The sequence below is a fragment of the Diadema antillarum genome, unplaced genomic scaffold (assembly GCF_040938485.1).
Source record: "Diadema antillarum isolate AM-2024a unplaced genomic scaffold, OU_Dant_1.0 scf00000175, whole genome shotgun sequence".
Lineage (NCBI taxonomy): Eukaryota > Metazoa > Echinodermata > Echinoidea > Diadematoida > Diadematidae > Diadema > Diadema antillarum.
Window position 1 is genome coordinate 63,089 of NW_027271064.1, and position 288,358 is coordinate 351,446.

At 38.9% G+C, this 288,358-nt stretch overlaps 1 protein-coding gene across 1 annotated transcript; it reads right to left on the reverse strand.

Annotated features, from left to right (window-relative positions):
• Nucleotides 1–41,732: 41,732 nt before the first annotated feature.
• On the reverse strand, nt 41,733–190,074 carry LOC139722876 (low-density lipoprotein receptor-related protein 12-like). Its single transcript, XM_071634156.1, has 5 exons — nt 189,701–190,074; nt 65,933–66,125; nt 64,721–64,944; nt 50,249–50,383; nt 41,733–42,281 (listed from the first exon to the last, which is right to left on the reverse strand). Exons 1-5 carry the CDS (start codon nt 189,804–189,806, stop codon nt 42,181–42,183), a joined length of 759 nt encoding a protein of 252 aa, XP_071490257.1. The 5' UTR covers nt 189,807–190,074; the 3' UTR covers nt 41,733–42,180.
• Nucleotides 190,075–288,358: the final 98,284 nt, after the last annotated feature.

The following is a 288,358-nucleotide window of genomic DNA, read 5'->3' on the forward strand; positions in this document are numbered from 1 at the left end:
GCACAATTTCGCAAATCGTTCAATGTAGAATGATATTGAAGCATGATCACGTATATGCTGCTCTCGTTCATTCGAATTCATATTTGGGCATCCAATTTAACATGTACTGCAGTCAACTTAGCAGGCATGTTAATGCTTTTATTCTTTTTCTTTTTTTCTTTTTCATTCATTCCTGTGTTATTTTCATTCATTCATTATTTTCATTTCATTCATTCCTGTGTTATTTTCTTTCCAAACAGATGGCTAACACAAACGTCAAAATGATGGTATATCCTTGTAACATATAGTATCACATGATCAGTAGGAATACATTTTGTTTCATTTAGGACTTTCATCATACATGTTGTAACGTAAGCATCATAACATTTCATATTTTTGTATTCATTCTTTATTCTTATAACATCTTGGCAACCGTTCTTCCATTTTTTTTTTCAAATGTTCGATAGCACTTATTCGCACTCAGACCTACCACCCAAGATGCCTAGCCCGCCAACAGATTGATAGCTAGAACTGGTCCATGAACTTTATTTCAAAATGAAGTTACAAGCTGAAAGATAGAATGTGCAATAAAGAGGATTTTTGCTTTAAAAAGTGACAATTTGATTAAAAAAACTGAAGATTTAAAGTATCTGTGAATACATGCTATCGAACATTAAACACACACACACACACACACACACACACACGAACATAATGACACAATTAAACAGTAAAATACATACTTTCAATAACTGATATATAAAAGAGATGTAGATCAATCAATGTGTGAGTGATCTCAATTTCCTCAAAAAGTACATGCCAGTATCGAAAATTCCGATCCACACTCTTCAGACCAAGACGGTTTACTGTCCACTGTCGTTCCCTGGATATTTGCAGCTCTTGACTATCTCAATATCCGCACCTTAAAGGAGACCTCCGGGTGATTCTCAGATTTTTACATTTGTACAACTATAAATTAGTTATACTGAGGACAGAGTTTCAGAATTTGTGATAATTGGGAAGAAGAATAAGAACATTTTCAAAAAATAGAACAAATTGCAATGAACAAGGATGATGACATGGCAGAGTCACCATAAGAATGCATGAGTTGGGGCTCAAGGAAGCAGAACAAAAGAAGGCATGCATAGATTATAGACAGGTGAGCTCGCAAGCAAGCGGTATTGTTATGGAATTAACTGCTATCATTTCTGAAATAATCGAATTATGTGAACCTTCTATGTCATCATCCTTGTTCAGTGTAATTTGTTTAAGGTTTTTCAAAGTATTGTTTCTCTGCTCAAGAACCACAAAGCACAAAGCATGCATAAAATCTGAATACATTACAGAACCAGTCTATTCTAATTTACAATCGATTGTATAAAAAATAGCATCAATACTGATTGAAGGCAACCATGTGGAGCACCTGTGTTAAGGGAAGCAAGGTCTGAAAATCTATTCTGAACGTTTACAGTTTGAGACTGATTACATAAGTCTTTTATCCACAACATGAGGAAAGGCGGCACATTCATATAGTGCAGTTTTTGAAGCAGAATGTGAATTTGCGTTGTATTAGACGTCAAAGAGAAGTCTACAAATAAATTACATGTACGTGCATCATAGCGTCCCTGGAAGTCTGCCGGTGAACTGAGCCAGCTCATTTATTCATACGAATGTGGCTACTGCTTCGTTCATAAACTTTTCGGTTGGTAGGTAAATTGAAAATTATCAAGGTGAGACTTGGATGGGCAGTGGAACTACATGTAAATTACCAGTCTTTCGGAGCATTTCATGACAATGGGGGTAAAATTTAAGTGTGACCGGTCTCTATTCTTTGAAGCGCGATTTGTATCGGCACAGGAATCGCGATCGCTGCATTTCCGCTCGGCCGGAGACGAACATTCATTCAATAATGTGTGAAAAGTTCGCGCGTAGGGAGTTGCAAGGTGACGGGCACGGCATTAAATATTTACGATTCATCTTGTCCATATAAGGCGTTTTCACATCAGCCAGATAAAAATCCAAGCTCGAGATATTTTTTAATTTCCCAAGTCAGAAAATAGCGCGCTATTTCGAAACATCGGGCTGATATGAAAACGCCTATTGATTGGTTTGTTCGCTTTAACGCATTTGTATAGCGACGCGACGGTTTCCATGTTATGGCGAGCTGGTGTGACGCTACATTCTCGTAATTGAGAAGATTATCGGTGTGACCTCTGCGGTAAAATTCATTTTATTCTTGTCGAAACGAGCCGAGAAGTTGTTAACATTCGCTATAGATAGGGACTGTTTAACACGAATGCAGGAACCTGTTTACTCATCTGCCTAGATCTAGTCAATACATGTAAACGTTTCTATGCTTCTCGAGAATTATTTGATCGAAAGCAGTTTTGAAGTTTTCTTTGTATTTCGTTGTGGAACTCGCAATTTCTGTCGTCACTTTATTTTTATTTTTTTGAGGGGGGCTTATTTCTCTCACTCTGTCAAAAATGCGATTTTCTTTCCATGAAACAGCACCTACCGTTCTTTCCTCGCCCACGGTTTATTGTCACAATTATAGCATCTTACCGTCTTGTTGGCAACATATATCTCGATCTTCGCAAAAAAAAAAATAAAGCTAGATACTGGCGAAATCAGGTCAGTGTTCCCTGTATAAATGTATACCAGTCAGCTAACTCAACGCAGGTTTGCAACAATTCTAAAGAGTTGTAATGCCTCATTTTATCTTTTTTTTTAAGTTACTTTATCCAATTTCAGTTCAATTTTATTAGACATCAAGAGAGTGGTGGGATGATCTGAGTTGCTGATGGGAAAGCAGATATTAGCTTTATAGGTAGGCACCCTTTCTTGTACTTTTTTTTTTGTTTCAAACAATATTTTATTTCGATTTCATCATCCATCATTGATTACAATTCAATATTTAATTGTGTTGCTTGCAGCGTGACATTTCAAACGTATATCAAAATATTACAAAATAATTCTTAGGACTGTCATTGTGTAAATTTCCGATTGTTCTACTACTAGTATACAATACACAGTAACTGCTTCACAAATAATCATCTCCGCAATAATTATAAAATCAATTGTTAATGCCTAATGGGTCAGCAAAACCAAAATGTATGTACAATACACATTACAAAATATACCCATTGACTGCGTCCGTATACTCGTCACAGCAGTGATTATGAGATAATGAAATCAATATTGTTAAGGGGTCAAACACAAGGTCTGCATACCTATGCATCAGGTGTCAACAAAAAGCCTACATACCTATGTACACACAATCCAATATACAAACATTTTACAAATCTTCATGATCAATGTCTGTACATAATTCATACCTATAAACATTACCCCTTCATCGCTCACCCGTATAACCTCAACAACACTTCCCCCTCTAAATAGGCATACTCCAGGTATACCTCACTCCAGCACAGATACACACACATATTTGCACGCACACACACACACACACACACGCCCACAAACATCGAACCTGTTCACCAAACACTCAACAACAAAAAGCACAAAAAAAGGTATCAAATAGTAGTGCAGTAAGTATCCCGTGCCATTAAATGATTCCATTTCCTGCTGTGCAGGGCCAGCGTACCTCGTTTCATTGCTAATTTCCTTTCTTCTTCTCTACTTTCTAACATTCTTTCTCTAATTTCTCTTATCAAAGGGGGCCTGCTCTTTTCCTTCGAAAATACAAATATCATCCATTTTATCAATAATATCAAATGGTTTATGAGTTGTCCTTTTCCAATATCCTGCGTTTTAATACCAACATGAACAGATTGCCAATCTAACTTTTGCATCTGGGGTAAAACAAAAACTTCACTACACAATTTCCAAATCTGACTGACTTTCCTACAATGAAAAAACAAATGTTCATAAGTCTCAACCTCAGAATAACAAAATGTACATTGATTATCTCCTACAAAACCAAAAGAAAATAACTTAGCTTTTGTATATATTAAACCATACAACATTTTATATTGAAATTCACGCAGTTTACAATCAAGAGTAGACTTCCGAGGCCTCAGAAAAATCAATCTAATGTCTATTTCCTCAAAATTATATAAACCAACTAAATTATTATATGCTGATGATGTTTCAATTCCATCCCTCATCAATGCTTTATAAATACGTTTTGATGTTATATCCTGTATATGATATATTTTATTCTGCAAATAGAATTCAATTTTCAGTTGAGTATCCTCCATATTCATTTCTCGCTTTAATGTACCTTTCCATGATGACGGTAAAGCTAAAAATATTTCAAACATTTTTCCAATCATTTCTTCACTAAATCCTAATCTTAAAAACTCCCTCCTCCCTTTAAAGTCCCCATTTACATCTACCAAATGATGAACTTTATATACATTCCTAAGAAATAACTCTTTATCAAATATTGTATGTCCATCAATCAAAATAAATTTATTATTAAAAATTACCTCATTCCTTTTTGAATCCTCTTTCAGAATCAAACTTCTACTTCCCATCCAAACCTGCAACATATCATTATAAAATTCTGGTAAAATTAGCCTCAACAACCCTAAAATTGCCTTACTATAAAAAATCAAAATACCTCCCACCGATTTAGTGAAAAACGTAAAACATAACTTCCACTTCATACTATGATCCCCAGAAATCAAACGCTTAATCCACATAATTCTTTGTGCTTTAACAAACACTCGAAAATTAATGAACTTTAATCCTCCCATATCATAATCTAAATACAAAATATTCCTTTTTATTTTATCTCTACCCCTCCAAATAAAATCAAATACCACCCTATCTAACTCCTCAAATACCCAATCAGGTGTTACCATGAGTGAAGAAATATAAATCAACTTTGGTAAAACAAAAACCTTTACTAATTGAACTTTCCCCATCAGCGTTAAATCTCTCTGTTTCCACCATAATAATAATCTCTTTATCTTACTCAAAATCTCCTTATAATTCATAACTTCTTTAACATCAGGGTTCAAAGAAAAATATATTCCTAATATTTTTACCACCTGTTCTACTCTACCAAAAGGCAACACACAATCCTCCCTCGGAATACCTAATAACAACACATACGTTTTATCATTATTAACTTTTAAACCCGAAATTTGATAAAATACATCAAATAATCTTTTAACTTCCTCAACAGAATATCGATCCTGAAGAAATAAAGTAACATCATCAGCATACAGAATTTGTTTAATTTCAACATTATCAACCATTAACCCATGAATATTAGAATTCTTCCTTATTGCCTGAGCCAAAATTTCAATACACATAATAAATAAATACGGGGATAAAGCCAATAGTACTGAGCCAATAGTATCGATCGAGAACTCGACCTCCGCGAATTTGAGTCTGCACAGTAGACGTATTCACAGTTACTAGTCCATATAGACCGGGGGCCCAGAAGATTTATTCAGCTGAAAAGGGTCACACTTTTTAATGGTCTCATCGTGTAAGGATGTGGCCAAGGGTCAATAAAATGAATTGCTGGCAAGTCACATCCTGTACCGTAAGCCTAGGGACCACAAAAAGGGACCCCGAAAAATGGATTTATTCAGTCGAAGGGGGTCACGGACAAAAGTTGGTGGATATTGTTCCTTTGGGTGTACTTATCATGAAAACAGCAATGCCAGCTATTTTATCCTGTACGGGGCCCCAGACAGTAGCCCCAAAGGGCCCCACAAATATGGTGTTATTCAGCTGAAAAGGGTCACGGCTAATTTCTTTTGCAATGGAAGTAGTTCCCATCAGAGATATCCAAAGCACCAATGCCAGCTATTTTATCCTGTACGGGGCCCCAGACAGTAGTCCCAAAGGGCCCCACCCCCATAGGATCTACGTACAAACACACACAAACATTGATTTTATTCAGTTGAAAAGAGTCACAGATAATTTCTTTTGCAATGGAAGTAGTTCCCATCAGAGATATCCAAAACACTAATGCCAGCTATTTTATCCTTTACGGGGCCCCAGACAGTAGCCCCAAAGTGCCCCACCCCTATAGGCCATACGTACAAACACACACAAACATTGATTTTATTCGTGCAGCTGAGAAGAGTCACGGCTAATTTCTTTTGCAATGGAAGGAGTATCCATCAGAGATATCAAAAACACCAAAGCCAGCTATCTTATCCAGTACGGAGCCCCGGACAGAAGCCCCAAAGGAGCCCCCCCCCCCCCCCGGCACACACACACACACACACACACATTAGTTTCATTCAGCTAAAAAGGGTCACGGCTAATTTCTTTTGCAATGAAAGTAGAACCCATCAGAGATATCCAAAATACCAAAGCCAGTTATTTTATCCTGCACGGGGCCCCAGACAGTAGCCCAAAATGCCCCCTCCCCCTCCCCCCCCCCCCCCCCCACACACACACACACTCACATTGATTTTATTCAGCTGAAACGGGTCACGGCTAATTTCTTTTGCAATTTAAGTGATACTCATCAGAGATATCCAAAACACCAAAGCCAGCTATTATCCTGTAAGGGGCCCCAGACAGTAGCTCCAAAGTGCCTCCCCACCCCCCCCATCACCCCCCCCCCACACACACACACACACACACACATTAGTTTCATTCAGCTGAAAAGGGTCACGGCTACTAGTAATTTCTTTTGCAATGGAAGTAGTACCCATCAGAGATATCCAAAGCACCAAAGCCAGCTATTTTATCCTGCACGGGGCCCCAGTCAGTTGCCCCAAATTGCTCCCTCCCCCCCCCCCCCCCCCACACACACATTGATTTTATTCAGCTGAAAAGGGTCATGGCTACTTTCTTTTGCAATCGGAAGTAGTAGGCATACTCATCAGAGATATCCAAAACACTAAAGCCAGTTATTTTATCCTGTACGGGGCTCCAGACAGTAGCCCCAAAGTGCACCCCTACACACACACACACACACACACACACACACACATACACACACACACACACACACACACACACACACACACACATTAGTTTCATTCAGCCAAAAAGGGTCACGGCTAATTTCTTTTGCAATGGAAGTACACTGTATATAGTACGCATCAGAGATATCCAAAGCACCAAAGCCAGTTATTTTATCCTGTACGGGGCCCCAGACAGTAGCCCCAAAGTGCCACCCCCCTCTCCACATACACACACACACACACACACACACACACACACACACACACACACACATTAGTTTCATTCAGCTGAAAAGGGTCACGGCTAATTTCTTTTGCAATGGAAGTGGTAGCCATCAGAGATATCCAAAATACCAAAGCCAGTTATTTTATCCTGTACGGGGCCCCAGACAGTATAGCTCCAAACACGGGTAATTTCTTTTGCACTGGAAGAACTATACCTATCAGAGATATTCAACACACCAAGGCCAGTTATTTTATCCTGTACAGAGCCCCAGACAGTAGCTCCACAGTGTCCCATCCATTATACATGTACTGTGAATCAGCTGAAAATGGTCTTACAAATTCTTTTGTAACGTAAATATCAGGGCCTACTGAACAGAGATATCACAAACACCAAAGCAAGTCATCTTATCCTGTATACGGGGTCCTATAGGTTACAGTAGCAAAACACCCAAGAAATTTGCGAAGGAAGCATACTTCTGTATAGTGCACAACCGAGATGACCATATTACGAAAACCAGTCATTTCATCCTGTACTGGGCCCAGTACAGTAGCCATAAAGTGCCCCTCCCCCACATGATTATTATGACATCATTTAGCTGAAAAGAGTCATAGTAGGCCTTAGTTTACATCATAGATACCCAAAACATCAAAGCCAGTTAGGTTTTCCCAGCCAATTTCGCACTTTTGTCGGTTCATTAAGGTTCGAATTCGTAAAATGGGTATTCAAATTGGCTGGTACCCTACATTCATTCAAATTCGCCTTGACTTGCCGAAAAGGGTATTCAGTCATTAAATTTCGCGAAAGACAGTCAAATTCCAAACGTGTTCATTCAAATTCAAATCATGCTATTTCTTTGTTTCAGATCATTTTAACGTGTCTTTCTATGTGTGTTTTCGTTTCATCTATAAATTACTGTTATAAAGCAGTAATCATATAAAGCATCAATCAGTATCATATTTCTTATCTAGTATAACTGGATTTGGTTGTTCTGTAACCAGACTGGTAACGCTCCTTCTCTTTCATATACATGTCATTTATAGGCCTATACGTGTACCAGTAATGCAGATTAACTTCATTTTTTATAGTCATGACAGCACAATACATACAGACGAATATCTCTAGAAGACATAGAAAGAATTATTCAAAAAAAAATTTGAGGATCATAACCTTGACTTCCTGGAACTGGCCGACCGCTCGTAATAAAGCGCTCGTAACGGCCAGATAATATGTGGCTTCTTACTTGTTCGGATTCAAAAAGCACGTAAAAAAAAACAAAAAAAAAAACAAAACTGGTGTCAAAGTCTCTTAAACGAATACGAAAACATGAAAAGCTATGATGCTTACAAAACAATAACTACGATGAAAGAAAATAAGGAAAGAGGTCAAGCATGAACATATCTATTTAACATTTAATTGACTGCAGAACATAGATGGCCAGAAATCAATTTGAATGAACGAGCGCAGCATGTGATCACGTGACTATATCATTATGAATTTATGAATGAACGGATAGTGGAATGGTGCTTGTCTTATATATGGATTTCAGTTGAAAAAGTGTTATTTAGAATAAGGTTAGAGGTAATGTGAATGTTTCAAAATGAATTTGAATGAAGAGATTATGACATTGAACTACCATGTCATCTAGGCGAAATTTTTGCTAAATTTAATTCAACATTAAAGAATTTGATTAAAAAAGGTGCGAAATTGGCCCGGATGCAGGGCCTTTGACAGGTAAAGCCCCAAGGTATTCCCACCCCATATGAATTAAGTGTTTTTAGGTGAAAAGAGTCATGTATGCCTATTTTCCTTGGCAGTGGAATTAACAGCTGAGATACGTAAAACACGAACCCATCCAGTTAAGGGGCCCCCAGCCAGTAGCTGGAAAGTGCTCCCGTATTATTTTATTCTAAGTGAAAAGAATCACTGCTATAATTTCTTTTGCAATGGAAGTAGTACTCAACGAGGTATCAAACACACCGAAACCAGTTATATAGCTGTATGGGGCCCCACGGAGTGTTCCTAAAGTGTCCCCACATGTAATTCCACTATCAAGATCTGCATCCCGATCTATTCAATCTGTCAGATCGGGAGAGAGCGGCAAAAGTGTACGGGGACCGGGAGCATCATAGCAGCAGCGTTTGGGTGATGGGGTTGGATCTGGCAATTTTACAGATCGGGAAGAAATTTTGAACTGGTTCAAAATTTCTTCCCCATCTCCCCATCAAGATTGACCTATTTTGAATCGTAGCTCAAACGGGGAGAGAGCAGTGACAGTGTAAATACCGCGGGATGAGCGTAACAATTCCAGGTTTTTCTGACCGTAGTAACAGTGGCACAAGAACGGGAAGTAGTCTAAACTAGACACCGACGACATGGTCCCGCTGCTGCGCCGCTTTCTTGATCAAAGCAAGACCTTCCCGCTTTAACGGCGCTCTCACTAAGTTCTCTACTCTCGTATAAAATCAAGGCCTGTTCCTACGACGCTTCATTCCTGCTTCGATAACGCTGTTGGCCGCTTTAGCTGCGCTGTTCCTACGTTTTCCCAGACTCAATTACGCATGTCTTCCGCTCTCGCCGCTCTAAAATCGAACGTAGCCGATACGCTGGAAAATGTTTGCCAGAACAGCAAAACTGATGATGATGAGGAGGACGTTGTCGTTGTCGCGAAAATGAAGACGAAGGAGCGCATATTTAAGAAGAAGAAGAGATGCAAACAATAAAAAGAGAATAAAGCAAAACACATTGGAGCTACTGTCTGGGGCCCCGCGTGCAGGATAAAATCTAACTTTGGTATTTTGGATATCCGATGGGTACTACTTCCATTGCAAAAGAAATTAGCCGTGACCCTTTTCGGCTGAATGAAACCAATGTGTGTGTGTGTGTGTGTGTGTGTGTGTGTGTGTGTGTGTGTGTGTGTGTGTGTATGTGTGTGTGTAGGGGGCACTTTGGGGCTACTGTCTGGGGCCCCGTACAGGATAAAATAACTGGCTTTAGTGCTTTGGATATCTCTGATGAGTACACTCCCGATTGCAAAAGAAAGTAGCCGCGACACTTTTCAGCTGAATAAAATCAATGTGCGTGTGGGGGGAGGGGGTAAGGGGGCAATTTGGGGCTACTGTCTGGGGCCCCGTGCAGGATAAAATAACTGACTTTACTTTGGGGCTACTGTCTGGGGCCCCGTACAGGATAAAATAGCTGGCTTTGGTGTTTTGTATATCTCTGATGGGTACTACTTCCATTGCAAATGAAATTAGCCGTTACTCTTATCAGCTGAATAAAGTCAATGTGTGTGTGTGTGTGCTTGTACGTAGGGCTTATAGGGGGTGGGGCACTTTAGGGCTACTGTCTGGGGCCCCGTAAAGGATAAAATAGCTGGCTTTGGTGTTTTGGATATCTCTGATTGGCACTACTTCCATTGCAAAAGAAATTAGCCGTGACTCTTTTCAACTGAATAAAATCAATGTTTGTGTGTGTTTGTACGTAGGGCCTATGGGGGATGGGGCCCTTTGGGGCTACTGTCTGGGGCCCCGTACAGGATAAAATAGCTGGCATTAGTGTTTTGGATATCTCTGATAGGAACTACTTCCATTGCAAAAGAAATTAGCCGTGACCCTTTTCAGCTGAATAATACCATATTTGTGGGGCCCTTTGGGGCTACTGTCTGGGGCCCCGTACAGGATAAAATAGCTGGCATTGCTGTTTTCATGATAAGTACACCCAAAGGAACAATATCCACCAACTTTTGTCCGTGACCCCCTTCGGCTGAATAAATCTATTTTCGGGGTCCCTTTTTGTGCCCCCTAGGCTTACGGTACAGGATGTGACTTGCCAGCAATTCATTTTATTGACCCTTGGCCACATCCTTATATGATGAGACCATCAAAAAGTGTGACCCTTTTCAGCTGAATAAATGCTCTAGGCCCCCGGTCTAATACCCCAAGATCTGCGAATACTACACGCAGTTTGGAAGTGCGTCCTCTGGCGGACAGTGGTTGATATCACCAAGTAGGACTGCATGATTGTATTCTCTTTATTGAAAAGAAAAAGACCGATTGTTGCGACAAGGATTGTCGCCCCCGGCTCGGGGCGACAATCCTTGACGGAGTTTGCGTCAAGGATTGTCGCCCCGTCAAAGATTGTCGTCTGGCGACAATCTGTGACGCTTGTGCAGTTCCCAATTTGTGACCTCGATGGCGACAATCTATGACGGCAAAAAAAAAAAAAAAAAATTGTTGCGACAAAGATTGTCGCCCCCGGCTCGTGGTGGTTGCTCCGGTGTTATGCTTTGACTGGTAAGTTGTGCGTGTGTGTGTGTGTGTGTGTGTGTGTGTGTGTGTGGGTTTTTTTTTTTTGGGGGGGGGGAGCTGCATGGTATGTGCTGTGTATGATTTGTAGGTGCGTACAATAAGTGACTTGTATATGAGTTTCCGTATATAGCTGTGTGTGTGTTTGAAGTATAATAATACAATATGTAGAAACTGTGCATGTGTGGTGGTTGTATAGTGGTAGTGGTTTGTTTGTCTGTGTGTATACGTGTGCCTGTATGCGTACGTGTGTCTGTTTGTATTTGTGTTTTGATGTTTGTGCGAATAAACTTTTTTGAGCAGCAGGCACTACTGTGGCAATGAAAATGCCTTCAACGTGTATGAGCACGTATTTATAGAGTTCAAAGCAGCGTTGATTTCAAAATAAATTTAGTATGGGTGTGTCAATTTCAGCGGTGAGGCGGGCTAGGAGAGAGAGACCGAGAGAAAAGGCATACGAGGGAGGTACCCTCCCTAAATGTTATCTGTCTTTGTTCATTTTTTCACTGCAGTCATATTTTTCCATCAGTCTTAACTATAACTTCCATATCACTATTCTTTGTCATATGCACACCGCCAATACGTACGTATTGTAAACAAACACCAACGAACACTCAAATCCTCATAATGCAAATAAACCACTTCAACATTTTTTTTTTGTTTTCCTTGATATTAATTGATTTCATTCAAATCATTCATAAATCGACCCATTCTGGGTGTAACATGAACAAAAACGTTACAAATGGCAATACGAATCACGAACAAATCCATTTGTCAATTTATACTACAAATAATCTCACTTCAACATAGATAACTCGACTATAGACCAACCCTCCTAACAATTTCTTCACGAGAAAGTTTTGACAAGTAGGGCCCTACCAAACCTATATCCCTTGAATATTGGTTTGGATCATGTAACACCTTCTTACTTACAAGGGCATATACATAAAAAACAAAAATACATTATACAAATCTAAAATAAAATCAGTCATACAAAACCCGACCACCCCCCCCCCCCCCCCACAACCGAAACAAATCTACATCTATCCTAAATATTAAATCCTTCCGAAATCTGTCATACCATTTATAACTATCCTTCTTCAAATCAAATCCCAACCCACCAACCCCCGATTAACCAAAACCTAAATCATCCCACACCCACATTCACCAAACCACATACATACACACACCTACACACATACACACATACGGGTGCTGTTCGTTATTCCGAAGGTTCGTTATCCCGAAGGTTCGTTTTTCTAAAAGGTTCATTTATCCGAAACACACAATTCCCTATGCCTAGAGGTTCGTTAATCTGAAAATGAAGAAGGGTTTGTTAATCCGAACATTTGTGGCGTTATTCCGAAGGTTCGTTGATCTGAAAATGAAATTCGGAATAACGAACCTTCGGAATAAAGAGCCTTCAGAATAACGAACCTTCGCAATAACGAAATGTAACCCCCCCCCCCCCCCCGCGACACACAAACCCGAACCGATACCACTTTCCTTCCTGATGAAACGACTTCCCAATGTTGATACATATAGTCCATGGGCCAAGAGCCGAAAAATGGGTTGTTGGTGCCACCTGAGGTGGCAAAACCTTTTTGGTGTCAGTTTGTTTATCGGGCGTAGATATGCTTATCAAGCTATGATAGCATTTCCAAATGAGTAGCTTAGTCATAATAAATGATTTTTAAACCAATTTGGTCTCGTTTTTATATCCCTATACTTCTGAATCGAAACTAACCGCTATACAAAGAAGAGCACTGTCTTCCGTTTGTCCACAGGTGTTCTGTTGTAAACGCGATGCGCTTAGTCTTTATTCAAGGCAGCGAAGGGAATATCCAAGGGTTATGATGTCCACAGCTGTCACGCGGTGCGCTTAGTCTTTATCTAGACCAATGTACCGTTATCATATCTAAAGTTCCTCAAAAAAGGATTATCTATACTGTTTTTATACTACTCTCTCAACAAATACATCAGTTTTAAACGAAAATCACTCTGTTTATCTACAATATTATTCATTATAATGTATTGTAGTGTACCGGTACATTGTTTTTGCATTATCCTTTATTGTTGGATGAAAATAAAGCGACATTGGAGTGGTGTTAGCGTTTTCACCGGAGCGTTTTTGCCGGAAAATGATAAATAATTGAAAAATACTGTAAAATTCACGAGGAATTGCTTTTTTGTTGTTGTTGCTGTTTTTAGATAAAAGGATACACTGTGTCATAAGCTTTGGATATTCCCTTCGCCGTCTAGAATAAAGACTAAGCGCTTTGGACATCATAACCTTTGGATATTCCCTTCGCTGCCTTGAATAAAGACTAAGCGCACCGCGTTTACAACAGAACACCTGTGAACATACCATAGAGCTGCGTTTTACAGCTCTATGGAACACACAGAAAACAGTGCTCTTCTTTGTATAGCGGCTAGTTTCGATTCAGAAGTATAGGGATATAACAACGAGACCAAATTGGTTAATTATTCATTTATTATGACTAAGCTACTCATTTGGAAATGCTATCATAGCTTGACAAGCATATCTATGCCCGACAAACAAAATGACACCAAAAAGGTTTTGCCACCTCAGTTGGTACTAATATCTGGCCTGGCCCATGGACTATGATATTTTTTGTCGGTGTTGATGAGCTCGTGTTCAACTTCCATTCAGTGAATCGCAGTTACTGTGATTCCAAATACCTGTAAAAACTCGACATTTAATAATAAAATAATGGTCCCACGTTATAGCCCTTTTTAATCCGAATAAAGGTTTAATCTGATTCTCTTATTACGTAATTTGAACCTTCATTTGAATGTCAATATCATTTTAAGTTTGGATACATAGAGACCCAAGACTTCTAAATTATCTTCATTGAAAATCAACAAAACAAACTCCTGTTGACGGTCATTACATCATGTTCAGAAAAATCTTCTGAGTGGAGTTCTTCATATCAAATTTGTTCATGACGGATCCGGGGTGCCCCTTCGGGACCCTGAGAATCAAATTGGGGCTCAATTTTCACGTTTTGGGCTTCTTGAAAACCCCATAATGAATTTTCATCAGACTTGGCAAGTATAGCATCCCTAATAAGGGGGGCAGGATCTCAATTTATACAAATGTGCATCGTGCCTTCCTTGGGGAACCCAAACGCTATTGAGGAATCTTTAAAAAAAAATAGAATTAGAAGTAATATTGCTCAATTGGTGCTATCAGTAAGCAAGTTAGGATCAAACTTCTACATTTTGGTCTTTTTTTCTTGATCAGATGTTCACCAAGCTTAGCAGGGGGTTTTCGCTGCTGCGGTAACGTTATTGTATCCCCGAACAGAGTACTGGGGAAATGGATTTGGCTTCGTCGCCCAGCCGCAGAGATTTTCTTGTTAGCGCTCTCTGCAGATCTTCTTGGATTATCTTCAAATTTGGCATGAAGATGCGTTATGGTAAAACAGTGGCAGCTTAGCTTGTTCCATTTTTGTACAGAAACAGGTACATTTTTCAGGGTCTGCTTGTGTACGCGACACTGGCCATGTTTCTTGACCGATTTTGTTTTCTTATGGGGGTCAAATTTGGTATGTTAATGTGTCACAATCAACTGGTAATGCTGCCCCCACTGTTCCATCCTTTGCAGGGTCAACGGTCAACCTGATCAGGTCAAACTTGCAGAAATACTTATTGATGCAATAGCTAAATTGTTACTCAACGTATTTTAATCAGACCGCCCAGGAGGTGACGGCGCCCTCAGTGTTCCGACTTGGATGCCATGTCACATTTCTTGTTTGTGCCCTTCGGCCACATTTCTTGTGAAATTTTATTCAAACTTCATAATGTATGGAGGTTTATGTGGGTTATTCTAGTTAACAACAATTTTCATTGACAGTACCATCATTGTTCCGACTTTTGTAGGATGCCATGTCATATTTCTAGTCTACTACTATATACATTTATCACGACCCAGTGTTTTGGAGACTTCTATACTCATAACCTGTAGTGGCACAAAGTGAATTCTGTGAAAACAACTGAAAAATGTCAAAAGTGCAAACAATGGTCCCCAGTTGCCATACTATACAACATTGTGGCCTAAGAAGTCCTCCAAATGGGGTATGGGGGACGGGTTTGGGGGATACATGTCCCCGGCCGAGTGCTCTAATTTTACAATCAATGAAATGAATGAATGTTTGAAAACGCATGGTCAAATTTTCTACAAACTTGGCAGGTATTATACCAGTGGTGGACACTGTGCCCCTGTGGAGCCGGAAAATGTGCAAACGCCTGGAAATGTGCAAACGTCTCGCCATAAAATGTACAAATATGACGCCGGTAAACGTGCAAACACCACCGGGAAAAAGGCAAATCATTCACTTCACTGATATTGTGTGTATATAGATGGTAGTTAAACTCCTTATCAAAACTGCGCATGAACCTTGATCTTGAAAAATCCCTCGACAGATTTTCACTTAACTTGGCAGGTAGCATACAAACGGTGATAGGATATCAAATTATTTAAATGAGCAGGGGGGGGGGGGTTGCTCAAAGGCCCAGAACTATGGATCAAGGCATGCCCTGCACGAGGCCGGGAAGGACTGGGGGAGATGGAGTAAAATTTTCACAATTTGAAGCTCTTTCTTGATATTAATTTTATCAATGCACATGCTAATAGCATATCATATCAGAGAAGATTTATTTCACACTTAAGTTTAGCGCCCCCCCCCCCCCCCCCCCCATTGGCTTGGTGCCCACTTGAATAAAACAATAATTTTTCTATTACCCTATGGTTACCCTATGGGTGCCAGCTGCCACTTCGGGGGAAAATCCATCGTAGTTCCCCCCTCCCCAAGACGACGCTGAATAATAATCTATATTATGTGAACATTCTGCCCTAATCCTCCCCCCCCCCCCACGCCCAGTGAAGGGCACCAGAGGGGCACCCAAGGGGCACTGGTGTGAAATAAGCAAACTGCAAACCACAGTCATCAATGTACAATTTACTGTCAGCACTATATTAGCTATATTACTTCTGCTTTTACAAAAGATTTTGTAAAATCCAGTAGATGGTGGGGGGGGGGGGGTAGAGTTTCAGATCCCTTTACCCACCTCCACCTCTGCCCCAATTACGGTTCGGAAAGACCAATTGAACACACTGTGGGATGCTATCGGCCAAGTTTGTTGAAAATCCGTCGTATGGTTTTCACAAATACAATGAAACATGAAAACTTGGCCACAATTACCCCCCCCCCCCCCCGTGGACCCCCATTCCTCACGATATGGTACCCTCAGATCCGCCATAAACAAGCTTTAAGCTGGCCTAGACTCATGTATGTATTTACTAAGGGCACTGACGTAGCTCTATCACTTCTGGTTCTGAAGGTTTCTTTCTTTACATTTCATAATTTGGGGCATTTGGGTCCCGGGGGTCCCCAGGATGATGGGCATATTACCCATTTCTATAGCATACCCGACGGATGCTGTACCTATTGAAGTTGGGAAGAATCTGTTAGAGGGTTTTCACGAATAAGAAAAAAAAAGAAATTCGGCCCCAATTTGTCTCCCCCCCCCCCCCCCCAGCCCCGAGATGGGCACCCGGATCAGCCATAAGCGATGTATGTATACTCATGTAAGCTCTATATGTCTTGTGGTTCAAGAGAAGTAGTGCATTATTTTGACCCCCTCCCCCGGTTTGGCATGACCCCCGTTCAACAGCTTGAGATCGTATCAAATGAAGGTATGAAATCTGTCTAGGTTGCTGAAAATCTGTCATCAGGGTTACAAAGGAGTTGACAATTTGAAAATATTCTGCTCAATTCCCCCTCCCCCCCCCCCTCGCCCTCTTTCCCGGCTCCGATCATCCTTGGATCCGCCATGAGCGAACTTGAAACTACAGTTATTAAAGGACAAGTCCACCTTCATGTACATAAGGATTGAGAGAATGCAGCAATAATAGTAGAACACATCAGTGAAAGTTTGAGGAAAATTGGACAAGCCGTTCAAAAGTTACGAATATTTTAAGCATCGGCGCAGTCACTGCTGGAAGAGACGACTACTACAGTGTATTGATGTCACATGCATACAACTCTATAAGGAAAATAAAAAGAGAATTTTACAAAACTTTACTTTTTGAATAAAGTGCACATTTCTTCGACTTGCTACGGACGTATGTTAAGGGTAATATTATACCCCCTTCCTTCTGAAAGAGAGAAATCGAGTGTTCTTTTGTTATGCGAGAAAAATGGAAATATGTTGAATTTTCTTTATTCTTTCTTTATATCGTTGTACTCATGCGACATCACAAGCTATAGTAGTCTTTTCATCCAGCCGTGACTGAGCAGAAACTTCAAAAATTCATAACTTTTTAACGGCTTGTCCGATTTTGCTCAAACTCTCACTGATGTGTTCTACTAATATTGCTGCATTCACTCAACCCACATGTCTATGAAGGTGAACTTGTCCATTAATGTCTTCACAGCACTAAATAAGTTCTTTTTGTTCTAGGGAATAATAAAAAATAAGATTCATAGATTTGGAACTTTGAGGCTCCTCCTCCCCCCCCCCCCCCCCGGAGAAATCCTATTACCATTGGAATGCTACCTGCCAAGTTTGGTGAAAACCTGTGAAGGGGTTCTCAAGAGAATAACCAGAGACCCCCGAAAGAGCAGACCTCCGACAAGCAGCCGTGATTACAATATTGTCATTCCATTCCATAGGCAGTGCATGTATCTTCATCACAAACATAAAGGTATAGGGACATCTACACAATACATTTGCTTAAAAATCTGATCATCCATTGTTGAGTTATTGGGAGATTAAGCTTATTTTATGTCCTTAATGATGCCATAACCATTGACCTTTCACTCCATGACCCCAAATTTAATTGTTTCTTTCGTACTTCATTTTGAACACATCCTCTGCAAGTTTTGGGAAAATCCTGTCATCCGTTCTTGAGTTATTGGGAGATTGCGTATAATGTCCTTTATGACCCCTATGACCTCTGACCTTTGACCTCTTGATCCCAAAATGAAATTGTTTCTTTCTTAATTTATAATTAACACACCCTGCAAATTTGGTGAAAATGTGATGACTTATTCTTGAGTTATCCGATTGCTAGATTAAGCTTATCGTATGTCCTTTATGACCCGTCTGACCTTTCACTTTTGACCTTAAAACCCTCAATTTAATCTTTTCTTACTTTATCGTATGCACTCCCTGCAAGTTTGGTGAAATCCGATAATTTGTTCTCGAGTTATTGGAAGATTTAGACAATTTTATGTACGTCTATGACTTCTATGACCATTGACCTTTGACCTCATAACCCCCAAATTCAAACGTTTCTCATTCTTCTTCCTTTTTTTTCTTTGTTTAAAATATATACTGCAAGTTTAGTGGAAATTCGCTCACTGGTTTTTGATTTATCTTGTACACAAACAGACCGGCAGACAAACATACGAAACCGAAAACATAGCCTCCGCCGACCAGAAGTTTTACCTACTGGGAGATGTGAAGATGGTATAATGAAGTTTCATGTGCAGTTTTGATACAGAGTTTATCTAAGTTTATACCATTTATACGTGATATTGTTGAAGTAAATTAATTGCACATTTCCCGTCGGCAAAATTAAACGTTTGCACATTTCCCGTCGGCAAAATTAAACGTTTGCACATTTCCCGTTGGTGCAATTTAGAAATTTGCGCTTTTCCCGGCTACTCAGCCCCCTTATAAGGAATGCTCCCGAGGTTTGCTTTGTTCTTCTTCTTGGGTAATAGTCAGCAAGACTGTGTACAGAAGATGAACTTGCAATACTCATGTGAGCGTGAGATCCCCTGGTTTCTTGATGCACATGACACTCATTTTACAGTTTGAAAGATACTGTTGTGAGGTAGTGTTGATGTATTGTATGAGGTATGTGATGTTTTTGCTGTAACTGTGTTAACTGCGAAAAAAGAAAAAATGTTCCAAAGAATGTAAGACATGCTTCTCTGTCATTCCAGAAGTGTGATGCGTAGATTTGTCATGATGGCGGACCTGTCCGCAGGTAAGAGAAATGAAGGGAAACATTACTTCAATATATAAGATTCACACACACACACACACACACACTCACACACACACACACACACACACACACACACAAACACACGCACACACACACACTACACATGCACACACACATGCACACACACATGCACACACACACATGCGCGCACCCCATATCCAGAAATTGGCATGTATCATGCTGTCAATACCAACAGTTTATTTGAAGAAAACCCAAATTTCAGGCACGCTGCCCTTTGTCAAGTGAGTTTGATTCTGAGAGAACAATAACAGGTCATAATATGCTACTAATGTGTTACCAATATGCTCTCTTAAAAACATACATGTATGCAGGATATGCTGGCATCCAGCAAGCATCCTGGTGGCAGCATAATAGTCTAACGTTACATTACAAGGTTAAAGAGTATGCATAACATACGTTATAACTTGGCACAATACGATATAACATGTACGATTTAACATAGCATACTTAAATAATACTTAAATAACATACATAAATCAAGTCATGTATGTAGACATTTCTAGGTTACTACCTGCCCGATATAGATATAGGTAAGTAGCAGGGGGGAAAATACAATGCACCATTACAACACAATTGACAAGGGCACAAAGTATACATACATTTACAAACAAACATAATATCATCATTTGATGAGCAGTTTCAAGACAAAAATAAAATAAAGCTATTTTAGCATATGATACATTAACCTAACGCAGGAAAATATTAATTCTGGTCACTGCATGGATTTTGGATTTGATTTCTGATGATGGTACTTTCTTGATTACACTGTCATTGCGTCTAAAGTGAATATGTAGGTGCATCGATGCTGTCCTTTATTTCTCCATGGCATTGTGAATTCTATACTGCAAATTTTGTGAGAGCCAAAATTCGCAAAACCAGACTGCCTGTGAAAGTTCTTGTCTATGTGATATACATTGAATGCCAATAGCAATTTGCGAAACTTTCGTGCCGCAAAGAAGGTCATGGGCTCCTACAGGGGAAAATTTCAAGCCTCAAATGTATTTTCTCTTTTAATCTATAGGGAGCTTTAGATTTGTGACACAGACATTTAAGATGACTGTTGAATCGTTGTCTAAAATTTGTCGTTTCCCCGGTGTCAACATCTGAAAGAAATCATGTTAGACTGTATATCGTAGGCCCTACTGTTGCAGTCCGCTGGTGCACCATGTCGGACAAAGGGAGTGGCCGGATCCCATACAATCTTATTTCTGTATCTGTAGATGGTCGCATCTGTTGTTCTCACAGTTTTGGTTTCCAGTAGATCTGATCGGTTTGCGGACTTGTGATCGTGTTTACAGACTATTGAGATTCGATGGTTGTCTACCTCGGGGGCTAGCCATTGAACTTATTTAAGTGTCGGCCATTCCTTCCAAACCTCTTTCACGAATTGCTGTGATGTTGCATGATGAATGTATGTGGTTACAAAGACCTTGCGTGTGTGGGAGACTTTGGCCCGAATTCACGAATGGTAATGGTAATGGTAATGGTTTATCTAAAAATTCATTTGCAGCCATGGAGATGGCTGAATTGCAGAATTTGTACAATATCATTTCATTTTATAATAGCATACATAGTCATACAATCATTCTTCGATCAAAATATAAAACTACACAATTACATATATATATATGAACACCTGATGACCAAAATATCAATATTAATCAAATACACTTAAGTACACACATATCAAAAGAGCTGTGAGAGAAATTTAACATAATCTTCATATCACCATCACAGCTACACAGACTTATAGACTAGAATGTATCAAATATACACAAATCATTATGCTTCTCCAAAAACTTTCAAATTTTGTTTATATAGACATGTACTCGAAAAAAATAAGACGGCAGTGATGACATAAGAAATATTAAACACTTGCGTATAGAGGCGGAGAGAGAGAGAGAGAGAAACACAGAAGGGGTAGGAAGGAGATAGCAAGAGAGATAGAAAGAGGCAGACGAGAATACTTGGAATGAGATGTACAGAAAGATATGGAATAAGGAATATATTTCTTTTTCATCTTATATTTCTATTCAAATCATCATTTCAATCCGTATAATCTTTTAACATTACTATCTTTTTAACAATATTATATATCGTTAATGATCAAAATTATACAAAAACCGTAATACCTTATAGATATAAGGGGGGGGGGCTACCCACGCATATGCAATAAACATACAAACAAAACAACATTCATGTATATTTCACATTTCACTTCTTCTCATAACAAAATTATTTTCAGATAATGGTCTAAGCTCAATCAATATCATACAGAATCCCACTTCAACTCATTATCATTATTATAAAAAAATATGTGTGTTAAAAAAATTGCACCATCAGAAAAGAAAAATATATATATATAGGTGGTACAATTGAAACCATTGTTTAAACCATGGACAAAGACCGTCTCTTTTTATGGGGCGCCAAGTGTCGCATGGCCTATTTCGTTACGAAATCAGTCATTTCGTCTATGAAATCTTCATGTCGTTGCGGTGAAATTATCATTTCATTAACGAAATGGTCATTTCGTCGACGAAATGACAGATTTCGTAACGAAATAGGCCATGCGACCCTTGGCGCCCCATAAAAAATGGCGTTCTTTGTCCATGGTTTAAACCATGGTTGTTTAGCGAGTGGTATGATGATGATTGTGGTGGTGTATTGTTCGTCGTGCAACGCAGGTATACACGATCACACCTACTCACTAATTAATTAAGGTCGAATATAGAAAATGAAGACGTCGAGCCACTCCGAGCGTACGTTGTAAATGAGGTTTTATTTTAGCCTCTGCCCCGAGTTGTAGGGGCAGCTGCTGTGTTGAAATTGTGATACTCTGCATTTTCACACAAAGAGCAACTGGTATTTATACATGTACAGGAGGTGACTCACCTCTATGGAATGCCATTGAGGAAACAATACAAAATTCATTTCACTCCAGCCAATATTCATTTCACTCATAACAAATACATTTCACTCACCAACATTCATTTTACTTTTTACAAAAATACATTTCACTTTTAAATAAAGATTCATTTCACTTTTCACAAAAATACATTTCACTTTTAAATAAAAATTCATTTCACTTTTCACAAAAATACATTTCACTTTTAAATAAAAATTCATTTCACTTTTCACAAAAATACATTTCACTTTTAAATAAAAATTCATTTCACTTTTCACAAAAATACATTTCACTTTTAAATAGAAATTCATTTCACTCTTCACAAAATGTATTTCACTTTTTAACCAAAAACGTTTGACTTTTCCCCAAAAGTCATTTCACTTTTCAAGAAAAAACAAAATCATTTCATTTTTCCGTAAAAAAAAAGTCATTTCACTTTGGCGTACCATATCACTCTGACGAAACCATTTCACTGCGCTAAAACCATTTCACTCTGATCAAAAAAAAAAAAATACGTTCCTCTTTTTCCCCGGCCAAAAGGTGGCGCCAGTCTGAGAAGAGTCACAGTGTGCCATGGCACTTTGTTAGCACTGAGCTGAGGTGAATGGCCGGCCGGGGCCGGCTGGCTATGCAGTACCTAGATTTAGCGCGCTACGCCGGCGCGGCAACGACGCGAGGTGAGCTAGCAGTCGACGGCCCTCGCCTCGGCCTCACTCATATGCACGCTCGTGCCGTTACATGCTACATCGAGAATTGAATCTACGCCCGACTTGCTGAATAATGCATGCATCTTGGACTGGAATAGAGGGTTCGATTTATCGCAATACTCATTTTCAGAGGTGGGTACCGTACGGTATGGGTACGTTTCAGGCCCGTAACTGGGGGGGGGGGGGGGGGGGTGTTCAGGGGGTTCGAACGAACCCCCCCCCCCCCCCCCCCTTCTAGCGAGTAGAGTCCGCTTGGACAAAAAAAAAAAGAAAAAACTTCTTCCCGGGCAAACAACAACCAAAATAAAACAAAAACAAAAACAAAAAGCCAGCATGACCCAAACTCAACTAACGTCTCTTGCGCTTCTCCATATTCACTACCACAAAGTGATCAACCTGGAAGAGGTGGTTGATATCTTCAGCAACACAAATCGAAGAAGGATGATGCTGAACTTGGTATAGATAATATAGGTATAAGAACAAGGGCGCCGGAAGCGGGGGAGGGAGTTGCAGGGAGTTGCAGGGGTGGTACTTGCCCCCCCCCCCCCCAAAAAAAAAAAAAAAAAAAAATTATTAAATATTTTTTTTTTTTGGGGGGGGGGCAAAACGATTCCCCCCCCCAAGTGCTCCCTGTAACAAATAATTAATCAATTATTTAAAGAACAATATGAACAATAAAGGCACTTTTCTTGTCTAAAACGTGTCAATTTCAAAACTAAAAATGCAAAATTTTCGCCCCTAACGGGGCGAAAATCATAATTCATTATTAATATACATTATAATACCTATACACTATAATATTTACTTATGAGTAAATTTAGTGTATAGATGGTAGCCTCGCATCCTCGAGTGTGCCCCCGGAAACATACCTTAAGTAAACCTTACATTTTCACTTTCTTTGATTTGATTTGATTTATTTCTGCTTAATTCCGGTTACATCAGATATGATTATGTACACGTCATTTATGACAAATAGTATTCCCTTTCTTCTATGCTTTTTAGCAATACAAGAATAATTTTTATTGCTCGAACAATACGATCACGTTTAAGCTTTTAATGAATACATTTCAAACGAATGGCAAAGTGAAAGTGGCTCGTTCGCTCTGCCCGTACATAGTAAAATGAACAGTTTTCATAAGTTATATGATGATAGTCCTTCGCAGTGATGTTTGTTTTATGAAAACTGTTCATTTTACTATATTTATGTACGTCTGAAATGTATTCATTAAAATCTAAAAACGTGATCGCATTGTTCGAGCAATAAAAATTATTCTTATATTGCTAAAAAGCATAGAAGAAAGGGAAAATGTAAGGTTTACTAAGGGTATGTTTCAGGGGGCACACTCGAGGATGCGAGGCTACCATCTATACACTAAATTTACTCATAAGTAAAATATGTATAGGTATAATGTATATTAATAATGATTATGATTTTCGCCCCGTCAGGGGCGAAAATTCTGCCTTTTCAGTTATGAAATTGACATCTTTTAGACAAGAAAAGTGCCATTACTGTTCATATTGGTCTTTAAATAATTTGATTAATTATTTGTTACAGGGAGCACTTTTTTTTTTTGGGGGGGGGGGCAAAAACCGTTTCCCCCCCCCAAAAAAAAAAAAAATTATTTCATTTATTTATTTATTTTCTTTGGGGGGGGGGGGGGCAAGTGCCACCCCTGCAACCCCTCCCCCTCTCCCGCTTTCCGGCGCCCTTGTTCTTATACCTATATCATCTATATCAAGTTCAGCATCATCCTTCTTCGATTTGTGTTGCTGAAGATATCAACCACCTCTTCCAGGTTGATCACTTTGTGTTGTTGTTGTTGTTTTATCTTTAAAAATCATTCTTCCGTCGTATTTGGAGCTTTGCCCGGGAAGAAGTTTTTTTTTTTTTTTTTTTTGTCCAAGCGGACCCTGCTCGCTAGAAGGGGGGGGGGGGGGTTCGTTCGAACCCCCTGAACACCCCCCCCCCCCCCCCCCCCCAGTTACGGGCCTGAAACGTAACCATACCGTACGGTACCCACCTTTGAAAATGAGTATTGCGATAAATCGAACCCTCTATTCCAGTCCAAGATGCATGCATTACTTCAGCAAGTCAGGCGTAGATTCAATTCTCGATGTAGTATGCATGTAACGGCACGAGCGTGCATATGAGTGAGGCCGAGGCGAGGGCCGTCGACTGCTAGCTCGCCTCGCGTCGCTGCCGCGCTGGCGTAGCGCGCTAAATCTAGGTACTGCATAGCCAGCCGGCCGGCCGGCCACTCACCTCAGATCAGTGCTAACAAAGTGCCATGGCACTGTGACTCTTCTCAGACTGGCGCCACCTTTTGGCCGGGAAAAAAGAGGAACGTATTTTTTTTTTTTTTTGATCAGAGTGAAATGGTTTTATCAGAGTGAAATGGTTTTAGCGCAGTGAAATGGTTTCGTCAGAGTGATATGGTACGCCAAAGTGAAATGATTTCTTTTTTACGGAAAACTGAAATGATTTTGTTTTTTCTTGAAAAGTGAAATGACTTCTTGTGAAAAGTCAAATGTTTTTGGTTAAAAAGTGAAATACACTTTGTGAAGAGTGAAATCAATTTTTATTTAAAAGTGAATTGTATTTTTGTGAAAAGTGAAATGAATTTTTATCTAAAAGTGAAATGTATTTTTGTGAAAAGTGAAATGTATTTTTGTGAAAAGTGAAATGAATTTTTATTTAAAAGTGAAATGTATTTTTGTGAAAAGTGAAATGAATCTTTATTTAAAAGTGAAATGTATTTTTGTAAAAAGTAAAATAAATGTTGGTGAATGAAATGTATTTGTTAAAAGTGAAATGAATATTGGCCGGAGTGAAATAAATTTTGTATTGTTTCCCTAATGGCGTTCCATACTCCTCTCTGCTATGAGACAGTGAAACAAGTGGTCAGTGTTGACAAGCGGTTACCTTGGAATAGTTTTGAAGAGAACCAGCGGGGAGGATAAATGACCCACGGAGAGAGGAGGAGAGAGAGTGGGGAAAGACGGAGAAATTGGAGCGGAGAGAAAGAGATTGTGGAGGAGAGAGAAACAGAGAAAAGTTGAGCTGCTACAGTAGCTCCCCCTAGTGAGCTTCTCGAAAGGTGGAAGAAAGAGATGGGAACGATAGAAAATGTAAAAGTATGCAGCGAGGCTGGAGCACATGTAGAAATTATAAAATGTACAGAATGATTAGGAAAACGTACATGCTAACATTCGTTATGTTAAATTTCGTGAACCGTTGTATTAAAGGCATAAAACACGCTATGTAATCGTATACAAGACAATGCCAAAGTGAACGTGGTTAGAGAAATGCGAACGGAACAAATGTCAATTATGCTGAATCGTTTCAAAGCAATGAACTTATCGAATTGTATGCGTCATGTACAATTAAAATGCATGGGATTTGGTAATTATGTTTATGAAGTACTGACATGGCCACACAATAATTCCGTCAATTTACATGCTATTCGTTTCAAAATGACAATATAAAAATAAGCACTGGCAGTTTGACGCGTGTCGTTGTAGTCAGTGTTTATAACGGTGATATCGCATATCGAAAGGCAACCTAGAAATTTAGAGAATTAAAGCATGATCATAGTACAATGGATATGTGCAAGGTGATGCTTACGTGACAGACATGATAAAGTAATCACGAAACACGCAGTGAAATGAGTGTCCAACACGAATGTCCTGTATATGACTGAGTCTTTTTATCGCTTGCGATTATAACGTGCTCGGGTAAAGTCCGGCTATCGCGGTTGACGAAGACTAACTGTAGCCAATTTATAAAGGACGCGGTGTGGACGACGAGAGTCGGGATGATCAATGGTTAATGTCGATGTCAGATTGTCAGCTATCAACGGTCTCTCGACAGGACAGTGAGTCGCCTGGAGATGTCGTGTTGATACAATGTATTTGGCAAGCGCGAGATGGCCAGCGGCAGCAGCGAGTCGTGCCGGTAGAAGCCGATGCGCGATGTGTTCGAGGTCGAGCCAAAGTTAGGCGGAGGGCGATCGAGAGTTCGTGGCGGTCGATGCGGCAACGGTCGGCGATGTCGAGTCGTATCGTGGCGTTGCGAGAGTTGAGCGATTCGTATCGCGGTGTATCGTATCGTGTCGAAGCGACAGCTTTTGAGCAATTCGTATCATATCGTGTCGAGAGTTCGAGCGATTCGAATGGCGTCGTGCGGTTGAAGGCGGGTCGATGCTGGCAGGTGTCGGTGTCAGTGCGGCGATTAGGCGGTCGTGGATGTCGATCGTGCGTGCCTGCCGAAGGAATCGTCGAGGCGTGCGGCGGGTGAAGTAGACGGCTCGCGGGCGGCGAATATTCTTTCCGTACATGGAAACGCTACAGTACATGAATTATTCATAAGTTGAGCTGAAAGACTGTTCAAGTGCGCAAGCGCGTGGACTTTGGTGTGTATGATGGTCTTTAAGTGTAGTTATGCAAAAATGTCCTTTGTGTCTGTATCAGACAATGCTTTGCCATGGTCACCACATTTTTTACCCAAACCTTGTGCAACCAACTGTTACCATAGCACTCAAGCAAATGTGGTATGAATATTGTGCATGACACCACATGTGTTCATGCCAGACACATTTTTCGACAATGGCAAAAAGTGTATACTATAAAGCAACACTAGGGGCAGGGGTATTAATCACCTTCAGTGATAATTCTAGTTTCTATTGTTGGTGCTGTTACTCTTACACAATAATGTTAATCTGTTAACTTTCTTTTGTATCATGATTTATTGTGACTTGTTACCCTGCATGTAATTCATTACTTTGATGATCTGGGCTTATTTTTTTTATACTTGCCCGATTACCGTTTGCTCACAGAGTGATGATTGAATAAGATGAATAAAAGATGAAAGTGATAAGGGGATGACATTAATCCCGAGCAGTATGAATGCAGTTTACTTACAATCCATCACTACGTATAACATTTTCATACTGCCAACTTTAAAAAGTTCTCAGTTTAAATAAACAATTACAGACAGGGCATGTTGGCTTAGTGGTAGAGCGCTTGCCTCATGAACAGGAGGTCATAGGTCGATCCCCACCTGAGTCATACCAATGACTTACAAAAATGGGACTTTCTGTCATCTAGCTAGGCGCTCAGCATTTTAGATTTGAGAAGGGTAATAATAACATTATGTTATGCACGGCCTGCTGGGAGAGCTGAAGTGGCTACCCTTGGTAAACAAGATGTTATTATTATTATTGTAAGTATTATTATTATTATTATTATTATTATTATTATTATTATTATTATTATAATTAATAATATTGTTATTTTTATTATTGTTATTATCAAATCATGTGAAGGGTTTCACTTTAAGATTTTTTTCTTTCTTTCTGTTCCAACAAACAGTTTGTAGGTTCATATTTGAACCAACCTGATGATTTCTAGTACTTTTTTGAGTTTGTACTGGGACAAAGTCTGACCCTCAACTACATCGACTGTATTGAATTATGCCTGTAAGAACAGAAGGAAAAAAAAAAGGCTCATTCCATGAAGATTATGTTCTCCTTGTTGGTAGGTTCATATTTGAACCTAAACTGATAATTTCTAGTACTTTTTTGAGTTTGTACTGGGGCAAACCCTCAACTACATTGACCGTATACGTTTATATTGAATAATGCCTGTAAGAACAGAAGGAAGAAAAGGTTCATTCCACAAAGATTATGTTCTCCTTGTTGGTAGGTTCATATTTGAACCAAACTGATAATTTCTAGTACTTTTTTTGAGTTTGTACTGGGGCAAAGTCTGACCCTCAACTGCATCTTCTGTATTGAATTATGCCTGTAAGAACAAAAGGAAGAAAAGGCTCATTCCATGAAGATTATGTTCTCCTTTGTCATGATTGTATTGCATAATTAATTACGATTACACTGCATGCAAGTAGCAATGTCTTGTGTGATATTTTCTGCTTGGTATTGCAAATGACCCTTTTTTATATGGATATGAACAAATGAACAACATATTCATAATTATGAGGAGAATAAACAATAATAACCTCAGAGTTCACATAACAAAGTTGCCTTTGAGATCTGTGGTTTTGTCTGACTGTATTCCCCTATGTTGAGAAGAGAGAACCTGCTAGCTGTTCCATTGCCATATCTGTGTGTAAAAAAAAGGAGTACAGCGAGATCGAGATCAAAGCTGATGGTAATGAGAGAGGTGCATCGCTGGAGGGAGGGGAAAAGGCGAGATAGGGTGGAAAAGAGGGAGAGAGCTAGGGGACGGAGAGAGAGAGATGGAGGGGGAGGGAGACACAAGAGATTGAAAAAGAGGTGAGATAGAGGGAGAGAAAGCAAAGAAGGGTAAAGGGAGATATAGACATCGAGGTAATTGCCAATTCGTCGACTGCCAACTCGTCTACTCATCACATGGTCTACTTTTCATTAGTCTAATGCCTTTTCTTCCATCAACATTTCGCCCAATTAACACTTGGTCTAATAAGACCAACATAGGCCTACGAAGACCAACATAGGCTTACGAAGACCAACATAGGCTTATTTTATGGACTAAACGGGTATTAGACCTAATAGTAGTATACGAGTTGGTAATTGGACGCAGTGGCATTAGACCAATTGAAAATAAACACTTCAATGTACTGTTGACGTCACAATAAGCACGAGAATGAAGAACTTTGCAAGTTCTAGCTTTGTGTCCTTGCAGACGGCACACAATATCGTGATATCTGACTTCCCAGTTTATGCCTTCTGAGTTATGTTCAATTAAGATAACAATAATTTTATTTGATGGTTTTTCCTTCATGGAATACCAGATATATTAAATGACTTAGGGCCTATATTGTACGAATCGAAGATGAGCGCAATATTATCCCTAACGAGTTTACACGCCTCTTATACGTACTGTACGTGTGTCCTTTCATTTGTGTACGAATTGGCAAAGCTATTATAGAATTTTAGCAAAGTCCACGCTCTTGCGCACTTCAGTCTTTCAGCTCAACTTATGAATAATTCATGTACTGTAGCGTTTCCATGTACGGAAAAAATATTCGCGGCCGGGCGGCATCGTGGCGGGCAAAAACATGCAGCGTGCTCGTTGCGATGGCATGTTCGAAGATGATTGGCGTTGGTGTGGCGGGCGATGTCGTCGTCGACTGCGTTGTGACGTACAAAAAAAATGAGCGTAATTGCCGGCGTAAGTGGCGGGGTCGATATCGTCGAATAGATGTTAGTTCGTCATGGGCACGATGAATTTCCCCGGCAATAAGCGTAACATGGTTCAGAGAACCAGTTGAGTCGAGGAGTAGCTCATGACTAGAGAAGCGTGGTTGAAATGTCGATAGGTGTGTCGATGAAATGCGTGCACGAGATCGAGGGAAAGTCCTTTAGGTGAATGTATCGACGGAGCTTGGAGTGGCCGCGGGCTGGTCGAGTGCATGTGGCAGCGGGCCGATGACGAGAAAAAGGAGCGATCCCATTGATGCAAAGTTGAGTGGTGCATGTCGAAAAGCAGATTACAGTGATGCAGAACATCGGCTCCGAGAAAGGGGAGATGCATGGACTTAGGTGATGAGGAATATCCATCTCAAGGTGCAGAGAGGCAGTAGTGTCGGCAGCCATAGTTGAGGCAAGCTCGGGCGTGGTTGGAGTTGATGTCGTGTCAGTCATGATTGCTGCGTTGTTGTTCGTAATACGGGGTCACCAGTTTAGCGAGTGGTATGATGATGATTGTGGTGGTGTATTGTTCGTCGTGCAACCAAGGAGGAACTAGGCGAGCCTAGTACCTCCTTGGTGCAACGCAGGTATACACGTTCACACCTACTCACTAATTAATTAAGGTCGAATATAGAAAATGAAGACGTCGAGCCACTCCGAGCGTACGTTGTAAATGAGGTTTTATTTTAGCCTCTGCCCCGAGTTGTAGGGGCAGCTGCTGTGTTGAAATTGTGATACACTCTGCATTTTCACACAAAGAGCAACTGGTATTTATACATGTACAGGAGGTGACTCACTTCTCTGGTATGAGACAGTAGTTACGTTCAGACGGCAGGCCCTAACCTCGAGGTTAGGAAACCTCGAGGTTTAGCTCTTGCCCCCTAACTACGACGTGTGTCCACACGACGAATCTTAACCTCGAAGTTACGAAACCTCGAGGTTAAGCTTCTGCCCCCCGTAACTACGAGTGGGTCCCACTCGATGTTAAAACCACAAAACCGGAAGTTTCAGCCCACACTGCTAACAAGGCGTCTATTTATTCTTTAGTCCAACCCTGTCGGACTCGCTTACAGGTACTCTTTTTCTCTGTCATGGTATGCAGAGATAGCACTGCACTGATGATTTTATGCCTGAACATATTCTTCGAAAACATTTTTTAGCGTCGGAGAAGATTATAGAATACAGTAGCGAGTTCGACGTGTTCAGTTTCAGAGATCAAGCGCATGGGAAGAAAAGATGATGTTGTTGTGTCGTGCGTCATAGGTTTTTCACGTGTAGTGTATTCGTGGTGTACGTTTAGGAGGTTGACCCGGAAGCAGAGGGAAATTGTGGGGGCTGGAGGTTACGGCGAGGTCACTCTTAACTTCGAGTTCGTTGTTTTTTGTGTCCACACGGGAATTGCCGTGTTGGCAGAGCAATCCTGGGTGGTCCGTGTGGCTGCCGTGTAGCTGCCGTGTTGATCCGTGTAGATGCCGTGTTTGTCCGTGTAGACGCCGCGCTCTTCCGGCCTTATCCGTGTAGCTGCCGTGTTGATACCGTGTGTACAGTCATACCAAAATCCCGGATCTCCCCGGATCTCCCCGGACGTCCCTGGATCTCCCCGGATCACCGTGTAGATCCTTGAGCATCCGTGTTTATATGTGACTGGGGCATAACAAAAGACATGGCGAGGGAACATGCAAGTTATGCTGAGTGGAGGGGAAGGTGCATTCCCATGTCTTTTGTTAAACATTTCAGTACTTTAGTAATAATTGACAGATGAGGTCATCTCAAGAATATTAATATTTATTGGTTTGCAAGGAAATCTTGTGGGCGTTCCCAAGTAATCTGAAGAAAAATAGAAGAAAAAATCGTTAAAATATATGGAATGTTTCTAGATATTCGTTTCACCGCAAAAGTTATGTTGAGGGTATCATAAATCAACACTTAATCAACACGCATTTGGATTTCAGGGCCCCTTTAAAAGAAGATGAACGTAGCGAAAAATCACAAACAAACAAACGGAACAAACCATAAAACAAAACAAAACAAAACTTGAACGGAAGCTTCTCTCTCTGCTCAAGTGGTATCCGGTTACTCAAACGAACGTGACTATAGCTATCATATTTATGTGAAGGAGACAAGGTATAGACTTCAGTGATTGTTTGATTTTGAAATGTCCGTACTTGAAGCTGTTTAAAGCGTCTTTTTCTGCACAAGTGGCATCCGGTTAACCAAAAGTACGCTACTAAAGCTATCATATTAACGTGAAGGAGATGAAATAACAACTTCAAAGATCATTTGATTTCTGTAATGTCCATGTAGGATAAAAACCAAACATCTGCAGGTAGCAGATATATATGTACAAGCTAGCACACGGCAGGCAGATAAGGTAAAACAGAAAAAGACAAACAGAGTAGATTGAAAATAGAATGGTAAATGCTTCATCGTGAAATATTACAGTTCGGGTGTTTTGAAGTTCCAAATAAAAAACAAAATGATGCGAATCGCAAACACATCTATCATGAAAACGAGATCACATGTCACCAAACGATCTGCATGCAGTTTCACAAAATCATAGAAATGGAATCAACAAGAATATCAATTTCTATTCGCATCAAATGATCATATTATAGGGGTGTTTCAAAGGAGTATGGGATTAGTTGTTGCATTATTGATCAAAACAACATTTAAAGGTTTTATGACATACAAATGCATGTTGATTTTTGTTGATTCATGATAACCTCAACATCACTTCTGCGGTGAAACTAATATCTAGAGACATTCCATATATTTTTTAATAATTTTTTTTTCTATTTTTCTTGAGATTACTTGCACACGCCAACAACAAAAAAAAAAAAAACCCTTCCAAACCAAGATTCTGGTTGTGACCTAATCTGTCAATAGGCGTTTTCACATCAGCCCGATGTTTCGAAATAGCGCGCTAGTTTCTGACTTGGGAAATTAACCCGATCACGAAATAGCGCGCTATTTGATAATGTGAATACAAATTAGCGCGCTAGTTGATCGAGAAAATATGATTAACAAAAGACATTGGACTGCACCCCCCCCCCCCCCCGAGACCGAGCATAACTTGCATGTTCCCTCGTCATGTCTTTTGTTAGTCACATTTATAGGCGTTTTCACATCAGCCCGATAAAACTCCAAGCTCCAGATATTTTTCGCGATTGCGAATTAGAGCGCTATTTCATTTCTTATTCACATCAGCCCGAAGAGAATTAGCCCGAAGAGAATTATAATCTTTTTCGAGCTAATTCGACAGCTGAGTGTGTGCAAACAGCATCAGTAATGTGTGTGCCCTCTCAAAAATTCCTCATGATTTGTGTGCAGTTTGCCTCGATCGATTGGGTCACACACGCTAGGCATGCTGGGATGCATCGCGCTAATTTCTCGAGTCGTCAGGCGTTTTCACATCAGCCCGATAAAAATCCAAGCTTGAGATATTTTTTAATGTCCCAAGTCAGAAAAATAGCGCGCTATTTCGAAACATCGGGCTGATGTGAAAACGCCTATTATCAAATAGCGCGCTACTATCCCGCTATTTCAGAAATTTCCCGAGTTGGACTCGAGAAATTTTTTCGATCCAGCGATACAATTAGCGCGCTAATTTCTGTTCACATTATCAAATAGCGCGCTATTTCGTTATCGGGTTAATTTCCCAAGTCAGAAACTAGCGCGCTATTTCGAAACATCGGGCTGATGTGAAAACGCCTATTGTCACAGAAACATGCAAGTTATGCTGAGTCGAGGAGAAGGTAAATTCCAATGTCTTTTGTTAAACATATCAGCACTTTAGCAATGATTGACAGAATATGAGGTCACAACCAGAATCTTAGTTAAAGGGCTTTTTTTTGTGGGCGTAGCCAAGTAATTTGAAGAAAAATAGAAGAAAATTACTTTAAAATATATGGATTGTATCTAGATATTCGTTTACTAGTAAAAGTGATGTTGAGGGTATCATGAATCAACACAAATCAACATGCCTTTGTATGTCATTAAACCTCTAAACGAGAGATCAGACCTCCGCAAGGCAGCCGTGATTAAAATATCGCCATTTCGTAGGCAGTATCTTTAACACAAACATAGAGGTACAAGGGCATTATACTCAATACATGAGAATCTGGGGGCATTTCATGAAGCATTTTCTTCGACACCTTTGTCGGACAAATTTGCTTTCAGCCAATCAGATGCAAGGATTTCACAGCTTTTAATTGTCCCCGCCGAACGAGTTCGAGCAGGGGACTATGAAACGGGCTCCGAACGTGTGTGTGTCCGTGTGTCCGTCCGTCTGTCCGTCTGTCCGTCCGTCCGTCCGTCCGTCTGTGCGTCCGTGTGTGATCAAAATGTTCAATTTGCTACTTCTCTGTCATTTATGAGCCAATTTTGATTCTGTTTGCTTTATATGATAGCACTACATGGGAGCTTTGAAACTTCTACACAGAATTTCAGTTGTGACCTTTGACCTTGACCTTTGACCTATATTGTACATTTTGCTTCAAAATGCTACTCCTTCGCCATTTCTGACCCGATTTTGATTCCGTTTGCTTTATGTGATGGCACTAGGTGAGGGCTTCAAAACTTCTACACAGAATTTTGACCTGTGACTTCTTTGACCTTTGACCTTGATTTTTGACCTATATTGTACATTTTGCTACAAAATGCTACTCCTTCGCCATTTCTTACCCGATTTCGATTCCGTTTGCTTTATGTGATGGCACTAGGTGAGGGCTTCAAAACTTCTACACAGAATTTTGACCTTTGACTTCTTTGACCTTTGACCTTGATTTTTGACCTATATTGTACATTTTGCTACAAAATGCTACTCCTTCGCCATTTCTTACCCGATTTCGATTCCATTTGCTTTATGTGATGGCACTAGGTGAGGGCTTCAAAATTTCTACACAGAATTTTGACCTTTGACTTCTTTGACCTTTGACCTTGATTTTTGACCTATATTGTACATTTTGCTTCAAAATGCTACTCCTTCGCCATTTCTAACCCGATTTTGATTCCGTTTGCTTTATGTGATGGCACTAGGTGAGGGCTTCAAAACTTCTACACAGAATTTTGACCCTTGACTTCTTTGACCTTTGACCTTGATTTTTAACCTATATTGTACATTTTGCTACAAAATGCTACTCCTTCGCCATTTGTAACCCGATTTCAATTCCGTTTGCTTTAAGTGATGGCACTAGATGAGGGCTTCAAAACTTCTACACAGAATTTTGACCTTTGACTTCTTTGACCTTTGACCTTGATCTTTTCACCTATATTGTACATTTTGCTACTGAATGCTACTTCCGGCGGGGACATATATTACGCACCGCGTAATTTCTACTTTTCCTTGTTGTTTGTCAGACGAAATGTTTGACAAAACGCTTCATGAAATGCCCCCCCCCCATCATCCATTCTTGAGTTGTAGGGAGATTAAGGTTATTTTATGCCCGTAACGATCCTTTTATCTCATGATCCCGAATTTAATCGATTCTTTCACTGTATTATTAACACGTCCTGCAAGTTCGATGAAAATTTGACCATCGGTTTTATATTATTGGGAGATTGAGCTTATTTCATGTCCTTTATAACCCTAAGACATTTGACCTTTGACCTCATGACCTCCAAATTTAACGGTCCCCCTCTTTCTTCATTATGAACACACCTTGCAAGTTTAGTGAAAATCTTATCATCTAGTATGGAGTTATTGGGAGATTGAAGTTATTTTATGTTCTTTATGGTCTCATGACGTTTGACCTTCGACCACATGACCCCAAATTTATGTGCTTTTTTATAATTTATCATGAACACATCCTGCAAGTTTGGTGAACATCCGATCATCCGTTCTTATATTACTGAGATTAAGTTCATTTCTTGACCCTATGACCCGTACGACCTTGACCTTTGACCTCACGATCCCAAATCAAATAGTTTCTCTCTTACTTCATAATGAACACACCCAGCAAGTTTGGTGAAAATCTGATCATCTGTTATTGAGTTCTTGGGAGATTCTGCTTATGTTTTATCTTTAATCTTTAATCTTTGACCTTTCATCTCATCACCACCAAGTTTTGTAGTTTCTGTCTTACTTCAGTATAAACACACCCTACAAGTTTGGATGAAAATCTTATCATCCGTTCTTTAGTTAAGCTTATTTAAGTCTTTAATGACGCCTATGACCTTTGACCTTATGACACCAAATTTAATTGTTTCTTTCTTCGTCATAAATTCACTCTGTTAGTTTAGTGAAATCTCGATTATCCGTTCGTGGGTTATTGGGAGATTAGGCTTATTTTATGTCTGTAATGACCTATGACCTTCGAACATTCATCTCATGACCACCAGATTTAATAGTTTTTCTTTTACTTCATTATGAACACACACTGCAAGTTTGGTGAAGATTCGATCATCCGTTCTTGAGTTGTTGGGAGACTCTGCATATTTTATGTTTTTATGACCCTATGACCTTTGACCTTTCACCTTATGACCCCCAAAATTTAACAGTTTCCGTCTTCACTATGAACACTCCCTGCAAGTTTAGTTATATTTGATCATCCGTTCTGAAATTAACGGGAGATTAGGCTTATTTTATTCATTTTATGACCCATATAACCTTTGACCTTTAACCTCATGACCGCCAAATAGTTTCTTTCTAACATCCTGCAAATTTGGTCTAAATTCATTTATCCGTTCGTAAGTTATCTTGTACATAAACAAACAGACAAACATACAAAAAGACATGCAGAACAGAAATTTTAACCTCAGTAGGTTTCACCTACTGGCGGAGGTAATGATGATTTTGAGTACAGTACATAGGCCTTCCTATGGTCTTGTGATGACAACAAGCCCCTGACCGAAACTGATGTGAAAACATAATATTATGAAACTCCAATAACTTCTACTACTTTTGTATATTCGAATTTGATAAAACACCCAGCATTCTGATATACATTAAAACTAATTTTTGATGCTGTTGCATTGAACTTTAAAGATATTATTTTGCTTCAGCCCTGAAGAACTGCTCTTTCAGAAAATATGAAAAGATGAAGACTGACTACGTTGATCCGTTTCACCTATTTTGAGTCCTCACGTTAAACGGGGCGTGCAACTTTTTGTTGATTTTGTGATGCACGGTCACATATATTTTTCTTGCTTTTTAGCTCAATTGACAGACGACTTGGCCAAAGCAGAAGCCTCGCGCTACACACACACACACACACACACACGCACGCACACACACAAACAAATACACACACATCATAATATGTTGAGAGAGAGAGAGTGAATGAGAGAGAGAGAGAGACAGAGAGAGTGTGTTTGTGTTTGTGTTTAAGGGAGAGGGTACAAGGGAGATACATACTACAAAATGATGGGACACAATCTCGAAACCATACAAAGTTGCTCGTCACGGTTTGTGTGCTTCTCATTCAATCGTTCATTTCATTCTCTAATCAATTTCTAGTACATGATATTATAACGATTAATGATTCACATATAGAGACATATATTTGTTGTAGAAAGCGTAATTTAATAAGGTCTTATTAATCTGATACTGATATTAAAAAGCAACTTAATTAATTGCGTATGTGCAGACTGGCAATTAAGTGATATTACAGAGCGTAAAATTGCCCCTAGACTACATAAACTTCATTTAGTGCCTGCGCCACAATATGACTAAAAAATTAGTGAAGATTAATGCGATATCTAGATAAATCTGTTGATAATATGATAGTATTGAGAAATAAGCATTCCAAAAAAATTATTAATTGTCAGTGACTACGTAGATCATCTGCAGTTTAAAATGTATATGATTTCGAATTCTGTGAAAGTTAAACACCCATGTTTAACTTACACACCATTCGCTATTAATCACAATCTTGCCTGATGATCTATTTGGCGATTATTTCGAAATGATTACATTGATAGCAATAATATCATAGTACAAGTAATCTGCTACATTGCTACGATGGATTAAACACTAACAAGAAGAATCTTACTGTACGTTTGTACTTGGCTTTACTAACTTTAAAGAAAAAATAACAACAAAATATGTTCGTATATACGTAGGCCTATACGTCAACGTGCATTGGTTGCGTTACGTCCAGCGCGCCTCAGGTGGAAAGCATGTTAGTCGTCACTTACTATTCGTATTTTAAAAGGTATGAATAACATATCAATGTATAAGACATTATTGGTCTCAAAATAATTCGTAGAACTTGCACTTCACGAATCAATTTTAAATAGAGAGCCGAAGAGTTGAGATCAGCTAATCTTACTCTGCGAGACTTCGTATGGATGTCAAAGACGTACGGTGGGTCTTTATTTTTTAAATGATGGAAGCTTTAGGAAAGCTAAAATTAATGTATCCTTCACAAACTACATAACACGCAAACTGCTTTTTAATTGCTCTACGTCCTCCTTCATAGCACTGATACATATTGTTATTCCACTGACATCAATCAATGCATAATGACTTTTACAGAATAACATCGATAATAATGGTATGCTATCGTTAATGAGAAACTGATGATAGTCATAAAACATTCGCACTAATGCTAATATCAATTACTGTAATAAGGACAGAACAATAATGCAAATATAATGACATTGTTATCCTACATCAGTTTCCTTCTTGTTTATGATTGTATACAACGTGAAATACGCCTACAACAGAGAATTTCTTGCTGTGCGCAAATCTCTTCAAAGTTTCTCCGAGCTACGATTTTAAGCTTACGTCAGAAACATCTTACATCTTACATTTCATAAATTAGTTCTAAAGCTTGCATAAGTTTCTCTGATATTGCGTCCGTCATTATTACAGTATATCTACAGGGATAGCAGAAGGGAACGTGCAACACCTTCGTCACATACTTTGAAGGTGTATAAAAACAAGAACGAAAAGAGCAATTAGCTCACGGATAACAACAAAAGAAAGGAAATGCATACGTTCAAGTAAACAAAGCGCCCAACTACTTCTCCATATAATAGACCTATATTCAATTTGCACAACCCCTGGAAGAAGGAAAAGTGATGGTATGGGATCTGCTGAGATATTCTACGCACTGCAACGTATAGGATTATTACAATCATTTGAAACACATAGCTCCTATATGAGTTATATGATATGCTCTGGCTTCTAGACGCCCGTTTGTCACTTATCTTTTCACGTAACAATAGTGCGATATGAGATTTTCGTGTGACAGTAAACCCACAGCCGTGTAGAGAGGTGGATATATACTCTAAACTTATATCATGGTGCTCAATTGCACACTCCAAGAATACTGAGGTTCTTACAGAAGGGTGCAGGATCACGAGATCACATCACTTGCACAACAAATTCTAGTAGGTTTCGATCTATGTTCTCCCCATCAAGGGGATAGATGTTAACATCGATTTCTACAAAGTTTGATTGATAAAAACCGAAGATCATCTGTACCTATTGTAGATTATATACAACAAACAATTTTTCATTCGCAGCCAGTGCACAAGATGTTAATATGTTCAGTTACGATACAAGACACAAAAATTTTGAGAGAAGAAAAAAATATGAGATGCTCTTAGTTACTCTGTATGACAATCATATTGTTATTCTTGTCCAATAAAGATTTTGTGCAAACTGTTTTTTTTTTTTCGGAGCGGTTCGTTCTGGCAGATTTTTGAGGAAGAAATTTCCACATTGCAAACCAAAAACTGATGATTCTTACGTGTGAATTAGCCGTGTGTGCCCAAATAAGCCATCCGAAACATGCATTCCGTGTAAGTATTTCACATCATTTTTGCATGTAGTTTTTTTTTTATTGGTACTTATAAATTTTCTCAAGTTGGCAATTTTATTTGGCAATTTTATTTGGCTGACATAATGTCACACCAAATCTACTGATTAATGGTATGTGACATTTTCTAGAACAATATAAAAACCTGATTCTTGTAGTATGTTCATTAATTGCACTGTAAAAAAAAGATAAAGTCACAAATATTCTACCTTCAAATGTATGTTTCCAATTGTGCGAAATTAAAAAGCCCCTAATGGTATAACCAAGGTGAAATGATCTGCTTATTGTTGACAGGAACTGGTTGCATTTCTTTTTCAATTTTGCAATATGCAAAACTTTCGTAGCCTAGACTTTTGTGAAACGTTGAATCAAACTCAGGTTACAAATCTACAGATGTCAATTGGAACACGATGTCCCATTGTTTTTTGCAAGTTCAAAGAAGTAAACTTAGATCTTATGGTATTATTGTTCTGCCTCCAGATTGCTCTGCAAATGTATATCCTTCTAAATTAGAGCACTTCTTTCCTTGATAATATATGTAAAATATTTAAAAGAAACACAATGCTTGTTTGATAACAACTCCTTGGGTGTCAGCTGTCCATAATTTATTATGAATAGATGTTCCATCTGTAAGATGGAACATCTTTAATGAACTTTAAAAAAACTTTAATGAACGAAGTAAAATTAATTTACAGAAACAATGAAAGTTTAATTCATGTCGGACTGAAAATGTGAATGTTACGAAATTTACTTTCAGATGTTGCTCAGAATGGTGGTATCAGTTGCAACTGCATATCAAATTCACAACTATCCCATAAGTTTGTAAATTAAAAAACAAAATCATCCTTTTGCTACTATTTCAGCACGTATATATATATATATATATATATATATATATATAGCAATAATAAAGTCACAACAGAGGAATGCAGGGAATGCATTAATAGCCAATCTTGATTTAATGAATAATCCGAATTTTTGAGGAACCTTCCTCTTCTTCAGGGATGACAGTGCGATTCGCACTGTCATCCCTGAAGAAGAGGAAGGTCCTCGAAAATTCGGATTATTCATTAAATCAAGATTGGCTATTAATGCATTCCCTGCATTCCTCTGTTGTGACTGTATTATTGCTATTTCTAGTATTGCCAATACGCGGAACAACTACAATATAACAATATATATATATATATATATATATACATCTCGCCATAACATTACTGTGAAGTTGTAACAACGTAAGAAAATTAGGGATGAAAATATTGTTTTGTTGACAAAGAAACCTATATACAACAACTGTTGCTAACTTAATGGGGCAATCCATACCGTCATGCCATAAGTGGAAAGTTAAAAACTGAAATTTATAAACAATTAAGTAAGAAGGCTGTGGATTTATACAATACAAAGAGAAATGTACAATTCGTGGGAAAGGAAATGGGAGACGTATTTAAGTCAACCTGAACATGGTTTGGATTTTAGCGTTAAAGGGATATATGGTTTTGGGTGAGACCTAACCTCGGGTTTCTAACATTTTGGGGTGAGATTATGAGAAGCCTCTTATGGAATATGAAAGAGCATGTAATTCCAAAAGGAATTCAACGTTTATTTGATGAAAATTGGTTTTGAAATGGCTGAGATACCCAAAACAGAGCAATTCTAATAAGATGTGGTACCCAGCTTTTATTATGATCGCTTTGGTTTACTTTATTTTTTGGATGTCTCAGCCATTCCAAAACCGATTTTCATCAAATAAATTTTGAATTCCTCTTAGAAAGGTACGCTCTGTACTATTTTACAAACGGTTTCTTGATATCTCGCAAAAAAATAAAAGCCCAATTCTCACCTCTACCAATACCGTACCCTCCCTTTAACATACACTTTTCTTCTCTGAAGAACTTTTTTTTTTTCCCCGAAAGACGATTCTGTTTGTATGAAATGTAGGAAATGCAACCACGCATTATTTATTGCAAATGTGTCCAACGTGCATAAGATAATCTGTCAGTGGGTTTCAGCCTAAAAATAAAGCCGGGACTACAAATAACCGATCTCCTAATCTTTTGTTTGGAGAATGAACTTTGATGTAGTTTTGAAGAATTTTCGCCCCCGCTTTGTTGCAATAATGGTTTGTGTTAGGCGGACACGGACCGGAAAGCACTGACTAGGCTGATGGCTCCGACGAAGTAAACAAGGGAATGGAGCAGTCGGTCCAGTTGCAACGATGTCGCCCTACCTATTAGCATCACGGTCAGACAGACAGAAAAAAAGAAGAAGAAAGAACACAACATAAATGACTGTTACAATTCGTTATTCCGAAGGTTCAATAATCCGAAAATGAAATGAGGTTCGTTATTCCAAGGATTCGTTATTCCGAATGTTCTTTCTTTCTGACGTTAGTAATTCCCAAAATGAAACAAGATTCGTCATTTCGAAGGTTACTAATCTGGAAGAAAATGAAGTATGGTTTTATATTTTCCGAAGATGTGTTTATCCGAATAAAAAAAAAATGATTTAATTTGATGTAGTGGTTTCTGCGTTATCAGTGTACATGTACACATTGTTGATAGCGGAGGGCCTATACATATTACATAAGGTCTATAAGTTTTTTACAATGTTGTATAACAAAGGTGTATACACATTACAATTGACAATAGAGAAGGGCTATACAGCTTAAAAGGGGCATTCCGGACGATTTTCATAATTTCACATCATGTAGTACATAAATCAACAGCTCCATGTATAGATCCGTGGAATTTATTGTGGTCCTTGAGCAGAGAAACCAATAAATTGAAAATCTTAAACAAATTACACTGAACAGTGATGATGACATCAGAGCCTCATATATTTCAGAAATGTAGCAGTGTAATTCCATTACAATACCGCTTGCTCAACAAGTTCACCTGTGAAAAATCCATGCATACCTTCTTCTGTTGTTCTGCTTCCTTGAGCCCCAACTCATGCATTCTTATGGTGAGGCTGTCATGTCATCATCCTTGTTCATTGCAATTTCATAATAAATTTTGAAAACATTCTCATTGCTTATCCCAATCACCATAAATTCTGAAACTCTGTACTCAGTTTGACTAATTTATAGTTGTTCAAATGTAAAAGTCTGAAAATCATCCGAAGGTCCCCTTTAACCCTATGCCGGCCGGGCTTTTTTTTTTTTTTTTTTTTTTTTTGGCAATGCTAAAACCAGAGGGGGTCGGATCCGTCCCCTCCCCCCCCCCCCCCGACATCTCGGCCATCAGTGGTGCAATCGCGACGAAATGCGTGACATCCAAGTCGTAATCTACAAGATTATGTCTTTAAAATCTTTGAAATAATGAATTTCTAATTTTAATCAATTAATCATAAAAATTAATCCTACGGTCTTATTCAGCCTAATTAAAGCATGAAGAGTCTACCTTTTCGATTTGTATCTGTTTCAACATATTCAACAATGATACATCATAAACACTTCAAAAAGTCAATTCAATTCTCCTGTATCTTATTATTTTAAGAATTTCGTATGTATTTCTTTATTTTTCGACTCTTTTTTTTTCTTAATTTTCATTGGAAGTTGTTAATGATCACTTTTCTACCGTAGTTACCGTAATATCAATCAATCAAAGCGATTAATAGTAAAAATAATCAGGTTTTGTGAGTATCATGACAGAGTACTGTTTTCCACAGGAATGCATACAAAATCACAAAATTGTGCCCGTTTTGGGGTGACATGCAGTTACAAAAAAGGGCGTCGCTTCGTAAAAAGTATGTGCACACATTGCAAATTTGGTCTCGAAAGTTGCGCGAGACTTGAACAAAGAAGGTCGAGAAGCCTCATGACGAGACCTTCTCTCGTTACAGATTTAAAGCGCGAAACGTCAAGGGGGCGGACCCCCCCCCCCCCCCCGCCCTCTTACGGTTAAGCGTAGCTTGATTTGCTGGTAGCCCTTACGTATATTTATTGCATACATACAAAGATTAAAATAAGATAGAGGCGAAGAGTGACTTGCGTATATAGAAAGATATACAAGATGGAAGAAAGGGTATAGATAGGAGAGGAAAGGAGAGGATGACTACTTACAGAAAAGATTTGCCTATTTGTTCACAAAAATTATCACCCGGATTACAGTTCCGCATGCCATGGCATGTTTTTGTTTGTTTGTGTGTGTGTTTGTTTGTTTGTTTATCCATTGTTTTATTTTTACCAAGGTGCAGATGGACAGATAGATTTCAGAGCCATCACTGTTTTAGGATTACATTGTATATAAATGAAAATGTTCAGACTGTCTTGTAGGGTAACAGCGTATGTCGTTGTTCGACCGAAATAATTAGGAAGAAGAAACATGCAACTGACGTTAGAAACATAATAAGAGAATTTTGCCCCCCCCCCCAAAAAAAAAAAAAAAAATGATACAATTTATCCTGTGTCAACAATTTTGCGAATAAGGGATATGAATTATTGCATATATGCGTACGGCTTTCTTTCGTAAGTTATATGCTATCGTTGTAACTTTTTGAGGTTGCCCCGACAATGTTGCAATATGAGATTTACGATGATATCAAGGAATTATAAAGCATGAATAAAATTTTCATTTAAACATAATATAGGTTTTCCCGGTCAATTTTATACTTTTGTCATTCAAGTTCCTATTCCGAGCATTCGATTTCACGCATTCCACGCTCGCAGCACTGAACCAGCAATCAAATTCACAATCCGGTCATTCGAATTCACTATCCGAGCATTCAAATTCACTATCGGAACGTTCAAATTCACCATCAGAGCATTCAAATTTAAGAGAGGAGCACGCATTTCATCAATAAGCATTCAAATTCATGTCAAGCTGGCGACGGAATCTCGTCGGTCATTCAAATTCGTGAATAGGCAACCATGTTCCAAATAACTGCATACAATTTAAAAGAAGTCCTGAATTTAGTTAGTTTTGGGTCTTGTATGCATGTGTTTCTCATTTGGCTTTGAATATATTGGGATTTATGATGATTATTTATTTTGCAGTAGAGGTCCACCTGTTCATTGACAATTTTGAACTCGCACTTAGCAAATAGGAATATACAGGCACATGTCCCTCTCGGATTAGACATAAAATGGAGGTCCCCTGTGTAAGAGAGTCACAACTCATGCACGTAAAAGATCCCACTTCATTTATTCATCGCAAAGAGCAGAACATCTAACTGGACCCCATATGGAAGACCAGCTTTTGCAGCTGAATATGGGTTATCCAGCCATCTTCTTTGATAGAAAAGGAAACAAACAAACAAAAATTAGGCACTGTATAGGCCTACAGACGAGCATAATACGGAGGGTTGGTTGACACTTTCGAGGAAAAAAAAAACAATTTCGACTATATTGAAACTGATACATGAACATTTTATACGTGCTGTTTGTTGTGTCAGTATTGCTGTCTTATTGATTTACTTTTGCGGGACTAAAGTGAGCTCATTGTGTGTCAGTTTGTCTTAAAGTGATGAATTGTCATTATGTGGTTGGTGTTGGGGCGTTGTCAGCATACAATATCATCAAGAAATATGATTACTATTCGTTGTGTTGTTTGGATGCACTGCTGATTGGACATTGCAATTTGAAATTTATTGAGATGAAAAACAAAGAATACATGAACAGAGAACAATTTAGAACGTGTAAACAGTCCTAATTGCACAATATGCTTGCAGCAAGCATTCATTGGTTGTGTTGGCCCCTTTTCCTTTCTTAAAAGTCTCCTCCATTTTCCTCGTTAGATTGATTGCACGAAGTAAGAACTTGACCGCCTAAAAATGAATTTGAATGCTCCAAACAAGCTCATTGGGACTATCACGTGACTATCGCATGAATTTGAATGCACGAGTAGGAAAATCGGTGCTCGCATTTTGAAATTGAATGCCCAATCGTGAATTTGCTTTCACGAAAACGAAATAGAACGCTCATAAATGAAATTGATCGCTCGGATTCTTAATTTGAATGCCCGAATATTTTCGCGTGCGTGCGCTGCGTGAATTTGAATGCACATTAATGAATTTGAGTGACAAAAGTATGAAATTGACCGGGAAAACCTATACTTAAGTTCATGAAATATACCTACACATTGGTATATCGTCGGCAAGTAGAATATAATTGTAGTGGCAAAGTTGAGTTTGAAATGTCATTGATGTACACCAGGAATAGTAAGGGGCCCAATATAGAGCCTTGCGTGGCACCACAATGTATGGGTAATAATTCAGAGTTGATGGATTCATTGCAGACATATTGCTTTCTATTTGACAACTAATCTTGGAACCATTCTAATGAAATGCCTCAAACTCCATGGAACTGTAATTTGTGTATTAGGATAGTGTGGCTATGCCTTGCTTAGGTCCACAAACACACCGATGCCATGTTTTTGCTCAGCTAGGGCATTCGACACTCTATCGCACAGTTGGGTTAAAGAGATAATACAGTATTGGTGGAGATGAGAATTGGGCTTTTAACTTTTTTGCGAGATACCAAGAAAACACTTATAATATAGTGCAGAGCATACCATTCTAAGAAAAATTCAAAGTTTATTTGATGACAATTGGGTTTGGAATGACTGAAACATCCAAAAACAAAGTAAAACAAAGCGATCGTAATTAAATGTGGGTCCCACACTTCATTTGAATCGCTCTTTTTGGATATCTCAGCCATTTCAAAACCAATTTTCATCAAATAAACGTTGAATTCCTCATAGAATTACATGCTCTTTCATATTTCATAAGAGGTTTCTCATTATCTCACCAAAAATGTTAGAAACCTGAAATTAGGTCTCAACCAAAACTATACTATCCCTTTAAGCGTGGCTTGATTTGCGTGCGGCCCTCGGACACAATACACATAGAAAAAATAGGAGGGAGGGGTGACTTGCGTAGAGATAGGATAGTAGAAAGGAGAAAGGAAAAGGAGATGTCTGTCTGCTTTCACTAAAGGCCTACACAAAGTTAGTTCACCTGGATCACTGATCAGTAAGGCATGACAAAATATTTCTCACCTAGGTACAGGTGAACAGTAAGAGTGCATGGTTGGTTACATGATTACATAATAGATGAAATGCGGCGATATTTCTACGAAGGAATTTCGTGTATTATACACTAACAATGACAACGAAATTACTGATATCGAGAGAGTAACATTGTTTTTACAGCTTTCCTAAAAGAACACATGGACTTTAAACTTCGAATTTCAGAAGGAAGAGAGTTCCAAATATCGGATCCGGTGTGTCTGATAGATTTCAGCGCCATCACTGTTTTATAGGATTATATAAATGAAATTTATCAGATTGTCTTGTGGGATAAGAATGTTATGTCCTTGTTTAATTGAAATAGTGAGAAGAAAGAAGATGGCAACTGACTATTATGTAAGCGAAACATAAAGAGTGAATTTTGCAAAAAATTAATGTCCTTTACCTTGAGTGTTTTTAATTCTGCGAAAAGGGGATCTGAATGGTCTCGATAACCTGAGTTGGTGCATATACGTATAGCTTTCTTTTGCAGAAGTAATATATTATCAATGTGACTTTTTGAAGTTGCCCATACAATGTTGCAATATGAAATGTACGATAATATCAACGAGTTATATAACATAAATAAAATATTATATATATATATTATATAGGGACATAATACTTAAGATTATGGAGTATACCAACGCTACGAGACACTTTATCAGAGATGTTTTGCACATGAGTGTTCCATTTCATATTTTCATTTATATAAATTCCGAGAAATTTGATACTTTCTTTTTGTTCCATTGGTATACCATCCACCATAATATTCAAATGTTGCATTTCATTTTTATGCTTCTTACTATGAAAATGAATGAAATTTGTCTTTTTAAGTTGAGTGATAATCTATTACTCTTAAACCATGTAGATAATATCGGTAATTCAGTATTAAGAGTTCTTAGGAGGGAATGAAAATCAGAATTGGAACAGAATACGTTGGTGTCATCGGCAAACATAATATATAGGAGTATACATGTATTGCAGTATATATACCGGTGGATAACCGAATCAGATCAGTGAACTTCAGCTCCTTGATCAGATGTTCCATTAAAGAAAAAAATACTCAAAACGCCAATTAGAATAATATGTAAGAGGCACGTTTATATTCACTATGATCACAGCACAGATTGCTCAATAAAAAGAAAGATCCAACCTGGAATTGTACGTTGTGACATGCAACTGGTGATTCTTTAAGTTCTCGGATTTAACGTGGTTCACTAAATCAGGCCATCTGTCGGTCAAGATTCAATGATTCATTTTGCATATATTACATAAGATAAATTGCTTGTTGTTCCAAAAAAACAAAGAAATCATGAGGGGGCCGTTAGTTCGTACGTGCTGGACCTTACCTTTATTGGAATTAGTTGCCTGAGGCTAGCCGTTATATTTCGAATGCTGACTGTTTTAAAACTGTCCTCAAATTTCATTTGTTTAAAACGGCTTTCCAGTAGATCTGCATATCTACATTATGTAATTTCCTATTTCTCATTATTGTTGTTCAATGTTTACTTACTTCCATGTGCATGTACTCGTATTGATTTTTGTATTTCATACAGTAATTCATTCTTTCTCACTGCAATAGTCATGTATTATCGTTGCTAACGACAAGTGAGAGATTAGCCTACATTATGCATTCAATAATGTTGCCTTGACTGTACCCATGCAGTAATTGAAGTTCTGCCTGAGTGCTTTCCTTTTCACATCCTTGTCTAAAGGCCGGGTCACACCTTCCCGGGCAAGCCTTGCGTGCGACTTGCGAAGAACAATTTTTATTACCCGGAGGTCCTCGCAGATGACCCGCACATGACAGTACCTAGCACGTATCTCACCCGTAGTCGCCTGGAGGTGCGCACGCAAATCTTTTTACCCGCAACCATGTTTAGGCCCTATCACACCTTTCCGGGCAAGCTACGCGGGCTTGTTGCGTGTGGAGATTTTCCAGCATATCGGACAATTTCTGAGGGCGGACAAGGATTTGGGCGAGTCAGTGCATGTGCCTTACTTGCTGGACGCGTTCTACTTAAGGCTTAAGTTCTACTTGTGGGTATACTGTGTGACCTGTGTGCCAGGCGCGTGGGGGCTGACAATTCAGTGAAGGAATTCCTCTGAAGGAATGGCAGAAGTCCCACAGAATGTCATTATCTTGGCCGCATACGGGGACTGCGGAGTACCTGCTTGGGAGTTGCCTGCGAGGTGCTGCCGCTAAAGGCCTTCTACTGGCGTTCTGCGTGGTCCTCTGCGGGCAATCCCCGCGACTCACTCGGAAAAAGTTTTGGTCATGTTCAAAACTTGGCTGCGGGTATAAATCGGACTTGCGTGCGCACCTCCGAGCAACTATGGGCGAGATACGCGCTAGGTACTGTCAGGTGCGGACCAACTGCGGAGAGCTCCGGGTAACAAACTTGTTTCCCCGCAAGTCAACCTGCAAAACTTCCCCAGATACGGTATGACAAGGCCTTGAGCATGCTCAAAACTTGTTCCGAGTGAGCCGTGGTGGTTCGCTCCCAGAGGTACACGCAGAAAGCAGTTTCGCTTTTCTGTGTGGACGTAGCCGTAGCGACAAGATCGCTGATTGGCTGGCTGCACAATCGTGCCCAACATCGGGGCCGGACGCTAGTTTGGCCGAGAATAGTTTTTGTTTTCCCCGAGGACGGAAGGTTTTTTTCGGATTTGAGCATGTGAAAGCTCCTTAGAGTATATCCAATCACAAAGCACAAACATGGACTAAGCATTCAAGTCCTTCCAAAACTTCAATTTCCACCTTCCTGATGCCATAATGTATGCTACGCAAAATAAATGAATAGATAAATAAATAGAATAAAAAGATAAGAAAAAAGTGACAAACAAGCACATTGTTGAATTTATTTCAAATCTATTTTTTCCACTATCATAATTATATATGAGCCTGCCCGAACTTGGACATTTGATCCCTGCTGCACAAAGCCTATGAAATAATCTAAAGCACACACATTACGCCTTGACAACTAATTTCAATTGGGGCAAATAAATAAAACAACACAAAACAAAACACCCGATCATTTGTTAGAACTATTTGTTTGAATTTACAGACTTATTTTCGTAATACAGGGCATATCATAATCTGGCACACATAATTTCGTAACACCTATAAGTGGTTCATTATCTTCCACATGTTTTCGTGTTATGCTTTACGGCCGAGGCTTACCAGATTTAGGACACGTCTCGGGTTCGTCAGTTCCATCTGCGCAGTTATATACGTTATTACACTTTGCATCTATTGTGATGCATTTGTCAGACTTGACGCATGTAAACTCCGAGCTGGAACAATTCTTCGTTTGTCCTGCTTGAACAAAGAAAAAAAAAAGGAGAATGTAATCATTCTTATTCCACAGAACAGATATAGATACAGATGCAGATATCTGTTATTAGTCTTTCTTCGAGAGAAAAAAAAAAGATTGGTGCCATCCAGGTGAAAATATATAACAAACAAATCATAGCCTACATACAGTGACATAGCTCGGACATAATGCGTACAAAATATTGCTTCAACGCATGCATCACCATAGTTTGCGATTCACATACATTAGAACTAATTGAGATCAAATATCACATAAATGGTAACATGGAAATGTGATAGAGGAAGGAAAGAGAATCGTAAGAAAAGTGGTTAGGGAAGAGAAACAGGAAAATAGAGAAAGGAAAGGAAAGGGGAGAAGGAAAGTCAGAGAATAGAGAGGAAAGGTATAGACAGTGGTTGCACACAATCAATATAACAGAAAGTAATGAATAAGAAGAAAATAATATACAAATATACCAGGCCTGAGAGGTTCTGGTTAAACTATGTGCGTGAAGTGACTGCAATAGCACTATTTCCTGAGGGGCGCTACCCCTAAGAAAAAAGTGCTGTTGATGCCACCGAAGGCACATCGTTTAACCGGTGTGCCTCTAACAATGGCCTGGTATATTTGTTTTATATCCCTCACAAATTATTTCAAGACTGACAGAAAATTGAGCGGGATTTGATATCTGTAAGGTTGAAAGATCACGTACATTAACCAAGTTCATTTCTTCTATGCATAAAATTGCACCCGCCAAGTGTATGCGTGGTCTGCGGTGAGCGATACCATTCATTTTTACGTGAAAACATAACCTGCCTTCCTGAGAAGCGAAGACGCCGCGAAACCTATTCATTTGTACGTGAAATCTCTCGTGGAGCGGAGAGGCCACGGTACCCTTCATTTGAACGTGAAATCTCTCTCGAAGCGAAGACGCCGCGATACCCATTCATTTGTACGTGAAATCTTTCCCCGCAATTTTACCAGCGTGATATACGTCTTTTTTTTTTACTATTTCCTTAGGGAAAATAGTAAAAGTCTGACGGGACAAGGATTTTCATGATAGAAATAATGTTTGTCGCTTTCAATGGTATCGACCAATCACAGGACAAGAAACAATTTGTGAGGTATATAAAAGAGATAATATCCCTCACAAAATATTTCTTTTCACCTGATTGATAGAGGGATTTGAAAGTGACAAACATATTTCCACCATGAAAATCCTAGTCCAACTATTACTCTAGGGAAATAGTAATAACAACTTTATCACGCTGCCATGGCGATTTTTGCTAGTAAAGCGCGCACTTCACTCTTGTGACAAACGCGTATTTTAGTGCATGAGACACACGTCACAGTACGCGCGGCGTCTACGCTTCGCGAGCTATTAGAAAGAGCTCGCCCAGTTGATGATACACTTTTGCATGTAATTTTGTGCGTGAAAAAAAAAACTGTAGATCGATCAACCACTGACTCTACTTTGCTGTTACTCTAAAAATTCATAGGGAGGGACATAAAAACAAATATACCAGGTCACTATTCAAGGTTCTGGTTAAACTACGTGCCCTCGGTGACTCCAATAGCCCTATTTTCTTTGGGGCTGCGCCCCTCAGAAAATAGCGCGACTGAAGTCACCTCATGCACATAGTTTCAACCAGAACCTCTCAGGCCTGGTATCTTTGTATACAGAACAGGGGCGGATCCAAGAATTCCGTAAAGGGTGGGCACAAACAGTATTTCTATTTTTTCTTTTGTTTTAACAACAAATAAAGAAAATGCGCAAGCCTAATGCGCCCCCTCTGGATCCGCCACTGCAGAAAGATGTCATGACGAAGAACATTACTCTGTTACTCTCATAAGGTGCAGCGTGAGAAGTGAGTTTAAAGGGGCATAGTCCCGGTAGTGTAGATGGCGCTGTTTATGATACTGCCGATCACCGTTAGCATTGATACGAAGATTACCGAAGTAGAGCTGTCATCAAGAGGAAAGTGCGTAGGCGTTGCTAAGTAACTTTGCCTTTGTTGTCTTCTCTGCGCAGTCTGTAGTAATGCCAGGGTGCGTGCATATGTGCTTGTTATTATGACATCACAAAAGAAGTTTGCTAAAGCTGTCATCCCACTCAGCCGAGTCATGAGCCGAACGGTGATCGGACCACTGACTACAGTGAATCGGACTTCTTCGGACTCGGGAAAGTGGGCCAAAGCGTAAGCGCCAAAGAGAAGTCGACAGCGTAGGTCTCTATAGGAAACTTGCGCCGTGCGCCCGCGTACGCATTTGACTAAAATACGGGGACCATGCACCTTTAACAGCTGGACAACAACTTTTATTTCATTCATTCGTCGCTGTACCACAAATAAGACTTCGTATATAAGAAAATGCCTTTTTTTCTGCTACTGAAGAGACTCTTGACTTCAACTTTATATACACACATATATATATATATATATAATATAGATTCACAACAGTAGGTCAATATAAACTCCGTTAGAGACGTGAATTTGACGAATTTTCGCCCACAGGGCTTTGTAAAGTCACTACATTGGACATTTTATTTTGAAGCAGATATAAATCAAAATAAAAGATGCGTCGTCAGTGGTAGCGCGTCCATAACAAAATGCGCACATACACAAATAGCGCACAAGGTAGGACGTCACAAAGAAAACTAGGAAGGTAAGGAAAATACAAGAAGCATACAAAATAGGACGTCACAAAGAACAAAAAGAAAACACGTCACGAAGCAAGGAGGTAGAAAAATGCAGATGAGAGAGAGAGAGGGGGGGGGGGGGGAAAGAAGGAAACGAAGATAAAAAAGAAGGATTACTCCCTAACGGGGAAAAAACGGAAAGAAACATTCAGTCCATTGGGTTGAAGGCAGCCGAGGCGATGGATTGTTGTTCGTCATTACACCGATCTTCAGGTGATTAATGGTGTGCCCGGGCAGGTTGAAGTGCTGGGCCACTGGAAGTCCCGGTGTATTGAGCCTTACTGATCGGAGGTGTTCGGTTGCGCGATCTGCTAGTCTCCGTTTCGTCTCACCTATGTAGATCTTGTGGCAGGCTGTACAAGTGATCGCGTAGATCACATTCTCAACGGTACAGGTGAACCGATCGCGAACAACCCAGGTGTATTTAGGACCTTTGATGTGTGCTGCTCCATCCACATGGCTACATGATTGTGTTGCACCTTCTCCTTCCACAGGGTTGGGTACCGCATCCCAAATCTGCTTCAGACTGTGCCTGGACCTTCAACCCTGTGTGGACCAACAGATCCCGCAGACTCCGGTCCTTCTTGTATGCTACGAGAGGAGGCTCTTTGAAGATTTCCTTCGTGGATGCATGTTCTTGTAAGATGTGTGTGTTGTCCATAATGGTAGAAACGAGGTTTTGCGTTGATGGGTGATATGTCAGCACTAGTGGTACTCTGTCGCTGTTATGTTGTCTTTTCTTGTCGCCTTCTTGACAACCTGTTTAGGGTAGCCACGCCGTTCAAAGAAACCGGCCATTTCATGCGATTTCTGTTGAAAGTCTTCATCATCACTGCAGAGACGGCAGAGTCTAGTGAGTTGGGAGAACGGTATTGAGCGTTTGCAGTTGGGTGGGTGAGATGATGAGTAGTTCAGATAGCAATGCGCATCAGTAGGCTTGTAGTGTACGCTTGTCTTTATCCGATCTCCTTCTAGGCTGAGTTCAATGTCCAGGAATGCGATTGAGTCAGCGGAAATTTCATGTGTGAATTTCAGTGAGTTATGGAAGTTGTTGAAGTGGTTGATCAGCTCATTCAGTTGTTCGAGGGTGCAGGATGCAACTCCGACGTAGTCGTCAAAGTACCTCTGTAGAAGCAGCGGTTTGGGGCCTTGGAAACTCTTAATTTCCTCCTCGATGAAGCCTACGAAAAGGGCAGGTGTACGAAGGGCCGATTTAGTTCCATGGCGACTCCTTCTCTTCCATGATGGTAGACATTACTATTGAACTGAAAGGTGGAAAGTCCCAGCACTAGTTCCGCAGGGCGCAGGATGGTGGTGTCATCTGGCCGGTCAGGAGACGGGAACTGCTGCAAGAAATGCTTTATTGCCCGTAGGCCCTCGTCCTGAGGGATATTAGTGTAGAGAGAAGAAACATCCATGGTAAACAGATATTGGGGGCCTTGTGCTGAGAGCTTCAGAGTTTCAAAGATACGGAGGGCGTCCGAAGAGTCCTTAAAGTATGCATCCAGTTGTGCAACAAGAGGGGAGAGTATGTCATCTAGGTACTGGCTTATCAGCTCCGTCGGGCATCCTATGGTAGAAACTATTAGTCTGCCGGGGTTGCCCTCTTTTTGGATTTTAGGAAGGAGGTAGAAGGTTGAAACGCGAGGGACTTTTGACAAAGGTTCGATGTCGATGATGGGAGAGCGTTACTCCTAAGATCCGTAACTGTGTCTTTAACGATCTGGTTATGATCGCTTGTTGGATCGCTGTCTACCTTTTCATAGAAAGTTGGATTGTTCAGTTGACGCTCAGCCTCGGCGATGTATAAGTCGCGTCGCCATACGACGACGGCTCCTCCTTTGTCAGCCGGTTTTATGATGTAGTTGGTGTTCTTCCTCAGTGACTTAAGCGCTTTTTCTTCCTTCTCAGTGATGTTAGATCGAGAGTGAGTACAGGATGACTGTAGGTTGTTGACATCTATCCTACATTTACTGATAAAGCGATCGAGATTGGGGTTCTCACCTTCTGATGGAGTCCAAGAAGAACGCTTCGGTTGTAGAGATTTAAACGAAGGACGTGATGGTTGTTGGGTAAGTTCTGCTGAGTCATTTGTTCCACGGTCAGCTTGATCAGTTATGGGCAAAGTGTGCTTTCAGCCGTAGACGACGTGCGAAGCTCTCGAAGTCACGTCGAACCTCGAAATCATCCACTGATTTCCGTCTTGGAACAAATGCCAAGCCTCTCGAAAGAAGAGCGAATTCACCTTCATCAAGCGGTAGATCCTCAGGAATAGTTACAACTGTACACATAAAAGATATAGTGTGTAGAGATAACCACAATGTCTCATGGGATGAGCCTAAGCGGACAGGGCTTGCAAGAGGCGACGAGAGAGGAGAGTAGTAAGAAGGAACTTCACGAGGGACCCCATTCCGTGCAGAAAAAAACAAACAAACAAACAAAAAACAAACAACAAAAACATGCACACACACACACACAAAACACGATTCTTGAACCGAGCCAGAAGAATTGAACTTGATTGTTCGAGACAGGAACCAAGGAAACACGTAACGTTTTCAGAGCGTATCCTTATCGTGTTTTTTTTTTTTTTTTTTTTTTTTTGGGGGGGGGGGGTTCCGTACATCTTCGTATAAAAATGGACGTTTTTCAAAACGTACATACAACGTCAAAGTTGAGACTTAGCATTTACCGCAAAGCACATGTTTTTTGGAAAACGTTTTTTAAAACGTCAATGGACGTTACAAAACGGTTTTATTATGTCTGCTACGTCTTCGTCCTATATAAACGTCCACAAAACGTTTTTTATTAGGTCTGCTACGTCGACTTCGTCTTTAATGAACGTTTTAAAAAGCGTTTTTATTTGGTCCGCTACGTGTTCGTCGTTGGTTTCTTTATCATGAATATTCATGCATATTTATGAATATTCAAATAAAACAAAATAAGATTTGAAAACTAGTGGAAAATAGATTAAAAGACATTGAAATCTAAAGATTTATGCTGGGTTCAAACTTTCTGTGTTAAAAAATAAACTTACCTACCTTATTGTTCAGTTATTCACAATTTCAAATTGTGTTATGAAGAGGTATTTTCATATGTTAATAGGCCTAATTAAGGTGTATGTGTGATCTAATTTTATGACCATGTCTTCATGCATTACAAACATTTTGCTGGTATATAAAAAGAATGTGATACAGATTCATCAATTGGGAATACGATGTAGTATAGGTATAGGTGGTAGGACATTTAGGAACAGGTTAAGGATAAGATTATATAAGGATTAGGATTAGGGTACATTAACCCCAGATTGTGCTTGTATAATCTCATAACTATAATTTCTTTAAACACCCAATAAAAGATACACATTAGACGTTCTTAAAAGGTTTTTTTGACGTTCTGGACGGATATGAAAGGTTCTCTAAGCGTTCTGGAACGGGTCATAAGACTTTTTTAGACGTTCTTAAAAACGTTTTTTTGAACGTTCTAGACGGTTTTTCAAAGGTTTTCTGGACGTCCGCAGAACGTCCACGGAACGTTTATTGACGTCTATAACGTCCAAACAGTTTTTCTGCCAGGTCCTTAAAAATACGGAAAGGTTTTTTATTGTTTTTTTAAGGTTTAAAAAAACGTTTTATAACGTCCATTTGAAACGTTTTAAATACGTCGAAAACCTTCCACAAGAAGACGTTCTGAAAACGTTTAGACAAAACGACCAAATAACGAACTTGTGCCCACATCTTCTTCGGGTGATATGGTGTCTTGTGTTGGTTGTATGGGCGAACAAAGAAGATCTCTATCCAATGGAGAGTAGCAGAAGGTGTGTACATTCAAAAATCGGCGACTTCAAATTAAAAGACAATCACTGGTTTTCGCCCCGATTACATTGTTAAATGTGAAAGCATAACTGTTTTTCACAATTCAAGCCAAGCGATAGGAGAATAGTACCTTCGAGTGAACGACTACTTGGATGTCACTACGCAGATACGAGGAATACGTGGTCACTGAGGCGTATGGGAGCACGTATCTACTCAGTGGGAAGCTATTAAGATGCCAAGACATGCCAAGACCCGCACGTGGCGGAAAGATTTGCTCTTTTGTTTGGTACCTACGTTTCCGACACTTTCGTTGAACTTATTCAAGCATACTATTGCTGGACTGTACGCGTGCTTTTCAGAGAAGGATTGGACGTTGGAATGGCAGAAGTTTTCATTTAGCATCTTCATTGGGTGCACTTTATCTCCAATCTTTTTTTGTTACACGACCTTCGTAACAAATTTTTTGCCAAAGCAATACCTCTTGAAGAAGAGAGATATCGCGCGTTCCTGTCTTAAAAGAATACATGGATGACATCACCATCTGCAAAGCTTCAGTTAAATCGGCACAGGAGGTTTTGGCAAAGTGAATGAGTTTATGACTTGGAGCCATATGAAGATGAAGACGGCGAAATCGCGATCCCTGGTATTGGACCACGGGACAGTCAGGACAAGAAGATCCCTTTGTTTTGGACGGACTGAGTATTCCCGGGATTAAAATCTGTCAAATGTCGCGCACGATAAACAGTCGATACTCCGTTTACCTTTGGACAGCCTTACGGGAATCCTAAAGAGGACAGGTAGTAGGCCTAAAAAAGTTAAAATTCAGCTTCCCGATAGCGCTGATGAGACGGTGAAGAAAAATCAAACCCTGCGATTCGATGCGGCGGGGGGGGGGGGTGGAGTGCTGAGGAAACCTGCAGAGAGAAAGAGAGACAGCGGAAAAGCAGAACTACATTTTCAAGAACTTGGCGAGCGGACAAGTTGGTTGCCAAGGTTGTGGGAGCCTTTATATCCCGCCCATTCGCTAGAAGAAAAAAAAAATGAGCAAAAAACAGCGGCGCGCTTGGAAGTAGGCAAGATTGTGGCAATGGAGCATGATGATTAATATTTTCCAGTTCAGATGGGGTGCAGGGGAGATAGGACATCGTGGGAGAAGGTTAAACATTGTGATCTGAAGTGTAGGACTTTGTTTGGTATGAGCCCCAAACTTCTCCAGTTTGTCATTGGCACAACTTTTGATACAGTCTCGTCTCCGAAAAACCTTCAGAGAAGGGATCTCGCTTCGAGTGATGAGTGTGCGCTGTGTGGAGAAGAGGAGTACACGACCACACACCACACCACACGGCATAATCGCGTGCCTCAGAGTAATTCTCCATGGTCTCCAGGAAAAAGTGAACGCGGTGAGATATAACCCAGTCTATAAAAGCCTCTCCGATGAAACAAGAGTTTTGCACGTCATGGAGAACCGGTAACTAGGATTTGGACTCTATGCTGGTGTTTTCCCGGAGCAATTTTGCTGTCACAGATCTGAGGCCCGATATTGTGATATTCTCAGACGAGAGGAAATTAGTAGCCACGGTGAAACTCACAGTATGTGATGAGGCAATTGTGCAAAAATCCTCATGAACGAAAAGGAAGAAGAAGAAACCGAGGAACTCCAGTCATGCTGTGAGAATAATGGATTATCTGCATCTGTGTGGTCGGTCGAGGAAGGGTGCAGGGGGTCTGCTCTTCTACCTCTTCCCTCTATCGCCTTGGTACCAGAGACGTTCTAAGGAAAAGTTAGCGTGTAGTGTTTGCAGAGAAAGCTTCATTCCATCTGTGGCTTGCATCAAAGAGACTTTGTAGGGGTGTAAAATCTCCTTGGCCGACACCGACATTCAAAAGGCGTGGGCTATTCCCCAAGCCTAAGTGACATAACTATGGGATGCGCGGAGGCTCCGTACCGCCTGTGTTGCCAATAGTGATACACAATCTTTCACTTTAGAGACGGTTCTGTGAGATGCGTGCATGCTTCGAAAGAAACGGATTAGTGAGAAGAGTCGTCCTGCCCGGATCGGTCATGTTTTGCGAAAGCATGCCCGATTCTGAAACGATTCTTTCATGCCTTTTTTCATCTTCCGCTCCCCTGCATCTGATAAAGAGAGCGGCATTAGGACTAACCTGTTTCACCCATTTACAATTCAGCAAAGTTTTGGCTAACTCCTGACGGGTGTTGCCGTTTTCTTTTGGCCAATGTTTTTGACTATATATATTTCACATTGTTGCAGGAAAGATTCCTAATTCAAGTGCCAGAAAACAACGGAACTGGCAGGAGATATGCAATATTACTTGTATATACACAATAACACATTTGTACAATAGTATTGTTTAAAAAAATGGTTCCTGACAATATGCATCTTTATGTAAATATATATATATATATATTATATATATATTAATAATATATATATATATTATAATATTATATATTATTATATATATAATTATAAGAAGAATGAGTTTCAAATACGCCATCTGTAGATCCAACAAGAAAGTTTTTATTTTACAAAATGTTCAACCCGCCTCGGGCGCTTCGTCAGTGTAGTGTATGCTACACTACACTGACGGAGAAACGGATATATATATATATATATATATATATACATACAAAGCATTGCGTTTATTCGACTCAAAATTTTCGGCATCCTACGCCTTCTTCAGGAGTCTTGACACGACTCCTGAAGAAACACTGAGTTGAATAAACTCATGCTTTATTGGCCAAAATGCATTACCAGTTTTTTTTCTTCATTATATGTATATATACATATATGTATAATATCCGTTTCTTCGTCAGTGAATACGTGAAATCTCAACATGTTTATTACATATATGTATATATGTATATATAGTTATATATATACTATATATATATATATACCGTATGTCCCCCCTCCAACCCCACTCCCCCCCCCCCAAAAAAAAAACGCAACAACAAACAACAACAACGGGACCATCTGGCAACGATAACTTTAAAAATCATGAATCAATCCAAATACATTTTCAGGGTATGAACTTATATCCCACATCTTACAGAAAAACCCCATCCTGTTTGCTTCAGTGGTCAAAAATTCAAAGAGAAAATGAGGAGTTTGGTAGAGCATGTCAGGAATCCCTTCCCTCCACGTTTCTGTCCATTGGGTTTCATGCATTAATATGCAGTCCAAAGAGCATCCAAGTGCTAAACTTGAAAGAATCAGACTCATAACATGCTTTACAATAATCCACATTTCTCTTTAACCGCTTAAATCTTTTTAGGGGCTTTAGGTAAGATGTTATATTTTAGACCCTAAAGTAGCATTCAGACAGTTTTATCATATTGGAAGAATCTAGTTATCAATGCGAAAATCCGATTGTTTTTTTGGGGGGGTTTAGGGGGAGGGGGACATATATATATATATATATAATATATATATATATATATATATATATATGAAGAAAGGGAAAACTGACCAGAAATAATGTCAGGTTAGCTTCTGACCACTCGAGTAAAGAGAATCAAGGGTTATGGGACGAACACCGAACTAGGGCTTTCTGTAGCTCGGTCGGTAGAGCACCGGTCTAGCAATCAGGAGGTCTCGGGTTCGAATCCCGATGGAAACCCATTTCCTTTGCTCAAATTTTTAATTATACAATGTATATATATATATATATATTATAATATATTATATATAATATATATATATATATCTGTATCAAATTTGTATTAGTTGTTCGACTGACCATCACTTTGCCAAATATGTGACACACACACACACACAATAGCTTTCTGACCTCACGAGCAAAGAGAATCAAGGTAGTAGACTTGTTAAGGGGGTAAAACGCTGCATTTTTTTAGTACAAATGTCCTACTTGGTACAGATGTTCCCTAGGACAACTGAAAAATTTTCATCTAAAGAGACACTCTGTATCTATGCAAATAAGCCTTAATTTGCATAATCTATGCAAAAAACATATATATATAAATTAATTAAAAAATATATGTGCATCCAGCAGAAATACCTAATTTTGGTAGAAGTATTATATAAGAGTATGTGGACACAATTCCTGCAAAAGTTGATTTCATACCTTTGTAAATAAACATAAAATTCGCATAATTATGCCAGTTTATTGCGCAAAAAATCTGCATTTTTGAAAGAATTTCTAATCTATTAAGCACTGGATCTTGTACTTCAAAAGTTTGGACCTGGGATGGCTGTTTCCTTGGGTCAAAAAGTAAATGATTCATCTAAAGAGACAAACTTTCTCTACGCAAACAACCTATTATTTGCATAATATGCATATCAATACCTATACATAGATAATCAGAACAAACAAAACACAATCATGTGACAATGTCTTAAATCGCTTTGAACTTAATAGCCAAAAAAGCTAATAGAATAAGACAATATTCTCGCAAGAAAACTCTTCAGCTGCTTAAAATATTTCCACAATTATTTAATCAACTTTGACATTTCATGCATAAAATATGTAAATAGGTATACAAGACGTGAAATTTCGAAACATATAGATTTTTCACACCATTTTTACCATCAATTTTCCCTCATTGCATAAAATGCTTTGCAGCGTGGGAAGAATAACAATCGATAGTCCGACACTCTTTAATATGATTATACAGATATAACAGTAGGGCCTACGTTGGAACAGGACTGATAATATATGCAAATGGAAATAATTTTGCATACAAAAGGAACTTCTTTTTTTTTCCTTGAAAACAGTACTCAACTGATGTCATGGTTAGAAAATAATTACAAAACATCACTATATTAGGGAAAGTGTGAATTCTGATTTTCATTGTATTTTATAGGCAACCAAGCGAATATATCGAACTGATTATAAGCTTGTGCAAACTATGCGGATGCAAGGGTATCTGCACACATTACAAGCTTGAGTTAGAAACAAAGTCTGTTTCTGAAAAAAAAAAAGTTCCCTCAGCATACTACGAGCTGCTATGGCATGGAAACTGTGGTGGTAAATTTGTACACAATAACATTGTGATAAGGCAATTATTTATGAAAAAAAATGTCTTGTGAACAAAATGGGAGATGTTAAATAATCTTAGTCTCTGACTTAAAATCATTCAATTTCAACGAGAAATCAAAGCAGAAATGATATGTTCATAGCCATAAGTGAGTACATGTATATTAGATGGCCTTTACAATTACTAGGATGTGATTTGTCGACAGATCGTCTCATGCTACTGTTTGCGAGGATCGTAAATGTCATATTCTCCCTGGTTGTGATTACTTTCCCATGGGATAATGTAACTTCCTGGTGGTCCAAAGAATATCATATTCCACCACATACCACCTAATATCTGTATAGTTGATCATGACCTACATGTTCTTAAAGCTTTTCCAAAAATAATTATGTAAAATTGTTTTGGGTAAAGATGTCAGAGGTTAAAATAAAAAAAAAGGAATCACACAGGTAAAAATGTAAAAGGTAAGAATGTCAGAAATCATACATGTGTGCATCAAACTTAACTTTCATGCGACCCATATATTAAATGCTATGACAGTGATAAATATACCATGTCACTGAATTCCATGTCCTTTCTTATACGTATCAAGAGGAAACAAAAACACTTGAGAGGGGAGAGCTTAACATTTTTTTTTTTCCGATGATCAACAAGAGAAGCACTGTCAGGTAGAACATACACATATTATTAATATTATGTACTAAGTTTCATGATACCTTGGGGTTCACATTCAAGATATGGAGGAAAGAGTGAAACATAGCACTTTCATTTGAGCTTTGACCTTTTGGCAGGAAATTTCCCAGATAATCCCCATTAGTTAATAAATGTATATTTTAAGTTTCAAAACAAAAATCCTAAAAGCGTTGGGTAAATATGAGGGATATAGTGAAATTTTGAGGGCCCAATTGACCTTGATCTTTGACCCCTGACCTTTGACAACTGACTCCTAAATTCCCTAGAAAATCCCTTCCAGTACCAAGTTTCATGAAGATACCTTGAATCATTTGCGAGATACGGAGAAAAAAAGTGATTTTTTTTTCCTGACCTTTGACCTTTGACCTCTTGACCTGAGATTCTCTCTGAAGAATCTTTATTTGGTAGTACATGTATGCAGCCACTAAGTTTCAAGAAAATACCTTCAGGTATTGCATAGATATGGGGGAAATAATTTTGAGCATTGACCATGACCTTTTGTCCTTCGACCTCTTGCCGATTTTACTTATAAACTGCTTGATTAATTGCCCATCATATGTCAACCTTGGACCAAGTTTGGTGAAATTTGCTTAATCCTGTCTTGAGTTATCGCGTAAACTGACAATTTCTTGAGTCGACCTTGACCATTGACTTCTGGTATATTCGGGTATCAATATGCGCAGTATGCTAATTAGGTGGTATTTGCATAGAGAAATAGTGTTTTGATGTTACAAACCATTTCCTTTTGACTAAAGGAAATGCATACTACTTTGGTAGTTTTATCATAAAATGCACTTCTTAGACTGTAAGAAAAACTTTAAAAACAATGTTTTCTACTTTACTTTCTTTATCAATTATGGTAATTAGGCGGTAATGATGGTTCAGTTATTCAAATTCTTTTCTCATTTTGTTTTATAGAGTGTTTCTAACTGGTTGCATATCTATCTAGGATGAGATTTAAGGGGTTTTCATTGTTTATACATCAATTTGCATAAATTATGCAAATTAGGGGTTATTTGTATAGATACAGATTGTCTCTTTAGATGAAAAATTTCCAATTGTACCGAAGAACATGTGTGTCACATAGGACATTTGTACTATAAAATGCAGCGATCGCCCCCTTTTTCGCCCTTAGCAAGCCTACTAAGGGTTATGGGACGAACACCGAACTAGGGCTTTCTGTAGCTCAGTCGGTAGAGCATCGGTCTAGCAATCAGGAGGTCTCGGGTTCGAATCCCGATGGAAACCCATTTTCTTTGCTCAAAGTTTTCACTATACAATGTATATATATATATATATATATATATATATATATATATACATATATATATATATATATATATATATATATATATATATATACAATAGACATATATATACTATATATACCGGGTGTCCCAAAAAAAGCGGAACGGTGGATTTTCAGTACCTTGCGTTCTAAAAGTGAGATATTTTTTTGACATCATTACAAAGAGCATCTTCCGCAGAAGACCATGACACCAAAATCATTAAATTTGGTTGAGCACTTTTTATTCTACGCCAATTTCTGTAAATACAGTCATTTTCAATTTTTTGCGACTTATGAGATAATAATTTGGGTGCGACACGCGTTCCATACGGTGAATTGTGTAAGCTCGTTGATCCATGTCAACAAAAGATAACGCTTTTACATTGGGAGCGCGCGCGCACACACACACACACACACACACACACTGTTTTTTCCTGGCCAGTGCCCAATGTGAAAGCTGTATCTTTTGTTGACATGGATCACCGAGCTTACACAATATTCACCGTATGGATCGCGTGTCGCACTCAAATTATTATCTCATAAGTCGCAAAAATCCGGTGAAATTTGACAATGGCTGCATTTTCAGAAATTGGCGTGGAATAAAAAGTACTGAACCAAATTAAATGATTTTGGTATCATAGTCTTCTGCGGAAGATGCTCTGTCTAATGATGTCAAAAGATATATAACTTTTAGACCGCAAGGTACTGAAAATCCACCGTTCCGCTTTTTTTGGGACACCCGGTATATATATATATATATATATATATATTTATATATACAATATATATGTATGTATGTAATAAATTTGTATTAGTTGTTCGACTGACCATCACTTTGCCAATATGGAGTTAAAACGAGTTGAAAGCCTCGGTAGTCGTTGTCTGTGGCGTCAGTGACAAACTTGACGGCGACCTCATTAGCTTCAGAGGAAAAGTAGTTTGGGAGTGACAAGGGTTCCCCGCACAATCCATTTCTCGAGGCCGATCTGATCATGTTCTCCGAAATGGCCGCATGCCCGTTGTACAAGAACAGTCCGTCTTTTTGGCAGTCTCTGTCGTGCATTGTTCAGCAGCAAAGGAAGAGAGGTCAATTATGAAATAAAATCTTATGCTTAATTCCGTAACAACGGTTACCAATGACAATCTCGAGCATCCCTGACCTAGAACCGATTGTAGTTTCTGCAGAGTTAGACAAGATACCTTCAATTTCATGTCAAAGGTTAGGAATACCAGTGAATTGGATTGCTTAGCTACAACGAGCATGTAGTATTTGGAATCATTGTGAATTTCATATTGGATGAACATCTCCTAATTTAAGCTTTGACAACATGCCGTCTCTCACGGACGGGAAAACGGAGGAGGCCTAGATGGGCAGAGGGGATTTGGGTTAAACGTCTTTAAGATCAAGCTCCATGCATCATTCATGCTGCTTCATTTGGGCAGCGTTTAACGTATCATGTTTCTTTAATATTAATTTAGGAAAATTACTGATAAATGTGTTCTTATTGCATTACTTTCCATGAATATTTAGTATCGTATCAGGGCAATTACCCCCGACGACTATTACTCCCTGGCTAAACACTGGTTAGCGATACAAATGTATAAGAGTAAAGATTAGGGTTAGGGCTATGTTTAGGGTTAGAGTAAAGATTAGGGTTAGGATTATGTTCAGGATAAGGATTAGGGTTAGGGTCAGGGCAAGGGTCTCGGGCAATTGTCCAGGGGGTAGTTGCCCTTGAATCTTTAGTATAATGTGGATAAAAAGTGCACGTTGGTATCTAACTCATGCATTTCAGTTTGTGGGTTTTATTTGATAATGAAAAATTCCGATTCCATAAATCATTCCTTGAGAATGTTGACGAGCGATCATTCGGAATAATATCGACAGGCACAAAGTTACAAAGTAAATGAAAGACAAAGAACCAACATACATCGACCTTGAACCTGGCACATCTTAGCATTTAAAACATGTGTTTGCTGGTGAATAAATGTCTAACTTATATCTGAGCAACGTTTAGGTTTCTTGTATAGAAGCCTCACCTTGAGTTTTCGATTCCGAACTTGGTGACAAGCATGAAGAATTTCTTGTCTGGCTTTGTACGAAATGTAATAGTGCAGGAGACATTGGCTGGGTAGGACCTGTGACCTTCCTCTCGGTCGTTACCCACTGAATTAACTTTGAACTGGTCTCCGCTGTCTATGATGTATCCGCACTGCTCCCCAGGCATGTAATCTGCAATATTCGATGAGCGAGAATTATTGTTTTTGACAAAATTCTAATGGAGAATATTGATATATGTATTTTTTGTATTTCTGGATTTTATTGATCAGAATAAAACACTGTCCTTTTCATAAGTCATATGGCATATGAGGTTTTGACATCACAGCAGAAAACATTCTTAACAGCGTTCAATGACAGTAAAAATACAAGACGTCTGATCCATTTTTTTTTTGGACTATACTCTCTAGCAGACGTCAACAGCAATACACTCTAGAATAATATACAACAGAAAACGAGGGAAAGAAAAAAAAAAAGAGAGAAAAGAATAGCCTGTAGTGCAAAAACTAAATATCACCCAAAACAAGACAAAACAAAACAAGAGCACAAAAACACACACTAATCTCACAAGGAAAAAAAAAACAATAAAATATATTATTCGCCTAGCTCATTAATGCACTCTTGGTTACTTTCTTTGTACAATAGTATACATTCAGCTCTTGGCTGAAGATGCCCAGAGTCCTGTCCCTCCATTGGGCCGGGGGGGGGGGGGGGGGGGGTATTCGGCGCTACAATCTTTGAGATAGTAATGCAGAACAGTCGCATCATGAGCATAAACTATAATAAACGCCATAACAAGAGAGAGAGGGGGGGGGGGATTAAAAAAAAAAGAAGGTATAAAACAGCTGTGAGGAAGAAAAGACCGAGCAAGGAAACGGAAAGAGAAAGGGGGAAGGAGCCGGGGGGAAAGGGGAGCAGGAGGATCCTGTCGTATCCCATACCCCTCCCTTATGATACTATCTCAACAGATTCAGTTAGCTTTCTATATAGAGATAATAGATAGAGATAATTTTTGCCAACTTTGCTTCGTGCAAAATGTTTTATAATCTGTATTTTTTCACATATTGCACAAAATGTTGCCTTAGGTGACATAAACTTTGATACATGTACGTAAGTACGTAAGCTTAAAATGAATTGTTTACCCATTAATATTACGAAATTATACCAAACACTTTCTGACATGAAAACAATTGCAAGGGATCAAGTTTCATTTTTTTTCCTCGTTAAACAATGACTCCCAGAATACTGACACCCCGGCAATCAAAAAATAAATGTTCTATTGGTTCCAGTTCACTTTTGCAACAGGAACACCTTGAATCATCTTTTACGCTATTCGAACAAGCCACGTATTACAGGTGTCAAATTATCCAATATCTTATACAGCGTTATTCAGGTTATGGCAGGTAATTTGAAAAGATTTTGTACATCTTCAAATCCAATACCAATAACATGAAAACGATCAAAAAACACTAGATTTTAACTGCTTTGTCGTTACGTTGTGTAATCTCATCCACTCTATACCCTTAACCCAATTAAGGGAGGATACCAAGGGGTTTAATAAAAGAGTGATAATCTTGACGAAGAAAAAAGAGCTTCCACTCACTTGGCATCTTCTTGAAGCAGTCAAGAAGAGTGAAATACTCAGTAAACTGCAAACATTTACCCTTACAATCTTTCCAACGCAGAGGTCGGCCGTGTTCATCTAACATGTCGCTTATACCTTAATTTTTTTTCTACTGTACGTGTATTAAACATAGACTTCCCATTAAACAAAATGTATAAATCATTCCAAATTATTTGATTCGCTACACTCAATTCTCTGTTCTGGAGGAAGGACCATGTTTCTAATACCTCTAATAACCAGCGTGAAACAGTAATCTTCAAAATTGCAAAAGAATAAAAAATTCTCTTCCTACAGGTGCCAACAAATTCAAACAAATAGATTTCTACCCTTTTGAGCATGTCCCAAATAACCTCTGCACCCATTTTATTTTTTGAGCTTGCATCATTGACTTTAAACAGCACATTTTCAAACCTCCATCCTCACAATCTTTTACCAAAACTTCGCGCCTTATTCCATCAGGGCCTCTCCAAATGAATTCATAAATAACTTTATTCACTTCACATATAAATGAATCTGGCACTGACACTATGCTCGCGATATATAAAAACTGAGACAATGCATAATAATAATAATAATAATAACAATAATAATAATATTAATAATAGTGGCTACTTGTATAGCGCACAGGTCCACCTTTCAGTGTTCATGGCTCTTCTAAAATGAAAAGATAGATATATACATGCATATACATGTTCAAACATGACAACAAAGAAGAAAATGGCAAACAACAAACAAACATATACCAAATAAAGAATACAATTGTTCCGAACATTAATGACAGCAATTACAGTCCTCAGTGTGAGAGGAACAAATACGTTTTAAGTTTGGATTTGAATGTCTCTGTAGATGACAGTTGCCTTAACTGAATAGGTAACTGATTCCACAATTTTGGTCCCATAACGGAGAAATCACGATCACCCCATCCATGTTTTACTCTGGGTGTTTGGAGTAACGATTCATCTGATGATGAACGTAGACTTCGTGTCGGATTGTATTTTAAGTCTCAACAATCTGAATTTTCCCATAAAGGGATAGGTCTCTATAGATCTCCATATATGCAGTTGTGATTTGATATTCATCAAAATTCTCGGTAATTGCGCCTTCCTGTCATGAAAAGAGTACGACATATTTATTCCTAAAACAGTGAGAGTGGATACAAATTCTACATTCTGAATAGTTGCACTTCCATTTTGGGTGAAGTAGTTGGATCAGCTCGCTTCACTTTTGTCTTATCATACCGATTACTTGATAAAGAAGAAAAGATCGCAAATCATCTAAAATCTTTGCAAGATGAGAAAAAAATATAGATCATTTGTTAAAAAGACTGTAATATCATCAGCATACATGGAAAGTTTTATTCCCCCGCCCCGCCCCTGTGTACTTAACTTTATTCCTACTATTTCTGAGTTAGATCTAATATGGAGTGCAAGTGTCTCTATAGCTAAAATGAACATTAAGGTGACAAAGGATCGCCTTGGCGGACGCCCCTCCCAATCCTAAAATACCCAGTTGACCTATTATTATTTATAACACAATTTCCTATGTCATGATAAAATACACGCACATAAAATTTACAAAATTTTTCTCCAAAATGAAAAAGATTTCAACGCTTCAAGTAAATATTGATGATTGAGAGAATTGAAAGGTTTTTTTTTTCAGAATTCAAGACTTACAATAAAACCAAAATGTTTTTCAATCTAGAATTTAAAAAAAGTGTTTCTGAAACGTTTTCAGACGTATATTTCCCCTATGGACGCTTTTATACTTAACTGAATAGGTAACTGACGCTTTAATACTTATACATATTTACATAATGTATTTGTATAATTATGTACATGTATAATAAAGAACGGCGACACATCCTAACGGGGTGTCTCCGTTCATTTTGACCAATGTTATGCATGTATTTCATCTATTATATAATATATATATATATATATATATATATATACACAAGAGGAGATGATGAATTATGCCTGATGATTGCCCCTCATGGAGGTGGCATGAAACTCCGAGTAGCAATAAATACGGATGAACCTGCTGTCAACAGAGTGAACTTGTTCCAATATATATATATATATATATATATATATATATACAAAGATGTATAAGATCAGTCTGTCTTTCTGTGTGTCTGTCTGTCAGTCTGTCTGCTTAGAAAAATGCATGAAATATGTATTGCATATCTGCATATATAGATGGACAGAAGTGAGAAACAGTCCATTAAACACGGAGGCATAACAAATACTTTATAACAATTTTTCTTTTATACTGTAAAGTCACTTTTTATATGATTGTATTTCCTTACACTATATTTCCCTTATTATAAGACTGAACCTCAGTGATTTCGTATAACCATTATGCAGATGTTGTGCTGTTATTATATTTTGTTGGAAATGACATGAAAATGCAATAGATGTTGCTTCGTGATCTTCAACCACCAGGCTTTTGGCAGGTGCCGCATGGTGTTATAGCATGTTCGCGAGGTGATGGCTTTCAGATTTTCCACTTGGGTTGTGCGATGTTACGATAGTCCCCCCCCCCCCCCCCCCGCTTCTTCACTTCCCCAGTATTAAGCAGCAATTTATATCAAAATGCAATGTGCCATCGATGTATCTACACACACAATGAAATTTCTAAAGCACGGCAAATCATTCGCAACCACGCGAACACAACAGGACCTCTTTGCTCAATTAATCTCCTTACTCTAAAAACAATTCCGCCGGTGTAAATTGAATATATTTAATTGTATATGCGCATCCACTTTGTCGCAATGAGCTGGAATAAGAATTTTAAAAAGGGAGAGAAGTTGTTTTTTCCACCTTTATCATTGTCTCTTCAAGAGGAAACAACTGTGAATCACTACTACAAACACCTCGGGGATGTACAAAGTACCTATCTATGATTTAAAACAGTGACGGATCCAGTGGGGGCGCACCGGGCGCTCTTTATCTTTGGTTAAAACAAAATAAATAAAAAGAAAAAAAATGGGGGGGGTGCGTGCGCCCCCTTTAATTTTGTAAAGGCGCCTCCCCTTTACGGAATTCCTGGATCCGCCCCTGTAAAAGAGATGCAGATACCAGTGGAATCCGTAAAGTGACTGAGGTCCTTCAGAATATGATTACGCTTGGTAACAGTCAAAATTAAAAAGACAAGATAAAGCCGTGAATGTTTTGTTTTAGGCAAATGGTAGAAGATGCCATATAAATTTCCTGCAGGCCAAACTACAACGATCTCAATTTTGCGTTTGGAGTATACGTTCACAGCAAAGTGACTAATGCATTGGCTAAAGCTACAATGTATGCACTTACTTAATGCGAGTGGGGACGCCATGCATTCATGAACGTGAATGATGGTCTCACTCGTACAGTATAACAACTCTTGTATCGACAATAATATTGAATTAGACCCCCCCCCCAAAAAAAAAAAAAATACTATGGGGAAAACACAAATTTGCATAATGCACCTTCACATGATATTGCTATGTCTTTCTGGGTTATTATCCTCTACTCAAATCTACTTTGTTTAATTCCTGGAACTGAACAGATAGATTGGAGAAAGGATAACATGCGTACAAGAACATTGTTAAGCTGAGATATGCAGCGATATTTTATTTATAGTATCAGATGATATAACGCGAACAACATCGCACACCTATAAAAGCGATCTCGTGCATTGTTTCTTGCTGACGTCGCGTCAATGCGAACTGCCAGCGTTGAACAACTGTCTCAGAGGGAGCCACCTCCTTGCTTGTGTCTAGAGGCCACTATTGATTAAGACAGAGCTGAAAAAAAAAAAAAAACTTGATTAAAGCTAAAACGTAATAGCCTACTGGAATGGGTTCGAAAATTCATCTTTCATCATTTGGAATTTGCTTGTTTACATTACATCGCAAAGATCTACCACGAAACTTGTCCGGCTGGCGCGATTTGCCAAGGGTATCTAGTAAACTGTTTTGTAGTATTTTGAAGTCCTTGTTCAGTAGTGAGTGTGTATAGAACGCTGCTAGTACTGTACGTGATGATCCAATCGTGTACTAATAGCAGTAGTGTTGGGCCGAATGCATAAAACAAGCAATTGCTTATAAGCAATTGCTTCAAGCAAAAGCACAAGCTCGTCTAGCAAAAGGTCTAGCTCAAGCAATTGCTTAAATCCATATGCATAATCTTTTGCTTATGCTAACACCTTTTGCTTGTCCCGCACAAGCAATTGCTTGCGTTTTCAACAAAAGGGACTTCACGCCTGTGCGAACACAAGAACAAAGGCGAGTGTGACAGCATGTATTTGAAAGGGCACGTGTGTGTGGAAACATTTCCTGACATAGCAGAAGAGCTATGAAATGCACACACACACACATACACACACATCTATACACACATACGTACAGTGGCGTATCTAGGGGGGGGGGGCAAGGGGGGCACGTGCCCCGGGCGCCACTCCTTGGGGGCGCAAAAAACGAAGAAAAAAAAAACGAAAAAAAAAAAAACGAAGAAGAAGAAGGAGAAAGAAAAGAAGAAGAAGAAGAAGAAACAAATCGCCCGGAAGGGGGGGGGGGGGGGGGAGGAGAATGGTGGGGTGGGGGGGGGGCAGAAAAACAAATCAAACAAGATAAAAACAAAATATGATGATGACGCGGACAAAATTACAATGTTTATTGTGTTCACACAAGAATTCCATGTTCTGTCAGCTGAAATACAAAAATTTTCGGCTCGCTCGCTGCGTTCGCTCGCCAAAATTTATATAAATAAAGAAGGTAAGAACAAAACGTGATGATGACGCGGACAAAATGACAATGTCTATTGTGTTCACACATGTCATTTTATATTTAGCAGGCAAAATGTTTCACGGAGCAGCGGCTGCAATTTCTTTCCTTCTGAAGCGATCGTCAATTGTATCAAAAGAAGGCGCCAACGGTTTCGAACATACGGGGGGGGGGGCGCAAAAAAAAAATCAAGCAAGATAACAACAAAACGTAATGATGACGCGGAAATATGCAAATTTCGGCTCACTCGCTCGTACAATTTAGAGTATTTTTTTCAAGTCCACAGTTTGTTGGTATAAATCGTTATCTATATAAGGCCGTCACTAAATCTTGATTAGGATTGTAAGATTAAATAAGCAAAAAATGGCAAGAATTCAATGTTTTGTAAGCAGAAATACAAAAATTTTCGGCTCGCTCGCTGCGCTCGCTCGCCAAGATTTATCAAAAAAAGAGAAGAAGATGAGAACAAAACGTGACGATGACGCGCACAAAATGACAATGTCCATTGTGTTCACACATGTCATTTTATATTAAGCAGGAAAAATGTTACACGGAGCAGCGGCTGCAATTTCATTCGTTCTGAAGCGATCGCCGATTGGATCAAGAGAGGACGCCAACGGTTTCGAACATGGGGGGGGGGGGCGCAAAAAAAAACCAATCAAAAAAGATAAGAACAAAACGTAATGATGACGCGGAAATATACAAATTTCGGCTCACTCGCTCGTACTAATTTAGAGTACTAGTATTATAAGTCCACAGTTTGTTGGTATAAATCGTTATCTATAAGGTCGTCACAATATCTTGATTAGAATGGTAAGATTTAATAAGCAAAAACTGACAAGAATTCCATGTTTTGTAAGCTGAAATACAAAAATTTTCGGCTTGCTCGCTGCACTCGCTCGCCAAAATTTATCCAAAAAAGAAAAAGAAAAAAGAGATATAAGAACAAAACGTGATGATGACGTGGAAATATACAAATTTCGGCTAACTCGCGCGTACTAATTTAGAGTACTTTTTAAATTCCTCATGCAGTTTGTTGGTATAAATCGTTATCTATAAGGCCGTCACTATATCTTGATTAGGATTGTAAGATTAAATAAGCAAAAGATGACAAGAATTCAATGTTTTGTAAGCTGAAATACAAAAAATTTTCGGCTCGCTCGCTGCGCTCGCTCGCCAAAATTTATCCAAAAAAGAAAAAGAAAAAAGAGATAAGAACAAAACGTGATGATGACGCGCACAAAATGACAATGTCTATTGTGTTCACACATGTCATTTTATATTAAGCAGGAAAAATGTTACACGGAGCAGCGGCTGCAATTTCATGCGTGTCTGAAGCGGTCGCCGATTGGATCAAGAGAGGACGCCAACGGTTTCGAACATGGGAGGGGGGGGGGCGCAAAAAAAACAAATCAAAAAAGATAAGAACAAAACGTAATGATGACGCGGAAATATACAAATTTTGGCTCACTCGCTCGTACTAATTTAGAGTACTAGTTTTATAAGTCCACAGTTTGTTGGTATAAATCGTTATCTATAAGGTCGTCACTATATCTTGATTAGAATTGTAAGATTTAATAAGCAAAAACTGACAAGAATTTCATGTTTTGTAAGCAGAAATACAAAAATTTTCGGCTCGCTCGCTGCACTCGCTCGCCAAAATTTATCAAAATTCATTACATTTAGATCACCCTCAAAGAACAAAACGTGATGATGACGTGGAAATATACAAATTTCGGCTAACTCGCGCGTACTAATTTAGAGTACTTTTTAAATTCCTCATGAATGCAGTTTGTTGGTATAAATCGTTATCTATAAGGCCGTCACTATATCTTGATAGGAATTGTAAGATTTGATTAGCAAAAAATGACAAGAATTCATTGTTTTCTAAGCTGAAATAACAAAATTTTCGGCTCGCTCGCTGCGCTCGCTCGCCAAAATTTATCAAAATTCATTACATTTAAATCACCCTCAAAAGAACCCTTTTAAGTGCTTGAAAAAGCATATCATGTGGACTTTGTTTAAAGTCCCTACCGGGATGGGGTTGGGGTTGAACACTTTTTCAAAAAATTAGGGGCGCAATTTTCGCGCTTGCCCCGGGCGCCGTTTTCCCTAGATACGCCACTGCATACGTATTACTAGCTGATTCTCATCACTGCAGCTTATAGTAGCCCGGATCTGCCAGATCGCACGCGGAGAGAGGTCTCCTTGCTCTCTACCGAAGTCAGACATCCTACCTGATTTTCATCACATTTTGCGTGCTAAACACTGGACATTCCCGTTGTTGAAATGAAAAAGTGTTTTACACTACTCAGGAGTAATTTCTTGTAGATTTATTCCACTCCTTCACAAGGTGTGGTCTTTCTTTCATGAATATGAAAATGATTAAAAAAAGGGAACGTTCCGGTCAAGCAAAAGCTCAAGCTCATTTTACAGAGCTTGGAAAATCGTAAGCAATTGCTAGCAAGAACTAGCAAAAGGTATGTTTTATGCATACGTTTTTAAGCAAATGCTTGGTCTCTAAGCAATTGCTTGAGGGCAGCAAGCAATTGCTTGTGCTTGGTAGCAAAAGCTTCTGCTCGCAAGCAATTGCTTGTTTTTATGCATACGGATTCGAGTAAAAGGCTAGCACAAGCAATTGCTAGCGTTTATGCATTCGGCCCATTGAATCGCACGCGGAACTAACTGCATGCAGTTAACTCTCGCCAGCGATGAATACCCCTATGGCCCGACATAGATGTCTTGTAATCGATGTTATCGAATGTAAACATTCTGTAGCAACCACTGTCGGATATAAGGTCTATGGTATTTCCGGTGAACCTTTTATGTTATTCTTTCACATTTTCTTCATTACCTAACGATAATCGTGTAATTACAATTTCATGGCGTTCTTTCACACATTTCTTACACGTAACGGTACAGATTAGGGTAAAAGTCGACGAGTTCTGCAATCACAAGAAAACTATGTTTCGGTTGGGGTCAGAAATAAGGGTCAGCTGCAGTATAGCTACAAGTTCAAAAGTTTCAACGACTAGTAGCACATGCAAACACAAGACAAAAACTGCTGTGTTCATTATAGCCATTTTAGCAGTTTCACTCTGTTTGATATTGTACTACGTCTATACTGATTTATCACATTATGAAATGTGATTTAACACTGAAAGCAAATGTTCACAATTCCCACACTCCAATAGTTCATAGTACAGATTGGCACAAATTCATTGATATACTAGCATATACATACCAGAAATCTTAAATATCTCAAAAGTATATAATGTACAACAAATCACAAAAGGATGCTTAACTGTAGAATAATCATTATTCATATATCTAGTTACTTTTTTCGGGGGGGGGGCATCTCCCAAATCTGTCTCTTATATATCAATAGTTTAACATATCCAGCCACTACCAGCTACGTTATCTGAGTGACTTGGGACAAAACACTGACAGAAAATAATGCCGTAACGTATTATCAACTTTTTGACATCAGATCATCGGACTCTTGGTCACACCCGCAAAAATCGTCGAGTGCTACATGAGTGGCACGAAAGCGATGTTTTGCGCTGCCAGAAAAATAAGTTTTATTCTCACATAGTCCGTGAATTTGCCAGAAGAATTGGTTTTGATTTTAGGTAGCTAGTGAAATGTGACTGCAACGTCTCTTTGTTGTTGTTGTTGTTGTTGTTGTCTTGTACATGCCCGGAAAAAGAAATAAAACGTAAAGAAAAAAAACATAAGAGAGTATATGTAGACTATCGTGAGATAGATGTTTCCGATGAAAGTGCCATGCCAAGCAAGCATCCGCATCCCTCAGTTCTCCTACCCCTACCCCCCCCCCCCCCACACACACACACCAGCTACGTCGGTAATAAGGTGCATGGCGGCTCTATCAAGGCCAATCCTGACAGGATTACATTGGTAAACTGTGAAGCGAACGGAATCCCAAGTGTATACTATTCCAGTCAAATGAAAGGATGCCTGGTCGGAAATGAGTTACATGTCCTGGTTTAAAGAGATTCAGATAGAGACATGTAATATGCCAGGGGGAAAATATCAAAACACAAATAGCAATAATGTAATAGACCCGCTCTATTGCATGCAAGGTTGTCAGCATGCGTTTACGTGTTGAGATGTGTTGTGTGTGTGTGTGTGTGTGTGTGTGTGTGTGTGTGTGTGTGTGTGTGTCCGTGAAACAGAGAGAGAGAAAGAGAGAGAGAGAGTGAGTGATGACGATCGAGAAAGGGACGTCTATCTTGTTTAGGACAGTGCCTTATGTACGGCACTGGTTTGGGAAACAGAGAATTAAACGCAATTGCATGTTGTAGAGCTCTGTGCATTTTGTTTTGCATGCTCCTCTTGTGCAGGGAATGCTCAGGCATGACTAGGTGCGTCAGTTCCTTGGTGCGATGACCTTTTATTACTCAAGAGGGACATCAGGCACAACCAATAATAGCATCAAGTGTACACGTGTACATATCGTCCGTGGGTATGTCGATGTGCCTTGATTTTTACATTACGTCACGAGGATGTATTGTGTGTGAATGAGTGGTTCATTCTCATGGAAAATTAGGTCTCCATAAATCTACCCGTAACAAGCTTCACCAAAATAATGCTCATGTATGTTGCCTCACATTTCCCTGGATTTCCAGTAGAGCCGTTAATGGAACAAATTGCTGCTTTTGTACTTCGTATCTTTTTATTGTGTGCACCCCTCAAACAAATAAACAAAAAAAGAGAAAGGAGAAGACAAATAAAGAACTCGGTCTTTGGCTCAATATGATGCCTGCACGCAGATTAGCTACAGACCTACTAAAACTATACGAAAAACTACGGGTGAGGGGGATCACTGTGCTCTTTCACATCTCATGGCATTGTTCAATTTGTCTCATTAACTGCAGAGTCGGTGCAAACGTCACGACCCACCGCAGGAAAAAAAATGGACATGATTGATAGGATATTAAGCAAGCTGGATATCTGCAAAATAGCAAGCCTTCGTCATGACATACGAAGGGAACAATACTGTGTGTATGTGTGTCTGTGTGTCTGTGATATATTAATGTGCGATGAATGACGAAAACTGACACTTTGAAATCTGGTCTTGGATTACATAAGCTTTGTTTGTTGTTTTTTGAATCTCTATGCTGTTTTCAGGATTCAGGCTCGTGTAAGTGTCATACTCAATAGTTACCTCTGGTCCCGAAAGTCTTGTTCAACCGTGTAAATTGGTATATTTCTTTTAGATATCGTAAAATGCTTGTAGCTTGCCCCCATCAACAAACTAAATGACAAGCTCTGGCACATTACGACATGCCGTTTGACAGAGCTCGTTGCGTGCCACAGGAATTTACCTGCCATTTCTCGCATTATGTTATACTAATATTTGTATGTAAAGTAGATTTGGAGCTCACATGTTCTTTATTAAGCAGCCTCTAGCAGGGGTAAAAATGAGAAAGAGTCGATTACGCGCTGCCAATATTTTTAGGAGCTAAAGACTTCATGACATGGCGTACGTGCTCAAACTAGGTCGTGTTTAGCCGCTCAGTATACAAGGTATATATTTCCTGATAGTATGTGCCAGAATGTCTACATGGGTACAAAGACATTACAACTTTGATACAATACCATGTCTAATATAAGATACATGTTAAGGAGATGCAACATGCGTCTCTTAAAGGGTTATAGATGTCATTTTGGTCAAGTGACACTAAGTACTGATCAAAAACCATCTACAATATTCAATCGTGAACTTCAGTTAATCCTTCAACCCCCTTTCTCAGAATGGATCCGACTGATCAAAACTATCCCATTAATAACCATCCCGTAAAAGACCACCCATTACGTTTTCTTCACTGCAAAACTATGCAATGAATAAGAAATATTTAAAAGACATGATATCACGTTTGCATAAACTCAGTTGTACATTTCTTTCCCAAGTCCTTGCGTTTATATTTTTTTGGCTCCACAAGAACAAACAGAAATTCCCAATGCAGCCAAAATTTTATTCACTTATCCTGAAAGAACATGAGGTTAAACGAAAATTAGGGAGCACAAAATGAATGTGTCGATTTTGATTTGATTTATTTCGATTGACTGATTGATTTGATTTGATTTCTGAATTTCTTTTTAATACATAAATGAAATACAAAGTCAATGGAAAGAACTAATTGAGCACAGTATAATTTGAATGATTAATTCAAATATCCAACATTTTTTCTAACACAATGCAAAATGAAACCAAAGAGGCATTATTTTACGCATACATTAATTTATGCAAACATAGGATCCCGTATATCTGTCGTTCAAAGACAAATTAAGCAACTCTGGATGTCACAGAAATACAGGAGACCATCATCATGGGCAAACGCTTGACGAGGACAATGGACTCAGAAATGATTGTCTAAACTATACGACATTGTGGGAATATGATATACAAGTCACCACTTACTGAGTGGCGATAAAGAGAGAGAGAGAGGGGGGATGAGAGAAAGAGAGAGAGGGAAGAATGAGGGGAGAATGAGGAGAAAAAAAAAGAAAGAGAAAAAAAAGGTGCAGCGGTGCATTGTGCAAAATGTGAAGTGTTTAATTGCGTGGAAATGAGTTGCGAATATGTGTTAATGTTCATGTTTGGTGTGTATGTTCAGTTTTTGATTTAACTTACTTATTTATTGCTCTGGCCAGGATAGCCTAATTCAACAGAAGTTGGTTTTCCTTGTATGAAAATGATAATTACATACATACATAAGTAAAATATCTACATGGACATAAGAATATAAATACAATGCATGTCACAATAGAATGACTGAAAGTATACAAAATGCACCCTGCGATCATTAACAGTAAGAAAAGGCCATAAAGAAACTGACATACCAAATGATATAATAAATGACTCAATGGAAATGTAAGGATAGAATATGTATACTATAATTATCATTACCTAATTTAGACTAGAAACATATGAAATGAAATATTTCTTTAATTCAAAATTAAAAGTATCAACAGTAAGAGTGTTTCTATTGTCAAATAGTAACTTCAAGAGATTGCTTGGAGCTATACAAAAAGCATTATCATACTATTCCGTAACACACTCATCACTATAAGATTTTTATTGGATGAACATCGGGTAAGCACCTATCGTGCTTTTCAGAGACATACTTAAAACCATCACTGTAAACATTTAATGATACATTAATCATACTTTAAAAACAAACAAACATCTAAAATATTTAACATGCTGTTTGAAATGTAGCCATGGTGTAGTTTGTGTAATTGCCCTTGAGAATTAATGTAGCATAATTTTTCTGATAAGCTATCTGCGATTGCACAAGACGTCCATGCAACAATTTCATGCTTTCGTTTTCAACATCATGGTCTTACTCTTCGTAAGGCGGAAATAGTAGCACACACCTTTTTACAGAAATAATCAACATGATCTTGCCAAAGCAAATTTCCACCTATAACTACACCGGGGCATTTCATACTTTTATATCTTTAAATTACCTTTTTATCGTACTCAAGTTGTAAACAGATATCACTATATTACTTTAGTCAGCTTCCAATGATCACGTACTTAGTTTTTTTCTACATTCAACTGAAAATGATTTATTTTAATCCACTTACTGACTGCATTCAAATCCTCTTGTTGGTTGACCATATTTTACAGTAAGGTTTCCCTACTGACAATTAATTTGGTATCGTCGGCGTACATTACTATATTTCCATGCTTTACTGCTGAAACTATGTCATTAATATATAACAAGAAAAAGGGGGGCCTAAAATGGAGCCCTAAGGCACCAGGGCTCCATTGGTTCAACAATTGAAGTTGACCTCGTAGACGATTAAGTTTCTCTCACCTTGACATGTTGCTTTTTAACTATTTGACAATAAGAATGATGATAATAGATAGACTCTTACAAAGCGCTCATTCTACCTTAAAAGATATGACTTGAACCGTTGTAATGGAAGCCCCTTTTATTCCACCCCTTTTTAGTATTGCTAACATTAAATTTGGGTTAACAGTGCCAAAGACACGCTTAAAGGCTATGAAGACAGTGCCTATATCCACCATACAATTGCCGGAAACCGAATACCAGAATCAAGGAAGGAATCAAGTGCGGCTGCAGTCTAATGACCGGGTCGAAACAAAAACTGAGCCCAATAAAAATATCATGCCGTATTTAGTAATCGTATAATGGTATATGTGTACAGCATTTTTAATAATTTACTTACAACAGGAAGAATGAATATAGAATTTAATTAACAGTGTCATGACGGTCACCTTTTCTTTTTCTTTTTTCTTTTTTTTGAACAAAGGCAAGATCTCAGCATGCTTCCAATCATCTGTGGGTAAACTCAACTGCTGAACAATGAATAAATCAGACCCGTTAAGACCACCGCTTACTATATACGACTTTCGGTCGCAAGACCGACCCACTTTGGATCTGAAATAAACAAGCGTATTTATTCTTAGGCTGTTGTGATTCATTTTGGATCTAAAGTCGGTCAGTAGTGCGACCGAAAGTCGTATAGTGTGTGCGGTGGCCTTTAACCATGAGATAACTACACCTGTGTTCCCTTCTTGCAAAAGACGTGCCCTAATACCATCTGTTCCAGCGGCTTTTGAAGCATCAAGTTCACGGATCAAACATATTTACAGACATAAACTTCACTTAATAAATCATACAGTGGGGCAGATACGTAAGCAAGAAATGGTCGAAATGCTCACATCCGGCGGAGAGTGTGAAATTTTGCATGTAGAGGTATTTTAGGGCACTGATTTCAAATATTGCAGGATCGAAGAGATCTGGCCATTGGGTCGGCCGCCATTTTGAATTCCAGTATGGCCGCCGTCACGAAATATTTAAAGATCCCTATCTTGGATTCTAAATGACCTGTGGCACCAAAATGTGGCACACAAGAGCGTTATGACGTGTAAAATTCAATGACGGATAATTTGAAGTGTCTGTAAAACTTCGAACGATCGCCATTTTTACTTCCAATATGGCCGCCTCGACGAAATGTTTAAGATCCTTATCTCGAGTTCTATATGACGAGTGATGGTGAAATTCGGTGCAAACAGGTATTTTGACATGCTTGTTTAAAAAATGAAATTATGTGATATGTGTGGCAAACGCTATGCCCACCATTTTGAATTCAAATTATTATGGCTGCCAAGACAAACATCACGACTAACATTGACGAGAATGCAAAAAAAAGTGCAGCAAAAATATAATATAATGCACTTTCACTGAAGTCACTATGTACACACAACAGCGCGCACTCAATCAGTTTCAAACGCGCGCTCAATCAGGTAGCCTAATTTACAAACCCGAGATAGGGATTTTCAACACTACAACATGGCAACCATATCATTATGAACATTCAAATTGGCTGCCGTGCAGCTTGTCAGACGTGTCAAGTTAATATGTTATTGAAGTTACATATCACCATGCTTTTATGTATCAAATTTGAATGGCATATGTCATTCAGAACTGGAGATATGGATCTTTAACTGTTTTGTGATGGCGGCCATATTGGAATTCAAAATGGCGGCCGACTCAGTAGTCAGATCTCTTGGATCCGGCAATTTTTTAAATCAGAAAAATACCTCTCTGTGCAAAATTTTATACTCTAAGCATCTTTTTCATATATCTGCCCCATCAATAATGAAAGTATAAATAACTTAAGAGCTGTGGGTTTTTTTTTTCGGAAAGAATACTAGTATACTTGTTTTCCTCCGTAGAAGGCGATGGACGAATAGATTCAATAAAATAATTATTAAAAGCTGCTGCTTTGACGTAATCATGAGAGCATAATTGATCACGAATAGTCACAATAAAAGGCAATGAGTTTACTTGATAAAAAATGACGTAAATATTTCCACATTTTATTTGGTTTGTTGTGTTGCTATAAATGCATCATTAGTTGAGAGTCACAATGTTCATATCTACAAAAGATTAATGGACGATTACAATCAAAGATTTCCATCCCTTTTAAATGACCGCCTGGTTTACATCAGACTTTTGGGAAATGAGCCCCGGTGACCTTTATTCAATACGTCACTTTCTTTACTGTTCGTAACTATGAGCGAATGTTTAAGTTTTTATTTCTTATATCAAAAGCAGAAATCAGAATTTTTGTGGGTTTCTGTCCCCCAAACTATGTTTCCGCATCTGTCTTTGTTGACAGTTAATCTTGGTAATAATCTCCAGTTTGCTACTTAAGACTATATTATGTACATTGAATGCATAACATTTTTTTAAGTATGTCTTTAGGTTTGTTGTATGTCATAAGAATGAAACAAATAAAGATACAAAAATAACCAGCCGTATATAGCACACCTTTCTTTCTCTTCAACTCTTGGTCTCTGTAGAATGCAAGTACACGAGATGAGTACAGAATAGTGCATGGCAAATTGTGCATCTTTTGTTATAATGCGAAAAAATATCAATCATGACATTAATTCATGGCTACTCAGCACGAGTGTGCACACTAATGAGAACAATGAATGTCGCATGGTGCTAATTCAATCAAACACCGTGCATGTTTTGAATGCACGACATATTACTATGTCATTGTGCTATACGTTGTTGTTTTTCTTGCTTGGGGGGCTTACGTTGGCACAATTTCATCACAATAGGCACTGTTACAATGGGTGTATTCAAATTTACGGACATTCTTTTCAGCCAATTGTTCATGCTCAATGTATTTCAATACTTTAAACACACTGTGCATGCATTTATTTGGTCGCGCAAGCTTTAAGCAAGCCTCTGGCAAGTTTTCTGGTTGTCAAGAAAAAAAAATGGAATAACGCAGGCGTCACACTGTAAAAAAAAAAATTGAGCAAAGATGGGCACACAATAATGGAAATGCTGTTTTTCGACTCTGATCGTATAGACTTCGGTCATTCATGAGAGCATCTTAAGCCATTGATTAACCGCCAGTGGAGTTTCTCCAGGCTCCAGCAGCAGCTTCATGAGCGTTGACAAAATCTTTGGCAGGTTAAGATATTGAGCGAAGACCTTGCAATGGTTCATTTTCGTGTTGAATTCGTCTGTCCATTTTGGCCTTCGTAATGTCACCGTGCATGAGAGCATCTTGTCAAATCTTGCCATCTTCGTCTTTACTTCTTGTGATAGATGGTGTTATCGGGCAGTTTTCGTCACACGAAGACAATACGAAGGAATCAAGAAGCTGCATGAAGGCTTTAGGAAGGTAACACGATTACGTGAAGCCATCGAAACGCCGGCGTGTAGCCATCGTATTATATAGTACGATGACATCGAGATGGGCCCACGGTGTTGGCGAAGACAGCCTATTTGAGTAGCTCGAGCGTTTCCCATTTGTTATGGTAACATGGTCATATAAAAGACCATCCCACGAGCATCTTCCTCACTTAGAGCAACTTTACAGAGCAGAAGCAGGTATAATCCCCAAAGCTTTAATCACAATAAATCATAATTTAGTTCTTGCAGAATGCCGTTCTTTGCTGAGACAACCAGGAAAAAGAAGGCAACAACGTTGCTCCTCTGGATGCACCTCGTTGAGCACGATGAGGAACGTTCAGAGGACTAGCGCCTCCTCTCAAAGGAGAATGAATCCCAAGTGCATACTTATGTAAATTGAGAGAATGCAGCAACACTAGTACAACACATCGGCGATATTTGAGGAAAATCGGACAATCTGTTCAAAAGTTATGAATATTAAAGCTTGTGCAGCCATAGCTGGATTAGCTTACAACACTCTGTAATGTCCTGTGTTGAAAACGATACAAAGAAATCATAAGGATAATTCAACATATTTCCGTTTTTTTAAGCATAATAAAGAGCAATTTACCTTCATACCTCTTCCATAAAGCAGCGAAAATAATACTATTCCTCTAACAACGTCATGTCAGTAATAAGTCGAGTGATTTTGTATTTCCATTTAAAAAATATATATATAAATTTGTGAAATTCCCTTTATATTTTCTTTGCATTGTCGTCCATACATGACGTTATGAACTGGAGTAGTCTCCTCATCCAGCGATGGCTACACTGAAGCTTTAAAGATTCCTCACGATTCAACGGATTGTCCTATTTTCCTCAAACTTCGATGCGTACGTGTTCTACAAATATTGCTGCATGCACTCAATCCATATGTAATTTTGGGATTTCATTCCCCTGTAAAGGTTAAATTTGTCTTACTTCTCTTTCGTCATTTCTTGCTATTCGCCCTATTTACACGTAGTCTATTTCCAATTGAGGTAATGGCGTGTTGGGCTACTCTCAATTTGACCACATACTTCCTATACAAATTATGTTTATAATATTGACCCTTCGTACAAGAGTAATGCAGTTTTTTGGGGGGCTTTTTTTTTTTGCATTACTTGTTGACCACCCTCTAATAACCAGAGTATAGAAAGGATAGCGCTAGCTTTTATAGCTAATAACTATACTTTTATATTTCTAAATGAGAAAGTGACACGGTAGAGAAATGATTATAGGTCTACTCAGTTATTGAGAGAAGAGAAAAAATCTGATCTGATTACTTGAGGAACAATGATTCAGCTATAAAAAACTTTAAAAAACAATGACTAATATAAAGAAGAAGAGAAAGAAGGAAGAGGACAACGAGGAAGAGAAGGAAGATGCAAAAGAGAAGGAGAAGAAGCAGAAGATAAAGAAATGAAGATTAGGAGAAAAGAAATTAAGGTGAAAAGTGAAGGAGGAAGAGGCCCTAGAAGAACGGAAAAAAAGAAAAAGAAGAAAAAAAGAAAGACGAAGACAATGAAGAAAAATGGCCGCTTACAAAATGATTACAACAAAATTACATGGTTTAATGGTTTTGAAATTCCTAAATACCCACAAGTTGACATCAACTGCCATCATTTCATAAATTATTAAGATCTACTTTCCCTCAAGGCCAAGTATCATTCGTATTTTGTCTTTTCGGTAACCAAAAGAGAGTGCATAGAAAACGGTTAGTATCTTATCATCATACAAATGAAGCCTTTATCATGAAATGAACAAAGCATTTTATTATGTAACTTCTGCTATCCAGTCGTTATGAGTTACAGGGACCTCTACTTTTTCCGTAGAGAACCAATGATGGGTTTTTTTTTTTTTTTGGCCGTGCTGATATTAATGATGATTGTGATTATTGTATAAAATAGTAATGTCTTATTACTGTACTCCTTGAATGATGATAATAATTCTAATAGCAATAATCACGGTAATAGCTTCTTACATCTGCCTCTCCCATCCACGGGTGACATGTTAACATTAAATTGTGACTTCTGCTCACAATTACTATTATCCAGTCACCAAATGAATTTCCAAAGCGTATGATGAGCCGAAGATTTCATATCATCGGAAGATCGCTTGACGCCTTCGTGACCTAGTTCTATGCATCGTGCAACGTCGTGTAGTCATCGTGTGGCCCTCCGTGTGTCCTTCTGGCAAATTCTCAACAAAGATTCTTTTTCATGTGTGGTTTGGGTGCCATTGTGTGACCTTACAATTAGGAATTGTATTTATTTTGGTTGGCTTTTGACCAAGTTTGAGGTCATCTTTGCGCAAATTTGAAAATTCCATATTCGTATGGTCATTTGGTGTCAATTTCCGGACTGTGTTGTGCCAGTTTTACGGAGTTTATTATTGAAATGAATTCTGTAAGCGCCGGGTATAAAATCGATTTCTGTAAATTATTTAGGCAATTGACGTAAAATTGAGGGGCACAGTTTGGGGTACGTTGTAGGTGCTTTGCCATGTCACAAAGTTAACTTTCATGGCACTGATACACTTTAATAACCGTACCTTTTCTGATATGTCTCATTAATTCTCTACTGATACAGAATTATCATGAAAAAATAAACGTCCACGTGATTGTAGAATTGGCGCGATTCGACGATTTTTAATTCTTCACCTGTCACATTAAAATGGTACCAATCATAGCCATTTGGTGGGATTGCTAGCGCGCAGGGCTGCAGATCAATCTAAGTGGGTATACAATCGATTGCTGCTTGAGATCAAACAATGGATACTTTGCCTCATTTCAACTGGGCTTCCATTTATCTCTTGAAGTAATTGCTCAGTGCCAGCGTCGGCCCCATACGCTCGTAAAACTGAGCGTAAAGTGGTACAAAGACATTTTGATATTTCATTAGCATTCAATGTCGTGGAAAACCAAAATATAAATCGATGTAGGACAGAGCGCGAAAACTGTTGAACTGATATATATATATATATATATATATATATATATATATATATATATATATATACACACTTGGTGATTCTATCCTTCTACGAAGAGTGCTCGATATCCTCAAAGGAAGAGCTTTAGACAGAAGTATTGGAACAAGTTCAGCCGGTTGACAGTAGGTTCATCCGTATTTAGCAGTAACAATAAATACGGATGAACCTACTGTCAACCGAGTGAACTTGTTCCAATACTTGTATATATATATATATATATATACATTCGAAAGCAGACAGTCTACCCCCCCCCCCTCTCTCTCTCTCTCTCGCTGTCTTTGCTTGTTCTTGTAGGGTTAGAGATCACATTATATTAATGAGCTTCCTTACTTAAAGGGATCGTACAGTTTTGGTTGAGACCTAATTTCAGGTTTTTTATATTTTTTGGTGAGATAATGAGAAACCTCTTATGAAATATGAAAGAGCATGTAATTCCAGGAGGAACTCAACATTCATTTGATGAAAATTGATTTTGAAATGGCTGAGATATCCAAAACAGAGCGATTCTAATAAAGTGTGGGACCCACCTTTTATTACGATCGCTTTGTTTTACTTTATTTCTGGATGTTTTAGTCATTCCAAACCCGATTTTCATCAAATAAACTTTGAATTCCTCTTAAACTGGTATGCTCTGTACTATTTCATAAGTGTTTTCTTGGTATCTCGCAAAAAGTTAAAAGCCCAATTCTCATCTCCACCAATACTGTACCATCCCTTTAATACATGTATTATACCCTGCTTGCTGGAGTGTGAGTTTCGATCGTAAAACAGCGTCGTAACAGCCGCGATAGAACATCACCCATTGCGTCATGATAGAATATCACCCATTACGTTATATAGAATATGGCGGTTGGCGCGTGGTTATCATTGTCAACAAATTGACGTTACTTTGGCATGAAGCTAATCACGCCAGTGTAATATCAGGACAGCTGAGCTTCACACGTATAGACGGAAACGCGCGTCTCCAGCTCTCCTCGCTGTTTCTCACTCTACAGTTAGATATCTCCATGTGGCCTGGAGACTAGATCAATAATTCATGTGTGTATTGTACCATGACATCTCGCGAACGTTTCTTTTATAACAACAGTAAAAGCAAATGCATCAATACTATTAGCAGTTTCATAATTTTTCTGCATTTGCGACGGAAGACAAGCTAATGTTGCGGAAGACAGTACAATGCCTTTCAGCATTACGAATGTCGAATCTGTAATTTTCCACAAGATGTTCTCAATTTCATCAGTAATCATTTGCGGAGGCAGACGTATTTGGAAGAAAACTATTATGCCCTATAGTTTCACGGATTAATTAAGGGTTTAAATAAGATTGCGCTTGCAGTGACCATAAGGCTGAATTGCTCATGTTTTGTTTTTACAGAGTTGCCTATACAAACATACTCCACAAAAACATCGAATACAAACTCATTCAACACGTATTATCGGGGGGGGGATAGTCATTTTATCGAAATAGTTATTAGAAAAAGCTCCTCATTTACAATATCAACGCATCTGGATAACCATACAGAATTACATCGACGGTTACAATTCTTTATTCCGAAGATTCGTCATTGCAAAGATTCGTTAAGATCCGTTGTTCGGAAGGTTCGTTAGTCCGAAAATGAAAAAAAAAAAAAACAGAAAAGAAAAATTTGCTATTCTGAAGGTACGTTTGATCCGAAAACGAAATGAGGTACACAATTACCTTATTTCATTTTCGGGATATCGAACCTTCGGAATAAAAAACCTTATTTCACGCCCGGACTTACGAACCTTCAAAATAACGAACCTTCAGAAAAACGCCACAAATATTCAGAGTAACGAACCCTATCTTTATTTGGGATTAACGAAACTTACGAATAACGAACATCAACCAACACCGTGGGACACCTCGATATTTCCCAGACAAAACCATTACGTGTCAATAACGTTAACATTTATCAAAACGTCAGATCTATGAAAAAGAAGCTTGCATTAGACAAGCGCATGTTCTAATTGTCATCCATATACGTATATATTCAAAGTGCTTCTCCTACAAGTCGGATATCCCCTTATAGGGGGATTAAACCCCGAAAATCATTTTGTGTGAATAGAAGCAAAACAATTAGAGGGATATGACAGTGAAACTTTGAGCAAATTCCGATAAACCGAGAAAGAAAGAGATTAATTCAGAGGGGTGAACATGTGCTTTGATTTCTTTTAGAATCAATATTTATTGTCACCATCTGTACAAATGTATTTGTACGATCTTAACAGCTGATCTACATCTTTACAAACGTGTCGGAAAAAGGACCCAGTAGGATTCAAATCTGTAATCCACTGTTTACCGGGCTGCAACACTACCACCAAGCTTCTCCTGGTTGCCGATAGTAACACTATGAACTTTGAACAAATACCCAGTCTAAAAAATTCCGACATTATTATGTTAAATAGTCCAAGGCAGACAAGGCTTATTGAAAAAAAAAATCAGAAGGATAAATTTGATTTGTGCTATGACTTTTTTATCGATTGTCACCCTCTGTACGAATGTATTCGTAAGATCGCAACTGCTGATGCACTTTTAACAAACGCGTCTGGAAAAAGACCTAATAGGGTTCGAACCAGCCATCTTATAGTGCTTTCCGGGCAGCGACACTCCACTATATGGTTATACATACATTCCGTCATCAATAATGAACAAAGAGAGATTTTATGGAATTTTATGCGCAAGTCACCTGGAAGGATTGCATGCTGTAGCACGGAGTTACCAATTTGTGCATGATTGATCATAACATCAAAAACCAAAACTTTCTCAGTTTTGATGAGGTATTGCTAAATTTTCACTATCCTGTTCCACGAATCTATCTACTTACATTCACAGAAACTAGTTTCCATGGTGGACTTCCCATTAGACCACGTAAAGACAGTAATCAGGTTCATTGACCGAATCCTTTGTCACACTGATAGATTATCAGAGGTGGTTGACACAGTCGTTATAGTTCTGTCACCTGTCCATCAATGTTCAACCATGTCAAGACTTACATACATGCCATACTTGCCACAATGTTACCCAATTGTCACGATGGCTTGTGGGGAAACCAACCAAGACTCACAACTGCACACGTCATACTTCTATGGTCATCTGTATGATGGAGTGATGGTGTAGGCAACCGACTCTGGATAGCCCACTCTCTTTGATGTGAAAGCTGTTTGAACTGAGAGAAATACTCTTATATGGGTACTCTATCTAAGTCTCTGAATGGGGATTTGTCGCTCATTTCAAACCAATGAGTTGTATACCCCGTTCAGAGTCCCCCTGTCAGGAGGACCTCTGGAGGACATGCTAGATGAAAACTAGCTATTTTTTATACAAACTCAGTGGGTGGTAAGAGAGACCCCCGTTCAGAGTCCCCTTGTTGTCTAGAGTGAGGTCCACATACATTTCCATGGAAATCAGTGGAAGGGTATTTTTTCCACCACAAACAGTGCTGGTCACTGGAAGTGTGTGCTGTGTTTACGCTAGTCTGGTTTTCAGACCGTTTTCCCACACTAATTTCCTTTTCAGAATATTTACTGCTTCTAACAACAAAAGAAGTAGCAGGTTAAGCTGATGGGCCTTATTCTTTGACAAAAACGGTGACTTCATTAAGGGCGGCAACAAAATCCGCGGAGGGTGCATTTTGTAAAAGGAGAACAGTTGGCAAAGGGTCTGAAAACTAGACTATGTTCACGCCGTGTTTGTGTCGAGACCGTTCAGAGTACCCTCGTCTGGCGTGAACACAGCACAACCTCTAGAGGTTGTGCTAGACTCGTGCTAGGCTGTCTAGCACGACATTCACGCCAGACTCGTGCCAGACTCACTCCAGATTTGTGCTAGATGCTTACGCCGCGCGCCGTGACCGTTCAGAGTCCCCATCGTCTGGCGTGAACACAGCACAACCTCTAGAGGTTGTGGTAAACAAAGTGGGAATCTGAACGGGGTATTAGAAACTGGAACATTGAATATCAGCAAAACATAATTGTCTTGATATATCTATGGGCTCATATACTGTCTTTACCATTATCACATGCCGCGCATTGTGGCGTGCGCCTGTAAACCAGCTACTTGGGAGGTTATGGCTCAGTCGGTAGTGCGTCTACATTCACATCCAAGAGAACCGGGTTCGAGTCCCGAGTCTCTGAGCATTGTTGTGTGTAAGCATTCCGTCCCCTCTAGTAAGAGACAATAATACTCCGTCCCTCGGATAGGACAAAAAGGTCGTGTCACACCTTTCCGGGCAAGCCTTGCGTGCGACTTGCGAAGAACAATTTTGACTATCCGCAGGTTCCCGCAGATGACCCGCACATGACAGTACCTAGCACGTATCTCACCCGTAGTCGCCCGGAGGTGCGCACGCAAATCTTTTTACCGTCAACCATGTTTAGGCCCTGTCACACCTTTCCGGGCAAGCTACGCGGGCTTGTGGCGTGTGGGGATTTTCCAACATACCGGACAATTTCTGAGGGCGGACAAGGATTTGGGCGAGTCAGTGCATGTGTCTTACTTGCTGGACGCGTTCTACTTAAGTTCTACTTGCGGGCATACTGTGTGACCTGTGTGCCAGGCGCGTGGGGGCTGACAACTCAGTGAAGGAATTCCTCTGAAGGAATGGCAGAAGTCCCGCAGAATGTCATTGCCTTGGCCGCATACGGGGACTGCGAAATACCTGCGTGGGAGATGCCTGCGAGGTGCTGCCACTAAGGGCCTCCTACTGCCGTTCTGCGTGGACCTCTGCGGGCAATCCCCGTGACTCACCCGGAAAAATTTTGGTCATGCTCAAAACTTGGCTACGGGTTAATCGGACTTGCGTGCGAACCTCCGGGCAACTATGGGAGAGATACGCGCTAGGTACTCTCAGGTGCGAACCAACTGCGGAGAGCTTCGCGTAGCAAATTTGTTTCCCCACAAGTAAACCCGCAAAACTTCTCCAGATACGGTATAACAAGGCCTTGAACATTCTCAAAACTTGTTCCGAGTGAGTCGTGGGGGTTCGCTCGCAGAGATACACGCAGAAAACCAGTAGGAGACCCTTACCGGCAGCACCTTGCAGGCAACTCCAACGCAGGTACTTCGCAGTAACCCTAAGTCGCTCGTAACAGAAAACGGATCGGTTTCAAAGCTCTCACGCAGGTCACACGGAACACACGCAAGTAAAAGGTAAGTCGCACGCCTCTAGCAGGTAAGACACAAGTGCGAAACTCGCAAACATTCTTGTCCGCCCGCGGAAAATTCTCCTGCGTGCTGGAAAATCCCTACTCGCAACATGCCCGCGTAGCTTGCCCGGAAAGGTGTAACACGGCCTTCAGGTTCCGTGTGTGTGTTAGCCACGACACATCCACGTAGAAGATCCCACTTCATTCATTGATCGCAAAAAGCAGGGTGCCACCCCGGTGAAGTGATCCCCCTACAAGAAAATGGGCGAATGATGCCAACCCACAGAACTAAGAGTTCTGTGTGCCAACCCCTCGTGGTTTGCCCCAGGTGACTAGCAATAGTCAGCAAACGGTATCAACCAGGCACACTGTGCCATACGCTTGAATGACCATTATCATTTCCAACAGCCTCACGTACAAGACCATTCATATTGCCATATCAATTATATTCCGTCATATGCAAAAGAGTGGCAAATCAGAATCATCATCACGTAGGTTATCGAGTAAGAGGCAATCATTGACTGTGCAGAAGAAAGCAGTAAATATGTGCGAGTGCATTATTAAACATTAAAGTGAAGCACCATCAATTCCTACTAATCCAATCAGTTTACAGAACATGGCTTTTGAACTCATGAAAAGCTCGACTGGATACTGACCACAAATTGTTTATCACACAACGATTTGTACTCTAACTACATTGTTCTTTGAGCAAGACACCATGCACGTCTTTTTTAGTTTGATTACCACTATATCGGGTTGCTTCAGTACAACCAAGAGCAAATCACACACTGCATGTAACTGTCATTTTGAGTTGCTCTTGGTTTTATTGCGTGCTTTTGAGAGTGGGGGCAAGAGGTATATCATATCGATATCTCTCCAGCCGCCAGACAGGCCTCTACTCTGCGGTAATCCCCGATTGTGCCCATATTGAACCCACAAACCACACTCCAACGAGCCGTATTTTCCAGCATGACAACGAGCCGTTGCTAGGGGCATTCGCACTTTTCCCTGGGCATAATGAGGGAATCGGAGATGCCCAACAGAATGGGAGATCATCCGTTTGATACAAAGGATGGAGGAAAGAGTGTAGAGAGATGTCATGGTCAAGACTCGATGGCGAGGTATTTAGTCTCCATCTCCACTTCCCCTGTCCCGACAAAAAAGCCCGAAATAATTCTTGATCTTGAATAAGGAATCAAATGACTGTTATGACGTACATCTGCTTCATGTATAAAAGAACCGTAGATAGTCGATGAACCAGGCTGCTATCCCGAACAGACTTCCAAGATGTACAGGAAAATGATTATCTGTATCTTCTTTTGGTTCCTCTCGTCACCCCATATAAATGGACAAAGAAACAATATGTATTATCTCACATATAAAGTCATGTGAGTACTATAATACTAATATTTTCGCTTGTCAAGATTCCATATCCAGCCCCCCCCCCCCACACACACACAGACAGACAAACCCACTAACTATCTCTCTTTCCGTTTTGATAGTGAAGAAGTTATCTTTTTTTTTTCTACCACACCGACCAAGTGCCATGTGTAACGGGAATAATGAAATTTAGATTTCAGCGTTTTTCACTATTATACTCTCGGAGAGAGGAAAGACATAAGTTGTTAGGCGTGCTACCTTCATGTTTCCACCGGAGGTACCGTATCGATCACCAGACAATAAAACACAATAAAGTCATGATTAACAACGATGTCCGATGTGGCAGTAATGTTTCAGGCATCGACGCGATCCAGTCTGCAATTAACCTGTACCAAGCAATTTCATTTGCTGTTTTTATGTTGTAAAGCGCTTTCAGCCGGCAACAAGACAAGGTGGAAATGCCTTATTGTCATAAGGAAAATAATTCACTATTATCATTTTGATTACCCATATACTGTGAATTGAAGATGGACATTGAGGACGACCAATACGGCAGAGAAGTTAGAATATGATGTATGGTACATTACTGAATAAGATAATAGCATTTATCATATCAGCCTGTCACGTAGCTACACCTGCACTATACAACCACTGAACAACATGGTTTCGAAGATGACTGGCCGTTGCCCTGTAATATTGTTGTTACATGTATGTGAAAAAAAAAAATCATGTCTTTATAACATTCTTACAAGGTTAGATTGTTATCACATGTTAAAAGCGATGATGTAGTGTTGTTTGACAATAACGAGTTGAGTGATGGTTGTTTCTTCCCAAATTCATATCGACGATACAAATACAAACAATAAAATGTTCAGGCTATTATATTCCTGTTAAGTCAAAGAAATTGACAAAGACAAAAGAGTAAACGCTTATTCCATCTGATGACACCATAAATTAACTGTTAATTGTGCTGTTCCTTTCTACATCAGTGTCATAAAGGATAATCTACTTTATTGTGACTTCCTTTATAAATCATGGGAGTTCATGTTGACTGTTGCTATGGCAGACGATAGTACACAGAATCATTTGACGTGGGGAGAAGGTCCCTGACACAAAGCGCCAAAATGCGCCAGCTGAATATTAAATAATCTGAATCATTCATTTGTATGTATTTGCGAGCACGTCGCAAATTTTCTACAGGGTCTATGAAGTGCTTTGTGTGTGTTCTTTGTTCTCTTTCTACCAGAAAAGCCTGTCTTACGTGATGTTTCTTTATAGCACAACAATCTTCTCAAAGAACACATTGTTAGTGAGTTACTTTTCCAAACTGAAATACTAATTTATGTGCTGCCGTAACAATTGTATTAAAGCTTACTCTGTTCTTCGTCGTACACAGATGTAGACAGACACGGACATAAAGTATACACACAATGTGCGTATATCACAACATGATTTCTCAATTTAATACGAATATGTAAAGCATAATTCCATTTAGCTTAATAGACCAGCATTAATATCACTGATACCGACTTATTTCGAATCAGTGAAATGTAAACAAACTGTATATCATACTACACGTTATTCTTTGAAATGCCCCCTTCAACTTTCCTTCCCAAGGATAGAATATTTAAGTTTTTTAGGGCATGGTCGGAGCCAGTTTGTTGTAATAGTGGACTCCCTATAAATGTTCAAACGTGTACACCCCTTTATGGATTTAAAAAAAAAAACGACGTAAAGCCACACTAAAGTGATTCAATTGATTTGTACCGGTGTCGTATAGGTCTACATGTACATATCCATATATCATCTTCACATACTTAAAGGGATAGTACAGTTTTGGTTGAGATGAGAAATAGGCTTTCGAATTTTTGCAAGATACCAAGAAAACACTTATGATATAGCACAGAGCATACCATTTTAAGAGGAATTCAAAGTTTATTTGATGAATATCAGGTTTGGAATAACTGAAACATCCAAAAACAAAGTAAAACAAAGCGATCATTACAAAGTGTGGGTCCCACACTTTATAAGAATCGTTCTTTATTGGATATCTCAGCCATTTCAAAACCAATTTTTATCAAATAAACGTTGAATTCCTCATAAAATTGCATGCTCTTTCATATTTCATATGAGATTTCTCATTATCTCACCTAAAAATGTTAGAAACCTGAAATTAGGTCTCAACCAAAACTGTACGATCCCTTTAATCATCATTTATCTACTCTCAATGTTTTTAGTTTACAACGTTACCCCAAACTGTTTTGTATTTTGTATTTCCATTTACAGACTATTGTAGAATGATATTTGTTATTACTGTAGGTCGCCTTTGGAAAGTAGTTTTACAAAACTGAACAGGCCAACCCTGCAATATGAAATAAATAAAACTTAATAAATAAATGAATAATAAATGAATTACATCTGTAGAACAAAGAACCTACATATCAATCACAACGATTGTCTTTGATTTTTTTATTGTATATCTAAAACTGGGTATATTGGAATCCTACAGTACTTCAACTTGTTTTAAATGTCTCGCTTCACTCTGGGAAGTTGTTGAAAAGGAGAAAGTAGGAAGTGAAGGATAAAAGAAGAAGAAGAAACAAAAATGTATGAAATAAGAAAGAAAGTATAGCTCGACAAAACAACACAACGTACATCAGATAGGGTCCTATATACTCATTGAGTGCATTATTGAGGGGAGCGTGATATCACTGGGTATACGTAAATTCTTGTTTAGAATTTGTTTACAGACATTCTTGTGCTGTGCTTCTACATAAATCTGACTGGAATTTCAATTCGACAATGATTAGTGTGGTGAATATTTCATTATTGCGGTCATAACATAAGTACTGATTTAATCATTATCAATTAATGGCATTAATTTCCTGATGGGTGTCTGACCGTTCTTTATTACTGAACAAAGAACGATAACAGTTTCTCTGGCACTGCGATACCTGAAGATTCACATCTTGATCAATGAAAGTGATCTCCCTTGCTAAAAATTCTCGTTAGTTGCGTGAACTAACGAGTCTTTAGTGAATTTGTGCAAAATAATCAACTTCCTCTTAATGTCTATGCTGGTTTCCTCAGTTAACTATATTGAAAAGCTTGGAGAACAGTCTGAGAAGTGTCAAGAATACATCCCTCTGATGACATCACTGCTATTTTTATCACGAGATCAGTTATCTGTTCCACGAAAACTGTAGCATAACATATAAAATACTTGATTTTTTTTTTCACATTGATACTGATACTGAGCTTATAATATCTCAGGCTAATTAGTCGTCATTGTTTGACTGTCGCTGCTAATTTTCTACCTGATGCGACTTTGTTGACTACATAAACCAGTCTCAGGAAGAAGGATAAACAAGGGTAAGATAGCATACAGTGCGTTGGTGATTAAAATGCTCACTGGATTCCAAACAAAAGGTCACTGGCGAAGCCTAATTCATCTCCGAGAAGAAAGCTCCCTCTGCTCTACTGCGTGATATTAGGGTCGGGTCTTTATATCTACTACACTCACATTGTTATTTAAAGGGGATATTCTGCCTCACAAGGTATTGTCCTTATACATCTTACTTTGCCTTCGACTATATGTCAACCGTTTCCATAAGGGTATTTTACATTTTCACTCGAAATGTGATTTTTACGCAGATTCATATTTTGCTTATATAAATCTTCAAGTCCCCTAAGTCTAAAATAAAGCGTTCAAACTTGCAAACAAAACGGAATTAAATTTACAGCCGTACAGTTTGCCGTTAAGGAACACTCCTTGTCATGGTGATATACACTGAGAAGGGGGAAGCTGCCTGCCAGGATAGAGGCAGAAAAGGCAGGCAAAGGAGAATCATTACCGGCCAGAGACAAATTCATAAATGTCGCCATGTGCATGGGGATGTCATCATTGATAGAGAAATGTACGCAAGAAAATCGTCCCCCTCGCGTCTGCCTGTCACTCTGCCGCGTAGTTGGCATTCTTTATTACCATGAATACAAGCAGTATGCGCCCCTCGACGAATGATGGCGAGGAAACGCAGAGTGCAACACGTTATGGAAGGGATCCCAATGTCTGCCATGGCATACAACCGTCAATGTAGTCAGGTTCTTTCTTCTTTTTTTTTTTGGGGGGGGGGGTAGAGACGTTGGAGCCTCTGAGAAATAAGCGTTCTGAGCATGTGGATTCACATGTGCTCAGGAAAGGTGGCTAGTCCATATCTTTAAGAAAAAAAAAAAAAACCTGCTTGAAGTCCGTCAACATTTTCTGCCCTTTGAGGTGCTCCCGAGATGATGCAACGAAGAGTGATATACCTCAAAAAAAGGAATAATGATGAGATGAACAAGGAAAACTTTTCAAAGACGTTAGAGACAAAGTGACAAAGACGATGAAAAGACAAACAGTAAGGATAACAGAGGAAAGAAACAAAGAAATGATACCAGGTTCATGCATTCTTATTTCAGTGTACTAGTATCATATTTCACGTATATACACATTCACCTATCTACTCGTAAACCTTATACCGGTTGCGATAATAACATACCCCCCCCCCCCCCCCAAAAAAAAAAAAAAAAAAAATCAAATAAACCAACTATCGAAAGAATTGGAGATAAAGTCAAGCTGTTTCTAAAAGGGTTATCCGAAGCTATACATCTTGTACATTTAGTACATTGCGTATCGTACTATTGGCTATAAAGTCAATATTCCGTGCACTGAACCACTTTGGTTTGTACAGGCTGATCGAAGCATACTGACCTCACTGACTGGAAAACAGTGCCCGATACAGCTGATAGACGCGTTGCTACGACGTTTTTCTGATGACATGCACAGTAAAGTTCTCATTATAATTCTGCCAAAACAGAACACTTAGATCAAGTTGTGGTGAATTCAGCTCAATATCAGCTTTCGGCAGCACACAAATGAATGACATGAATAAGGTACGCGAAAAAGATGAGTGATATTAGCCGTCAGTCTTTATTGTTTTGACACAAATAATAATAATGATTGAAATATGTTTAAAGGGCCCCTGAAATCCAAATGCATGTTGATTTGTGTTGATTTATGATACCCTCAACATCGCTTTTGCGGTCAAACGAATATCTAAAAACATTCTATATATTTTGAACGATTTTTTTTCTTCTATTTTTCTTCAGATTACTTGGGAACGCCCACAAAAATCCTTCCAAACCAATATTCCTCAGATGACCTCATCTGTCAATCATTGCTAAAGTACTGAAATGTTTAACAAAAGACATTGGAATGCATCTTCCCCTCGACTCAGCATAATTTGCATGTTCCCTCGCCATGTCTTTTGTTAGTCACATTAATATCACAGAAACACCACACACAGCAAGCATATCCCAACGCCTTAACAAGGTAACCAGTGTGTTTTAACCTATGTTGGTTCATGTATTTCGAATGATTTCATTGCAATCATTACCGCTGTTATTGCTTATACTATACTGCTACTACTGTTCCATTATTTTCACTGCCAGTGTATATGTGATAATATTGCCTTTCCGTTGTTGCTATTTATATTTGTTTGATTTCTTTGATTTTCTCTTGCCTTGTTTTTGCCTTATTCTGTTCAAATGCATGCAAATTGGTTGCTTTTCTGCTTTTGTGTTTACGTCCCATCAAGCCCTTGAAAAAGACTGGTAACTCAGTCGAAAGCTCGGAAGAATAAAAGGCTAGTGAACATTACTGCAACGTCTGCGAGTCATTCCTCCGTCACACACACACACACACACACATACACACACACAGACACACACACACACACATATATATATACATCCGTATATACATATCTTCTCTTTTTTTTAAAACGGAGAAAGGCAATATGATTGTCCATTCTTTATCATTGTCATCAGCACTGCTACAATCACCATAATTTTAGAATGACAGCAAACAAATGCAAGCTAATACATGTACTACATGTACGACCTATACTATTTCTCCATTCGCAATGTGCTGTAAACTCAAAGAACGACCTAATTGACACACAGAACAGCAAGAATGTATGAAATAGAGTCAAGGTCATAAGACTTGGTGTATGGAACGTGTGACATAGCGCAATCTGAAGGTTGTGAATTTTGCGTGTGTGTTTCTTGTTGCTTGTTCGTGTTAGTTCTAGTGCCTCCATTGCGTAACTACTGTTAGGTTGTTTGTTTGTGATTTGCTTATTCACTTTCCTCCTCCCTGTTCTGACACAATTTAAAACATGACTCATGTCAACGCATTAAACAATTTCGATATTTTTGAATCAACGAGAGAAATTCTATGGGAAACAAACCCAGACAGACAAAATAATGACTAGCTGGTGCCTGTGCGGGATTGTTAAATTTTACTTTTCATGCCTATACTAATGATGATGTCCTTTTCCGCTGCTTGAATTATTATTTTCAAACTGCTTTAATGGAACCAGCATTGACGGACCCGCGGCATCTGCTGGTTACAGTATTCATTTCATGCGTTTATCTAATGAGTAAAAAAAAAAACATGCAAAACTGTTACACTATACTCAACATGAAATCATACAGAAATAGACTACTATAAATGAATATACTATCTGGAATATATCAAACACATGGACTAGATCGTACAAAATATTTCATATCTTGACAGATACAGATCCTCTAATGGGAAGATGAAGACTAGTCCTTCCGTATGATGCAGCTTTATGTAGAATTCATTCGCTTACAAGTCATTAGACTAAACAACGTTTGGTAGAATGTATATGTGAAGGCATGCTTGATCTTGGCTCGTAACCGTGAAGTGCTTACACAATGAGCTGTTCATGTTTTAGGCATTCTGTTGACAGGGGCGACTCAAAATGTACAACAAATATTCATCTGTGTCATGTGTATGCGTATGTCTGTGTGTCTGTGTGTCTGTGTGTGTCTGTGTGTGTGTGTGTGCGTGTGTCTGTGTAAGTGTGAGGAGGGAGTAGAATAATATCTCTCTCTTCTCTCCATACTTTCTTCTCTTTTTTTCTCGATCTGTCTCTATTCATTCTTCTGATGAAGTGACGTTCAATCTGACGCAAGGAACCCCTTATTGCCTGACTTTGCATTAAAATGAAATATCCTCTCGACTATCGTCGGTTCTCAGTTCGGCTCCCTCGTAATACAACACATATGCCGCTCAATATAACTGGCCAGTTATGGCGAAAAGGGGAGGTGGGGGGGGGGATACTTCAGCGATAAGTGGCGATGTGTCATCTGATAACATTCCATCACCTACCAACTAACTGGTTGCATATGAAAGGGAAGTGTATAAATCCTGCTCACTCGATGCTACATTGACAACTTCACTGCCCCCCCCCCCCCTCCTTTCAATACTGCTATCACAGAAAACGCTAATTTGTGTGCAGCATGTGATTCTGTTCTCCTATGATTGTATTTGAGAAGAATCATCTATATATACCCCCAGTTTAAATGTACTTTTTTCCTTACTTTGGTCTTACGTTGTACCCTTACTCCTTACCTTATTCTTCACCCTTATAGCCTCTGTTGGGACCTACGCTCAACAAACTCGCTTTTAAGTAGGTCTATCGTATTTCTCTTTAGCATTATAACTTTGATCGAAACTCCGACGTATATCGATCGCCATGTTCTATGTTAGTAATTTTCAATTCCATATTCAAGCCGGACATTGTGTATCATCATACTTTGTTATATTTCATATATTTTTCATTGAGAAGTACGAAAATAGATTGAAATTGAATTGAAATTGAATTCGGTCTATCCGCCCCACGAGGAGATGGGGATGTCCACAGTAGTTTGAAAGATATCGATATTATAGGTTTTCCCGGCCAATTTCGCACTTTTTTCTGTCCAATTCCTAATTGCTGCATTCAATTTAGCCCAGATGGCGTGTTCGGTGTTTCAATTTTATAATCTTTTCATTCCTTTTCATTTTGGAGCATTCAAATTACCTTTAACATCATTCGAATCAGCACTTTTTTGGTTCAAATTCGTAAGACAAGCACCATTTTGAAAATCGTTCATTCAATTTAGCATGATATAGTCACGTGATCACGTATACGCTGCGCTCTTTCATTCAATTTCATTCTTGGGCATCCAATTTCGCATTTACTGCAGTCAATTTAGCAGACACGTTTATGCTTTTATTCCTTTTTTATTTTCATTCATCACAGGTATTGTTTGCAAGCACCATAACATTAAGTTTCATATTTTCGTATTCATTCTTTATTCTGATATCATCTTTGCAACAGTACTTTCAAAATATGTGTATGTGTTTATAATGTTCGATAGCATTATTTCATTCACAGATACATTAATCTTAAGTTCGTTTTGATGTTAATTGGGAGAACGAGGTTTCAATTTACATCGTGATTATTTCTTTCATCTACATGTTTCATTATTTTCATTTGGTGGGTCCTATATCGCGTTCAAACATCATTAGGAATAAAGTTCTTGGATCAGCTCTAGCCATCAATTTGTCAAGATTATTACCCTCAAATGCTTCTATGATTCTTTCCCGGTCTTCTTGAGAGATACGCCTGTATCTAACTCGTGATGCCATGACTGGATATAAGAAAGTGAAGTGAATCTATGGTACTGGTGCATGTATAGTTCTGATAACACGTATGAAAGAAGAGGGGCGTTACAGAACAACAAAATTGAGTTATTTAGAGTCAAAGATACCTTTACTATATACTTAACAGTGTGTGGATGAAACAAAAATTCTCATTTAAATACGTATAAATCACTGTGCTCACCTTTTTAAATTAGAAATAACATTACGCCAATTTGAATGAACATGTTTGGAATTTGACTGCCAATACGCGAAATTGAATGACTGAAATACCATTTTCCGCCAGTGCTGGCGAATTTGAATGACTGAAGAGCACGTGTCAATTTGAATGCCCGTTTTACGAATTCGAAAGGCACATGTGCAAATTTCATTGATCGAAACGCTAAATTGAACGAACAAGTTGCAATTCTGAATGACAGAATGTGCAGTGACGAGGATTTTCGCTAAATTGAATGAACCTTTTATCAAATGGACTGACAAAAGTGCGAAATTGGCCGGGAAAACCTATATTAACTTGATATGATCATAGATGTAGTAATGGTGCCCTTTAATAACAGGAACCTCCTTTTTAAAGTTAATGTTGTTGGTCTCTATAAAGATATCGACTCAAGGAGCATAAATACGGAGACTTGAATTCGCTGTGCTGAGCAATATAACACTATCCAAAACAGGGTGCAAAAAAAAGATAATGATAATCCAATCAAAGCCGTTAGCCCAACCTGTTAAAAAGCAGTTGCGGTGTTCTTGAATCAAAATGGGCCTAGACAAATATCAATCAACAGCTTAAATATAACAGTCTCCTTCATTATTCAACTTAAAAATAACAGTCTCCTTCATTATTCAACTTTTCTCTTCAAGATTTCACAATGATTACTTGTGATCTATAACTGTTCTGCTCTTGGAGGTTAAGAGGATTACACTCTGCACTTTTTTGTTTTTAATGAGTCAAAGCATGTATGTTTATGTTTCTGTGGGAGAAAGAAATCAATAAAATCAAAATGCACATTTCCATGTAAGACGTAGATTTCAGCGATCAAAGCAAACATCATCAGCATCAGTATGATCAGTACTATGTATCCCCAAAATATGTACACAAAAACAGAAAGTTGGTGAATAATTTCGACAGGGAGGGAATCAGGTTACATGTCCATGGTATTGGGGGTGTGTTTCACTTCTACGCGACGTAACATAGACAACCAGCTTGCATGAAACAAGAAAACCTCTGCTCCTATAATCTTGTCAATTCTCTTTCCCGCACTGTCCATCAGAAACTCTAGTGCCCATCAATTAATTTTAAGCTCACTAGCAGACACATTTTTCCTTTTGAATATCTCAGCTTACTTCATTTGTATAACCTCATCCCTCCCACTCTCTGTCTAAACAAAAAACTACTTTATTCCATCTATGATTTCGTTATGTTATGTTTATTGTAAACTCTCTGATTCCGACGGGAATGGCTACAAACTGCTGGTATGTATTGCACCACATGCTGACACTCTTGTGCATGAGGGAATGAGATATTAATGAGGTTCTTGCACAGATCCATGGTTTTCTAGGACACCTAAATAGCACAACCAGTGATCAAAAGCGTTTTTCATCAATATCAAATCCCTGTAGGGTGAGGTCTATTGAACTCGGCCCGTTTGAATGCAACACTGTGACTACCATGGCAACAACATCTATACGTGTCCGTGTTGCGTGTGTATTCCGTCATAATCATAATGACGTTGTTGTTGTTCCTGTATAATACTAAATTAGAATCCCACTAGTGCATTACAACATTAAATTTAATCTGCTGTGTTGTGTACAATGATAACGAGTTGAGCATGATTTATAATCAATAGATAGATAGATAAATAACAATAATAATAATAACACAGGGTAAATGCGCCAATTCCACATGACTAATGTGCTCAAGGCGCAGTGAGAAAGAGTGACTTATGAAATACAAAAATCATTACACACATGTACGTGAAAGTAAATGGAACGATAATGATGAAAAATAAGAAATTAAATAATGTACAATTCTTCTGGAAAGCAGGTATAAACAATTAGGTCTTAAGGGCAACTTTAGAGCAGTCAACACTCGAAATATAATGGATAGCTTGAGGCAACTGATTCAACAGAAGTCCAGCATGTGCAAATGACCGATCCCCCCATGATTTCTTCGTTCTCTAGTGGTAATTTGCTACATCTCTAGTGTACTTCATTCGAGGAGGTACAAAGTACAAAATAACAATAATAATAGTGGCTACTTCTATAGCGCACAGGTCCACTTTTCAGTGCTCATGGCGCTTCAAAAATGAAAAGATATCATAATATTTACATGCATATACATATTCAAATATTTAAACAAAGTTCCAACTGCCTATAATCATCCTGTCAGTTTTCTTTGGATTCTCAAAAGAATTCCACAGGTGCATTTGTGCCATCTTTCTGAGCTATCTGAAGATTTATCTTGAATGCTCACATATCAATGTCGGGTATATATTGTTTGTTTATCTATCAAATGATATGAAATTTCATCCATGATAAAGCGCATAAAACAAAAGCCGATCCCGTCCAGAAGTGTGTGCAAAAGTGTTAATCTGCATGACTTGTAAATTTGTACCCTCCTGGAAAGTCGATTTTATCACTCTTCAGTTTAACTCCGACATATGAAACTGATATTACATGGTCTTCAAGTATGTTCTTTACAAATTAACACATCAGATTAGGCCAGTCGTTAATTTTTATTTTCAATTCAGCAATTTTTCCGCAATTTCTATTCACACATCCCCGTGCCTTTACTATTATGTACCGCTCATGCTTTATAAGTAAGGGTAGCGAAAAAGTGATTATCATCATAAAAACTTTATCTTCTTGAAAGAATGCGTTGTCTTAGAAATTATCTCAAGAAGTCGAGAAATGATCGGACCAACTTCGCTGCTTTCGAGGGACATATGCGAGACATTCATTTTCCAAACTGTCGGGATCTGTATGTGGTTTCATGGAGATTTTGCACCGAGCCCGTCATAAGTAGGTCTTGCGCATGTGACGAAGCTGCCACTACATTTTCGAGAACAAATCACGTGCAAATCATGACTTGACATGCTGGAAACTTTTGCGAGTAATATTTTCATTTTTTTTCTTTTTTTAGCTGCCGCCAGAGTAAAAACGACGCCTTCGAGCAGTTGTTTACGCTTCCGAACTCCCGCGCATATTGGCAATCTTTTGTTAACTAAAATACGAATGTTGGACTTCTCTCGAAATTAGCATCGTTCGCGTGCTCAACACGACTCCGTAAAGCCCAAGCATTGCTCGCATGTATAGCCATCGTATTATCGTACATCGAGATGGGACCACGGTGTTGGCGAAGCCTACGAGCAGCTTCCTCAGTGAGAGCTTTTTTTTTTCAGAGCAGAGGAGTTTGTTACTCCCAAACCCTTAATCACAATTAATCACAGTTCAGTTCCGACTGAATGGCGAGCTTTGATGATGAGACACCATGGAAGGAATGGGCAGCAGCATTGCTTGTTTGGATGCACATCAGAGCGCACGATTAGCAGCTTTCACCAGCTCAGGAATTCTCACAAGTAAAATTTCTCCATTTCTGTTCCTTCTACCATTAAACCTATAAAGTAATCAAAATAAAATCGGATCAATTGAGGAATGGATGCTTCAGCCGCGAGGATAAAACTTTGAACAAAAGATACAATGACAAAGACGAGCAAGAAGGAGAAGGAGAAGGACGAATAGGAGGAGGAAGCAAATAGGAAAAGAAGCAGAATAAAGAAACGAAGAAGAGAAAAGAAAATAAGGTGAAACGAGGAGGAAGAGACCTTAATAAGATAATATAGAACGACTTTTTACAAATTTACATGACATAATTGCTTTCTAACTTCTGAAGCAGATAAAACGGCAAAAACTTCATAAATGTTTAGATCTACCTTCCTTTAAGTTCAATAATCGTCGGTAATGGTGTACATGGAAAATGTTATTATCCACATATAACTCTATTCCATTTCATTAGCGTTATACTAATAGAAATGAAGCTTTATCATACTAGAAAAGCACTCTGAGAGCGCAGAACTCCGCCAAGCATGCAAATCATTTTCACCACTGATCTTGGTTCTTCCATAGAGATATCAGAGATCCATCCAGGTATACTGTGCTGAAAGCCGCCCGATTTCCCAATATAGAAGCCTTTGTTACGTCATAAACCCTCAGCTGCACGGCGCGCCTCGCCCTAGCAGAAACTAGAGCACGCACTTTTATAGTGCGCGCATGCAAACCTCAAATACGCGCAGCCTGAACTCCCAAGTTCATTGACCGTACCTGCCAAAATATCAAAAATCCTTCATAAATTCGCCCAAAATTCTCGGATCACCACCAAAAGTCAATCTTTTGTTACTTGTGTCATTTTCAACATTTCCTGCAAGTTTCATCCCAATCTGTTAACTACTTTTTGAGTTATTTTGCACACGGACAAACGAACGAACGAACGAACTAACAAACAAACCAACGGCAACGAAAACATAACCTCCCCCCTTGGCGGAGGTATATATGGACAAGGAAAGATCTTTATTTTCTTCATGATCATGTCATTTCTTTGAAACTTCTGCTATTCTATCATTATATGCTAATCAAGTATTTCTTGGTGGTGCTGATGAAAAAGATAACTACCATTACCTCCGCCAAGGGAGGAGGATATGTTTTAGTTACTGTTGGTTTGTTCGTTCGTTAGTTCGTTCGTTCGTTTGTTTGTCCGTGTGCAAAATAACTCAAAAAGTAGTTAACGGATTTGAATGAAACTTGCAGGAAATGTTTAGAATGATACAAGTAAGAGATGTTTAAATTTTGGTAGTGATCCGAGAATTTTGGGGGAATTTATGAAGGATTTTTGATATTTTGGCAGGTATGGTCAATGAACTTGGGAGTTCAGGCTGCGCGTATTTGAGGTTTGCATGCGCGCACTAAAGTGCGTGCTCTAGTTTCTGCTAGGGAGAGGCGCGCCGTGCAGCTGAGGGTTTATGACGTAACAAAGGCTTCTATATTGGGAAATCGGGCGATTTTTCAGCATGTATACCTGTGCATCGGTGGAAATCACTGATCTCTATGGAAGAGCACAAAGAGCTTTTAAATCTCTTTGGGAAGAGCAAAACCATCGGTGGAAAGTAGCTGCTTGGCGGAGGTCTGCGCTCTCAGAATACTTTTCTAGTTGTAGTATTGTATTCATGAAATTATGAAAATGACAATGATAATGATGATAACAGTGTTACCAGCTGGCTTTTTACCCTTGCCTCTCCCTACCTTGCACTGGCGTAGCCAGGGGGGGGGGGGGGGCGATGGGGGAGGTCGCCCCCCCCCCCCCCCTAAGATTTGGACCGGGGATTTGGGAGGCGGAAAAAAAAAATGCGTGTATACTGTATGCATGCACATGAAGCGGGTCTCCTTTGCAAATAAGATATTTTTTTTTAATATTTCACTCAAAGTGTGCACCAGATCGTTGAATTTCAATTCAAAATATGCAAAATCTCTCGTGCTTGGGAGGGGGTATCCCCCTCCCAAACCCTCCCCCTCTGTGCCTCTTTCCCTAGCTAAGTACACTTTTTAGATTTACAAAAAATTCTGAATAATTCTGAGTGCACAAGACTTATCACTTATATTCCGAAAACTGAAGGTTCCCTCATGTTTAAGGGGAATTTCCCCTTTTAATCGACCCTTTCCTCCCTCAACCCCCCCATCAGTTTTTTTTTTTTTTTTGGTGATTTCCAAAATGTTGATTCCATCAAATATGCGTATACGAGATATCTCAATTTCAACCTTAAAAAGATAAAAGCTCCATCGGAAGGGAGGGTGGAGATAACACTCGCCCACGCCTTCTCCCTGCTCCCCCCCCCCCTGCCATGCAAAGAAGTAGACTGTGGCTATACCCAGATCGCTTTATTTCAATTCTAAAAACGCAAAAGCTCCGCGAGCGGGAGGGGGAATCCCCCTTCCCCTAAGCTCTACCTTAGACTTTATACATACGCACAGATGGTGCACATTCAGAATAAGAGCTAAATTCCGTGAATTTAACACTTCGATGAAAAAGTATTGCACCAAAAATTTGCACCAGATCGCTGAATTTCAGGTCTGAAAACGCAAAATCACCTTCGTGTGGGAGGGGATATGCCCCTATCTACACCCTCGTGTGCATGTTTTTTTCTGTTTGATTGCTGAACAGACAGCGTTCATGATATTCAGTGTAAGAATTAATACAAGAAGACTAGTGTATTTAGATTATACCATTTTATAGGCAAATTGTTCAATAATAATCTACACTAAAATATACTGCAACCTTAAACAAGTGGGACTGTTTCAACTCGTTAAAACACGCAAAAACATGCATAAAATTACACCATTTGCAACATCAAAATGCAAAAAGTTCTTACCGTGGGAGGGTGGACACCCTCCTCCCACACCCTCCCCTCCACCCTCGCTCGCTCCGCTCGCTCGGGTTCAGTCGCGTTCATGATATTCAGTGAAAAGAATTAATACAAGAGGTGTATCTAAATTTTACCATTTTATAGGCAAATTGTTCAATAATAATCTACACTAAAATATACTGCTACCTTAAACAAGTGGGAATGCTTCACGTCTATGAAACGCGCAAAAACATGCATCAAATTGCACCATTTGCAACATCAAAATACAAAAAGTTCTTACCGTGGGAGGGGGGACACCCCCCCCCCCCCCTCCCACACCCTCCCCTCCCCCCTCGCTCGCTCCGCTCGCTCGGGTTCAGTCGCGTTCATGATATTCAGTGAAAAAAATTAATACAAGAGGTGTATCTAAATTTTACCATTTTATAGGCAAATTGTTCAATAATAATCTACACTAAAATATACTGCTACCTTAAACAAGTGGGAATGCTTCACGTCTATGAAACGCGCAAAAACATGCATCAAATTGCACCATTCGCAACATCAAAATGCAAAAAGTTCTTACCGTGGGAGGGGGGACACCCCCCCCCCTCCCACACCCTCCCCTCCCCCCTCGCTCGCTCCGCTCGCTCGGGTTCAGTCGCGTTCATGATATTCAGTGAAAAGAATTAATACAAGAAGTGTATCTAAATTATACCATTTTATAGGCAAATTGTTCAATAATAATCTACACTAAAATATACTGCTACCTTAAACAAGTGGGAATGCTTCACGTCTATAAAACGCGCAAAAACATGCATCAAATTGCACCATTTGCAACATCAAAATGCAAAAAGTTCTTACCGTGGGAGGGGGGACACCCCCCTCCCACACCCTCCCCTCCCCCCTCGCTCGCTCCGCTCGCTCGGGTTCAGTCGCGTTCATGATATTCAGTGAAAAAAATTAATACAAGAAGTGTATCTAAATTATACCATTTTATAGGTAAATTGTTCAATAATAATCTACACTAAAATATACTGCTACCTTAAACAAGTGGGACTGTTTCACGTCTATAAAACGCGCAAAAACATGCATCAAATTGCGCCATTTGCAACATCAAAATGCAAAAAGTTCTTACTGTGGGAGGGGGGACACCCCCCTCCCACACCCTCCCCTACCCCCTCGCTCGCTCCGCTCGCTCGGGTTCAGTCGCGTTCATAATATTCAATGAAAAGAATTAATACAAGAAATGTATTAAATTTTACCATTTTATAGGCAAATTGTTCAATAATAATCTACATCAAAATAAAGTGCTACCATAAACAAGTGGGACTGTTTCACGTCGATAAAACGCGCAAAAAACATGCATCAAATTGCACCATTTGCAACATCAAAATGCAAAAAGTTCTTACTGTGGGAAGGGGGACACCCCCCTCCCACACCCTCCCCTCCCCCCTCGCTCGCTCCGCTCGCTCGGGTTCAGTCGCGTTCATGATATTCAGTGAAAAGAATCAATACAAGAAGTGTATCTGAATTATTCCATTTTATAGGCAAATTGTTCAATATTAATCTACGTCAAAATAAACTGCTACCATGAACAAGTGGGACTGTTTCACGTCGATAAAACGCGCAAAAACATGCATCAAATTGCACCATTTACAACATCAAAATGCAAAAAGTTCTTACCGTGGGAGGGGGGAAACCCCCCTCCCACACCCTCCCCCCCCCCCCCCTCGCTCGCTACGCTCGCTCGGGCTCGCTCGCTTCGCTCCCTCGCAGACTAACCGCCCCCCCTAAGATGAAATCCTGGCAACGCCGTTGCTACCTTGGGTGGTATATGTTAACGATAAACTGTGTGTTCTGATCATCCGATCAGCAATCGAATTTCCCAACCCGTATGGTCCGCCGAAGCAACGGCGTAGCCAGGATTTGATCTTAGGGGGGGGGGGCGGTTAGTCTGCGAGGGAGCGAAGCAACCGAGCCCGAGCGAGCGGAGCGAGCGAGGGGGGGGGGGGGAGGGTGTGGGAGGGGGGTGTCCCCCCTCCCACGGTAAGAACTTTTTGCATTTTGATGCTGTAAATGGTGCAATTAGATGCATGTTTTTGCGCGTTTTATCGACGTGAAACAGTCCCACTTGTTTAAGCTTGCAGTATATTTTGATGTAGATTATCATTGAACAATTTGCCTATAATATGGTATAATTTGAATACACTTCTTGTATTACTTTTTTTCACTGAATATCATGAACGCGACTGAACCCGAGCGAGCGGAGCGAGCGAGGGGGGAGGGGAGGGTGTGGGAGTGGGTGTCCCCCTCCCACGGTAAGAACTTTTTGCATTTTGATGTTGCAAATGGTGCAATTAGATGCATGTTTTTGCGCGTTTTATCGACGTGAAACAGTCCCACTTGTTTAAGGTAGCAGTATATTTTAGTGTAGATTATTATTGAACAATTTGCCTATAAAATGGTATAAGTTAAATACACTTCTTGTATAAATTCTTTTCACTGAATATCATGAAGGCGACTGAACCCGAGAGCGAGCGGAGCGAGTGAAGGGGGAGGGGAGGGTGTGTCCCCCCTCCCACGGTGAGAACTTTTTGCATTTTGATGTTGCAAATGGTGCAATTTGATGCATTTTTTTTGCGTGTTTTAACGAGTTGAAACAGTCCCACTTGTTTAAGGTTGCAGTATATTTTGATGTCGATTATCATTAAACAATTTGCCTATTTAATGGTATAATTTAAATACACTTCTTGTATTTATTCTTTTCACTGAATATCATGAACGCGACTGAACCCGAGCGAGCGGAGCGAGCGAGGGGGGAGGGGAAGGGTGTCCCCCCTCCCACGGTGAGAACTTTTTGCATTTTGATGTTGCAAATGGTGCAATTTGATGCATGTTATTGCGCGTTTTATCGACGTGAAACAGTTCCACTTGGTTAAGGTAGCAGTATATTTTGATGTAGGTTATCATTGAACAATTTGCCTATAAAATGCTATCATTTAAATACGCTTCTTGTATTAATCCTTTTCACTGAATATCATGAACGTGACTAAACCCGAGAGAGCGGAGAGAGCGAAGGGGGAGGGGAGGGCGTGGGAGGGGGTGTCCCCCCTCCCACGCTAAGAACTTTTTGCATTTTGATGTTGTAAATGGTGCAATTAGATGCATGTTTTTGCGCGTTTTATCGACGTGAAACAGTCCCACTTGTTTAAGGTTGCAGTATATTTTGATGTAGATTATCATTGAATAATTTGCCTATAAAATGCTATAATTTAAATACGCTTCTTGTATTAATCCTTTTCAGTGAATATCATGAACGTGACTAAACCCGAGAGAGCGGAGAGAGCGAAGGGTGGAGGGGAGGGCGTGTACCCCCTCCCACGGTGAGAACTTTTTGCATTTTGATGTTGCAAATGGTGCAATTTGATGCATGTTTTTGCGTGTTTTAACGAGTTGAAACAGTCCCACTTGTTTAAAGTTGCAGTATATTTTAGTGTAGATTATTATTGAACAATTTGCCTATAAAATGGTATCATTTAAATAATCTCCTTGTATTAATTCTTACACTGAATATCATGAACACTGTCTGTTCAGCAGTCAAACAGAAAAAGCATGCACACGAGGGTGTAGATAGGGGAATATCCCCTCCCACACGAAGGTGATTTTGCATTTTCAGACCTGAAATTCAGCGATCTGTTGAAAATGTTTGGTGCAATACTTTTTCATCGAAGTGATAAAATCACGGAATTTAGCTCTTATTCCGAATGTGCACCATCTGTGTGTACACGTATAAAGTACATGTATAAAGTCCAGTGAGGTAGAGCTTAGGGGAAGGGGGATTCCTCGCGGAGCTTTTGCGTTTTTAGAATTGAAATAAAGCGATCTGGGTATAGCCACAGTCTACTTCTATGCATGGCGGAAGGGGGGAGGGCGGGCGAGCAGGGAGAAGGCGTGGGCGAGTGTTATCCCCACCCTTCCCTTCCGATTGAGCTTTTGCCTTTTTAAGGTTGAAATTGAGATATCTCGTCTACGCACATTTGATGGAATCAGCATTTGGAAAAATCACACACACACACACACTAAAAACTGATGGGGGGGGACTGAGGGAGGAAAGGGTCGATTAAAAGGGGAAATTCCCCTTATACATGAGGGAACCTCGAGTTTTCGGAATATAAGTGCTAAGTCTTGTGCACTCAGAATTATTCATAATTTTTTGTAAATCTAAAAAGTGTACTAAGCTAGGGAAAGAGGCACAGAGGGAAAGGTTTGGGAGGGGGTATCCCCCTCCCAAGCACGAGAGATTTTGCATATTTTGAATTGAAATTCAACGATCTGGTGCACACTTTGAGTGAAATATTAAAAAAAAATATCTTATTTGATGAAAGGTTGCAAAGGAGACCCGCTTCATGTGCATGCATACAGTATACACGCATTTTTTTTTCCGCCTCCCAAATCCCCGGTCCAAATCTTAGGGGGGGGGGGGCGACCTCCCCCATCGCCCCCCCCCCCCCTGGCTACGCCAGTGCAAGGTAGGGAGAGGCAAGGGTAAAAAGCCAGCTGGTAACACTGTTATCATCATTATCATTGTCATTTTCATAATTTCATGAATACAATACTACAACTAGAAAAGTATTCTGAGAGCGCAGACCTCCGCCAAGCAGCTACTTTCCACCGATGGTTTTGCTCTTCCCAAAGAGATTTAAAAGCTCTTTGTGCTCTTCCATAGAGATCAGTGATTTCCACCGATGCACAGGTATACATGCTGAAAAATCGCCCGATTTCCCAATATAGAAGCCTTTGTTACGTCATAAACCCTCAGCTGCAAAAAAAAAAAAAAACCTTATTTGATGAAAGGTTGCAAAGGAGACCCGCTTCATGGGCATGCATAGAGTATACACGCATTTTTTTTTCCGCCTCCCAAATCCCCGGTCCAAATCTTAGGGGGGGGGGGGGCGATCGCCCCCATCGCCCCCTCCCCCCCCCCCCCGGCTACGCCAGTGCGCCGAAGGTTTACCATTGGGAGGTCACGTGAAGCAATCCTAATCTATACTACAGTACATGGCCGGCGGAAACGGGGGGGGGGGGCAGGGGGTTCGCCCCCCCCCTCACTCTTTTTGCACCATACAAAGGAATACATATGGTGTCAGCACTAGCTGCCCCCCTCCCACTGTGAGCGAGAAGTGTAAGAAGAAACCCGGAAGTGGCACCAGAAGTTCCGCAGAAGGCTTTTGTTTTTTTTTTGCTTGTTAGCTCATCAAACCCGGAAGTGAGCCCCCACTCTGGAAAACGGTCCGCCGGCCCTGCAGTAGTAGTTCAAATGCATTGTTAATGTCAATCCGACGTCGTCTAGCCGCTGTATGACCTTCGTGTGTCCTTCGAGTAAACTTCGTAAGGAAAAATACACATCGTCGTATAGCCTTCGTGTGTGATTCGGGTGCCATCGTACTACTTCCTGTAGGAATCATAATTGCTTTGGCTGTACCAAATTCTATATTCCTACTGCCATCTTGTGTCAATTTCGGGATAGTTTGACGCCACCCTAATGCAGGCGTTACACTGTCCCGAAATTGAGCAAAGATAATCACAATAATGATAAGGGAAATGTTCAAAGTCGGCTCTGATCGTATGAACATCGGGTCATATATGCGGGCATCTGAATAGTTTCTCAGATTATTTAGCTACTTCGTGAGCGGTGGCAAAATCTTCGTGTAGCCATCGTGTTCCCTTCTAACCGGGGGGCCAAAAGCTAAAAACAGAGGTCGAGTTGCACTCTCTCTACAAACTAAGTAGACCATGCTTATTTTCAAGTTTTTATTGTAACAAACAACATTCCACTGGTCTACCTCAAAAAATTTGTTGCGAAAGCCTCCAAATCCAAGATGGCGTCCAAGATGGCCGCCATATTTACTGAATTTGTTATTTGAAAGATAGAATTCGATTGAAACATCAAATGTCAACAGATTTGATGTCATATGAAAGAGAATAAAATTTTCTACAAGTTGATATCATTTTTGTGGGTTATTGTGATAACTGGATTGAGATTTTAAGGAAAAAACACTCATTTTTTGATATTTTTCTGAAAAAAGGAAAATCTTGAAAATGCTTGATTCATCATAAATCAGAGAAAAACTGAAGGATTATTTTGAAACATCTCAAGAATTTTGTTTGACATATAATTAATACTTCGAGAAAATTAGGGGTTAGTACCGTTTTTGGTTCAGGAGTTATAATGTCTCAAACTTGAAAACTCACTACGTAAGAATGGCCACTTTAGTTGTGACCAAGACCTTGTTGGTCATAAAAATGTCTGCGCGCGCCAAGACTACTACACGCACCACTGGCTCTGGCGCTGGTAGCAGCGCCTGTAGTGCGTGTAGTAGTCTTGGCAAACGCAGACTTTTTCTTTGACAAACAAGGGTTTGTGCCTGCAAACTAACTTTTCATATCAAGTGGTAGCTCAGGTGATACTGATCGCTATTATTTTAAAGTAGATTGTTCTGAAGCAGATGAGATGAAGCAAACAAACTTTCAAATAGAGGTAATAGCTTGAAACTTGGCACCAATCTTGTTATAGATAGTTTAAGACACAATTTAGATTAAAAAAAAGATAGATAAAAAATGACAGCCATCAAAGTTGACACAGTGTATTGCGCCAAATTAAATGTATTATTTCGATTTTGATACAATTTTGTCTGTTGTGCTATCTTAAACCGTCTTCGGTTTTTATGGACACATTTTTAAAACCAGTGATATTCTACTCTTCGAAAAAGAAAAAAACAAATCGAGTGGAAGTTTTTGCTTTTGATGTGAGGAGTGAATAACAGAAAACGGTGAATTTAGAGTGAAATTGGAGTGACTTTTGAGTGAAATTGTTCATTTTCACTCATTTTAGAGTGACCTTAGGTAGGGCTCCACACTAACTTTTATTTTTGGTGGCCCAAAGGCAAATATCTGACCTTTTTTGGTGGCCCGATCAGGCCACCAAATTCTTCATTTCTGACATTTTGGTGGCCCGACATGCGTTTTTGGTGGCCCCGGGCCACCGGACCAACGTTAGTGTCGAGCCCTGCCTTTGAATAGGGATCATTTGTCACTCTTCGAGTGATCCCCGAGGTCACTCTAAAATAAATGAAAATGAACATTTTCACTCTCGAGTGATCCTGATATCTAATATGGGAAAGCATCTACCAATGGCATAAGTTCAGATCAATTGTGAAACTATAACCCACATGAAGTCAGCCCAAAAACAATGTAAGAAAAATCTGATAACAGTAAATACAGTTTCAGCATGCTTATTTGTAAATGTGAATATACAGCACGAGTAATCAATTTGGAAAATTTTATTCGAACAATATACTGAAAAGTAATTTCGCACAACACATTTAAGAGCAAAGTTGAGAAATTGCCGCCATGTCGTATTTTTTTTTTCTTTGGGGGGGGGGGGGAGGGGGGGGGTTCGGATCAGAAGGGCTTTCAAGGACATCTACGGATCAGACATTACACATATACCATCATCATTTACGTTTCTACAACAGCAGAGTAACATACAAGTAAAAAAGCATATAGTATCTTTGATACAGAAGCATTTCTTTTTTTTATCAAAGATTGGGCCTTACCCAGACACTTACCCCCCCCCCCCCAAAAAAAAAGACCCTCAATATGGTTTACACTAGTACAATATCGTTCGGATGTTATAGAAACATGTAATAGACAGAAAGATAAGAAGATTAAAAAAATATATCAAATTATAAGTTATAAGTTGAGATTTAACTTTGACGCCATTGGGAGAGATATCACATTCGATTTATATGTGCAGGTTAGTTGTATTACAAAACATTCTATCATGTAAAAAAAATCATAATAAAGCCTAAAACATACGGAGATATCACCATTCTTTTCAAGAAACCATAACCATAATAACTGTTAACAATTTAGTATTTGAATTTGAATTTGAATTTGATTTTGAATTATATATAAAAAAACATTCTTTATATCAGATCCATTTAGTACATCTAACAATATTTAGCATTAAATATACTGATTTGTTTGTTTGTTTGTTTGTTTGATACTTATTTTCTGCAAATCAATATACATAAGTTAAATAATCATGAAAATGCAGGAAATATACAAAGTGAATTCAACGCAAAGTCGTTTGACTTGCATAAACCACGATACATATTAAGTACATAGTCATGAACATGTAGGACATTTAAAGTAAATTTAACAGTCTTTGAAAGAAATTTAATATACAGTATGCATGTCTATGCAGCAGTGATAAGAATAACATTTATAGTTAAGAAACGATTATGCAGAGGGCCGCCATTATAAGCATTGCTTGAAAAGATGGCCGGCCCGAGGAAAAGATTTAAGTTTGTACATTAGTTGTTCTATCCCTAACTCACAGTTTAGAACTAGTTTGAGGAGTTAATTAAAGCTGGCTTTTCGTTTCACGTGCACTAGTGATAAATACTGCCCAAATAATGCCTTGAAAGACAACCTCGATTAATTACCGCCATCTTGAATTTTGTGTGGATACTGTTTTTATCGCTAATTATTACACATTGGAAAAATTTGTGTCAAATTCCAAGCTCCTATCTCTTTTTGGAAAATACTTTCTGTTCAATCTTATCTGCCTCAGAACAATCTGCTATGATGAAATGCTACAGTAATAGCGACCAGCGTCACCTACCACTTGGCATGAAAAGTTAGTTTGCATGCAGGTACTTGCAAGTCACTAGACCATTACAGTATTAGGTGACCATGTAAACACATTGTATGCAAAATTTATAATGCATGAATATAATTTTTTTTCAAGTTTTAGATGTTAACTTGTCAACAGTGTATGATATTGCCTGTAATTCCAGAAATATGAATTATGTCTCAATCTCAGTAAATCTCAATCTCAATCGCAGGTTTCAAAATAATTCTTCAGTTCTTCTTTGATAAATACTATAAATCATGCATTATTACATTTCTTCCTTTTTTCAAAAGAATATAAAAATATGGATTCCCCCCCCCCCCAAAAAAAAAGAGAGAAGCAAACACCCCCCCCCCCCCAATTTATCACAATACACAGCTAAAGTGGTATCAACTTTTAGGAAGTTTTGCTCTCCTACCGGTATATGACATCAAATTTGTTGCAATCCAATGTATCTATCAAATTTTATGTTTGAAATGTTAAATTCAATAAAAATGGCGGCCCTATTGGACCGCATCTGTACTTTGGAGGTTTTTGCAACAAATCTACTGAGGTGTACTTACGGAACATTGCTTAGTTTGCTTAATATTATGTATGGTTTTGTTTATAGAGAGAGTGGAACTCGAAAAGTAAGCACGATCTTGGATTTGACCCTCTGTGACGTCTTTGGGAACAGATGCGTGCAAATACATATAATGTAAAATGGGATTTCAAGTTTGAGACATTATAACTCCTGAACCAAATACAATACTGACCTCCAAATATTGATTATATGGGAAAGATTTTAATTTCTGCATGGTTTTCATAAACATTTTTAATTTAATTTTTTGTAACTTTTTAGAGAAATATTCATGGTGCATTCTGAAAAATGTCTCCATAAAAACCTAATTTGAAATAGCATTAAAATGTTCAGAATATATAGAAACCATATAAATAGACACCAAAACAGACAAAATTGTATAAACATCGAAATGATATGCATTTACTTTGGCGCAATACATTATGTCAGCTTTGATGGCCTGCAATCTTGAATTTTTTGAGTGATTGATCCAAATTTTGTTTTAAACTTTCTATAGCAAGGTTATTTCAAGCTTCTATACCTCTATTTGAAAGATATTTTTTGCTTCATCTCATCTGCATCAGAACAATCTACTTTGAAATAATAGCAATCAGCGTCACCTGAGCTACCACTTGGTATGAAAAGTTAGTTTGCAGGCACAAACCCTTGTTTGTCAAATAAAAGGTCTGCGTTTGCCAAGACTACTACACGCACCAATGGCACTGCTACAAGCGCCAGTGCCAGTGGTGCGTGTAGTAGTCTTGGCGCGCACAGGCTTTTTTTACGACAACAAAGTCTTGTCACAACTAAAGTGGCCATTTTTACATAGTGAGTTTTCAAGTTTGAGACATTATAACTCCTGAACCAAAAACGGTACTAACCCCTAATTTTCTCCAAGTATTAATTATATGTCAAACAAAATTCTTGAGATGTTTCAAGATAATCCTTCAGTTTTTCTCTGATTTATGATGAATCAAGCATTTTCATGATTTTCCTTTTTTCAGAAAAATATCAAAAAATGAGTGTTTTTTCCTTAAAATCTCAATCCATTTTATCACAATAACCCACAAAAATGGTATCAACTTGTAGAAAATTTTATTCTCTTTCATATGACATCAAATTTGTTGACATTTGATGTTTCAATCGAATTCTATCTTTCAAATAACAAATTCAGTAAATATGGCGGCCATCTTGGACGCCATCTTGGATTTGGAGGCTTTCGCAACAAATTTTTTGAGGTAGACCAGTGGAATGTTGTTTGTTACAATAAAAACTTGTAAATAAGCATGGTCTACTTAGTTTGTAGAGAGAGTGCAACTCACTCGTTAAGTAAGCGACTTTTTGGGGTTTGGCCCTCGGTTATTCGTGTGTCCTGGTAAACCTCTTAATTCACATCTTTATGCCTTCGCGCGTGGTCCGGGTACAATCGTGTAGGGGCCGCGGAACGTTTTTCAGTGTGTGTGTGTGTGTGTGTGGTGGGGGGGGGGGGGGGGCTGCGGACCGGGGGGGGGGGGGGTACCCCTCCCCCCTCCCACGGTGAGAACTTTTTGCATTTTGATGTTGTAAATGGTGCAATTTGATGAATGTTTTTGCGTGTTTTATCGACTTCAAACGGCCCCACTTTTTTAAGGTAGCAGGATATTCTGATGTGATTATTATTGAACAATTGCCTATAAAGTGGTACCATTTGAATAAACTTCGTGTATTACTTCTTACAATGAATTTCATGAACGCTATCTGTCAAGAAATCAACCAGAAAGGCATGCACACGAGGGTGTACATTAGGATATTTCTCCTCCCACACGAAGGTGATTTTGCATTTTCAGACCTGAAATTCAGCAATCCGGTGCAAACTTTTGGTGCATTACTTGGAATTTTTTTCTAGCTCCCCCCCCCCCAAAAAAAAAAATAATAATGGAAATAATTAGAGCTTTTTTCAGGGAAGTGTTAATAGCAAAATCACGGCATTTAGTTCTTATTCCGCTTGTGCATCATCTGTGTGTACATACAAAGTCAAATGAGGTGGAGGGGAGGGTGTGGAGAGGGATGCCCCCTCCTGCTCGACGGAGCTTTTGCGTTTTTAGAATTGGAATAAAGACATCTAAAGCACACTTTTTGTGGAAATTCGAAATTGTCATTCCCAAAGTGTACTAAGTCTATAGAGGGGACCAATCAATGGGAGGGTGGCAAGATACCCCACCCATATTCGAGGGAGCTTTTTTTTTTTCATTTTTAGAACTGAAATTCAACAATTTGGCGCACATTTCTGTTGGAGTATCTGGAATTTGTCCAACAGAGAAGAGCAAGTCTATGGAAGGAGACATAGCAGGATGATGTGTGAGGGGATAAGCCCTATTCTCCCTCCTAAATGAGGGAGATTCTGTATTTTCTGATTGCAGTTGAAGGTTTTGGTGCACACATTTTGTGGCATATATTTGGAAGACTCAAAGTGTAGCCATAGTCTACTTGTATGCACAGGGCGGGGGAGGGGGGGGGGGGCGAACAGGGAGAAAGCGTGGAAGAGTGCTATCCCAACCCTTCTCGTACGACGGAGCTTTTGCCTTTTTAAAGTTGAATTGAGATACCTCGTATACGCATATTTGATGGAATATTTGGAAATTATCAACAACAAAAAATGATCGGGGGAACTAAGAGAGGAAAGAGTTGATTAAAAGGGGATATTCCCCCTTGTACATGAAGGAACTCTTGATTTTTTTTCGGAATGTAAGTGATAAGTCTTGTGCACTCAGAATCGCCCCATTGCCCATTGTCCCCCCCCCCCCCCCTTTTTTTTTTTTTTTTTTTTTTTTTTTTTTTTTTTGCTACGCCGGTGCTTAGACGGGAACTTTATGTAAGGGCGGAATCTTTGGAAATTCAAATTTATGGATGTTGTGATTTTTTTCCCCGATTTTTCCTTTTTTTTTCACGTACCAAAAGTTTGGAGGGGGCTACAGCCCCCCCCCCCCCCGAGTCCGCAGCCCCTGTCGTGTTACCTTTAGTAGGCTTCGTAATTGCTTCGGCGTTGACTTCCTTTTGACCAAGTTCAAGGCCAACTATGCACGAAATTGAAAATTGAGGTAAAAATTATCCTGCCATCATAACAGTTAAAATATACACTCACAACAATGGCGTAGCCGGGGGGGGGGGGGGGTAGTGGAGACGATCGCCCCTCACCTAGATTAGGATGCGAAGTAAAAATATATATATTAGGGAAAATAAAGTTGCGTGTATGCATGTGAAGCCGCCGCCTTTCAACCTTTCCAAAGTAAGATTATACAGTATGTCCAAAAAAAATTACAATCGGATTTTTGCAATGATAACACCCAATATGATTAAAGCATCTAAATGCTACTTCAGGGTCTTAAAATATGACATCTTAGCTCTGTATTGCAGAAAACCTCATACAATTTGGTTAAGCGGTCACAGAGAAATGTGGATCGTTGTAAAGCATGTCATAGGTCTGATTCTTCCAAGTTTAGCACTTGGATGCTCTTGGAACTGCGTATTAATGTGTAAACACAATAGACAGAACCTGGAGGGAAGGGATTCCTGACATGCTCTCCAAATATGACCATTTCTCTTTGTACCACTGAAGCAAATTGAATGGGGTTTTCTGTAAGATGTGGGCAATGAGTTATAGTTTCATACCCTGAAATTGTATTTGGATTGGTTCACTATTTTTAAAGTTATCGTTGCGGAGGGTACCGTTGTAAATTTTTTGGGGAGGACATACGATAGATTCGTGCTACATGCTAGGAAATCACCAATGTGGCAAGGCATATGGATTACTTGTATCCACATGTCAATTTAAATAATGATTGATTTCAGGTACTTGTCACTTTGTCACAATTGTTGAATTTCAAATATTTATTATGCAAAAGCTCCCTCATGTGGGAGGATGTACACCCCCTCCTGTACCCTCCCCGTTCACTCTATTATAGATCCTGTTTACCTTTGGGAGCAGTGATATAAACAATTTTCAAGATATCACTTTTGATGCATATATTATGTAGGTCAGTGGTATCACAAAACATCCTACCATAAAAGATTTTTGTAATAAAGCCTAAAATAACATGGAGATATCACTACTTTTTTCATTAAACCATAACTGTAGACGGTTAAGTCTGGAAACATTTTTATTATAACTATTGTTCACACTTTGTATATTTAACAATGCTTAACATCGATTATACTAGTTCAATTTTTTACATTGGTTGTTTTAATCCTAACTCACATTTTAGAGCTATTTTGCAGCACTAATGCTAGGTTTTGTTTATTCTGCAAATGGTAAATTATGCCTTTAAACTTCGGACATTGTGAAGACGCACAGCGGATCAAGAGACGACAGATACCACGATTAAAGCCATTCACATTGTCCCTGAATGTAAATTTGTATGATTTTATTTTTTTCAAGTAAATGTGCAAAAATTCCACCCAAAGTGTGCGCCAGATTGTTAAACTTTGTTCTATAATAATGTAAAAGTTTCCTTGTATTGTAGGGGGTCTACACCCTCCCCCTTCGGACCACCTCCATAAACTTATACGACACACTGAAGAAGCACACGTGGATCGAAGTGTATGCTCTTTAATATTTCATGTACCGTAAGTGGTTTCTAATAATCTCGCAAATGGTTAGACCTGAATCCCCATATCAACCAAAAATACACTATGCCTTTAAAACTTTCGACATTTCTATTCCTTTGTGTCAAGAAGAAGCGTGCAATTTTGCAAATACATTGAGTAGTTAATCTTTTCACTCAATTTGAGTTACTCTTTTAGCAACATTTAAACTAACGTCAGACATGTTAATCTTTCGAAATATTGAGCTTTTTTCTTGCTTTTAACGCTTTACTTTGGTTTGATGCCAAGAAATCATCACCCCGATTTAATTCGATGTTTATTTTGAAGTAACTGAACTGAACTGATGCAAAAAACCACACTCAAGTACCACATTCCTATATACACAAATGCAAATTACAACGCTACTAAATATTCATATCTCTGTTTCTATTTGTAATCATAAAAAAGACCCCTCCCTGAATACAAGATATAACAAAAATAAAACAAAACAAAGAAAAAATCCAAAGATACTAATATTGAAGTAATCATTTTGATGGACTGGAAGGAAAACTCCGTAATCCCATCACATGACTTACTGCTCGCTTAAGTCTGAAAACCCCACCACAAAGCTCAAGTATATATCATCGAGTAAGTAAATGGCGCATGCATCTCATTTACTTCTTCATGTATTGAAAGCACAAAAAAAAAATATTTGGCATCGTCACCTATTTCTCGATGAATCAAGCATTTTCATGATTTTCCTTTTTTCAGAAAAATATCAAAAAATGAGTGTTTTTTCCTTAAAATCTCAATCCATTTATCACAATAACCCACAAAAATGGTATCAACTTGTAGAAAATTTTATTCTCTTTCATATGACATCAAATTTGTTGACATTGATGTTTCAATCGAATTCTATCTTTCAAATAACAAATTCAGTAAATATGGCGGCCATCTTGGACGCCATCTTGGATTTGGAGGCTTTCGCAACAAATTTTTGAGGTAGACCAGTGGAATGTTGTTTGTTACAATAAAAACTTGTAAATAAGCATGGTCTACTTAGTTTGTAGAGAGAGTGCAACTCACTCGTTAAGTAAGCGACTTTTGGGGTTTGGCCCTCCGGTTATTCGTGTGTCCTGGTAAACCTCTTAATTCACATCTTTATGCCTTCGCGCGTGGTCCGGGTACAATCGTGTAGGGGCCGCGGAACGTTTTTCAGTGTGTGTGTGTGTGTGTGTGGTGGGGGGGGGGGGGGCTGCGGACCGGGGGGGGGGGGGGGTACCCCTCCCCCTCTCCCACGGTGAGAACTTTTTGCATTTTGATGTTGTAAATGGTGCAATTTGATGAATGTTTTTGCGTGTTTTATCGACTTCAAACGGCCCCACTTTTTTAAGGTAGCAGGATATTCTGATGTGATTATTATTGAACAATTGCCTATAAAGTGGTACCATTTGAATAAACTTCGTGTATTACTTCTTACAATGAATTTCATGAACGCTATCTGTCAAGAAATCAACCAGGAAAGGCATGCACACGAGGGTGTACATTAGGGATATTTCTCCTCCCACACGAAGGTGATTTTGCATTTTCAGACCTGAAATTCAGCAATCCGGTGCAAACTTTTGGTGCATTACTTGGAATTTTTTTCTAGCTCCCCCCCCCCCCAAAAAAAAAAATAATAATGGAAATAATTAGAGCTTTTTTCAGGGAAGTGTTAATAGCAAAATCACGGCATTTAGTTCTTATTCCGCTTGTGCATCATCTGTGTGTACATACAAAGTCAAATGAGGTGGAGGGGAGGGTGTGGGAGAGGATGCCCCCTCCTGCTCGACGGAGCTTTTGCGTTTTAGAATTGGAATAAAGACATCTAAAGCACACTTTTTGTGGGAAATTCGGAAATTGTCATTCCCCAAAGTGTACTAAGTCTATAGAGGGGACCAATCAATGGGAGGGTGGCAAGATACCCCACCCATATTCGAGGGAGCTTTTTTTTTTTCATTTTTAGAACTGAAATTCAACAATTTGGCGCACATTTCTGTTGGAGTATCTGGAAATTTGTCCAACAGAGAAGAGCAAGTCTATGGAAGGAGACATAGCAGGATGATGTGTGAGGGGATAAGCCCTATTCTCCCTCCTAAATGAGGAGATTCTGTATTTTCTGATTGCAGTTGAAGGTTTTGGTGCACACATTTTGTGGCATATATTTGGAAGACTCAAAGTGTAGCCATAGTCTACTTGTATGCACAGGGCGGGGGAGGGGGGGGGGGGCGAACAGGGAGAAAGCGTGGAAGAGTGCTATCCCAACCCTTCTCGTACGACGGAGCTTTTGCCTTTTTAAAGTTGAAATTGAGATACCTCGTATACGCATATTTGATGGAATATTTGGGAAATTATCAACAACAAAAAATGATCGGGGGAACTAAGAGAGGAAAGAGTTGATTAAAAGGGGATATTCCCCCTTGTACATGAAGGAACTCTTGATTTTTTTTCGGAATGTAAGTGATAAGTCTTGTGCACTCAGAATCGCCCCATTGCCCATTGTCCCCCCCCCCCCCTTTTTTTTTTTTTTTTTTTTTTTTTTTTTTTTTTTGCTACGCCGGTGCTTAGACGGGAACTTTATGTAAGGGCGGAATCTTTGGAAATTCAAATTTATGGATGTTGTGATTTTTTTCCCCGATTTTTTCCTTTTTTTTTCACGTACCAAAAGTTTGGAGGGGGCTACAGCCCCCCCCCCCCCCGAGTCCGCAGCCCCTGTCGTGTTACCTTTAGTAGGCTTCGTAATTGCTTCGGCCGTTGACTTCCTTTTGACCAAGTTCAAGGCCAACTATGCACGAAATTGAAAATTGAGGTAAAAATTATCCTGCCATCATAACAGTTAAAATATACACTCACAACAATGGCGTAGCCGGGGGGGGGGGGGGGGTAGTGGAGACGATCGCCCCTCACCTAGATTAGGATGCGAAGTAAAAAATATATATATTAGGGAAAATAAAGTTGCGTGTATGCATGTGAAGCCGCCGCCTTTCAACCTTTCCAAAGTAAGATTATACAGTATGTCCAAAAAAAATTACAATCGGATTTTTGCAATGATAACACCCAATATGATTAAAGCATCTAAATGCTACTTCAGGGTCTTAAAATATGACATCTTAGCTCTGTTTTGCAGAAAACCTCATACAATTTGGTTAAGCGGTCACAGAGAAATGTGGATCGTTGTAAAGCATGTCATAGGTCTGATTCTTCCAAGTTTAGCACTTGGATGCTCTTGGAACTGCGTATTAATGTGTAAACACAATAGACAGAACCTGGAGGGAAGGGATTCCTGACATGCTCTCCAAATATGACCATTTCTCTTTGACCACTGAAGCAAATTGAATGGGGTTTTCTGTAAGATGTGGGCAATGAGTTATAGTTTCATACCCTGAAATTGTATTTGGATTGGTTCACTATTTTTAAAGTTATCGTTGCGGAGGGTACCGTTGTAAATTTTTTGGGGAGGACATACGATAGATTCGTGCTACATGCTAGGAAATCACCAATGTGGCAAGGCATATGGATTACTTGTATCCACATGTCAATTTAAATAATGATTGATTTCAGGTACTTGTCACTTTGTCACAATTGTTGAATTTCAAATATTTATTATGCAAAAGCTCCCTCATGTGGGAGGATGACACCCCCTCCTGTACCCTCCCCGTTCACTCTATTATAGATCCTGTTTACCTTTGGGAGCAGTGATATAAACAATTTTCAAGATATCACTTTTGATGCATATATTATGTAGGTCAGTGGTATCACAAAACATCCTACCATAAAAGATTTTTGTAATAAAGCCTAAAATAAATGGAGATATCACTACTTTTTTCATTAAACCATAACTGTAGACGGTTAAGTCTGGAAACATTTTTATTATAACTATTGTTCACACTTTGTATATTTAACAATGCTTAACATCGATTATACTAGTTCAATTTTTTACATTGGTTGTTTTAATCCTAACTCACATTTTAGAGCTATTTTGCAGCACTAATGCTAGGTTTTGTTTATTCTGCAAATGGTAAATTATGCCTTTAAACTTCGGACATTGTGAAGACGCACAGCGGATCAAGAGACGACAGATACCACGATTAAGCCATTCACATTGTCCCTGAATGTAAATTTGTATGATTTTATTTTTTTCAAGTAAATGTGCAAAAATTCCACCCAAAGTGTGCGCCAGATTGTTAAACTTTGTTCTATAATAATGTAAAAGTTTCCTTGTATTGTAGGGGGTCACACCCTCCCCCTTCGGACCACCTCCATAAACTTATACGACACACTGAAGAAGCACACGTGGATCGAAGTGTATGCTCTTTAATATTTCATGTACCGTAAGTGGTTTCTAATAATCTCGCAAATGGTTAAGACCTGAATCCCCATATCAACCAAAAATACACTATGCCTTTAAAACTTTCGACATTTCTATTCCTTTGTGTCAAGAAAAGCGTGCAATTTTGCAAATACATTGAGTAGTTAATCTTTTCACTCAATTTGAGTTACTCTTTTAGCAACATTTAAAACTAACGTCAGACATGTTAATCTTTCGAAATATTGAGCTTTTTCTTGCTTTTAACGCTTTACTTTGGTTTGATGCCAAGAAATCATCACCCCGATTTAATTCGATGTTTATTTTGAAGTAACTGAACTGAACTGATGGCAAAAACCACACTCAAGTACCACATTCCTATATACACAAATGCAAATTACAACGCTACTAAATATTCATATCTCTGTTTCTATTTGTAATCATAAAAAAGACCCCTCCCTGAAACAAGATATAACAAAAATAAAACAAAACAAAGAAAAATCCAAAGATACTAATATTGAAGTAATCATTTTGATGGACTGGAAGGAAAACTCCGTAATCCCATCACTGACTTACTGCTGCTTAAGTCTGAAAACCCCACCACAAAGCTCAAGTATATATCATCGAGTAAGTAAATGGCGCATGCATCTCATTTACTTCTTCATGTATTGAAAGCACAAAAAAAAAATATTTGGCATCGTCAACTATTCTCTATCATAGCGAATATTCAACTTCAAAACTAAATAAACTAATTTTTGTTTAAAAAGTTGATGATGAAATAATTGCCTGTGTATGAGTCTGACCTAGAATAAATTCTCGGTACTGTTTCCTTGTAAGCTTTCATTCAAGTAGTTGAATACTTTAAATATATTTCACGTCAACTCACTAATGCCTACAGATTTTATTGCTCTCTGATCTCATCAAAAAGGCAACCTTATATCCTGCAGTTTGTGCGTCAGAGTAGCCCAAAATAGGTCAAAGTGCACTGAGTAGTCAGAGACGGACAAATAAAGCTATCGGTTAGCTAACTATTGAGGCGGAGTAAATCACATACGATTGTCATCGCTTTACTAACGTTTTCCGGTCGTAAGCTTATGTGAAAGCCTGTCACCTCTTTTTAAGGGACATGTGAAATCATACAAAATCGATGTGAAGGTGCGCAAAATCATGGGAAGAAGACGAATCGCTTGCGGTAATTGCTATGTCCCTAAAGGTCCCCCGATATCCATGGCGTGATGACTTCTATTGATATGACTATAACTCTACAAAAAAATAACTCAATTTATGATAATGGAATTGATAAATATAAAAATGTGATAACAATAGGTATGATTTCTAATCATTTGATTTTCTTTTTTCTGCTCTCTAACACCTTCATGGAATACCACCTCTGAACGTTTCAATTATGATGGTCATTGCTACGAGGATTTTTTTTTCCAATACTGAGAATAACTACATGTCAGAAAAGCTGTGAAATTGAATTGTATGAAACCTGTCTTGCTGTCTTTATGGTAAGGTACATACCATAAGGTATTGCTATGCCTGTTTTCAGCTTTTGTGGCGTGGAGCTTAGTGGATGCAGAAAAAAAGAAAAATAACATGAGTAGAAACACTAGATTTATATTTTCACTGAATAAATCTTGAATTTGTGATGTGAGCACACACATCAACGGGGTCGACGTGGCCCTTAACATCAGGGCATTTTTTTAAACCATGTCTGTTAAAACGGTCCCCGCAAAATGTTGCTCGGACGTTGTCATGGTAACTTTTTGCCAAATTCCACCCTAGCCAGTTATGGTAATTACCCTGACATTACCCGACAACCATTCTGTTAAAACGCTCTCACGGTAAAATTCCTTAGATACACTCAACACATACGCGCAATAGTCCGAACAGAATGAGACATCGCTCGCCGATCACGAGCATGGATTGTAACCACACCCCATTCGCCCGTGAATGGGTAGGTTGCTATTGAAACCTAGCTGGAAAAGGTTTTCGGTGTGTGTCTGTTAAAACGGTAACCCTTGCTCTTTTTTTTCTTAATTGCCCATGGAGAGGAATTTTCTTCTCCGGACGTTGTCCTGAAGATTCCCCCCCCCCCCCGTTTCGTGGCCCCTGACAAGTATTGAAAAAACCTTTAATCAAAGAAATAATCTTTCATAATGAGAAATGTCTATTTTTCCGAAATTGGGCTATGACACAGCAGTACCGATTGGAATTTTAAAAAAAAATCACATATTCCAGAATCTAATTGATAGATGTGTTATTAGTACAGTCTGCTATGTCGAAATATTGGGTCCCGTGAGATTTTCGTGCCAAAATTGATTTTTTTTTAAAGCTAACTTGGTCAATTTGGGGGTGCTGAATCCAAAAAACTTTGGTTCCATTTTTTTCTGACCACGCCTTCAGCCGCCATTTTGAATTTCAAAATGGCCGCCATAGCAAACTGTATTTTGACCCAAATCTCATAACGTGAACAGCATAGAAGGTTCAAATTTGATGCAAAATGCATGATTGTGATATCAGACATTCTGATACACCATCTTCTGATATTGCAGATTGTTTTGATACAATTTTTAGGAAGCCATCTTGAAACTCAAAATGGCCGCCATAGGCCTATGTAGCTAAATGTATTTTTACCCATATCTCAGGTTGTAAGCATTATGGAAAGTATAAAGCTGGGGCAAAAAGCATGCTTATGATGTCAGACATGCTAATATCTACATTTTTTTTTAATGATGTATCATTTTCGTTGGCGGCCATCTTGAAATTCAGAATGGCCACCATATCAAATGTTATTGGGCCTGTATATCATATCGTATGCATTGTGTAAGGTTCTAATTTGGGGCAAAAAACATGCGTATACTATCAGACATTCTGAAACATCTTTTTCTGAAACGATGGTTCATTTTGATATCGTAGGTGGCCATCTTGAAATTCAAAATGGCCGCCATACCAGAATGTATATTTTGACCCATATCTCATGTTGTAAGCGATACAGAGAGTTCACATTTCGGGCATAAACCGTGCTCATGATGTTGAACATTCAGAAGCACTTTTCCCCTCCCTGAAATTGCAGATCATTTTCGAGGCTGCCATCTTAACATTCAAAATTACTGCTTTTCAGCTAATATCTCTGGTTACAAGCAATTTTTAGGCAAAATCAATGTTTGTGGTGGCGTACAGTGTACATCCTTTAAAACACACACACGCACACATTTAGGGCCTATACATTCTGTAATGATAGATTATTCGTAATGGCCGCCACTCTTGAAATTCAAGATGGATTTCGACCATATTTGGTGCTGTAAGATCTTTAAACTGCAAAATCAAGAATGCTGGAGCACTCATGTTTAAGTCAATCACTCCAGTGAATTGCGTAGAATGGAGTGCTTCCTGTCCTGGGTAGGTACACTGCCATGTTGAAATGCAAAATGGCTGCCATGGGAAACATTCCTTTATAAACATTACGTTTGGGTAAAATTTGTGAATGGTAATCATGTGATTCTGGTGTCAAAACAAATAACTTTCAAAAGTACCTCCTAATAACTGTGTCTGAGTGACTAAATGCCCCATTTAGACGATTTGGTTGTAGAGTTTACAATATTAGCCCTACACTCTAAAAATTCATGTGGTAATCACTTAGATAATGTCTTCTAGGCTCATTCCCTGCATGTGTTTTTAAAGTCACAGCATTTTAAGGCTGTACACAGGGGAAAATTGGTTCTAAATTCTTCCAGAGACAATGACTTTTGCATTTCTTGCTATATGAGCATGAATATGAATTCTGTGGCTACCGTTGGTGTAGAAAGCTCAAAGCATTTAATGAACAGTTTATGCATACCCTCTGGAAAAAATACAATGTAATAAATCATATTCCCCTTTAATCAGGTAGTAGAGGCACAAATTAGGTTGTGAGAGCTTACGAGGTTTGCTCTCTGGATGTGTTGTATCAAGACTCTACGAGGGTAAAGCGGGAGATTGTCCTGGTTGAAGTCATCCACGCCCAACTTCTGGAAGGCATGGACTGTGTGACTGTGTCATTGCAGGTTCTGCATGATTCAAGGTTTAGATATTTCTTGGTCCATCTGCTCTTTGAGACATCCTCAAATTTTCAACTTCAGCCTACACCATGAAAGGCATGAAAAAGCAGACCTTTAGGTGTTTTTTTTTTCGTAACAAACTGGAGAACATAAAATGAGAATGAGGAGAAGGCCATTAAATTATGAGATGAAGAGTGATTGTGGAATTACTTAGAACTTATACCTTACGATAATTGTATCGTTCAGCAATGACTGGATAATGACAGCAGACTGTGATAGAACCAGTAGAAATGTTATGAGAAGTTGGTGATCCTCTTAAGCTTAATGACTTTGGATCCAATCTTACATGGTGTATTTTGATTGCACGAGCTAAATGTCTGGCCTTTCTCATACTATCCCAGATATATATATATTTATTTTAATTCTTTCAGATACAAATTCTTAGTACAGAACATGAAAACTGCCCTTTTCATCTCTTTCTAGAATATTCCCCTTGAATGTTTCCGATACCTGAGTGCCAAACACCATATTCATCATCTTCAATGCAGTGACAATTTCTGAGATTACACTCGTGTGATGGTCTTCTAAATTGTGGAGGAATTATGATGCATGCAAAGCGCCACAGAACTGAGCTATTATTGCTACTTTGTTTAAAATTTTAGAATCATTGGCTGTACAGCAGTAAGCATCTTGGAAGTCTTAATAATTGAAGATGACCCACTCGAGGGCAATCAGGAAAAAGTATACTCATTCCTTATTCATTCCGTGTTATTCAATTTCAATTCAATTCAATTCAATAGTTTATTTATTTCCATCATCACAAAGAAAAGAAAAAAAAAGTTGACATAATCCAAAGTGATACAATTTTTTTTTCATTTCTCTTACACTCGTCTGATAAAGGATTTTTTTCAATACAATATAAAGTATATTATACACGAATGATGTCGTAAAAAGGAAACAATGCACTTTGCCATGGCAACAAAAATAGCAAATAATCACAATGATGGAAAACAGTGTTCCACTAAAAAAGCCAAGCTTGTAAGACGTGGAACACTGGAACAAAACAACAACAACACCAATTTGTTATACCAATAAGACATATTCATTTTAAATTCTTCTATATACTATTGTACATTTTACCCATTGATACATGATGCTGATACTATGAACAATACTTACTAGGATTTTAGAATGCAAACGTATAAACTATGTAACATATCACATTTGTGGCACAGACACTATGGGGCCAGGTGAGCCAGGAAAATTAAACGGAAAGGAAGATATGCAATCGGCAATAAAAAAACATAACGACGACAACAACAACAATATCACAATACACAGAAATAATAGAATTTGAGGAAATGCACTCAGACAGATACTGGACAACGAAGAACGAGGAAAAAGGAGCAGGGAAGAATAGAGAAGGAAAAGGAGAGGGAAAAGGAGAGGGATGGAAAAGGTCTGTGGACACACTACAAAATCTCAAGGAAAAGTGAAACATGACGGGTTTTTTCATTAAACAGAATTAACTGGTATATTTAGAAAACAAATATTTTTTGAGTTTATACTTAAATGTAATTAACTTCACAGATTCTTTTAGATCATTATCTAAGCTATTCCAAAATCTGGGTCCGGTATAAACAAATGTATTTTGAGTGTGTACAGTTCTCACTAAGGGAAGATGAAATTTTTTAGATTGTCTCGTGGGATAATTATGTACGTGGCTGTTACAGTGAAATAAAGAATAAAATATTTTGGGTAGATGGTTGCAGTTGTAATTAAACATAAATTGACCAAGTTGAAACAAATACAACTCTTTTATTTTCAGAATTTTGTGTTCAAGGAAAAGTTTGTCAGTATGTGCTCGGATATGAAGGTTAAAAACGATTCTGAGCGCCATCTTTTGCAGAAGAAAAGTTTATCTAACAATGTCGAATATGTATTCCCCCAAGCAAGAATTCCGTAATTCAAGTACGGCAATACCAAACTTGAATAAAGCGTAATCAAAGCCGAAGAAGGAAGATAATATTTCAATCTATTCATTATGCCTATGTTACGTGCAATTACATTACAAATATTGTTTATATGACACTTCCATGATAACTTATTATCAACACAAACACCTAAGAATTTAATAGACGAAACCTCTTCTAGGGGAGTAGTGTCAAATATAACATTACCTGGTAATCTATCTAAAGAATTACTGAAAAACATATACTTTGTCTTCTCAATATTCAGTGACAATTTATTTGCATATATCCATTGTGAGACATGCTTCAATTCATGATTCACTGTACCCATTAAAGTATTAGGGTCAGGGTGTGAATAAATATTCAAGTAATATATCCAGCAAACCTTGTTTCAGTGAGTGGCCAACAAACAATCTTGTGAATGGGATGTCTGGTAGGGTGACCATGGCATTTCTTGCCATTGCGAGACTTTTCCTTGTTTGTCTTCATTCTCTCAAGGCAGCATCAAGTTTTTGAAGATCACCTTTAATTGTATCAATGCTTGCTTTTGTACAAATATTAATGGACTGGGATTAAATATAATCATTAACGAGGTTCCACGACCCAAAATAATGTGTTGCCTGAGAGGCAAAAACAAATCCCGTGTGTATTAAGCTCATTGCTTTAGCAATACGCGAACCCCATATACCCGCCTGGCTATATGGGATGTAACGCTGACACGCTTGCCCACACGTATGGGACATTGGTATGGGACCCCCCCCCCCCCATACGCAGTTCTTGCCCCTCAGCATGGCTTGATTACGTCATTGGAACGTCGTCCTTACATTTTGAATTTATGCCGGCCATTTTGAATTGAGAGATGGCTGTCATTCTGCGTGACCTGGAAATGAATTCGGTCTAACTAGGACAATTTTGGCAAATTCATCTAATACCCCAATCTCACTAGACGGCGATTCCGCTACGATCATCAAAAATCGACAAAGCGCGGCGGATCGTGGCTTGATCGCTTTAAATCTTCTCCATCGTATCTTGAGCGGTTCAGAGGCGCGGAGGGTCGCCACCATCGCCATGGTCGGCGACCTCGCTACGGAAGTTTTGAACATGTCCAAAACTTCCGTAGCGAGGTCGCTGTAGTTTTAGAGCGTATCACAATCGCCTCACGAGCGCATTAAAAGCGCCACATTCGTAACTCTGACGGGGTAGCAACGCGTAAAGCGTAAGTCAAGCGCATCGACGCTGCCCCCATTGCCCGTGAAAATGACCACTTTTACAGCATTACGTAACATGAACCAACCATGGACGACAGAAAGTGATGCACAGACCAGGAAGGTGGACATGGAGAAAAACGTATACAATTCATTTTCCACGTACACTCAGTACGAATCTACTCTGTTGATTAAATTGTTTGTTTGTCATATACCATTGCAAGTCAATGAAACTAAATTAAGTTGTAGTCTTTTCAAATATATCTTCACAAAATTGTCTCATCGTAGGATACGATTTGTAGTTTGCTTGTAAGCCGGTTCTTTAATATTATATACACATTTTACCCTTATAATTGGATGGATGACTCAACTAATAATGCAATTTGACATTAGGTTCTAAATGGTGTGTTCTAGAATGCTAAGATGTAAGGGTAAAACCATATTCTGCATATCCGTGTTGGTTTGACACTGACATCTGCCTGACGAAATTCAATCATGAAACCCATTTTATACCCCGATCGCTTGATATCGTAGCATGAGCCCGGCGTAAACATATCACTGTCGCTCCGATCGGATCACTGTGGCGAGGTCTTGATAGGCTAACGAATATCGCAACACAGTCGGTTCGATCGCAGAAGCGGCAGAATGCGGCAACAACGTGGCAGAGTCGTATTATCATCGTGGCGCTATCGCCTACAGCGCAGGTTGAGTGTGGAGAAACCGTAGTGTCATCGCCTCGGAGGCCAAAAATGGAGACTGACGGCGATCGCGCCACGATTTGTTGAATCGTCACAGATCGCCAGGTCGGCATGGTCGCCTTCCTAGTGAGATATATGATATATTTTCTATGGCGGCCATCTTAAATTTCAGCATGGTGGCCTATCTAATGATCAACAATCAGGAAACAGCTGTACTGAAACGTTGGACACCACGAGCAAGTGCATTCTTGAAAATTTGATGCTTCTACAATAATTGTTAGCTCAGATATGGGTAAAAACGCTATGGCGGCCATTTTGAATTTCAAGATGGCAGCCTACAAACTGTATCAAAACAATCCACAATATCAGGAAAAAGATAAATCAGAGTGTCTGACATCACAACTATACATTTTGCACCAAATTTAAAGCTTCTACAATGCTCACTTTATGAGATATGGGTTATAATACAGTTTGCTATGGCGGCCATTTCTAAATTCAAGATGGCAGCCTACAAATTGTATCAAAACAATCCACAATATCAGGAAAAAATATATAAGGGTGTCTGACATAACAATCATGCATTTTACACCAAATTTGAAGCTTGTGCAATTCTCACTTTATGAGATACGGGTCAAAATACAGTTTGCTATGGCGGCCATTTTGACATTCAAAATGGCGGCTGAAGACGTGGTTGGAAAAAATGAAACCAAAGTTTTTTTTTTTATTCAGCACCCTCAAATTGACAAAGTTAGCCAAAAAAAAAAATCAATTTTGGCACGAAAATCTCACGGGATTACATAGTAGCCTCTACTATATGCTGGGATGTGAAATATAACATATTGATTTAAGTAGTACTAAATCTGTCCTATACTCCTACAGCCTAGCTATGGGGTAATGCAATATATCCTTTGGTACAAGATGTTACCAAGACACCATGAGAATATCTGATACCCTAGGACTCGATGGGTAAATGTACCACAGGCTCGTGTGGTATTGTGAATAGCCAGCTGTGATATCCGTCTGATAATCATATATATCTTATGGTACAAGATTTGAAGCCAGTTGCCTAAACCATACTGGAATTGGATGAACAAGACCCTACCTGGTTTTTCGGGCGGGATGGTAAGTTGGGAATGCTGAGGTACAGCATGTGATATTTCCTGTGGTATTTCTGTAGTACTCCTGTGGTACTCCTGTGGAGCAGAGTTTTTACATAGCTCATGAATATTCATTCAAAAAAAAATCATAATTTTAGAAAATGCATATAAGACTTTTAAATTCAAAGTATGTATGATGGGACTTAATTTGAACTTTATTAGAAATTATCTTAAATTATTGTATGTTATTCCCAATGTCATAAATTTTATCACAAAAAGGTAATTTCATATCTTAATGATAAAGTGTTATCTAGTTGTGTATCATATTTAACATATTTATCATCATTTCAATGATACAGTGTTATATTATCTAGTTAATAACAATGCCCTAATTCATTGCAACTAAATGGCATATATAATTATATCTATATACATGTATTGATACACCCAATGACTATCTAGGAATATGATGACTATCTAGATCTACATAGGAATAGGATGGTACTGAAGGTATAGAATATGAGACTATTGTTTAAGGTTATATTAGGAGTAGGACATGTTATTACGTAGGGCCAACTACCCTAAATCAGTATGTTTGTTTTTGCAATCCCTCAGATTATCACTTGCCTATCACTTAAATTCTGGGTATGTAGTTACTGGTTCTCCCAGATTTTTTTTTTCTTATTCGATCCATGCACCTGATTGTTGTTCAATCCAGTATTGTGATTTGTTAGTAGTTTTTTTTTTTTCAAAGCTGGGTGCATGGTAAATGAAAGTGCTGAGGTATAGTACATGGTATTTCCTGTGGAATTTTTGTAGGTAATATTGGTAATCCTGTGGTATGGATGGCACTCGCCATTTCGACAAAACAAACATATTAAGGGAATCCAAATAGAAGGGAGCGAATTAAAGATCTCCCTGTTGGCAGATGATTCTACATGTTTCATTGATGAATTGATTAACTCCTTTGATTTTTTTATTTGAAACTATACATAAATTTTCTGCGGATCTGGTTGTAAGCTTAACCTGTTCTGTACAGGAACCTGGTGGCCTGTGTATATAAGTCTATGGGCATTTCAGAATTCAGTATCGAAAGGGTTAATATTAGTAAATCACAAGCTGTATGAATAGGCTCAAAAAGAAAATCCCAATTGTACCCTTACTCTGAAAATGGGTTAAAGTGGAAGAATGATACTTTCGGAGCATTAGAAACATGTTTTTCCTTAAAAACTACAACATTTGAAAGAAAGATATTATTCAGAGGGGTGAAGGTTCAGGTGCGAGTTTCTTCACTTTGTCTCCCTCATCTACAAATTAAATTTGTTAAGATCGCAACTGCTGATCTGTAAATTAACAAACATGTCAGAAAAAAAGGAACCAGTGGGACTCGAACCTGTCATCTACTGCTTTCCGGGCAGCGACACTTCCACCAGGCTGTCCCTAGTTGCCGGCAGTGACACGATGAACATGAGCAGTAGATGACAGGTTCGAGTCCCACTGGTTCCTTTTTTCCGACATGTTTGTTAATTTACAGATCAGCAGTTGCGATCTTAACAAATTTAATTTGTAGAGGGAGACAAAGTGAAGAAACTCGCACCTGATCTACAACATTGTTTGATCTTAATCACCCGGCAAAGCTTGTATGTATTGAAAATACCCTCAACTGTTGGCGGCTTAGAAATTTGTCCCTAATTGGCAAGATCTGTGTGGAAAAGACCCTATCGTTGCCCCAACTTCTGTGTGTCTCTTCTCAGTTTTGTGTATAAAGATTCCATTTTTTTTCTCGAAAATTTGAATACAATTTTCTGTAAATTTATATGGAATGGTGCCAATGATAGGGTCCAAAAGCAATTCATTTGCAATGATTTTCCTTAGGTGGTTCACGAATGATTGGTTCTAGCACTTTTGCGTTAGCTCAAAATGTCACGGGTAAAATGGTTTTTGATAACACATATGAAAGTTTATGGAAATCTATTGAGCTTGCTGTATTGGATGTTTTTAGTAACAGAAGTTATATTCTTTGAAAATCTTATCCGCCTGACAAAGTTTTGAACAAGCTTACTTTAAGCCAAATTGCAGATTCTCTTAGAACCTTTTATATTTTTAGAGAAAAAAAATTGTGAAAATGGAATTTAATTGTTCTTATTATTCTCTTGGCTCTTGTCAGTTTATTTGGTATAACAGGAAAATTAAATCAAAATCAATTATATATATATATATATATATATATATACATATATATATGTGTGTGACGGAAGGAAAACTTGCAGTATAGACGTTGCAGTGATGTTCAGTCTTGTCTTTTATATTCCCCGAGCTTTCGGCTGTTTCACCAGCCTTTGTCAAGGGCTTGATGAGACATAAGGCAAACAATAGAACAATTTTGTTTTTGTTTTGTTGTTTGCCTTATTCTGTTGAAATGTATGCAAATTGATGTCACTGCCTACATTCCGTTTGATTGGCTTCTTGTTAGTACTATTTCTATTTCTGTTCAAATGCATGCAAATTGGTTGCATTTTGCTTTTATGTAATGTCTCATCAAGCCCTTGACAAAGGCTGGTGAAACAGCCGAAAGCTCGGGGAATAAAGGCAAGACTGAGCATCACTGCAACGTCTATACTACAAGTTTTCCTTCCGTCACACATATACCAATGATGCAGTACCCACCGCGTACGAGGCCAAGCCCGCTTCACATTATATATACATAGTATATTACTTATATATATATTACATTACTTATATTATATTACTTATATATATATATATATATATATATATATATATATATACTCCTAGATGGGTAATTTGGAAGACATTTCCATTTGTTTTATATGCAAATTTTAAAATACATGTTCAATGGCAATTTACGCAATGGAGACATGAAAATTGTCTCCTTAATGACCAGTTGTCTCCCTAATGAAGACACTTCCCCCCAATATGTCTCCCTAAGGTGCCAACTAGGGATATATATATATATATATATATATATATATATATTACAAAGTTACTTTGTACTAACTTTGTGTATATGCAATGTCATATTATATGGTTTGGCCGGAAATGAAATAAAAAAATGAATGAATGAAAAAATGAATATATACATATCAGGACTGGTTAGATAAAGGTATTGTTTATATTAGTGATTTGTTGAATCCTCCTCTACCAGGTAAAAAGCTTTTTGAAGAATTAGTTCTTGACCATGACGTTAGCTCACATGACAGAAGGAAATATAATTTCTTAATGAGAAATATACCTCCGAATTGGTTGGTAATGTCTGATTTAGATCATGATAACACTATACAAACCAAATTATTAAAAGCAACAAAAATTCCTAAATATGCTTGCAATGTCATTTTTGACACGTATATTCCTGAAAATCGTGTATCATTTTGGAGTGGCCTCGTTGGCCTGAATCTTGTAAATTGGAATAAAGTGCATATTAATAATTCTAAATGCTCCATAAGCACCCGTATACGTTCGTTTTATTTTTAGTTATTTCTTAAAGGCGATAGCACTGAATGATTCTCTCCACAAAATTTAAAGAATTTATTCCCCTAATTGCTCTTTTTGTAAATCCGCTCCACAAACATATTCACATATTTCTGTTGATAGTAGTGTTGTAAAACCACTGTGAGATAAAATTGTCATGGTCATTTGTCAGAAGAGTAAGGAGGAAATTAACGTCTCAAAATTTGATAAATTGATTTCCCTTATTGCTCTTTTTTGTAAATCCGCTCCTGAAACATATTCACATATCTTTTGATAGTACTCTTGTAAAAACCACTGTGAGATAAAATTGTCAAGGTCATTTGTCAGAAGAGCAAGGAGGTAATTACGTCTCAAAATTTGATAAAATGTCCGGTTTTGAAAAAGAGGCTTTATTGACATATTTATATCTTTTGTTCAAATATTGTTTTTCTTTGCAAATTTCAAGCTAAAAGTCCAAATTTCCAAGCTTGTGCCTATTTAATGAAGCCACCCTTGGGTAGGAAATTGAGTTAAATTTCCTCATTTTGTGTGGCAGCTGTCCCCAGGTTGCTGCCATAGTAACAGTTACTCTCCCTGGCGGTATTGTTAGATGCGCGTATTGCCCTAGAATACGCTAGGCGGTATGCTTTGATTATTGTATGCGCGCAGGCGCTTCCCTTTAATCTTGTAATGGTAACCTAACAGTATTTATACGCTCAGATCACTTTCACGTCTGTAGCTACTACAGAAAACATCGAAGGTACATTCAGCAACGAGATCTTTAAAGGAAAAGGAATCAAAGTCAACGAACCATAAACAAGCTGCTTATATGTGATATAATGTTCACCAAAGAGGTAAGCAATTTAAATATGATTGTATTAAGTCTTATAAACAAATAAAGACAGAATAAACTGACCAGAAAGAATATAAATTATTAGTGGAAAAGTGAGCAAAGAAAATGGGATTCCATCGGGATTCGAACCCGAGACCTCCGGATTGCTAGACCGGTGCTCTACCGACTGAGCTATAGAAAGCCCTAGTGCAGTGTTCGTCCCAGAAACCCTTAATTCTCAATGCTCGGGTGGTCAGAAGCTATAGCAGTGTGTTTGTGTGTGACACACACGCACACACTTGAACCTGGCATAAACCCGAAGGATAATTCAACTTGGGGATAAATGCGAGGGATCACCGAAGTGATGCAGCTTTTTGAGTTTGTAACAAATAAAGACAGAATAAACTGACCAGAAAGAATATAAATTATTAGTGGAAAAGTGAGCAAAGAAAATGGGATTCCATCGGGATTCGAACCCGAGACCTCCGGATTGCTAGACCGGTGCTCTACCGACTGAGCTATAGAAAGCCCTAGTGCAGTGTTCGTCCCAGAAACCCTTAATTCTCAATGCTCGGGTGGTCAGAAGCTATAGCAGTGTGTTTGTGTGTGACACACACGCACACACTTGAACCTGGCATAAACCCGAAGGATAATTCAACTTGGGGATAAATGCGAGGGATCACCGAAGTGATGCAGCTTTTTGAGTTTGTAACAAATAAAGACAGAATAAACTGACCAGAAAGAATATAAATTATTAGTGGAAAAGTGAGCAAAGAAAATGGGATTCCATCGGGATTCGAACCCGAGACCTCCGGATTGCTAGACCGGTGCTCTACCGACTGAGCTATAGAAAGCCCTAGTGCAGTGTTCGTCCCAGAAACCCTTAATTCTCAATGCTCGGGTGGTCAGAAGCTATAGCAGTGTGTTTGTGTGTGACACACACGCACACACTTGAACCTGGCATAAACCCGAAGGATAATTCAACTTGGGGATAAATGCGAGGGATCACCGAAGTGATGCAGCTTTTTGAGTTTGTAACAAATAAAGACAGAATAAACTGACCAGAAAGAATATAAATTATTAGTGGAAAAGTGAGCAAAGAAAATGGGATTCCATCGGGATTCGAACCCGAGACCTCCGGATTGCTAGACCGGTGCTCTACCGACTGAGCTATAGAAAGCCCTAGTGCAGTGTTCGTCCCAGAAACCCTTAATTCTCAATGCTCGGGTGGTCAGAAGCTATAGCAGTGTGTTTGTGTGTGACACACACGCACACACTCTTATAAACAAGTCTTATAAACAATACATATATATGTGATTCTTATGATTATAGTATTTTATATGTTTGTACATAGATCTAGGTTAAGATTTAACAATGAATATATTGTGAAGAGTGATCGAATTAGTATTGATGTTACTCCTTAGCAAATGTGAGATTGAAAGCACTGTGATTTATAGATGTATATAATTTTAGTGATTATTGTATAAATGCATCATTTTAGTGTAAAACATTCATTAGACATATATGAATGACAAAGCAATTTTATTGTAATTTGTGAAACTGAATTAGATCTTATTGTTGTATATTTTACTTATACAATTTTCTTTACAGTTTCACGGGTACGACCGTTGAGAATAAATATCTGACCGATTCCAACTACGTCCCGTTTGTCAACTGGTGATTTATTGCATGGGCAGCTACAGTGAAACTCTTTGAACATCGTTCCTGTTCAACGACAAGTCGATGATCGTCATACCAATCTGATGAGCCATTCGATGTCAACCAGCGCATTCGTCCCATCGGCGTTCACCACATCGTAAAGTCGGGTGCAACGCAGGGAATTAGGCAACTGATTGACGGCTTGAATTCGTGGTAGAGGTCTTCGAACAAGTGTCATCGGAACTGAACTTGAACTTTGAACTTCGATACATGAATGCTGATACTTCCAGTGCTGATATAGACTATAAGACAGCTCAGCCCATCATCGATCCCTCATCCGTGACTTCTGTAACAGTCTCATGGTTGTGGATACATCGTGATCGTGTGGTATTGATATTGTAATCTCGTACAAGCTGTATTAGATATTAAAGTACAGTTTATTTCGCTCTGTAGGAAGAGAACTAGAGCAAGAAAGGAGTGCGTGACATCAATCATATGTAACTAGACTATATAGCTTTGTAAGAACAGTGAATGTGATTGAGCTATATAATTTGAACTAGATATAGAGCTATATATATAGACTTACTCGAATTCAGAAGTGAATATCGCGTATTAACTATATCCTTAGTGTTATACACGTGATATACTATCTGGACAGAATGTGATGTGTATTTACTCTTCGTAAAGAAAAATTGTATTCGCTATAGTACAATATTTCAAATCTGTGTTACGAAAGAAAACATTTTCTTTCTCTTTGCCTAGAAATGAAGCGAAGTAAGTGAAAATTAGACACTGTTGACATGGTTGATGTATAATAACGATCTCATAGAACTGTTGACGTTAATGCAAAGAGTGTGTTATCTGTCAATATGGAAGAGCATCAAAGTAATACTACCGATGGTCTTGAAGATAACGTAAATACAAGCACTAAGAAAGAAACAATCGATAGCATGTCTGCCAAAAATGTGCGGCGTTCTACCCGTACAAAGAAACTTACAGAAAAGGCTAGACAGAACAAAGTAGAAGAGTTAGAAGAACAGTTCTATTCAGAACATTTTGACATGCTAACAGTCTTGAAGGACTCTGAGAAAATGCTTTCCTCAGTTTCCGTAAACTGCGATGACCTGTCAGAAAGAAAATCTGACATCTCTGCTAGATTCGGTTCACTGCAACAAGTAGCAGATGAGCTAGAAGAAGTTCTAGGGGAAAGGGATGAAGAGATAGCTAAGAATTTAGACAAGCTCTCCCCAATTGTTGTTGATATGATTTCGAAAATCGTAACCACTGTTTCTAAGAAGCAATTCGATACTAAGGAACCATCTATCACAAGGAAGTCGACTGGTTCCAAGATCTCGAAAGCATCTACAATCTCGTCGAAGAGGTTGGTTGTTGCAGCTGAGACTGCAGCTCTGCAAGAGAAACTTGCTACACAAAAGCGTCAGAACGAACGTCGGAAGGAGTTAGAGCGTCTTGAGTTGGAAGAAGATGCTCGTAGGAAGGAAGCTTCTTTTAAGATGGCGCAATTACGCAGAGAACTCGAGGAAGAACGTCTAGAAGGTCAACTGAAGGCACAAGAGGCAATGATGAGAGTGTATGAAGAGGACGATACTGCATCCTCCATCACAGTGAGATCATCTAAGCAGCTGGTTGGATCATCTCAGGAGGAAAAAAGTGCAACAATCGTGAAAGAAATGTCACGGGAGAAAAGCATTCCTAGAGCTGATGATCATCCACTCCCTTCAAACCAGAAGTCGTCGAAGACAGAGGCCCTAAATCCTGAGTCACCAGTCTTCTATCCAGCTTCCTATCGCTCAGATGCCAAGGAAAGTGATGCTCTTACCGAGGCGCTTACTCGAGCAATGACGCTTACCAGACTGCCTATTCCTGAGCCTCCTGTATTCATGGGTGATCCTCTACAGTACCCTGACTGGCTGTCAGCCTTCACAACTTTAATCGAGTGTCGAGGAATCCCAGCTGGTGAAAGAATTCACTACCTCAGAAGATACCTTGGAGGATCTGCTAGAGATGCTGTCAGTGGCTTCTTCTTGCTGAGATCAGAAAATGCCTTCGATCAGGCCAAGGCGGTGCTTGAGAAACGCTTTGGCAACCCCTTCACGATTTCAGAAGCCTTTCGATCTAAACTTGATGCATGGCCAAGAATCGCCAATAAGGACCACAACGGTCTCCAAAATCTCTCAGACTTCCTGCGACAATGTCTGGTGGCCTCTTCGGAAATCAAAGACTTGCAAATCTTGAACGAAATGCGAGAGATTGGCAAGATTTGCACGAAACTTCCTGACTACATCGTACACAGGTGGAATCGCACAGTAGCGACGCTCAAGAAGAGCAGTGGACGATATCCATCCTTTGAAGAATTTGTCTTGTTTCTGACAGAGGAAGCTGACATCGCAAACGATCCTTACGTGACGTATGAGACTGCAAAGACTGGAAAAGACCGAAACCAACACGTCAGTCAGACACAGGAAGTAAACAAGAAGCCTGCAAATCGGCAACAAAGGATGACTTATTCGACAGCTAGCAAGCCAAATGTGGCCAAGAAAAGCTGCATCTTCTGCGAACGACAGAACCATGGCTTAGAAGAATGCCGGGAATTCAGTAGGAAACCAGTGGAGCAGAAAAGAGAGTTTGTGAAGAAGCAAGGACTGTGCTATGGGTGTCTTAGCAAAGGTCATATGTCCAAGCAATGTCCAAAGAGGAGTGAATGCAAAATATGCAGTAAGCGTCATCCAACCTGTATGCACTACGACACATTCAAACAGTCAACTGCAGAAGGAAAACAAGAAAACAAGGACAAACAAGAAATGCAGTCTACCAAGGCCAAGGAGACTCCCAAAGAAAAAGAAGCAAATTGCCACAAAGCCATATCAGGTACAGACGCTTCTCTCACATCAATGGTTCTGCCGGTATACCTGTCAAGCCTGGACAGTCCCGAGAAAGAGATACTGGTCTACGCTCTGTTAGACACAATGTCAGACACAACCTTCATTGCAGATAGTGTTGGAGAAGAACTGCAGGTACCATCACATGCTGCTACATTGAGGTTGACAACTATGACAGACAACTGTACGAATATTCCATGTAGGAGATATGAGAACCTTGTAGTTCGTGGTTTCAAGTCGGCCGAAAAGATACCACTTCCTGCTGCATACTCCAGGAACTTAATTCCACTTGATGAAGCTCACATCCCTACACCAGAGACAGCAATCCAGTGGCCTCACCTAAACTGTCTCGCAGACCAACTCGCACCAAAGCAAGACTGCCCTGTAGGTCTGCTCATTGGATACAATTGTGCTCGAGCTCTCGCCCCAAAGAACTGTATCTCTGGAAACAATGATGAGCCCTTCGCAGTAGAAACAGAATTAGGATGGAGCATTGTTGGTGGCTCTCAGACGTACTCTACAGACAACTTTGATGCATTCGGGCAATCATATCGTACTGTCAGCGTGAAGGTAGAAGCTCCTATTTTGACTGACAGTCAATCAGACGTGAAGTATGTCTACAAGACACAGCTAAAAGATGTCACGACTGCAGATTTCCTTCAGATGATGGAAAAGGACTTTCATGAAATCGAAGGAACAGATGTAATGTCTCAGGATGACAAGAAATTTCTGCAGATCGTCAGAGATGGAATCGACCAAAGGGATGATGGATACTATGAAATGCCCCTCCCCTTCAAGAATGGTGAACCCACTCTACCGAACAATCGACAAGCTGCCATAAGTCGACTCAAAGGATTGAAGAGTCAGTTCCAGAAACGACCTCAGTACAAAGAACACTACATGACATTCATGAACGAAATTCTTCAGCGAGGTGATGCAGAAAAGGTTCCTGCGGAAGAATTGTCAGTTGAGAACAAGTGGTACATACCACATCATGGGGTATATCACCCAAAGAAGCCGAACAAAGTGAGAGTCGTTTTCGACTGCAGTGCTCGTTACCAAGGAACCAGTCTAAACGATCATCTCCTACAGGGCCCCGACCTCATCAACCCTCTGATTGGAGTCCTGTGTAGATTTCGCCAAGGACCCATTGCTTTCACGTGCGATGTGGAAAAGATGTACCATCAGTTCCGCGTCATGAGACAGCATCAGAACTACCTTCGTTTCTTGTGGTGGGAAGATGGAGATCTTTCCAAGACTCCAGTGGACTATCGAATGAAGGTCCATCTCTTCGGCGCCACTTCCTCCCCAGGATGTGCCAACTTTGGACTAAAGCAAATCGCGAAGGACCATAAGGAGCTCAGCATGGAAGCTGCTGACTTTCTTACAAGAAACTTCTACGTCGATGACGGTCTAAAGTGTGAATCTTCTGAAGCAGAAGCCATTGACCTCATTCAGAAGACAGTGAGCATGTGTGCCAAAGGTAACTTGCGTTTGCACAAGTTCGTTAGCAACAGTCCAGAAGTCACAAGCAGTATCCCTGAGTCTGAACGTGCTGCTGTTGCCAAGACTAGTCTTGAACTCGGCCAGCAAGACGCTACGCCCATTGAACGAGCACTCGGCCTACACTGGTGCATCGACTCTGATGAGTTCTGTTTCAGACTTACCCTCAAAGACCGTCCCTTGACAAGACGTGGGATTCTTGCAACAGTTGCCTCCGTCTACGATCCACTCGGTCTGATTGCACCCCTGGTTCTAGTTGGGAGACAGATTCTCCAGGAGATGTGTAGAAGCAAGATGGACTGGGATCATCCTGTTCCTGACGAGCTCCGTCCACGATGGGAAAAGTGGAGACAGGAGATGTTGAAACTCGACAAAGTGAAAATCCCCCGTTGCTTCCAGCCACAAGACTTTGGAACTCCCAAGGAAGTTGAGCTGCACCACTTCTCAGATGCATCATTGACAGGATATGGTCAGTGTTCCTACGTGCGTCTAAAGAATGAAAGCGGTCGCGTCCATTGCTCCTTGGTTATGGCAAAGGCACGAGTATGTCCTCTAAAGCCAACAACGATCCCAAGACTAGAACTCCAAGCAGCTACTTGTTCAGTGAAAATTGCCAATATCCTGGACAATGAACTCGATTATAGTTCTGCCACACACCACTTCTGGACCGACTCACAAGTTGTTCTTGGCTACATACACAATGAGACAAAGCGCTTCCACATGTACGTTGCCAATCGCGTCGAACGCATCCGTCAGACCTCGCGTCCAGAACAATGGAACTATATAGCCAGTGCAGAAAATCCTGCAGATCATGCATCTAGAGGATTGACGACAGAAGAAATGCTAGCATCAAACTGGCTCACAGGACCCAAGTTTCTTTGGGAGAATGAGATTCCTCCTCAAGATGTTACTGCAGAAGTCTCTCCGGATGATGTTGAAGTGAAATCTGCCACTGTTCACGCGACACAAGCAAAGACTTTCACGTCCTTCGAAGAAAGGCTGACTCGGTTCTCCAGCCTTGAAAATGCACTGAAAGCAGTGGCAGTAATAGTAAAGTGCTCTTACAGGAAAAGGGGTCTGAGCATTGACGAAGTAGAAGCCAAACAAGTAGCAGAGAGGAATCTCATCTGCGCAATCCAGAAGGAAGCCTTTCGTGAAGAAAGAAAGCAACTCGACAAATCAGATTCCCTAGTCACTTCGAAGTCCAACTCACTGAGACAGCTTGACCCGTTCCTAGATGACCACGATCTGCTACGGGTGGGAGGTCGGTTGAAGAAGGCAGAAATGATGTATGGTGAAAAACATCCTGTCATCCTACCAAAGGATAGCCACCTCTCTAAACTTGTCGCCTTACACTACCATCGAAGAACGGCACATCAAGGAAGGAATCTAACCATCAATGCTATTCGCTCTGGTGGTTATTGGATCACTGGTTGCAGACGCATTGTCTCTTCTCTTATCAGCAAGTGTGTTCACTGCATCAGATTCCGAGGCAAGCCAAGAGGACAGATGAAAGCCAATCTACCACAAGACAGAGTAGAACCTTCACCTCCTTTCACATACTGTGGACTCGACTGTTTTGGTCCCTTCACCATCAAGGAAGGGAGAAAGGAGTTGAAGCGATATGGACTCATTCTTACCTGCATGTCAATGAGGGCTGTACACATAGAAGTGCTAGATGACATGTCTACTGACGCATTCCTCAATAGTTTGAGATGTTTCATTGCAATCCGAGGAAACGTTCGCCTCATTCGTTGTGACCAAGGATCAAATTTCATGGGTGCAAAGCACGAACTAAAAAAGGGCCTTTCTGAACTGGATGAAAATCAAATAGCTACCCAGTTAGTGAAGATCAACTGTGACTTCAGGATGAACCCGCCGGCTTCGAGCCATATGGGAGGAGTCTGGGAGCGGCAAATCAGGAATGTCAGGAACGTCCTGAATGGTATACTTGATCCGTCGGGCACTCTACTCTCAACTTCTTCTCTGCGAACATTCCTGTATGAAGCGATGGCAATCATCAACAGTAGACCTCTGACCGTCGAAGATCTGGAGTGTCCAGACGGCCCACTCCCATTGACTCCCAATCATGTCCTGACAATGAAATCAGGTCTCGTATTACCCCCTCCAGGACAATTCGTGAAAGAAGATCTCTACCTCCGAAAGAGGTGGAGGCGTGTCCAATACTTAGTCAACCTCTTTTGGGCACGCTGGAAGAAAGAGTGTCTTCACACCCTACAAGCAAGAAAGACTTCCTCACAGCCACAGCCAAACATTGAAGCAAACGACATTGTCATCTTGCAAGACGAAAGTCTCTGCAGAACGGACTGGAGAATTGCCAAGGTCATTGAGACCATCTCCAGTGATGATGGTTTGGTTCGAAGAGCGACTCTTCTCATGGCAACTCCAGATCTAGACGAGCAAGGCAAACCACTCCACAAAAGAAGTGTAATTGAACGACCTGTTCACAAACTGATCGTTCTCATCAAAAGCTCAGAATAGTTACTATGTTATATTTTTTGAAGGTTTTCACAGTACTTTGCTGTAGCATATTGATTATTATTGTGATATACTTCGCTATTGGTTTGGTATCAAACCTTTGTTTACACAAAATTAAATGTATAATAAAGTGATTAATGTGAAATAAAATCATAGATGATTTTGGGTGGGAGTGTGGCAGCAGTCCCCAGGTTGCTGCCATAGTAACAGTTACTCTCCCTGGCGGTATTGTTAGACGCGCGTATTGCCCTAGAATACGCTAGGCGGTATGCTTTGATTATTGTATGCGCGCAGGCGCTTCCCTTTGATCTTGTAATGGTAACCTAATAGTATTTATACGCTCAGATCACTTTCACGTCTGTAGCTACTACAGAAAACATCGAAGGTACATTCAGCAACGAGATCTTTAAAGGAAAAGGAATCAAAGTCAACGAACCATAAACAAGCTGCTTATATGTGATATAATGTTCACCAAAGAGGTAAGCAATTTAAATATGATTGTATTAAGTCTTATAAACAATACATATATATGTGATTCTTATGATTATAGTATTTTATATGTTTGTACATAGATCTAGGTTAAGATTTAACAATGAATATATTGTGAAGAGTGATCGAATTAGTATTGATGTTACTCCTTAGCAAATGTGAGATTGAAAGCACTGTGATTTATAGATGTATATAATTTTAGTGATTATTGTATAAATGCATCATTTTAGTGTAAAACATTCATTAGACATATATGAATGACAAAGCAATTTTATTGTAATTTGTGAAACTGAATTAGATCTTATTGTTGTATATTTTACTTATACAATTTTCTTTACAGTTTCACGGGTACGACCGTTGAGAATAAATATCTGACCGATTCCAACTACGTCCCGTTTGTCAACTGGTAATTTATTGCATGGGCAGCTACATTTTGGTCCGATGGGAATATTATTATTCTGGCCAGCTTTTAAGCAGTTATTTTTGTTTGTTTGGTGTGGGGTCTCTTGGTATTGGGCAGATTTCACCCTTGTATAATGTTTTTCAGGTAATACAGTGGATTCTCGTGGTTAATAAAGGTAATATGTTGGGGTTTTTTTTGCTATGTCGGATGTATTCATATCGAGTTTCCACTGAATTTTATTTCTTGTTTTAAGCTTTGTCTGGAAAGTGTCTGGTCGGTATGGTATGAGAGCTGTATGAGGTCTGCCTTATCTCGGGACGCCCCTGACCAACCAACATTGTAAAACTTATATTCCTTGGCTACACGTTTAAAATTACTCCCCTTGGTGACTTCACGGGTTACATGCTCCTTTTGTCTCTCTCTCTCTCTCTTTCTCTCTTTCTGCTTTTTGTGTTATTATTACCCCACTCTTGTAAATTATCCGAATTGTTTGTAAATATTGTGGTCTTTATTTGATTCAATAAAAGATTAAAAAACAAACAGTGTGGTAATCTTGTGGTAACTTTCCTGTCGTAATCCTGTGGTACCTTTCCTGTGGTAATGTCTCAACATACCATAGATTATTCCTGTGGTAATGTCCCAAAATACCACAGGAATATTCCTGTGGTATATCCTGTGGTACTGATCCTGTGGTAATTTCTGTGGTAACTACCACAGCACATTTTTGTTAGGGGTGTGTCTGTTGGGAGTGTAAAAATATGTGTCTGTTGGAGTGAAATGTGAAGTTCAGAATGTTGATGAGCTATTTTTCATAATGTCCAACAGTGTTATATGTTATGAATAGTAAAAGGAGCGAAATTATTTGAGGCAGATTTGTTGTATGTGTGGGCATCCATCATGAAACACCCTCCTTCTCACTTGTGCTGGAAGGTATAGCGTTTTTCTTTTGAAAAATTTGGTACCTGAATAAGAAGCGGGAGGGGGGGGGGTAGTGGGAAGAGGAGGCGATGTAAGGTTGGGGGAGTGAGATGCGAGATAATTTGTACCAAGGAAGGGTGGGGTAGGGATATTTTTCCGTAAAATGAATGTTCTTTTTTTTTCTAAATGACTTAGGCACTGCAATTTATACAGCTCTGTTCTGGAAACAGCTCGATTAAGAAGTAATGGTAATTGAAATCATTTAGACAAAAAAAAATGTTGATTGTTGCTTTGTACAACTTTGACCCTATCACAGGAATCAATCAATTTAATGCCAGTGTGACCAGGATGCTTGTGAAGGCACCTGAAAAGAAAGCAGAACCGATGGTTTAATTGGAAGGAATAAAGAGGAGATATGCCCTATAGAGGGAAGAACAGGAACTAGGCAGAATGAAACGAATGGACGTTGATATTGAACTTGTTTCAGCGAGAGAAGAGACAGAAACCATGAAGCAGTGTGAAGGACCATTCCCTCAAGCATATAATCCTATTCCACCTCCTACTACAGTACAAATGCAGAGTCAGGCACCAGACCCATGCAAAGAGTATCATGCTTGAGGAAGTTCCAATGCAGATACAAATACACCAGCTAAGTGGATGGCCGCACAGAGCCAGCAAAACCAACTAACACAGCTTCTGTTAGGAATGTCACATGAAATCATCATTGCCAAAGGGATTTGCAGCCTTTTGATTACAAGGGCATTTGAACATTAACCTAGTACTCCTGATGACTCAGTGGTGTCTCTGCAAAAGAGAAGCTTTATGACAAAGCTTCCCCTCTGAATAAGCCGTTTACTTTCATTAAAATGGAAGTAGCTGTTCTTGAATAATAAAAAAACTCATTTCCAGGTGCTGATGGTATACATCAACCCTTAAGGTCCTTTGCCAACATTTGCAGATGAAAACAAAATAACTTTAGTGCTTCAAAACAGTTCTAAAATGTGAGTTAGGGATAAACTAGAAATGTTATGGCGACTGGCATGCCTCCGTCACAATGCATGGTTCTCCCAATAGATCTATAGTGCATCTTGACAATGTGTGATGACAGTTTCAAATAATTGGCAAAATATTAAAATGACTTGTTTGTCACAAATGCATTGAGTGTTCACTTTCCTTGAACAAGGTTTAATTGGATGAACGGCTATATTGTCTAATAGAGCAGGCATTTGGGGGTTTGAGGATTTTCACTGGATCTTTCACCCTTTTATAAGTTTATGCGCTGAGCAATTTCCAAGGTACGAAGAAAAAGTCTAATTTCAGTATTAAAGAGTGAAATAGATTTTAACCTAGCCTTTAACCCTTGACCTTTGACCAGTCAGCCAAAAATTCCAAGAGAATCACTGTCAGGCAGTACATGCATAATATACGTACTGAGTTTCATGATGATACCTTGAGCCACTTCCGAGATATGGAGGAAGAAGTGAAATCTAGCATTTTCACTTGACCTTTGACCTTTTGGCAAAAAACTTTTCCAGAGAATCTCTTTTGGGTAATTCATGTATACGCTAAAGTTCAAGAAAAATCCTTCATGCATTGCATAGATATGAGGAACATATTGAAATTTTGAGGGACCTTGACACATGACCTTTCACCCAATGACCTTTGACCTTTGACCTCATGGCCTGAAATTTTCTCTACAGAGTCTTAATTGGGTAATATATGTATGCAGTAAGTTTCAAGAAAGTACATTCAGGCATTGAATAGATGTGGGGGAAATAGTGAAATTTTTAGTAGCATGTGAACCGAAAAGTTGACAGGCACAACGTCGCCCACTCATACATATACATGCCAAGTTTCATCAGGATATCTCAAACGGTTTTTTAGTTACGCTATCCACAAAATTGATTCCGGACGGAAGGACGGACAACCTGAAAATGTATTGCCTCCGGGGACACTTCGTGGCGGAGGCATAAAGATAACCGACATGAAAATGTTAATTAGTATAATCAATGTTTTACCTTCAAATCATTATCTTCAAAGTTCTACTCCTCATCTACAAGATTGTCCACAACTTAGCACCATCCTATCTTCATTATCTGGTTTCCCTCCGGACTATCTACTTCCTCAACAACCAGACGCCTTCGTTCTCACTCCACTGCACACCTTCAACTCACATCGGCACCGCGCACCCGTACCCGATATGGCAACCGTGCCTTCAGTGTTATTGCACCTACACTATGGAACAACTTGTCCATCCACGTCCGTGAAGCTCCAACAGTAGACTCCTTCAAATCATCACTGAAAACTCATCTGTTCTCTCATGCCATGTAATTTGTATTGATTTATTTTATACAGTCTGTATATATGTTAAGTTCGTTCTATAAGTTATAACTTACAATGTTTATTTTATGTATTTTGTATTTTGTATTGCGTTTCATCGTATCTCAATTTGTATATATTCCATAACTGAATTTATATTTCCTAATTTTTCTTCAGCGCTTAGAAACATTGTAATAAGCGCTTTATAAATGATATTCATTATTGTTATTATTAATGTTAGGTATAGTTAGATACCATACAAAATGTGAACTATAGTTTTATAAAACGTTTCCAGGATAAACGGTCTCCGTAACAGTTTATTAAGAAGATTAGCGATATCTCCTTATATTTGCTTTTTTTGCGAAATATTTGTACGGTTGGATGTTTTGTGATACAACTGAACTATACATATTATGCATCCAATGTGATAATTCGAAAAATTTTTAATCATTGCTCCCGGCGTTAAATAGCCTAGTGGTTTCACGTGAAAATTTGACAACGTCATACAAGAACGAGTCACTCGCCCTATTAATGAAATATTGGACTTGGTTGCCCTTCCTGCGTCCTGGAAACATTCCACTATTAATCCAGTTCAGAAATCCGGAAAGGATAAAAGATCTCAAGCTGTACGACCCATGTCACTCACGCCTTTTTTTTATCCAAAGTAATGGAAACGATGGTCACAAAGACATTGACCTGGATCTTAGAATAACATGGATTGATCACCCCTGTCCAGTCACGCTTTATGAAAAAATAGAAATACAGTACCTTTGATAGATAACCTGTCCGTTTGGAAACTGATGTATCAAAATCACCAGGTATTTGTAAATGTAGCAGTATCACAGTAGCTGGATTGCAGACTTCGAAAAGGCACTGGAAAGCGTTTCTATATCAGCTCAAATTTGTAAAAGATACACGTCCTTGGTTTCCATAGCCGAATTTTAAAGAGGATTTGAACCTTCTTATCTGAGCGGATGTACCAAGTCCGTGTGAATAATACACTCTCAGATATAAAGTGTTTCTAGGTTGACTTACCGCAGGCAAAATTATACACACCATATTGCTTAAAGCCATTGGAACGAGAAGCAAAACTTATGAAAATCATAGGAAAACAGGTGTCAGGGTAAAAGGGAAACTTCGCCTCAAAAGGGCTATCAGTATGATTTATTTACGCAGTTGTGACTGTGAAAACACGAGCTGTAATAGCTTTAAAATGGGTGCTGTTCGTTATTCCGAAGGTTCGTTATTCCGGAGGTTCGTTGATCCAAAACACGCAAATTCCCTATACCTAGTGGTTCGTTAATCCGAAAATGAAAAAGGGTTCGTTAATCCTAACATTTGTGGCGTTATTTCGAAGGTTCGTTATTCCGAAGGATCGTTGATCCGAAAATAAAATAGGGTTCGCTATTCCGAAGGCTCGTTAATCCGAAAATGACCTAGGGTTCGTTATTCCGGAGGTTCGTTGATCCAAAACACGCAAATTCCCTATACCTAGTGGTTCGTTAATCCGAAAATGAAAAAGGGTTCGTTAATCCTAACATTTGTGGCGTTATTTCGAAGGTTCGTTATTCCGAAGGATCGTTGATCCGAAAATAAAATAGGGTTCGCTATTCCGAAGGCTCGTTAATCCGAAAATGACCTAGGGTTCGTTATTCCGAAGGTTCGTTAATCCGAAAATGAAATAAGGCTCGCTATTTCGAAGGTTTGTTATTCCGAAGGTTCGCTGATCCGAAAATAAAATAGGGTTCGTTAATCCGAAAATATGATAAGGTTCGTTATTCCGAAGGTTCGTTAATCCGAAAACGAAATAAGGCTCGTTAATCCGAAAATGAAATGAGGTTTGTAATTCCGAAAATGAGATAAACTCACTGTAACGACAAAATACGTTGTAATAAAAAAAAATGCTTGAATATTACGTAATGAAAATTCCATATTGTCTCGGGGAGGATGATACACGTGTATATTTTCAGGTAAAGCACGTCGTGTTGCGTGAAGAAGTGGCGTAGATCAAGAATCTTGATTTTAATTCAGTCTGAACCATTATTTACCTGAGCGATTGGATTTAGAGCGTAGGGGATTGTGTGATTTTTCTATAGCCTTTTTTTCAGACACCCTCACATTTTTCATGACAATAACAGTAACGACGTCATATTGCAAGTTTGAAATTAAGTGCTTCATTATGCCCCACCTTCCCCATACTGTAGTCGGGATCTTCAACATGCAGCCGCTCCGAGTGAATATTCATGATCTCACATCGTCCACCTTCATAATGGTTATTTTTCAGCACTCGGTATCATATTTATTATGTATGATAACGACCAATATAATCGCCACCATCTATACGTATATGTTTGTTTGTTTTTTAATCAATTATACCAATATCCAATGACGGGGCGTGTTTTGTTTTTGTATGGTGCTTGCAGTTAGTCTCCTTTTTTATTTTGTGTCTGTGTGTATGTGTTTGGGGGTGTCTATCGATCGTCTGGGGTATTAGTGTATTATAAAGAGATTTATTTCATACAGGCGAGGTATTCTTAAGGGATAGTATAGTTTTGGTTGAGATGGGAGATTCAAATTTTAACTTTTTGCAAGATAATTAGAAATCACCTGTGAAATTTAAAATGATACAATTCTAAAATAAATTTAAAGTGTATTGTATTAAAAACGGTTTAAATGGCCGAGATATCCAAATAAATAGTAAAACATCGGGCCAAACAAAAGGTGGGTCCAACGATTTATTAGGATCCCTTTGTTTTGAATATCTCAGCCACTTCAAAACCATTTTTCATCGAATAAACTTTGAATTCCTCATAGAATTACGTGCTCTTCCATATTTCATAAGAAGTTTCTCATTATCTCACAAAAAAGTTGGAAACCTGACGCCCCATCTCAGCCAATACAATACCATACCTTTAATTTTGAATGCCTTCCCTTTATTTTAAGATGGTGACCGCCCCCCCCCCCCCCCAAAAAAAAAGAAGAAATTATATGTTTAAAGAAAGTGAAATGCATGCAAACTGACAACTCGGGTTTTTTTTTTTCACTTCTAACAATGGGTACCGTAACTTGAACATCCAAACAGTACACCTAAATATGTGTCCAAAATCGGGTTTTACACAAAAAAAAAGTTGCAGTTTCTGTTGGTAATACGTAAGACAACTAGTGTCATGGCAAAGGCTATCATAATGGAGTGTAAAACCCAGTTTACTTAATTTCACGAGAGCTAGAAATAATACAAAGCACTGGCTTACATTTTATCAGTTACCATAACGACACGAATTCAATGTGTTACCATGTCACACAAAAAAGTGGAGAACTGCATTCAACTTCTCATTGAATTCATGCAAAAATAATTTCTAACCTAGCGACTGATCGGTAGGACAAGTTCAATTACATTCCACTATTCACAGTGAAGTTTATTAAAAGAGATGTTACATTTTGAAATCTGCTTATTGAATATATTTGATTGTTTAAAAGCTTTTATTCTTAAGTCGAAGCATGTGTGATTTTTTTTTTCCTGCTTGAGACATGTTAGAGTCGCAGAATATGGTAATTATTTCTAATAATGAATGTATTACCCTGACACTGACGAAGAAATGAAGGAGTGGGAGGGGGCGAACTGATCCTCCGGAGGAGAAAATACCTCTACTTTCATCGTTAGTATACATATACTAATGAAATTAAAAATCACGACGGCATTCTATACGTCGCCGATAAAAGTTTATATGGAATTGCGTGTGTTTGTGTGTGCCTGTTTACATGTGTGTGTTCGTATGTGTTTATGTGTCCAAAGAGAGTATGAGTATGCTGGCATCCCCTTTTCAAAGTGAACATGCCTCTCCTGAATTGTTATGATGATGATGAATTTTAGACTACCGATAAACGTGAGGCTATAAGGCGACGATAATGGGGGTGAGAGCGGATAAGATGGGCAGTTAAACAGTAATATCAAAGGTTCTATGTACTTGACCTCAATACACACACTCACACATATGCGCACACGTATCAACGAACGCAAAAGACATTAATTACAACACCATATTTTGTCATAACAAGAATTTTACTCTATTTTCGGAATATTAAGAGCCTTATTTCATTTTCGGATTTACGAACCCTCATTTTCGGACTAACGAACCTTATTTCATTTTCGGATTCACGAACCTTCGGAATAACGAACCTTATTTCATTTTCGGATCAACGAACCTTCGGAATAACGAGCCTTATTTCATTTTCGAATTAACGAACCTTCGGAATAACGAACCTTATTTCATTTTCGGATCAACGAACCTTCGGAATTACGAACCCTATTACATTCTCGGATTAACGAACCTTATTTCGTTTTCGGATTAACGAACCTTCGGAATAACGAACCTTATTTCATTTTCGGATCAACGAACCTTCGGAATAACGAACCTTATATCATTTTCGGATTAAAGAACCTTCGGAATAACGAATCTTATTTCATTTTCGGATTAACGAACCTTCGGAATAACGAATCTTCGGAATAACGAACCTTCGGAATAACGAACCTTCGGAATAACGAACCTTCGGAATAACGAGCTGTAACCTTTAAAATCGTGAGAATATATTGTTGTCTTGTAAAACTCTGTTCATTGACGAGTAATATAAACAATTTCTTTGAAAAAATTTGTGTAATATTGTTTTTATCCAACATGTTCTGTGATGTGCCAGCACGAGCTTCGACATGTCATTCTTATCTTTTCCAATTTTACAGCAGAAATTCGTCATGTATGCACAAATTTTGTTTTTTTTTTTCGAGTTTTGGGCAATCATGAGTCAAAACTTACTTAGGCAAGCTATGACAGCATGTTTTGGATGTCCCTCAAAAGACCAATAAGTACTGTAAAATGCGACTTGTCTTTTCATGGTATCATTATCATGGTATCATTATCATTATCATTACCTTCATAGTTATCATTAGTCTTATAAATATCATGTATTTTGCACTTCATAAATAACATATTCAGATTTAGAACGAAAACCAGTGCACATGATTGCTTATCATAATTCATACTAGTATAAATAGAACAAGCAGACTAATGATATTAATGCTTGAACATAGCGAAGACAGACGATGATGAGAAAAATGAAAAAAAAACGGTATAGGAAGAAGGAGAATACGGAAGAGACAGGTGAGGTGAGGTTTGACACTTTAAATGTGATATCCTTTCATGCAAATGAAAGAGAAGTCTTTCAAACAATTTAGCGGGCGCTTTGCTAGGCATCGCAATGCCAGCAATAGTGCACAAACCACTGACATTACGGCAAAGGGGGTAAAATACAAATCGTTTACATTGGCTCCATCTGCGACGCATTCACGCTACAAATCTTTAAATGTGGCGCAAAGTAATGCAATTTCGCCGATGCTGGCAATTTTCCTCCTGCAGAAACAATGTATGATCACCAAGGTCTATTTACACTACATGTACATGCCGAGAGCATGGATAATCATATTACACACGCTTCTGGGCACCTGTTCCAGTAATCTCAACTACTTACGCAGAGCGCGAGTGTTGTACTTCAGATCGTCGGCTGGCGCATCAAATGGAAACGATTTAAGCAGGTACAGGGGCTGGGCACATCTTTATAGTATCATAACTGACTATGACATTATCTTTACGCTTACATATCTTAATATCATATTCATCCTTCTCCGTTAACCAATCATTTTTTAATCAGCTTATACAATCCTTACGGAACCGCTCTATATCTTATCGTTGCTCTGACGTATTCGAAATGTAAGAATTAACTATCCTAATTTGTTCAAATTCTTTCAATTTTGTGTTATCTTGAAAAAAAAAATATATATATATATTTTCGTTTTCGAACAGATGACTAATGCCCTCTATGAATGAAAAGTTATCATCTGCAAAATAAAGGAGGAAGGAATCTGAATTGATATCAGAGACGGCATACAATATTACAGTCTGCTTCTTCGTCCACAATTTCTCCAGATTTTCCCTTCTGTTCTCTATCCATTTCTTATGATTCTTTCTTCAACATACCAGTGTTGTATCACTGTTAAGTTGAGAGTCCTACAGTGACGCATAAATGGATGCCCAAGCATAGTTGATGCCGTTGGTAACAATCATAACGCATCTTAATACAATAGCATCTTAATACATAGCATGCATGTCATGTCGGCAATTGATTGTGAAAATAATTATGAATCCAAGTTAAGCAGAGACGCGCAATATCACTTCTGTCATTGTGGTACTATAATATGAACGTAAATCAGAGAAACTAGTATCTCGGTATCACTATGATCTTACCCCTTCATCCATCTCAATCTTGATCATCTGTCAGAAACTTTCTATAGATTAATAAATATCTGAAAAATGTTATAGTGGCTCATGTGTATTTGAAGCAAAACACATATGGTAGAAAATAAAAATAATAGTCAGTGTTTCCACCAGATGAAATCTTAATGAGGGTTTCCGTGGTGGTAGAACGTCGAGTGGTAGATGAAGTCACGGTGGCCCTGAAAAGGGCCTGCCCACTCCCGACGTTTCGGCAAGCATTTCTTGCCGTTTTCCAGAGAATGAGTAACCCAAGGAAATCCGATTTACTCCCAGGAAGGATCCAAGGGCTTTGGGCTTCCTGGAGAGAAATTTTCTGATTGGCTGAACCAGTCAGAGTAGGTAAGCATGTCACGGTTGGCTGCACATATATGGAAAGAGAAGAAATGTGACTGTATTACTATCGGCATATTGCATGACGTTCGCAAGCCCGCTTAGTGAGAGCTATACAGAGCTTAACAGTATTCTATCTTTTAGGATTTGTATACACAATTTTCTCTAGTGTTCGCTCGCTCGGCCTATCCCCGGGCCTCCCACACCCTCCCCCTCACACTTCCCGTAATATTGTATTTATATTTTCCTAATTTTTTTGATAGAAACTAAAATCGAATATTTCACTAAACCTGTGATCCAGCTCTCTGAATTTCCAGTCTGAAAATGCAAAAAATCTCCCTCTTGTGGGAGCTGATATCCCGGTGCCAGGTAAATATGTCAGAGGTAAAAATGTCAGAGGTAAATATGTCAGAAGTAAAAATGTCAGAGGTAAAAATGTCAGAGAGAGTAAAATGACAGAGGTTGAAATGTCAGAAGTAGTTTGTTTGCGTTTTGTATCTTTTACTTGTAAATTCATGTCGTGATTGGGCCTTGCGAGATAAATACGAAACCTGAATTTGAGAAAATAACAAAGAACAGATGGAAAATTAGCGGTTTGCTTAGACTATGCCTCATTCACTCTTCACACTAAACAGTTAAAAAAATGAACAATAATGACTCTCTACTAGCCTGGACGTAAGCAGAATTCGTTTGTGTAAGAGTGTGTATGTAAAGAGTATGTATATCTGTGTAGAAGTATACGTTAATACCAAAAATGGGTCCGTGTGTGTGTGTGTGTGTGTGTGTGATAACTTCATTGGATTATAGGTGGGATTATACTGTTTAAGGGGTTTGCGGCATTGTTGGAACCCCCTTATCATAATAATAATAATAATAACAATAATAACAGATTTCCCAATATAGAAGCCTTTGTTACGTCATAAACCCTCAGCTGCACTGCGCGCCTCGCCCTAGCAGAAACTAGAGCACGCACTTTAGTGCGCGCATGCAAACCTCAAATACGCGCAGCCTGAACTCCCAAGTTCATTGACCCTACCTGCCAAAATATCAAAAATCCTTCATAAATTCCCTAAAAATTCTCGGATCACTACCAAAAGTTAATCGTTTGGTTCCTGTGTCATTCTCAACCTTTCCTGCAAGTTTCATCCCAATCCGTTCGCTACTTTTTGAGTTATTTTGCACACGGACAAACTAACTAACTAACTAACGAACGAACGAACGAACGAACACACAAACCAACGGTAACGAAAACATAACCTCCTCCCTTTGCGGAGGTAATAATTTCCCATAGGCCTACTAGGCTCTTAGCTGGTTAAATATTCCTCTGAACAGACAGATTACGCCACTGCACTGGAAACAAACTCAGAATATTGAGAGTGCTTTAATTTTTAAGAACATAATTTCCTAAATATTCTTCAAGTCCGCAGTTTGGATGTGATAATTCGGTTAATACAGTTTGCTCTGGCTAGGTTATTATTTTATACCTTTTCACATTTTAACCTGTGACATAATCTCTGTCATTACTTCTAACATTTTTACCTCTGACATTTCTACCTCTGACATTTCTATCTCCGACATCTTTCCCTCTGACATTTTTACTTCTGATATTTTTACCTCTGAAATTTATACCTCTGACATTTTTACTTCTGACATTTTTACTTCTGACATATTTATCACTAAAATTTTTACTTCTGATAGTTTTACCTCTGACATTTTACTTTTGACATTTTTACCTCTGACATTTTTACCTCTGACATTTTTACCTCTGACATAATTACACCGAACAGATATCCTCCCCGCACATCTTCCTGAATATCTATTTTTCTTCCTTTTTTGACAGAAAAAAGCATCAAACGTTTCATTAAAAGTGTGCGCCAGTCCTCTCAATTTCAATCATGATTGCAGCACTTTGATGTCTGGTGTGACATATTTTTGTAATACGTCAGACTTTAATTCTTACTCTTACGTGTGATATTTTCATCGAGTTATATTGTTAGGAATTACGCGAAAAATCGGAAGAGAGCTTTTCGTATGTCTTTTCGGTTTGCGTTAAGATCTTTAATTGTCTTTTAACATATATGCGACAGTTACATTGCTCGCGCGCAAAGTACTTGCGGCCATCGAACAACCGTATTACGCGCAAAGTCAATGCGCCAGATATACGACGTTTGGTTGACCGCGCGCACTGTGTTTGTGGTCATCCGAACCGTCGTCTATAGGAGAGGACGAAATATCGCCGTTTTTTTTTTTTAACACTCGTGCCTATGGGGAAAAGTGATGTTTAGACAAAAATGAAATGACAAGACTCTTTAAAAGTGACACTTACACAAAAATTACATCAAATTAGAAACTGAGAATTTCACAACATGTGTAACTGAATGTTCACTATTGATATGACTCAAATCTCTAAATCGAAAATGTGACCAAAAAATCGGGATATACAATGGTTCAAATGACCGCCGACGAAAAGTAAGCACCATATCTCTTAATTTCAGGTCTGAAAATGCATATCTCCCTCGTGTAGGAGTGGGCCTATCCCTCTTCAAAACCTCTCCCCGCACATTTCCCTGAATCTGTGTGTATTACTTTTAATATAGAAACAAAAATCGAATATTTCACCGAAGGGTTGCACCAGATCTCTGAATTTCAAGTCTGATAATGCTAAGATCTCTTCGTGTGTGAGGAGTATCCCCCTCGCATACTTTCCCCCACCCTCCCGCACATTTCCCCTTATAAATATTTTGTAACTTTTCTATATAAACTAAAATTGAATATTTCACTAAATCGGTAAACCACATCTCTGAATTTTCAGTTTGAAAATGCAAAAATCTCCCTCGTGTGGGTGCGGATATCCTACATCGCCCCCTTCCCCCCCCCCCCCCCGCATCTTCCTCAATATCTATTTTTCTCGCTTTTTTTTTTAAATCGAACGTTTCATCAAAGGTGTGCACCAGATATCTGAATTTCAAGTCTAAAAATGCACAAATCTTTTCGTGTCGGAGGGGGTATTCCACACCCTCTCCCGCTTGGTCGCTCGGTCGCTCCGCTCCCTCGCACATATCAAACACAAGTTTCTGCCCCCCATCATTAAAACGGGTCGACGTCCCTGTGGATGATTGTCTTAATTGCCTTAATTCAAGAAAACTCAGAAATCTGATGGAAATAACGAAATTATGTATGTACTACATATGTGTGTATATATATATATATATATATATAATACATCCATATTATCATTTCATTTGTTTTATTTCATTTCATTGATGCACTTACACACGTATACGCGTGTGCTTATCTTTTTACTCGTGTTAGTATGCGATGGTTAACGCCGATCACCCCCCCCCCCCCCCCCCGTACGGATTTACGCCCGTGATATAAACGGTAGTTCATATACCGGTCCGTGTGAGTAGGTTGACGATAAACCTGGTGGGGAAATGAATCCCTGTGCTGTCCTCGTGATCCTGGTATCAAGAAAAAAGGATATCCCCTTGGTTCTATTGCCAAGGTGAACTTCATGGATGCATGTAGAGAGTTGACGTGCTGTATGAAATTGTTAATTTCCTCGGCACCATGCTGACAAACCACAAAAGTTTCTGCCACATAATATCTAAGCTACATCTTGGGTCGGAGGGTCGCTGCCTGTAGTGTTGTCTCTTAAAAGTGTTCCATGAACAATTATGCGATAATTGGGGACAACGGAGACCCCATTGCTGCTCCTTCCGTTTGCTGTTAAAAGTGTCTCTCCATCTAAAAGAGGTGGAATCGAGACACATCCTGAGCAAGCCATGGATCTCTGACAGAGACAGTTTGGTAGATTTTCGTCAGATTCAAGTCTCTTTAGGATAGTAGCGCAAGCATCCTTAACAGGCACACTCGTGAACAGTGATTCAACACCTAAGCTGATGAGGAGGTCACTATTTGAGACTGTCATTTGACGGACCTGGTCAATAAATGATTGGAGTTCTCCACATCAGGGTGCTACATAACTTTTTGTTACCACATGCCCGGTCGGGCAAGCAAATTTTCAAACTGTTGCAGAACACTTGCCCGAACATGAATTATACTTGCCCGAAAAGAAACTCTAAAGATATAAGAAATCACTTGTAAAGCCAAGGGCTTGATAAAGCCCAATCATTTGAATAAACAGCACATATGGGGAGTAACAAACTTGGTTCGATAGAGTGTTGGTGTTGGATTGATGGGACTTTTTCACGTAAGTGGTGAGAAGCAAAGATGGCTTCAAAACTTTTTGCTTGCCCAATTCGGGCTAGCATTTTTTCTCATTGTTCCAAAACACTTGCCCGACTTTGATTTTCACTTACCCCGGGCAATCGGGCAAGTGCTTACGTAGCACCCTGCAACATGCTGTACACTTTGGCTGACAAGAGGCTGTAAGATAGCAGGCAGTTGTTGCGCCAGGACGTATGATGTTGGAGAGCCCCTGGTGGAAATGATAGGTCTGAGTGGAACGTCCGCATTATCTTTAGTTGTCCAAAGCGCCCGATACTCTTTGAGCTGAGCTGCGTGAGCTGCGTAGTTTCTGGTATCGGGTTTGAGACATAGCATATTTCCGTTGTAGGATATGAGCTTATCGTGATCCCTGCATTCGACAGCTGGTGTGAGATCTTTAGAAAGTTTTCTGTGAGTCCCGGTATCCAGCAGATAATGAATTTTGGTCTTGAAATCCTCTTGATCCATCATCACATTTGCATTACCCCATGTCTGCTTTGAGGATGTGAATGGAACTATCTTCTCTACAACTGGAAATGCCCGACTTCTCGGCTTTAGTGAGAATGGGCCGAGCTGGATTAACCGAAGTCAGTGCTTGGGTGATTTGGATGCGAACAGAGTCCGCCTGCGACCGGTTGAGGTGTTAGAGACTAGGCTCAATTTGCTGGATGATGTCATTCCCGTTAACTTGCTTGGAAGCCACAGGAAAATTCAATCCCAGGGAAAGAACCTGATACTCATTTTTAGTCAAAAGACGCTGACATAGATTGACAACAGCTTTGCTGGGCTGCAAATTGCGTGTAGGCTGTGTTGTAGTGGGTGCGTTGCGAGGGATCAGTTCTTGCATTTCCTCATTTGTCCAGCCCTGGTGGTTCGAAACGATGAACCTTGCACCAGTCTTCCTCGGAGAGTTTAGACTGGATGTTTTCGTGAGTCACTTGAATGTTCCGCTTGAGTTGTCTGAGCTGGCAATGGGTGTATCCAATCTGTTCGCGAATGACGTTCTCTAAAGTGTGTCGAACTATTTGGCTGCTGCTCGTCTGGAACGAGCAGTATCTCGGGATCTGCATCTTTTAAGGAAAGCGAGATTGATGAGTTTTTCGTATATACATAAAGGAAGTAAAAAGAAAGGGAGTTTTCTAACGTTAAAAAGGGAAATAAGAGCTTTTGTAATTACTATCACTGGCAAGAAGCATAATTTCCACTTCTGCCTCACTAAAAAGTGTCATACAGCAATCTTGTTGATGTCTCAACCAGGTAAGAAAGAACTTTATACGCATTGATAATGACGCTGATATGATTAGAAAGATGATACAGGAGATCCGGGGTCTCGCGCTCACATGAGTATCGCAAGTTCACCTTCCAAGCATTCTTACAGACCCTTACCTGAGAACATTGCAAAGTTGGGGGCGGGAGGGGGCAGCTTTATTAGGGAGCTGGGGCATGGTGTCCATTCACATATTCCATCAGACTGGTAAAAATACCTGCCAAGTACAATATACTTTGACTACTTTGACTACTATAGTTTGACTATTAGTATGCAGTTAGAAAAAAATAAAGCTCTATAACTTCTGATTCTAGATATTTTTGAATATTCCTTAATATGGAGGTTTGAGACCCACGGGGCACCCACGGGGAGCATGATGCCCATTCAAACAAATTGAGATCCTCTTCCCCTAGGAATGCCATCTGTCAAGTTTGGTGAAAATCCATTTGTTGTTTTCAAGAAGAAGATGGATATGTACAATTTAGGCCCGCATTTGGATCCCCCTCCCCAGGGGCACCTCTAGATCTGCAATGAACAAACTTGAAACTACAGTCGTCATTGTACTGACTCATAGTATTAACTTCGCTTATAAATCACTTCTGGTTCTAGAGAAGAAGACTGGTAAATATTCCTTAATTTTGGCGGGCTATGGACCTCCAAGGCGAACATGGTGCCCAGTTGAACAAATTGAGATTCTATTTCCTTACGGATGCTACCTGCCAAGTTTGGTGAAAATTCATAGGGGTTTCAAGAAGAAGATGAAAATATACAATTTAGGCCTCATTTGGACCCCTCCCGTCCACCCCCCCCCCCCCCCCGCCTTGAGTGCCAAGGGGTCATCCCTAATTTCGCCATGAACAAACTAGAAACTACAGTCATCAATAAACTAACTCATAGTATCAGCTCTATCACTTCTGGTTCTAAAGAAGACGTATTTAAAGATTCCTTCTTTTTTTTTCTTGGGGGGGGGGGGGGGGTGGGCCTCCGGGGGCCTTGTTGGGGCATGATGCCCATTTGAACAATTGAGATCCTATTTCCCTATAGGCATGCCACCTGCCAAGTTTGGTGAAAATCGGTCTGGAGTTTTCAAGAAAGAAGATGACGATGTAAAAAGTTTACGCACGATGCATGACGGACGCCGGACGAAGAGTAACTGCAATAGCTCACTTAAGCCTTTGGCTCAGGTGAGCTAACAAGAAGAAATGATGTTATTCGTGAAGATTATTTCTACAGCGATGATGAATATGATATCAATAACCGATGAGTTAATATTTGTAATGGTCAGTATGAAGCTCACTGAAAGTGAAAAGAAGTAAACAACACAAACGCATAAAAGGAATTACAGAACGATCAGTGTGACATAAACGTTTGAAGCTGATACAAATATCCGTTAAACATTGTCAGGTCGACATTTACAAATTTCGTAATCTTTATTTTCAAGTATTTTATCGGAGCATCAAAATGCACTAAATTGTCATCAACGATAGAACATGCTATGGTATCGATAATGTCCCAACGATATAGACAAATTGCACTTGCAAATGAGAGAGTTTTTCATACATAAATGAAAACAGTAGAAAGAAAAAGATAGTTTCTAACGAAAAAAGAAAGATAAGAATGAAATAGAAGGCTTCTGTAATTACTGGACAAGAAACATTACTTTCAGTTCTGCTTCACTAAGAATTGTCATACAGCAATCTTGTAGATGCAACTATATTCATTGATCTTAGCATTGTCGAAGAACCAGAATCCATCATCAATAAATTGGGGATTGACTTTTAAATAAGTTGTACGAATTTTCCCCCTCTAAAATAACAGAGGTCCACTTTAAATGAAAAGGAGCAATTAAAATTAATTAGAAATGAAGAATCACGTCGTACGTCATGGATTACCAGATGTTTTAGTTCTCATTGTGTATTTATAGTTCTTGAATTTACCTCTCAATTCAGATTAAACAAATGACGTGGAAACAAGGCAGAGTGATTGAAAGTGACAAAAACTATTTTGTATGCAGGGACGGACAGTTGACGGCAAACAAGAAACAAAAAAAAAAACGTTGAGTAGAAGAAGAAAGGATGAGGATATTGAAGTAAGAATGAAAAGATGCCAGGGAAGAAACAGGATGGCAAGAAAGATAAAGATCGCTATTTCCAAGTGACATGTCGGGAGGTGTAACATCGACACTAGACAATCCTCGTTACAGAGACATGATGAGCGAAATAAATGATAGGGGACAAAATATGGCTTTGTAAATCACATATTGACTGCAATAGTAAAGAGAGAGCTAAAATGAATCGAAGAGTAAAGAGAGGACGATATATATATACATATATATATATATATATATATATACAGAGAGAGAGAGAGAGAGAGAGAGTAGCAGAGACAGAGAAGGGAACAAGAGCTTAAAAGGAACAAAAAACAAAAACAAAACCCTGAGGGATTGCCGAGGGTGCCAAAATATCTCTTTTCATGCCGATGTAGCTTGTCAATGCCTTTGGATTGGGAGCGTTTTCACCTGCCGCGGCCCGAGTGGAGGATAGAGGTGTCACACGCTTGTCTTGTGGGAATCGCGGCAATGCGAATGTCATCAGTGATGAATTAAGGAGGTTTAATGGGAATCGTGCTTTTCTGTCTGTCTTTTGGATATACGGCACGCCGAGCTCGCTGGAATACTTTCATACCATCAGCTACCAGCCTCCCTTTTTGTGATAGAAACGAACGCAATGCATGCAGACATACACACACACACACACACACACACACACACACACAAACCAAGATACAAAATGTGTAGCCTTGCTATCATGCAGCCATTTCGTACAGCTTCAAAGGAGCGTGGATTATCGTTACCCTAAAAATTAATACTTAATATCCGATAGCAACTATCACTCTTCCTCCACCAAGACAATTGACACTCGCACAAACTTACATGAATGTACAAAAAAAAAAAAGAAGAGGATGTGCTCTTTTCCTTGTGTGATGCCGTGTCCTTTGTGTATTATGTATGATAGCGTTTATAGTACATGTGTATGTGTGTACGTATGTAGGAATGTGTGTATATGTACTATTGGGTTGTCTTTTCCGGGTACACACAGCTCGATGCATAGAGTCTTTAGCTTGTAATCGTCAGTATCTTGATTTGTAATTTGTATTATTTTTTTTTGTGTGTGTATTCGAAAATAGTTACTGTTTGTGATTTTTTTTTTTTTTGTTAGCGGTTATACATGAATTAATTTCGGATGATATTTAGTACATGTCTCAGGTGACTCACGTCTTACAAGCTTTGCTTATCAGTGGGCAACTTTTTGCCATTCAAATATTTATTTTGCTGTTAATCTTCTAAAGCGTGCATTACTATTTTTGATTACTTAAAGGAGTGGTACAGTTTCGGTTGAGATGGGATTTTATGTGCCCAACGTTTTTTGATGATGACTTTTTAAGATAATGAGACACCTCATTTTTCTATGAAATATGAAAGACCATAAAGTATCTCGCAAAAAGTTAAAAGCTGACTCCTCACCTTAACCAATACTATACCATCGCTTTAATGAAATTATATGTATAGTTCCTTACACTTCGTGATACTTTTCTTATGTATTTTCTTTAAAAAAGGGTAAAATTATAATTGTAATAAATGTCAGTTAAACCGGTTGAACGAAAGGGAATTCCACGAAATGTCATTTTATTATGAAAAGAACACATTCATTCGACTTGTTACTGACACATGTTAGGGGCAGTATCGTTGCCACTGCTTTTTGAAAGAGGTAAGCCAATTGCTCTTTCATTTTGCTATGGATATGAAAATGTGTTGAATTCTGTTTATGATTTCTTTAAATGCAGTGACGTCATAAACTTTTGTTGTCTTTTCATCCATCAATGGCGGCACTGAAACTTTAAAAATTCATGACTTTTGAATATACGGTTTATTCGATTTTCCTCAAACTTTCACTGATGTGTTCTACTGATATTATTGCTGCATTCAATCAATCCACACATAATATTTATGTGGACTTGTCCTTTAGGTCGCATTAAAACCCCCAAAAGCACGAGTCCTTATGCTTTTGCTTTTCCTGAAGATGGTATCTCACAGAGCTGTGAATGCTTACCAACGTTGCGTTTTTTGGATTTGCCAACCTTACTGATGAATGTTGTCGAAACTCACGGTTCACCTCCGTCAGTAGCGGCAATATTATAGCATTTAGCAACAATTAGCAACATTTTGCGCGAATGTTTGCAAAAAGTGTTGCAAGGGCAGTTGGCGACCGTCAGCGACTGTTTTTGCGAAGATAAGCAACTATTTGCCAATCCTTTGACACTGTTTTGTGTGTTTTTAAACTGGATTTCCAGAATATGGAAATGAATTTCTACCAGAAAGACGCCCAAGATTCTTCTGCCCTTGAAAAATTGTTTCACCTGGTTGCTACTACAGGTATCTTGCAACAGAGGAAAAATGAAGTAGGGCTTACATGAGGAAAAAACGAAGAAGAAAACAAAACCATTTGGGTCAGAGAGTGGTTACTGCAGAGGACAGGATTTTGGTCAATATGAAAACCTCTGCAGCAATTATACATGATGGAGAGGCTAAGAGCGTCAAAATATTTCTTTGTTTCACGACCCATAGTTGGTTGTTTAACCCCCAGCACCCAGAAAACAAGAGACCCGGGCGTCTCACGCTCACCTGAGTATCGCAAGTTCACCTTCCATGCATTCTTGCAGACTCTTACCTGAGAAAATTGGAAACTCTGGAAACTTAGCTCTATCACTTCTGGTTATAGAGAAAATCTTTACAGATCCTTTACTGGGGGTGGATTTGGTGAAAATCCGTCATGGGGTTCTCAAGAAGAAGATGAAAATGTTCAATTTAGCCCCAGTAGGACCCCTCCCCTGGGTCCCAGGGGGGTACCTTTGATTCCACCATGAACAAACTTGCATGTTCCCTCGCCATGTCTTTTGTTAGTCACATTGATATCACAGAAACATTCAAGCTATCCTGAGTAGAGGAGAAGGTGCATTCCAATGTCTTTTGTTAAAGGGAAGATAAACCCTAAAAGCAATGTGGATTGAGTAAAAGCAGCAACATTAGTAGAACGCATCAGTGAAAGTTTGAAAAAAATCGGACAATCGATGCAAAAGTTATGAATTTTTAAAGTTTTGGTGTTGGGACAGCTGGATGAGGAGACTACTAGAAGTTATGACGTATGAGTGGACAACAATACAAAGAAAATATAAAGAAAATTCTACAAAAATCCATTTTTCATGAAAATTACAAAGTCCGTCAACTTGATACTGACATACATTAAGGGTAACAATTATTCCCCCTGCTTTCTGAAAGCGGTTAGTCAAGTGTTCTTTCATATAATGCTAGAAAAATGAAATTTTGTTGAATTTCTTTTATATTTTCTTTGTATTGTTGTCCTCTCATACGTCATAACCTCTAGTAGTCTCCTCATCCAGCGGTTCCAACACCAAAACTTTAAAAACTCATAACTTTTGCATCGATTGTCCGATTTTCCTCAAACTTTCACTGATGTGTTTTACTAATGTTGCTGCTTTCACTCAATCCACATTGCTATTTGGGTTTACCTTCCCTTTAAACATTTCAGTACTTTAGCAATGATTGACAGATAAGGTCATCTGAGTAATATTGGTTTGGAAGGATTTTTTGTGGGCGTTCCCACGTAATCTGAAGAAAAATAGAAGAAACATTCGTTAAAAATATATGGAAGGTTTCTAGATATTCGTTTCATCGTAAAAGTAATGTTGAGGGTAGGCCTATCATAAATCAACACAAATGAACATGCATTTGGATTTCAGGGGCCCTTTAAGGCTCGATTGGACCCGAATGAGAATGTCATAGTCCGGCTGACAATGGATTTCATCGTTTCCTTAAATTCTGCAAAGTGATTAGGCCTACTATCCACGACCATTAATGATGGCAAGGATTGACAGGTTGAGGATGATGACATCGTGACCTTTGTGGTATTGCAAATGACGATTACGTTATCATCAGAGAGAAAGCAGCACCCAGGCAAGCCACAACCTGAGATAGTCCCTTCTCTAATTTTTAACCTAAAGAAATTAATAGATGCTCACATGCTCACCTTTCCCCTCCCCCTCTCCCCCCCCCCTCAAAAGCCCGAATACACAAGATCAGATGATTGCCACCTCTTCCCCCCCCCAAAAAAAAAAACAAAAACAAAAACAAAAAAACAAACAAGACAAATGATTACGTCTTCTTCTGAAATACATGAAGAAAATATGGTGAAATGGAAGTTTAAAAAAAAGAGGATGAGATCTAAAGACGCAGGCTACCACCTCGCAAAATATATAATCTGGGAGTAAAATAAGGGCAAATGTGCGAAAAATAAGCGGAAGAGAAGTGAAAAAGTTGATCCCGATCAACACGATTAAGAATCACGATTAGATGAGATTTGCTGCGTTTCGATACGATCCTAGACGATCTGATGCGATGATCACGATAAAAAAAATCAATCGCGTTAATCGTAGAAAATTTTTGAACTGTCCAATTTTTTTCTACGATTAACGCGATTGCCACGATTGACCTCAAGATCTGATACAATCTGATACGATCTGATAAGATCATCACAATTGCTTCACGATTAAGACCACAATTTCAATCGTGGCGCCAACAGTAATAGTGGGAACGCTGCTTTACGGAGAGTTTAATGCAAATTGTATTTCAACATTGTCTGTTTGTTTGTTTGTTTCTTTGGTTTTATTTCTGCCTTTTTCCAAGTCACACATAACAAAAGAATACATAGATTTAGAAATTAACATTACGCGACGTATAAGTCAGAATACTGTCTTACAAATTAATTCAAAGTACATATCTATATACATACACTGTGAACATGACAGTATTCAATGTGTGAGACGTATAGCATAATATATCTCACACACACAAAAAAAAAATGTTCAGAAGGGAATCGTGATGGAATTAACAGCTTATGTAAACAATACATTGTAATTGATTATTTATTCAGAATATTTCATGTCGTTACAATCAACGAATTTCATAAAAGATAAAAAAAGGGGAATTTGAATGAATTAATTTTAAAATTAAACATTTTTATCTATTATAATAATGGAAAAGCAGGAGACCGCGATCATAAGCAGCAGCATGACATGGATCGAGGCCTCGGGGTAAAATTCGAAACTTAAATTCAATTTACATAACTGTATAACGGACGTGTCTACAAAATAGAATCAATAATCAAATCCAAAATATCATAGTAATTTGTGAGGTCAAAAATAAAATGAAAATTCAAAATAGTTATCGCTTATTTATTTTCAACAGGCATTCTTTAATATAACACTGTGCTGCGGTGAGTGCTGTGCTGTGCTGTGCTGTGCTGTGCTGTGCATGCCATGAAATACAATTTTATTGATTTAACGTTTGGGCATATAATTGGGTTTGTGTCTAATGTATTTTTGTATCATATATTTATCTGTTACGTTATTTCTGTTTACAATATCAATCTTAATATGCCGCAAATTACTGAACTCCTAATATACCGGTATAAACTGTTTATAAATTAACATAAAAACCTCAAATTTTTTATCACTCATACATTATTATATTTCAATAAAAGATATTTTTATATCTATAGCTAGGACCTATTATAGCTAAGACATTCGTCTTAGCTTGCCAAGCGCCAATGCATACTGTACAAGGTTACAGCTTTGACAACCATTTTTCACAAAGAATAATATCATTGGTGGTACAAGACAGCCCAACTGATGCGTGCAATTGATTGGTGCCCCCCCCCCCCCCGCTCTCTTTTGTTCACTGTGCATTTTCCTATCTTCTAAAATCCGCAATGGCGGAGCTGTGATCGCCCCTCACTGCGCTTTTCAGCTATGCACAGTAGCAGTGCACATTGTAGCACACCCTTTGGCGCAGAGCGCAAAACGCAGCGATTGTGCACAGTAGGCCTACTCTCTTCCCGCCTAATCTGATTCTTGTCTGCACTTATATAAGTTGCAGCGTGGAGCTCTGCCTCTGGCTCCATGATTGCAGCTAGCTAATAGCACATGCATCCGATGACAATACAGCTGTCAGGAAGAGGGAATGTGTGTGAAAACTTTTATTCGGCTTCTGAGCTCCTACATACATTGTAGGTATTCAGATAGCAGCCCTACGCAACATCATAAAGAGATTGCAGAGAATCACTCTCATTCCGCTAGTGCCTGTGGCCATGAACTTTTACTAATGTCTTTTATAACTCCTTCAAATTCATAACAAGAAATCAACCTGAAAGAGGTGGTTAACATCTTCAGCGACGTAAATCCAAAAAGGATGATGCTGAAATTGCTATACAGATAATAGGTTAGAACATAAATTCGATATTATATATCAAGGCACGATCAAAAATTTAATAATCTAATTATCCTGTAACAGAAATACATGGGACCATCATGATGTTCTATTGCAAATGCTTGACGGGGATAATGGTCTTAGAAAGAGTTGTCATATAGTAAGCCTAATCAGAGGGATACTCTAGTCAACACTTATTCAGTGGAGCAAAAAAAAAAAATATATATATATATATATATATATATATATGAAGAAATAAAAAGTACAATGGTGCATCGTGCAAAAGTGTGAAGTGTTTGTGTGGAAATGAGCTAATTGTGTGTATGTGATAGTTAATGCGTCTTTTATGTTCATGTTTGGCGTGTAAACACGTTCAGTTCGGGGCCCTTTCTTGAATGATGGGAGTGAATATAAACAATAAAGAAGAAAAGTTAACACGTTACGACCTGCTCTAATTATCAGACATAGGCACCGTATTGATTTAACATGATATCTTTGAGCTTTTTCTTTTTAAATAAGTAAGTTAGTTTACATTGTTTAAGGTTGTCGGGTAAAAGGTTCCAGACATCGGGACCGTAATTTTTTGAAGATTATTTGTGTGCTTTTACCACAGCCGGCGCCACGTTTGTGTGGGAGCCAGTTTATATTTTTGTGAAAAAAAAAAGGCCTTCAGCATAGCTTCTGCTGCCACTTCCGGGTTTCATCAGCTAACAAGCAAAAATAATAATAATAATAATAATGATAATGATAATGATAATAATAATAATAATAATAATGATAATAATGATTATAATAATAAATGAATTTTTTAAAATAAATTCTTAAAAAGATTAAAAAAAGGACTTACCCTCGAAATTTTATCGCCTGCCAACAAAATCCCTCTATTTTTTTTTCTGATGCCACTTCCAGTGTAAAAAAAAAAAAGAAAGAAGAAAAAAATGGGGGAGGCCCAAAGTCGTTACAACCTATGTATTGCTATGTATTATGCAAAAGAAGTGGGGGCGGCTAGTTCCCCCCCCCCCCCCCGGGTTCCGCCGGCCCTGTTTACTGCTAAGACAATTTGGAGTTTTCCAGATGATAATCAGACGTACGGCGAGTTGGTAGGAATATAAATTTAAATTTGGGATTAAAAAGTCATCGAACACTGAAGGAAGTTGGCTGAATTTGTATTTGTGCATAAGAAATTCCTGTTTGAACGGTTTGAATGTCATTAACTTTTAATGTTTTAAATTTGAAAAGGCAATGGGATGGAGATATGTAGTGAAATTGGTATTGAGTTTGTTTTAGTTCAATCACAATTTCTCCATACAATGTTACAGTACATAATGTTAGGGAAGAGTAAAGGATGGACAAGACTTCGGTCGAAACAAGGACTTCGAAGAACCAAGTTTCTCATGTGGTGTAGAATTCCGATGCCTCTAAGAAAGTGAAGTATTGTATAAACTTTGTGTATATGATCATTTTACGACAAACTAGAATAAGAAGTAATTCCTGAGAATTTAGTAGATCTCTTTTCAAAAATTTGCTGTCTGTCAACACTAGTAATTGATACATTTAACATTTGAAGATTTCAACAACTTAAATCTTACAAAACTTGTCTTAGAAATATTAAATGGTTTATCATGAACTGGGATACCTTAAACATTTCTGAACAAAGTGTGTTGATATGAGTTTCGAAAGTTATATGGGAATAAAAACAGAAACTGTATCGTCTGCAAAGAGTATAAAACTACGAAGTGAAGAGGAATTAGTAATGTCATTAATATAAATTAGAAGAAAAGAGTAGGGGATCCGATATGGATCCTTGAAGGACATAAGAGGGTTCTGCAGAGTTAAATACTACATGTTTTCTGCTATTCTTAGGAATCACTGATCCATAATAAAGAAATATCGCTGACGCAATGTTTCATCACTTATTCATCAAAATATCATAACTGATGGTATAAGGTATCAAAGTCTCTGATAAATCAATCAAAAACACAATCAGGTGTTCTTTCTTGGCAAAACATTCCATAAACTTATTCAATAACTGCGCAAATTTTACACATAAACCCATGGACACGAAACAAACGTGGCACACAAAGGGTAAAGAAAACGTCATATGCCTTATCTGTATCTGATTCAAGAAAAACCTCGCTCCAATGTTTCTGGATTAAGTCACATTTTTATGATTCAATATCATCTTCCGTTTCTCTGCGTACAACTTGTGTGTTGCTTGCTTCCTATTCTGCTTCGATTACAGAAATGTCGTGAGATTGAAAAGGTTGGCAGATGACTAGATACATTACAAAGTATATCATTGATGACTTTATGTGTACTAATAACATTTGAAAAAAAATTGCAAAAAAGTACTCTAGAAAGTTAAGTTATTCTCGTCTTATTTTTTATATCAGCGTGAAAACAACTGACGTTAATATAGTTTATGAAGTACCTTATTAAGTGGAGGGAATAGCTTTGGTTGACATGGGGATTCAGATTTTAACTGTTGCGAGAAAATTAGAAACCACTTACAAAATAATGTAAGAGCATAAATTCTAAGCGGAATTCAAAGTATTTGATGGCTGAGATATAAAAACAACAACAACAACAATAAGGTAAAACAAAGTGGTCATTATGAAGGGTGGGTCCCATCACCTTTTATTAGGACATCTTTGTTTTAGAATATCTCAGCCATTTCAAAATCGATTTTAACCACACAAACGTTGGATTCCTCTTAGAATTGAATGTTCTTTCATTCTTTTATGCTTCTTATTTTGTAACAAAAAAAAAAGCTGGAAACCTGAATCCCCAGCTCAACCAATACTACGCCTTCCCTATAAAAGCTAACCAATCACATTTCATTACGTCACAGTGACATGTGTTACGTGACTCCCTTTTACAATACGCGCATGCACACACATGTACATAGTCCATTACATAACCTAGAAAACACGCCCCCCCCCCAATCCGCTGGTAAAAAAAAAAAAAAACTAAAAAGAAAAAAAAAACTTACCAAAATGGTAATTCGAGGGTTAGTAAACTGCTTTTGAAATGGACATGAAAGGGTGATCAAGAAATAGGATATTTTTCTAAGATTTCTTTTAACCATATATAGTGTGAAACATTGTTCAAAAAGCCCGGAGCCGACAAAAGATTATGATTCAGCGTGATTCCTGGTTGGCATTCTGAATATAAGCAGGATGTGCGCAGTGTACTCAGAACATCCGAACGGCGAAAAGAGTCGCTGCAATGTTGCGCAATGTGATGTAGAATGGACACCTTTGTACCTTACGCTTCGTTATATCAAAGCTAGATCATTGATTTTGCAGTGTTGCTTTACATACTAGACTATATTAAAATGCCTTGCATTGCCAATACTAAAACTTGACCTGGGCTATTTCCTATGTAACTTTCCCATGTATACAAAACACACACACACACAAACATAAACAATTAGGGGATGCAGATTTTGGACATCTTTTCCCCGCTTGGTCACTTCGACGCCCCCTCGCTGGTCATACCTCCCCCAATCATGACCAAAAACCGACACCCTTGACTACCAGTGGCGGATCCATGGGGGGGGGGGGGCCACCGGGTGCCCCCCTTAATTTCCAAAGCGAAAAAATGTAGCTACAAACGGCAGTTTTTGGACTGTAAAATGTCACAATTTTCAAGCTCGCTCGCTTCGCTCGCTCGCATTTAATCGTCATGCCATTCTCCTGATGTTACTGCCAGTAATTGCCAGCAGTTGCGCCCGGTGCGCCCCCCCCCCTTGATTTCCAATTGAAAAAGTTTATAGCTACAAACGGCAGTTTTGGGACTGTAAAATGTCAAAATTTTCAAGCTCGCTCGCATTTCATCGTTATGCCATTCTCCTGATGTTACTACCAGTAATTGCCAGCAGTTGCGCCCGGTGCGCCCCCTCACCTTAATTTCCAAAGCGAAAAAAATTAGCTACAAACGGCAGTTTTGGGACTGTCTGTAATGTCACAATTTTCAAGCTCGCATTGCTCGCTCGCATTTAATTGTTATGCAATTCTCCTGATGTTGCTGCCTATAATTTGTCGTTTCACACCGTCATTCCATAACCCATGTAAGGAAAACTTACAATGTTGCTCAATAGGCGTTTTCACATCAGCCCGATGTTTCGAAACAGCGCGCTATTTTGCTGACTATTTTCTGCGAAAAATATCTCGAGCTTGGATTTTTATCGGGCCGATGTGAAAACCCCTAATGACTGCGCTGTGGAATGTATCACATTCCGTTATGTATTGTAGTCCCCATTAAGTTTGCAGACTGACAGCGCACGCACACACGCGCACACACACACATGCACACGCACGCACGCACAAGCAAACACACCCTCAAAATTACTTTTCCACGAGGTGCCCCCCATGTCTCGACCCACAGCACGCCACTAATGGGGAATAGCACTCTCCCCTGCCACCTGCTCGCCCCCCCCCCCATGCATACTAGTAGACTATGGCTACACTTTGAACATACACAGTTTTCCAAACATGCCACAAATGTGTGCACCAGATCGTTAAACTGCAATCTTAAAAATTCAAAATCTCCCTCGTGTAGGAAGGGGAATAGGGCTTATCCCCTCCCACATCCTCCTGCTTTGTCTCCTTCCCACAGACTTGCTACACTTCTCCGATTGACAAATTTCCAGATACATAGTGTTCCAAAACAAGTGTTCGCCATTCGTTGAATTTCAGTTCTAAAAAATGAAAAAGCTCCCCGGCTATGGGAGGGGTATATCGGCACCCTTTAATTGATTGGTCTCCTCTATAGTACGCTTTGGGGAATGACAATTTCCGAATTTTCTACATAAAGTGCGCTTCAGAAGTGCTTCCGTCGAGCAAGAAGGGGTATCCCCCATCACACCCTCCCCCTCTACCTCATTAGACCTTGTACGCACTACTACACAGTGATGATGCACACGCGGAATAGGAGCTGAGATTCCGTGATTTAGCTATTAACACTTCCCTGAAAAAAAAAAAAAAAAAAAAAAAAAACCAACCTATACTTCCCCCTTTTTTTCGGGGGGGGGGGGGGGGAATGGAATGCTGGGAAAAAAATCTTAGTATTTCACCAAAAGTTTACACCAGATCGCTGAATGTCAGTTCTGAAAATGCAAAATCATCCTCGTGTGGGAGGAGAAATACCCCTCTTCTACACCCTCGTTTTCATGTTGTTGTTTTTTCTATTTGATTGCTTAACAGACAGTGTTCATGATATTCATTGTAAGAGTTAATACAAGAAACTTTTTTTTTTACAGGCAAACTGTTCACATGATAATACATCAAAATACTGCTACCTTATTCAAACCAGTGGGACTGTTATGTCTATAAAACACGCAAAAACATGCATCAAACTGCACCATTTACAACATCAAATTGCAAAATGTTTTTACTGATGGACGGGGGACAACTTATAATCGTGAAGCAATCGTGATGATCTTATCAGATCGTAACAGATCATTATCCCCGGAACCAAATTGGGGCAACTTTTATGAAATTGTGAAGTTTCACTAATTTCTGCAGAACAGTTCTCGTACAGTTGATATTCATATGCAAATGAGTTGAAGATGTCATCACCTCTCAATTTTTCATTGCTAGTGTACAAACGCACTGACAAACATTCAATATTTGAGTTATCAAAGAGTAAAATATGTTTTCCTGGTTCAATAAATTTAATAATGATCAGTTGATATTATAAAGATTTGAGACCCAGGAGAAATTGCGCTTGAATGATAAATTGGAAATGTGAAAATCTGTGTACAACATAATTTATGTGCAAGTTGTGGGGAAAAAATGGAATCCTAATTCCACGAGTTACATACTCGTATAGTGACTGTTCAAGAACTGTTTCCAGGAAAAATAATAGTGAAATTGCAAAATGTCCCAACTTCTTTATTTACATCCAATTGTTATCACATTTGCATGGCTTTTGCTAGAAGCTAGAAGCTAGGCTCTTTAGCAGTCCCCTCCATTTCTGACATCTTTTCTTTGTTACGATTCACTTACAGTTTCCCCATGTATTTCTGTAACTACAAGTATATTTTTGTTTTATAGTAAAAAAAAAAAATCTGCATTTAAATATCATTCGAATATGCAAAAGTCACATTGTACTCTTTTTTTGTTTATATGCAAATGTCATATTGTACACTTTTGTCGGAAATGAAATAAAATGAAATGAAATGAGAAATGAAATGAAAAATTATTCTTTCCTTTCATACTAACTTTCAGCTGCACTGTAATTCCCCTTTAAAAGCCACAACGAAGTAAGATGTCTGTTCCATTAAAAGCCCCATCATCGCTTGATCAAAATCATTACATGTTCGTAACAAAAGACAATGTTTTCATAGATAACGACTCGTCACTGTGACACATGGAGTATGAATTATATAGGCCTACTTAAGCTCATTCACCAGATCTCCAGAAAATGGATAGACATGATTAATTAGCTATAGGCCCTAAGTAACCTTCAAATGTGTGTTTTATCTGACTGTTTAGAAAAAAAGAAGTATTCGAGAAATCGATGATAAATTCCGTTACATACAGAATTTTCATTTGATGTAATTTGAACTATGACTACAATTATTGTCTTATGCTTGTATTGACTTATGCATGATTCTGAATGATTAATTTGAATAAAGTCCCTCAAATTGAGGACAAAAAAAAAAATCTGTTTACAATTCAAGACAAGCATCAAGAGGAGCACTGATTACTGTCCACTTATACAGGAGAAGATCAACAAGGAAAGGAGCAAAGAAGCAAATCATGTTGATGCTTGGTGTGACGAAGGAACAAAATCAAATACCAGAAAAGGGGAGCTTAATGTATTCAAACATCATGCATACTGCGCACTCATACGTTTAATTGCTCGCAACAAAACTTGAATACATAATGATACTGGTCCATTGAGTGGCAAATACCAGCTGTATAATACGTAAGGGACGAGGGGCCCCGGTGAAGATCAAAGAATTCAGGACGAGAAACCAATGGGCCGTATGCATATTTAAAACTAGCAATTGCTTGTGCTAGTCTGCTTGAATCCGTATGCATAAAAGCAAGCAATTGCTAGGCGAGCAAAAGCTTTGCTATACAAGCACAAGCAATATTGTTACAGAGGAGACCAAGCATTTTGCTTAAAAACGTATCTCATGCATAAAACGGACCTTTTTCATGTTCTTGCAAGCAATTGCTTATAATTATCCAAGCTCTATAAACGAGCTTGTGCTTTTGCTTAACTGGGACGTTCGCTTTTATTAAGCATAATTTTTTCAATATTTATAAAAGAAAGGGCAACGTTGTGCAGGAGTGGTATATATCTACAAGAAATTTCTCCTAAGATGTATAAGAAACCTTTTTGTTTCGACAAGCGGAATGTTCAGTAGAAACACGCAAAAAAAAAATGTGATGAGAAACGGGTTGGATGTCTGACATCAATGGAGAGCAAGGCGACCTCTCAACGTGTGACCTGGCAGATCCGGGCTGCTATGAGCAGTATGGATGGGAATCAGCCAGTAGGTGTGTGTTTGTATAGATGTGTGTGTGCGTCTGTGTGTGCATTTATGAGTGTCATTTCATAGCTCTTCTGCTATGTCACAAAATGTTTCCGCACACACATCCCCTTTCAAATACATGCTATCACACCCGCCTTTGTTCTTGTGTTGAAAACGCAAGCAATATTGCTTGTACAGGGTAGGGCAAGCAAAAGTATTAATGCACAAGCAAAAGGTTATGCGTATTGATTTAAGCAATAGCTTGAGCTTGATATTTTACTTGACAAGCTTGTCCTTGTGCTTGAAGCAATAAGTTATTGCTTGCAAGCAATTGCTACCTTTTAATGCACACGGCCCAATGGCATGTGCGAGAGCACCTCTAATGGAAATTAAAATTACATGCACAGCATCATCCAACCAAATGTGTGAATATAGACCACCAATTCGGGTTTTAAACACTGCAGCTTATGTCGCCCATAATTATATCTGGGGAGCTTCCAACATAAGAAGAAAAGATGATTAGATGGGTTATTGAATGAGTCAGGTACATAGCTATGTCAGTGCATAAATCAACCATTGTTAGGCATACTGATGCCCCCAATTGTGGCTAAAATATAGACATTAACATAAAAACAGTATACCCAAACCGCATCGGCCTATATCCAGCCAAACAAACTGGCGCCTCATGACTTAAAGCATGTTATCGAAAAAGTGAAGCCATTTCTTCGTAAACTGATGGAACGGACTCAGTTAGGTTTCTATGAGGTAGGAGTATAGGAGCGCGTTGATTATTTTCTATCCCTCTTTTCAAAAGGAATGATTCATTTCCAATCGTGAAGAAATCTAGAATCGGAAACGGTCCAATATGAAACCCATCTCTACTTGACTTTACATGATTTCTAATCATAAATACGCAGATACCTGGTCGGACAAAATATGTAAACAGGCAAAATCGTTGCATGTATAACTACGCATAGAAATTCCTCAAACAGGACAACTCGTTACACTGTAACATACATGGATTGTGAGCAATTATTCAGGCTGTTATCGAAGTTGTCGGGGTAATAAAAGGACTACTGTTAATTACCTATAAGCAACCCTCATAACTATTCAGGTTTTGTTTTTGTTTGTTTCCGCTTGTTTTTTTGTTTTTTTACTATTACCCAAAACAAATATGAGAATGATTACTGGTCATTCATAAAGGAGAATACCAACAAAGAATGGAACAAAGAGGAAAGCTATGTAGGCTACATGCTTGGTAAGATGAAAAAGGAGCAAATACCGAATACATCAGCGTTTCATGATAATATCCAAATTTCATTTAATCACAGGTTGCCCTTTATATTAAAACATGATTGCATTATGAAACTGGTTCACTAAATAGCCAACACTTCTTGCATAATCACATCAGGGTCATGCATAATGTTGAAGGGATGGGCTGATATGAAGACAAAAGAACTGAAGCAAGAGAAGCCAAAGGCGTGTGTGAAGATTATACACTCCCAATCCGAACAAAAGACTATCCAGCAAAATCAAAATATACGCTGCATGACTTAGAGAATGCTATAGCAAACACTAAGGTAATTAATCTCCCCCTCCTCTCTCTTTCTCTATCTCTCTCTCTCTCTCTCTCTCTCTCTCTCTCCTGTGTCGAAAAAAAAATGTGATATTGATTTTCACTTAGAACCTGAACATAAACCTATTGCTCATTGCAGACTCAGTGAGTTCTTCATGATTTTGTCTTATTTGAGTACAGGCAAAAATTATCTTTACAAATTCGTTCAAAATATACTCAGGATCATTCATAATCAGTAATGTGAAGTCATATCATTATAAGATGAAATGGAAAAGGTTTACAGAATCTATTGGAAAAGTGAGCTTATATATAAATTTCATGTTCATCTTCTGAAATCAATTATATACGTTCAGGAGTGAGCGCAGACATTATCACATAGACATAATATTTCAGTTAGGAGATGCATGGATAAGATGGATGGGAAGAGAGTTAGCATTATGAATGCTTAGAGGATTATGGGAGAGCTGAATGTAGTGCACGAAAGATGTTTGTTTCTCGCGAGGATAGATGATAGGTATACGAAGAAGAATAAATACCGGAAAGGCAGAATTTGAGAACCTAATAAAACTTCATGGATACCTTGTATCCATACGCTGCTCACAACCAAACATGACATTATGAAACTGGTCCACTGCCTGACAAACACTTGTTCCATCCATAATCATGATTATGAGGGTCATGAATAATTGTAAAGGACGGGCTGGTGTGAAGGCAAAAAAAATCCAAGCAAAAGCAGAGGTCAATCATGTCAATGGTGTGTGCATGCGATGAGTCCCCTCCATGGATACACATAATTATGAAATCGAGAAATTACATACAATGAATATGATGATTTTTTTTTTACCTACAATATTCACTATCGTTTGTACAGCTTTGTTTTGGAAAACAGCTTGTCGAGTTAGCAAGTTCTATTTACTGAAATCATTCAGAAAAAAATGCATATTACGTTGTTCTGTATATATGTATACAACTTTAATATTATAGGTTTTGTTATATATGCATCAACTATTCTTTTCTATTTTGTTCTGGACTATACATCCCGCTGTACTGTACTGTATGGTTGTTGTCATGTTAATCAGAATTGAGCCCATCAGCTGTTTGCGCCCTCAGTTTCTACCAAAGTGTTCTTAATTCTTCCTTCTCTAAAGACATTGGGGGCGTGGTAACGGTTGTCATTTTTGTTCTCACTGCGCTATACAACTGGTTGTTGGATTGGTTTTTTTTTTCCTTGATTTGCTGGTGCACGTGTTCTCTTCTCAATACTTCCTCGTCTCTTCTGAGGACACAAAAGGTATAATTTTCTAATATTGTCTAAACCATTCAATTGTCTTTAAACATTGACTCATAATGTAATTATTGCCAGAATGACAGCAGCTCATCCGCTTGCAGCACGTGGCTTATCAGACCCCAAACCTGCATTAGAGAGGAATTTGCTATATCCCTGAATATTTGTATTTCCTTTTTTTCTCTATATTTCGGTCATTTGTTGTACCCGTGCTCCTTATCTTAATCTTTACGCTCGATTTTAAGTGGGACCTAAGCTCGACAAGCTTACTTCTAAGTAAGTTCCATCATATTTCTTTAGCATTTATTCTCAGATTCCAACTTTCATAGATCGACAACCACTATGTTCTATATGTTTGCAATACTTTATTATGTCTCCCAGCTGGATATTATGTATTATTTCATTTGGTTATATTATGTCTCTTAGCTGCCTATCATGTATTATTTAATTCTGTTATATTTGAAGTATTTTTCATCGAGAAATATAAAAATGAATTGAAATTGAAAAAAAAATGAAAATATAGTTATGAATGTGAAAGTAAGTCATCAAATTAAAATAACTATTGAACTCATCGTGAAAACATTGTATGTCGCTTTGCGGAATTTTGTTCATTGAGAAATTATAAAACACTCTTCAAAACAAAACAAGAATTCCTCGCAATGTGAGTCTGCTGGCACGGTTCGCTTTGTAGACCGATCCAGCATGCCACAGTGGACAGAAACCATGCCAGGAAGTTATATTTTGTGGATGGTCCGCTGGAAGTCGAGAGAGAAAGAGAGAGAGAGAAAGAGGGGGGGGGGGGAGAGAAAGGGCCAATAGTAAAAGAGTGGGAAATTGATATAATGATATCAAAGACCAACATTAGAAAAGATGGAAAAATAAATTTTGAATGGATTTACCAGAACAAAGAATAGCAAAAAAAAAAAACAAAACAAAACAAAACACAAAATAAAGGGATCAGGAAGGATGTAAGGTAAGATCATAGGATGATAACATCAAGGAATAATATAAGAAAAGAAAGCATACTCTATAGACTATAGTATGGACCATTTATCTCCCACACAGTATCAAAGGGTCTGCTTACTTGACTTACACATCCCCCCCCCCCCACCTGTAAAATCCTTGCTACCGGCCTGAGTAGTGAAGGAAATGTATCGAAAAGTGATGAAATCAAAATTGACATTAAAGTTATAATATATGAGTATAAGTGGTACTGGTTCAAGAAAACCATGAATGAAGTAATAGCCGTATGATAGGGCATGAGGCGAACATGTATAACATATTCTGTAATAAACATAATCATTAAAGGGCAATGTATGGGCACAGGAAAATGATATATTTTTTTTTTAAGTTTGTCTATCTCTGACTCCCTCCATCCCATAGAAGCTCAGCAATTGTTGCGCTTGGCAAATCAACAAACAACACGATGTAGTATGTCGGAAAAGACCTGCAGGAAACGTGAACCACACGTAGTAACAAAATCATTTAGGTGCAATACAAAACAAAAACGACTAGAAATGTCACTATGGCGACTGGTATGCCTCCGCCAGAATGCATGGTTCTCACAATAGGTCTATAGTACATCTTGACGATGTGTGACAAGAGTTTCGCAATAATTGGCAAAGTATTAAAATGACATGTTTGTCACAAATGTGTCGATTTCTTTTTTACTTTCCTTGAACTAGGTTTAATTGGATGAACGGCTATATTGTCTCAGAGAGCAGGTATTTGGGGATTTGAGGATTTTTACTGGACTTTTAACCCTTTTATAAGCATTGAGTAATTTACAAGGTATGGGGTAAAAGTGTAATTTCAGTATAAAATGGTAAAAGTTTAAGATTTTACCCCGGCCTTTGACCCTTGAGCTTTGACCCTATGACACTAAAATCACTATCAGGCAGTGCATGCATTAATATATACTAAGGTTCATGATGATACCTTGGCCACTTCCGAGAAATGGACGAAGAACAGAAATTCAGCCTTTTAGCTTGACCTTTGACCTTTTGACATTTGACCTTTTGGAAAAAATAACTTTCGCAGCATATCTCTGTTGGGTAATACATGTATACGCTCAGTTTCATGAAAAATCTGCAGGCATTGCATTGATATGAGGGAAATAGTGAAATTTGAGTAGTTGACCTTGACCTTTGACCCTAGAACCACAAAATTCCAAAGATAATCACATGCATATGTACCAAGTTCTATGAAGATCTCCTTGAACCATTTCCGAGATATATGAGGGAAAAGTGAAATTTTAACATATTCATTTGACCTTTGACCTTTGGCCTTTGACCTTGAGCATGTGCACTCATACATATACATGCAAAGTTTCATTAGGATACCTCAAACAGTTTTTTAGTTATACGCTGTCCACAATATTGATTACGGGCGGGCGGACGGACAGAAGGACGGACGGAAGGACGGACAGCCCGAAAACATAATGCCTCCGGCGTCACTTCGCGACATAAAAAACAAAACAAAACAAAACCGACAAATATAAAAGAAAAAAGCTATTTCGTCAATCAAATCCCATTGACATGAGAATATGCGAACAGATTTGACAGAAAACCGTATACACAACCCCTCTCTCATCCCCTACCCCTATCGACCATCGTGCTCCCCCTCCCTTCTTCCCTCTTTCTCTTTACTTTACGCAGAAATAATTGATGGTTGGTCTTGTAGACCTATGCTCTTGATGGAGATGCTGTCTTCTATCTCTCGTTTACTCATCTTCACGTTGTCTCAATTCCCTCTTTCTTCTCACTCTCGCCATGCGCTCTCCCTCCATCTGTTTAACCACCACTCTCTCTTTATTTTTGAGCCCTCATTACAAATTCCCATACACGATGAAATTCCATACTCCCTCAGGGTCGCAGCCTGGCGGAGTGTGTGGAAGCCAAGCTGCATCGATGCGATCGTCTTTCTCTTAGACGAAGTGCTATCATACACCGTACCTGCGCGTAAGCAAGGAGCTTCAAACACATTGGTATAATAAGCAAGCCCTGTCCAGGGGATTTAGGAGCTGCTAAATAAAACAAGAATAAGCTCACAATGCACGCGTCTTTATGATGGATGGGGTGTCGTTGCTGGTCTGGCCTGGCTGCGGCAAATTAAACTGCTTGGGATATCAATGATGGATGATAGAACACTCCATTACTCGGTGAGCACCTATATCGAGAAATAGGGATTAGGAAAGAAAAGAACCGCCCCTATCTGCTTTTTACACATGATAAAGATTTGTTGAAGATCTTAAACACATGGAGGCATTTTAATATGGGTATACAGCCCATCATTTTAATATGCCCTAGCTAAACACGCTATTATGGTCTGTTTGATTAAATTCAACTAACACGTTTTACTTTCCTCAATGCCGACTCTTGCAGGTCATAATGTGCTTATAGCCTTTGGAAGGTTTTTTTTTTTTTTTTTTTTTTTTTTGGGGGGGGGGGTTCTTTTTTCCATGTGCCTTAACACAATCTTATCACAAACAAAAACCATTGTTTCAAAAATTGATGTGTCCATCATTTCCCAAGTTTGACGGGTCTGTCAACTGCAGTACTGTTTTTTCTGTTGTCAATGATTTTATTTAAATGCAAGACTCATCAACTTACGATTCATTAAAGCGCTCTCTTCTTGCTAATTACTCCCATCTCATCCCCTAAATACCCATGCATGCATAAGGAGAGCATCCATACGGTTTTGAATTAATTTTAATCTGTGCTGATGGTGGTCTTGTTAACAACAACAAAAAAATACGGTAAAAATGTGCGATGTTTATAGGACAGAGATAGGGAGAGGGATGAATTGTTTATGCGTGCAGTGAACGAATGCAATCATCTTGCCATTTATTTGTAGTGTGCCCTTGAGAAAACATATTTGTACTTAACAGTAAATGGCTGTGTTGTACAAACATAATGTATTATGAAAAAAGCCTAACAACGAGAAGACATTAAAGGATTATTAAAAAAAAAAGCCCAACAACGAGAAGACATTAAAGGGAACCCAAACCCAAAGAGCAAGAATGTGGATTGATTGAAAGCAACACTATTAGTAGAACACATCAGTGAAAGTTTGAGGAAAGTCGGACAATCGATGCAAAAGTTATGACTTTTTAAAGTTTTGGTGTTGGAACCGCTGGATGAGGAGACTACTAGAGGTTGAGACTACTAGAGGTTATGACGTATGAGAGGACAACGATACAAAGAAAACATAAAGAAAATTCCACATGAATTTATTTTTCATGAAAATCACACATTCCATCAACATGATAATGACATAATTATGTTAAGGGTACTAATTATTCCCCCTGCTTCCTGAAAGCGGTTAGTCAAGTGCTCTTTCATTATGCTAGAAAAGTTGCTATTGGAATGATTCGGCGATGTCACCGAATTCGAGGTTGTATTGTACTAAAGTTTGCCGATAGGCCGCTGTTATCCAACTAAGTTGGACAATGTGACACAACCTGGAGGTATGTTATATTTGCAGACTAAGGTTGCATATCATAGTAGCAATACCATAGCAAATTTGTACGAAGAAAAACAAATCACCTTTTTTCATGCAAAATTGCTCTACCTAATCATCTATGCATATGTACACGAATCACGTCTTTCACAACATGATGACTCATTATGAAACAAAGAGCAATTCATTAATGTGGAGGAATGACATGAATAATTGGAAGAGGGTAATTGATTGTAAAATATATAAGACGAAAGAGAACACAACCATGGCACCCTTGTCAAACGGGTCAATGCTCAAGCTGGCCATGAAAAATGCAAGTTTGTCCACACGTTGGTAGTGGACATAAAGGTACCATAAACTGATATCAGTTCCCGTGGTAATACCTCAGCTAAAAGTGGTTGTTCCCATCATTTTTAATTATCACAAGCTACATGTTTAACAATAATTCTTAGGCAATAATCAAGTCTCGGAGGAGAGAGAGAGAGAGAGCGAGAGATAAGGGGGAGAGAACAGATCTGTTGCCGAGGTTCAAAAATAAAAGCTACGAAAAAAAAATGCAGGTTTACGCTATGAACCAGGCTTTCTGTAAATACAAGGTCTCCATGATTAGAATTTCAGCAATATGTACACTGTGCTTGGCAATCATCTGTCACCTCAAAATAATAAAGTGTCCTTATGTACATTGTGTTTGGACATCTGCTCTGTCAAATTTCAGGTCCCTACTTTTACACTCTCTGGAATTCATGGCAGAACAACGATTCCTTTGCTGATAAATCACACCAACCCTGCAATACATTTGTCGAGATGATTAAAAAACCAACTTATTTAGGGTGCTGTTCGTTATACCGAAAGTTCGCTATTCTGAAGGTTCGTTATTCCGAAGGGTCGTTAATCTGAAACGCACAAATTCCCTCTACCTAGAGGTTCGTTAATCCGAAAATGAAAAAGGGTTCGTGAATCCGAACATTTGTGGCGTTATTCCGAAGGTTCGTTATTCTGAAGATTCGTTAATCCGAAAATGAAATTCGGAAAAATGAACCTTCGGAATGACGAATCTTCGGATTAAAGAGCCTTCGGAATAACGAACCTTCGGAATAACGAGCTGTAACCCTTCTTTACACTTGTCGCATTATGATGGGCTTGTAGTCCGATATACCTTGCACTACACTTTTTGTTCTAGTGCTGAGTATAGGATGTAAAAATTATGAAAATTAAGTCAAATGAGCCAAATGCCTATCATCGAGATTACCACTCAAGCATATACCCTCTTCGTGCAATATTTCACCTAGCCTGATAGCCTTAGGAACTATCGGGGGTCGAGGTTATCAAGGCTTTCGTAATTCTGACAGATGAGGCCTGACATCAATTAGCATGTTTACAGGTTTGTGACTAAGACAAACACAGACCCAAGAACGCTTATACACAGTGAAAAATATAAAAATAAAAAAGAATAGTTTAAAAAAAATTTTCAATAAACAAGGGAAATCACTGTTTAGGAGCTATTGAGACACATACAGTCGTGAAACGCATACACACAATAAAAATATCAACATAGAAAGGATTTGATTAACAAAAATCAATAAACAAGGAAAACAACTGTTTAGGTGATACTATCACCTTTTGATAGTACCTATCACTGATAGGTACTATCAAAACCAAAAGGTATTCTTCTAAGTATATTTTCTAGACTTTGTTTTTCTGCGAAGAGTGCTTTGTGGATTTGGCCCTCCTCAAGAGAGACTTAAGACCAATAAAAGGTATCGTCAGTAAATTTTCTATCAACATTTTTTTTTTCTGCAAAGAGTGCTTTTGAGGATTATCAACTGGTCAAGACAGTTTAATGCGTGCTTAACAGCATCTTCTTTGGCCACCGCTATTTCACGACTTTCAAATTCTAACGACGCTGAAGAATGGGTAGGAGGCCTACATGTATAGGGCCTACTGTTATCACAACAGAAGCCATATTGCAAATTGGTCGTCAACCAAATTCAGTTGCATCTGCTTATCGATTCGGGTGGGATTCCGGTAAAACCCTAATGAAATCAACCTTGTGGTGCAACCAAGCAGGTTACAGGTATTCTATTAGTATGAAAGCACTCGTCGTGGCCCGGGCAACCTTTCAGGCTGATTTTGGGCCTTGTTTCCTTCCTGCATTTGAATATACTTACATTGACCGAGTTTGCTGGAGGACCCCGAAACGATTAGCCATAGAACACAGATTGTCATATATTCCACTACGAGAAGCATCCTTGAGAGTATGCTCGACGTCTCCATCGTACGCGTCGCTCACTTTCACGTTTTTGACAAACACGACAGCACTAGGAAGTACGAACCGACATGTATTTTCCAAATTGTGGAAAAGAACACATACACAAAGACAGCTTGCAAAGAGTGTATACACACTCTCACACAAATTTAGTGCTCTTCCTCGGCTATTACGAATCGTCAGCGTGCAAGTGTCAGCGTGCAAGTGTCAATGTGCACAACTGACTGAAAATATTCCACATGATATAGGGCTCTGTGTGCGTGCGAGTGCTCGACGTCCAACTGTGCGTGTTTGCGTATACACCTGTAATAGTATGCAATGTGCAAGCGTCCTCATGGCCTTCAATGCATCGACCCCGTATCTCACGCCGGTTTACTGCGGGCATCTTTTCTCGTATTCCTTCAGGATTACTATTAGTATCAAGCGTTCAGTTGCATAATTTACAGACAGCGATTGATGAAATGATGATGCGCTTTCAATGAGTGCAACTCGCATTTTCAGTCTTATTTGTAACGTCTGGACCATGATTAATAACCATGTCTTTGTCAAGAATTAAAAAAAAAGAACAGTGGTATCGAATTACAATTATATCTTGATGATAGAGTACTAGTATCCTGATGATAGGGACTAGTATCCGTGTAGAAAGTCGTTGATGAATGCGCTATATATACTCTTGCCATTTCGTCAAAAATGTATTAGAATCACACTGACAGATTATTTTTTCTGTGTCGTTGAATTGCAGTAATAAAAAAAAAAAACACCACCAAATGAAGTCCATACACCAATTGTGATGGTGATAAGAATAATGCAAGATGTATCATCCCACTTCCAATGGGTTATTCAGCAAATGGAAATGGTGTAAGACAATATCAACTGAACTCTTTCCTTCAGTCTTATTAAAAAAAAAAATGCGACCAAGCTACGATATATTCTGCGCGATCAACACAACCTGCTGATCTAGGCCTATCACTTGATGTTTCAGTCTCGAGAGGGCTTTGTTTATCAATACCTTCTGCATTGTTTATCTTTGTATGTGTGTCTATGTGTGTGTTGGGGAGGGCTCGGTTGATTACCCTTTCATAATAATCCTCAAACAATTTTTCCTGGAATGTATACTCTATCACCTTCTTATCTTAAACATGGAATTTTGGTGTGTGGGGAAAATGTAACTGTAATTCATTAATTTTATTTTTTGTATTAAAAAACATGCAGTAAGAATTATCAATGATGTCGAATATTTCTGTCATACAAACTACCATTTCAACTAAAACATTATCCTAAAAATCTCGAATTTATTCTACTACAATCCCAGAAATTATATGTATAAATATAAGCTATCAGCAAAAGAAGTACCACCTGTTTTTCTTCACTTGTTCAGAAGAAACCATCTCATTCATTGTTATCCCACTCTTCTGAGTGACACATAATACCTTCCACGTATTCGTACTACTTTGCAAAGAAAACAATCATGTTTACTGGAACCAGGGCCCTGTTGCATAAAGAACCGAGAAAAACTCGGGTTAGAGGTGGGTGTCTACCCGAGTTTCATGGTTAGTCAATTTCTCTGATTAAAAATTATTAACCAGACTTTCTGGATTTAACAGGGCCCTCTTGTAGAGCAGTGGAAACACTGAAGAGGCTACCCTGAGTAAATAAGACCTTACTATTAAAATGTTTTAAAAAGTGGTATTCTTGTAAATGATGTTAGTGATCATCTAAGTATATTTGCAATTGTCAATCATCAAAAAGATAAGTGTTCCCAATTCAAATTATGTAAACGTTTTGTTGATGATAATAGTATCAATAGATTTAATAGTTTATTACAATCTGTAGAATGGAATGATATGAATGAAAGTAATAATGTTGACGGAAGATTTGGTATTTTTATGACTAAACTGACTACTGTTTATGATGAATGTTTCCCTCAGAAAGAAGTATTGTACAAAAAAGCAGATGTAAATCCATGGTTTACAAAAGAATTGAAAAGATTGGGTAGAACAAAATATATATTGTATCGTAAATACATGAAGAACCCCACAGAGGAAATCGGTTCATACCCAATATAGTAACATAGTTTCCCGTTGTATTCGTCAACAAAAGAAATATTATTATAAAAGCCGCTTTGATAAAGTACGTAAGGATATGAAAGGGACATGGCGTATAATAAATGATATTTTGAATAAAACTAGGGACAAAGTGCAATATATACATCTTCAACACAATGACAAGGACATATCTGATCCTCAAGAAATTGTTAATTTGTTGAATAATTACTTCAGGTTTATTGGGTTCGACATAGTAGATAAGATACCGAATACATCCAGAAAATTTAATGATTACTTGTGTGTTAGAAAGTCTTCTACTTCTTTTTTTTTCAAACCTATAAAGCCAAAAGAATTATTTGATGTTGTTTTAAAATTTCAAAACAAGAAGAGTCCAGGCTGTGATAAAATTGATTCTTATATGTTAAAGCAATCTATTCAAAATCTTGCCAAACCACTGTGCAGTATCTTTAATTTATCTCTTGAACAAGGTGTATTTCCCACGTCATCAAAAGTTGCTAAAGTTATACCAATTTATAGGAAAGGTGATACTTCTAGTTTATGAAATTACAGACCAATTTCTATTTTATCTGTTTTTCCAAGCTATTCGAAAAACTTCGTATAAACATAAACGTCGTCTTTCTTATTTGTGTCATACTAGGATTTTATATCCCAAACAATATGGTTTTAGACCTGGTTACTCAACGTATATGGGTCTCCTTGACTTTTGTTATACAATTGCACAGGCATTTGAGAAAAAGGAGTTTGTTATTGGTGTCTTTTTAGATCTTTCTAAAGCATTCGATTGCATAAGCGATGATATTCTTTTACACAAATTAAGTTTTCATGGTGTTAGAGCTATCGCTTTAGAATGGTTCAAAAGTTATCTCCAAAATCGCAAGCAGTATGTATATGTAAATGTTTATTCTTCTCCAATTCAGAACATTAATGTTGGTGTGCCACAAGGCTCTGTTTCAGGTCCTTTACTTTTTATATATACATTAATGATCTGCAGTATTCAAGCAACATATTACACTCAATTTGATGTTATGATGTCATTGCAAGAAATAGTTTATCCACTCGCAGAACCGTTAAGTCATATATTTAATCTTTCTTTATCACAAGGTATTTTTCCTGATCTGCTGAAAATAGCGAAAGTTAATCCTGTTCATAAAAAAGATGATCCTCATGAAATTAGTAATTATCGTCCTATTTCTTTGTTGTCTAGTATATCAAAAATTTTAGAAAAAAATGTTTATAATAGACTTCTGAAATTTATCAATAAATATGATTTACTTATTCCCAATCAATATGGTTTCAGAAAAAATCATTCAACTGATTTAGCATTAATACAAATTTATGATAAAATTACGAGTGCTTTTGCAAACAAAGAACATGTTGCAGGTATATTTTGTGATTTGAGTAAGGCATTCGATACTCTTGATCATTCTATTTTACTCACCAAACTTAGTCATTATGGTATTCGAGGACAAGCACTTTTATGGCTTAAAGATTATCTAATAGAAGACAATATGTTACTTTTAATGGTTGTGAATCTGACCCCCTTTTAATTAAATGTGGTGTTCCTCAAGGCTCAATTCTGGGCCCACTATTATTCCTTCTTTATGTTAATGATATCATAAATACATCCTCTCTTCTCTCTTTTGTTCTATTTGCTGATGATACGAATATATTTTATTCTCATAAAGATCTTAAGATTTTAAATGATACTTTAAATATTGAAATTAGTAAAGTATCAAATTGGTTTAAGTCTAATAAACTTTCTTTGAATATAAAAAAGACTCACTTCATTTATTTCAAACTTCATTCTCATAATGAAGATACGTTGATACATATTAACATTGATGATATCCCATTAGAAAAGAAAACGAATTCAAAATTTCTAGGAGTATATATAGATGAAAGTTTGACTTGGAATGAGCATTTACATTATGTTACAACGTGTATTTCTAGAAATATAGGGATAATTTCCAAGCTGAAGTTCTTTCTTCCTCGTTCAACTTTATTTCTATTATATAATTCCTTTAATTCTCCTATATAGAAGTTATTGCAATGTTGTATGGGGCACTTGCGGCTCTACCAAAATAAATTCTATATTCAAATTACAAAAGAAAGTTATACGTATTTGTACAGGACCGCATTTTCTGGCTCATACTGATTCTTTATTTCATGAGCTTAAAACATTGAAGGTTTTTTATTTGAATATTATTTAAGTAGCAGTAATTATGTTTAAATATATACATCATCAACTTCCATCATCGTTTGATAACATGTTTAGGTTCAATACTTCTGTCCATTCGTACCCTACTCGTAGTGAGTATGTAGAAATTTCCACCTTTTGAATCCCAAATTATTAACATTTGGAATAATCTCCCGGATAATATAAAGTCTTGTTCAAGTATTTATTCTTTGAAAGCTTCACTAAAACGATATTTGATACAATTATATTCTCCAAACCAATTGAGCTAACAAATATTTATAGTATAGGTTGTCATCTTATTGTCAATCTCTATTTTCTTCCTTCAACTGCATCTTGCAATCTCACCTGCAACTGCACTGCACTCACCTGATCACCTTCCTCCAAGAGAGTTATGTCGTTGGATAGTCATTTTATGAGGCCTCCATCCATTTCAAGCTTAATCGCTTATGATGGTGGTCTCCTGCATTCAATGATCTCTGTTGTTTACTGAAAAATACTGTATATCTTATTTTATGTTTCTGTGTAGCTACATTGCTCAATGCAATCACCTATGTGTATCTATTTATGTACTGTTATCGATTTATTTCAAGGCACTTGTTATTCTTTGTCTTTGTACTTTTTGAAGTTTGCATTCAAATTGCATCTGATTGAATGCATGTATGATATTTAAAACAAGAAATAAAGTAATAAATATTTATTATATTAATAATAAATATCTGTATTGCAGGTATCAGCCTTCCAATTGCACATACAGTAAAATTTGTAGGAGTTACGCTTGACGATCATCTGACATGAAAAAATCATGTTGAGGATGTATGTTTTAAAGCATCTAGGGCAATTGGAGCAATAAATAGAATAAGTGCAATAGTTCCTTCTGACATACTCTTAAAGGGGATGGCTAATAACCGATCAGTGGGAATCAGTCGGAATGCTGAGGGATGATTGTTCCAATCCTTGTGGGATCAATTTAAGAGTACATTATATATCTACTGTTGTGTGAAACTTATTTGCTTCAGAATGGTCTTATATTCAAGTAAAGTGCAGATTAATGCCCCGTCACTGACCAGGCACGCTAACCTGGAAACATTAAACTGCACATTACTTGAATATGAGACCATTCTGAAGCAAATAATTTTCACACAACAATAGATATATAATGTACTCTTAAATGAATCCCACAAGGATTGGAACAATCATCTTCCAACATTCCCACTGATTCCCACTGATCAGTTACTAGCCATCCCCTTTAAGTTTATATCATATCATGATCTTGCCTCATTCTGTGTATTGCAATATCATCTGGGGAAACTGAGCTAAATCTCTTTTGAACCGTATTTGTATTTTACAAAAACGTGCAATAAGAATTATTACCCATTCACAGCCCCAAACCCACACAGGGCCCTTGTTTAAAAAGCTAAAATTTTTACCTGTGGTATGAAATTAATAAATGTGTTACCTGCACATTCGCATATTCCTATATCAACAATACTTTGCCAAATTTTTTAGACAACTGCTTCATTGAAAACAGTACTCGAGTTGTATTCAGTACTCGTCAAAGTAATAAGTTATATATCCCATTTTATGAATACAATGCTTGTAGACGTACAATAAGGTATGCTGGCCCAATTTTGTGGAATAACTTACCAGACAACATTAAATGTACCATTAGTCTTTCGTCCTTTAAAAGAAAGTATAAACAATTTCTTTTGATTCAGTAATGTTGTTTGACACATGCATGAATGACTTATTGCTTGCCTAATCACTTGTTTATTGTAATGTTTTTGTCATCTGTATATAGTCCAATGTATTCTGTAATGTTTTGTTATGTGATCGTGAGTAACAATATTGTACCATTTTTAATTGTCAGGGATCAGCCTTTGAAAGGCCATTAAGGCCTATCGTTCATTCCCCCACGTGTTATATATTTATTGCATCTTGCATGATGTAAGTTGTGCTCATGTAATGTTTGTATGTCTTTTTATTTACCCTGTGGAAATAAATGAAATGAAAATGAAATTATTATTATCATCATTATTAACCATGAAAAAAAAACCCCTCTGATTAAGGGTTTTATGCTACAGGGCCCAGCTGTTGGAATGACCTCCGAGATATTTCTTCTTCTTCATCCTTATTCTCCTTCGAACGCAAACTACACCCTACTATAGCCACTTATGTTCTCTTGATATTCTCAGTCTCTTGCATTTATCATTCAGCGCATTAAGAATTAGCGGTTGACTACCAGATTATAGTTCTCAAATTGTTTATCGTTAAGCTTCCTTGACATTTACTGTTTCTAAGGGTGGCAGCTGATCACTGCCACTCTACGTATTATGTGATCTTATATCGTATTATTGTGACATTACCACGCTACAATCCCCGCAATGGTGCCACATTTCCCCTTTGTATATTACCTTGTTTTACCAACGCGCTCACTGAGCAAGGGTATGAGAATTTAATATCTCACAATGTAGAATTTTTCATTAGTACGAAATGTATGACTTTACTCAACAGATAGGTCGAAGCAACATTGTGATCTGTCCAAGTACATTCTTAAACATGGAATTTGATATTGATGATGATTATGATGATGATGATGATGATTCACAGCATTTATATGGCGTCGAACATCTGTTTAAAAAACATTCAAAGGCGCAGACTTCTCTAGCAGAGTTGACAATAAGTATGAAGGCCTGATGAAAAATTTGAGTCTTGAGTGAGTCTTTGAAGTGCTCCAAGTTGTCAATTTCACGGAAAATGATGGGAGGGAGTTCCACAGGCGAGGATCAGCCATTGAGGAAAATGCCCATATCTCTTGAGATGCTGTTATGGCGTCTGGAGAGGTAAGTCCAGATGAACGAAAGCCAGGGCGAGGATGACGCCGCTCGAGTAGGGAAGACAGGTATCCCAAGGACTAAAAAATCATGAATGGCCTTAAAAGGGAATAGTAGCATCTTGAAATCAATTCCGCTCTTGACCTGGAGCCAATGCAGCTTTAACATAGACATAGGTGATGTAGATCATTACCTTCCTCAGCCTAGTGAGCACAAGTGCCGCTGCATTCTGTACTGCTTGCAGTCTGTTCAAGGTTGCAGATTGAAAGCCAGCTAAAAGACTGTTACAGAAATCCAGTCATGATGAAATATGTATACGGATGAAGCTTTCTGCTCCCGTCCATGTAAGCAGTGGTGTAATAGCTGCAATGTTACGAAGTTGGAAGTAAGCAGTCTGGCGTATCTGTGAAATATGCCTTTTGTTACGACCAAAATCACACTGCAAATGCATATGATCGCACAAATAAACCAATGTTCAGGCGGTTTATTAACAGTGACAGCCCACGAGTCATACCGCCCACAGGTCATACAGCCATCTAGTTATACAGCCCACGAGTTCCACATCAAGTAAAATAGGCCCACGAGTTATACAGCCCATGAGTTCGCCACTAGGCAAATAAAACCATTATGAGTTCGACACTATACGCAAAAAGAAAAAAAAAAGGCTTACGAGACCAAGACTACGCAAAAGGGGCTCACGAGACCGACACTAGGCATAGAAGGCCCACGAGACCGGCAGGATGAACAGGGCCATGTATAAATAGCGCGTGATCAGGTGTTCTGGACAAAATTGAGTGTATTCTTGTCAATGCTTTAACATTTTTTGGTTGAAATGCATAAATGTTTGTTGAAATAAATGCCTGTATGGGCGAAAGAGAAAAAAAAGTGCTTGATTATATAGGATGACCCCATAGTGGCATAAGGAAGAAATGAGTGATGCTAAAGTTCAAATTCAGGTTCAAATTTATTTTCATATCCATCCATCAATACAATGTATAAGCAGAACATATTTGTAATAATTGCAAAAACGTAAATTGAATTGAATTGAATAAGTGAAGCTGCACTGGTCTTACACTTGAGACACAGTGAACTGTGCCAGCACGTTTATTTTCATATTTCACTTGACATCTTTAGTAAAAAAAAACAAAACACACACACAAACAAGCAAGATACAAAATATGACATAAAGCGGGTCATATGAATAGAAAGCGTGTCAGCATACAATTTATGTACATAAGACAATTCTCTATAATATGTGAAATATACTGGAACCGCAAAAGCAAAGCTTGTAAACGCAGGTTCCAGGAGATGTAAATACCAATGTAAATTTGTTATATGCAATGGAGATAGGACACAAAGTACTAATGACGAAACTATATGAAAGCTAAAAGAGCAAGGTACGAAGGTAAGAAGTAAAAGAAAAGGAAAAGACAAGAATCCAAGAATACGAACTGAGTGAAAAATTAGCATATAGATACATAAGTATACGAGCACATGTCTAGAATCAAGTTCATAACGAGTTCAAAATGTAAATACTAGTGTAGTGGTTATATTATGGGAGCATAAACGCTGGAAACAGAGGTAAAGCAATCGCACACTGCAGGTTGATCCGCCATGCATTGAAAAAGGATAATGCAAATAACAGGTTAAAAAAATTCTGATCAGGCAAGTTATACTCATTAAGTAACATTGATTTTAATTTTTGTTTAAATATGAATATATAAGAACATTTGATTAAATCTGCGGGAAGATCATTCCAGAATTTGGGTCCGGTAAAAACAATTGTTTTTTGAGCAAAGAGTGCGCGAGTACGTGGAAGGTGAAATTAATTTTTTTGTCTTGTGAGGTAAGCATGAACTGCATAGTTTTTCTGAAACATATGCATAAATATAAATATAAATATAAATATATATATATATATATATATATATATATATATATATGTATATATACATATATATATTTATATTCATATTCATATTCATATTTATGTGTCAATAAAGCCAATAACGTCCTTGCATTTCTAAGACGCAATCTTCGCATAAAATCTTCTGATGTTAAAGCCACAGCTTACAAAACGTAGGTTCGACCAATTGTAGAGTATGCTTCCACAGTTTGGGACCCATCTTCCAAGAACCTCATCCGCAAAGTGGAAATGGTCCAGAGAAGAGCTGCGAGATTTACTTTGAATCGCTACCATAACACCTCAAGTGTCACCAAAATGCTGCAAGAACTTGATTGGACCACTCTGGAACAGCGAAGAGAAAATGACAGGCTAATTATGATGTACAAAATACACAATAATCTTACCCATCTTTCAGCACATGCAGGACTATAGCATCAAACAGGTTACTCAGTTGACGAGAGCCACGCAACCACATTCCTATCAGGTACCATACTCAAGAACTGAATCGCATCATCAATCGTTCTTTCCAAGAACTGTAAGGAGCTGGAATTCCCTGTCGGCAGAAATTGTTTCAGCGCCATCTGTAGGATCATTCCGTAACCGACTAACGGTTGATCACAGTGGCTAGCTATTTTCTTCAAATTTGTTATGTACTTGCAAATATCTGTAGATAAACTGTATTATAATGTAAATAGTACAGTCTGCAAGAATCTTCAGCCTATTGAAGGAGGCAATAAGGTGGCAATAAAAATCAGCTAGATTGACTGAACGAATAACCCGTTTTTGTATTTTGAAAATGTTATCAATGTGTGATTTTGCACAATTCCCCCCAGGCAAGTATACCATAACTGAGATAGGGAAAATAAGCGTTGAATATAAATTTTTCACAATAAACTTGGGAAAAAATGTTTGAGCTTATTTAAAATCCCAGTATTTCTTGAAAGCATCTTAGATAAGTAAACTAAGTGATATTTCCATGATAATTCATGGTCAATATGAAGACCTAAAAATTTAGACGATTCAACTTGAATCAAACAATCATTATTCATTTCTATATCGGCAGGCAAGTGGGTAACAGAATTTCTAAATAGCATAGAAATGGTTTTGTTTACACTGAGAGACAACTTGTTTGCTTGAATCCACATTTGAACCGACTTTAACTCTCTGTTCACTACATCTAAAAGGGTTGTTGGGTTTAGATGTGACAAGGAGATACTAGAATCATCGGCAAAAAGAAGGAAGGATAAAACATTAGATGAATTTTTGAAATCATTTATGTAAAGAATAAACAAAAGTGGGCCTAAGAGAGATCGTTGAGGGACCCCGCAAGATAGTGTTTTCAAACTGGAACTAAAGCCGCTGATATTGACAAACTGTTTCCTGTTGGTTAGGTAGCTCCTTAACCAGTCCAAGGCTTGATAATAATATTTTCTGGACAAAGGCAACATTGTTGGGATAGTAATCTTGGATTTAAAGAAGGCTTTTGATACGGTAGACCATGGTATCCTCCTGAAGAAACCACGTATGTATGGTATCAGTGATGTTGTTGTTGAATGGTTCCGAAGCTATCTTACCAATCGCACACAATGCTCTATTATCAACGGTGTACAGTCTAGTCCACGGACAATCACATGTGGAATACCACAGGGGTCAAATCTGGGCCCTTTACTTTTTGTTCTATACATAAACGATTTGCCTTTATCTGTAAAGAAATGCAAGGTTTCATTATACGCAGATGATACCTGCACACTAAGAAAAAAAAATGGTTTACTCTTGCACCTTTTAAGGGTGCAAAGTGATGTCACACTGGTGGCTCGCTATATGGGTGTTATTTCGCACCCTCAAGAAATGGGTGCAAAAGTGGCACCATGCGCAAGGGTATAATCTTGCACCCTGTGGGTGCACCTTTGCACCTCCAGAGAGGGTGCAAAGTTGAACCCTTTATTGAGGGTGCAAAGTTGTTCCCTTGGGTGCATCTTTCCACCCACACTAAAGTGGTGCTAAGTTGCACCTTTCTTGAGGGTGCGATCTCGAACCCTTTACCTTTCGGTGCAACTTTGAAACCTTTCTTACCTTTACTTTTGGTGCAACTTTACACCGTTTCGTGAGGGTGCAAAGAAGCACAAGAGATCCAAGATTGTACCCTCTCTTGAGGGTGCAATTTTGTGCCTTATAGGTATAATGTTGCACCTATGTGGTCCTTATTTAATCCATCGCTGCTGCAAAATTGCTTCTTTAAAGGAGCCATTCAGTGTCACTGCCTGCTCCTTTAGAGGCGCAATATTGCCCAGTAATCTCAAGTTGACCAAGCAACTTCGTCCAATCGTACGTACATATGCAAAGTTTCATTAGGATACCTCAAACAGTACTTAAAGGGGAATGAAACCCAAATGTACACGTGGATTGGAGCAATATCATGAGAACACATAAGTGCACATATGATCCAGTGCAAGTTATGCATTTTTAAAGTTTCAGCGTCACTTTCATGTATGGAAACGCATATGAAGAAAATATCAAGGGAATTCCATAAAATCTGATTCTTAATGAAAAGTACAAATTACCTCGACTTATTTGTCGTTGCCATAATGTTAAGGGTAATATTACCCCCCCCCCCTTCTGCAAAAAGTAAGTCAAGTGCTCCTTTTGTAATGCTAGAAAAGTGAAACTATGTCTATTTTCTTTACATTTCTTTATATCATTTTCCATGGTTGACGTCAAAGATGTAGCTTTCTCATCTAGTAATGGCGGCACTGAAACTCTCTCTCTCTCTCTCTCTCTCTCTCTACATATATATATATATATATATATATATATATATAGCTCTTCAACGGATTTTCCGATATTCCTCAATTTGTCATGATGTGTTCAACTGCTAAAGTAATCTTCCTGCATTAACTTGTCCACTTGTATATTTTCGTTTCATTTCCCTTCATGATACAATGTTGCCATAATCGATTACAGACTGATGTACGGACGGATGGACAACCTGAAAAACATCATTTCTCTGGCGAGTCATGAAAAAAAGTATACACCATGAAAACTTTAGGCTGGTAAACTATCAAGACATTTATTGAACAATATTTTTAATGAAATGCCGTAGTTTTTTTGGTTGTGATAGTTGCCTGTTCAGATCAAGGCTCGCTATGTACTGCTGAAGAATGCATCGATTGTTTCTGCCTTGCCTGGGATACTCAAAGCCACAAAGCATAGAAGGCCGCAAACATTGTAGCGAAGGCAGACACGATTGTATACAGGAATTCGGGCAGATTTCACAACCATCCACCCAATTATAGCCATGTTCAGACGTATTTCTAGTCGGAGTAAAATTCTATGGCGCAGCAATTAGAATTCAAATTTATACTTATCTTACCACGACCCTGTGTCCACACGATGGTCGTGGGAAGAAACTCCGACCACTTTACCATGGCCTTCGCGATGATCACCGTGGAGGGTCGGTGTAACTTCCGGAAGTGGTAGCGCCGCGCACCTCGACCATACCATTGTTTGTTTGTTTTTTTACCAGCGGCATTTGTCTTCTCCATTCTTGTTGATAGAAATTTCTGAGCGCTAGCTTCTTCGTCGCGATCGACTAGGGCCCTGTTTTATGAAGAGTTAAAATTGATTTTATAGTTGATCCCAGCTGTAAGTCTATGGCATCCTGTGTGGTCAGAAGATTTAAAATCGATTTTATCTTTTGATAAAACGGGGCCCAGGTTAGAATTGCACTACACGCGCGCACGTGTACTCGCAAAATGTCAACATTGCGATTTGACCCCGGAAGTTTTACCTAGGTCGTAAGGTATGTAAGTTCAGAGATACTCCGAGGGCTTGTCCGCACGGGCAATTTACTCCGACCGGCTAGTCGTGGTAGCGAGATACTCCTGAGAAAACTCAGGAGTATCTTGTTCGGAGGAAGAGGTCGTGGTAAGTTCCTCCGACCGAAGGAAGTTACCACGACCTTGTTCAGACGGGCACTACTCCGACCTCTCCTCCGAAGTTACTCCGACCAAGCTTCCTCCGACCCTTCCTATGAAGAAGTTACTCCGGCCAAAACTGCCCTCGTCTGAACATAGCTAGTGATGTCACTAGTGCGCAGCATTTCTCACATAGTGAAGATTGTGGGATTTAGTCCTGCCAGGATCTGAAAGAGATTTTGGCATGAATAAATGATGACTGAATAAAATTTCGAAGGTACTTAACAGTAATAGGTCGTTTACACTATATATATCAGATAACACTGTCACTAGGCGTTTTCACATCAGCCTAGCCCTATAAAAATCCAAGCTCGAGAAATTTTTCGCGATTGCTAGTTAGCGCGCTCTTTTTAATTTCTTATTCACATCAGCCCAAAGAGAATCAGCCCGAATTTTTGTCGGGCTATTTCGACAGCTAAGTATGTGCAAACAGCATAAGTAATTTGTGTGCCCTCTCAAAAATTCCTCGTGATTTGTGTGCAGTTTGCCTCGATCGATCGGGTCACACACGCTAGGCATAATGGGATGCATCGCGCTAATTTCTCGAGTCGTTTTCACATTATCAAATAGCGCGCTACTATCCCGCTATTTGAGAAATTTCCCGAGTTGGACTCGAGAAATTTTCTCGATCAGAGCGATACAATTAGCGCGTTAATTTGTGTTCACATTATCAAATAGCGCGCTATAAGCCAGTTCGGAGTTCCACTCTGCGCATGAGCAGAAAAAAGGTCATTCGGACCAACAGGCACGTTGGTTTTTAAAGTCACTGGGATAAGCGTCTGTGATGTATTATCATGTATAATGATTATTCATGTAATCCTTATAAATGCTGCTTGCCAGCACATCCACCTGATAGCAAAAGTGGTATTTGGCAATATCGATAGAAAGAGGTTGTTCTTACATTCAATGTAAGATAATGAAATGGATGCTTTCCCAAGTGTTAATTGACGGATCATTTTGGCCATCTGGTCTATGCGAGTTCATTCTTTGTTTAAGCAGGATTGATGAATACCATAAATCGTTGCGTAAAGCTTATGCATTATGTCGCTCTGAAAACGAGTGAAGAGCCCCTTAACCGACTGAGAAAAAAGAAAGGTCATTCGGACCAATGTGCCCATGAGCTAACTCCGAACTGGCTTATTTCGCTATCGGGAAAATTTCCCAAGTCAGAAAATAGCGCGCTATTTCGAAACATCGGGCTGATGTGAAAACGCCTAACTGATATGAGTAATAGCTGTATAGTGTACAATTTTCTCGGAGGTGGTTTAAATATGAAAGCATAAATCAGTTTCATGAAATCCATGATCAATTTCAGTTAGGTTCCAGATTTTGCTCTATTTCGAACCCTCTGTATAAAACTTTCACTTTGCACAGGGGTCAATGAGTGTGTATGGGAGTATGTGGTTAACACACTGACAATGGTCCTGAACAATGGCCAGGGTTTGAATGCTTTATTATATATTCATGAGAAATTCCACTATCACAGCTAGTCTTTATTCATTCTGAAATGTGGCGTTTGCAAGCACATGGAAACATGTGATTACTTTTTTCATGTGCATACATTTTACCCTTTACCGTGCATGAATCTAGACTAGCAGTGCCCAGGGCAATCCACATGAATTATTGATTAAGCATTCATGTGCCTGGGAGCGCGAGACTGACGCCTAGTCAACACATGGTTCAGGCATGTCCATTGTTCAGGGCCATTGTCAGCACACACTCACATACACATCATTGGTTCCAGTGCAAAGTTCAATTTTTGTACAGAGGGTGAAAATTTGACCAAAATCTGAAACCTTACTTCAAAATCATTCTTAGATTTAATGAAACTGATTTATGCTTTCACACTCAAATTACCTTCAGCAAAATTATACACTATTCAGCTATTACTCATATCAATGACAGTTTTATCGAATTAATACTTTTTGAACTATTAATGATCAAAAGTGGGAAATGTTTTTTGAAACACCTGTACGATTGTAGAATGCAGCAGCACAACGATCGATAAACAGTATTGGCTTCAGAGTCGATCATGACCCACGAAGGTCTTCGTTTCAGACAAACAAAGGGTGAAATATTGCACCCTAGCTAGATTGAACCTAAAGTATACCTTTACAAGAAACGAAGGTGCACCCTCATCCCTAAATCACGTTGTTAACACACTTCTTATACCCTGAAGGTATTGCTTTCGAGAAAGCGAGCCACAACCGACGAAAATCTGCGATATGTAGTTCAACGTTTGTTCTTTCACGTAATCAATGGAAGATATGTCTTTTTGATGGTGATTACTTTTCGCTGTCCCTTCTTATTAAACATGAGCGGTACATAAAGGTACAGAAACAGGGATGTGCGAATAAAAATTCCACAAATGCACATGTGGAATTCTTTTGTACATCAAAAGAAAACTGACAGCTGTTTGAATGTTTACAGCCAGTTGGAACTCCATTTCTGAAACCTCCTTGCTTATCCCAATCGCGTAGTTTACACAGTTATCCCGAGCTTGTCTCCCTCATAAAGTACCCTTTTTGCACTGTGTGTGTGTGTGTGTGTGTGTGTGTGTGTGTGTGTGTGTGTGCATGTGTTGTCGTCACCAGAAAGAAATGGCAGCGTAGTGTGTCTCCAAGGAGGTTTTATACATGGAGTTCCAACTGGCTGTAATAATATTATTCAAACAGTTGTCAGATTTCTATAGATGTACAAAGGAATTCCACAGGTGCACTTGTGCCTTTGATGATCGATGTTCCTTGCCGCCATCTTGCTGAGCAACATGAAGATTAATTTTGAACGTTATCATAATGTTGGCCATATTTTGCTTATCTATTTATTAAATGGAATGAAATTTCAATCAATGATAAAGCATGTAAAACAAAAGACAATTCCGTCCAGAAATTTGCGCAGAAGTGTAAATCAGAGCTGTATCATGTGAAAATGTTTAAAACTGTACCATCCTGGAAAGCTGGTTTTATCACTTTTCCACTTAGTTTCCACAAATGAAACTAATGTAATAATCTTCAAGTATGATTCTTTATTGATAGATATATCAGATTAGTGACCGGGTATGACCAGTGGAGTATTTTTCATCTTTATTTCAGCATTTTTTGCTCAATTTCTATTCGCGCATCCTCATGTCTATACCACCTACCTTTTATAAGAAGGGACAGCGAAAAGTAATTACCATCACAAAGATATATCTTCCTTTGAAAGTGGCTAGTGATTATGCAATGAGACACGAGACAATTGACTTCCTATCTGCGCGGCAGATCCTGTTTGGCAAATGCTTCAAATATTTTTGAGCGGCGGCTTCGAACATCTAGCAAAGGAAATAAGACGGTTGTGACTCCATTCTTTAGAACCTCCTTGGTGTCTCTGGCCTCACAGAGCAAGCACGCAGGGCACGGTGTTAGGGGTAGGAGATTTTTGTTCGAAACTTGTTAATGCTACAACATTGCACCATAATATAGCTTGGGAAAAATGTTAAATGTACCTTACAAGAGACCAAAATAAAAGGGAAATAAAATCAACCCTTGAAAATAAATCGTGTAGTTTGCACCCATATATATCCGCGATTTTACTCTCTAATTGATTTCATTTTATCATTTTATTTATTTTCACTTAATAAAACATGCATACATAGAATGTGACAATGGTATGACAAGTATAACATGACAATGTGACAAACAAACAAACAACGCAAACAAACAACCAAAGATATCAAATGAAGGGGTGAGTGAGAAGGCAATGGGTCTTATTTAAAACTAACCCCGGAAAAGTAAATGCAGCGTAAATACAGAGAAAAACGTTGGCACACAGACACACACTCACACATACACACACATGAATACACAGACAAAAACATACACCAGCACATTAACAATTTGTCAATTACTTTAATTGACAATCTGTTTTGCAATATCTTACCTCTTCCCGATTCTTTTATAATTCTCTCAGATGTGACCGACCATTTCCCAATCATGACTCATTTTACTTTGAAAACTTTGGCTAATGATGCTAAACCTTCGGCTCCTTTATGCAAACGAAGAGTCTCATGTGAAAAGTAAGCCAGTTTTGATGCCGCTCTTGATAATGCTGATTGGTCACGAGTTTATGAAATTAATGATGTTAATCTGTCTTTTGATAATTTTATGGAAACATTTAATTTTCGTTTGGATGATATTATTCCAAAGCAAAAAAGTAAAATGGATTATAAAAAGACGCCTAGGTTACCGTGGATTTCAAAATCAATTCTTCGTTCAATTAATAGAGAAAATCGATTGTATCATAAATATAAAATGGAAAAAACTGAACGATCAAAGAACAAATATACATTATATAAAAACACATTAACTAGGATTTTACGTTTGGAAAAGAAAAGGTATTATTCTCAGCAGTTGTCGAAATTTAAGTTTGATATTAAAAATACCTGGAAAGTTTTAAGCAGGCAATGAATATTCCAAACAAAAAAGTAGAAATAGATGAAATAAAGTGGGATGATGAAGATTGATGACCCTGTTGATATTGCAAATGTTTTTAATTCTTATTTTTCAAAAATAGGTGAAACGCTTGCTCATGGTATTCCGGCTACAGAACAGAATTTTACTGAATTCTTAGGCCAGTGTAACCCCAACTCTATTTTTTAACTCCAACAAATAGATATGAGATTATCGATGTTGTATCCTCTTTAAAAAAACAAACGTAGCTCCGGTTATGATGATATAGATAATTGTATCCTTAAGGGTGTTATATCATCAGTTGCAGATCCCTTGGCTCACATTTTTAATCTGTCAATTTCTAATGGTATGTTTCCTGATAAACTGAAATTGGCTAAAGTAATTCCAATATTTAAAAAAGGTAATAATCTGGATGTCAGTAATTACCGTCCAATCTCTTTATTATCTTCATTTTCGAAAGTTTTAGAAAGAATAATACACACCAGAATTACCAAATTTTTAAATGTGCACAAAATATTCACAAATTCCCAGTTTGGTTTCCGAGAAAAACATAGTACCATCCATGCAGTTCTTCATTTTATTGATAAAGTCGTTAATGCAACTGACAATCATTCTCATTTAATTAGTATATTCTTGGACTTCTCCAAGGCCTTCGATACAATTAATCACAACATTTTACTCCACAAGTTGTCGCACTGCGGAATACGTGGGAAGGCCTTGGAGTGGTTCAAGACTTATTTAGCTGACAGAAAACAGTTTGCTTCAATTAAAGATAATGATTCAGTTATAAGAGATGTAAAGTGTGATGTTCCACAGGGAAGTCTTTGAGGGCCGCTGCTGTTCATAATACATGTATATATCAATGATTTTTCCTCTGTTTCAGAGGTACTTTCCTTTATACACTATGCTGATGACACCAGTGTTTTTCTCGCCCATAACGATATCGATGTTCTTGTTCAACAAGTTAATACAGAATTGAAAAAAGTGACCAACTGGGTCAGAGCTAACAAGTTGTCATTGAATGTTCAGAAAACAAAATATATGCTTTTCAGCAATACTGTTGATTCTTTGAATTCAGAAATAGTTCTGGATGATTGTAATTTAGAAAGTGTGTCATATTTCAAATTTCTTGGTATTTTTGTAGATAATAAACTTTCTTGGAAAATACATATTGATCATATTTGCAAAATCATTTCTCGTAATATAGGTGTTATGAACAGACTAAAATTTTATATTCCTGAAAAGGCATTACTTGTGTTATACTCCTCTTTGATACTCCCTTACCTTCATTATGGAATTTTAGCTTGGGGCAATACACATCAGACGCTGCTGAATAGAGTGTTATTACTGCAAAAGAAAGCCCTCCGTATCATTTCCAATTCTCCCACTCGTTCACATACAAATGTATTGTTTAACTGTAATAAGCTACTAAAAATTAACGAATTATTTTTATACAACTTAGGCCAATTTATGTATATGTATGATAACAGTTTACTGCCACCTATCTTTGGTTCTATGTTCCAAAAAAATCATTCATTCCATAATTACCCCACCCGACGCTCTAACGAGTTTCATTTACCACTTCTTCGAACGATTCTAGCAAAGAATACATTTATTTACACTGGACCTAACTATTGGAATTCCCTGAACCACGATATAAAATCTGCTCCTTGTATATACTCCTTTAAAAGGAGATTGAAGTTTTTTCTTTTGCAATCCTATAATGACGACCCCCTGAATCAGATTAGTTCATAGGCTTATTTTGTTACCCGTCCGCAAAATCTTTATTGCCGTTCTTTTTATTATTGTTACTTTTGCCTTAGCTTTGATTATGATAAGATCTTCTTTAACTTATACCTCGCAGTTGAAGGGTTTGTTGTATATTCTTCTTTTCTTCTTCTTCCCTTTCTTCCTCAAACCTCCGAGGATCGTTGTCTCTGTTGCATATTCCTGTCTATTTTGTTACCTCTTCGTCGCGCTATATAGTCTTGTTTCCTGTCGTGTCGTCAAGTCAGTTTTCTTCCCTATAAGTAGTCTTGTTGCTGTCCCAGTCTTGTCTCATGCTCATTATTTTGTTTGTTATTGTTTTGTGTGTAACTGTTTGTCCGTCTGTCTCTTAGTGGGCTGCTAAACTTTTTATGCCAAACTTTTCGTGCTGCTTTGTTGCTATATTCAGTCAAATTTTGCATCGAGTTTTTAATACAAGAGGGGCCCACACTCTACAAGCATTGTCTTTTTAGTGGGTCCCTCCGTTTTTTCACACAGTGCATATTGACAATTCTTTCATTTTCGTTACCTCTGCAACAATTGCAATGTATTGATACTGTTAGTTTTTCCCATTATTGTTGTTTTCTTTGTACGAATTTACATGCATTGTTTCTGTCACTCAAGAAAGTGAGATTTATGTTTATATGACTTTTTGTGGAAAAACGAATAAATTCGAACTTGAACTTGAACTTGAACAATACACAAGATGCCATTTTCACAAACACACCCTATCTTGCTAGTCTCTTATAAATTCGTAAAATGATATTGGTAACTTCCAGAATACCTTTCAAGTAAAATACGCTTGAAAGCTTTCTTAAAACTTTGTACCGTTTTCTTACATTTCACATCAGAGTGGATGGAATTCCAGATTTTAGGGCCTTGAAAAAATATTGACTTTATTATTTTTTTTTTGCTGTCCCGAGATCGAATCGCAACGAAAATCTTTAGCGTGTAGTAGGGTTTGACTCCATCATCGCACAGTAAGCATGCAGGGAATGCTGTGACATATTCCATTTTGATTGGTCAATACCAGACGAGCAGTCAGGCATTCTTCGTTGGCTTGTTCGCAGACCCTTTCATCAAGGACTTATTACTATTTTATTATTATTATTATTATTTCGTTTTATTTATACAGGGTGGCCCCGTCAGTAATCAAGTACTGTTTTCCAGGGGGCCCTGTAAACACATACATATAAGGTAACAATCACAACAAATAACATTAACATAACTCCGAATAGTACATCAAACAGAACAGAACTGTTCATAACATTGGGAAAATGAAGAATGAGACTAAATGTAGCAGCCTGCAACCGGGATGGAAAAAAAAATCCAACTTACTGTCTGAGTTTATAAAAAAAAAATGCTCCCCTATAATAAATATAGATATATCATATATATCAAAATATACGTGCCTAAGAAAAAAAAAAATAATACAACCATTAAATTTGTTTTCTATCAATTTACCAAATCAAAAACTATTCTCTTCACTAAACTCTTCATTCACTTATACATTATACTATTCTGCACTTCAATATTCATCATTCATTCCTAACAACAAAAATCAATTATACTCAACATTAATCATCATACAATATCAAACAACATCATACAATCTGCTTCTTCTTCTACCCTCCGCTACAAAATAAATCAACATCCCGCGAGAAAAAAAAAATTGATAAACTTATTACCGAAAACACCATTTCAAATACTGTGAACAAAAAGCGTTCTTACTTTGGGCATTTCGCACTTGGGGTGGCAGGCTATTCCATAGTAGAGCACCGTCAACTGAAAAGGATCGTTTACCACATTCTGTTCTTATAACTCTTGGAATGATAACACCAAAATTCTCCGAACTTCGTGTTCGATATCCATGAGTGCGGGTGGACAATGTGATTATGTCACACAAGTAAGAGGGTGCGCTGTCATTCATGATATCAAACAATAGTTTGCTTTTCTGGAACTCCCATCTTTTTTCCATGTCAATCCATTTCAAGGTACGGAACATTTCGGAAGTAGAAGTGAGCATGTTTGTTTTAAGGACAATTCTTGCCATCTGCTTATGGTGCTTAATCAGGATATCTTTTGTTCCTTTACTGCAGTTGCTTCATGCAGTTTGGCACTATCTGTGGTAAGGTACTTTCTGACTCTGCGCAATAGGGCTAGCCTAGAACCAATTTTGCTTGAGATTTACTTTACATGGTCCTGCCAAGTCATGTGCTGGTCCAGCCAGACTCCCAAATATTTAACACTGTTAGCCTGGTTTATTGATACATCAAACACATTAATTTTGATTGGTGGGTGTTGCAATTTTGATAATTTTTGTGGTGTTCCAAACATCATGAAACATGTTTTTTCGGTATTCAGGGTGAGGTGGTTTCTTTCTAACCACATTCTCACGCGATTCAGATCATGCTTAAGACATGTTTCAATGTCCCTTGGATTGGAAGCACAGTACATAAGAGCAATGTCATCAGCATACATGATTATTTTACCGGGGTCAATGACAGACGGAAGATCGTTCATAAGAAAAAAGAAGAGGCCCCAATATCGATCCTTGGGGGACTCCTGATTTTAACATCAGCACATCAGGCGTTTTACCAGCAAAGGATGTACATTGTGTCCTGTTACAAAGGTAAGAGATGAACCAGGATAAGGCTTGATCCTTTATGCCATACATTTGTAACTTATCCAATAACAGTGTATGATCGACAGAGTCAAATGCTTTTCTTATGTCAAGAAATACCATTCCAGTCAGCATACCTCTATCCATGTTGCTCAACGAGTTATTTCTCAAATACGCAAGAACAGTGTTGGTGGAATAACCTTTTCTAAATCCAGATTGGTGAGGGGTTAAGACATGATTATCTGACAAATAATCATGAAGCTGCATGTTAACTGCCTTTTCCATGATTTTCATAATGGTCGGTATAACTGTTATGGGACGGTAGTTGTAAACATTGCCCTGATCTCCCCCCTTATGAATGGGAGTTACTCGACCTTGTTTCCATTCAGCTGTTATACGGCTGGTTTGTAGTGAAAGATTACACAGGTAAGTAATATGTGTACTGATAACGGGTGCCGCCAACTTCATGAGGCGTGCGCTAACACCCTCTAGGCCAGTTGCCTTGTTAACTTGCTTTGATTGCAGCTCTCTTCGTACAAAATCCTCAGATATGTTGTCAAATTGAAATACAGATCGACTAGTATCCCTCTGAAATGACAGGTTCATTGGATCAACAAAGGGAAGATTGGCAGCAAGCTGACTACCAATAGATGTAAAATACTCATTCACACAATTGACATCTAGGTTCAATGGATTGGTAACTTTCTTGGATGAAGTCGGGGCAATATCCGTGAGTAACTTCCACAGTTCTGATGGGTTTCTTTTATTCTGCACTATTTGTTCATGACAAAACGACCTTTTCAATGTTACTCTTAAATTATCCGCATGGTTACAACATCTGAAAAGCCTCCAATCCAGTGGGTCCTTTGTATGTTCAGCCTTTTTTCTAAGGGCATCTCTTTCATGACACAATCTAGTGTACTCAGGTGTCACCCATTTTGTCTTCAGACCCCTTACTCTCAAAGTAATCCTCGGACACTGTTCATTACAAATATCAACAAATTTAGCCTTCCATCTGTGCCACTCAACTTCAACATCTTTTCCATCGGCACTTTCCATATGTGCAGCCAGTAATGATTCACAAAATGATGAAACGTTTAACCGGCAGTATGCTCTCGTGTGAATAATTCTTGATGGAGCTTTAAGCTTAAACTTTTTACAAACAACATACACTAACCTGTGATCCCTCAAACCATGAATGACAACACTTTTCTCATGCACATTGTTGGGTCGATTTGTTAGAATCAGGTCTAACAGTGTGGAACTACTCTCAGTAACTCTAGTTGGATCATCAATAATCTGTTTGAGGTTTAAACTGTGTGCACCAACTCTTAACAAATTTCGATTCTTTATTATCATACGTGTTGAAGTTGAAGTCACCTAGAATGTAACATTCCAGTCCTCTGTCCATAACCTTTGAGACTAAAGTTTCCATCAATTCATAACAAACAATGTTAGACTTTGGACTCAACTTAATTTAAAAAATGCTCCGATGGATGATTATGAAATTATGGGAGAACATCAAGTTTTATGATGTCTTTAAAAAAAAAACTACATAGTAGCACCACGACGGTATGCAATATTGTATTCAAGTGTCGATCAACACCATATAGGTCTTTCTTTGAGACTAGTTACGGGCACAATATTGCACCTTAGCAAGAATGAACCACAAACAGGAAGATATGTCTTTCTAATGGTAATTACGTTTCGACATCCCAACCAATAAGAGATAGGTTAGGTGAATGTTAAAGACACGGGGATACATGAACAGAAATTGTGCAAAAATGAAATAAAACGAATATTATTCGAATAGGCATGCCTGGGCAGTAATCATATATATCTATTGATAAAGAATTCTATTTGAAGATTCATATCAGTTTGATTTGTCAGAATCATGAGGAAAAGTGATAAAATAAAACCGGCTATCCAGGGTACAGTTTAAACACTTCCACATGAAACAGTTCTGATTTACACTTTTGCACAATGATATTTATGTTCAGAATTGACTTTTGCTTTATATCTTTTATCTTAAAGTAGGATTTCATTTCATTTAATAGATAAACAAGCAAAACATAGCCAAAATTATGTTAACGTTCAAAATGAATCTTCAGATTGCTCAGGGAGACGGCGGCATCGAATCCCGATCAGCGAAGGCACAAATGCACCTGTGGAATTGTTTTGTACAGCAATAGAAAACTGACGACCATTTGAATAATTACAGCCAGTTGGAACTTCATCTGTTAAACCTCCTAGGTTATGCGTACAATGTGATTGGTCAATACCAGACAAGCAATCAGGTATTCTACGTTAGTTTGTTCGTAGACCCGTTTCATCACAGACTCAACTTAATTTGAAAAAAAAAATACTTTCGATGAATGATTATAGAATATGAAAGAAAATTAAGTTTCCGGATATCAAAAAATATATTTTCATAAAACCAGCACGAGGATATGTAATATCGCATTTTAGTGTCGAGCAACACCATAGGAGGTCTTTGTTTGAGACTATTTGGGCCGCAATATTGCACCGTCAATGACAGTGGCAAGATCGAACCCCAAATGTACCTTATAAGAAGCAAAGTTCCACCATTTTTGCAAATCGTGTAGTTTGCACCCATTTCCGTGACTTCGAACCCTTCTAGCTCCCTTATTGAACCTTTTTTTCTTAGTGTGTGCCTGCACTACTCTTGTAGTGATGTGAATAGATTGACGAGCGTTTTAAATGAAGAATTAGTGAGAATGCATAGATGGTTAACCACAAATAAACTCGCTCTCAATGTTACAAAGTGTCAATTTCTTTTAATTGGGTCAAGAAAGAAACTCAACTCAGTGGAGCCACCATGCATTAAGATAAAGGTCACCGTTCTAACTCGTGTTTCAAATTGTAAGTATCTGGGTGTGCAAATTGATAAATATTTAGAGTGGTCAGATCAAATCGATTCATTGCATAAGAAATTACAAACCCTTTTATAATTGTTAAAAAGAATTCGACCTTATATAACAGAGTAAATGGCATTGATTCTTATAAAACTATTATTCAAAGTAGGATTGATTACTGTAGTATAATTTGGGGAAACGCGGGGGAAATACGTATTGATAAAATTCAGAAATTATTGAATAGGGCACTAAGAGTTTCTATGAATGTAAAATGGAGTTTTTCAAGTGAAGCATTATTCTATTTGATACAGACAAATTCAAAGTTAGATTATTATTGAAAGAAGTGATAAACAGTTATTGTAGGTAATGCATAGAATTGTAAATAGGACTATGCCACCAATCATATGTAATTTATTTCCATTTAAGCAGACTACTTACATACTGAGAAAAGAATAATGAAAATAGATGTACCACACCCGAGAACTAATAATTTTAAGAAACGTAGTGTAACATATCGAGGCGCTAAACTATGGAATAATTTATCAGATGATGTAAAGTAAAGTGTATCCCTTTCTGTATTTAAAAATAAGGTAGATAAATTATATACGTAGTAATTGTTTGCATTGAACTGTAACATTGCGCCTCAATCATTTTCTTTTGTTTTTTCAGTATCTTAATTCCCGTTTTCTTTATGTAATATGCATGATTTGTATGTTTTGCGTTTGTGTGTTTGTTTTTTGTTTTGTTGTTGTTGTTTTGTTATTTTAACTTTCCTATACTATGTATAAAATGTTGTATTTTGTAATTGTATGGTTTTTACTTCACGGACTCACAGAAGAACAGCCATTGGCTGAAGTGAGTGACCCGTGGTGAAATAAAATAAACTCAAACTCAAGGCCTTTCCACGTATCCCATAGTGCGAGAATTTATACTACAAAATATCGTAATCGATAGTGTCAAAGGCCTTGGACAGGTCCAGGAATATACCAACTGTATGTGATGAGTCGTCAATAGCGTGGGCTACTTTATCGATGAAAGCAAGCAGAGCATGAGTAGTAGAGTGTTGTTGTTGTTGTTGTTTTTAATCCAAATTGAGAATCACAAAAAAATATTGCATTCATTTAAAAACTTGATTGCGCGAGAATATATCAAATGCTCGAAAATCTTGGAAATCGTGGTCAAAAGAGAATTGGGACGATAATTACTTACATCTTCTTTATTACCTTTTTTAGAAACTGGAACAACTTTAGCAATTTTAATTTGACTAGGTACTGTGCCAGTTACAAGGGACAAATCTAATATGTTAAAGGAGACAGTATTGCGGATATGATATTTTTCAGTACAAAATTCGTAATGCCATCGTGTCCAACACTCTTTCTTGCTTTTAACTTGTGAACTACGTCCCTCACCTCATAGTCTTGGATAGGAGTTAAAAACACAGATTGAGGATTTGGATCACCGAAGAAATAATGAAATTCTTTATCTGTTACTGGAATACTACTAGCAAGACTGGGCCCAAATCAACAAAGAAATTATCAAACGCATTAGCAACATGTACCGGATTTTGGATTAAGATACCATGCTGAAATATTTCCTTCACTTGTTCCGATCTATCTTTAACTCGGAGAACTTCATTAATCACCTTCCACGTACTATTGGTATAATTTTTGTAAAGGTCAAACTGCCTCGTGAAATAACTCTTCTTAGCAAGTCTCAAAGAAGTTGCAAGAGTATTGCGATAACGAGCATTTTTACTTTTCGTATTTTCGTTCGGATTCCTCTTGTATTTACAATATAAATTATTCGTATGATTGATAGACTCAAGGAGGGATTTAGTGATCCAAGGCATTCTTGGTGCTCTTCTATAGGTAGAACGAGTGTATTGTCGTAAAGGAATCATTTCATCATAATACATAGAAAATATTTCCAAAAAAAATTAAATGAAGTTTCTACATCATCATCAATAGCAAAAACTTCTTCCCAGTTAGCAGTCAACAATCTCTCCTGAGTCTATCGAGGTTGCCTTCAGAAAAATCACGAAAAGAAAATCTTCTTGAGTCTTAAAAAAACTGTTTTTTCACAAGAGGAACCTCGGCATATATCGGGAAATGATCAGATATATCGGAAACTATAACAACAGATGATACAGACGAAATATTGTTGGAAAATATATTGTCTATCAACGTGGATGATGTATCAGTCACACGGGGAGGTTTTTTGATTAACGGTATAAGGTATTTGGATAACATCAAATCTAAAAATTCTTGGCAGTGGGCATTTTCGTTGTAATGAAGCAAATTCAAATTAAAGTCCCCTATAATAAAGATATTCTTTTGATTTAGGGAAGGCGCTAACAACAAATCGGAAAATGTTTTTAAAAAGTCCTGGAAATTGGAAGACGGTGGCTCATACACTTCACCAACTACAATATTCTTTTGTTTTGACATTTCAATTTCAATAAAAGTATACATTCCAAACTATCACACATTATATTCAAATCCTTCAATATTATGACTTTCAAATCATCTGTAACAAAAAAACCTACACCACCCACTTTCCTACTTAGCCTATCATTTGAATGAAAGGTGTACCCTGGAATAGAAAAAAAAAAATGAGGACGGCAAGTTGTTTATCCAAGTCTCTGAGACACCAATGACGGAACAATCAGATTTCACCTGATTTAAAGATATTTTCAACTAATCAATCTTCTTATTAAGACTTCTGATATTGTAATGCAAAAGAAGAAATTGGCTCACAGAATTCTTCTGCGTTTTTTAAATCATTTCATTCACGGAATGATAATTAGTGGTGATGATGTAAGCTAACCGATCATTGGGATCAAAATCAAATCGGGTGTGGCCGTATAAAGTGACTGTAAAATGCCTGGGTTGTCAGCACAATCTGAAGTCTCAGTAACAAATGAAGAGTTTTTTGTTAACATCGTTAGCCATAGTGAATTAGGTTACAACTAGTGAGGGAGGTAAAGTTGACAGAAAAGAAGCTACCACTTTCTAGCGGGACGAACCAACAAACGAGACTTAGTTCCCAGTCATGTGACATACGAAAAAAAAAATACCTGTTGGGAGGTTCCGATGTACATCGAGTAGCATATTGACACTGCAGATACAAGAAAAGCATGACATTAGGTCTACTATTAAACAAAGAGACAATTTGACATAGTTAAATTAACAAAATACATGTCACAATGACTAAGAAAATGAAGAAAACATAACTGTATTTTATATATACATATATATATATATATATATATATATACACATGCATTCAGTCTAGGTCCAAACATGTTGAGAATTCACGTATTGGCTCCATGAAGAAATGAAGAAATAAGCTGGTAATACATTTTTGCCAATAAAGAATGAGTTTATTCTATTACAGTCTCCATCAGTGTAAGTCATGAAAAAGCTCAATTGTTGGAGCGCTCTTTAACCTGTAGCATGTTCTTATTGTGGCCTATGTCTTAGTCACAGTCTATGTACGTTTAATGTATGATTTTGACGTATGTGCCTGTAAATAAGTTATATGCGTATTCTATTATTGAGTAATATTGAGCGCTGCGCTATTTGAGCATTGTTGTCTCGTTGCTAAGACGTGGGATTCTACCAATGCTTGGGTTTGCAGACATTTTCAAGAGATAGATACTTATTTACTTACTTACTTACTCACTTACTGGACAATTCACAAGACAGGAGATAACCATCTAATTGTCCGATAAACTTGCACGGAGACGAGAGAACTGTGACGCGGTTTTTCTTCAGGAACATTTGTTACACTTTCTCAGTTTTAATCGCTACCCGATCTCTTTTGACTGTTTCATCGTTACCCGAACTTTGCTGACTGTTTCATCTCCGCGAACTTTCCTGACTGTTTCATCTCCGCGAACTCTCCTGACTGTCTCATCGCTACCCGAGCTCTCCTGACTGTCTCATCGCTACCAGAACTCTCTTGACTTTCTCATCGCTACCCGAACTCTCTTGACTGTTTCATCGTTACCGGAACTCTCCTGGTTTTTCATCTCTGCGAACTCTCTGGACTGTTTCATCACTACCAGAATTTCATCATCTCCGCGAACTCCCTTTCACTGTTTCATCGCTACCAGAACTTTACCATCTCCGCGAACTCTCCTAACTGCATCATCGCTACTAGAACTTCAATATTCTCAGTTTCTTGCTACCAGGGCCCATTTCATAAAAAGTTGATATGATAGCAACTCTTGCTGGAATGGCAATTGTCACGACAACGACAAAAATCCAACTTCCTGATTGGCTGTTGCCATTGGAAGTTGCCATTCCAGCAATAGTTGTCATCCTAACATCTTTTATGAAATGGGGCCCAGGACATTCATTTTCATTCCTCATCAGAGACTTCACAGATTTTCGCAACATCTGCCTGATCTCTCCTGACTGTTTGTATTTATACAGACCTATTTAATAATATTCTCAATTGTCACTGTAACATGTTACTCTAATTTAATTGCTTTATTTTGGTTATAATTCGTACAGTTCACAGTAATTTAACTTGATGAGTGTATTTGAAGTTGTTTATAATCCAAGAGAGTGTAGGACGTGGTCTATTACTTTTATTAGATTTATTTCGGATCCCAATACAATTGTCAAGTCCGCATTTTTTTTTTTTTTTGTCATTGGTTACAAACAGATATATTTTCAAGTTCCAGTTAAGAAATTCACTGGAAATTTTAATATTTTATTTTTAAAATAATAAAAGAACATAATCGATTATTTAATTAATTCCTTTGTTTACATTTGTTGATCTTTGTGTTGTCTCAACCGATTTCTTATAGTTTTTGGAGGTTATAAAGGAAAGAATATGTTATATTGATATATTTGGTAGTTTCAAATCCTCCACATTGGTGACCCCGACGTGATCGGTTGAAAGACACACATATCTGATTGTAAACTAGGTTTTATTGTACATTCTCTTTATAATATCTAGTCTCCTCTAGTCATGGCTATGCCACAACAATCTACGTAGACGACGTCAGTCGTACAGCCTGCAGTAAGCTATGTATCAGTTAAGCTGCCACCTTTTTGGCCAGCTGATCCAATCGTTTGGTTCGATCAAGCAGAGGCTCAGTTTGCGACCCGCAATATTACAAGCGATCAGACGAAGTATCACCACATAGTCTCGGCTCTCCAGCCGGAGATAGCAGTGGAGGTGCGTGACCTCATTATAATAATAATAATAATAATAATAATAATATTGGCTACTTGTATAGCACATAGGTCCACTTTTCAGTGCTCTTGGCGCTTCAAAAATGAAAAGATATCATATATTTACATGCATATACATATTCAAACATTTCAACAAAGAAGAAAATGGTAAACAAAAACAAATATATACCAAATAAATAATACAACATATACCAATTAAAAATACAATATTGATCCAATATCAATGGCATACAGCAATTACAGTCCTCAGTATGAAAGGAACAGATAAGTTTTAAGTTTGGATTTGAATGACTCTGTAGATGACAGTTCCCGTAACTGAAGAGATAACTGATTCCACAATTTTGGTCCCATAACGGAAAAAGCACGATCACCATACCCATGTTTTACTCTTGGTGTTTGGAGTAAGAATGTATCCGATGATGAACGTAGCCTTCGTGTCGGATTGTATTTTTGAACAGAATTACTTATGTATATGGGGGAAAAAGAATGAACTGAATGATGTACTAATAACAGAATCTTGAAAATAATCCTTTTTTCTACAGGTAACCAATGTAAGGAACGGAGAACTGGTGACATGGAATCAAACTTATTAGTAAAAGCTAACAATCGGGCAGCAGAATTTTGCAACCGTTGAAGTTTTGTGACATCTTTTTTTGGAAGATTACACAATAATGAATTATAAATCCCCCTGTTGAAAAGCCTTACGCTGCTCTCAAGGCTGAAGTAATCAAACGCACAACTGCATCAGAACAGAGGAGAGTACAACTCCTTCTAAGCGAGGAAGAGTTAGGAGACAAGAAGCCGTCTCAGCTCCTTCGACGAATGCGCCAACTACTAGGAGAACGTCACCTGGAGGAAGGCATTTTCAAGGAGCTTTTCCTACAGTGCTTACCTCCAAACGTACGAGTTGTCTTGGCGGCATCAGTTGACGCAGTTTCTGTAGACGCTCTGTCGAACCTAGCCGACCACATCATGGACGTGCACATTCCTCAAGTCGCCGCCACGGCACCTGTGACTCATGAGGAGCCTATGCCAGTCAACAGCAACAGCAACGTGAACCTTGAAGCTAAGGTAAACGCATTAGTTTCAGCAGTTGACAGACTTAGGTTCAGCTAGAAGGACGCTCACGCTCAACATCACGAGGAGCCAAGTCCGGGCGTAATCGTAGCCCAAGTCGAGAGCACAGTCAGAACCAGGACCGCAAGTCAGTCGGAGACTTGTGCTGGTATCATTATCACTTCGGCGCTCAAGCAAAGCGATGTAATCAACCTTGTAAATTTCCAGTGATCGACAAATCTTCCCCGGCGGGAAACGGGAATCCCAGTCAGTAGACGCGGCAATACCAGCTGGGAACACCGCCTGCCGCCTGTTCTATATCAAAGACTATTCCTCACAGACGAGATTCCTAGTGGATACCGGAGCAACTGTGAGTGTACTTCCTGCTTCTGAAAAGGACCCCAAATCCATTTCTCATTACACTCTACAGGCGGCGAATAAATCTACTATCAGAACTTATGGACAAAGATCTCTCACCCTCAACCTAGGCCTTCGGCGAACTTTTCGGTGGATCTTTGTGGTAGCAGACGTAACCACACAACTGCTAGGAGCTGATTTTTGCATCATTTTGGACTGACAGTGGATGTTCGTGCACGGCAACTCAGGGATTCAACGACGCACTTGACTGTTGCTGCTATAGGTTCAGTTACCTCACCTGGCACTCATCTTATGTTGAGCCCGGTTGAACCGACGAATCCATACGAGGAGATCTTGACTGAATTCGCTGACATCACTCGTCCCCTATACAAGGACGTACCCACTAAACATGACGTGACACATCATATCGTCACCAAAGGCCCATCATGCGTTGCTCGCCCTCGTCGACTAGCTGATGATCGACTCAAAATAGCCAGGGATGAGTTTCAGCACACGCTGGATCTCGGCATTGTTGAGCCATCTGATAGCTCATGGTCTTCCCCTCTCCACATGGTACCAAAGAAATCAGGAGACTGGCGCCCTTGTGGAGACTACCGTGCCTTGAATCGCGTTACAGCGCCTGACAGGTATCCAATACCACATTTGCACGACTTTGCAATTAACTTGGTCGGAAAAAGGATCTTTTCAAAGATCGACCTGGTCAGAGCTTACCACCAGATTCCGATTGATCCGGCAGATGTACCAAAAACTGCCATCACTACTCCGTTCGGTCTTTTCCACTTCAAACGGATGCCATTCGGCCAACGCAATGCAGCACAAACCTTTCAAAGGTTTATCGACCGTGTCACAAGGGATCTACCTGTCGTCTATGCATATATTGATGACCTCTTGATTGCCAGCGAGAAACCTGACCAGCACCGTGAACACTTACGGCAACTCTTTGCACGCTTACAAGAGTATGGTGTGGTCATAAATCCTAAGAAATGCGAGTTTGGCAAGCCTGAACTTCACTTCCTGGGCCATCATCTTGACTGCCATGGTTGTCGCCCTCTGCCAGAGAAGGTGAATGCAATCAGAGACTTCCCTCAGCCTACCTCGTTGAAGCAGTTGAGTACCTTCCTTGGTATGTTCAACTTCTACCGACGTTTTGTCCCGCATTGTGCTGACATCCTTGCACCTCTGACTGACTTACTCCGTAAGCATCCTCGACGCTCTTCTAAGCAAGTACCTTGGACTCAGGAGTGTACATCTGCATTCTAATCTAATGCACATGTAATGTACATGTAATGCAACGATGTTAGTACACCTTTCATCAGATCGACCAAGCGCTATCATCGTCGATGCTTCTGACGCCGCTGTTGGGGCAGTGCTCCAGCAGAACTTCGATGGGCAGTGGAGACCACTAGCCTTTTTCTCCAAGAGACTCCAACCTATACTGAGGTTAGGTACAGCACATTCGGTCGTGAACTACTTGCTGTCTACTTGTCGATCAAACACTTTCGTCATTTTCTGGAAGGACGTGAGTTTACGGTCTACACGGATCACAAACCTCTGGTTTACGCCCTTCGTTCTAAGCCTGATCGACACTCACCAAGAGAGATTCGTCACTTGGACTTTCCTCTCGCAATTTACAAGATCAACAAAAGAACCCCTGGACCCAACAGACTATGTACATAGGCTCAGGTATCACATGACCACACTGTCGCCGTCTGACACACGCCGTCGAACTACCAAGACATTTTTTGTCCCGAAAGCCTTGGAAGAATGTAAGTATGTATTTGTTCGTCAAGACCATGTACAAAAACCCCTTCAACCACCCTATGCCGGTCCCTTCCAGGTCAAGCTTCGCACTTCCAAATACTTCGTCATTGATCAGCTCGGTAAAAGAGCTACTGTAAGTGTTGACCGCCTCAAACCGGCATTCATAGAGGATCCTTTGGGATCACAGGAAAAGTCCTAGCAGAAGCCTAGGGAGGCTTGTAGAGCCCACTAATGTCAAAATCACCCACTAATGTCAAAACAACCACTAATGTCATAACACGTCGACGACAAATGTCAAAACAACCACTAATGTCATAACACGTCGACGACAAATGTCATAACAACTACTAATGTCATAACACGTCGACGACAAATGTCAAAACAACCACTAATGTCATAACACGTCGACGACGAATGTCAAAATCGGATCAACCACTAATGTCATAACACGTCGACGACAAATGTCAAAATTTCCATTTTTACTGTAAATGTCATAACACGTCGACGACAAATGTCAAAACAACCACTAATGTCATAACACGTCGACGACGAATGTCAAAATCGGATCAACCACTAATGTCATAACACGTCAACGACAAATGTCAAAATTTCCATTTTTACTGTAAATGTCATAACACGTCGACGACAAATGTCAAAACAACCACTAATGTCATAACACGTCGACGACGAATGTCAAAATCGGATCAACCACTAATGTCATAACACGTCAACGACAAATGTCAAAATTTCCATTTTTACTGTAAATGTCATAACACGTCGACGACAAATGTCAAAACAACCACTAATGTCATAACACGTCGACGACGAATGTCAAAATCGGATCAACCACTAATGTCATAACACGTCGACGACAAATGTCAAAATTTCCAAATTTACTGCAAATGCCATGACGCGTCACAAGGGCGGATCCAGGAATTCCATAAAAGGGAGGCGCCTTTACAAATCAAAGGCTGGCGCGACCCTCGCCCCCCCCCCCCATATTCTTATTTCTATTTCTGTTGTGTTGACAAAATACAGAGAGGGGGCACTAAAGGGGGATGCGCCCCCTCTAAATCCGCGATTGCGTCAACCACAAATATCAATATTGGATTAACCGCAAATGTCATAACGCGTCACAGGGGAGGATCCAGGAATTCCGTAAAGGGGGGGGGGGGCGCCTTTACAAAATCAAAAGCTGGCGCGACCCACCTTTTTATGCCTCCGCCACGAAGTGGTGCCGGAGGCATTATGTTTTCGGGTTGTCCGTCCGTCCGTCCGTCCGTCCTTCCGTCCGTCCGTCCGTCCGTAATGAATTTTGTGGACAGGGTAACTACCAAAACCTTTTGAGGTATCCTAATGAAACTTTGCATGTATGTGTATTAGGGGATGAAGTTTTGTCTATCAACATTTGGGTGCACATGCTAAAGGTCAAAGGTCAAAAGGTCAAGGTCAAATGCTTAAAATTTCACTATTTCCCCCATATCTATGCAATGCCTGAAGATATTTTCTTTAAACTTAGTGTATACATATATTACCCAATTACGATTATCTGGTGAAGGTTTGGGGTCATAAGGTCAAAAGGTCAAAGGTCAAAAGGTCAAGTAAAATGTTAAAATTTCACTTTTTTTCTCTGTATCTTGGAAATTGTTCAAGGTATCTTCATGGAACATAGTATAAATGCATGTAATGACTGGCAGTGGTTATCTAGGGAATTTAGGGTTCATGGGGGTCAAAGGTCAGGGGTCAAAGGTCAAGGGCAATACTTCAAAATTTTACTATTTTCCTTATATTTATGCAATGCCAGCAGGATTATTTTTTTTAACTTGATGTATGCATGTATAACCCAATAGAGATTCTCTGGGATTTTTTTTTTTTTGCCAAGAAGGTCAAAGGTCAAAAGGTCAAAGATCAAGTGAAAGTGCTGAACTTACTTCTTTCTCCATATCTCGGAAGTGGCTCAAGTTATCTTGAAACTTAGTACATATTTATGTATGTTCTGCCTGACAGTGATTCTCTTATAAATCAAAGGCCAGGTGAAAATGATAACAATTTACTGTTCAATACAGAAATTGCACTTTTTCTCCATACCTTGAAAATTACTCAGTGCATAAACTTATGAAAGGGTCAAAGTCAAGTTAAAGTTCTTAAATCCCCAAATACATGCTCTCCTATTCATCCAATTAAACATAGGTCAAGGAAGGTAAATATTCAATACATTTGTGACAAACATGTCATTTTAATAATTTGCCAATTTTGTGAAAATGTAATCACACATTGTCCACATGTACTATAGACCTATTAGGAGAATCATGCATTATGGCGGAGGCATACCAGTCGCCATAGCGACACTTCTAGTCTTATTTTTGTTTCTGTTGGTTTAACCTAATATAGTGAGAGTCCACCAGAGGGGGAAGCGCCCCTCTCGATCCATCATTGCGTCAACCACAAATGGAAAAACTCATTGCTTGCATTACAGGGGCGGATCCAGGAGGTTTGTAAAGGGGAGGCGTCTTTACAAAGTCAAAGGCTGGCGCGACCCTCTTTCCCATTTTCTTCTTTTTATTTCTGTCGTGTTGACGAAATAGACCTATTAGGAGAATCATGGGGTCTAGGAACAGTACCCCCCGGAAAACCACCCTCCGGATAACTACCACCCGGATAATTACCCCCCAGGACAATTCCCCCCTAGGGCAACTACCCCCCGGACAACTACCCTCCAAGGGCAATTACCCTCCAGGGTAATTACCCCCTAGGACAACTACCCCCCGGACAACTACCCTCCTAGGGCAATCACCCGCCAGGGCAATTCCCCCTTAGGAAAACTACCCCCTGGATAACTACCCCCCGGAAAACTACCCCCTGGATAACTACCCCCCGGAGAACTACCCCCTGGGTAACTACCCCCAGGAGAACTACCCCCTGGGTAACTACCCCCAGGATAACTACCCCCCGGATAACTACCCCTCGGATAACTACCCCCCGGATAATTACCCCCCGGATGATTACCCTCCGGATAACTACCCCCCCCCCCCCGATAATTACCACCAGGATAATTGTCCCCAGGTTAATTACCCCCTCCTCCGATAACTAGACCCCAGATAACTTCCACCCAATAACTACCCCCTCCGATAACTCCCCATGGATGATAACCCCGGATAAGTAGGCCTACAACTCCCCCTCCCCTATAACTATCAAGAGGAAAATTACCCCCAGGACAGTGCACCACGTCAATTACCCCTGGGTAACTACCTCCCGGGTCATTGCCCCCACCACCCCCCCCCCGACTCTTACTTTTAATAAAAAGGATATCATTACTACAGGAAACGGAGTTCTTTGTATTATTTGCCAGGAATCACGGAGATGCCATACTGATACATCATCTTATGAAAACAACATCTTAAGGATTTACGATTTGTATCGTTTGCATTTAGGACGATTTATATACAAGCTTAATTTCTCCCTCTGTATTTTGACTCTATGTTCATAAAACACGAAGCTGTCCCTTCATATCCTACCCGGTAATCCAGTAAAATGTCAATGCCTTTAACCAAAACTATTTTCGCTAACTCTGTATTTTCTTTTACTGCTCCGAAATTTCGGATTTCTCTTGATAGTATAGTATAAAAGAAGTTTTAAGTTTGAATGCCTTTACCATTGAATTAAAGACATTTTGAAGAAATGTTACACTTCAGAATGAGTTATACTTTTTGCAATATTTTTTTAACCACAATCGTCTATCGTTTACCACAACTCCATGTAACACTTCTCTATTTTGAGGAGCTTATATCTCATGCCTCACGTGCCCTGGTTTTGACCCATCATCTTCCTCTTCCCTCTCGCTTTTCTCTGTCCACCGTGAAGGTAGTCTATTCCTGTCATACATTACTCACCTTTCCTCTTTCTCTCATTACAAGGGATTTATCTCGTGTGTGTTCATGTGCAATGCACTCCCGTTAAAACGAAATGCTCAGGACCGGCAGTTTTTTGTTTTTTTGTTTTTCGTTTTAACGAAATTTCGTTATAACCGAACAAATATAATATGCAATGTATAACGAAAAGAAGGAAACCACGCATAAAAAATTCTATTTGTTGAATCCTCATCATACGCTGGAAGGCTATGTGAGATGGGAGAATACCTTTTTAATTTCGTTTAATATTACATTTTAAAAAGAGCATGAAGTTGTTTGTGTTGTCACACATGTGTAGAAAATGACGGTGTAGGATTTGGTTACAGTTCGCTATTCCAAAGGTTCTTTTCTTACTAAAGTACGTTACTCCGAAGGCTCCTTATTCCAAAGTTTCGCCATTCCCGGGATTCCGATGGTTTTAGTTTATCTGAAGGTTCGCATTTCTGAAGAATCATTATTCCGAAAGTTCATAATTTAGATCAAAATAATATATTGTTCATTTTCCGAAGGTTCGTTAATCTGAAAATGAAATGAGGTTCGTCATTTTGAAGGTTTATAAATCAAAAAGTGAGAAAGGTTCACTATTCAGAAAGCCCGTTGTTCCGAAGGCTTTTTCATCTGAAAATGAAATAAGGTTCGTTATTCCGAAGAAATTTTGTTAATGAAAAAAAAAAATGAGAAAGGTTAGTTATTTCGAAGATTTATTTATCTTAAGACGATTATAAGGATTGCAGTTCTTAAGTTTTGTTAGTGTACTCTCCTTTTTCCACCATGGATTAACGATACTTTTTGCAATGTTCCGATTAACGAACGTTTTGAATTCCTATCATTTTCGGACTAACGAACCGTATAAGAATGAGAATAAGGACCATATTTTATTATCGGATTAACGAACCTTTGGAATAACGCCAAAATGTGCTCAATAACAAACCCTATTTCATTTCCGAACTAACGGACATTTAGTTGTATCAGAATCTGTGTGTTTTGTATTAAAGGACTTCGGAATAATGAAACAAACCTTATCTGAATTCAGATTATTGTATTACAATAACGCAAGTTCCCCTAGGAAACTGTGCGTGATACACGGAGTGAACATTCAATGATGCGTTCGCTCATGCAGAGACGCTTTAAAAATGCTTGTTCCGCTACGCATTTTCGAATGCGATCCGCATTTCGTTATAACGGAGCACATTTCCTTTGTTTTTCTTTGTCAGTGGTGCTCAGAAAAGACTTCGTGATGACGAAAATGTTGTTATAACCGTCTTCGTCATAAGCGAATTTTGTACCATAGACTTTAATGGCGATACTTTTGGGACCAGAAGTTTTGCTTCGTTATAACGAAATTTCGTTACAACCGTGTTCGTTGTAACGGGAGTGCACTGTATCTTTATTTGTGTACTTTGTCTCTGTCTTAATTTGCTTTCTTTGCATTGTTTCATCAATTTTGTAACTATTTTACTGTTATACCGTTAACGCTCATTTCAGAATTGCCCTACTGCATCATTGGGCATTAACAACTAGTATATTAAGAATGCGGGAAGAGATTGTCACCTCCTTGGTATGATCACCGCAGAGCATTACCTCCCTTGATAATTACTCCTTATTAAAATTAGGCTCCAAACAGTCACCCCTCTTACAATAACTCTCCCCCAGAAAATTACGTCTCTCATTTTTATTTTCGAACAACGTTTGCTATTTGAATTGAAAAAAAATCATTTTTTCATATCGTCTGGTTTTGGTCGAGACCTAACTTCAGGTTTTAAACATCTTTTGGGTGAGAAAATTAGAAACCCCTTACGAAATATTAAAGAGCATGTTATTCCAAGAAGGATTCAAGTTTTTGTGAAAAAAAAAATACTCTTGAAATGGCCGGGATAAAACAGAGCAGCCCTATAATGTAAAAAGGATTCTGTCAACTACAACTCTCTATAGATCTATTAAAAAAGAGGGTGCAGGACAAAAGACTTCGTTAACAACTAGGGGTGTTTTGTAAAAAAAAAAAAGAAATACCGTTAAACTCGTAATATTTTACTCTTTCTAATCAGACTAACTTATATTTGAACTGGATTTCCCCATAAAGTGTCGAGAACATTTAATTTGAAAACTAGCACAATTCTACTTGTATGTAAAACAAGCTGTAATTTTACTCCTATGACAAATTAGGGCACCGTTTGATAAAAGTTGCCAGTTGTGACATCTTGTTAGTCTCTAATAATTTCAATAAAACCATGGGTTCTGCTTGATTGATAAGCTCGAGTCACCGACTTGTTACCATGGACCTGCTTTGATCGACCTACAACGATTGGTAATTGTGTGGAACTGACAGCTTGTCAGGACTGACTTCATAAAACCGTGCCCGGATCCTATCAGAAATTATGGCTTTATATCGAAGGGTCCCTCGCTAATGTTAAGGGAATATGAATTGCAGTGAAATCAACTCTCCTTTTCTTATGTTTATCTTCTAATGTGTTATAACGGTAGAAAATGACAAGCCAAAAGAGTAAATGATGACAGTGTAAGAGAAAGGTGCATCTTCTGATATGGTGTTATGATCTTCTGGAAAAAATTACAAAGGGTGGGAACTTTCGGGGGGCGGGGAGGGAGGGTTGTCCAGTAGGTAAGTATCAGGAGGGGTCGGGTGGGGGGGGGGGGGGTCGGGGTATGGTTATGGGGGGGGGGTAGTAATCCGGGTGGTAGTTATCCGGGGGTAGTTATCCGGGTGGTAGTTATCCTGGGGGTAGTTATCCGGGGGGTAGTTACCCAGGGGGTAGTTCTCCGGGGGGTAGTTATCCAGGGGGTAGTTATCCGGGGGGTAGTTATCCACGGGGTAGTTATCCGGGTGGTAGTTATCTGGGGGGTAGTTATCCGGGGGGTAGTCATCCAGGGGGTAGTTACCCAGGGGGTAGTTATCCGGGGGGTAGATGTCCTAAGGGTAATTGCCCTTGGGTTTATAGTTGCCCTAGGAGGGTAGATGACCGGGTGGTAGTTGGCCTAGGGGGTAATGGCCCTGGAGGGTGATTGCCCTAGTAGGGTAGTTGTCCGGGGGGTAGTTGCCCTAAGGGGGAATAGACCTGGGGGGTAATTATCCGGGTGGTAGTTATCCGGAGGGTAGTTGCCCAGGGGGTAAGTGCCCGGATACGGAATCATGCATTATGGCGGAGGCATACCAGTCGCCATAGCGACATTTCTAGTCTTATTTTTGTTTCTGTTGGTTTAACCTAATATAGTCAGAGTCCACCAGAGGGGGAAGCGCCCCTCTCGATCCATCATTGCGTCAACCACAAATGGAAAAACTCATTGCTTGCATTACAGGGGCGGATCCAGGAGTTTTGTAAAGGGGAGGCGTCTTTACAAAGTCAAAGGCTGGCGCGACCCCCTTTCCCATTTTCTTCTTTTTATTTCTGTTGTGTTGACGAAAAAAAGAGAGGGGCACTAAAGGGGGTGCGCCCCCTCTCAATCCGCAATTGCGTCAACCACAAGTCAAAATCGGGGATTAACCACAAATGTCATAACACGTCGACCACAAATGTCATTACGCGTCACAGGGGTGGATCTAGGAATTCCGTAAAGGGGGGGGGGCCTTTACAAAATCAAAGGCTGGCGCGACCCCCCCCCCCCTTGTTTCTGTTGGTTTAACCTAATATAGTAAGGATGTACCAGAGGGGGTGCGCCCCCTCTCGATCCATCATTGCGTCAACCACAAATGGAAAAACTCATTGCTTGCATTACAGGGGCGGATCCAGGAGTTTTGTAAAGGGGAGGCGTCTTTACAAAGTCAAAAGCTGGCGCGACCCTCCCCTTTCCCATTTTCTTCTTTTTAATTCTGTTGTGTTGACGAAATAAAGAGAGGGGCACTAAAGGGGGTGCGCCCCCTCTCAATCCGCAATTGCGTCAACCACAAGTCGAAATCGGGGATTAACCACAAATGTCATTACGCGTCACAGGGGTGGATCTAGGAATTCCGTAAAGGGGGGGGGGGCCTTTACAAAATCAAAGGCTGGCACGACCCCCCCCCCCTCTTGTTTCTGTTGGTTTAACCTAATATAGTAAGGATGTACCAGAGGGGGTGCGCCCCCTCTCGATCCATCATTGCGTCAACCACAAATGGAAAAACTCATTGCTTGCATCACAGGGGCGGATCCAGGAATTCCGTAAAGGGGAGGGGCGCCTTTGCAAAATCAAAGGCTGGCGCGACCCTCCCCCCTCATTTTCTTCTTTTTATTTCTGTTGTGTTGACAAAATAAAGAGAGGGGCACTAAAGGGGGATGCGCCCCCTCTCAATCCGCGATTGCGTCAACCGCAAATGTCAAAATCGGAGATTAACAACAAATGTCATAACACGTCGACCACAAAGGTCATAACGCGTCACAGGGGCGTATCAAGGAATTCCGTGAAGGGGAGGAGCCTTTACAAAATCAAAGGCTCGCGCGACCCCCACCCCATTTTCTTCTTTTCATTTTCTCTTGTTTTAGCAAAATATAGAGAGGGGGCAACATGGGGGATGCGCCCCCTCTCGATCCATGATTGCGTCAACCAAAAATGACCAAACTCATTGCTTGCATTACAGGGGCGTATCCAGGAATTCCGTGAAGGGGAGGCGCCTTTACAAAATCAAAGGCTCGCGCGACACGACCCCATTTACTTCTTTTCATTTTCTCTTCTTTTAACAAAATATAGAGAGGGGGCACCATGGGGAATGCGCGACCTCTCGATCCATGATTGCGTCAACCACAAATGACCAGACTCGTTGCTTGCATTACAAGGGCGGATCCAGGAATTTCGTAAAAGGGAGGCGTCTTTACAAAGTCAAAGGCTGGCACGACCCTCCCCCCTCCGCCATTTTCTTATTTTTATTTCTGCTGTGTTGATGAAATAAAGAGAGAGGGCACTAAAGGGGGATGCGCCCCTACAGTTTTGAAGGAATTTAAATGAAACTTAGGGTAAATGATGATATTGAGGCGTCTTTACAAAGTCAAAGGCTGGCACGACCCTCCCCCCTCCGCCATTTTCTTATTTTTATTTCTGCTGTGTTGATGAAATAAAGAGAGAGGGCACTAAAGGGGGATGCGCCCCTACAGTTTTGAAGGAATTTAAATGAAACTTAGGGTAAATGATGATATTGAGGTATAGATGTGCAAGACATGGTTTTTTTGTGTGTGTTTGTCGGACAATGCGTTGCCATGGTAACCATAATTTTACCAAAACCTTGTGGATTGAATAACTTCCATAATATTTAAGCAATCAATTTCAAAATTGGTATCTATGATGATATATAGGTGTAGTTACGCAAGACACTCTTTATGTTTGTACTTGACAAAGCGTTGCCATGGTAGCCGCATATTTTCTTCGAAATCTTGTGGAGTGAACAACTTCCACAGTTTTGAATCAATTGATATCAAATTTGGTAGGCATTATGGCCTTTAGGCATAGATGTGGAACACATAAGTTTTGTGTTTGTCGGACAAAGCGTTGCCATGGTAACCATAATATTACCAAAACCTTGTGGATTGAATAACTTCCACATCATTCAAGCAATTAAGGTCAAATTTAGTATGTATCATGCTCGGGAGATGTAGTTATGCAAGACACCAATGTGTTAATATAAGAAAAATGTGTTGCCATGGTAACCACTCATTTGTGTATTAAATTGAACCATTTAATTTATGACGGTGAAATTTGGTGTGTATGATGCTCTCTAAGTGTAGTTTTGCAAAATGTCCTTTGTATTTGTATCTGACAATGCGTTGCCATGGTAACCGCATTTTTTTTAATCCTGTGGAGTGAACTTTTGAGTCCACAGTTTTCAAGCAATTGAAACCAAATTTGGTACGCATTATGGCCCTGAGGTATAGATGTGGAACACATAATTTGTGTGTTTGTCACACAAATCCATTCCATGGTAACCACAATTTTACCAAAACCTTGCAGATCGAATAACTTTTCCATCATTCAAGCAATTAAAGTCAAATTTAGTATGTATCATGATCTAGAAGTGTAGCTTTGCAAGACACCAATGTGTTAGTTTAAGGAAAATGTGTTGCCATGGTAACCACTCATTTTTGTATCAGAACCATTCAAGCTATGAAGGTCAAATTTGGTGTGTATGATGGTCTTTAAGTGTAGTTATGCAAAATGTCCCTTGTGTTTGTATCAGACAATGCATTGCCATGGTAACCACACTTTTTACCCAAACCTTGTGGAACTCAGTGTCAACTCTGTAATATTGTACAGTAAACTAAAATTATTCTGTTTCCAATTAGACAAGTGCACAAACTTGGTACAGTATTAACGTCATTGCCCTCATGACATCACATACTATAAAGCAACACTAGGGGCGGGGGTATTAATCACCTTCAGTGATAATTCTAGTTATTTCTGTTGTGTCGACGAAATAAAGAAAGGGGGCACCATGGGGCATGCGCCCCCTCTCGATCCATGATTGCGTCAACCACAAATGACTAAACTCATTGCTTGCATTACAGGGGCGTATCCAGGAATTTCGTGAAGGGGAGGAGCCTTTACAAAATCAAAGGCTCGCGCGGCACCACTCCATTTTCTTCTTTTCATTTTCTCTTGTTTGAACAAAATAGGGGGCACCATGGGGGATGCGCCCCCTGTCGATCCATGATTGCGTCAACCACAAATGACCCAACTCATTGCTTGCATTACAGGGGCGGGTCCAGGAATTCCGTAAAGGGGAGGGAGGGGGCACCTTTGCATAATGAAAGCCTGACGCATCCCCCATCTTTTTATCATTTATGTTGTTTTGAAGAAAAAAAAAGAGAGGGGGCATCAGAGGGGGATGCGCCCGTCTCGATCCGCGATTGCGTCAACCACAAAATGTCAAAACTCATTGCTTGCATTACAGGGGCGGATCCAGGAATTCCGTAAAGCGGAAAGGGGAGACGTCTTCTCAAAATGAAAGGTTGGCGCAATCCCCCTCCCCCTTATTAATTTCTTTTTATTTCTTGTGTTTAAACGACAGTTAAAGCGGCAGTCTTTAATTTTGTAAAGGAGCCTCCACTTTACGGAATTCCTGGTTCCGCCTCCTGTAATGCAAACAATGGGTTTTGCCATTAACTTGTGGTTGACGCAGTCGGGGATCTAGAGGGGGACGCGGTACCCCCTCCCCGTCCCTACCTTTGTTAACACAAAAGAAATTAAATGAAAAGAAAAAAGGGACGAGGCGGTTTGTGCAAGCCTTTGATTTTATAAACGCATCTCTCCTTTACGGAATTTGGACCCGCCCCTCTAATGCGAGCAATGAGTTTTGATATTTGTGTTTAACCCAATCGCGGATCGAGAGGGGGCGCATATAGTGGAGGCTACTATGTAATCCCGTGAGATTTTTGTGCCAAATAATTTTTTTTTTTTGGCTAACTTTGTCAATTTTGGGGTGCTGAATCCAAAAAACTTTGGTTCAATTTTTTCCGACCACGTCTTCAGCCGCCATTTTGAATTTCAAAATGGCTGCCATAGCAAACTGTATTTCTATCCATATCTCATTAAGTGAGCATTGTAGAAGCTTCAAATTTGGTGCAGAATGCATGGTTGTGATGTGAGACATTCTGGTTTATCTTTTTCTGATAGTGTGGATTGTTTTGATACCATTTGTAGGCTGCCATGTTGAATTTCAAAATGGCCGCCATAGCAAACAGTATTTTGAACCATATCTCATTCAGTGAGCATGGTAGAAGCTTCAAATTTGGTGCAGAATGCATGGTTGTGATGTCAGACACTCTGATATATCATTTTCTGATATTGTGGATTGTTCTGATACAATTTATAGGCTGCCATCTTGAAATTCAAAATGGCCGCCAAAGCGTTTTTACCCATATCTCATATTGGAATTCTTGTAGGAGCATCAAATTTTCAGTAATGCACATGCTTGTGGTTTTCACCGTCCCAGTACAGCTGTTTCCCATTGTTGACCATTAGATAGGCCACCATCTTGAAATTCAAGATGGTGGCCATGGTAAGCGCCTTAGATGAATTTGCCAAAATTGTCCTAGTTAGACCGAATTCATTTTCATGTCATGCAGAACAGCCATCTCTTAATTCAAAATGGCCGCCATAAATTCAGACTGTAAGGACGAGGTTCCAATGACGTCAGCAAGCCAGCCCGAGGGGCAAAAACTACGTGAGGGGGGGGGGGGGGGGGGAGAGGTCCCATACCCACTTCCCATAAGTGTGGGCAAGCGTGTAAGCGTTACATCCCACATCATATAATAGCCAAGCGGGTACGTGGTTTGCGTACATGTGATTTGTTTTTGCCTCTCAGGCAAAACATTATTTGCTGTCGTGGAACTTCGTTAATAGTTATATTTAAGCCCAGTTTTTTAATATTATGTACACAAGCAAGCATTGATACGATTAAAGGTGATCTCAAAAACTTGATGCTGCCTCGAGAGAATGAAAACAAACAAGGAAAAGTCTCGCAATTGCAAGAAATGCCATGGTCACCCTACCAGGCATCCCATTCAAGCTTGTTTGTTGACCACAAAATGAAACAACTCATCAGGGAGCTCATAATTGCTGGATGTATTTCTGGAATAACACAGAATGAATAAGGCATGCCAATGAGTAAGTTTTCTTCTGATTGCCCTTGTGTGGGTCATCCTCAACTATCGAGACTTCCAAGATGCTTACTGCTGTACCGCCAATGATTCTAAAACTACAAAGGAACAATAATAGCTCAGTTCTGTGGCATTTTGGATGCATCAGAATTCCTCAACAATTTAGAACACCATCACACGAGGGTAATCTCAAAAATTGTCATTGCAAACTGGTGAATGTGGTGGTTGGCAATCAGGTATCGGACACATTCAAGGAGGATATTCTAGAAAGAGATGAAAAGGGAAGTTTTCGTGTTCTGAACTAAGAATTTGTATCTGAAAGAATTTCAATATATATATTTAAAAAAAATTTGTCTATGCAGATATGAGAAAGGCCAGACATTCAGCTCTTGCAATTGAAATACACCGTGTAAGATTGGATCAAAAGTCATTAAGCTTAAGAGGACTACTATACCTTCTTATAACACTTCTACCGGTACAACAGTCTGATAGACCTGTCATTATCCAGTCATTACTGGACGATACAATGATAGGAAGTTATAAGTTCTACTGTTCTAAGTAATTCCACAATCACTCTTCATCTCACATTTTTATGGCCTTCTCCTCATTCTCTCAAACAGGTTCATGTTTTATACCCATGCCTTAGAAACCCACAAAACTGAGCCAAAATAATCAGCCTGAAAGTTGAAATACTAATTAGTCAATTCCATCTGACACAGAACGGGGAAAAACGAAACAAAGGGTTCATCAAAGATGCCATGGGAGCTGTCACCCGTCACAACGAGGAAGCAGATATCCTCATTCCATTGCATGTATTGGATGCTACTTCAAGAGCAACAGGGAATTTCAGAGATATGGATGATTATTACGTATAGACACTGACATTTTCATTCTCCTAACGGATCTTTGCTTTACTTTTGATACTGCATCGCATGTTATCTGCTCCATCACTGGAAACAGATATGATAAAGTACAATCGATGTTGTTTAGAGATTATGTTCTGCAAGTTGTTGCGAAAAACAAAGGTCTGCTTGGTCATGCCTTTTATGGCGCAGGCTGAAGTTGACAATTTGAGGATGTCTCAAAGAGCAGATGGATGAAGAATTATCTAAGCCTTGAATCATGCAGAATGTGCAATGACACAGTCCATGCCTTCTAGAAGTTGGGCGTGGATGACTTCAACCTGGACAATCTCCCGCTTTGCTCTCGTAGAGTCTTGATACAACACATCCAGAGAACAAACTTCGTAAACCTTCACAACCTATTTTGTGCCTCTACTCACAGGGGGATATGGTACATTGTAGTTATTTCCAGCGGATATACATAAACTGTGCAATTAAATGCTTTGAGCTTCCTACACCAACGGTAGCCACAGAATTCATTATCATGTTCATATGGCAAGAAATGCAGGAGTCATTGTTTCTGAAGAATTTAGAACCAATTCTCCAGTGTGTACAGCCCTATACAAGTGCTGTGACTTTAAAAACACATGCAGGGAATGAGCCTAGAAGAATTAACTAAGTAAATTTCCGATAAATTTTCTAGTACACGGCTAATATTGTTTTATTTAAACTCTACAACCAAGTCGTCTAAATGGGGGCATCTAGTTCATTCATACACAGTTATTGAGGCACTTTTGAAAGTCGTTTGCTTTGACACCAGAATCACATGATTTCCCATTCACAAGTTTTACCCAAATGCAATGCTCTTGAAGGAATGTTTCCCATGGCAGCCATTTTGCATTTCAACTTGGCAGTGTACGTACAGGAAGCAGTCCCGCCTATGCAATAATAACACTATTTATTGAAGTAATTGACTTACATATATGTAAAGGTCCTACATGAAAGTTCTCCAGCATGCTCGAGTTTGCAGGGTAAAGATTCTACAGCACCAAATATGGGTCGAAATCCATCTTGAATTTCAAGAGTGGCAGCCAATGCGAATAATCCATTATTACAGAATGTATATAATTATGTGTATGTGTCTGTGTTTGTAAAAGAATGTACAATGTACACCACCATAAACATTTATATACCTGAAAGTTGCTTGTGACCACAGATATTAGCTGAAAAGCAGCCATTTTGAATGATAAAATGGCAGACTCAAAAATGATCTGCAATTTTAGGGAGGAGATCAAAGTGCACCTGAATGTTCAACATCATGAGCCCAGTTTATGCCCGAAATATGAACTTTCTGTATTGTTTACAACATGAAATATGGGTCAAAATATACATTGTGGTATGGTGGCCATTTTGAATTTCAAGATGGCCACCTATAATATCAAAACGGACCATCATTTCAGAAAAAGATGTTTCAGAAAGTCTGATAGCATACGCATGCTCTTTGCCCCAAGTTAGAACCTTACACACCGCATACGATATGAGATATAGGTCCAATTATATTTGTTATGGTGGCCATTTTGAATTTCAAGATGGCCGCCAACCAAAATGATCCATCGCTTAAAACAAAAATGTATATATTAGCATGTCTGATGCACCCTCACTATATTAGGTTAAACCAACAGAAACAAATTCAAGTCGTCGACGTGTTATGACATTAGTGGTTAATCCGATTTTGACATTTGTCGTCGACGTGTTATGACATTTGCAGTAAAAATGGAAATTTTGACATTTGTCGTCGACGTGTTATGACATTAGTGGTTGATCCGATTTTGACATTTGTCGTCGACGTGTTATGACATTAGTGGTTGTTTTGACATTTGTCGTCGACGTGTTATGACATTAGTGGTTGTTATGACATTTTGTCGTCGACGTGTTATGACATTAGTGGTTGTTTTGACGTCATGTAGGGTTTACTCATCCCCAAAACATTTAATTCCAAATCACTCTCTTTTACTTTAATTGTTCATCGCAAAATCTCCTTATATGGTTATTTTGATGCACGCTTTTGTCTTTAAAGCTGCACTTCTTTTGTAACCATTGCGATAACATCAATTTCGTACATGAGCTACATAATAAACAGTACTACAATGAGACAAATTATTACGTGACAAATACAAAATATGTCATATCATGACAGCAACATCTGCCTGATCTCTCCTGACTGTTCGTATATAGACCTATTTACTTTTGTTAGATTTATTTCGGATCGCAATACAATTGTCAAGTCCGCATTTTTTTGTCATTGGTTACAAACAGATATATTTTCAAGTTCCAATTAAGAAATTCACTGAAGAATTTAATATTTCATTTTTGAAATAATAAAAGAACATAATCGATTATTTAATTAATTCCTTTGTTTACATTTGTTGATCTTTGTGTTGTCTCAACCGATTTCTTGTAGTTTTTGGAGGTTATAAAGGAAAGAATATGTTATATTGATATATTTGGTAGTTTCAAATCCTCCACAAACCTATTCCTGAATTTGTCTATTATTTTTGTAACTTATGGTACGTTGATGAGTACAGATATTCGGTATTTCGCAAAGTGATATGACGCTTAGATTGAACGCCATTGTTACGTAATAAACATGTCAATGCTCTCCTCCTTATGCGTGCCATGACTGCGTCTACAAGGCAACCAAAGACGCGACAGGAAAGTGCGTGCTAATCCTGTACAGAGCAAATGGACAGCGCGCGGTCCTCAAACGTATTACCTCTCTCTCTGTTCTGCCATGGACGTCACTGCCCGTTGGCGATCACTGATGCAGTATGTTTCCGCCATCTCCCTCTATCGTCGCACGAATGCAGCAATGTAGATCCTCTCTCGCCGACTAATCCAGCCATTGCAGAAAGGAAAGTGAGTCGCTGTCGTCCACGTGATCTCTTCCCATTCACAAATCCAGACAGGACTAGATGTTCAGTTTGCCTCTTCCTCACGACATGGCCCAAAAACTGCATCTGGCGTTTCCTGATGGTCGAGAGCAGTTGACGTTCAGCCGACACCATTTCTAGTACTTCTGTGTTTGATTTTCTTTCCGTCCATGATATTTTCAACATTCGCCTGTAGCACCACATCTCGAAACTTTCTATTCTGTGTCTCATCGGCTTATTAACTGTCCATGTCTCGGCGCCGTATGTCATAGCTGACCATATGTATGTCTTCAAGAACCGTTTCCTTGTGGCGATGGACAATTTGCGGTTCGTCATCACCTTGCGCATGTTCTGAAACGCTGTCTTTCAAATGCCAATTCTACGCTTGATTTCTTGTTCTGAGCGGCTGTCTGAAGTCAGCAGGCTACCGAGGTAATTGAAAGATGACACCTGCTTCAGCTCTTGTCCATTTATCATTATCGAACATCGAGGTGGCTGCGCAGTTTTGCAGAAGACCATGGTTACTGATTTTGCGATGTTAATCGATAGCCCCTTTTCCTCGCTTGCTCTGGAGACAACATCCATCAATCCCTGCAACTTCTCTGCACTGTCAGCTAGAATCACCGTGTCATCGGCGTACCTCATGTTTGTGAGTTGACTGCCTCCGATTGCAAAGCCAGGTAATTCGTCCAATTGTCGCATAATTGACTCTGTGTATAAGTTGAACATGTATGGCGAACCAACACATCCTTGTCGCACACCTCGCTCAATATCCTGCCAATCACCAACTTCTCCATCATGCTGTACCGCAGCTGATTGCCTCCAGTACAGGTCTGCCAACAACCTTTTATCTTCGTCATCAATGTCTAGCTTGTCGAGTGTCTTGAACAATTCTTCATGTTTAACCTTATCAAACGCCTTCGTGTAGTCGATAAAACATACATACAGATGTTGCTGCTTCTCTATAGCTCTTTCTGCCAAGCGGCGAATGACGAAGATCGCATTCCGTGTTCCCCTGTCTGGAACAAATCCATATTGCTGCTGTGAAATCTCATTGCATGTTCGACCTCTTATCCGGTTTATTAGCAAACGAACAAGAATCTTGGTTAGATGGCTCATCAAACTGATGGTTCGGTGTTCCTCACATTTGGTAGTTCCTGCTTTCTTCGGTAGAGCAATGAAGATTGATCTACACCAGTCGTATGGTATATGTCCTTCCCGATATACTGCGTTCATCATCTCTGTGACCGTGTCAAGGATTTCGTCTTCTGATGCTTGTAGCATCTCTACCAGTATACCATCCGGTCCTGCAGCCTTTCCGGAAGCGCTCTTCCATATCGCATTTCTGATGTCATCTTTGGTGAATTCCAGCATCCGACGTTCTCCTGCATTGTCATCCCCATATGTAGGCTGCGGACCTCTATTGTCAGCGAATAATTGGCCTATGTACTCTCTCCATCTGTCTGATATTGCCGTTCTTTCCATCAAAATTTCACCGCTGTTATCTCGCAGGCAACCGCCGGCAGCTGACCTTTTCCGCTTTCCAGTAACTTTCTGGATGGAGCTGTGCATGTCGTTATACTACTTCTCTTCTTCCAGTTTCTGGATGTGATCACATTGTGCGTTCAAAAGTAATTTAACTTGATGAGTGTATATTAAATAACGTATTTAACGTATTACCAGGGGGTGTTTTAAAATTTTGATTTTGATTGCCTATTTGCGCAACTCTGCATCATTGGCGCTCACAACGCATTGACTCGACCTTGGCAACTACGCCGTCTCCTTAGCGACAGGAGACTGGACAAGTTTGAAGTTAGAAGTTTGAAGTTTGAAGTTTGATTTATTACTCAACGACCATCATGGGGTATGGGAGTACAATGTCAATTGAAAATACACAAAATAGAAAATTTCAAGTAAGAATTAACATAATATAATACAAATAAATACAAGATATCAACATACTTTTCAAATAGAATTTGTATAAAAGTATGTTATAAATAACATACTATACAAATGTAAATCTATCACATGAATTACGCACAATGCAGGCACTGCGTGCTGCAAAAAATCACGCAAAGGGTATATAAAATACACTAAATCAAACGAAATAATAAAGTGCAGTAACTAACTAAAAAAGGACATTATTACCTTACAAAACCTCGAAATGTTTGACAAAGTCTTTTTCTTAGTGGAATTAAACAATTGATCATATTTAAATGTGTAAGGATACTTCCTATAATACTTTTCGAGAAATCTTTTACGTTCTGTCATAAAGAAGGGACATACAAACAAAATAATGAAATTCATCACCAATATCATTTTTAGAACAATAGGTACACAAATGTTCAATTCTTGGAATGTCTTTGTAACGCTCAGACACTATTGGAAGCTTATGATTAAGGCAACGAAAACGTGTTAAAGATTTCCTATTATTTTCATTAAGACGAATCAGATACTTTTCAAAGCATAATTGCTGCTTAAAAATTCTATAAACAGTGCATTGATTGTTTAACTCAACATCACTGTGCCACTCCTGTTGACTCATATCTTTAATTTTTGTATCTATTATTCTTTTGAATGAAGATAAAGATAGATTACTTGCTTGACTCTTCCACACGTCAGAAAGGCCTAAGCTATCAAGAGTATTCTTTACTTTGAGAATCCAACCCATCTGATTTTTTCCCTTCATAAAGGAGAAAAATTCAAAGCTATAAATGATGCTTGATAATTTAGCTGATTTCCCATTACGAGACGATACCAGAACATAAGCATTCGACTAGTGACAGTTTTTTTTTTCTAATTTGTAGTGCCCAAGTTCACCGTAAGTCATACAATTGGGAGTTCTCTTGTTCAGACCAAGCAATTCTTTACAGAACTTCAAATAAAACGTTTCAATTTGAATTACATTCTCAAAACCCCAAACCTCACATCCATATAACAGAATTGGTAATATCAATTGATTAACTAGCTCAAGATGAATATCAACAGGTAGACAAAGAGATGCGATTTTGCTCTTCATGGAGTACATAGCTCTTTGTGCTTGAGTTACTTGTTTATTTATAGCTTTTTTGAAGCTATTGTTATAGTTGAAAATTGTTCCTAAGTAAACATACTCATCAATTACACTTTATGTTCATTGGCAAAATAAAACTTCGGAATATTTCTAACTTTTCCTCTAGAAAAAATAACATCCTTCGTCTTTGTGGTATTAACAGTAAGATGCCACAATTGGCAATAATCAGAAAGAGCGTTGAGAGCATCTTGTAAATCATTCGCACTTTCAGCAAGTACAATAGTATCGTCAGCGTACAAAAGAGTGAATAAATTCATATAAACATCCATTTCATTCTCATAAAAGCAATCGTGAATTGATGTAGATAGAGAGCTCAGACCATTGTATCTCTCTTGTAAAAAAGATTCAAAATCATTCAGATACAGTGCAAATAAGATTGGAGACAAATTGGAGACAAGACTCTGCGCACCCCTTACAAGTGCGTAGTCTATATCACACATCTCTCAGAAGGAGCGCTCCACATAGCAACACCGAGCAACGCATCTCACGCGCTCTATTGTTACTCCTTTGTGACGTCATGTCCAACTTCAACGTTCTAGATGATGAGGTGTCTATCAAGGAGGAGGATCCCAGCCGAGCTATTAATGATGCTGTGTGCTATGCAGTGGTAGCTTCCATGGGTGTAGATGTCGCGTCCATGAAAGGTGTGGGCAAGGGCTCCGGATGTCAAGGACGTGGTGCATCAGGTGGAGGATCTAGGTCTACCAACACCAAGGGAGGAGACACCACTAGCCCTACAGTGACTGGAATTGATGATGCGCTGATAGCCAACATAGTCGCCAAGGTTATAGTTGCTATCCAGCCTATCATTGTCCAAGCCGTATCTTCCGCTGTTACCGCTGCAATGAAGACCTTGCTTGAGGAACAGAAGACTTGGAAGGAACAGAATGAGGAAGGAAGGGCTAGTGGGAGAATGAAAAGGTCTGTTCAAATTGGTCATTTCGAAAAAGAACGACTCGAACAATACACAAGGAAGGAGAACATGAAAATCTACGGTCTGAAGGAGGAGCAGGGTGAAAATACGACAGGAGTGGTGCTAGACCTAGCGAAGCAAATGGGAGTAGACATCAAGGCCACAGATTTGCGCATCTGCCATCGATTGGGCTCAACATCGGCGGATGACCATCAAAGGAAGAAAGAGCGCACCGTCATTGCTCGTTTCACCAGGCGTGAGGCAAAGGCAACCTTCATGCGAGCCAAGAAAGGTCTAAGAAAGAGAGAGGATCTGAAACATGTTTACATCAACGACGACCTCACCCGTCTCAGGAGTAAAGTCGTCCACGAGATGAAGAAGGACACAGGCATACTACGCGTCTGGACAATAGATGGAAAGATCCATTACATTAGTAAGTCCGATGGGAGGCAGAGCATCAGAGTTCTAGATTCGCTGGACAATCTCCATGACATCGGATGGGACGAGGACCGCATCAAGAAGTTGGGGGTTTACCTTGACATCTAGGAACTCGCGGCACATGCCTGCTCCGATGACCATAAATATCATTGCTCTTTGATTTCAAGGCTGAAGATTGCAGGGCTAAATGTTTGCGGTATTTCTAAGAAATGTGATTATGGCTTCCTGCATGATTTTGCCAAAAAGCATGGTATCATTTGTCTCAGTGAAACTAAAACCGATTTGAATTATTCTGAGTATTTTCCTGGGTATCAATATGTGACGGCCCAGAAAAGAAACGTCTCTATCCCCCTCAGTGGGACTCATGGGTTAGCAATAATTGTTTCTGAGATGTTCAAGAGCTGTTATGAAATTTTGAATCAGACTGAGTCTGATTCTATTTTGTGGATTAAACTCGACTTTTCTGGATTCTCTATTTTGATTGGCTCAGTTTATATTCCGCATGAAGGGTCAAAGTACTATACTGACGATATTTTTGACATAATCTTGAATGATTGTACCACTCTGCGGGCTAAATACGATCTCCCGTTTTTGTTGGTAGGAGACTTCAATGCCAGAACAGAGATACTTGGTGATTTTCTCACAATGGAAGATGAGATTCAAAATGAAATTGGTTTGTCATTCATATCCGAGAATATAACTGATTCTCAATCTGAACTTGAATTGCTTGGTATTTGTACTAAAAGGTTCAACAATGATCGTCATGTTAATAATAACGGTCATAGATTGTTAGATCTTCGCAAAAATATGGATATACATGTAGTGAATGGCAGATTCGGTGATGATTTCGGTATTGGTCGTTTAACATGTGGCAGTGCCAGTACTGTTGATTATGCTTTGGCATCTCCCGAAGTGTTCACAAAAATTGAAAATTTCTCCATCGGTACTTTTGATAAATTTCTATCAGACAAACACTGTCCGATTTCACTCGAAATTGTCAATAAATTTGCTCATGCTGTAGAAAGATCTACTGAAAATTATAATGTTTTTAGAAGAGACGTAGGTAATTGTAATGATGAAAAGTCAATCAAGATCAAATGGGAGGATAAGAAAAGAAATACATTCGTTCAAAATTTTGATGATGCAGAAATACTTGCATCGATAGATTACATAGAGACACTTGCTAAAGGAAACATCTCTCAAAGTGAAATTGATAAGATCGCTGGTAATCTACGTAATATCTATTTAGATGCTGCAGATGCGTGTAATATGGTTATTGAGTCTAAAGCAAAGAATTTCAAGGCACGCCGAAACAAATTTCGCGCAAATTCTTGGTTTGATAAGGAATGTTCTGATGAAAGAAAAGATTTTATACGAGCAAGAAATGTCTTCCGTCGAACTAAAACTGATCATAGTGAGAGTGAAATGAAACGTAAAAGTAAACTGTACAAAAATGTTATTCGTTTAGAGAAGCAAAATCGGGTGCACGTCACGAGACCGACACCCACGAGTCATACAGCCCACAAGTTATACAGCTCACAAGTCATACAGCCCACGAGTCATACAGCCCACAAGTCATACAGCCCACCAGTTATACAGCCCACGAGTTCGACACTGAGTAAATAAAGCCCACGAGTTCGACATCAAGTATAATAAGCCCAGGAATTATACGGCTCACGAGACCGACACTACGCACAGAAGGCTCATGAGACCGACACTAGGCAAACAAAGCCCACGAGACCGACACTACACTTAAAAGGTCCACGAGACCGACACTACGCATACAAGGCTCACGAGACCGACATTACGCAAAAGAGGTTCACGAGACCGACACTAAGCAAAGAAGGCCCACGAGACCGACAGGATGAACAGCGCCACCTATAGACCAATAAATTGTATAGGGTGTCCTGCTAATGGCATAAGGAAGATATGAGAGATGGAAAAGAAGAGTTGCCAGGGTGTTACCCCTTCAGTTGCCCCCCCCCCCCCCGAAATGATCAGGATCTTTAATTGTGTTTGCGTGGGTGTGTGTTTCTGAAAAAAAGTGAACAAAATTCAGTAAAAGCGTGCAACAGATCTTTCCACATTAACTAAAGATGCCAAGACACCCTCGTCTGCATGTTAACCCTTTGACCTCTTTCATATATTCCTACTCCCAGCCCCCCCCCCCAAATAAAAGATAGAAAGAGAGAAAGAGATCTGCCTTTGGTGATTGTTATTATATTCTAGTGGGAGGCATTTTATAGAGTAAAAATCGGCATGATTCGAGTATGCTTATGATTTGAATAGAGAAAAAACGGCTTGTAAGAAAAATTGTTAGTGCAATTCAATTTAATCTGTATAAACAAAGTGGCTACCAAAATCATTACGTTTTTATTCTTGTAGGTGGTTGCTTGTGGAAAACTCGTCACAGAACTGGCAAATTAACATCACTTAAATTACATGATGAGAAGGTGGAGCTGCAGACAAGAATTTAATACAAGTCAACGAATTAGGAAGAAAATAAAGCATAATACATTTTGTTTAATGCAAATACAATACATTGAATTGATGAATTGGCTCGAAAAATCAGATTATCAAGGAAAAAAATACCACGAAATTTGATGGCAGTAAATGGTTAAAAAATGACAATTTCTCATATAGGTCCTATATAATATATACATATTCGATTCGGATTCGGAAAAAAAAGATGCATCCATGAAAACAGCTATTGTATTTCACGAAAAATGTACTGTTTTGGAGGAGAATAACACAAGCCACAAATCGAGGTGACTCCCTGCGATATGAAACGTTTTAATCAGTTGAATTACATACATTATAGTTACAGAGAAAATTACAAATAGATCTTACTCCAAAACGTCTAAGGGGGTAGGATATCTAATATAGCCTAAGAAAATAGTGAATAGAGAAAGAGAAGAGGTAAAAAGTACATCCTGTCCATCTTCTAGCTAAAAACTAGGAAAGCCTATTAAAAGTAGCACGGTGGCATTATCAAAGCTCTAAAATTAATCCATACATCGTTCTTGTCCTCTTTTATCAATTCATTTGACCATGTGTTTTTTGTCTTCTCCTTTTTTTTGGGGGGGGGGCATGAAGAATGCAATTCTGTTTTTCTAAATGATAACAATGTCGCTCCCTGACATACCTGCCCCCTGGAAGTATGTGGAAATACATATTTGATGTCGTTCATTATGTAGATGGTTACCATCTTTCACTTGATAGCGTGACGAAATTGCACCCGCCAGTATGTTATTTTTCCGTTCATGGAACACCCTGTACAGGTAATTGACATGTAGATGGCGCTGTTTATCTTGTCGGTCTCGTGGGCCTTCTTTGCCTACTGTCGGTCTCGTGGGCTTTCTTTGCTTAGTGTCGGTCTCGTGAGCCTTTTTTGCTTAGTGTCGGTCTCGTGGGCCTTCTTTGCCTACTGTCGGTCTCGTGGGCTTTCTTTGCTTAGTGTCGGTCTCGTGGGCTGTGTTTGCTTAGTGTCGGTCTCATGAGCCTTTTGTGCCTAGTGTCGAACTCATGGGCTGTATGACTCCTGAGCCGTATAACTCATGGGCTGTATGGACCTTTTATTGATGTCGGTCTCGTGGACCGTATGACTCATGGGTGTCGGTCTCGTGGGATGACCCCGCAAAATCATACCTGGCAATTAAATTCAGCGTTAAGGAATTTAAAAAGTTCAAATCCGAAAGATTATTGGAAACTGATTAATAGGAAGACTAGATACTGTGAAACATCTCAACAACTATCATCGCATGATTTTTATGATCATTTTAAAAGTTTGGGTAGTGGTAACGTACGATCTTATGATGCTGGTATTGAAGCACTGCTTAATGATATGTCAAATGAAGAATTAGACAGAGAGATTGAAATATCGGAAGTTGTCAATCAAATGAAATTACTTAAGAATAACAAGGCACCAGGCCTTGATTTGATTTTGAATGAACTTCTGAAGAATAGTTCAAAAAATCTGGTCAAGTTGATAACCAAATTGTTTAATCTTATATTCGACAGTGGCATTGTCCCAACAGATTGGGTAAACGGTTTGATAAAACCATTGTATAAAGGGAAGGGCTCACGAGATTGTGTTGACAACTACAGAGGTATTACATTATTGAGCTGTGTTGGGAAGCTATTCACGGCAGTATTAAATGATAGAGTAACTTTGTTTGTATAATCACAATGCCTGTTAGGAGAGGAACAAGCTGGTTTTAGATGCGAATATTCAACTATGGACCATGTATTTTCATTACATGCTATTCTTGATTTTTATTTACAGAGAAGGAAAAGGGTGTATACAGCTTTTGTTGATTACAAAAAAAGCATTCGATTTGGTTGATAGATCTTCACTGTGGTTGAAATTGTTTGACCGTGGAATTAATGGTAAATTACTCCGGGTCGTTAAGGATATCTATAGAAAGTCAAAATCCTGCGTTTTTTATAACAATTCTAAATCAGATTTTTTAAAGAGTAACATAGGTGTAAAACAAGGTGAGAATTTATCACCAATATTATTTTCGTTTTATTTGACCACTTTCATTGACAGATCTCATTCGTGCAGTGAGACATGCATTGTTCCTTCACGATAACTTGGATAAAGTGCAATTTGTAATTTTTGTCTGAAAAGTTCATGGGCTCAGTCATGCATGACGTTTGTCAACATAATTTGGTCACATCCAACATCGCGCTCTCCATAGCTGACAATTATAAAACAGTAGCCCTCCAAAGTTGTATTACCTTTTTTTTTCTTTCTTTTTTGATACGCACTGTATGGTAACAGAGGTAAATTGGTTCTCGAAAGCTTCTTAACAGTTGGGTAGGATGTCACATACTTAACTGGTGGAGCGAGATAGAAAAGGCGAAAAATCTTACATGCTGCCCATCTTCTAGCTAGAAATGTGGAAACCCTAGTAAAATTAGTACGATGTCATTTTAAAAGACCTAAACTTGAAGCCATACATCTTTCTTGTTCTATGAAGAGTACAATGTTATCATAAAAGAAAACCATTGGCAACAATGTCGCTTCCGCGGTAGCGTGACAGAACTGGGCCCCATTTTATCAAAAGATATGATCGATTATAAATTTCCTTATACACACAGGCTGCCATAGACTTATAATAGAAATAACTATATAATCAATAATAACTCTTCATAAAACAGGGCCCAGCACTCTTATGCCACACTTGTATGAATACATACTTTTTGTTGATTTATATATGGGGCTGTTCAATTATTTACAATTTATCATTTACAATTGTACCCAGCACTTGAGCAGCATGTTATTTTCCCCTAGCCGTTAATGCAACGCATGTACATATTTGTAGTTTACATAATTATAGATGGCGCTGTTCAAAGTCATATACACAACTCTTTAACCATTTTCGGATTTCGTCGTCTTGCCAAAAGAAACCATTTACCGGAGATTCAGGGAATCCAACCCAAGAGTGGAATTTGCCGGGATAAAATTTATGCGTTATGTTAGAGCTTCTTCTCATTTTCATGGATGCATGTAAACCTATATTTTGTAAATATTCCAGTTTCCCTTCCACGTATTGTACCGACAACGACGACAGTAATCCCTACGTTCCGGCTGTGCCAATATGTGAGACGCGTGCATGCACTTTCAAGCAAGGGATAGTCTCTTCTTCTCGTTCTCGTCTCCATATTTCCTTCATTCCTTGTTCACATTATCGTATGAAATATATTTCCGTATATCTTTGCGTGTTTTTTTTTTTCTGTTTCTTTTCTTTAAATGTTTTCTTCTGAACTATATGTCATTCGTATTTCTTTTATTGTTAATTTGTATAGGTACTTTGTCACCAGTTTTGTGTCCTTCTCACTCTTCCCTCTTGACCTCCATTTCTCTTCTCTCTCCTCTCAATTCAATCATAGTTTAATTCAATTCAATCATAGTTTATTTCCAATCAACGAAAATCAAAAAACATAGTACAATGTATACATGTCATTAAATGATATTGTTCAAACGCTTACAAAAGATTCATGTAATATACGAGACAAAATTATAGAACAACATATATGTACAATAATAAAGAGGAACACTGTACAAATACTACGTGGGCGAGCGGAAAATAATTCGATCATGGAAAAATAGTGATCCACTAAAAAGCAAAGCTTGTCGGACGTGGATCGCTAGATAAATAATGAGTGAATGATGTACTATTCTATAACAATATACATGTAGTTATTTTGAGATACACAGGTCGGGAAAAAAATATAGAATACCAATGCTATAGTGCCCGGACACTGTTCATTGAACCACGTGTACCGGGAAAATATGACAAGGACAAGGACAAGACTCTCTCTCTCTTCTCTCTCTCTCTCTGGGTCCTATCATTTCCCTTTCTTTGTCTTTTATTTCTTTTTTTCCACCATATATCGTGTATATATTTTATATTTCTGTACATTTTTTTTTCTTTCATCGTATTCCGTTCTTATTTACTTTGTTATAGTTGTTTTGTACGCTTTTTAAAGTTATTTGCAATTCTGTATTATTGAATTAATAATGTGATATATGTTTTTTACATTGGACTCCGATTACCCAGAGTATGGGTTGCTGAGTAAAATAAACTTTCAACTTTCATGAAACTGTTGGAAGGGGGGTGGGGTGGGGGGGGGGGGGGAGTGGGAACAGGCATATCGTTTTGCCAATTGATTAAAATCATAATGGTCTCCCCCTGTACAAAGTGGCAGCAAAAATATGAAGCTCCTCCTCCCCCCCCCCCCCCACACACACACACTTTACAGGGATCGAATGTTTGCATCCCTCACTTTTTTGCATTAAAATTAAAGTGGGAGGGAAGTGGCAGCAAAAATATGAAGAATTTTTGTTCTTGTTTTTGCATGTTTTTTTCTGTTTGTTTGTTTGTTTGTTTGGGGTTTTTTTTTTGCTTGTCAGCCGACTTTCGGTGGAAAAATCAGACCTTAAAAGTATTAAGATTTTGTTGTTGTTGTTTCTCTTGTCTTTTTATTTTCTTTCTTCTTGACTGACAGGCGATTTTGAAACCCCCCCCCCCATCTTTCAAAAACGTAGCATCGTCTTGAATGGGGGAGGGTGTGGGAGGGAGGTGTCAACCTCTCACGGTGAGAACTTTTTGCATTTTGATGTTGTAAATTGTGCAGTTTGTTGCTTTTCTGCGTGTTTTATCGAATTGAAACAGTTCCACAACACATGTTTAAGGTAACAGTATATTTTGATGAAGATTATTATTGAACAATTTTGCCTATAAAATTGTATCATTTGAATAAACTTCTTGTAATAATTCTTACACCTGAATATCATGAACGCGATCGAACCCGAGCGAGCGGAGCGAGCGAAGGGAGGGGGGCGGGGGGAGGGAGGGAGGTGTGGAGGGGGGTATTCCCCCTCCCACGGTGAGAACTTTATGCATTTTGATGTCGTAAATGGGTGCAATTTGATTCATGTTTTTGCGTGTTTTATCTACTTGACAGAGTCCCACTTGTAAAAAGTAGCAGTATATTATGATGTAGATTATTAAAACAATTTGCCTATAAAATTGTATCATTAAATAAACTTCTTGTATTAATTATTACGCTGAATATCATGAACGCGACCGAACCCGAGCGAGCGGAGCGAGCGAGTAGTCTGGGTGCCAAAGGCTGAACCTTGTTTATACCGTCCACCCAATGTTTTTTGATGGTTTTACCCTATTTCGGGGGTGCTGAATCCGAATCTGCATGATGCAACTCTTGCATCCTTGAGGGTTTTGAGATATTCAAGATGGCCGCCAAAATGGCCGCCCAAACCGGAAATTCCCATGTATTTCCTTTTAAATGGTGAGAAATTGAAAACAATTGATGGTTTTTACCCTATTTCCGAGGGTGCTGAATACAAATCTGGATGATGCAACTCTTGCATCTTTGAGGATTTTGAGATATTCAAGATTGCCGCCAAAATGGCCGCCAAAACTGGAAATTCCCAATGTATTTCCTTTTAAATGGTGAAAAAATGAAAACAATTGATGGTTTTACCCTATTTCGATGGTGTTGAATCCGAATCTGGATGATGCAACTCTTGCATCCTTAGAGGTTTTGAGATATTCAAGATGGCCGCCAAAGTGGCTGCCGAAATGACCGCCAATTAAAACCAGAAATTCGGATGTATTTCCTTCTAAATGGTAAGAAATTGAAAACAATTGATGGTTTTGCCCTGTTTGGAGGGTGCTGAATCCGAATCTGGATGATGCGTTTCCTGCATCCTTGAGGATTTTGAGATATTCAAGATGGCCGCCAAAATGGCCGCCAAAACCGGAAATTCTCACGTATTTTCTTTCTCAATGGTTCAAAATTGAGAACAATTGATGGTTCTATCCTATTCCGATTTCAAAATGGCCGCCTAAACCACTTTCCACGTATTTCAATTTTAATGTTTCGCAATTGAGAACAATTTTATTGATGATTCTACCCATTTCGATCACTGCGCTGAATGCGAATCTGGACGATACCACCCTTGCATCATTGAGAGTTTGGAGATATTCAAGACAGCCGCCAAAATGCTCGCTAGAATGGTGATAAATTGATAACAATTGATGGTTTTACCCTATTTCAGGTTTTCGTTAATGGCAAAATATAAACCAAAACCATACTCTGCTGATTAACGAACGCATATTGTACATCCCAGTTTGAACTTGCTGTACAGTGAAACCAGCTTTACCGGATATCTTGGAGTTTGTAAGATACAGCTGTGCCAGGAATGAATCCTGCAAGACTACAGATGAGGTTGAATATTTGAAAGATTACACTGTTTCATCTACATATCATGGATATGTTTTGGACACTAAACAATCAGTGGACAAGACATACCCATCTCGATCATATTGTGATAGTGATGTAGAGAAGTTTACTGAGATTCCCAACATTACCTGTTTTAATCCGTGAACAGTTTTAATCGTTTTATCCATGAACACTCACATTGGTTAATTGGTTTATATTGGTGGTCTAGATGACATTGTTGAAGACAAGAGCTGGACATTTTGTATAGTTCTGCTTCAAAAATTTACTTCAATATGATGTAATATCATATATATGTATATATATATATATATATATATATATATATATGGGGCGACAAACCTCGTATCTACAAAATGTCACATGTTCAGGAGAGAAAAACAAAAACAAAGACAAAAAGCAAACAAACATGGCAGCCAAAGCACTATAACAAATGAGAGAACCTTTCCTTTGACATGCCATGGTAGCTTCATTTTTTGGGGTAAGACAGCTAAGGTTTGGACAGGACATCATTAAACTGATTATCTGACTGTTTATTCAAAAAAGTCATTTTCACTAAAATTTCAGGTACAGGGTCTTGTCGCCAAGCGACGATATCATATATACACACGAGGGGATGGAAAAATCACAGGTAACGCGCAGTAAAAAAAAACCAAGCAAACAAACAAACGACAACATGTAAGGTAATAGTTGATAGTCCAGTACTTACGAATATCATAATCACGCATAGTGCTTTTGAAATTACCCTTATATTGATATCTACTATAGTGGTCATGGATGCAACCATTTCTAGTGACGTAATCAGAATATGCCACAAGTTTTCATAAGAGTACGCGGCGAGACTCATAAGAATACAAGACAAATTTCAACACCAAATACCAGCAGGCCATAATCTGATATTACTCTTATAGCCAAGAAGGATTAACTTCACATCAGTCTGCGGAGCCCTTATTGGCTACCACAGGCATTACTTTATAACAATTGTGCATTAAAAAAAATTTCAGTCTTATCTTTGTGTTTGTACGTTTCAGTATGATGTCAATATCATTTTCTTTCCATTACGTGTTAAAGTTCCGTTTGAGGCATATCGGAATATCTCAGTATATTACAATACCATTGTGACAGTCACTTTGGAAGCCATTAATTGTTGGCTGATTTGACAAATTTGCTCAACCGAGTTGAATTCAAGAATACGGATTATTGCTTTTAATCCCTCGCTTCACGTTATAGCACAATATTTCACAATTTATAAAAAAAAAATATCAAGGAATTTCCGTTTATACAGGACATTTGTAAATATCTCAAAACCTTCAGCATCCTCGAAATGAGGTGAGACCATCAATTTATTTTCAAATTTTCAGGAGGGGTAGGAGGGGGATGTCCCCCCTCCCACGGTGAGAACGTTTGCATTTCGATGTTGTAAATGGTGCAATTTGATGCATGTTTTGCGTGTATATTGATTTTAAACAGTCCCACTTATTGAAGGTGGCAGTATATTTTGATGTAGATTATCATTGAGCAATTTGCCTAAAATTGTATCATTTAAGTAAACTTCTTGTATTAATTCTGAAATTTAATGTCATGAACGCGACCGAGCCTGAGCGAGCGGAGCGAGCGAGGGGGTGGGAGGGGAGGGGGTGTCCCCCCCCCCTCCCTCCCACGGTGAGAGGACTTTTTGCATTTTGATGTTGTAAATGGTGAGATTTTATGCATATTTACGTGTTTTATCGATTTGAAACAGTCCCACTTGTTTAAGGTAGCAGTATATTTTGATGTGGATTACATTGAACAATTTGCCTATAAAATTGTATTATTCAAATAAACTTATTGTATTAATATTCTTACAATGAATATCACGAACGCTGTCTGTTAAGCAATCAACTAGAAAAAAGCAAAGCACACGAGGGTGTAGATAAGGGCAATTTCTCTTCCCACACGAAGGTGATTTTGCATTTTCAGACCTGAAATTCAGCGATCTGGTGCAAACTTTTGGTGCCAAAAAGAAGTAATGATGGAATGAATAGGGCTTTTTCAGGAAAGTGTTAAAATCACGGAATTTAGCTCTTATTCCGAGTGTGCACCATCTGTGTGTATGTACAGAGTGCCCTATAGTGAGGTAGAGCTTAGTGGGAGGATGTGGGAGGGGGATTCTCCCTCCCGCTGGACGGAGCTCTTACGTTATTAGAATTGAAATAAAGCGATCTGAAGCACACTTTTGTGGAAAATTCGGAAATTGTCATCCCCAAAGTGTACCAAGTCTACATAGGGGACCAAGCAATTGGAGGGTGGCAAGATACCTCTCCCATATTCGATGGAGCTTTTTTTTTCAGTTTTAGAACTGAAATTCAACAATCTGGTGCACACCTTTGTTGGAATATCTGGAATTTTTTCAATCAGAGAAGGTGGGAGGGGATAAGCCCTATTCCCCCCCCCCCCCTCTTACACGAGGGAGATTCTGTATTTTCTGATTGCATTTAAACGTTATGGTGTACACATTTTGTGGCATATTTGGAAAACTGTCTATGTTCAAAGTATAGCCACAGTCTATACTTGTATGCATAGGGTGGGGGATGAGGGGGGGGGGGGGCGAGCAGGGAGAAGGCTATCACCACCCTTCCCGTACGAGGGAGCTTTTGCTTTTTTAAAGTTGAAATTGAGATATCTCGTATACGCATATTTGATGGAATATTTGGGAAATTATGAAAATAAAAACCAACTGATCTGGGGGAAGTGAGCGAGGAAAGTGTTTATTAAAAGGGGATATTGCCCTTGTACATGAGGGAACATTGGAGTTTTCGGAATTTAAGTGGTAAGTCTTGTGCACTCTGAATTATTCAGATTTTTTTTAAATGTGGAAAGTGTACGAAGGCTAGGGAAAGGGGCACAGAGGGGGAGGGTTTGGGATGGGGTATCCCCCTCCTAAACACAAGAGATTTTACATTTTTATAATTGAAATTCAACGATCTGGTGCACAGTTTGAGTGAAATATTGAAAAAACTTATGATCTTGCTTGATGAAAGGTTGAAACCAAGCGGGGAAAGGGTTGGTGAAAGAAGATATCCCCTCCCACCCGCGGTGGATCTTTTGTGTTCCTTTTTTTTTTGTAACTGAAGTGACAGACCTGGTGCACATTTAAATGAAACATTTGGAAATCTGTCAATCTAAAAAGAAAAAAAGGAAAAGGACCGAAAGGGGGAGGAGGTTGGAGGAGGTATCCCCTCCCACGCGAGAGATATTTTTTTTTTTCATTTTCAGAATTGAAATTCTGCAATCTGGTTCACGCTTTGGATAATTTGGATATTTGGACAGTTTTCTATAAAAAACTCAAAAATTTTTTACTCATTTCGGGAATCATTGGGATCCAAAATGATTGTGTTCCCCCGCCCGTCCGCCCCCCCCCCCCCCGTCCTAAAGGATCGACGCCCCTGCATACGAGGATGCTTTTGCATTTTTAGAATTCAGATGAAAATATCTCGTGAACAAATTTCAATCCCAAAAGTGTACTTTTTTTGGGGGGGGGGGAAACCCTCCGTTTATTGAAAGTATCTAGATATCTCCTCCCACCCACGGAACTTTTGCTTTTTTTTTTGAAGTTTTTTTTTTCACACTTTAGATGAAACGTTTGGAAATCTGTCAATCTAAAAGTGTATTCAGTAGAAAGGACTGAACGGGGAGGGTATGGTACAGGGGCCGCGGAACGTTTTTCAGTTTGGGAAGGCTGCACAGCCGGGGAAGGGGGGGGGTTATCAAGGTCACCCCCCCCCCCCCCTCCCCCGCTTAGGGATGTAACATCCCCCACCGTGGGTGGGGGATGTTCCCCCACCCACGGTGAGAACTTTTTGCATTTTTATGTTGTAAGTGCAATTTGATGCATGTTTTTCCGTCTTTTTATCGACTTAAAACGGCCCCACTTGTTTAAGGTAGCAGGATATTTTGATGTGGATTATCATTGAACAATTTGCCTATAAAGTGGTAGCATTAAAAACTTCTTGTATTAATTTATTGTTACAATTAATTTCATGAACGTTGTAAGCAATCAAACAGAAGAGACAAGCTCACGAGGGTGTATATACAAAAGGGATATTTCTCCTCCCACACGAAGGTGATTTTACATTTTCAGACCTGAAATTCAGCGATCTGGTGCAAACTTTTGGTGCAATACTTGGATTTTTTTCTAGCTCCCCCAGCCCCCCCCCCCCCCCCGCAAAAAAAAAAATATATATCTATGGAAATAATTTAGACTTTTTCAGGAAAGTGTTAATAGCAAAATCACGGCATTTAGCTCTTATTCCGCATATGCATCATCTGTGTGTATGTACAAAGTCTAATGAGGTGGAGGGTGTGGGAGGGGGATGCCCCCTCCTTCTCGACGGAGCTTTTGCGTTTTTCAAATCAAGATAAAGCGATCTGAAGCACACTTTTTGTGAGAAATTCGGATAGTGTGATTTTCCCCCGATTTTTCCACTTTCTTTCTTTTTTTTTCTCTCTTTTTTTTTCACGATCCAAAAGTGTGTGTGTGTGTGGGGGGGGGGGGGGGGCTGCAGCCCCCCCCCCCCCCGGTTCCGCGGCCCCTGTGGTATACTATAGGGGGTATAGGCCTATCATCCTCTCACGCGGGGGAGTTTTTGTATATTCAGAATTGAAATTCAGCCATCTTTGTGTGAAATATTTAGACAGTTTTCTATCAAAAAAGTAAGAAATTTCCCCACCTCGGAGTTACGAGGAGGAGCAAAACGATATGTTTGTCCCCAATACTTATATGGGGGAACCCCCACCCCCCCCCCACTTCTCTTCGACGCCTCTGCATATGAGGGAACTTTTGTTAAGTGAAAACTCTGCTGCACACTCTTTAATAAAATATTAGGAAATATATACGTCAGTCTCAAATTTGTACAAAGTGACAAAGGGACCCAGTAGTAGAGCTTTTGCATGTTTATGATTGTAATTCAACGATCTGGTGCATAGTTCTGGCGGTATTTGGACAATTTTCCATAAAGAAAGTTCGAGATTTGTCCTCATCTCGGGAATTGCTTGGGGGACAAATGATTTGTTTACCCCCAACATTTCCGTAGGGGCGGGGCAAATGCCCCTTGCCGCCCCCCCCCCCCCCCCGAGATAGAATCGACGCCCCTGATCTTCCCTGTGTATGCCTTTAGATGTATCCTGACTGAGTTATCAGAGTCATCATCGTTTCAGGAATGATTCAGGAAATGAGGGGGGGGGGGTCAATTATGGCGGTGTAGTTTATTTTTGTCATTGTTTGTTTGTTTGTTTGTATTCGTACATAATTTGCGGATGGTTCCGAGTTGCTCGCGTTATGCATGTTTACATGTAGGCCTATACTATTTGACGTTATCAACGTCTGGACCATACCTTATAAAGTACTTTCTTCGCGAGCGAGCGAAGCGAGCTATATAGCGCTTGATAAAATTATGTATACATTGTCCTAAGATAGAATACTGTTCAGCTCTGTTACCTCTCTGAAGGTGGGCGTACGAACGTCATGCAATATGCCAAAATTGATAAAATCACATTTCTGCCCCCTCCATTTTTTTTTTTTCAAATTTCAGGGGGGATGATTGTATAGGCCATCCCCCCTCCTCCATTTGGGGGGGGGGGGATTCATACCCCCACACCCCCCCCCCCCCCACCCCCACGGATTTATGCCCGTGATTATTATACGCAGAGGGGTGAAGACGTGGTATAATTTTCTTCAATTTTTGTCTCCCTCATCTGTTCAAGTGAATTCGTAAGATCGCAATTGCCGATGTACATGTTAACAAACATGTCGGAAAAGGAACCAGCGGGAATCGAACATGTCCTCTACTGCTTTCCGGGCAACGTCGATACCACTAGGCTATCCGTGGTTGCAGGCAGTGACACGAGGCATAAATGCTATTTAACGATGTCGGGATTTCAGATTGGTCTGGTTTGGTTTGGTTTGGTGGTTTTATTTTCTGCATTTTCTTTCTCCAGATAAACAAATGAAAACAAAGTAATACTGAGTATGCAAAAAAAAGAAAAAGAAAAAAAGAGGAGAGTATAACATACAAATCAATACAAGAATTGTCAATTTCATAACAACATAATTATCTAATAACATATAAATCAAAGCAACATGTCAGGCATAATAAATATGTGAGCAAAGGAGAAATCGATACAGGGGACCGTCATCATAAGCGGTGCTTGACATGGATGAGGCCTTTATCTTGTATACGAATATAATACAACACCAATAAACCTACACACACACACACACACACACAAAATCTTAATCTTAACGTTCTCCACCAACACCCCCCCCCCCAAAAAAAAAAACAAAAACAAACAAACAAACAAAAAACCCCAAACAATTACTGGGCGCCGTAAAGAAGAAAAAACCGCAGCACCATTGACTACTGGTAAATAGAACTGTAGGTGTGTGCAAGTGACAGTGCGTCCTGTGTGCAGGTGACAGTGCAAGAGAGTATGATTACTACTGACTAATGCGCATAATTATTTTAGGTGTAAGTATGCGCTTGACTGAAAGATACAATATGCAAATAATTGCCCCTGTAAAGTCATTATCAAAGAAAAGAACGGGAAAGAATGGAAGAAATCGAATAACTTTTTGTTACGGATCAGGGCTAACCATGAGACTTAAGGAAAAAGAAAATAAGTGCACAATTATATCAAAGACAAATATATGTTAGCTGGAAACATATTTCGATAATAGATACTTTCTCAGATGAGCCTTAAAGGGGAAAAAAAGTGAAGTATACTGCTTTAGTTGACCAGGTAGGTTGTTCCGGACGTCGGGACCGCAATGCCTGATTGATTTCTGAGCTGAAACAGTTATGGGGTTAACAAGGTGATAGTCTATCGAGCGGCGAGTTGGATATGTGTGTATATTATGTTATGTCTTAAGTGAAATATATCATGGAACAATAAGGGAAGTTGATTTGTTGTGTACCTGTACATGAATATGCCTATTTGTAGAATGTGGATGTCTTGGAACCTCAAGGTATTCATGCGATAAGATAAAAAATCTGTATGAGACAAGTATGTAGATTTTGAGGAAGAAAGATTTGCGGTGACACCATGTGTATGTAGTCCTTAATCGGATCGCTGTTTGGCAGAAGAGCCTAGAAAGAGGAGAAACGAAGAGGGAAGCGACATATGGGGGTTGTGAGGAGGGCAGAAAGTGAAGAGTGGGAGACAGTAATGGGTCTCCCACTCTTCACTTTCTGCCCTCCTCACAACCCCCATATGTCGCTTCCCTCTTCGTTTCTCCTCTTTCTAGGCTCTTCTGCCAAACAGCGATCCGATTAAGGACTACATACACATGGTGTCACCGCAAATCTTTCTTCCTCATTTACTTTACCATGCAAACCTTCAAACAACACATATGTAGATTTTGTAATGATGCGAATGGCACGCTTTTGGAGTAAATACAATGGATTCAGTTTAGTTATATACAATTTCCCCACACAATATTTGAATACAATAATGTGAGGCAGAATTAGAGAATTGTATAAAATAATCAGAGATCGTTCTGATAAAAGATCTTTACACCAATGTTCCTTGATAGGGTCCTTTGTAGGCAAGATATACGTTCGTTGCATGTTAAATGAGAATCAATAGCACAATGTCTAGAAATCTAATGGCGTGCTTTTCGCAAAGGGAAAGGCCATCAATATTGACATTAAATGTTCCCTGAAATACAAATGCATGTTGATATGTGTTGATTTATGATACCCTCAACATCACTTTGGCGGTGAAACGAATATTTAGAAACATTCCGTATATTTCTAACTATTTTTTCTTCTATCCTTCTTCAGATTACTTGGATACGCCCACAAAAATCCTTCCAAACCTGCAATATTCCTGTTGTGACCTCATCTGTCAATCATTGCGAATGTACTGATATGTTTAACAAAAGACGTTGGAATGCACCTTCCCCTCGACTCAGCATAACTTGCATGTTTCTGTGATATTAATATGACTAACAAAAGACATGGCGAGGGCTTGTCCCCCCCCCCCCCATTTCACACCCTCTCTTAGCACATTTTATACCAAACTACAAATTTTTCTTACTTTTTTGTTACAAACAAAAGTCAAACAAATGGGTGCACCGTCAAACTCTCAATAGTGTAGGAGGGAGTATCCTCCTCCCAATACCCATTCCCCCTCCCAAAACTCTCCTCCCTTCTGTTTGGTACCTGAATATGTATATTTTAAGTACTTTTTATTGATAAAAACAAAAATCGAATATCTCACCAAGGGGGTGCATCAGATCTCTGAATTTCAGGTCTGAAAATGCAAAAATCTTCCCTGTGTGGAGGGGATATCCCCCTCTTTCTGCACATTTCCCTGAGATGACCATATATATATATTTCTTACTAAAAAAATCGAACATTTTATTCAGTGGGTGCACCAGATCCCTGATATTGTGGTCTGAAAATTGAGAGATGTTTCACACCCTCCCCGCACACCTTTGATAGCTATTTTTCTTGCGTTTTGATAGAAAAAACACAGAACATAATTATCACCAAAGGTGTGTACCAGATCTCTGAATATAAGGTGTGAAAATGCAAAATCTCCCTCGTGTGGGAGGGGATTACCCCCCCCCCCCTCTATACACACACACACAGTCCCTCCTCTGCATATTTCTCTTAAGTACTAAGTTATATTATTCTCAATCTTTATAGAAACAAAAATCGAATATCTCAGCAAATTAGTGTGCACCATATCTCTCTGAATTTCAGATCTGAAAATGCAAAATCTCCCTCGTGCGTGAGAGAGCCTATTCCCTTCCCACACCCTTTTCAAGCACATTTCCATGAATATTAATGTTTCTTGCTTTTTTGACAGAAACAAATATCGAATATTTTCACCAAATATGTGCACTAGATCTCTGAATGACAGGTCTGAAATTGCAAAACCTCCCTCATGTGGGAGGGGGTAGCCCTCTCCATACCCTCCCTCTCTCGGTTGCTCCGCTCCCTCGCACACATTTTCCAAGTCCCCCCCCCCCTCAATAAAAAAGATCGACGCCCCTGAAGTTTTAATTGACTTAACTCTTGAAAATAGAGAAATCGGATAGATATCTACTGTATTCTATACACAGAATAAATATCCATATTACCATTCTATTTTGTTTATTTCATTTAAATTTTGTATGCGTAGGCCTACACATCGCGGCGTGTGAATGTTATGCAGGGCGGCGCTAGTTTGTTTGTTTGTTTTTTAAATGAGGGGGCCAAATTCGGGTGGCAAGCAAACGCACACACACACACACAAAGATCTTCTTATTTTTTTTGCTGCTTGGGATTCCCTATCCACCTTTATATCTTATGCAAAAACGGGAGGGGGGGTCCAAGCATTCACTGCCTATATCTTTTGCACAAAAAAAGTGGGGGAGCCCCCCCCCCCCCTGGTTGCGCCGTCTGTATGTGATGACTATCGTCGATCATCCACCCCCCCCCCCCTCCCCCCAACTCCTCGGTACGCGCGGATTTACGCCGGTGATACCAAGGTTGTTTGAAGATTTCTACGGTTCTCTGGTAGTTTGACTGCAAAACCAATCTTCATTCTGATTTGACAGCAGAAGTTACAATTGAAAGGTGACTAAATTTATGCATTTTTTCACAAGACAATTCCAATAATATTACAATGCTACGATAACATCTGCTACTAATGGGGGGGGGCCTTCACAACATAGCGTCGCATCCATCACACACTTTTCACCTCACATCCCCCCTCCTTTTTTTGGGGGGGGGGGGGCATAGATTTTTTATCCAAAATATAAAACAAATATACTTTGCCTAATTTCAAGTTTCTGGTTGAAACTATAGGCCTCGGTGCCTCCGAAAGAACTACATAGTATTCCCTTCGAGGCTGGCGCCCCTAGCTCTGGGAATAGTTCTTTTGGAGTCACCTCTGCCCATTAGTTTTAACCAGAAAATCTCAAGGCAAAGTAAGCTATATTATTTTGTATACTAGTAATACCTAAAATCACGTGAAGCTCTTTCAACCAATGGCTAGCGGATATATTTTGATCCAAAATAAATCAGAATAAGTATTGTATTGAAAACCATCGTGCTTCTTCGGCGATATGATGTAGCGCCACCAACCGTACTTCCACGTTGTACTCGAACAGGCAGTCGAAGATGCCGCTCTCTCCCTCTCTCCCTCTCTCTACGTAGAGTACCGTGGTGTCTAACGTCTAAAATTCATCTTCGTTGTTTGTGATCATCGGTGGTATACTAGTACTGTACAACCATGGAGCTACTCTTAGTGTTGGTAGCTCCATGATACAACGGTAGATGCCTGGCGTGTCACATCCAGCATCGCCTCTATTCGTTTTGTAACCTGCTTGCGCGCGGTGACCATACACGTACACCACCACGGCTAAATAGGAGCCAAGCGCTGAACCTGCGTGTACAATAAGTAAGTATGAGTTACAATCTTCGCCTTTTTTTCACATTTAAACACGTAAACCGTTAAGACAGCTGCTAGACGTTTTACAAGTCAGTACATCCAGGTAGATAGAGTGAATTTGCAGGCATTCATCGCTGCTGTGTGAGTCCGGTGTACATTGATCGAATCTATCGAGATGAGATGTGGACTTCGTGTGTGCAGACATACACTGTACATACGTACTGTACGTACGTGCGTGCATGCATCTTATACCTGTGTTAACCAGGCAGGGAGGTCGACCCTTTTTTTTTTCTTTTTTTTTTTTGTAATCACACGGTAACTGTTAGTTGGAGCATGCACAGCGCAACCGCTGCATTGCTGGCATCGCTTGCATGCCTTCTGTAGTGAAAGTGAAGGCCGAGCGTTTCGTGGATGTCGATCGTGTATTACTGTGTTGCTTGATTGTTGTATCACACAGATTCGCCGCCTGGCAAACGCCTTACTATTTAGCCCAGCTTAATATGTTGTTTGAAGCGACTGTGTCTGTATAGAGACACACATTTAATGTTACAAAGTTGAGTCACGTTGGTATGGTTACCTGTCAGTGTCAATCTGGAGGTAATCATCCATTAGGAGTAGATTTCATGTTCACACATAGGCATGACAATCATTGGCATGATCCAGATGCAGCAACTCAAAGCATGAAGGGATTTGGAGTAGGACCAGGGAGGTGGGAACTTTCCCACCTCCCTGCCTGGTAGTAGGACATGTAACTGTTGTAATACGGCTGTTAGAAATTGTACAGTCAGTGTTCACACTTGGTTGTCATATGGAATGAGTGTTGTCTCGAAGAGATGATAATTTGTGTCAGTTCACGGCTGGCAACCTGCTTGAGTGAGAGTTTGGAGTAGTGGGAGAGGGGGTGTGCCCTACCCCTTCCACAGTAGGGAGCTTGACCATTTCACATTTTGAGTGGTGCAATCTGGTGCGTGCTTCATGATGCAGTTGCAGTTGTGATTTCAATGCATGCATAGAGCAGATACACCTCCCAGAAAATACTGAAATATATTTAATGCTTGGAAAATTGGCAAATTCGGAGTTATTTCTTTTTTTTTTTATTTGCTATAATGATTTTGTTAACTTTCAATTTTGGGGGTTCACAGCATGACAAGAATTTTTAAAATCATAGACAGAATTTAGCATATTGCGTAAGAGTTGACTGCCCTGTGATTCTTTTGTGTAAATTAACACATAATAGTAGAGGCTACTATGTATAAATCCGTGTGATTTTTGTGCCAAAATTGTTGGGTTTTTTTTTGGCTAACTTTGTCAATTTAGGGGTGCTGAATCCAAAAACCTTTGGTTCCATTTTTTCCAACCCTGTCTTCAGCTGCCACTTTGAATTTCAAAGTGACCGCCATAGCAAACTGTATTTTGGCCCATGTAGAAGCTTCAAATTTGGTGCAATATGCATGATTGTGACGTCAGACACTCTGATACATCTTTTCTGATATTGTGGATTTTTTAAATACAATTTGTAGGCTACCATCTTGAAATTCAAAATGGCCACCATAGCTAAATGTATTTTTACCCATATCTCAGGTTGCAATTATTGAAGAAGCTTCAAATTTTCAAGGATGCACATTTATGCTTGTGGCATCCAACATTCCATTACAGCAGTTTCCTATGAATTGTGGATATTAGATAGGCCACCATCTTTAAATACAAGATGGCTGCCATAGAAAAACATACTGTGGTAAATGCCTTAGATCAATTTGACCAAATTGTCCTAGTTACGTCGTAGACCGAATTCATTTTCAGGTCTCACAGCCATCTCTCAATTCAAAATTACCACCATAAATTCAAAGGACGAGGTTCAGATGAAGTCATCAAACCATGCTGAGGGGCAAAAACTGTGTATGGGGAGGGGGGGGGGGTCCATACCGCTGTCCTATACATGTGGGCAAGTGTGTAAGCATTACATCCCACTTCCCACAATAGCCAGGTGGATATGTGAGTTTCGCATACTGTGCGCTAAAGCTATGAGCTTGATACACATGTCATTCATCGCTTGAAGTGTATATTTTTGGCCTTACAAATTATTGAAAGAAAGTGTCTAAGAAATGGAAAATCTTTCATGGAGTGGGAAAATCACGATGAATGTTGACTTCATTATACCCCCACCCACACATAGTGTGTAGGGGGGTATATAGGAATCAATAAGCGTGTCTTCATCAGCTCGAAGTTCAAACTAGCGGGACATTTTGCGGTCTTAGAAAATAGCCCGATACAGCGAATGTGCGTCTTCATCAGCTCGAAGAGCCTGCTTTGGGAAATTAGTCCGAAAATTGACGCATGCGCACTTTGCAATATTACTCTGCCTGGCTCGCGGTTCGAAAGTGGATTTCCCCGCTCAAAATCTCCTATGTCACCGTATGTACGATTCTACAACCAGGGAGGTGAGCAGTACAGCAAATTCTCTCCAAAGGGATATTAATAACGCTACTCTTTCTTCTGTCCAGTGAGGCATCTTATATGAAATTAACGAATTGCAATGTTTAAACAAATCCAAAATGCACACAATCTGCAAGAATCTTCAGCTAAGGTAGAGTGGACCAGAAGAAGAAGTTTACAAAAAATCAGCTTGCATGCACGGCACTGAGTTTTAAAAGGGAGGTGAGAGAAATCACCTCCCTGGTTTTAAAGATGACAACAACAGTAGGCCTATAGTACACACATGTGATCCTTGAATACACCGTGCGTGTAATGTACTATACACAATCACTAGCTGCTTGTACATGCGCTTTCCATTGCCAGCTGGCTAACCAGAAGCGTGGAGGGATCGAGAAAATTTCGGGCTGATGGAGACGCACCCAAGATAGCGCGCTATTTCACGAATTAGCGCTCTAGTTGACGAACTAGACCAAGATTTTTGGGGAAATTTTCCCGATCAAATAGCGCGCTATCTGCGTCTTCACTACACAGATAGCGCGCTATTTTGACATCGGACTAGTTTGGTAACCGCAAGATAGCGCGCTATTTTGAAACTTCGGGCTGATGAAGACACGCCTACTCTGACATTGGGTGGCTGCTGGTTGGTCAGGAGGGGGGGGGGCGGGCGGTCAGGCGGTCGGTCCGTTGCAAAATTTTGTGGATCGAACTCCTCTCTCATTTTTTGAGCAATTGACCGCAAATTTGGCATGTGTGACCACTATCAAAGGTAGATGTGCAAGACACCTTTTTCGTTAGTATCGCGTAATGCGTTGCCATGGCAATGGCATATTTTCATAAAACATGTGGGTTGAACTACTCTCTCATTTTTTGAGCAATTAACCCCAAATTTAGCATGTGTTACCGCTATCAAAGGAAGATGTGCAAGACACCTTTTTCGTTAGTATTGCATAATGAGTTGCCATGGCAACGGCAAATTTTAAAAAAATCTTACAAAATGTTGTGGATCAAACTCCTCTCATTTTTTGAGCAATTGACCCCAAATTTGGCATGTGTGACTGCTATCAAAGGTAGATGTGCAAGACACCTTTTTCGTTAGTAGCACATAATGCGTTGCCATGGCAACGGCAAATTGTCATTAAAAATTGTGGACCGAACTACTTTCTCATTTTTTGAGCAATTAACTTCAAATTTGGCATGTGTGGCTGCTACCATAGGCAGATGTGCATGACACCTTTTTCATGAGTATTTCATTATGCGTTGCCATGGCAATGGCAGATTTTCATAAAAATCTTACAAAATGTGGATCAAACTACTCTCAGTTTTATAGCAATTCAGTTTGAATTTGGGATATGTGATCAATGTAATGTATAGTTGTGCAAAACACCTTTGGTGTTTGTGTAAAAAAATCTGTTACCATGGCAACAGCAGTTTTTTTTTTACCAATCATACAAAAATGTGTGGATTAACCTAACTCAGTTTCAGTTTTTAAGCATTTGTCTCGAAAATTGGCACATGTGACCACTATGGTACGTAGATGTGCGTACTTACTCTTTCGTCATTGTTGATCAATGCGTTGCCATGGTAACAGCATATTTTGAATTAAAATCATACACAAATATTGTGGATTCAGGTAACTCCCTCAGTCTTTGAGCATTGGGCTTTAAATTTGGCACATGCAACCACTATAGTACAGAGATATGCAAACTTAATCTTTCGTCAGTGGTGATCAATGTGTTGCCATGGTAACGGCATATTTTGAATGGAAATCATACAAAAATATTGCGGATTCAGTTAACTCCCTCAGTCTTCGAGCATTTGGCTTGAAATTTGGCACATGTGTCCACTATAGCATATGCAAACTTGATTTTTCGTCAGTGGTGAACAATGCGTTGCCATGGTAACAGCGTCTTTTCACTAAAATGCATACAAAAATATTGTGGATTCAGGTAACTCCCACAGTCTTTGAGCATTGGGCTTGAAATTTGGCACATGCAACCACTATAGTACGGAGATATGCAAACTTAATCTTTCGTCAGTGGTGATCAATGTGTTGCCATGGTAACAGCATATTTTGAATGAAAATCATACAAAAATATTGTGGATTCAGGTAACTCCCTCAGTCTTCGAGCATTTGGCTTGAAATTTGGCACATGTGACCACTATAGCATAATATAGATGTGCAAACTTGATCTTTCTTCAGTGTTGAACGATGCGTTGCCATGGTAACAGCATCTTTTCACTAAAATGCATACAAAAATATTGTGGATTCAGGTAACTACCTCAGTTTTTGAGCATTTGGCTTGAAATTTGGCACATGTGACCACTGTCTATAGTATGTAGATGTGCATACGTAGTCTTTCGTCATTGTTGATTAATGTGTTGCCATGGTAACAGCATATTTTGAATGAAAATCATGGAAAAATATTGTGGATTCAGTTAACTCAGTCTTTGAGTATTTGGCTTGAAATTTGGCACATATGACCACTATAGCATATAGATGTGTAAACTTAATCTTTCATTAGTGTTGAACAATGCGTTGCCATGGTAACAGCATATTTTGAATGAAAATCATACAAAAATCATACAAAAATCAAAGATCACGAAATTCTTTTGTATAAACTGAAATCATTATGGTATTCGTGGAAAGACCTTGGAGTGGTTCAGAAGTTATCTTACCGGTCGAACTCAATTTGTTTCCGTAAATAATCATGAATCTGATATAAACTCGATTTGTTGTGGTGTTCCACAGGGCTCCCTCTTAGGTCCTCTTTTTATTCATTTTATACATCAATGACTTCCGGAACTCATCCTCTCTGCTGTCTTTTCTTCTGTTCGCAGATGATACAAGTCTCTTTTATTCTCACTCAGATCCTTATGTTTTGCTCGATTCTTTGAATAATGAACTTTAAGTTGGTGTTTGAATGGATTCAGGCAAATAAATTGTCGCTTAACATAAATAAGACCAATTATATGGTTTTCAGTAACACAATAAAATCTATTCCAGGTTTAGTTTTAATGAACGGTTTACAGTTAAATCAAATAGATTCAACAAAATTTTTAGGTATTCATATTGACAGTAACCTTTCATGGAAGGTAAATGTTGATGTAAATTGTTGTGCAAGAATGTTGGAATTATTCACAAACTGAAATATCTCTTCCCAAAGCCAATATTGCATTCTCTTTATACAACTTTAGTATTACCTTACTTGAATTATGGAATATTAGCCTGGGGGAATTGCTCAAAGACTAAAATTGATTCGTTATTTTTGGTTCAGAAAAAGGCCTTGCAGATTATAAATCGAGCACAATTTTTTGATCACACTGATGAATTTTTGGTTTCAAGTAAATTGTTAAAAATTTATGATTTGTATTTATATCATGTTGGAATTTTCATGTATAAGTTGAATACTGGTGACCTTCCTAGTATATTTTCCTCAATGCTTGTGAAAAACAGTGATATTCATACTTACCCTACAAGATACAGTGAATCCTATTACTTTTCCCCTGTTCGTACAGTTTTAGCCCTTAAGACAATTACATCGACCGACCCTTCTTTCTGGAATGAGTTAGATTCGGTTCGGTTGCACTCAAGTTCTTTAAGCTCCTTTAAGAAAAATCTCAAAGCCAATTTTCTAAAATCCTATGTTTAATTATTTTGCCGTAATCGCTTGAAATTTTTTTTTGCATATACTCAAATGATGCCTCGCTCGGATGACTTCATTAGTTTGATCAACTTGCTACTTTTCTTAGCATTTACACCATAAGTTAATCATAAACATTATATATATGTACTATACTTTGTACATCCCGTAAACATTGTAATATTCTCGATATTTTGACTTTTGCATGTGACGTCACTTCTGACATTGATATACTGTACTAAAACCCTATGTTATATTTTTGGAGCCCACATCCTACAAGCTTTGCTTTTTAGTGGGTTCCTCATATTACAGTGCACTCCCGTTATATCGAAATGCTTGGGACTGGCAGTTTTCTTTCGTTATAACGAAATTTCGTTATAACCGAACAAATACAATATATAACGAAAGCAAGAAAGCCACGCATATACGATATTCTGTTTGTTGAGTACTCGTCATAAACTGGAAAGCTATGTGAACAATAAAACAAATAGTTAATCAATTTCAGATTATTGTATTACAATAACGCAACTTCCCCTCGGAAACTGTGGGTGACACACCAAGCGAAGACACAGTGATGTGACGCGTTCGTCTATGCAGAGACGCTGTAAATGCCTTTTTCCGCTACGTATTTTCGAAAGCAATACGCATTTCGTTATAACGGAGCACATTTCTTTTGTTTTTCTTTGTCAGTGGTGCTCTGAAAAAACTTCGTTATATCGAAAATTTCGCTATAACTGTGTTCGTTATAAGCGAATTTTGTACCATAGACTTTAATGGCGATAATTTTGGGACCAGAAGTTTTACTTCGTTATAACGAAATTTGGTTATAACCGTGTTCGTTGTAACGGGAGTGCAATGTACACGTTAATTAAATGTCCTTTACATTTGTGCATTATTGGTTCAAACTGACCTTTGTGTGAAAAACATTTATGCTTCAAATCAAATGGAATATAAAACTTGTACGAAATGTGGAATACATGTATGGAACATGAATAAAAAAATATGTACAGTATGTATATTGTGGATTCAGTTAACTCCCTCAGTCGTTGAGCATTTGCCTTGAAATTTGGCACATGTGACCACATTAGTATATAGATGAGTAAACTTAATCTTTTGTCAGTGGTGAACAATGCGTTGCCATTGTAACAGCTTTTTTTAACCAAAAAGCATACAAAAATATTGTGGATTCAGCTAACTCCCTTATAATTTGGCACACATGACCACAATGGTACGTAGATGTGCAAACTTAACATTTTGTTATTGTTGATCAATTATGCGTTTCTATGGTAACAGCATATTTTGAATGAAAATCATACACAAATATTGTGGATTCAGGTCACTCCCTCAGTCTTTGAGCATTTGGCTTGAAATTTGGCACATGCAACCACTATAGTACAGAGATATGCAAACTTAATCTTTCGTCAGTGGTGATCAATGTGTTGCCATGGTAACGGCATCTTTTCACTAAAATGCATACAAAATATTGTGGATTCAGGTAACTACACCAGTTTTTGAGCATTTAGCTTGAAATTTGGCACATGTGACCACTATAGTATGTAGATGTGCATACGTAATCTTTCGTCATTGTTGATTAATGTGTTGCCATGGTAACAGCATATTTTGAATGAAAATCATGGAAAAATATTGTGGATTCAGTTAAGTTAACTCCCTCAGTCTTTGACCATTTGGCTTGAAATTTGGCAGTGGCAAGAAATGCCTTGGTTACCCTACCAGGCATCCCATTCACAAGCTTGCTTGTTGGCCACAACTCATCAGGGAGATCATAATTGCGGGAGGTATTTCTGGAATAACACAGAATGAGAAAGCAATGAGTATAGGCTTTTTCCTGAATGCCCTTGTGTGGGTCATCCTCAATTTTCAAGACTTCCAAGGTGCTTACTGTTGTACCGCCATTGATTCTAAAACCACAAAGGAGCAATAATAGCTCAGTTCTGTGGCACTTTGCATGCATCAGACTTCCTCAACAATTGAGAAGACCATCACACGATTATGTGAGGGTAATCTCAAAAATTGCTACTGCATTAAAGCTGACAATTGTGGTGTTTGGCAATCAGGTGTCAGAAACATTCAAGGGGGATATTCTAGAAAGAGATGAAAAGGTTAAAGTTCTCATGTTCTGTACTAAGAATTTGTGTCTGAAAGAATATTAGAAATCTATCTTGTACAATGAGAAAGGCCAGACATTCAGATATTATGATTAAAATACACAGTGTAAGATTAGATCCAAACAAGGATCACCAACTTCTCATAGCATTTCTACTGGTTCAACAGTCTGATAGACCTGTCATAATCCATTCATTGCTGGATGATACAGTTATTGGAAAGCATGAGTCCTCAGTAATTCTGCAATCACTCTTCATCTCATATGGCCTTCTCCGAGTTCTCACTAACAACTTATGTTCATTTGCTCATGCCGTAGAAACCCCACAAAATTGAGTCAAATCATCAGCCTGAATGTTGAAATACTGAGCAGTCAGTTCCATCTTACACACAGAGACCGCATCACGGAAAGACAAGAAAAGAGACAAAGGGTTTATCTTCAATGCCATGGGAGCTGTCATTCGTCACACTCACAAGGAGGAAGCAGATATCCTCATTCCATTGCATGTATTAGATGGTACTTCAAGAGCAACAGGGAAAATCAGAGATATTGATGTATATTACCTAGACACAGTTGACATTTCCATTCTTCTGATGGATCCTTGCTCTTCTTACTGCATCACATGTTGTCTGCTCCATCATTGGAAAAGGAAATGCTAATTTACGTAAAATTTACATTTGGAGATATGTGACCCGCTACAACAAAATGATCCTAAAGTCGGGCGAGGTCGATTATTTGAAAATTGCATGACAAAATTCCCTAATCTTTCTGCTTTAAATTGATGTGTACAACTCATGTTATGAAAATAATCGGCTGCGGAGATATCAATGTTTAAAAGAGAGCATGTCGAGACGTCTGGGAAATCACTGTTTCGAAAAAAGCGCCTTGAAAGTTTTCCTTGCGACGCAATCGCGATCAAGAGACACGCAAGTCAGTTTTCACCTACGGACAATAGAAGGTAAACCCTAGCAACCCCCGAAATGCTCATTCAAGCACAGTGTCGGTGGTCTCCTCACCGACCAATCAGTGTCCAGGATGCCAGGAGAAGCGGCTGGGGATAGCGCACCCCGCCCGCACGCTCCAGTCGACTTAGCAGAGTGCGAGCTTCATGCTTCGGTTAGCGGCAAGCAGCAAACTGACCAATGAGATCACTCCGGTCGTTGTTAGGGGCGGAGCCTATCTGTGGCGCTCAATCCAAATTTTCGAACCAGTTTCTGCTTCATTTAAACGCAAAAAAACATGGCCCAGAAAAACGCTATTTTTTTGGTCTTTCCATTCATCATTTTGCTTCAAAATTTCGACAGATGATAGAAGACATGTCAGACTCCAATAATATGTCAAAATCAGAAAATCGTAAGTTTTGATCAATTATGATGCTCTGACTTCAAACTCGATTTTCACAGCTTCGACCGTGCGCGACTTTAGGACCTTTTTGTTGTAGCGGGCACATACGTTCTGCAGTTTGTTGTGAAAAAAAAAAGTCTGCTTGGTAATGCCTTTGATGTTGCTGACTGAAGTTGAAAATTTGAGGATGTCTTAAAGAGCAGATGGACCAAGGAGCATCGTAGCCTTGAATCAGAATGCGACACAGTCCATTCCTTCCAGAAATTGGGTGTAGATGACTTCAACCAGGACAATCTCCTGCTTTATCCTCAGAGTCTTGATACCACACGTCCAGAGAACAAACCTTGGAGCCCTTGTTACCAAAGGATAAAAACTTCCACAACCTAATTTCTGCCTCTACTACAGGGGAATATGATATAGTGCATTGTAGTTATTTCCAGAAGGTATACATGAACAGTGCAACTAAATGCTTTGAGCTTCCTACACCATGGACGGTAGCTACAGAATTTGTCATTATTTTCATATGGCAAGAGATGCAGAAGTTATTGTTTCTGCAAGAATTTAGAACCACTTCTCCATAGTGCTTATCCCTATACTAGTGCTGTGACTTTAAAAACACATGCAGGGAGTGAGTCTAGAAGACATTTTCTAGGTGACTATCCAATGAATTTTAGTGTATGGCTAATATCGTTTATGTAAACTCTTCAACCAAATCATCTAAATGGGGATATTAGTCACTCAGACACAGTTATTACAGTTATTAAGAGATAATTTTGACAGTCATTTGTTTTGACACCAGAATATCATGATTTCCCATTCACAAATTTTACCCAAATGCAATGCTTTTAAAGGGGAAATCCAGTCCAAATATAAGTTAGTCTGATAAAAAAGAGTAAAATCTTACCAGTTCAATGGTAATAAATTGACTGAAATCAGATGAAAAATAAGGTAGTTATGACAAAATGGAAGTTTTGCTAATTTCTGCAAAACAGTTCTTATACAGTGGATATGAATGTATATTAATGCAAATGAGTGAGCTAACCATGTTGTAACCTCACAATTTTCCATTGATCGCATACAAAAAAATTTGATGAAAAATCAATGTTTTTGTCATTGAAGTTTGAAACATGACGTTATTCCTGGTTAAGGATGTTCACAATAGTGAGCAGTTAGATATACGAGGATTTGAGCCTCGATTGTAATTGCGTTTGAATGAAAAACTGGAAATTTCAAAAATTTATGTACAAACTATATGATAAGTTGTGAGGGAATGACATGCTCACTTTGCCATTTGCATTGACTGCTCTAGAACTGTTTCCTGAAAAATAGTGAAACTTCAAAATGTCATAACTTCCTTATTTTCCATCTGATTTCGATCAAACTTATACTGTTGTACTCGTAATATTTTACTCTTCCTTATCAGACTAATTTATATTTGGACTGGATTTCCCCTTTAAAGGAATGTTCCCTATGGCAACCATATTACATTTCAACATGGCAGTATACCTGCAGTAAGCAGTCTGATATCATCAAGCATGCTTTACTATAGCTGTGCCCGCTATAGTACATAGATGAGCAAACTTAATCTTTCGTCATTGTTGAACAGTGTGTTGCCATGGTAAGAGCATATTTTCACTAAAAAGCATATAAAGATATTGTGGATTCAGCTTACTCCCACAGTCTTTGAGTATTTGGTTTGAAATTTGGCACATGTGACCACTATAGTACATAGAGATGAGCAAACTTAATCTCTCGTCATTGTTGAACAGTGTGTTGCCATGGTAACAGCATTTTTTTCCCTAAAAAGCATACAAAAATATTGTGGACTCAGCTTACTCCCTCAGTCTTTGAGCATTTGGCTTGACATTACAAAAAGTCTACACGAGAACAGTGACAAACAGATAATGAGCTATGACGTAGATCCATCATTTGCATACCACCAATCACAGTGCGTTGAGCGTTAAAAAATAATACATATTCATGATGCAATCACGCGCCGCAAATGCTACGTTGAGCTAATGTATTAATGAAATCTAAATAGTAATAAAGACGTGCGCACCTATTGTCACGTCACGAATATTCATACGCGCTACGTCACGATCAGGCGTTGACCCGATGCGAGCTCGTAAGGCCAATGACATTTAGCCAATCAGCGTAGCGTATTCAAGTGAGAAGCACGCAAGGACGCGCAATTGCTTTAGTGTATGAACATATTGGTGGGTTATTCACTCAGGGCTAAACTGACATGGTTTATGAATATCGAAAAGGTACCGATGGCAAAGTTTCACGAAATTCCTCCAAACTCAGTATAAATACATATGTGAGTATTTGCTGCAACTCACTAGGCAGGTGCATTGTACAAAAACGACAGGTACATTGTATGGCAGTAAAATAACCCTTCAAAAATGGCCTTCAGGCTCACAGTTGGCACACCGCGCCGTCAATGTAAAATTGCGTGTTGTCGTAGAGCTGATTGCGTTTGAGTGAGAAATGACACCTAATTTTCAACTCGAAAGGTACCGATGTAAAATTTTCACTAAACTCTACAAATGAGGTATGTAGAGCAAGCTTGAAATCTAGATTTTCATAAAAACCAGGTGCATTTAAGCAAACAGACATATTCTGGGAGGTATGAGTTGGTAAAGTCGAGAGTCCGTGTAAATGTCCTATGCCTGATTGTGCGCTCTGCGCGGTGCATTTAAAAATGCTCGTTTCCTATGGAGGATGTCACCACACTTCTTGTAATGAAATGTGACACATGTGACCACTATAGTACATAGAGATGGGCAAACTTAATCTTTCATCATTGTTGAACAGTGTGTTGCCATGATAACAGCATATTTTGAAATGCTCTTGAGCATTTGAATTGAAATTTGGCACTTGTGATGGGTATACAGTTGTGCAAACTTCAGTTTTTGTTAATCTCAAACATTGTGTTTCCATGGTAACAGCATTTTTTGATGAAAATCATTGAAATTGCTGATTTATTTATCTTACTCAGGTTTTGAGCTCTTGACTTGAGATATACAGAGCATATAAAAAAAAGGTAATCCAACTTTGGAGGGCTGCCATTTCTTAATTGTCAGTTTTGAATAGCACAGTGTTGGTTGTAAGGAATGGGGAACTCTTCCTCTTTCCATCGATACCTAATTATGTTGACAATTGTCATGCATGACTGAGCATGTGGACTTTTAAAGACAACAATGACAAATTGCACTTTTTCCAAGTTTGCGTGTTATTGTGAAGGAACAATGCATGTCTGACTGCATGGATGAGATTTGTCAAGGAAAGTTGCCAAATAGGCCAGCCTGTACGAATGCAGGTTTGTGTTTAGGTTTTGTGTTTAGGGTTTGTGCTTAGGTTTTCTCCTAACATATTATGGTCCATAACCTTTAACATGGCATTTTGTCCGAAAATTTGGTCGCTCCCACAGAGGCCAACCCACACAATCCATTTTTCTCTGTCCATATTCAACACATGGCTCCCAGTGGCAAACCATGTCGTGAATATGAAGAGAGTAAAATGGATAATGGTTTCACCTAATGGGAAGGACCAAATATCGACAACATGGCCATATTGAAGGTTATGAACCATAAAACATTAGAAGAAACCCTAAAACATAAATCTGTAGTTGTGCAGACTGGCTTGATGATTTGACCACTTTCATTGACAGATCTCATCCATGCAGTCAGACATGCATTGTTCATTCACAATAACACGCAAACTTGGAAGAAGTGCAATTTGTCATTGTTGTCTTTAAAGTCCATGTGCTCAGTCATGCATGACAATTGTCAACATAATTAGATATCAATGGAAAAAGGAAGAGTTTCTCTTTCCTTACAACCAGCATTGCGCTCTTCATAACTGACAATTAAGAAATGGCAGCCCTCCAAAGTTGGATTACCTTTTTTATGCCTCCGCCACGAAGTGGTGCTGGAGGCATTATGTTTTCGGGTTGTCCGTCCGTCCGTACGTCCGTCCGTACGTCCATCCGTACGTCCGTCCGCTTTCGTTTACGCGATAACTTGAGTAATATTGACTGGAATTTTACCAAACTTGGTCCAAGTATAAAGTATGATGGGGCAATTATTTAATTAGATTTTGGGTGAAATCGGCCGAAGGTCAAAGGTCAAGGTCAAATCAGGAAATTGTATCCGTTTACGTGATAACTCAAGACTGGATCGAGCAAATTTCACCAAACTTTATCGCAGGATGATGTATGATGGGGCAATTGCTTGAATAGTTTTTTAGTGAAATCGGACAGAGGTCAAAGGTCAAAGATCAAGGTCAAATCCTAAAATTTATCTGTTTACGTGATAACTCAAAACTGGATGAAGCAGCTTTCACCAAACTTGGTCCAAGGATGATGTATGATGGGAAAATTAGTTAAGTAGATTTAGTGACATTGACAAGAGGTCAAAGGTCAAAAGGTCAAGGTCAAATGCAAAAAATGTTGCTATTTCCCCCATATCTATGCAATGCCCATGGGTATTTTCTTGAAACTTAGTGTAGACATGTATTACTGCATAAAGATTCTCCAGAGAGAGTTTCATGTCATAAGGTCAAAGGTCAAAAGGTCAAAGGTTAGGTGAAAATGTTGCAATATCACTTTTCTCGCAAATGGTTCAATGTATCTTCATGGAACTTGGTACATACGCATGTACTGACTGGCAGGGATTATCTAGGGAATTTAGGGGTCATGGGTCAATAGTCAGGGGTCAAAGGTCAAGGTCAACCTCTCAAAATTTTACTATTTCCCTCATATACTAGTATATGCAATGCTAGCATTATTAGTTTTAAAACTTAATATATACATGCATTACCTAATGGAGATTCTGCGGGAAATTTCTGGTCAGAAGGTCAAAGGTTAAGGGTCAAAGGCCACGTTTCAATGCCCCCGAAAAATCTATTTTGTACTGTAATTACACCCTTTCTTCATACCTTGGAAATTACTCAATTCATAAACTTATAAAAGGGTCTGTCAGAAGTCAAGTAAAAATTCTCAATCCCCTAAATATGTGTACCTGCACTCTTAGACAATTATAACAAACCCAGTTCAAGGAAAGTGAACATTCAAGATATTTCTGACAAACCTGTCATTTCAGTATTTTGCCAGTTATGTGAAACTGTCATCACACATTGTGAAGACATTGTACTATACACCTATTGGGAGAATCATGCATTATGGCGGAGGCATCAGTCGCCATAGCGACATTTCTAGTTTTGATATGCTCTGTATAACACATGTGACTATCAATGAGCAAGATATACATAATTGTAATTTATTCAATGTTGAACAATACATTGCCACGTGCTAATTAATTTTTTTTTTCGATAAAAAGCATACAAAGTATTTGCTGGTTGAGCTAACTCCCTCAGTGTTACTGTTAGGTGGGGGTATTAATCACATTGAGTGATAGTTCTAGTTTCTTTAGCATTTATTCTCAGATTCCAACTTTTATAGATCGACCACTATGTTCTATATGTTTACAATCCTGCCTCCTAGCTGGATATAATGTATTATTACCTATACAAGGTAGTTCTACTGGGCAATTGTAGTTGGTATTTTGATTGGTCAGGAAACCGCCAGTTTCCAGCGGGCAATATTAGTGGGTATTTTTCTTCTCGGGTTTCACCATTAGCTTTACACGTAAACACTCCGGTCAATCACCAAGAGAAAATATGCACAAACATATGCCTCGTGCACTTACAAGCACGTACCTTTGTCATGCACTCATTTTTGTAAACAACTTCAACGATCGGTTTCGCTTGTACACGTATACAAGTATACGTACACACGGTGACTGTGACTGTGTGGCTTCTCATTCGTGTTTCACAGAAAATGGTTGCCATTTCTGTGCTAAATTCAAGAATCTGTGTGGACCACATCTGTTGACGCTCGAGGTGTTGTATAAAACAAATAGTGTATGGTCTTTACGCGTGCAATTGGATAATGAGACAAGATTTCGCACTCGGTGAGAGACGAGGCGCACTTCGTAGACACATGTTGGTGATGATTTACAGGTAAGTCAAATGTGGCGAGATCTATAGTATGTTCACATACAGTAGGCCTTGGCATATTTGCCTAATTTACCTGGGGGATAGGTAATAATTATGATATTGACTGGCCTTTCTTTTGGGAGATCCCAGAAAATATTGCCCGCACTGAAATCATATTGCCCTCGTCTTGGACTCGGGTAATAGTCTTTCAGTTGGGGCAATATTTTCTAGAATCTCCCTCAAGGCCAGTCAATGTTACATGATTATTTCATTTTGATATATTTGATGTATTTTTTCATCAAGAAATATGAAAATAAATTGAAATTGAATTAAATTTGAAATATGTGTGTGTGTTAGGGTGGGGCTGATATATTGTTAATAGAAGATTCACTTGGTTAAAATCAGTCATATTAAAAGTGCCTCAGAGCCTTTTGTCTTCTATTATGCCAGGCAAAAGTTAGGGGGATCAGTAGAATTCAGTATGGTCCGTGGAGAGCGTTGAACAGCTCGTGTTTGTGCATTTCATATGAAAACAGGGAAAAGAAGGCCAGAAAAGATAACTTTCTGTGCTGTGTTCCAACAACTGTTTTCTCTTCACTCCTTTTTTCCTGCACATCAAAAGGGCCCCCACAAAGAGATGACTGTGTAACTAATAAATGTAATTAAATCATTCCATTTTATTGCCTTGTCTCTCTAGATGTCATCTATCTCTACAGTCTGATGACATGCCTCGTTTATCAGGCATGCAGATCAGCAGTGCTCAGTACATCCATGGGAAAAACCTTCATATATCAAATTCATGTTGGTATCCTGAATTAGATATGGAAGGCAGGTGCCTTCTGAGAAAAGACTTTAAAGGGACTGTACAGTACTGGTTGAGGTGAGGATTCAGCTTGTAACGTTTTGCGAAATATTTAGAAACCACTCTATGAAGTGTTAAGGAACATACAATTCTAAGGGGAATCAAAAGTTTATTTGATGAAAATTGGTTGTGAAATGACTGAGATATCGAAAAGCAAGGTAAAACAAAGATCCTAATAAAAGTCATGGCCTGTCAATTTTATTAGGATCGCTTTTTTGGATATCTCAGCCATTTCAAGGCCAATTTTCATGAAATAAACGTTGAATCCTTCTTTAAATTACATGCTCTTTCATATTTCATGAGAGCTTTCTCGTTACCTCACCAAAAAATATTATAAACCTGAATCCTCACCTCAACCAGTCCGTACAGTTCCCATAAAGGTGGTTGTAAAGACTTTCAGTGGCATATATATATAACATAGGAGTGTTCAGAATTTTCATTCACAATATATCACTATCAACAGCAATTTATTGGCGGCAGCAGTTATGTGCACTCCGCCACAAACAGTGCCGGCCACAGGAAGTGTGTGCTGTGTTCACACTGAGACCGCGTTTCAAGCTTCGGCGATACGGTGCAATTATCTCGCCAAAAGCTTTCACCCTCGCCGCCTAATATGCAATATAAGTAAACAACATATTTATGCAAAACCACTGGGGAAGTGTTGCAGGACAATCGCAATATCTCGCCTCAGAAGCCATCAAATGATTGAAATCTCTACAGCAAATTGAAGGAGAAACCATATTCTCTAACTTGCAATGTTAGTTATTTTAGGTTTTATTGAGGATAAACATGTGAAAATAATGTTGAATCTTACACTGTACCTTCCAAAAAAGAAAATTTGGTCCTCAAAAAAAAGCATAATTGTATCCCCTGGCATGTATGCCAGAGGATACTTTGGATTCAGCAGTGTTACACTGCCGCCGCCACCGTGTCACATTCTTGTGTGCACTCTAGCGGCCACAAACCTTGACGGATTTCTTTGAAATTTTGTATGGAGGTTCATATTGGTAATATCTCCACACCTATAACTTTGGGTGATGCTGCCCCTAGTATTCCATCCTTTATAGGGTAAAATGCCATATTTTTGTGCATAGTTTGTGTGCACTCGAGAAATTTGGTATGGAGGTTTATCATGATGTAATCTACAAGCCCTCTACTAGTAGTTCAAGCGTGTGCACTCTCAATGGATCATTGGAAACGCAGTCAACTTGTTGCGCGATCTCAGTATATAACGCGCTTTACCAGTGTGCAGTGACGCACCTCCATTGTGACATCATTGGATTTGAAGGAATCAACGCAATCTTTAATTGTGACGTTATTGGAGTCAAAGAAACGTAAAACAACGTGTGAATTCCATCGCTTCTATCGCGGGATTATGTTGACACTTAAGTGCGAAACGGCTAGCAGAGAGTAGTGTTTGGTATAGGTCAGGTCAGGAATAATCAACCCTGCTACTAGTACCGCGTAACCTAGTACAACCTGCCACGTGGTCCCACTGCCTTGTGGTTATCTTCGGGAGAAGAAAAGGCTAAGGAGTAAACCCTACAGAAATCCGGAGTGGAGTCCCTAAGGCGGTCGAGCAACGTATTGCGTTACCTTCCGGCAACTCCTGCAGCTGTGCTGGTGCCAAATTGTATTGGTTCATCCTTTCCTTTGGACTACATCAGCAACGCCGAGAGGGGGAACTTGACGTATGGGCAGCACAAGTTCTCCATTTCACATCAGCCCAGGCTCGTAGCACTCTGGAGAAGACACTCCAGCGACGTCTCAAGACGTCGACACAATGTAAGAAGGAGGAGTTAAGAAGTGAAAATGAAGACTCCAACTCTTCGGCTAGCAACCTGGAACGTTCGAACCATGTGCCCTGGTTTTAATAACGACATCGAACAGATTAATGATGCCCGAAAGACTGCGGTTATCGACAAGGAACTATCAAGACTAAATGTTGACATTGCCTGTCTACAGGAGACCCGTCTGGCAGACAGTGGTTCTATCAAGGAAGCCAATTACACCTTCTTTTGGAAGGGTCTGTCACAGGACGACCCAAGACAGCACGGGGTGGGCTTCGCAGTGAAGAACTCTCTGGTTTCCACCATTGAACCACCAACTGGCGGGACAGAGAGAATACTCACTCTGCGTTTGTCTACAACAGTGGGCTTCATCAACATCTTCAGCATTTATGCACCGACACTCTGCTCCACCTCAGAGACTAAAGACCAGTTCTATGAAGAATTGGATGAGATGATATCCAGGATCCCCAGCACTGAAGGACTTTATCTTCTAGGAGATTTTAATGCTAGAGTGGGAGCTGACTACAACACCTGGTCTTCCTGCCTTCATTTCATTCTCGGGAATTAAAGAAAAATGTGAGAAAACTAGAAATGTCTATTGCCGCTCAATGCAATTGTATCCCCCGGCACTAGAGAGGGCACACAAACCATCCACGAACAATATTGACCGTTGACTCTATAAAAGACAGAACACTGGGGGCAGCACTTCCAAAATCAATAGGCTTGTAGACTATATCATGGTAGAGCTTCATACCGAATTTGAACAAAATCTGTCAAGAAATGTAGCCTATAGAGCGCACACAAACCATCCATCAACAATATGACCTTTGACCCTATAAAAGATGGAACACTTTGGGCGGCACATCTAAAATCTATAGGCTTGTAGATTACACCATGATAAACCTCTATACCAAATTTGAACAAAATCTGTTGAGAAATGTAGCCTATATAGAGCGCAAACTAACCATCCACCAACAATATGACCTTTGACCCTATAAAAGACGGAACACTGGGGCAGCTGATCTAAAATCTATAAGCTTGTAGATTATATCATGGTAGATCTTCATACCAAATTTGAACAAAATCCATCAAGAAATGTAGCCTATAGAGCCCACACAAACCATCCACCAACTTGACCTTTGACCCTATAAAAGATGGAACAGTGGGGGCAGCACTGAAGGACTTTATCTTCTAGGAGATTTTAATGCTAGAGTGGGAGCTGACTACAACACCTGGTCTTCCTGCCTCGGCCACCAAGGCACGGGAAAGATGAATGATAATGGACAGCGGCTGCTGGAGCTGTGCTGCCATCGTGGTCTGTGTGTGACAAACACCTATTTCAAAGGTAAAGAACGCCACAAAGTCTCCTGGAGACATCCACGGTCTCAACACTGGCACCAACTTGATCTTGTCATCACCAAGCGTACAGACCTTAGCAGTGTTCTCCACACACGGAGCTATCACAGCGCAGACTGCGACTCAGATCACTCCCTCGTCAGTAGCAAAGTGAGATTGATGACAAAGAAAATACATCGAACCAAAACCAAAGGTCTCCCACGCATCAACACCTGCTGTATGAACGACCTCAAGAGATGTCAACGATTTCATGACACGTTCAGTGAGAAAATGATCACTTCAATTCCAAATGACAATGATATTGATAGTAAATGGTGCCACCTTAGGGATACTATCTACTCCTCAGCCTTCTCTGTGTTCGGGAAGAAGGAACGTCGGAGCGAAGACTGGTACGAAACTCACTGGGATGTGATGCAATCAGATGTTGAAGCCAAGAGGAAAGCCCTGCTGGCCTACAAGCAGAACCCCATCTCTAGCACACACGATGTCCTAAGAACTGCTCGCAACAAGGTTCAACAGACTGCGCGCCGTTGTGCTAATGACTACTGGTTGAACCTGTGCCGCAGGATTCAGACAGCTGCAGTCAGCGGAAATACCAGGGACATGTACGACAGCATTAAAGCTGCAATCGGTCCCACCGCCATCAAGACTGCACCATTGAAGACGAAGACTGGAGAAGCCATCACAGACCAATGTAAGCAGCTTGAACGCTGGGTAGAACATTACCTGGAACTTTATGCAGCCCAAAATAAGGTAACAGATGCTGCCTTGGACACCTTACCTAGCCTTTCAATCATGGAGGAGCTGGATGCCCTGCCTACAACAGAAGAACTCAGCAAAGCCATTGACCGTCTATCCTGCGGGAAGGCTCCTGGAAATGATGGTATCCCACCAGAAGTTCTAAAGAGCGGCAAGCCAGTACTACTGCAACACCTCCATGAGCTCTTGTGTCTTTGCTGGGAAAAAGGCCACGTACCCCAAGATATGCGTGATGCCAGTATCGTCACTGTCTACAAGAACAGGGGAGACCGCAGCGACTGCAACAACTATAGAGGCATCTCTCTCCTAAGTGTTGTGGGAAAAGTCTTCGCACGTGTAGTTCTGACACGCCTGCAGAGTCTTGCCTCCCGGGTGTATCCAGAGTCACAGTGCGGCTTCAGGGCAGGCCGATCTACAGTAGACATGATCTTCTCACTACGCCAGCTACAGGAGAAATGCCGTGAGCAGCAAAAGCCGCTGTACATTGCCTTCATAGACCTGACGAAAGCCTTTGACCTGGTCAGCCGAAGTGGACTCTTTAGTCTCCTGCAGAAGATTGGATGCCCCCCGAGACTGCTCCAAATTATCATTTCCTTTCACGAGAACATGCAGAGTAGAGTCTGCTACAACGGGAGAACTTCTGATGCCTTCCCTGTGAACAGCGGTGTGAAGCAAGGCTGTGTCCTCGCACCGACACTTTTCGGAATCTTCTTCTCCATGCTCCTTCAGTACGCCTTCGTTGACTGCACAGAGGGAATCTACATCCGTACCAGAGCGGATGGGAAGCTATTCAACATCGCCCGACTGCATGCCAGAACCAAAGTTAGAGAGGTTCTTATCCAAGAAATGCTGTTCGCTGACGACGCTGCTCTGGTATCGCACACAGAAGCGGGATTGCAGAGGCTTGTTGATTGTCTGTCCCATGCCTGTAACGAAATTGGACTAACCATCAGCCTGAAAAAGACTAAGATCTTGACCCAAGGCACTGACTCTCCTCCAGACATCTCCATTAATGTCACACACCTGGAAGAAGTGGACTCTTTCACCTACCTTGGTTCAGCAATCTCCAGTTCCCTCTCCCTTGACAATGAGATAAGCAATAGGATAGGGAAAGCTACTGCAGTCATGGCCAAACTGAACAGGCGCGTATGGAACAACAGTCAGCTGACCAAGAACACCAAGCTCTGCGTTTACCAAGCCTGCGTCCTCAGCACTCTGCTATATGGCTCTGAGTCCTGGGCAACATATGCTGGCCAGGAGAAGAGGCTCAACACCTTTCACCTCCGTTGCCTCAGACGACTCCTGCACATAAAATGGCAGGATAGGGTGACAAATGCAGAGGTCCTCCAGCGTGCCGGCATTCTCAGCATGTTTTCACTCCTCAGCCAGAGACGCCTGAAGTGGTTGGGTCATGTGCGTCGAATGGAACCAGGTCGCATCCCGAAGGACATGCTGTATGGAGAGCTAAGCGAGGGGTCTCGTCCCATGAGAAGGCCGCATCTTCGCTTCAAAGATGTGTGCAAACGTGACATGAAGACGATGGACATCAACACCAACACATGGGAAGGTGTAGCTGAAGATCGTCCGCTATGGAGAGGCACCGTCAAGGAGGGCGTTCAGAGAGCTGAAGCTGTAAGGCACGTACAGCAGACCGACAGGAGAGCTAAGAGAAAGGCACGGGCAGTCTTAGTATTGGCCCCAACAGACTTCATCTGCTGCAAGTGCTCTAAGGATTGCCACTCAAGAGTGGGGCTTTACAGCCACTCAAGGCAGTGCAAACTTCTTGCCTAGCTAGTGCTACGCCATCGTTTCTCGAGACGAATGGATGCCAACCAATCTACAAGCCTATAGATTTTGGATGTGCTGCCCCCACTGTTCCATCTTTTATAGGGTCAAAGGTCAAGTTGGTGGATGGTTTGTGTGGGCTCTATAGGCTACATTTCTTGATGGATTTTGTTCAAATTTGGTATGAAGATCTACCATGATATAATCTACAAGCTTATAGATTTTAGATCAGCTGCCCCAGTGTTCCGTCTTTTATAGGGTCAAAGGTCATATTGTTGGTGGATGGTTAGTTTGCGCTCTATATAGGCTACATTTCTCAACAGATTTTGTTCAAATTTGGTATAGAGGTTTATCATGGTGTAATCTACAAGCCTATAGATTTTAGATGTGCCGCCCAAAGTGTTCCATCTTTTATAGGGTCAAAGGTCATATTGTTGATGGATGGTTTGTGTGCGCTCTATAGGCTACATTTCTTGACAGATTTTGTTCAAATTCGGTATGAAGCTCTACCATGATATAGTCTACAAGCCTATTGATTTTGGAAGTGCTGCCCCCAGTGTTCTGTCTTTTATAGAGTCAACGGTCAATATTGTTCGTGGATGGTTTGTGTGCCCTCTCTAGTGCCGGGGGATACAATTGCATTGAGCGGCAATAGACATTTCTAGTTTTCTCACATTTTTCTTTAATTCCCGAGAATGAAATTTCAGTATGACTTATGTATGTCCATACTGTGTTCCAAATATCTTTTTAGTAATATTTGTCACACAGTTATGTCAGGGAAAAATCAAGATCACTGTCATTTATGACCCAACAAATCTTCGCAGTATACACACTACGCATTGTGATGTATCAGTTTCCATGCTGCATGCAACAGTTGAAGCATATTGCAGGGTTTGTCTCACCGCCCTGTGGACCAAAACCGAACCCTGTCACAAAACCTGACACCTCTGATTGACTAAGAGTGCGCTGACCAGTAGAGAACGCATGCGCAGAACAATGATGTAGTTGTGCATGTCCATTTTTTTCTCATAAATTTGGTTTAGTACCCTATTTGCTCTTATTTTAACCCAACTACTAATTGCGCACTACTCATTGACTTTCAGAGGTTGTACCATGTTTTGGGGACTCTAAATGGGGTTCAAGTCTACCATGTTCAACAGTGATAAAGCTTGTAGATGGTGGTTGTGAAAGGATTAAAGGCATCACTCATCTTAACCTTTGAGCTGACTTTGACATGTACTTTTGAGGGTCTACTTGTTAAAAAATGCAGGAAAGAAAAAAAAATCACAAGCAGTGAATGGCTGTCAAAGCACTTCCTGCATGGATGTCCACAAGCCTTCTGAGGACTAAATTTTAGATGAGAGATGATAGAGTCTGAATAGAGTGTGATAGACAGACGGAGTAAAGAGATTTGCATCCCTGATATGGAGTAAAGGAAAGCATAATTTGTTGCTAGCATGAACGAGCCATCCTCAGCAAAACACAGGTCTTGCAACATTTCTACCCATCCAAATGTATGCTGTATGATAATTTATCTTATTTTATTTTATTTATTTCTGCTTAATTCTGTTGCATCAGATATGATTGTGTACAAGTCATTTATGACAAACAGTATCGACACATAGTTTTTAGTACAAAACAAAACAAGTACAAACAGCTTAGGAAACTTAAACAGAAGGGTCTCCAAAATCAGCCGAGGCTTGACGGTATGGAGACCCTATACTTAGCTACTCTGGATAGAATAAGGGAAAGAGAGAGAGGGAAGGGTAGGGGGAAAAGGGGAAAATTACAGAGTGTATGTGTACAACTCCAACTACTTTACAATAATAGTATAGGGCAAGTCCAAGCTATTTGATCACACAAGACTGAAAATTCAGAATGGGTCAATCTACATAAACTTGGTATCATTTTAAAGCTAAGAAGTTAAGATACATGAATTTCAAAAAGAAAAAGTAAAAATGCTTCCGCATAACCAGCAAGAAATGAATTAATCTGCATAAATTAAAATTTAGAGTAACGCGTGGGACATTCAAAAATTCTGCATTTTAAAATATATCTTTTAATTTTTACAAGTTTGTATGAAAATAAGTATGGTAACCTTAAGTCTGAATAACAAGTTATCATGACTGTGATTTTCAGTTTCTCAACTGATTAAATATGCAAATGAGGGATGGGCCAAAGTTATCATGTCCCACGCGTAACTTTTTTAGGTCATTATTTCTCATTTGCATTATAAAAGTTAATGATTTAATTGACTTGAAACTTTCAAAAGACCAAATGCACAATGGACCTAATCATATCCAAGAGATAAAAAGTTAGTCTGATAAATCTCATACTTGCAATTTTTAGTTAAATTTAGTAACGCGTGGGACATTTCAGTAACGCGTGGGACGATTTGTGTACAAGTCAGTGGAAGTGTACTAAATCTTGGTCTTCTATGGGAAATGTGTACATTATTGAGGGATTTTTGTAATTTTCTGAATTCTGACTTGAAATTTGGTGAAAAGTTCCACTTTGGATAAATAATTCACAAAAGATCATTACATGCTATTTTCAAGGTCACATTCAAAGTCAAATGTCAAAAAATAAAGGATAACAGGCATTTCATATTTTTTATTATATCTATTGTTCTGGTGGGTCTAAATCATTGAAATTTGCAAGAATTTATTAGAAATACATCTATTTAGATAATTAGTAGCACATATTAAAGTTTCTCTGATTTAATGTGCAATTCTCATCACAATATTCATAGTGACAAAAATGTCCCACGTGTTACTTGTCCCACGCGTTACTATACCTATCTTTCTATAATTGACCTTGAGAGAAAACAGTTTCATAATTTTTTCTGAAATATTTTGTTTCAGGTACAGTTATTCTTGTAGAAAAAGATGTTTGTAATGATTTTATAGTATACAAAGTATTTCACAATAATTGAGATAAAAAGTAAAAGAAGAAAAAAAGGACAATCTCTATGGTCCCATGCGTTACTGGAGAATAAATGTGCATAAATTAAATACTGAACGCATGATTCTCATTATTTTTATTGTTTTGAACGAAGATACCTACTAGCTATCAAAAGCAGCCCAACATATGAAGTTTCAGTCTTAACAGTGCAATATAGGGCTAAATCTTCTTGTGATGTCCCACGCGTTACTGATGCAAAATAGCTTGGACTAATTGCCCTATAGTAATGATAATAAATGAGTCTGCTATTAAAGTTAACACGTTCAGGGGCCTTTGCCGTAGTAATGACCAAATATGCACTATGAAAAATAGTAATAAATGAATACAAAGCATTCTACATGTGGTTATCTGTCATGAAATAAGATATATCGTAATGGTAAGGCACATGGTATACACATACATACATAATTATACATGCTCATATACATATGTGCACCTATCCTATTCATACACTCGTATACATACCCATATGGATAGATAAATAGATCGATATATGTATGCACACATACATGCATCATGTATCATGTACGAATG

Bases quoted from the DNA above. Each gene is read 5' to 3' on its own strand.
- LOC139722876 (XM_071634156.1), bottom strand. From the start codon at position 189,806: ATGGAGACGTCGAGCATACTCTCAAGGATGCTTCTCGTAGTGGAATAT. The intron at 66,126-189,700 runs GTAAGTATATTC...CGAATATTGCAG, and splicing joins CTCCAGCAAACTCGGTCAAT to ATTACATGCCTGGGGAGCAG. The intron at 42,282-50,248 runs GTAAGCCTCGGC...TGATGCTAATAG, and splicing joins CGAGACGTGTCCTAAATCTG to GTAGGGCGACATCGTTGCAA.